Source organism: Lacerta agilis, chromosome 10 (assembly GCF_009819535.1).
Source record: "Lacerta agilis isolate rLacAgi1 chromosome 10, rLacAgi1.pri, whole genome shotgun sequence".
Lineage (NCBI taxonomy): Eukaryota > Metazoa > Chordata > Lepidosauria > Squamata > Lacertidae > Lacerta > Lacerta agilis.
Window position 1 is genome coordinate 3745295 of NC_046321.1, and position 286845 is coordinate 4032139.

Genomic DNA, 286845 nt, shown 5'->3' on the forward strand with positions numbered 1-286845 from the left:
GATGTGTCTTCAAAGCAGTTCCACCCTCCTAAAGGTAAAGGGTAAGGGACTCCTGACCATTAGGTCCAGTCGCGGACGACTCTGGGGTTGCGGTGCTCATCTCGCTTACTGACCGAGGGAGCCGGCGTTTGTCCACAGACAACTTCCAGGTCATGTGGCCAGCATGATTAAGCCGCTTCTGGCGAACCAGAGCAGCACACGGAAATGCCGTTACCTTCCTGCCGGAGCAGTACCTATTTATCTACTTGCACTTTGACGTGCTTTCGAACTGCTAGGTTGGCAGGAGCAGGGACTGAGCAACAGGAGCTCACCCCATCGCGGAGATTCGAACCGCCGACCTTCCGATTGGCAAGCCCTAGGCCCAGTGGTTTAAACCCACAGTGCCACCCGCGTCCTTCCACCCTCTTACGGGGCAATTAGTTGCCTTCAGACTACATGGGCCGTTCGCGAGCTGCATTCATGACCACTGTGCAGAGCTGGAAATTATCGGCGCAGGAATCCGGGGCAGAAGGTTTGCCGTGGCACAGGCAAGCAGCCGACAGGGTCACGTGCGAGTGACTTAGGGGCTTGAGACAGTGGGTCTTCTGGGGTGGCCAACATGCTGCCATCCGCAGATGTGGCTGGGCTGCAGCTCCAGTCAGCTGCAGCCAACATGACCGATGTCAATGGATGATGTTAGCAGCCTGGATAGCTCAGCTGGTTAGAACATGGTGCTGATAATGCCAAGGTTGCAGGTTCGATTCCCATATGGGATAGTTGTGTTATAAGAAAACACTGCTCCTTTTCCCTTATGGCAGGCTTCCTCAAACTCGGCCCTCCAGATGTTTTTGGTTTACAACATCCATGATCCCTAGCTAGCAGGACCAGTGGTCAGGGATGATGGGAATTGTAGTCTCAAATCATTTGGAGGGCTGAGTTTGAGGAAGCCTGCCTTATGGGGTACCCAAGATCCCTTATAAGGGACGCGGGTGGTGCTATGGTCTAACCACAAAGCCTAGGGCTTTGCCGATCAGAAAGTCGGCGGTTCGAATCCCCGCGACGGGGTGAGCTCCTGTTGCTCAGTCCCAGCTCCTGCCAACCTAGCAGTTCAAAAGCACGTCAAAGTGCAAGTAGATAAATAGGTACTGCTCCAGCGGGGAAGGTAAAGGGCGTTTCCGTGCACTGCTCTGGTTCGCCAGAAGCGGCTTAGTCATGCTGGCCACATGACCCAGAAGCTGTATGCCAGCTCCCTCGGCGAGTAAAGCAAGATGAGCGCCGCAACCCTAGAGTCATCCCCGACTGGACCTAACGGTCACGGGTCCCTTTACCCTTACCTTTACCTTTAAGAGCCCTTATAGAGTCCTTATGTAGTTTTCTCTATCGGTAGGAGAACAATAAGAGGCCAACCAGAGAATATTGAGAAGCAAAGCAGCTAGTTCACTCACACACATGCAGGGAGGAGGAGGAACCCAAAACAATGGTGCGAAAGCCCTTTTATAGACTTTTGAAATGCACCCTATAGCTCAAGACCGCCCCCCAATGCATCTACATACATCACAGAAGGGGCGGTTAACAGAATCCTGTCTGCCAGGATACCTGATAATGGTCACTGATTGCTGTTACCTGGGCATTCTGGCCATCCTTTTGTGATGGTAAATACCCATTCCTGAATCCAGGTGACAGGCTCACCCCTATTCATACACAGATACGCCCTTTAAGACAGGATTTGTGAGCAGAGAACAATGGAGAGGCTTCCCCCATTCCTTCCTCCTTGCAGAGAACATTTGAGGTCCATTAGGGAGAGTCAACATGGTTTCAGGATTGCTCTCCTGTACTATTTCAGACACATGGTTTATATACTTATGAATGTGTTTGCCTTGTAATGTTATGAACGTGTTGTTCAGTATTGTTTAGTCGTGTCCGACTCTCATGACCCCAGGGACCAGAGCACTCCAGGCACTCATGTCTTCCATTGCCTCCCGCAGTTTGGTCAGACTCATGTGGTAGCTTTGAGAACACTGTCCAACCGTCTCGTCCTCTGTCGTCCCCTTCTCCTTGTGCCCTCCATCTTTCCCAAACATCAGGGTCTTTTCCAGGGAGTCTTCTCTCCTCGTGAGGTGGCCAAAGTCTTGGAGCCTCAGCTTCAGGATCGTCCTTCCAATGAGCACTCATGGCTGATTCCTTCAGATTGGATAGTTTTCATCTTCTTGCAGTCCACAGGCCCTCTCAAGAGTCTCCTAGAATCATAGAATCCTAGGAGTGGAAGAGACCCCAAGGGCCATCCAGTCCAACCCCCTGCCAAGCAGGAGAACACCCCATCAAAGCATTCCTGACAGATGGCTGCAAGCTCTGCTTAAAGACCTCCAAAGAAGGAGACTCCACTAATAATAATAATATAATATTTATTATTGTACCCCGCCCATCTGGCGGATTTCCCCAGCCACTCTGGGCGGCTTCCACAGAAATCAAATACAAAAATATCAAACATTAAAAACTCCCTAAAAGGGCTGCCTTCGGTTTTTTCTGAATGTCAGGTAGTTGTTTATTTCCTTGACCTGTGATGGCAGGGCGTTCCACAGGGCGGGCGCCACTACGAGAAGGCCCTCTGCCTGGTCCTGTAGTTTGCTTCTCGCAGTGAGGGAACCGACAGAAGGCCCTCGGCGCTGGATCTCAGTGTCTACACTACACTCCTTGGCAGCAAATTCCACTGTCCAACAGCTCTTACTGTCAGGAAGTTCCTCCTAATGTTCAGGTGGAATCGTCTTCTTGTAGTTTGAATCCATTGCCCCGTGTCCGCTTCTCTGGAGCAGCAGAAAAAACAACCTTTCTCCCTCCTCTATATGACATCCTTTGATATATTTGAACATGGCTCTCATGTCACCCCTTAACCTTCTCTTTCCAGGCTAAACATACCAGCACCATAATTCAAAAGCATCCATTCTTCGGCGATCAGCCTTCTATGTGAACATGTTATTTATATATATGTTTTGAACATATGATTTATATATATGACACCTTATAATGTCCACAATCCCCCCTCTGGGGCTATGATTTTTAAAAAAGAATCATAGAATCCTAGAGTTGGAAGAGACCCCAAGGGCCACCCAGTCCAACCCCCTGCCAAGCAGGAAACACCACCAAAGCATTCCTGACAGATGACCGTTAAACCTCTGCTTAAAGACCTCCAAAGAAGGAGACTCCACCACACTCCTTGGCAGCAATTCCACTGTCCAACAGCTCTAACTGTCAGGAAGTTCTTCTAATGTCTAGGTGAATCTTCTTTCTTGTAGTTTGAATCCATTGCCCCGTGTCCGCTCTTGGAGCAGCAGAAAACAACCTTTCTCCCTCCTCTATATGACATCTTTTATATATTTGAACATAGCTATCATATCACCCTTAACTTCTCTTCTCAAGGCTAAACATACCCAGCACCATAATTCAAAAGCATCCATTCTTCGGCGATCAGCCCTTTATGAACATGTGATTTATAATATGTTTTGAACATACGATTTTTATATATGAACCTTAGAATTCCTGTCACAATCCCCCTCTGGGGCTATGATTTTTACTAAAAAAGAAAGAAAGAAAAGAAAAAGAAAAAAAGAAAAAAAAAAGAAAGAAGAAAAAGAAAGAAAAAGAAAAGAAAGAAGAAGAAAAGAAAAGAAAAGAAAAAAAGAAAAAAAAAAAAAAGAAAAAAGAAGAAAAAAAGAAAGAAAGAAAAGAAAGAAAGAAAGAAAGAAATTGCCCACAAATAATAACCTGAGTTGCTTTGCAGGGGGTTGGAAGAGATTATCCTTGGGGTCCCTTTCAACTCTTACGAATCTATGATTCTATGTGAGTTGTGATCTGAACCGGTGCAAGGCATACTAACAGGCTGTCGCTGCAGAGGCAGCCAAGGTGAGTTGCCATGAGAATATGCGCCCACAGGCCAAACGCATGAGGCACGCCTTGACATCTGGCTTGCGCAGCTCGAGAGTTGCTGTTGTGAAGGGAGGCAAAGAACATGGGAAGGGCTGCGCTGTGCAAAGGGTCGTAGCTCAGAGGCAGAGCACCTGCTTTGCATGCAGAAGTTCCCAAGTTCACATCCTGGGAAAGACTCCTGCCTGAAAACCCAGAGGATTGCTGCCAATCAGTGCTGGCGACACTGGAATAGATTGACAAGCAATCCCAACTAATTACAAGGCACCTTCTGCCTCATTGAGGTGCTGTTAGTCCAACTTTGCAGGGGTATTGCTAAGTACCCAAGGCCGAGGTCCAGTAGTGGAAAGTTTCATACAGTGTGCACATACTAATTTATTTATTTGCACAAATGCGTACGTACTGCCCACCACATAAGATAGGAAGGCAGACCGCAATAGGAAAATGCAATAAAACATAAGAGACCGCAGAAGCAATACGTAATACGTAATAAGGACACAAAAGAGCCCATCTAGTCAAGCATTTTGTTCTCCGGATGCCTGCAGGGAACTTGCAAGCAAAACCTGAGTGTGACAGTCCAAGTTGGTGGCCATCCCTGCCTCTTGTGGGAGGGAGTTCCACCGTTTAACACTGCACCTGTGTGAAGGACTTTCTTTCTCTGCCCTGAGAATCTCCCAACATCCCACTTCCTTTGAGGTCCACGTTCCTTCATATACTAAAATTTGATGGATGTCCATTAAAAGCTTCTCTCTGCTGCCTCCATGCAATGCACCATCTTGCAGACTTCTCTTGCCCACCTTTTTGTCTTAAGAGAGTGATGGCCAAACTTGGCCCTCCAGCTGTTTTGGGACTACAACTCCCATCATCCCTAGCTAACAGGACTAGGGATGATGGGAATTGTAGTCCCAAAACAGCTGGAGGTCCAAGTTTGGCCATCACTGGTCTAAGCGAAAAGGCCCCCAGTGCTGTGCCCTTTCCTCATAGCCGAGTCCCTCCATCCCTCAATCACTCCTGTTTCCCTTGCCTGACCCTTTCCCTTGGCACATTGTGGCCGTGCAAAGGGAGGCCTTGGTTTCTCCCAGGCCGGTGTCCTTGCCCACATGCCTCTCTCCACCTGCGTTTGTTTTTCTCCACTGATGTCTGAACTTTCCTTCCCACGCCTTCGCTTGGCAGAGCTGCCTGTGTGAGAGGGAGAGGTGTGGGTGTGAAGGAACGGACACATTGCTAGACAAAATATGTGAAGCAGAACCCAGGGGGAGGGTTTTCCGCTGCAGATGCCGCTCCTCTGCTGCACGGAACCGCGCCATAAGCCCTTGTGAGTCACCTGCTTGGGATGTGGGGTGTCTGGTGCCTGCGGTTCTGCTTCTAGGAACGCTGGCAAAAAAACTAATCCACAGATTGCCCCCTCGCTTTCCAGAATCTCTGGTGCAGTTGTATTATTGATGCTGTGGGTTGTGGTGGTGGGGTGTGTCTGGATCAGGGGTCAGCAAGGTTTACCAGCCATGGGCCGGGTCACTTCCACGGAGATCGTCCATGGGCTGGACTGGCGCAGTGCGATGCTGGAAATCGCGTCTGCGCATGTCCGCGGTGCCGGAAATCGCTTCTGTGCAGGCTCAGACGCCAAAAATCGTGCCTGCGCAGAAGCAATTTTCAGCATCTGGACATGTGCAGATGCGGTTTCTTGTATCTACGTGTGTGCAGATGCCATTTCCGGCACCACTTGGCGAGTCCCTGCGCTGTGCTGTGCTGGTTTAGCGCAACGCGCGGAAGACTTGTCGAGCGGGAAGCTCGGTTTGCAGGCAGCTCATGGGCCAGTAAAATGGTCTTTATGGCCCACATCTGGCCCATGGGCCGCACGTTGCCGAACCCTGGTCTGGATGATGTCGAGGATGGGATGAGAGAGAGGGAAAGAGATATGTTGATAGAGAGATAGCTAGAGGTTTGTTGTTGTTTAGTTGTCTTAGTTGTGTTTGACTCTCCATGACCCCATGAACCAGAGCATGCCATGGAAACACTCACTTTCTTCTCAAAGCTTCTCCTTTTTATATCCATGGAGTTTTCTTGGCAGAATACTGGAGTGGGTTGCCAGCTCCTCCAGGAGCTAGAGGTATAAAGGTAAGGGGACCCCTGACCATCAGGTCCAGTCGTGTCTGACTCTGGGGTTGCGGCGCTCATCTTGCTCTATAGGCTGAGGGAGCCGGCGTTTGTCTGCAGACAGCTTCCGGGTCATGTGGCCAGCATGACAAAGCTGCTTCTGGCGAACCAGAGCAGCGCACGGAAATGCCATTTACCTTCCCGCTGGAGTGGTACCTATTTATCTACTTGCATCTACAAAAGTACATGCATTGTTCTTTTTTCAGGTCATAGTCTTTCTACAGAGAAATGTTGGGGGGGGGTATGAGATATTGATTGACAGATATATATTAAGAGCTCTAGAGAGAAATGCTTTTTTATTGGGTTTTATAAACAAGAATAATGTTATACAAATATGTACACCAAGTTTTCTCATGTCATTTGTATATCACAAAACAGCATAAAAATGTGAATAAAAATACAACATGTTCCATTTTTAGTGGTTGATGTATAAATTCTTGGATCATGAATTGGTCCAAACGAGGGGACAGTAACATTTTCCAGCCGTGGGCCGGTCAACCGTCCCTCAGACCATGTGGTGGGCTGGACTATATTTTTAGGTGGTGGTGGGGAAATGAACGAATTCCTATGCCCCACAAATAACCCAGAGATGCATTTTAAATAAAAGCATACATTCAACTCATGTAAAAACACACTGATTCCGGGCTGTTTGTCGGCCGGATTTAGAAGGCGATTGGGCCACATCTGGCCTATGGGCCTTAGGTTGCCTACCCTGGTCTAAACCAGGCAAAGGGCAACCTTCGGCCCTCCAGATGTTTTGGACTACAATTCCCATCATCCCTGACCACTGGTCCTGTTAGCTAGGGATCATGGGAGTTGTAGTCCAAAACATCTGGAGGAGGGCCGAAGGTTGGCTATGCCTGGAACAATCAGGAAGGAAAAGAGGGGGAATGGGGAGAAAGAGAGTGATGTTAAGAACTCCAACCCCCAGCGCGCCCGCGGCGTCCGCTTCCCAGCCCCGCGATTGGATCCCGTGCTTCGCCCGCGGCGCCTGCCGGGAGCGGTAGTCCTCCTCGCCGCAGCCTCCCCCCCCTCCGAGACGGTCGCCTCGGACTGCAACTCCCGTGAGCTCCCGCGAGGCGAGGCGGCCGAGAGTGGGCGGGGCGTCGTCTGAGGGAGCGAGCCAGGGCGCGCGTGTCCGCCGGGCCGCCAGTGTGTGAGGCGAGAGCCGGCGTCGTCGTCGTCGTCCTCCTCCGCGGCTCCTCCTGCTCCCACTGAGGCGGCGATGATGTCGGTGCGCGTGGCGGCCCCTCCGGCCGTGGAGCTGAAGGAGCTGGGCGGCGGGCCGCTGGACAAGGCCGGAGGAGGCGGCGGCGGCGGCGGCGGAGGAGGAGGGGGGTCCGGGGCCTGCGCTCAGGCCGCCTCCGCGCCTCCCAACCCGGCGCCTCAGCCGCCAGCCGAGTCCGGCCCGCCAGTCGCGGGAGGCGGAGGCGCGCGCGGCCCCCGCCAAGGGCCTCAGGCTTCGGCCATGAAGCGCAGCGAGCCCCCGCCGGCCTCCTCGCGGGCCCAGCAGCAGCAGCCTCGGCTGGCCGGCGACGGGGGCGACAGCAGCGGCGGCGGCGGAGGCGCGGGTGGGCAGCTGGGCGAGGCCCTGGTCAGCCCCGACGGGACCGTCACGGAGGCGCCCCGCACCGTCAAGAAGGTACCTGGGGGGGACGGGGCGGCTCCCATCTCGCTCTGAACGTGCCTTGCAGGGGGGTTGGGCTAGATGACCCCTGGTGGACCCTTTCCAGTGAAAGACACCCGCCCCTCCTCCCCTGCACCCCGTGTTTGTGTGTGCGTGTGTGAATGGCCTCCGGAGGCAGAAAACTGGATAGAGCGTGGTACTGATAACGCCAAGGTTGCAGGTTCAATCCCCGCAGGTGGGGTTGCCATATGTCTTCTTTCCCCCCCAGGGCACGCCCTCTTTTTATTGGGCAGAGTCGCCATAGAGACCAGTAGTTAAAGGTAGAAGTTCGCAAATATGTCATTATATTTATTTTTGCTATTCCAGCATTGCAGGGGGTTCGGCTGGATGATCCTTAGGGTCCCTTCCAACTCTACTGTTCTATGATTCTAAGAGCCTGGCTGCGGGATCAAGTCCCAAGGGGCCTCACCTTAAGTCCAGCGCTCTCTCCTCACCATGGCCAGACAGATTTCCTGCATTGCAAGGGGTGGGCTAGACTAGATGACCCTTGTGGACCCCCTGCCCACCCTGCAGTTGATTCTGTGACGAAAATCCTGCATTCTTCCTCTTTTGCGTGTGGGTGGGCACAGCCCCGTCCTGTTAGGCTCTGGTGCCCAAAAGTGCCATTTCTTCCTCTTCTTCACCCTTCCTTCAGCAGGGCGTTTGTTCTCCCCTGTTTGAGAGGTGTAGGAGGAAGGCCAGCCATCTGAGTCCCTGCAAGCGCAATAATAATAATTTAAAATTATTATTTATGTGCCACCGATCTGACTTCGTTGCCCCAGCTGGTCTGGACGGCTTGCAACAAATTAAGTGCAGGCTACTCTGCCAACTCTCTCCATCAGTGGCAAAGTACCTGCAGAAGCCCAGGCTCAGTCCCCAGTGGCATCTCCAGGTAGGGCAAGGAAGTACTGTTCTGTCCTGAAACCTTCCAGAGCTACTGCGGTCAGTGTAGGCGAGTACTGAGGTAGACAGAGCAGTGTCTGCCTCAATATAAGGCAACTTCCTGTGTTTCTGCTTTGGAAGGGATATGGCTCACTGGCAGAGCATCTTCTTTGCATCCAGAAGGGCCTTGGTTCCATCCCCAATGGCATCTCCAGGTCACGCTGGGTAGGAAAACCTCAGGGGACAATACTAAGCTAGATGCATCAATGTCTTGAGAGCTTCCCATGTTCTGTTTGCGAATGTTTGTGGCAGAGCACCTGCTTTGCGTCCAGAAAGTCTAGGCAGAGGACCTTCTCGGCGTTGGTGCCCTCCCTGTGCAGTGCCCTCCCATCAGGTGTCAGGGAGATAAATAGTCACACAACTTTAGAAAACTTCTGAAGGCAGCCCTGCTCAGGGGACATTTTATTATTATTTTTATATTTTGCTGGACGCCACCCAGAAGGATGGGGAAAACCAGCTAGATGGGCAGGGTATAAACAATAAAATTATTATTATTATTAATATTAATATATAAGGTTCCCAGGTTCAACTTTGAATGTCAGTGTCAACAATACAGAGTTGGTGGGCTTGATAGAAGATAGCCTGTGACTGCTGGACTCATGTTGCTGGGGTGTGTTAATAAACAACAACAAACAAACAAACCTGCCCATCTGGCTGGGTTTCCCCAGCTAATCTGGGTGGCTCCCAAAAGAATATTAATGTTTAATAGACTATTGTATTTTAATATTTGTTGGAAACCACCCAGAGTGCCTGGGAAACCCAGCCAGATGGGGGGGTATTAATAATAATAATATAATAATAATAATAATAATAAAAACATAAATATCAAAATTAAACAGAGATTCCTGAATGGAGGGCACCAGGTCAGGAAAGGCTGCACTAGTTCTTCCACTCATAGTTCCTTTAGATTAAATACATTCTTTGTAGTTTCTTCACCCCCTGGCCTCCTAACCCAGAAATTCCTGAGGAATTAGCCTAAGTACAGGAGAAAGGCGTTCTGTGAAGAGTCCCCATTCCTCCCCTTAATAATTGGAGCAATATAAAGAATGGGGCCCCCGATCCACCTTCTCACCCTCCCAACTCATGAAGCTCTAAAGCACAATTAACAGAACGGTTCTAGAGAAGATAATCACCATTCCCTTTTCTTGGGAACTGAGTACTGTTAGAAAGACTGTCTCTCTCTGTGTGTGTATTATAGCTATACAAATGCACACACACATGTTGGTACCTTTTCCTTAGGTACCAGCTAAGGTCCCGCTTCTCTAGGAGGACTAAGACTTTTGCTGTCCTCAAAAGTCCATTAGAGAGGGTTATTTCTCCTCCCTCTCCATTTACATTCTTTGGATTTTTTGATCCAGTCTTCTCTCAACAGGAACCTCCTTGCCAGATACTCTCAGAGCATTTGAGAGCGTTGCCCCCCTTTTTCAGGACCTGCCTGTTTCTGAAATACCTGGTGGTTCTTGTACAGAGATGGGTTCCTTGTCTATTTGCTAATAGGGAGTAACAGACTTTGAGCTCTCCCCTCCTGCCTCTTTTTCATAGTGGGAGATTCCAAGGCATGTGGTGTTAGATTTCTATTTGCTGGGATCATTAACAATTTCTCTCCTTAAATTTCCTTAGATGTTTTAGTCTACAATTTCAGTTACTCTCTACAGCAGAGAAAAAATAATATAGGCAGCGGTGTGAGTTCATCAGAGAAAATTCCCAGCAGCAGCAATAAATAACTTTATTTGAACCAACAGAAAGTAATGTAAAAAAACATGAAGCTAGCTAGATTTTGAATTTCACAGAACTCTTCCAGTTCACCGTTTATTGACTTTTAGTCCAAATAAAGGTATTATGCAACTGCTGATGTTGGGATTTCAATTATGCATGCTTCAGGTCAAAAGGTGCCAGAAGTACAGATCCTTGATATGGGGAAAAATGAATTTAATCCCTGCCATTACTGTAGCAGCAAAGTGAATATCCAAGGAGGATATTGCACCTGTTTCTCTCCAGTTCGTAGTTCTTTAATGTGGTGAAACTGTGCCCTTTCATCGTGAACTTCCTGCAACGAGACACAACAGATTCTGTTAATTTAGTGATCAGTGCGCAGCTAGAGATTTGTGCCTTTGTAGTAGGAAGTGAGATGCACTGAACTAGGAGTGAATGCAGTACATTCTTTCTTATCCACAGTTCTGTTTCTACAGAAGGTAATATGAACATGAAGAACTGCTTTGCTGAGATTCCTTGGGGAATCGGTCTGGCCACTTTGTTTGAGAGAGAATGCTGGGCTATAGATGGCCACATGGATCTTACCATACCATATGAAATCAGTGTTCCTGCTAAACAGTTCTTAGTATTAATGACACAGTATATAAAATGGTAAAAAATTTTTTTCCTAAAGCTTAAAGCACTGGAGATATATTTTGATTAGCTAAATGAAAATCATTCTGTTAAAAATCTAGTAATTCCGTTCAAAGCATTCTTCTTGCTTGAAATATTGCTCCCTTTAATCGCAATGTTCTGAGGTAAGTGATGATCCTTCTGCAGCCAAAACGACACCACCCACCCACAAGCTGGAGGTGTTGGCAACCTTTGGGAACTCCATGCTTTGCAGAAGTACATACAATTTTGAGAAGAAACCCTAAGTGGTTTGTGTGTGTGTACACACATACACATATATGTAAGGTAAAGGTCCCCTAGATGGTTAAGTCCAGTCAAAGGCGACTATGGGATGTGGCACTCATCTCGCTTCAGACCGAGGGAGCCGGCGTTTGCCATAGACAGTTTTCTGGGTCATGTGGCCAGCATGACTAAACGGCTTCTGGCACACGGAAACTGCGTTTACCTTCCTGCTGCAGTGGTACCTATTTATCTCCTTGCACTGGTGTGCTTTCAAACTGCTAAGTTGGCAGAAGCTACGTTGGCATATCTATATATCATCTATATATATCTGGAGCAGCACAGGGAGGATTGAATATGCCCACAGAATAGTGACATTGTGTGTGGAGGAATGGAATGGAGTTATCTAGTGGAAGACATGGCTGGCTGGAACCCTGGCAGGAGCAGTCCATAGTGCAACATTTTGTTGTATATCTCACTTATTATCAATCTAAATATACTTAATCTAAATATAGTCTAAATATAGATGAATAAAATATATTTCTTGCATATATGACAAGCAAATCTGATATCTGGGTTAGTATTGGTTTTGAGTCAAGCTGTTCAGTGCGAAAGTACTTTTGTATCTCATCGCCTGCCTAAGATGTGGATAGGCAGCTACAGTTAACCTGTTGATGCACCTCCCAGTGATGATGTGTCTGCAAATGATCAAATTCTGGTAGCCCAGGTACCTACAGATTAGATCAGAGCTTTCCAAACTTTTCAAGCTGGTGACACACTTTTTGGACATGCATCATTTCGCGATACGGTAATTCAGTTTTGCATCATTTCGTGACGCAGTAGTTCAGTTTTACTAGCAAACCGGAGGTTAAACTAACTCTTTCCAGCCCCAGGAGGAGTGGGGAGCATTTGTGCGACACACCTACACACTGCAGCCGACACACTAACGTGTCATGACACACAGTTTGGAAAGCTTTGGATTAGATGTTGCTCACTTGCCATTAACTACCCCCACTCTAGTCTGCTGCTTCCATTACCACTTGCCTCCTTCCTTCCCAGGCTGTATTCCCTATGGCTTCACTGTCATAAAGTACCGGTAATAGACTAGGAGGAGAAAAATAATGAGGGAAATGAACTAACACACGTGGCATTCACTCTGTATCGAAAATTTGATGAGTGGAGGAAGTTGCAAGCAGGCAAAGCAAGCTGGAGACCTTTCTTTCGCAAAATGACATTAGCAGGGGAACAGTAAAAGTGGTGAAATTTTGTGATACGTTGGTTGCAATGTAGGAAGTGGAACAAAGTTCATTGTGGACAAAGATGGAAAGATCATATAGCAGGAAGGATAAAAGGTCCATTTGATGTGAAAAGGTAACAGCAGAGGGAAGATCATAACCCTGGAGGCTTCCTTTTGTCCGGAAGGCACCCAATGAAATGAAAGGGTGTCATTGGTTGTGCCAAAAGATATGAGGAAGAATGAATCATTGCTGATGCTGCACGTAGTTGCTATAAGTCATGGGTGACTAACTGGTGGCTCACAGATGTTCTGGGGCTCCAACTCCCATCAGCCCCAACCGGCAAGGCCAGTGATTCGTTTATTTATAAGATTTTGTACCTGCCCTTCACTATAATGTCCCAGGGTGGGTTGCCTCAATATAATAAACAATTATAAAAAAGATGAAACCATTGAAAAATAAAGCCATTCCAAATGGAGCAGAACAGTATAAATTCTATGGAATAGATGTGTTCAATGAAATGGTGGGTCCCACAAAACAAAATACCTTCATTATGAGAACTATAGTAGTCTGTCAGCATCTGGGCGACCACATGTTAGCCATCCCTTCTGTAAGTGGTAGAGAGAGAGGTATGAATTTGGGGAGAGGCAAGAGGCAGGCGGGCATGCTGACAATAGAGGGTGGCAGTGGACTGTCTTAGCTAGATAGTCTCCTTGATGAATTGGATCTGAAAGTGCCTAGTGGAACAACTGATGCTTGAACATTTAGAAGACAGAACTGTTTGTGATGTCTTCACTTCTCCAAATGTACTTCCTGACTGGAAGAGCTGTTTGACAATGGAATTTGCTGCCAAAGAGTGTGGTGGCGTCTCCTTCTTTGGAGGTCTTTAAGCGGAGGCTTGGCAGCCATCTGTCAGGAATGCTTTGATGGTGTTTCCTGCTTGGCAGGGGGTTGGACTGGATGGCCCTTGTGGTCTCTTCCAACTCTAGGATTCTATGAAATGTGCAATGAAACCTGAAATGAGCATTGCCTTTCCCCCACTGTTAAGACAAGACATTCCTGGATTGAGTGGGACTTCCCAGCAAGCTTTAAAATGTCCTCATAGTTGCCCATATGTATGTTCTTTTTGGCTCTCATTGGCTTCATTTTGTAATGTTTTCCTGCCTGGTAGCCCAGAGACAACTTTTACTTGCCACAGGTGGCAGAGCAATTGCCCCTTCAAAAGCCTATACAGTAGCCATGCCAATTCTTGTATTCCAGCTAGCCAGGAAGACAACTTATTTTGAAAGATTATGGGGAAGATAATGTCATTATATAGCTTTGGTTCCAACCAAGCTTGGGCATTCCATCTGTAAAATGGATACTTAAGAGAGATGGGGGAATCATTAGATATTATCCACCCAAAAATACTGTGTAGTCAAATGATTGATGACTCTGCTTTTGGCAAAGTCGTGCTGCCAGTTCCTGTTCTGCATTTCATTTTACTGTCCTTTTGAGATAAAGGCTGTGAATCTATTATTAATAGCTTTGTTCCTAAGTTTAGGAACCACATTCTGCCACTTTCCATTAAGATTATACCAGGAGCTTGTAAGAAGAGCTTGCTGGATCAGGCCAATGGCCAACATCCTGCTCTCACAGTGGCCAACCACATGCCAGCAACCAGGATCGGAGCACAAGAGCAATTTCCCTTCCTGTGGTTTCCAGAAACTGGTATTGAGACACGTTGCTGTCTTCACCTGTGGAGGCAAAGTACAACCTTCTCCTTCATGAATTTGTCTAATCCAGGGGTTGGCAAGGTTTACCTCGCCTGGACCGGTTCACTCCACTGGAGATCCCTCCGTGGGCTGGATCGTGGTGTGTGTGTGAGCGCGCGGGCGCCCCGATTTCTGCAGTCTGTGTCTGCACAGACGTGATTTTCAGCGTCTGCATAGATGCAGTTTTCGGTGCCGCGGAAGTGAGTCCACACACAGCTGCGCTAGTTTAGAGCAGAGTGCAGGGACTCGCCGGGCAGGCGGCTCAGTTCAGGGGCCGGTTAAAAGACCCCCGTGGTCCACTTGTGGCCCATGGGCCTTAGGTTGCCGACCCCTGGTCTAATCCACTTTTAAAGCCATCCAAGTTGGTGGCTATCACTGCCACCTGTGGGAGTTCCATAGTTTGACTTAGAATCACAAAATTGTAGCATTGGAAGGGCACATGAGGCTAATCTAGCCCAACACCCTGCAATGCAGGAATCTTTTTGTCTTGTCTTGAACCCATGACACTGAGATTATGAGTCTCTTTCAGTTGGGGAAGCAAGGGATACCTAATGCTTGAACACCAGAGATTGAGCTGACAGTGCTACTGCTTCCATTTTCATGCACACTCACAGTAAAATGCTTCCTTCTATGGAATTGTGATAGTCTGTTCTCTAGCCCAGGCTAGCAGAGGTAGAAGAAACCTGCTGCCAGGATGGAGGAGCAGTGGTTTACTCAGTTGTTCACTTACCTGAGTGACACAGGAGTTGCATTTTTATTTAATAGGGTTAAATTGTGTTCTTGGCCTACCAGTAGAAAGTTCAACCAAAATACTGTAATAGAACTGTTTGTGTTGCCTTGGAGGGAATGATGAACATACTTATAGCAAGTACCCTGTAAACCAGAGGTGGTGAATCACAGGCCTCATCTGCACTGCATCCCCCCAGCAGTTCATTTTGGTACCCTAACACTCTACTGGTGGCACATTTTTTTAAATAAAAAAGTAGATGTTGCATTGGACTGGGCAGAGTAGTTTAAACTTCTCTGCAGCGCTGCAATGAGGCTGTGTGGCTGCCGTGTGTGTGTGTGTGTGTGTGCAAGCATGTCAGGTGCTGACACCAACTGTTGACATCCAGTCCCTGGGGGTTTGTTGAAAGTGAATTCATCCCATGAGCCAAAAACAATTAGCCAATCTGGCTCTTAAACCTTACAATTCCCCTCATATTGCAGGTTAAAGTTGAGGCTAAAAGATAGTGGTTGGGTTGTGGTTGAGAGTCAGTGCATGGCTGAACTGAGATTTGAGCTGGGGGACAGCTACCAGTGTAGCTACTACCTGTGCAAACCTATTGTGCCTAATACAGCTCGAAGGTAGATTGCTGGGGCATTAAAAAAAGAAAAAGAAAACCTTTCAAGTAGGTTGTACACCCACAGCTTTTCCTGATGTGATAGCAATCTGCTAACTGTTGTAGAAATCACCCAATGTTGGCTACAGTATTTCTGTGATTGACTCTTTTTAATGTCTGCCTGTTCTGAATTGTTCACCATGTGAATAGATGATCCAAGGGTCTTGTAAATCCACCTTTGGCAAATGTTTAGCAATTCTGCCCCTAAGCAGCCATGGTCGTGTATGAATAGCATGAGGTTTCATATGGCAGTCTTCTGTTAAATGTGCCTATATTAGGGTCAGACCAAAAAAACCTCACATGATTACAGTTGCCCCAAGAATTGCCACGAGGCACAATTAAAATAAGTTTAACGATGTCCAGGAGCTTATATGCGTCATGTAAAGGAGAAGTTTCTACCCCTTTGGGGAGCACCTTCTTCAGCAAGATAACTTACTAGTCACAGCTTAGTTAGATAAGCTATTACTTGATCTCCTTGAAACAGATAGTGTGATCTGGTTGGAACAGATAGTGTGGGAACATCCTTGAGGAATAAGAAATGTAGGGACTGACCAAAGCAGGTATCTGATTCGATTAAAATTTAATATGCCATTTGAAACTGACAATTTGTACGCTGCAGAAAACGTTTATATCCTAGGATGTTAAGTATGCAGATGCACATAGCTCATCATGTGGCAGATCAGAAATGATGCTGGTGGGTAATCCATGTGGTATGCAGATATCTTGGGAACTGTACTGTGAGGTCTTTCCCTAGCAGGTGCTAATCTCTTCTGACTGCAGTATGAATTAGGTCTCAATGCCATTCACTGCATAACTTGAAAGTGTTTGCTTACCTCAAGCCCACTGGCAAGTCCGCCCCCCCATAAACAAATTATAGTTTCTGTGGCTCTGAACAGTTTTTAAAAAACGTAAACCACTTCTCACGAAATCAGAAGCAGCCTTTCACTTTTGTTCAAATTGATTGTGATATGAACAGTTTATTACCCACTCCACCTGTGCTTAGAGGACTCTGCCACCATTTTTTATTTAGCTATGTTCTACAAGAGCAGCTCACGGCTGTTGCACGAGGCTCCCGTGAGATCTCAAATGGCCCTGCAAGATCTCGTGAGAGCAAGGGTGTTTCTATTTATTTGGGGATTTTTTGGCAACCCATTGCAAAGCTATGATTGTGTAAGCAACATCAGCACAAGTTGTGGTCCTATTGTATTGCAGTGAGTGAGCTGCAATTCTGCATGATGCTGGATCCACTGTTGAGTTTTACACGTCCCTTTGTTTGCCTTAAGATAACTGTTCAAGCGAAAGGATGTGGGTTTTTAGCTTTGGTACTCGGAAGCTACAGGAAATTCAGTCTGTACTCAAGCCATAGGAGCCCTTCAAGAACTGGACTAGGAAGGTGAAGAGGAATGAATAACTTGCATAAGCTGCTCATTTGGACAAATGGTCACATTGTGAAACTTGGGTATCTGTAGTAGCTGATTGAGCTCAGGAATAACATTGTGGGATACTAGTGTACAGATTTTGGTATGAAGAAGAACTGAAGACTGAAATAAATGGATACTTGAGATGAATCCTGAAGAGGGTAGAGGGAATCTTGAGGGATGGGGAATGAGGTTCTAATACAGTACTGTATATTAGAAGCAGTGTTTTTCTGCTGCAGTGCAAGCAAACAAAGGAAGGTGTAGGGCCTTTGCTTTTCTTCTGTAGAGTTCTTATAGCTGTATTTGGCAATACTGTAGATTATTAAAGTTTCAAACCCACGAGAACTTTTTTTAGGTCTCCAAGTGCTTTAAAAAACACCACCACCACACCAAAGAGTAATGTGCCTTAATAGTGGGTGACTCTGGCTAATGATAAATGGGTTGAACTAGTAGCAATCAGGGAATGAAGAAAACTCCATAGTATATTGTGCATTGATGGTTCATCTTGTATTCTTGTTTTATGCTGTCCAATTGCCTGACATTTGCAGTGTGCTTGGCTACCTAATTATGAATATTGCCGATCAAATATTCATTCTGCAGTCAAATGGTATAGCCCAAACTATTTTGTCCAGTAATCACCAGCTTTTGCTTCTGGAAGTTCTGGGCATGTGCAGTCAGTCACCTGCAGCTTCAGTCAGATGTTCAGTGCGGCTTAATTCCAAATCGAGTGTGTACAGGATTGTGGCTTAACCTCCAGATAAGTGATTTTGCTTAACAACCATGCAGAAAAAAATGTTCCTTTTATCTCTAAGCAGTTATGCTTTTGCAGTGCAAATGGTGTGTGGGCTGCAATGACCCACAGGCTTTGGATTATGCTGCTAGGTTTGCATAAACCCTCTGTTTAGTTGTAAGCCAATATGTCTCATTTGCGATAGTGTGCATGGAACTCCTGGTTCAATCAGTTATTTAAACCACCAAGAAAAAAATACAGATGTGAATAACTGTTATGCAAATGAACTTGTCTTAAATCAATTCCCTTTCCCCCAGCAGTGGTGGTGGTGGTGGTGTGTGTGTGTGTGTGTGTGTGTGTGTGTGCGCTCTAACTGGTGGTTAGTATTTCCAATGGTGAAGTGTTCCACAGCTTCTGAAAGCATGCTGGGGGAAGATGGTAGCTCTGGGGTAGAGCATTTGCCTTGCATGCAGGAGGTGCCAAGTTCAATCCTCGGCATCACCAGGTAGGGCTGGTAGCGACTCCTGCCTGAAACCCTAGATACCGGTAGCTGCTGCGAATCAGTGTAGACAATACTGAGCATGAGAGACCAGTGGCTTGAAATGGTATAAAGCAGCTTACTATGTTTCTAGAACATATGTGTACATTCAACAAAAGCATGACTTTGGTAAAGGTAAAGGTAAAGGGACCCCTGACCATTAGGTTCCAGTCGCGGATGACTCTGAGGTTGCGGCGCTCATCTCGCTTTACTGACCTTCCTGCCCAGAGCGGTACCTATTTGTCTACTTGCACTTGGACATGCTTTTGAACTGTTAGGTTGGCAGGAGCAGGGACCAAGCAACGGGAGCTCACCCGTCGCGGGGATTCGAACCGCCGACCTTCTGATCGGCAAGCCCTAGGCTCTGTGGTTTAGACTCATGCTCAGATCCTCACTTCATGAAGCTCACCATCTTTCGGATGGTTGTACTGCTGAAATGCTGCTCTTAAGTTTCTTGCGAGAATGAAGGTGGGATATGGATGTAACAAAACTAGAGCATCCTAATTGCTGAATACCCCCCTAACTTATACACTGGACTATACTGTTGTCTTACTCTAGTCTAGCCCTCATGGCTTTTTGTTCTCTCAGTGCAGTCAGAGCAGAATGCTGATGAGTCATACAGAAGAGGACTGATGGTCCTTTGTGTGTGTCTGTGTTTTTATTTGTCTTGTCAATGTTGACTTCCTCAAAGGTCTTCATGCCCCTTTCTCTGCCTATTTTCCCCATAATAATGGACCTGTTGTGAATTATTGATCAATGTCAGCTAGGTTATCAAGGCAGCGTCTATTGTCCAGTAGTCTCGGGTTAAGAAAGCAGCCATTTGATAGAGCCAAATGCAGATTCCTTGATTTGCAACTCCTCCTCACAAATAGAGTTTTGGCAATAATTAGTCCTGAGCCATAAACGCAGCCTCTCCCATCTCATTGCTTGACAGAAAGGAAAGTGGCATTTCTGGCCTTCATCTAATAAACATTGTGCAGCTGTTTTGTTCGCAGTAAGACATGCCCTTGCAAGATATTGACAAGTTCCAAGCACATTCATTAGAAGTCCACTGCTAGTGCTACATGTTTAGAGATGGGTATCTCATCAAATGTTGCATGTCGAGAAGCTGACACCCTGGCTCCTTGTGAGGCAGTTTTTGGGTTACCTTTGAAAAGGCACGGAAAATGTTCTCTGTAAGTTGGTACTGGGATTCTCCTTTGGTGATTTTGCTAAACTTCTTGATGACTATTGTTTTTATTATCATTACGGTATTTAGTAGCTTTATTCACAGAAGTGACTTGCAATAGGTTTTAATGTTGATACTGTATTGTAACAAACACTGGCCCATAATTTCTTGCCTCCAACACCTAGATTTTGCTTCAAACAAACAAACAAACAAACATTGGACTTTACCTTTTTCCCTCTCTTTTCTGTCTTGATTCTACCTGAGCAGACTTGGAGGATGGTGTTTGGAAATGTTGCTCTGAGCCTTTTTGAGCTTATAGGTGGAATTTCACAGGAGTCCACATCTATTGCCAGCATTCAGTAGCATTTTGAAGCTTGTGAGCCAGTGTGGTGTAGTGGTTAAGAGTGGTAGACTCGTAATCTGGGGAACCAGGTTCGCGTCTCTGCTCCTCCACATGCAGCTGCTGGGTGACCTTGGGCTAGTCACACTTCTCTGAAGTCTCTCAGCCCCACTGAGACAGGAGACTGTTAGCCGCTTTGAGACTCCTTCGGGTAGTGATAAAGCGGGATATCAAATCTAAACTCTTCTTCTTCTGGAAGAGATAATCTTGAAATTTGGGGTAGGGTGACATCAGTATATATCATAGAATTGCAGAGTTGGAAGAGACCCTAGTCCAACCCCCTGTGGTGCTAATTTATGATATTTGGCTTTATATTTCTTCAATGGTTAAAGCTTGGGATTGATCTTGTTGATGAAGATTAACAAAAATGATATTAAATACAAACAAAAAGGAAATGTAAGGTCTTAAATTGGAACCTCCGGCAACCTGTGCTACCAGTATTCATGTGGTGCAGAATATAATAGTATAATATGCCACATCAGACTCTGGTGTGTCATTGCCTTAAGGGGGGGAAATGTCTTGTTCTACATTGCTGTAGACTATTTAGAACATTTTGTTTGCACATGGTATCTGGGCTAATGTCCTAAGTAACAGGATTCCTTTTCACAATAGGGCCCCCTGGCATACTTCTGCAAAAACCACTAGGTCACTGAGGTTGAGACCCATGAATATTTTCATTGTCAACCTTTGTTAGTAGACGTCTGTGTTATACAGAACATCTCCCGAGCCCTCATGTTTTTGTATTTTTCATACGTTTGAGAAAAACACCTGTAACTTAAGAACTTCAATTCTCCTCCCAACAACAAATGACCGTATAAGAATTTTCAACAAACCTTTCAGGTTTAATGAATCTGGAGAACTTGGGCCACTCTCTTGAAACCTGTTCAACCAGTTTGTTCGCCTATCAAAATCCGAATCTGGAGTTGGAATTCCAAGCTAGTAACAATCTCTTCAGATAATAGTGCTTTATGTTCCCTTTTAAGCATCGTTTTTGTGGCTGCCAGAACTTAATTGTCTTCTTTGATAGTTTCATTGCTGCACGCACAACTGCTACACAGAAAGCCCTAGGTGTTAAGTTGCGCTCGCCATTGATCTGTGTGTGCAGCCATAATTACTGTCCGGGCCATGAAATTTTTATTAAACTACAATGAGTAAAAGGAATAATTTATCTGGTGAATCAGGACACTGGAAGGGTCTTGACTTAGCTGCCTTTCTCTTCTCTTTCTGTGGCCTAGCCTGATAAGCTTCATATAGTACAACTCATCTCACTTCAGTTTATTTTTTTGAACCCATTTTGGGCATCTGGTTTAAGATGGTTTTGCTAACCTTGTGATGAAATTCAACTCATGTTCTGAAGCTACCAACAGAAGAAAATGTAGAATGATGTGCATTTCTGAAACTGCTGTTCTTTGGTATGCCAGGTAAATTGGGATGTTAGCCTAAAGTTTGGAAATGGGCGTGGCAAGCTTTCAATAAAAGAATGCTACATATTGACCAGTTTGCTGACTTTTACATAAACCTGCAAAGTTTATATACTTGACGCACCATCATCAGCATATACAAAATTGAAATGAGTGCCTCTTGACAAAAGTGTTTAGGGCAAGGGTAGCGGCAGAATCGCTGACATTGAACGTGTTACCTGGAGTGAGTGAAAACACATTGCTAGAAGTCTGTATTTGGTGCCTATGTCAAGGAAGCAGTAGGTTCAGCAAGACACATCTCCTGAACATCAAGGCTTTTGCCTTACAAGCATCTCTCCAACTCTGAGGACAAGAAGCTTGTTTACCTTCTACACGAGATAGTCTTTGGTGCCCAGGAGTCTGTTTTTAATATTATAACAGGAGACACAGTGTTCTGGATTGCAAAATGGAAGAGGATACCACAACCTGATAACCTCCTGATTAGATTGCCCCTGTAAGTGGGGTTGCCCTTGAAGATGGTTCAGAAACTGGAGTTAGTGCAGAGTGTCTCTGCCAAAATACTGACAGTGACTATGAGATATGAGTCATGTGACCTTTAAAACCCTTCATGGCTTGGGACCAGACTTCTTGAACAACCTGTCTCAGCACATGCCTACCCATATCTTGCCAGCAGAGGACCTGCACCAGATGTCCCTCCCAATTGAAGTGAGGCAGGATGTTACCAGAGACAGTGTGGCGCCCCAACTATGGGATCCCCACCCCCTGTCTGCTTAGCACTTCCTCAGGCAGGTGTATTTTTGGTGGCGGGCAAAGACTGATTGTTCTTCAGATTTTTAGGATAGGCTTAAAGTTAAAGGGACCCCTGACCATTAGGTCCAGTCGTGTCCGACTCTGGGGTTGTGGCGCTCATCTCGCGTTAATGGCTGAGGGAGCCGGCGTACAGCTTCCGGGTCATAGGCTTAGGTGTTGTAATTTGTTTATAGTACTATGATGCTTGGTTTGCTGCCTTTTAGTATGTCAACTTTATTATTTTTACCTTATACTTGCTACTTAAAACAGGCCTAAATTTGATTGGCAGGTGGTATGTAAATACCCTAATAAAGAAGTAATTGGCCATTTTATGCTTCTGAAAAAGGGACTTGGCTACAAAAGCTTCAGCATTTAAGGCGCAACACTGTTTTTATTCCACCACAAGTTAATAAGATTAGGGTTCCCCCCCCCTGAATTTGCACCACATAGCTTTTGAGAATTGTGAAAGTTTCTATTGTTTTTATACCCCACCCTTTTTCTGAACAGGAGCCCGGGGTGGCGTTTGATACAAAATTACATAAAACAATCAATACTGTACAATGAAAACGTGTCTTAAAATTGCATCACAGCCAGTTAACTCAAGAGCAGCAGACATTTATTGCACCATAACACTTGGGACCACTCCTTCTTGGAACCAGAGTGGCTGGGGCAACTCAGTCAGATGGGCAGGGTATTACTCTAGGGCAGTGTTTTTCAACCTTTTTTGGGCAAAGGCACACTTGTTTCATGAAAAAAATCACGAGGCACACCACCATTAGAAAATGTTAAAAAATTTAACTCTGTGCCTATATTGACTATATATAAAGTAATTTTTCAATTTTTCCCACGGCACACCAGGCAACATCTCGCGGCACACTAGTGTGCCGCGGAACAGTGATTGAAAAACACTGCTCTAGGGCCAAAGATTTAGCACGTCGAAGCTACGTACACCTTTTATGTGGTGTGCTATCCAATCTCAAAGCAAGCTGTCTCCCCTCAACCCCATTCATTGATCTGGGACCCACTGAATCTATGTTTTGTCAGGATTCCAGCCCATCACTGCCTCCAGACATTGGCCCAGGACCTCCGCATTCAGATGGTTTTGAGAGCTCAGGGTGTCATCAGCATATACTGTAGATTGCACCCCTCAAAACTCAAGATGATACTTTCCATAAAGATTTTAAACAGAGAGGATGTAACCTTGCAGGACCTGGAGTAAAGTAACGTTCTGCCAGTTTTTTTTCCTTTCTGGTAGGGACCCAACCCTCAAAGTCACTTCAGGAGGATAACATGGTCAATGGTATTGAAAGCTGCTCAGAGGTTGGGAAGAATTTAACAGGCGTGTCTTTTCTGTCCTGATAAAAGTCATCAACCGTGGTGACCAAGGCTTTTCCCCCATATACTCACGCCTGAAGCCAGACTGAAATGAGTCTAGATAAACTGATGCCTTGTGTTTGGAAAAATATTTTAGGTTTATAGCCCTTGAAGTCTCTTCCCTCTGGGCACTCTTCCCTTTTGTATATAATTGCTGTGCTTGGGCAAAGGGGAAAGAGACAACTCTTATCAGTCCTTTTTGCCTCTAGCGACAGTTAAAAAGTGCTAGTGGCATAGATGGTTTTTTTTAATGACAGCACAAATTGGAGATTAGATGGGAATTAAAACAGTTGATTGCTGCAGGTGTGGCCTCTCCAGCATGCATTTCAGAGGCATTACGATGTGACTTAATGGTGTCTGCATCTTTGATCTTGACTGCATTTGTCAGCATTTCCAGGGTAATAAAGAACTCTTCACAAGTTCAGACCTTGGTGTATGAGGATTGTCTCTAAACTAGGAGATCTTAAAGACAGAAATGGTTTCTCACCCACTTTTCTTCTGTGAAGCAAACTTCTGCAAGTGCTGCTTGGACCACCTTAAAACTGGCATTTTGCAGATATTTGTGCGCTTTTGCATTCTGCTGTATTCAGCCTATTGTGTTTAAAATATCCAAATAAAAAGCCACATGTGGGATTTTTTTATGGCTTGTGAGCATCCTGTCCCCACTTTTTTCTCCCTTACCTCCTTTTCACGGGGGATTCAAACCACCAACCTTCTGATCAGCAATCCCTAGGCTCTGTGGTTTAACCCACAGCTAGTACTTAATATCGAAAAAGTGGCAGAACGGCTTTCTGCGGAAAAGCTGACAGAAGCTGCAGAGCAGCTGGTTTGTCATTTCTAGGGTATGAGGTATAAATATGTTGGATCTTCCAATGGGAACAGGGTAGAACTAGGCAATGTGCACTCAGTAGGATACAATAGTTAAAGAAGCCAAAGCCCCATAGAGCAGATTGCACATGCCAGAGAGGAACACCATGTCCAGGTTTCATGATTAATTCTAGAAGTCTCTGAGCCAAGATGGGGACCAGAAGGAGGCGATGTCATGCTTCACCCTAAATGGTATCCAGAGCCTGGTTTCAGGCACGACTGTTGTTTGAACAAATTGGAAACAGTTACAACCGTACAGTCAAATTTAGTTTATATGTAAGTGGGAAATTACCAAGGAAGTTGAACACGGTCACAATTTACTCTAAAGGGGAAACATCTAAGAATAACACAAAAAGAGGAGGGTACTTGTATAAAGGAAGTTGGACTGGAAAATGAAGACAGTTCCTTCCAGAAGACAATTATTCAAAACCACAATAATATTGTGGCTTGGGCAGGGGGAGAGTGGGGGAGATATTTTGTTACATATTAGTGATGATTGCTCTTAGTTTGCTCTGACTTATTTCAATGTTCTGTTTACTTGAATTGTAGTATAAAGTTTTCTACCACGTGGGTCCCTTTGACATTTTTGTGGAATAGCTAATAAAATAGGTAATAAAATGTACTATGGCATATATTTTTGTGTTTTCATATGGTAAATTGCCCTGTGAGCCTCAAATGAAGGGCGATATTTTATTAGCTATTTCACTTACTGTTTTTTTATTTATTATTACCAAAAGTCTCAAAGGGACTCACGTGGGAGAAAGATTTATAATACAATTCAAGCAAGTAGACCATTGAAATCAGTAAAAGCAAACTAAAAGCAGTCATCACTAAAAACTAGCTGCTGGAGTTGCAGTTTGTGGGTTACTTCCTTACTGCAGCTTTCCGGCCACTGCTATTTTAATGTGCAAAAAATGCCAATTTTATATGATGTGTAAATACACTAAGAGCATTAAATCCTGGGCTAGTATCCTGGTATTCTAGGCATAAAAAATATATAGGGGCATTCAGAGGCAGGCAGGCAGGCATGCTTTCTGTCTGAAATGTAATCACCTACAGAAGTCTTAGCTGTTGAGGTCGGCTGCAACATGCTGATGACTCCATGTGCATTCAGAAATATGTGTGGGAAGTTCAGTGTAGCATCATGTTGCTTAGCAACCAGATCCTTGGTCTAGCATTTCAGGATGCACAGCGTTTTAGAGCAGCTAGTGCTTGTGTTCCCATTGCCCAAACATAGCAATATAATCGGCATGCCCAGCAATTACGCTGCTGCTAAATATATTTATATTTAGTACTTGAGAACATGTTGTGGTGTGTCACAAATTGCCTTTATGGGTAACGTTGGGGTTTCAGAACTTGTATTGTATTGTATTGGGACAAAGTCAGGCTCTTGAGATCATCTGTTGAGGCCTTTTTGCCTGTGCCTTCTGAGGTGTGTGCCTGGTGGTGCGCAAGTCATCCTTTCCCATAGTGGTGTCTAGTATGTAGAACTCCCAGCCGTGAGTGGTTTACTCCTCCTCTTTGTGTTTTCTTGTTGTGTGAAACCTTTTCTTTTCCAGCAAGCTTTTAACTTTTTTTTGCTGCTGAGCCCCTCCCCCCTCCTTGTCCCCTCTTATGAGTAAAAGAGCAGACGAATCATTTTATTTATTCATTTATTTATTGCAGGCTAGCGATGTTTGGGGGTTTAGTAACATGGTTGTGCATCTATATGGGAATGGGCTGTCCATTCCACTGCTTCACAAGAGAGAAACATGCCCTCATAGATTGTGTCGACAAGTTCCCATCCACCATACTGTTTTTTGGTTCACACTTTAAAAATAGGGTCTACCTTGTCCTGAAGGGAAGTTCTTTTTAAAGGGTGTGTGATGAATTTCTGAGCAATGTAGTCAAAACGGGAATATCTGCCACCTACACCAGTTCGAAATCACAGTGCTCTAATTGTGTAACACAGTTCCACAGGTTGTCCTTAAGGCAGTGGTCACCAGAAAGGATCAGTTGCTATCTTAGACTGAGAAAGTAAAGGTTAAGTGGTTTATCAATGTCATTAGATCTCCCTTAAGCCAATTAGTGGTCTTGCTTTACTCTGAACAATGCAATGCTGCTAGCCTTAGAAAATGCTTAAGGTTCGCCACTTAACAACCTCACGGGCCTTAGGTGATTTATGTACAGTATACCCGGTATCTTCTGTTCTCCTTACGGGATTTGTTTGCCGCATTTCAAGACACCTGTATTATTATACATTGAAGGCAAGGTAAATGACCTGGTCTCCTTGGCAGCACACTATTTAGAAATGTAAGATTTGTTTTTTATGTCTAGAATACCAAGATACTAACCTAGAATTTAATGCTCTTAGTGCATTAACATATCGTGTAAAATTGGCATTTTTTTGCACATTAAAATAGCAGTTCCCAATTCATGGAAAGCTGCAGTAAGGAAGTAACCCACAAGCTGTGTGAGACTCTCATAAGCAGCTCTAAATCCCTGATGGTTGTGTAATGCTGGCCAGAGTTTAGTGCCGCTTTCTGCCCTGTGCCTGAAAGTGTGAATCTTGAGCGCACTCTTCTGCATATTTGATAGAACCTCCAGCAGCTAGTTTTTTAACTGTTGCTAGAGGTCTTCTCAAAACAACTAGCCCAGAATAACCAGAACATAGGCATTAAAGGCTTTTCTGTCTGTGATGGATTGGACAACTCCTTCATTGCAAATAGAAATGTGAAGCTCACTGCCTGTCATGAGAATGGATCTAGACCTACAGGTGAAACTCGAAAAATTAGAATATTGTGGAAAAGTCCATTTATGTAAGCAATTGTTTTCATTAGCTACTGGAGTTTAATATATGAGATAGACTCATGACATGCAAAGCGAGACACGTCAAGCCTTGGCTTGTTATAATTGTGATGATTATGGCGTACAGCTGATGGAAACCCCAAAGTTGAAATTGTTAATTTGGGGTTCTCATCAGCTGTGTGCCATAACCATCACGATTATAACAAATAAAGGCTTGACATATCTCGCTTTGCATGTCATGAGTCTATCTCATATATTAGTTTCACCTTTTAAGTCGAATTACTGAAAGAAATGAACCTTTCCACAATATTCTAATTTTTTTGAGTTTCACCTGTACTGTTCCATGAACAGCAGGGCACTTGTCTGTAGAATGGACTCTAACCCAGTAGTTAAGTCTAACTTTAATGTTTGATGTTTTACTGTGCTTAATATGTTTAATTTGTTGGAAACTGCCCAGAGTGGCTGGGGCAACCCAGTCAGATGGGTGGCATATAGATAAATTATTATTATTAGTTGCCATTAAGAGGGATGGAGGTACAAGTTCATGAAGAGAGGTGATTTTAACCAGTTACATTTTCCTCCTTCAGCTCCTATCACTGTTCCCCCACCCCAACTTTCTGGAGCAGATTTTCAGGAAATTGAAGTGTGACTGCAACCCTGGGAACTTCATTTACACCAGGATCTTAGAACATTGAAAGTTCTTCATGTAGAACTGAGCTAGAATGTTGAGGTGAATAAATCTGGACATTCTCTGATATGGATGCTTGCTTGTTCTACCAGATAGTATACTGTTCCCATCATAACTTCAAAAGAGTGTCAGTATTATGAAGATTTAGTAGCCTTTTCTGCTCCAGAATTATGTACAGGATGGAAAAATCTAGGAACATGTTCTATAATAAATTAGCCGCCTGAAGTTCCAGAGTTCTGTAGGATGTTTTCCATGTTGCAGTGGGGGACAGTGGACTGGCCCCCTGCTGAAAAAGTTTGCTGACCCCTGGTATAAGCATTCTTGTTCCTTCCTTCTGAATCTCTGTGAAGTAGTTTTTCTCTGCTGTGGACTCCCATTCTAGGCAGCTCACAGTATCCCTTGCATGTGCTTCATGTGCAGAATGCCAGTCACCCCTGTTTCCTTTCCCAAGTGTGGGAGTAAATATTCACCAATCCTGCAAGTGGCATAATAAAACAGTTGTCTCTTCAGCTGTCAGAATGTTCTGCTTTGCTGAGAATGGAAATGTTAAGTAACTTTCCATTTCATTTTATTTTCAAGTGCACACATCATTGAAGCACTGTTCTCAATCCTATAAAATGTCAAGTGCTTGATGGACTTAATTTTTACTAATACTTTGTAATGCATGATTTGTCAATATTTCACATTTCTCTTTTCTTCACTCATGTAATCTAAAAGTTATACTTTCTTTTCCTGCCGGTGTAAAATTTCCGTGAGAATATTCATGGAGCCTTGGCAAATATTTTTATGTAAGCCCCTTAACCTCAAGTGAGGCTAATGGAGCTGTCAGAACAAATCTGCATCAAACCCCACAAATGTTAGTAACAAGATAGAAAATGTTGACAAATGTTTAAATCGTGTGTTCCCAAAGAGTACACACATTCCAAACATTTATAACAGTTTAAAAAACAACAACAACCACACCCACCCATAGTAATAAAAACAACCATTGTGAGTTATCTCAATGTACATCTTATATTGGCTGCCACTAACTTTGCTTAATGTTCCCATGTTGCGGGAGAGAAAAAGGAACAAGATTGTTTAGAAAACACACATTTCTTTGTTTCCTGTCCCTACTTTGGTGTTGAATGTGTCTGGAGGTACCAGTGAGCAAAATTTGCAGATTTTTTTTTGGCAGGGATCTAAAGAACTTCTTGAACCACACATCTCTCTTGCCATTTCACAAAATGCTTTAGACAAATTACTGTAGTTATATGTTCTTGTATTTACATGAACACCAATAAAAATTATTTTATGGACACTGAGATCCAGCACCGAGGGCCTTCTGGCGGTTCCCTCACTGCGAGAAGCAAAGCTACAGGGAACCAGGCAGAGGGCCTTCTCGGTAGTGGCGCCCGCCCTGTGGAACGCTCTCCCACCAGGGGTCAGAGAGATAAACAACTACCTGTCATTTAGAAAATACCTGAAGGCAGCCCTGTTTAGGGAAGTTTTTAATCTGTATTTTAATATTTGTTGGAGGCCGCCCAGAGTGGCCGGGGAGACCCAGCCAGATGGGCGGGGTATAAATAATAAATTATTATTATTATTATTATTATTATTATTTGGACAAACTTACATTATTTGGTCATCAGTTTCTTGGTCAGCACAGAAATGCAACACAGAGGAAATGGTTAGCGTCTCTTCTGGAAGTGAGGGTCAAAAGTGAATACATTGCCAGAGACCCCTAGGTAAGCTTTGCTAAGGTTTCCTTCCCCCTTCCCCAGTGTAGAGCTTTTTTTCTCTTTACTGTCCCCTTCATCGGGTGTTTAGCTAGAAGGAGTAGCCAGCCACAGGTAAAATGCTTGTTCCCCAGGAGTTCCTTTTTATCTCTTCCCATAGTCCAAAGATTCCCTGGATGGCATAGTTGTACATGCCTTTATAATCCCCTTTTCAACCCCTGTGAACTATGCAAGTCATGCCACTCCATGAGCTGACATGGAAGGTGGGGTTCCCTCATTGCATTCACCTCTGCTAGGCAGATGGGGGAACGGAGGTCTGTTCTTAGGCCTGATGCCAGTTTTGTACCCAGGATCAACTCCACCTTGCCTAGGGCCCAGGAGATTGCACTGCCAAGTTTCTGCTTGTATCTAGTCCGCTGTAGGGAGGAATGTGGCACAAACGATGTAAAAACACAAATCACATAACATAGTAACAAGTAAAACATTACCTGCTCCCACATTTTAAAAGGCCATAGGTTGTTTAATTAGCCAAAGGCCTGGGAGAAGAGAAATGTTTTTGCTTGGCGCCTGAAGATATGTAATGAAGGCACCAGGTGAACCTCCCTGGGGAGAGTATTCCACAAATGGAGCCGCTACAGAGAAGGCCCGTTCTCATGTTACCACCTTCCGGACCTCACTTGGAGGAGGCACATGAAGAAGGGCCTCAGCTGATGAGCGGAGGGTCCAGGACAGTTCATATGGGGAGGTGCGGTCCTTGAGGTATTGTGGTCTTGAGCATATCACATGGGGACACCCTATTCTCCTGAATGGGTATCTGGGTGTTAGACGAGAGTGGCACGAGCCAGTTGCATTGCAGTCAAACATGTTAAAACAGGAAACTGCTTTATTGCTTATTTCAACCAACAACCTAGGTAGTTAAAACCACCAACTACAAAGTTTGTAAGACAAGATACACATTTTTCTATAAATATATGTCCAGAACTCAACAGTACAAGCCTTCTATATTGTATTATTTGTTCGTGCTGGTTCAGAACCGTAACAATAAATCTATCTATCTATCTATCTATCTTGTATTATTTGTTGTTAAATATTTTCATGAAAGCATATGGCACAGTGCCGCTTAGTGTTTATAGTGTTACAAGACCCTCTCTTTTTCCGCCATTAAGAGACTTAACGTGGAATTTGAAATGCTGCCTTAATCTCAGCTAAGTTCCCATGAGAAAAATGGGTTGGGCGTGATTGCGCTCTTTGGAGAGCTGTTTCTCTGACTGGAACAAGGTCTCTTGATTAATGCCGTGCTCATTAACTTCATTTTCCGTAGCCCATTGACAGCTCTGTCATTTATTGCGACGGGAAGGAGAGCAGCACTAATTTCTGGCTGAATGTTTCGCGCCATTTTCAACCTGCCCAGGGTTAGGCCCCAGAGTGCAGGAGGCTTCTCGCAAATGACACGCTCTGTCTAGTGATGTCATCCAATTACATGTGATTCCTTGCCAGCGTTTCTTATGTGGTTCATTGGAACAAATTCTCTGCGGGAAGCAAGATGTGTGTGTGCATGTTCTGCGTGGTTTGCTAAGAGAAGCAACAGTTTGTGACGGGCTGATGATGCATATGGGAATGGTTGGGGAGGGAAGGCTGGCTTTTGTGAGCACGAAGGAACTTGTATCTAGCAACTTGTATCTCCCTTTGGAGAGGTCTGAGCTTGGGATCTTGGCAAGGCAATTCTTGTTGGGATGTGAACACTTTTTTTATTTTTACCTAGACTGCCAATGGCAGTAGCAGTTTACCCCCTCAGTGGTTTTTAAAGTAAGCACCTAGAAAAGCAGTGTGTGAAGCATTGATTCCCTGGGTTGGACTAGATGACCCTTAAGGGTCCCTCCCAGCTCTGTGATTCTTTGAAGCAGGCATGTTTTGGAAATGCATATCCATCATGTAGACACCCTTCTCAGAACCGTGATTGGTGCCAGCTTCCTGCTGAGGGAATTTTTAATGGAAAACTCTGATCTGCTGCCAAAGAATGTGTTGGATTGCCTTGAGCCCATCTGTTGCGAGGCTTAATCTGTGGTCTTCATAGGTAATTACCTAGGTGGGTAAGGCTTGAGGCAGACAAGTGCAATATAATGCAGATGAAAGAGTAAATGTGGCAGAAGAAGGCAGCTTGAAGGTTGCCCCTAGGGTCATCTCCTTCTGGGAAACAGGTGGTTTAAAGGACAGCTGCTCCCAAATTGATGTGTCCCAGACAATTATGTACTGTAACTCCCATCAGCCCCAGCCAGTATGGCTAATGGTCAGGGATGATGGGAATTGTGGTCCCAAAAGATCCGGAGGATATCAGGTTGGGGAAGGAGTATAGGAGCTTGCAGGAGGAGCTGGGGATAGAAATAGCTGCTTAGTTTGAGGTTAGAGAGGGAATGAGTAAGTGAGAAGGGGGGAGTGTGCTGGAGAAAGTGGAAATTTGAGAGAGACTGGAAATGTGTTTTAAGCTGCTTGGAGGGAGGCATTAACCGTGGTGGTTGTATTACAAGGCACGCCCTTGAGGTCGAGCCAAGGGTGTAGGTGGAGGAGCTGTGTTTAATTCAGGTGGCGTACCTTTGGGCCAGGGAAGCCTTATCATTGTGTGGATGCTATAATCCACCTGTAGTCCTCAGGCTAGGGTGTGGCATGATTCTTTTAAAATATCCTTGTTTTTCCTTTTCTGCAGAGCTTTTAATATTGAAGGACTTCAATCCTGTCACTCATTTCTTTTCAAAATAACCCAGTGAACAAGTTTACTGTTCCCATTTTACAGGTGGGGTGTTAACCGATAGAATTCCTTGCCTGAAGGTACCGTAACCTCGTGAGCTCATGCTACCTGAACCCAGGTGTTTCAGACTAAAGCTCTTCATCTGTTTTTTGGATTTATATTTTGTCTTTCATTTCATAAAGATTTCAAGGCACTTCACTACAAAGTAAAACAGTTTATTCAGTCTGTATAACAGTGGCTGAGTTTGGATGTAATCCTGGCCTTGAATCATAGGATGCACAAACCTTGAGGTCTCCCAATCCATTATGCCATTCTTGGGGAAACAAACCATGAACCAGATGGCTTAGTGTTGCATTTGAACCAGTGATTATGGTTGCTTTAGATGCAACTCTATAGTTTGTTTCCCTGCTCCAGATAGGGAGAAGTGAATGGTAAACTAGCATGCAAACTGGTTTGCTTAACCATAGTTTATGACCAGCATTGTAACCCAACCCAGCCAGTGTGTTAAAACTGCAATAAAAGTACAGTATTTAAAACACTGAACCATTATTAAAAACAACACAGCCAGAGATAAAAGCAGCAGCTGAAACTATTGGAGGACTGAAGATGTTAATTGAAAAACCGAGGAAACAGTTTTAATGCCTAAAAAATAATGTTAGACAAACTTGTCTAAGGGGAGAGTTACCGTATATAATGTAGGGTGCTATGACAAAAAAGGCCATTTCTGTACCCACCAGCTGCCTAAAAGCACCCAGAGAGGGACCAGAAGATCTTGATGGGCAGCTTTATATGGAAAAAAGGCAGTATTTTACATACTTGGGCACCAGGCTATTTACAGCTTCAAAAAGTAGTGCTGAGTCACAAGTTTTTCCTCTAATGAAAACTTGGGCAGAAATGGCTCGCTTTTGCTCTCTTGCCACCATGTGTTTTGCTGCTGCACTCCTCACCCAGAGACAGTTACTTTTCTATTTCTCAGAATCCTTCCTGAGCAGTGAGTGCTTCATTATGACAAAACATCAGTTGGATGGGGGAAATAAAAATTGTGACTGCCCCCATGAACATCCTACCATGGCTATCAGATGCATGTTTTGTAGCCTCCCGCTAATTTCACACCCCTGGAAGAATTGTCAAGATGATTCCCCTACTTTTGGCACCTGCAGGTGGAGCCTATTTTTGAACTGGGGCCCATTTAAAAGGTTAATACCAAAATGGAAGCCAGGACAGTTCTTTCAATGATATTAATAGGTGCATACCACTCAAATCTTGCCACTTAGTGACCTGGTTTGCATATAACACTGACTCTTGATTTATTAAACTATGGTTCATTACATCTTGGCTTGTTTGATTTTCTGATACCTGCCCAGTGGGCTAGGTTTTTAATTTGTTGGTTTGTTTTTAAGAAAAAAAACAAACAGGTTAGGTGCATCCATAAATTTATGTGAGTCTGCTCTGAATATGATTAGTATTGAAGACAACCCATAAAGTTCTGTGGCTTTCAGGGCTGGCTGGCCTGCTTTGCCTGCCTGCTCAGCCAGTAGGATCTCCAACTTGGAAGCAATGCTTTTTATAAAAACAAGTCATGCAATAGTTCTGAATGAGAAGCTTTCCTGATGCCTGCTTTACTGAGTTCTACAATCAGGACAGCTAGCTGAGTTTCAGAGCCTCACTGATCAATGAATCTTGTTGGTTGGCCTTTGGCAGTTTCCTTTCTCACCTTGCCTAATGTAACTCACTGAGTAGAGAGAAATGTTTGGAGTGAGGGGTAGGAAAGGAAGTCCGAAAAGGTTTTCCTCACTCAGCCCCCCATTTTTAAGTCACTTCACCAAATTTCAAACCCAGGCAAGTTACAGAAGCAATACTGTTATGTCAGGAAGCAATCTCACATGTTTTAGGGCGCTGCAATCTTGCATGAGAGCACGGCCCCCAAGAACGGGATGTACCAGACAGCTGGGTGGGTCACGTGGACCCCCTGAGGTCCATAGAACACCAGTTGGGAACCACTGTTTTATGGTGATTTTGCTTACTGTGGCTTTTTTGGCATTTAAATTGTAAACTCCCTTCCTTTTGATCCAATATACATTAAAAGAGGATAATCCTCAAGTTTGCTTTGAATCCCTCCCCCAGTATGGTATGTTCATGCCCCGAGTCTTTTGAAGAAGGGCTTTTGGCTCACAGGACTGAGAACTGCAGTTAGGAGCTACCATTTTATTCTGGAAGACACCAGGTAGGCTGCATTCAGGTGAGCTAGTTGCATTCATGGTTCTGATAATTAACCTTACAGGCTTTGTGACCTTGAATGCAGTAAAGCTCCTTCCCATGATAGAGAACTCTTCTGAGGAGAAAGGGGGTTCATAAAGCAGGATATAGCCCAGGGGTCAGCAACCTTTTTCAGCCGTGGGCCGGTCCACCGTCCCTCAGACCTTGTGGGGGCCGGACTGTATTTTGAAAAAAAAATAAAATGAATGAATTCCTGTGCCCCACAAATAACCAAGAGATGCATTTTAAATAAAAGCACACATTCTACTCATGTAAAAACACACAGATTCCTGGACCATCTGCGGGCCGGATTGAGGAGGTGATTGGGCCGCATCCGGCCCATGGGCCTTAGGTTGCCTACCCCTGATATAGCCCCTCTGGGCAAATGTCAGTGGGTGTTCTTGGGGTGGGATAATGAGAAATCAATCTTTCACTAACTTTAGTGTATCCTTCTGATGTAAATTCTTCCCTTCAGGCATACCAGCCCCAGCAGATCCTGCTCTTGTACCCCTGTTCCATTCCCACATGAGGGCAGTGGCTGCTCTTGACTTTGGGGCATTTCCCATTAGGGTAATGTGCATCTTGTAATCTGGACTCTCTGACCACTGTCGGCAGCTCTATTTATCACAGAGGAGGCAGCTTACTCAAAATAAACCCGCTTAAGCTCACAGTGCTAAGAATAGTAAAAAGACCCCAATTGCACAGCCAAAAGGTCCCTCTTCTCATCTTAACACATAAGCATGGTGATAAACTCTCCTTTATTGGTGCTAATCTGACTATTTGCATGAAAGCAATGTGTGAGCAATCATACCAGTTTTCATTCCCTCTGTTACCTAATCAACAGTGCCTGCTCAGTACCTCATGCAAATCCCCACTGCTATATTCATCTCCTTGAGGTTATTACCCAGTGTGTTCTTGAATGACCCCCTCCACCCCTGCCCCTCTGTGAGTCAGACTTCGACAAATTTTGCTTGCGGAGTTGTTTTTGCTTGCTTGAGCTTGGTATTCTTGAACCAAAAAAGGGTTTTATGACATGTTACAACTTTTGTATTTTTGCTTCCTTCCTACTCCTTGCTCTCACTCTTTATTCATCCCCCTACCCTCCTCCTCCTTGTCAAGACTGACAATTTTGATTATGGCATCTCGACATCACCTTATAATATTTTCAGAGATTTTGTTTACCATGAACTCTGGGCACTTTGCATGCACAAGGCTAGAGCATTCATTAGACAGGCCATTTCTAAAGGATACAGTTGATACAATGGGGAAGGGTATGTGGTTTGTTCAGGGCTGTTTAATGACTAGAAAAATAGTGTTGGGTACTTAATCAGAGAGGACCCACATGGGGACCCACAGAGCCTCTCCACTCTCAACATCTCTCTTAAACTGTCCTGGAATCTTTGCAGTGAAGGTTGGCCTTGATATCCTTGTACACAAATACTGTATTTTTCCGTGTATAAGACTAGGTCCCCCCCCCCTAAAAAATAATGTCAAAAATTAGGGGTCGTCTTATGCACAGATACATCTCCCCACATTTTCTTAAATCTTAAAAAGGTAAAGGGACCCTTGACCATTAGGTCCAGTCGTGGACAACTCTGGGGTTGCCGCCAAGGGGGCTGGCGTGCAGCTTCTGGGTCATGTGGCCAGCATGACTAAGCTGCTTCTGGCAAACCAGACCAGCGCACAGAAACACCATTTACCTTCCTGCCGGAGTGGTACCTATTTACCCACTTGCACTTTGACGTGCTTTTGAACTGTTAGGTTGGCAGGAGCAGGGACCGAACAACGGGAGCTCACTCCGTCGTGGGGATTCAAACCGCCAACCTTCTGATCGGCAAGCCCTAGGCTCTGTGGTTTAACCCACAGCACCACCCGTGTCCCTTCTTAAATCTTAGTCGTCCCCCCAAATATACATGGGGGCATCTTATAGACGAGAAAATACGGTAAATCACTCACCAGCAACATAAGACTCAATGGGTTTCCTTTGATTGCAGAGGCCTGGTGCTGATGAATAGATTCAACATATATATATTTCCTTCATATAGAATACAGTGTTTAAAATGTTGCTGCTGGAAGGTTTGCATGCACAGTGTTAGAGCATGTGCTTTGCATGTACAAGTTCTCACATTCAGTCCCTAGCATCTTTACTGACAAGCTTGTGATCCATCACATGGTGTTGGATTCATAATTCCCACCATCCTAGACACGTTGGGCATGCTGGCTGGTGCTAATGGGAGTTGGAATCGAACAGCAGTCTGGAGGGACGCAGGCTTCCAAACCCAAAGGCTCATAGCTGCAGGGCTGGGATGGATTTGAGATCACAATAAGAGGAGACTAAACTAGGCTGGGTATGGACCAATTGTCTAATGCAGCATGTTCATAAGAAGCTATGAGGATACTTCCCCTGGGTTATCTGCTTTCTCGGTTCAGTCTGTTGGCAATAAATTAGAAGTGTGCAGAACACTCTTGCTTAATTCTAGAACACCTTTTACTCAAATAGATGGCATAGCTTGCCATATCTTCAATCTGGGTTGTGTGGAAAGACCAGATGCAAACTCCCCCCCCCCAATATGTCAACATCATGTGATTCCCTTTAAAAGTTCCTTTGCAGATGCCCCTTAAGGTTCCCTTTCTGTATTCTAAAATAAAGGCTATTTTGAGCTATGGATATTGGGGAAGGGACATAAGCTCTGTGGATAGAACACCTGCTTTGCATGCAGAAGGTCTCAGGTCCAGTCTCTGATGTCATCTCCAGGTAGGGCTGGGAGAGACTCTGGTGTGAAAGAGATCTCAGGAGATCTTCCAGTCAGTGTAGACAGTACTGAACTCAGTTGACTAATGGACTGATTCTTTAAAAGGCAGCTTCCTTTATTCCTAAACTGTCATAATTTGAATAATGCTGATATTTCTGATGATCCTCGACCCAGAAGGGAAGGGGGGGCTAATCGGAATGAAACCAGAATTAATGTTTCCCTGCTACAGGTGGGTAGCCGTGTTGGTCTGCCATAGTCAAAACAAGATAAAAAAATAACAAAATTCCTTCCAGGAACACCTTAGAGACCAACTAAGTTTGTTCTTGGTATGAGCTTTCGTGTGCATGCACACTTCTTCAGATGTCCCTGTCAGCTGTCTCCAGAAGTGTGCATGCACACGAAAGCTCATACCCAGAACAAACTTAGTTGGTCTCTAAGGTGCTACTGTAAGGAATTTTTTTGTTTGTTTTGTTTTGACTATGGCAGACCAACACGGCTACCTACCTGTCAGCTGTCTCCAGTGAAAAACAAGCACAAAACCATCACATAGTACTAAAGATAAGAAAATAGTTTACTGATGGTAGGAAGGTCTTTGCCAATTAAGGCTTTCCTCTACTGTTTCTTTTCATTTGATTCCCCCCCCCCTTTGGTGGGGGGAGTGGAGATAGTGGGCTGGTTGCTCTGATTGTACTTCATTCCTGCCACACTTGGTTAGTTTTTCAAACTTGACCACTTGCCTCATAAAATTAGAAACTCGTTATCAAAGGTAAATTGGAAGAGTGTCCTGATGAACTTTGCCCTCTTAAGCTGCCCAGTTTTGTAATGTGGGGCAACTCCAGCGCGTTGACCTGGCCTTCTCCAGTTTCTCACTGGCAAGGCCTTTCGGAACAAGATGTGGTTACAGACAGCCCTAATCCTGCAAGCTGCTTTTCCCTCCAGCATAATCTAGGCAAACGCTTTCTCTTTAGTGATGTGTGAAACATCCCCGGTTTAGTTATGCAGAAATAGTCCCCTCACTGAAAAGTGGCATCACGTGTTCGGGAGCGACACTTATCTGCAAGAATCCTCCTTGCAAGAGTAGGATTTTCTACATGGTAAGTTTACCGCTTTGGATCCCATCGGGGGTGTGCAATGTGCCAGACTGCTGCTCACCACCATCCTTCATTCAAATAGCCGGCTTCCTTCATTTGCTTAACTAAATTGCCAGTCATGCAGTGGAAAGGCACAATTAACTGTGCAAGATGCTGGAGTCCCTCTTGATTGCTGGACTCCTAGCCGTTGGGAAAAAAGGAGTGGAAATGGCAAAAGGTTGTCAGTTTGATCAAACATCTGGCACGGGGGTGGCTTGGGCTTTTATATGAGAAAAGGCATGAGTAAGAGCCTTAATGAGTCACGCCTGAAGAAGGCTTCGTGTATGCCGGTTGCATGCCCCTCCTGAACTTCTTTCAATCTGGTGTGACAAATCCAAGAGTATTCCTTGATATTTCCTGCCACTTCCCTGCTGAAGGAACGCTCTTGTGCAATAATGTTTCTTGCTTGCCTGGGTGGAGGATAGAGAGAGAGGGGTGTGTGTGAGTGTAGGTAGAAACTAGCACACCGTAGAAAGGTAAAACTCACATTTGTTGCACTGCTCACTATTGTCTTTGGCCCCTGGTAGTGAATGCCCAGAAGTGAATGCAGTCCTTGGATGAAGAGGGTTTTTCACCTTCCCCTGTTCCACTGTCTCACTTGTCCTTGCAGTGTTTTGAAATGGGTCACTTTTTATTTAAAAAAAAAAAAGGTAAAGGACGCCTGGACGGTTAAGTCCAGTCAAAGGCGACTATGGGGTTGCGGCACTCATCTCGCTTTCAGGCCGAGGGAGCTGGCATTTGTCCACAGACAGTTTTCCGGGTCATGTGGCCAGCGGGACTAAATCACTTCTGGCGCACTGAGGACCGTGACGATTGCCAGAGTGCAAAGAAACGCTGTTACCTTCCCGCCACACTTCTACTTGCACTGGCATGCTTTCGAACTGCTAGGTTGGCAGGAGCTGGGACAGAGCAACGGGAGCTCATCCCGCGTGGGGATTTGAACCGCCAGCTTTCCAATAAGCAAGCCAAAGAGGCTCAGTGGTTTAGACCACAGCACCACCTGCATCCCTGGTCACTTTTATAGATAGGAACTGAGCCTCTGAGGGTTGGATGGGAAGTTCTTCATACCTTAGGAGCAAAACACACAGAGGGAAAATGGAAGTGAGAATTCATGTTGATGTTGATTTTTTTTTTTTGTAAGACAGGTCTACTGTAAACAGGAGCCTGCAGGAATGTGGCATCCCAATTACAGATACTTCCTATTCCAGCCTTGCCACCTCAATTTGTGCTCCTTTGTGGGAATAATTTCAGTTCACTCGTGAGAAAGATTAAAAACATGCAGAAATCTGCACAAGAGGCCAGCGACACCTGTGAGATTTTTAACTGGTGTGTTCTGAATCTTGGACAGCACTGGCTGCTTAACGTGGGGCCTCACTTGCCATGTGCTTCCCATGCTTTGACCTTCTCTTAATATTTGTTCTCAGCTCTCATTAAAGCATACCTGCTTGCGATAAATCTCTTCCCTGAGCACAGCTCTGCTCAGAGAAGCCTTGACTCAGACTGATTAAGCACACTAAAACTAATAAAGCTTGTACCGATCCATCTCAGCGATTGCTGGCTGTTCTAAGTTCTCACCAAGAGGTGTTGATTTATGTTCCATTGCTTTGCCCTCTTCCACTTCAATTCTTAATTTTTTTTCACAGTCGTCTGGATTTGAGCCCTGCAAGGTGGTTTTTTTGGATTCACATCTCCCTCTAGTGTCAACATTGAGCATCACAGTGCCCAAAGACCCAATACTGTAAATCAAATCCTGTTTTGTAACTTCCCTCTTGACCAGTATGGGCTATTTGAAACCTAATTAGCAGTGTCTGCATTACATAATTATCACTGTCAGTAGATCTTTGCACTTCTTTCCCATTCTGACCTCACTTTGACCCCCCAAAAGGCATCCTTGTATACCTGACAGCTGAGAATCTCATTCTGCATCTGTTGAAGTTGACTGTAGTCATCAAGGGCTTACACCACGATTACATTCAAATGAACTTTGATCTTCAGCATGTGATAAAGACTCTTGGAGCTGCTCTGATTCCCCTGGCAGCCCACACCAGAGGGCAATGGCTGCAGTCGTCAGGATATTTTTTATCCATTTTCCATTTCTGAAAGAAAATCTGCCTCTCCTTCCTACAACTTCTGTCTTAACACCCGCCCAGCTTAAGACAGGGCCTGATCCACCTGTTTCTTACTAGGTGACCCTTTTCTGGATTGCCGAGAGCTTTGCAAGCCTGCTGTGTTTTTAAGGTTCTTCAGTGAATGTTTTATTTTATGGCGAAACCTTGCCACCCAATGACTTTCAGGATCTACTTTTCCAGGAGTCTTAAAATATGGGTCATAGGAAGCAGAGAATATTATGATAGTTTTAAAGAAGTGGTGGCTGGATAGTTATTTTCATCCAAGTGTCATATGGCTCGTGTCAGGCAGATTTAATGGTGACTTTTTCCTACTTGAATTGAGCGCAGATAATATTTCTGGCCTTCATCACTTGTTTTAGTTGACAAGGAAGATAGTACGTTTTAGACAGGACTTGCTATCATGTAGATGAGAATAAAATGAGTTGAAGAAGCAAATTTGCTGCTTTATGTATGTGAAGCATTTCTGTCCCTTCTTTCCTTCACCAGAGCTCAAAGTGGTTTTATAAAGGTGTGGGACCTAATCTTTGACTTCAGTTTTGACAAGCAATTATAAAAATATTGGTTTGTCTAAACTGGTATTGGGTGTGTGTGTCCTGGGGGCTTAACACTACACCTCCAAAGCACTCCTCCACAGTCTGTGTGATGTCAGGATCATGCATGCACCATTCCTCTTTAACCAAACCTTCCATTTTTAAAATGCTGGAGACAAGTGTAATGCATGGCCTTGAGAGCTGAGTGCTTAGATTTTTAAAAGTGAAACCTGCGCCGTTAGGTTTGGAAATGGTAACTAATAGAAGTAATAAGAAGAGAAGAAGAAGAGTTTGGATTTGATATCCTGCTTTTCACTACCCGAAGGAGTCTCAAAGCGGCTCACATTCTCCTTTCCCTTCCTCCTCCACAACAAACACTATGTGGGGTCAGTGGGGCTGAGAGACTTCAGAGAAGTGTGACTAGCCCAAGGTCACCCAGCAGCTGCATGTGGAGGAGTAGAGACACGAACCCGGTTCCCCAGATTACAAGTCTACCACCCTTAACCACTACACCACACTGGCTCTCAAAGCCTGTCAAAACTGAAATGGAAATTAATTTGCAACTGAAATAATATGTGAGTTAAAGCTGCTTGTTGCAAACGCAAGTTTAAGAGCAGGTGCCACTTAAGGACATTTATTCCTGTCTACTTAATACTGACAATGTGTACATTTCATTGCACTCTGCTTTTGGGTGCTCTGAAAGCCTTGCAGAATGGCTTCTCTTTTGGTGAGGAGTGCTTACATGACTGAGACTAAGACTTCTGCTGCTAATCTTACACAGTGTTGACTTGGGAAGCCTAGAAAGAGGTGTTCTGATGTGTTTGTGATTCTTGGGGAACAGCAGAAGGCTAACAGATGCAGATCCCACAGTCTGTTCCTCGGCACACTCACTTTGTGACCTCTTTGGATAAGTGTGTGGGTGCGCGCACACACACACGATTTTGCATGCCTGCCACTGTCCAACAGAGGGAGTTGCAGGCAAGAGGAGGTCTATGCAAATAATTGCTGAGAACAATAGCCTTGCAGTTCTCCCAAAAGTCAGAGCTTTCAGAAGTTAATTTTAAATGCTGCCTTGCTGGTCTTTTGCCAGGTGCTTGGCAGCTGGAAATCCTACTGGGCCCTTTTGCTTCAGTTCCATGAACTTTTAATGCTATCAAGCACCAAAGCTACATGTGAGAAGACGTTTATTTTGCAGTGCATGTAAAAGAGTGCCTTCTTGACCTTGAGCTTTATTGATCCCTGCTATTGGCTGTTTGGGTGACGTCATCTGTTGGATATACATAGGCAGGTGGTAGATGGCCACATTCACACAACACTGAGGCTGCCTGTCACACAGTCTGACCTAAGAGTCAGTGCTGACAGTGGTGCCTTGGAAGTGTCTGCTGGAAAGCCTAAACATGAGAGACAGGATTTAGAATCTTTGCCTGGCCAGGACTTGTGGCAAAAGCCAATTTCTTGAGGTACCAGGTGTTGTGTTGACTGCTTGAGAAGAGACAGCACTGTCTTGGGAAGGAGTTGCAGCACCTGCAGATTATTGCATAACCCTTCGCACAACCGGGAGCCTCGTAGAACCAAATCAAAGTCTCCTTCCTGTGGCAGCCGCAAATCCAAGCCTCACAGAGTGCCTGTGATGGAGAAGTGGGACAACCATGCAGGTGCCTCAGCTTTCCATATGCCAGACTGGATGGTGAGTGAACTTCTGTTCAGCTCTCTGTACCAAGCAGAACGGTCTTGATTGGAGCCATACCATGCTGGACGGGCTTGTCTTTGGCTAGAGTTCTGCCAGATCCGAGGTGTGCTCTTGTTCTTGACAGGGTTTAACAGCCCAAACTATGTTATAAATGAGCAAGTGTCATGACTGTCTGTAGAATGGAGCATTTCTACCCCAAGAGTTCCTTCTCAGTTTTACTTGGATAAAAGGTGGAATTTCTGATTTCTTTATTTAGTCCGTTTAACAAAAATTTTACTTGATTGTAGTATAGCCTCTAAGCCGTTTACAGTAAATATTAAAATTATAAAATAAAAGCAGTTTGAAAACAATTGTAACAGATAATCGAAATTAACAGCAGAGTAGTTTGAAGCACGTCAGTACCTTGTGTGTGATAAGGACACCATAATGATTCACATACTGGAAGTAGCAAAATGAGGCAGTCACCCCTGGCCACAAATCTTTGGGTACCATTAAAGGTAATGGAAATGGGAAATGGGCTGATCTGGCCCACACAGCGCAATCCACCACAAATAAGCAACTTTGCATGAGCATTCTTCTGTCCCTGTGTGATCTTCCTGTTCCTTTCCATGAGGCTTGCAAAGTGGAGCATCCTGGTGACTGGGCCCAGTGGCAATTAGGAGCAGAGTGCTATTTGGGTTTTCCATTTGAAGAATTGCATGTTTTTAGGTTGTGTCTACCTTTTGAACCACAGGACGGCTTTACGTGGTTGGTGTGGGTATCATAGTTGCTTGGCATGATACACAATGCCTTACTCTGTCAGTGGGCAAGTGGCTGCCTTCAATGCCTTCAATAAAGTACCATTTCTGTGAAAGCAAAAGAGTGCTCATGCCTAATAATTTTTTCCTGGGGTAATCGAATCTGATCTGATTTCTGTACAATAACTTTGCTTCCATGTTAAGTCTTTCTTGCAGTTATTCCACATGCACTCACTTCTTTCTCCAAAGATAGCTCCAAATGGCTATCCTGTACTCCTTTTGAGTGTGGGATAAGGGCAAAAAACATAGAGCTTTATTTGATAAGGATTCCATACATTGCCTTCCGTAACCTAGTATGGAACTGGCTGGGGCTGATGGGAATTGTAGGCCAAAACATCCGGAACATACCAGCTTGAGGAAGGGTGATCTACACAACCAAGCTCTGTCCTGGGGTGCTCAGAATTACTACCATTGATTCCTTCTTTAAATACTGCTTAATATTCAGCTGCTATAGCAGAAGTACAAACCCATCCATCATAAGAGCAGATCCTGTAGTACACCTAGCTGCAAATAAGTGGTGAAGAGGGAATGCGACCTAAAATCTAAGGCATGGTGCATTTATTGGGCTCTGGAAGTTTGCCTTTGAGTTATTGCCTGTATGCGATATGGCTGTCTTCACTGATGCGTATTTGAAAGCACATTAGGAAATCAAGAAAAATTGGTGAGTGGTATCCAGCTATGTTGTTATACTGAGAGTAGACGCATTGAAATTGAAATCAAATCAGTCAATACCAATTTAACCCAATTTATCAAAGGCTAAAAGCTTGTTTAGTTTTGTACAGAGTGCCTTTATTGAGTATCTCTTAATCCATCTCATTTTACCTTTTGTATATCTCTAGGAAAATACATGAGGTGTGTTAATAGTGTAGACATAAGGCCTTCTTTGAAGTTAACAGGTTTCTACAGTAGTCAGGTTTGTAAGATTTCTGAGTTTCACTGTGACATCAGATCTTTTGGCTGGGGGGTAAAAACACCCCACTCAGCATTGTTGGAGTCACTGACTAGCTCAGGGGTCTGCAACCTTTAAGACCAAAAGAGCCACTTGGACCCATTTCCGAAGGAAAAAACAACAACTGGGAGCCGCAAAACCATTGCGACATTTAAAACAAATATAACACTGCATTTTATTTTTAAAAATCCGATTTAAATTTTAAAAAATCCGATTTAAATAAAAAAAATCCGATTTAAATAAAAAAAATCCGATTTAAATTTTTTAAAAATCCATTAAAAAAAATCATTCATTTTTATCCACCCTGGGGACCACTACCAGGTCACAGCCTGATCCAAGGTGGGTTGCAACAGCATACAAATATTTGATTTGTTGTTGTTGTTGTTTTTTAAAAAAAATGAGTCCTCAACTGCACACTTGTGTTAAATGTTTGTCCCATGTCTTATTGAAGACTGCTGGCTTTTACAATAATATTAGTGTCTTTTACCCTTAATATTCCAGACCAGAGGCTATGTTCACCTCTTCCAACCTCCTCTCTTGCTAAATAAAGCACAGAATTGCACCAGAGAAGCCTGTGATGTTTGTGCTGACTTGCACACAGGTGGCTGTAGTAGTTCGTAGTGTTCAAACCTTTTTAGGGGAGTTCCCTGCCCCCTTAATGACAATGGCGATAGATTTTGCACATGAACACAGATCCAAGTTAGGACTCCTCTCTTCCACGCCAACAGGTGCTTTGTCAAGGCTCCCCTAACACACACTCAGGACAGAGGAAAAACTGCAAAACGTCCCGGCCTTGCTCCGGGGCGGAGAGAGACGCGCGCCCGCGAGAGCGCGGTCTGAGGCTGCGAGCGGAACCAGGAGCGAAGGAGGCAGCGGCAGGGAAACAGGAGCCGCTTCCTCGACCATTTTTAAAAAGAGGGCTTCGCCCGCCACCCGCTGCCCCTGCCCAGCCCGCAGCTGCCTACCTCGTCGTCGCCTGGACGCAGCAGCCAGCAGCCTTCCGAGAGGAACCACGGCCAGCCCTCCCCCGCGGTCCCACGACCCAGCCGAGGAGTCCTGGCCTCCAGTGCCCGTGCGGGGACGCGTCTGAAGGCCCCCTTCCTGCCCCCATCCCGTCCCGCCTCCCAGCTGCCTCTGGATGCCGCGGGGTCCCACATACCCGCCGACCCCGGAGCTCCCCTGTCTGCCCCAAGGCCACCTCCCACGCTAGGAAGACTCCCGGAGCTGGGCAGGGTTGGTCCCGCCAGGCAGGCTCGGGGGGGCGGCCTCTCCCATGGGCGCCTGCTTCGGAGGCGGAGGCGGGGTCTTCAAAGTTCCCCCTCCCGCTCGCCCAGCTCCATCTCTTCCCGAAGGAGCGTGCGCGCCTCAGGCGCGCTCCCCGCTAGAGCCCTCGGCTGAGCTGCGCCACCTCTACTGCGTCCCCACCGCCTCCGAGCACCGCTGCCCCACTGTTCAAGGCCAGGTGATCTTGGGTACGCCCCTGAGCAGCGCCCTTAGCCTCCGGAGGGCGGGCCGCCGGCCAGCTGGAGGGCGGTCGCTTCCGCTGGCCAGCTGGAGAAGTGGGCGGGCGTATCCGCCCCGGAGCCCCGGAGCCGCGGCAGCCGTTTAAAAGAGCCGCATGCGGCTCCGGAGCCGCAGGTTGCTGACCCCCGGACTAGCTGCTCCGTCTGAATTTAGTGTTAGAGACATAGGGCAAAGGTTGCAGTTTTGCTGAAGTCTTGGTTCATGCTAGGAATAGAGCTGTGAACTCTGCTTTTAATCTTACACCAGAGCCAGTGACAACGTGTATCATGATTTAAAGGTTAAACTTTACTCCCAATCAAAAGTCAACTGCAAGACCATTTATAGGAAAGAAAAATAAGAGTACTATTAGATTTGCAGTATTATGTGCAGAAGGGAAGGTATGGTTAGCTAGCTATAAAAAAGCTTTTTAGAAGTTATATTATTCCCTTCAGTAGCATTATCTTTATGAATAACTGTCAGAAAAATTGAGATGGCTAAAGATAGCTTTGTCATGTATAATGAGATAAGAATCCAATGTCTTTGTTCAGACCAGGTCTCTCTGTTTTGAGTTTGGTAATGAGTTGCTGCATCTCAACCCTTGCTTTTTCCTTTAGGACTAATTGCAGTCATTAACAGTCATCAACAGGTTTTCCACACCCATCAGCCAATCCCCCATTTCCACCACCCTTCTGAGTAATACCCCTCCTCACTCTCTCACTATATATAACGGTCTGGTGACTTCTATTTCAGTGTATCTGAAGAAGTGTGCATGCACGCGAAAGCTCATACCAAGAACAAGGTTAGTTGGTCTCTTAAGGTGCTGCTGGAAGGATTTTTTTATTTTTTATTTTGTTTTGACTAAGGCAGACCAACACGGCTACCTACCTGTAACTGTCAGAAAAATTAAGCAGCAACATGGCATATCAAAATAACGAATCAAACGTATTGAAACAGCACAAACCATAAAACAAGAGCATCACAATGGTAGAATAAAATCAAAACAGATTACATTCTCGGACTTTTAAAAATGTAAAGTTATTTGTCTAGCACTGAAAAGACTACCCGGGGAGAGCTTTCCAAAGATGGGGGCACCCCACCTGAGAAAGGTCCCTCTCCTGTGCCATCCAGCTAATGTCAGAGGTTGGGCCATCCAAAGAAGGGCCATCAAGGATCTCAGTCCGTAGGCAGGCTTGTGTTGGAGAAGATGGGCCTTGATATATTGAGGGTATAGTCAGAGAGTCAAGAATGAGGGCTCTGAATTGTACAGCCGTTGTAGGTTGAAAACTACTGAAGCCTCAAATCTGGTGCGTTGCACACTGAACAGCCTCTAAATTTCCAGAAATTCTGCGATACCAGCAATTCAAATACAGTCAGCTGTGGCTATGGTTATTTTTGTTTTAAACTTGGTTCCTTTTGCTTTGTTTACCATAGCACAGCTGAAGAGCTGCTCTAACCAAAACAGATTTGGTTAATTGTTCAAGTACTAACAAATAATGGTCAAGCATTTTTACTGTTAACTTAATATTTATGTTAATCACCAAAACTGATTAATGTCGTTGCTTTGTAATGGTTAACATTCTAAAGATGGTAATGAAATATTGCAGCATTAATGATGTTAGACAGTTTCTATTAATGTGAACAGTTTTGTTCCCCTTGGCTTATGTTTCTGGAACACCAAGGTTGGTCTGCAGTTGAAAAAAAAATGAAACTAAAACAGGAATAAAGTGAAGTATCAGCAGTTGTTCAAAAATAAGCCATATTCTTTAAATGCAAGTGTGCTAAGGTAGGCACCAACCTAGTTCTTCAGGCATCATTACCATAATGATTTCACGGAGTATTTGCAATCAAATTAGGTCAACAGTTAATTGCTGCTCCAAGCCTAAGAGATGTGCATGCTTTTGAACGATAGTCAGACATTAAGGAATTAAGTAATGGAGTTTATTATGGATCAGTGTGAATTTGGACGAATTTCAGTTACCTGACATTTTGGTTTGTCTGTTTCGTATATTTATATCCCATCTTCCTTTGATCATGGGACTCAGCCATCCAGGTACTGACCAGACTCTGACCTGCTTAGCTTCAGCAAGGTGGCTGTCTCATGTGTCCTCAGACCATACCCTGCATCTTGATTCTCTCGCATCCGCCCCAACTACTTTCTTAGTTCAGCCCATTTGATCTTCAAGTGGCATTCTTGCCAGCTGCTTGGTAATCAATGTGACCAATCAGGAGGCAGTGAGAGATCAGTATAAGCAATGGTCTGTGCAATGGGATAGATGCACAAAACTGTGAGAGGAAACAAGGCTGAACTTAAGAATAGTGAAGAGTTAAGTTGTTTGTGTTAATCCTCCTGAGGTTTTAACTCATGTGACATTCTAGCTGCAGGCTGGAATCTTAACCACTCTGAGGATTTAGCAAAGGCCTTGGCACCGCACCTCTAGTTAAGGCATGAGAGTTTGGCACAAGCAGCCACCTCTTTGAAAGTAGAAGTGATCTTTAGACCTTTTGGCTGAAACTTTAAGCGTTGCAGGTTTGCAGTGTGATGTTTCCTCTAAATTTCCCTGACCCCCATTTTCTGAAAGCCAGCTGTTCTCTGCAAGAGAGAAGGTATGTGTGTCAGCAGCAGAGCCAAGTCTGCCTCTGCAAACTGCATCTGTGTGCCTTGGTCTCCCTCTCAGGTGTTAACCCCAGGCATCCAGAGCCACACTTCTGGTTTCGTTTGAGAAAGTAGGACAGCTGATAAGCATCTTGCCTGTAACCAAGGCATTCCTTTTTAAGTTGCTGCCCGTCATCTGGCTTTTCTTTTCTGACTAACGAAGAGACCTTAGACAGTTGGCAGGTTTCTCCCTCAGCCCACTCCTTAATGCACAGCGCAGTTCTGAGAGCCAGAAGTTCTGGGCGCCAGTCTCCTACTGAAGCCCACTAGCCCTTGCCCTCCAGCACTGCAAACAATGCCTCGGTGGGGACAGAATGAGGGCACCCAAGATAGAGGAGATATTTTAGAAGAGGAAATGGTTCTGTCTGTGCAGTCTGTATAGCTAAGGTTTATGAGAGCTTATACCCTTGTACGACTTAATTTTCCAGGACATTTGTTGTCTGGAATGAAAAGTTGCTGATTAGCATTACCTGGCCTTGGCTGTGCTCAAATAGCTTGAGGTTTTCTTCTTGATTGTGAACTTACTTTGGTGGTGAGAGAGTTCCAGGAAGTGGGGAGTTCTCCTTTGAAACGGTACACATTGCAGAATCACTAAAAGCACCACTGAGGTCTGTTAATGAACACATAAATGGCTGGACTCTGGAACAAGGTGCATAATAGATGGCAATGGAAGACTCTGGGGGAACATCCTGCCGCTGCTGAAAGGTGTGTGTGTTTCACTCTGCAAGACATAGTTATGTAATTAATATATGATGCTAACTGTGCTACGACACGCGGGTTTGCTTTTTTCTAAGAAAAGTTGTTTGCCTTATTAGATGCCTTCTGTTCAGCCATATCCTTCTGAAGTGGCAGGCTGCCCGTGAACATTCATGCCAGAGTAAACTGGTTCAGGTGCAGTCTTTCCTTGCTCAAGGCTTGCAGCATCCAGCAATGATCTGCATGTGTGACTGAGTTGTCACACATGGTGCTCCTGTATTTCCTAAAGCAGAATTGCTTTCACTAGCATTCCCTCCCTGTGGAATGCCCTCCCATCACATGTCAAGGAGATAAAGAACTACACAACTTTCCGAAGACATCTGAAGGCAGCCCTGTTTCGGGAAGTTTTTAATGTTTGATGTTTTACTATGTTTTTATAAGTGCTGTGAGCCACCCAGAGTGGCTGGGGAAACCCAGCCAGATGGGTAGGGTATAAATAATAAACTTATAATTATAATTATTAGAGGTGTTGATACTAATTGGCCATTAGTGTGAAGTACTATAGCATGTTTGAGGTCCATTGGAAAGGTGAGTATGTTTTGACCTTTGAACAGACCCCTGTGCAGAATCTCTAAGGAACCTCTCCTCCAGAAGGCCATTGATATGAGCAGAATCATAGATCAGCAGGTTTCTCCAGGCAAAAATAGGAACTTTGCTTAACATTGATTTTAAAATTTGTTACAGTTGTAAGCCACTTTCATTATTTCATGATTACAGGCAACTATTTACTTTATCTACTTGGCATTATGCATCAGACCTATCATATCATATCATATCATATCATGGTAAAAATCATAGTGGATAAAATCAATTAAAATTACTCTCATATAGCATTGAATAAAAGTATATGTCTTTGGTTCCAAAATGCTTTAAAATACTTGACTAATATTTGACTATGTTTGATCAGTTAGTTGACCAGCCCTTTTTTGAAAGGTAAAATGCCTAACCCTGAATGAGGACCTAAAAATTAGAAAGAATCAAAACCTGAAGTTTTTTTAAAAAGAAATTGTGGCATTGGGAGGCAGTGGTGTGAGACAGATTTTTCCCCAGCGCTTTGTTACCCGTAGAAAATGTTCTATTTCATAAGTATAAACGAATGGATGCCAAATTGATTTTAATAATGTAAGGAAAGCACATACTATCCTCTTCAATTTTTAAATGTATTCCAATACAAAATTCTACATAATATAACATTTAAACCACATTAAATGTGCTTTAATTTTTCTCCTCAAATATTCCAGGTCATATATTAATGGTGTGCTGGGAGGGAGGCATTAGCACGATGGACTTTTTTTTTTTTTGCTTTGTTTACTAATCACAAATAAAATTAAGATGCTAAGGTCACCCTTTAGGGCCTCAGATAGCCAAAAACTATGCACAAGAGCAGGAAATATCAGCTGGTTTGGAGAAACCTCAAGTAATAGAACTGGCACCCCCAACCTTCGGCCCTACAGATGTTTTGAGACTACAATTCCCATCATCCCTGACCACTGGTCCTGTTAGCTAGGGATCATGGGAGTTGTAGTTTCAAAGCATCTGGAGGGCCGCAGGTTGGGGATGCCTGTTATAGAAAATCTTCAGAAAGTACAAAAAGTATTCAGGAAGAAACACTGGTGAGGGAAGGCCCTTCCATCTGAATGGGGAACACGCTGATATTTTCATGCAGGCCCCACTTCTTAAACAATGAATTATAGCTGAAGTACAAACCCTCTATGGGTACATGGGTACTTTGATATTAGTGTATTGGACTGCTTGAGTCATGGCCAGTGTGGACTTTGCCTTGGACACAGAGCCTCAATCTCTTGGTTGCTCGACAAGCTGTAATCTTGCAAAAATGAACCATATTCAAGGTTTCTAGTTACAAGCAAGCCTGAATAACCGGATTACAATTGGGGGTCGGCCCCTGCAACTTTCCATTTGCTGTTTGCTTGACTAATTCCAAAAGCTGCTTCCTTAGTCTCTCTCTCTCTCTCTCTCTCTCTCTCTCTCTCTCTCTCTCTCTCTCTGTATACCAACTTCCCTTCATTATACAACTTGAACCTCAGTGGAGTTGCTTTGTTATGAGTAACTGAGACAAGAGGCCTAAAATAACCGCCAAATCCTGTACAACATAGAATTCTAACATGGAAATTGAACCTTCATCAATTGTATGGCTTGAGACAGCTGCTTAAACTATTGGGGACCAGCTTCTCTGCCTCACCAAGGGTGTTGTAGAGAATGGCTAAAAGGAGGATAGCTTTCCATTTTGTGTGAGCCATTCTTTTCTCTTCTTTGTGAGGCCCATCGTCGTTTCTTTCAGGGATCTGGAAATTTATTTTATTTAACAAAATTTATATATGGCTTGATCCTCTTGGCATTTTACAAGAAATATTAAAATGACCAATAAAAAACAGTTGCAAACAATTAAAAAACATTTAAAGATAATTAAAAGTAACAGTTAAAAAGAATGAAACATGTCAGCGTCTTTACATATCTGGATAAGCTTGCCGAAACGAAAAGGTTCTATGCCAGTGCCAAAAAATATGCAGCAAAGGTGGCTGTCAATAGGCAGAGAGTTCCAAAGTGTAGGTGTTGCTACACTAAAAGATCAATTTCCTACAGATATGGAATGAGTATTATGCGGCAGCTGTAACAGTGTTAGTTCCACAGATGGAAGTGGTCAAATGGGCATGATCTTGCGGGTAAACTGGTCCCAAGTTAACAATTGCTCCCAGCTGAAATAATCCTTATAATTCTTCCTGCAATTTCATTTGTCAGTTTCACTATCTCCCAACCGGCTCCATATTTTCCTAATCATCTGTTGTCTTCCTGTTGTTTAGCATACAGCATCCATGGTATCTTTATTTATTTATTTAACCAATTTCTAGACTGTTTCGTAGCATAACATGTTTAAGAGGAAATCCCGAGCATATATATGTTATCTATATTTGATTTGATATACCTCACATAAGTAAGTATGTTAATGAGTTTATTATTACTTGAAGCTGAAAAGGTTCATTGCTCACTTCAGTGGCAATGCTCCAAATGCTTTCTGTTTTGAGACATTTCTTTCAAATGTGGTGCCAATTCCCTCCATTTTCTTTGCAGAACCAGCAATGGCCATCTTTCATTTTACTCACAGAATAAATATAGGGTTTTCTCCCTGTATCAGCCTTTAAAAGGGAATAAGTATGTGGTTTAATGTGTATGTATTCAAGCTGAAATTGCCCTACCTGCTTTTGAATTTTACATTCTGAAGAGGGCTGTACCACATTATTCTTTAGTGAAACCTGCTTTAAGCAAAGTCTTTTGAAATAATGGACCTGTTGAATTCTGCTATCCACCCCAGTTGCTACATTCTGTCAGAGCAGCAAGCCCCATCCTTCTGACCTTCTAGAGTTTTGTACAGTTTTCAAGATCTTCAGGCGGATTTCGCCCCCTTTTTAAATGATTGAATTCCATCTGGATGTCCATGAGCGACATGCCTTCTGTCTCTGGAAGGAACCGGAAGATGAAAATCCATGAGATTGTCATGATGCCCATGAAAACAAGAAAGCAGAAGTTGCCCAGGTGACTCACTAAATAAGGGAACAGCATCCCGATCAAGTACAATTCCACCCAATGCAGTGTCGTGCCAATGACCAATGCGGCTGGTCTGGATGACTGTGTGAAGAGTTCTGCTATGACGGGGAACGTTGTTCCCGAAGGCCCCACGCCATAGATGACGATGTAGAGGAAGATGAGAGCAACATTGCAATATGGTATCCAGAAGGTTCTGTCTTGCAGTGAGAGAGTAGTTGTGAGGAGAGCCAAGGCCACTATCATCAGACCGTATCCCCACAGCAGCAGTGTCCGTCTGCCCGCACGCTCAATGACGAAGAAGCACACAATGGTTGAGCAGAGCTCACAGGCCCCGACCCCTAGAGTGACGTAGGGGCTCAGTTCTTCACTAAACCCGGCTGTACGGAGCACATCAAAAGAGTAGAAGTAGATGGCACTGACTCCACTGAATGGTAGTGTAGCTGCCACCATGATCAACAGGTATACCTGGCGTCGCATGGAATGATCTCTGAAGAGCTCCAGGACACTCATAATTTTTGCTTCTTTTGTGGCTACCTGCTCCTTCAACAGATCATTCACCTCTGCTCTGTGGTCCCCTTCACCCCAGAGCTGTTTCAGAGATTTCAAGCAGCCTTTCAAATCTCCCTTCTGGATTAAAAGATACGAGGGAGATTCAGGGAAGAACGGGACTGTGATCAGCAGCAGCAGCCCTAGGAGTCCGCTGCTGGCCAACAGGAGAGGCCACAGGGACTCTGTTCCTAAAAGTTCATGGAGTCCCATCAATTGCCCAAGAAATTTCCCCAGGTTTGCTAGAACTGCAATAGTGACATTGGTCAAGCCACGGAGGTGCTTAGGAGAAATTTCTGCTAAGTACTGACCTTGGATACAGATGCCCAAACCTGCATTAAAACCATACAGGAGTCGTCCAAGGAGAATCATTTCGAACGACTTTGCTATTTTGCTTGTTCCCATGATCACTGCAGCTGCTAACATGAAGAAGCTGCTAAATATTATGCAGTTCTTTTTTCCACATTTTGCAGACGCATACCCTGAGAGGCAGGTTCCCGTCAGTCCTCCAATGCTGAAGATAGACACAGTGAATGACCATAGGAGCATGAGGCTCTGGTCATCAATGGGAGCGTTGTATCTCTCCAGCCAGGTATCGTTGATGAACTTCTTGATAAACGGTGAAGTAAAATTGATCATAGAGACTTGGAATCCGAAAAGGAAGGTTCCGCCCAAGCCTAGAACAATGGCCACCAGAAACATTTTTCGATACAAAACCAGGTTTGAGCAAAGGTTGGCCATCTTTCTGTCTTACGGATGTTAATAGTATTCTGTTGGAGCTTTCCCTTTGCGATAGCTGTCCAGTTTCCTTTCACTGAGCCTTGTTGCTCAGGGACAGAGAATCGTTTGCTGCGGGCAGCCAAAATTAAACGTGACTTTGTACTGTTTGCTGTACATGAACTTTTGCTGGCTTTAGTGGGTAAAGTTCACCCTAGCAAAATATGCCACCCGAAATCTCCTGCTTAGCTCAGCCCATCCCTGAATATTCTGATACGGGTCCCTTATACATCCCACTCCAGGCCATGAGAGCACTAGATGCTTTTTCTGCACTCACACAGTATGACACTTTGTTATAACCATCTACTTAAAGGGGGGGGGTGGAGAGAATAGCCACTTTTAATAATGTAATTATGTCTGTACTGTATTTCCTATGTGTGTCCCCCGACCTTACTGTTTATATTTTCCTATCTCCCCCTTGCAAGTATATATACTTGTAACCTAGGATGGCATCCATCAGTTGATCCAGAGTGCAGTCCACAAATGCCATTACTATAATGATTTTTTTTTCGTATTTAAAATGCTACAAAACTGTTTTGTGTTTGCAGTTTGTTTGAATCTAATTTAGCACACCAATTTGGCATCCCCTAGAGTTAAGTCATTGACTTGAGGTGAAGGCAACTGGGAAACCGAACACGGTTCCTGCAAAGTTTGCTCCCCCAGGAGACAGATGGCTCTTTGCCTTACCAAAAAGCTCCTGAGATAATACCATTGTGTATCCAGTATATACATGGATTCATTGCTGCTTTTCTGAACAGTTGAAATAGTTAGCTTTCTTCTTCTATGTCTTCATTGGGGCCCCATGTATCAGGATAAGTTGGGGGGGGGTTGGTGCCTCCTGCAGACCACCAATCACCTATCTCTGTTAAGTGGTACTTTATGTGCAAAATTTGTAGTTCATGGTCTTGCTGTATTTAACCTTGGACCTATCTAGTCCAGTAGGTAGCAGATCTATTTTTAGAGATGGAGAATGGAGGCTGAGGGAGTGAACTGACGGAAAGATGATTTGAACCTGACTCCTCCATATCTCACTCTTTTCCTAAGCAGCTGTGTGCCAGAGATGCTTTCCTGTGCTTGATAGCTGGGAGTAGATCAGGCTTCCCACTTGCAGGATTTTTATTTTTTTTTAATATGGTTGGGTCTTATTTGCAGATCACAACTTGAGGGACTTTCTCTGGTGAATTTCTCAAGCGTCCTCGGCTGCAAAATTGGCAGTGTCACTAGTTAGCAGCCTCGGGAAGAAAAGTCTGCACCACTTTTGGGTGTGTGTGGATAGGAGTTTTGTGTATTTTTGGCACTCTTTGCCTTGCACGGGTTATGAGATTGAGCATGTTCAGGGTGGTATGGCTGTAGGCTGTGGTGCATGCAGTGTTCTGCACCTGCGCCAGAAGTGTTCCGAGTACACCATCGTGCAGACTTCCCCAACCTGATGTCCTTCACGTTTTTTAGGTGAGCATCGTTGTGCTGTAATGAGGAAGGACAGTAGCACAGTGATAGAGCACTTGCTTTGTAAGCAGAAGGTCCCAGGTTCAGTCCCCAGCATCTCACAAGGGGACTGGGAAAGACTCCAGGAGAGCTGGTGCTGGTCAGTGTGGACCATACTGAGCTAGATGGACCAAGGGACAGACTAATTATAAGGTAGCTTTCGACGTTCCCATGACAGCACCGGGTTCAGTCCATGGACTGCAGCCCACATCCAGGCACTGTCACAGATGATGCGGTCTTTTCTTGGAAAGCGCATTAAAAAAAACCCTGTCCACAATGCCTTGGTCTTCCTCTTTCCCTTCTCTTTTCAAGGAGGTGCCAGAACTGGGAAGAAAAACAGCCGTGTGCTTATGTTAGTCTCATGTAGCTTCCTTGCAAAGGACACAATTCTCTTGCAACTGCAATAAGGGCAAGCAACCTTTTCGACTGTTGCAAAAAACAACAACCCCAACAACCCTCAACCAGCACTTTGGCCAATAAATGCCTTCATTGTTTTAGTTGCTCATTAGTTAACTTGGTTCTAATGTGTCTCTGTTTAAACTTAATCTGAGGCTGAGGAAAGGGAGATTGTGGAAGCAGGGGTGGGTGGAGAGAGCCTCAAATTTAAAGGTACCTAATTAGCAAGTTAATTATAGCAGGCAAGGAAATACTCTGGTTACATAAATGAGCCATTGTTATGCGCGCACAAGCCAGGCCATGTTAGAAACCGCAGCTTAATGGTTCTGAGGTGAGGGGAACACGATAAAACAACAATTAAAGGAGAAGGGAAAATGGGGTGAAGGAGAGAGAGAATACCAGCAAAGCTTTTGTTCCGCCAGGCACAAGCAGCAGAATTTCATTAAAGCTGCGGGCTCTTTCCCTGCCAAATGGAGCCCTAGAAGAGAGAGAGTTGAGGCCACCAGGCAAGAGGAAGGAGCCCTCTTTACCTCTCACAACCTCCCTCCTGCCTCTACCCTGTCTTCCCTCCCCGAGCAAGAGAGAGTTGAAACCAGAGCGGACAGGGTCACTGGTGCAGGGAAGGGAGGTATAAAGGGGATGGCCAGCCGCCTCTCTCGGGAGGACTGCGCAGGGGTGGCGAGAGGGCTCTAGGTAGCAACGCCATGCCGAAGCACAAGAAGTACAATGTCAACGGCGACTCGGGGATGAAAGCCCAGGTGAGGGGAAGCCTTTCCGTTTCTTCCTGGAGCGGAGGCTGCAGTTCTGCCTGCTTTCCCCATTTCTTTGGGAGGCAGCTAGAGCTCCAAGCCTTAGTCTTCGGCTCTCTTTCCTTCAAGGTCAGGGGCAGAAGCATAAAGCTGAGAATAGTGGTGGTGGTTAGAACTAGCATCCTGCATCCCCACAGCATGCCGCGAGGGGAAAGGTGGACCAGACCCCTTGGTTGGAACAGTATCCTCTCCGAACAAGGTGCGTTTCTAAGCACCGCACATCGGTGGAGAGCTGACAGCATACTGTAGGGCGTGCTGGTCACGGAGGAGCAAGAGGAGGAGGGTCTTCCCTGGGATGTGGGATATCCTCTGTTGGAAATCATTGTCACCCCCTGGTAAATTTGGCATCTAGGTTCAAATGTTCACGGCTGTCCAATTTGCAGAGTTGTATAAGGAGAGCTTACCTGATCACAGCGGGTCGGGCTCATGAGTTGCACTTTGTGTGCCTGTTTAAGAATTTGCCCTGCAAAAAATTAACTTGCCTGAGAAATAGTTTTGCGTCTTTGGCCAACAGGTGTCTCTGCTCCAACTGGTGTTGGATGGCTGGAGGAGATCTGGTCACTGAAACTGAGGCCACTCATTTATATTACCATGAGGGAATGCTGTTTCTTTTTGAGGTCAGGTTCTCTTGCGGGGGGGGGGGAGGTTTCCATGAGCCGAATGACGCTGCTAAAGTGGCAACTGAAACTTACATCGTAATTAAAAATTGCTGCATTTTTAAAATACCGTCACAAATAACGTCCACCAGATTAAAAAGGAAAGCTTCATATTTTAAAGGTCTAGTTTTGCCTTAGACCAATTAGAACAGAACTTGTTTTATCCAACTTAGAATTGTATACACCAGGCACGGCCAAACTTGGCCCTCCAGCTGTTTTAGGACAACATTTCCCATCATCCCTGACCACTAGGCCTGTTAGCTAGGGATGATGGGAGTTGTAGTCCCAAAACAGCTGCAGGGCCAAGTTTGACTGACTGCAGAGGTCCACAGCTGGAGGCAGCAGTGCTTCCAAATACCAGTTGCTAGAAACCGCAGGAGGGGAGAGGGCTCTTGTGCCCATGTTCTGTTCGATGGTTTCCTGCAGGCATCTGGTTGGCCACTGTAAGAACAGGATGCTGGACTGGATTGGACCCCTTTGGCCGGATCTTGCAGGCTTTTCTTGTTCCCACAGATTTAGTGGTTCTCGGAGGGTGTGGCAGGAGAGGATGGCAAGTATGGAGGGAAGTTTCAAGGACAACCAAAGAAACGTTTAAACATTTCAGTGTAGTTTAGTATAGTATCAATTTTATTTTTTTTATTTGCAGAGCATGAGAGCAACAGCATCAAGTGATACTGAGTTTGTATACAAACATAAGGTACATATGTAAGAGGTGTGTTTATAGTAACATCTTGGGAATGATTCGTGTTCTTATGTAGTTGCATTGTTTTGTACTTTCTGGATTACCGACAATCATATTGTGAAGTAGTTGTTTTCTATGTTATAAATCAGGCATAGGCAAACTCGGCCCTCCAGAGGTTTTGGGACTACAACTCCCATCATCCCTAGCTAACAGGACCAGTGGTCAGGGATGATGGGAATTGTAGTCTCAAAACATCTGGAGGGCCAAGTTTGCCTATGCCTGTTATAATCAAGCTCCGCTCTGAGTTGTTTCCTTCTGTTTTCTAATGTTATCTCTTATCAGTAAAAAATAAATTAAAAAAATTAGGCCTGCTGTGAGCAAGTTTTTATTCTGATAGTGTGGCCCAGAGAAAAAAGTTTGAGAATCTCTGCTCTTGACACTCTGGCTCCGGACAACATTATTCCCTCACACATGTCTGACCCTACTCCTGTAAGCCCCTCGGGAGGCAAAGCTCCCTAGGGGTCAATCTGGTTCTTGGGGAACCCCTCCCTTTTGCAGCCCATGTCTCCATCACTTATGGAAGACTGTCTGGTGCCAATCCAGGAGATAAGGTCAGTTTAGCTGCTTGGCCTGGTTCTGTGACATCCCAACTTCCTTGTGTGTTTTTTTAAAGACTACTTTATATGGCCAAATTTGACTGGGTGGGCAGCCCAGACAAAACCTTTGACATAGGAAGCTTGAGGCTGGATTACTGCAATGTGCTCTATGTGGAGCTACCCTTGTGGGCAGTTCAGAGGCTACGGCCAGTGCAGTAGATCTGGGCTGCTTTTGGGAGCAAGCGAGTTCCAACATGCAACATGTCGTTTGTGGGATTTCCACTGGCTGCCAATCAGCTGTCGGTCCAAATCCAAAGTTATGATACTAACACATAAGGTCTTACACAGTTTGGGATCATGCTGCTAGAGAGACTGCCTCATCCCTTATATACCCAGTACGTCACTGCATTCTTCAGAAGAGCTTCCAGAGATCTCAGAAGCAGCATCCCTGTTGAGATGTGGCATGGCAGGTGCCCAAGTCTCTGCTTGTTCTTCTAATTGCCAGTCAAAGGGCATGGGGAAAGTGGCATCTGTGGGAACAGAATTTTGTTTGACCTCCAGGTGTAAGTGAGGCGCCAGTGCAAAGGTGGTGTTAAAATGGGCAACCAGCTGTGTTGAAAAGCCAGAAAGGGCACTGGAATGTGTTGGACCCTTTTGTGCACATGCTGCCAAGGAATAGTTTTCAGTGGCTTTCAGCAACTGTTGACGACTTGCTTTCTGTTGATGGTGGATTAATGCTGTGATTTCCCAAGAATGGGGCTTTTGCATAAGTAGCAGATACTGTAAATGTCTTTAGCGAAAGAGGAATTTAAAGGAAATGAGATGCTATAGAGTGTGAATATAATTGCTACTTTTCACCCATCTGAAATGCCTTGTTTTGTAAATAAAATACTTCTTGATATTGAACTACCATTCATTATTAGTGGCCCTAATCAAAGAAAAGAGAGGGGATGTTGGCATTTATTTATTTTCAGCAGTAGTTAGGATTGTTAGAGGCCTGACCCCTTGTGGTCATGGGAATAAGTCTGATTTTTAAACTGTTCCTTCTAGAACTGTTGCTGGGTTGATTCCATTGTCTGATATGTGAATTTCAAGAGACATACTTTAATTTTCAGAAAAGGTAGACAACTTGAACTTTGCAAGGTTACTGCAAGAAAAGCCTTTAGCTGTTGGAATAGATCAATTATTGTGACTTCAACAGGGAGGAGGATTTCCTTTGGTCAAAAGGGCGCAGGAGTGAGGTATAAATGCTTGCTTTTGTGTGTGTTTTGCCACTCTTTTACTCATTTGATAGAAATCTGCTTGATTTCTAAAAACTGAATTAACTTAGCCCGCCCTGCTCTTATTCCCCCTTTCAGTCTCAAGCAGCCTACTTGATTGTAACAGGTGGCATTCAATTTCCTGTCGAAGAATCCCATTTCACGTGGGTGTCGAATGTGCGTTCTCTGTTGCCTGTGTTGAATGAGGGCCTTACTTTCCTGCACTTGCATGAGATTTGCCCTGCCTTCTGGGATTACACTAGTTTTTTCAATCATAGTACGTCATTGTCACAGCCATTTTGTGGATTATATACAGAAGGGTTTAAAAAGACACTTAATGGGTCCTTAGTTCAGTTGTTGGTTCTTGGGCATGCAGGCAACTTTCTTCGGACACTGATGGTAATGTAGGCCATGCCTCCTTGCGCCTGCTCAGAGCCGAAGTAATGTCTGATTGTCCCTGTTCTCTCCTGTTGTTCGAACCCCCAAAGGTTCCCGGAACAGCTAACAATTCATAACAAATTAAAACCAAGTAAAAACGAAACAAAACAACAACATTAAAAAGGCAGGAATGTGTTTTAAAACCAGAGCCAAGCAAGATTTAAAACAGTGGTAAAAACATATTTAAAAAAGCTTGTGCCACCAAAACAATCCTGGAAAGGATATTCCAAATTTGGGGTGCCATGCCTCGGTTCTGAAAGCAGGGGGTCCAAAGAAGGTCTGGCACCATCTTTATAGGCAGTGAAAGAAAGGACTTTTTATCTGGGGTGTATATTTTGCTATATTGAATGCTTTTTGCCATTTTCATTTTCCCCTCCTTTTAAACAACTTTATTTCTAAATTGGACCCATTGTTCATGTTTTTAAAACTGATGTCCACCCTTGTCACCACTGGGTCATGTCATGTTTTGTTCCGTGATAATATTGCAGGTTCTCCTCGGATAATTTTCAGGTGTTGGTGTGGCAGCAGTCTACTGGAAAGTTTGTGTGTTTGAGCTTCTGACTCTTTAGAAGCCAGGCAGGAGCTTAGGTTTAACCAAAACAGCCTTGGTTTCTGAAAATACTTGATTTTGGTGTCTTTGCTGTCTTCATAATGAGTATCTGTAGCGCAAAACTGTTTTGAGTCCCCACCATGTGGCTTCTTACCACCTGGCACAGAGAGAGGGGTTTAATTTAGAGTGCCAGGAACACTTTGAACAGGACAGTAGTTTCTGTCCACTGTGAGTGGACTCTGCACCTCCAAGGCCCCTCATCTCCAGCTACTCGTCTCCTGGCCATTTTCTGCCCTGCAGCTAAATACCATACTTCTGGGGAATACTAATGTCACACAGGTCCTAACACTGCCCATCTGTAGAGGACGCCCGGGGCACAGTCTTTGCTCCACTCCTCAGCTTGTCTGGAATTGTGGTTAACTTAAAAAAAAAATCCCTTTCCATGTTCCCTGCAGGCAAAGCTTGAAAAATATTTCGAATTCCTAAGCATGAGAAACCCTTCTAATTGCCACCTTTTTTAAGATAGTGGCCCTGTGTAGGAATGGAGAGAAATGTCAACACAGTTTGTTGCAAGTATCAGACTTCTGGCATGGCTGGGATCGTGGCAAATGTCTGTGATGGTAAGAAACTCTTAACAAGGGTTTTAATGGAAGGAGAAACACTTGGATTAGAATGAGGCTCCTGTGTGCCTGTGCGTTGAAAATGGAAGGCAGTTGTGATGGGAAGGGAAGTAATAGGTTAAAACACTGTCTTTTGCCTGGGGCTGAAGCACCCAGACCCACAAGTCCACTAAAGAAGGTTAATGCTGAAGAAATTGCAACCCAATCTAACTACCGATACAGGCAATTACAGTATTCCTTAACTTCAGCAGAAAGATTGCATTTGCTGGCCTTTTAAATTTACCTCCCTTTGCTCAGTCTGGGCTTTTCTCTTGACAGATCCAGTTTGCGGACCAAAAGCAAGAATTCAACAAGCGCCCCACAAAGATTGGCCGCCGTTCATTGTCCCGATCCATCTCTCAGTCGTCAACGGATAGCTACAGCTCTGGTACGTACTGTTTCTCCTATGCTCCGGTTGGAGGCAGTTTCAGATTTTGAGGGGGCACCTGCATGTCTGTGTTCTCTCCGCTTCAGCACAACAGCTCCTGTGTAGCCAAAGCCAAATGTTCTAACATCCTCTAAAACAGAAGATGAAGACAGGGATTAATACAAGACACTGGTGTCCTGACTTTGTTCTGATCGGCGTAGGCTTTCGGAATGAATTGCAGGCAGCCTGCTCTTCCGTTTTTACTTGGTTTTCATTTGTTATTAATTGTTTAGCTGTTCCAGGAAGGACAGTGCATGGATGGTTCACAACTAGTACTTAAGAACGAGTAATATTCAGAAAAATATAAGCAACTCATTTGTTAACCATTTCAAAACAAATCAGCAAGTTTACAGTGAAGTTTTTTCAGCAAACTAATCAAAGCAACTCGTACCAATAAATTCCAGATTAGCAAGCCCACTAACAAGTTCACATTTCGCATATACACCTGCTCCTTCAGAGACATTGTGATCCATATGGGGCAGGTCATACACCAGTTTCCTCGATAAAGAAGAAGAAGAGGAGTTTGGATTTGATATCCCGCTTTATCACTACCCGAAGGAGTCTCAAAGCGGCTAACATTCTCCTTTCCCTTCCTCCCCCACAACAAACACTCTGTGAGGTGAGTGGGGCTGAGAGACTTCAGAGAGAAGTGTGACTAGCCCAAGGTCACCCAGCAGCTGCATGTGGAGGAGCAGAGACATGAACCCGGTTCCCCAGATTACGAGTCTACCGCTCTTAACCACTACACCACAATACACCACAGGAACCGCCCTCCCACCAAGACTCCCAACTTGCTAGGGTTCAGGCAGTATTTATTTATTTAACAAAATGTACATACCACCTGATTGTAATAAAACCTCTAAATGGTTTACGTGAAATATTCAGACTATCGGGAAAAACAGTTAAAAACAATTAACCATTTAAAGATAATAAAATTAACAGTAGAAAAGAAAAACATGTTAACAGCTTTGTGTATTTCGGGGACCAGTGGTCAGGGATGATGGGAGTTGTAATCCAACAACAGCTGGGGACTCAAATTTGAGAAACGCTGCTGTATAAGCTTGTCTAAACAAAAATGTTTTAAGTGGATGCCAGAAAATGTACAGTGAACGCACCTGCTGGCCTAATGTCAACAGCAGCGCATTCTAACGTGTAGGTGCTAGCATACTAAAAGTTCAATTTTTTACAACTGCAAAGTGAAAATTACAAGCAAGTTTCGCACATCCATCAAGTGGGCACATGTGGGGTAAGGTGACCCTGCTGATCCAAAGCAGTTAAGGGCTTTGCCTTCCAGTAGCAATGCCTTGAACGTGACCCAGTAACAAATTGGCAACCCTCTTAGAGAGCCAGTGTGGTGTAGTGGTTAAGAGTGGTAGACTCGTAATCTGGGGAACCGGGTTCGTGTCTCCACTCCTCCAGATGGAGCTGCTGGGTGACCTTGGGCTAGTCACAATTCTTTGAAGTCTCTCAGCCCCACTCACCTCACAGAGTGTTTGTTGTGGGGGAGGAAGGGAAAGGAGGATGTTAGCCGCTTTGAGACTCCTTCGGGTAGTGATAAAGCGGGATATCAAATCCAAACTACTCCTCCTCTTCTTCTTCTTCTTCTCCTCCAAACTCTTCTTCTTCTTCTTCTTCTTCTTCTTCTTCTTCTTAGTTCTCTGAGCAGAGGTGTGTTGTGCTGACACTAACTGCCGTTTCTGGGGTCAAGGGACGCCACATAGAGTGCATTGCAGTAATCAAGACTTGAAGTCATCAGTGCCTGAACTACGATTGCCAAGCTCTCCTGGTCCACAAATGGTCATAGCTTTTGTACTGGTCCGACTGCACTGGCTACCGATTAGTTTCCGGGCCCAATTCAGAGTGCTAGTTTTGACCCATAAAGCCTTAAATGGCTCAGGACCGCAATACCTCAAGGACCGCCTCTTTCCATATGAACCTACCCAGACCCTGAGATCATCTCCTGAGGCCCTTCTTTGGGTGCCTCCTCCTCGAGAGGTCCGGATGGTGGCAACATGAGAACGGGCCTTCTCTCCAGTGGCTCCCCATCTGTGGAATGCCCAGGGAAGTTCACCTGGTGCCTTCATTATACACCTTTAGGCGCCAGGCAAAAATGTTTCTTTTTAACCAGGCCTTTGGTTGACCTGATCAACATCCTATACCCTTTTAAAATGTGGCACATTTGGGGGGGTATTATTGGGTTACTGCTTTTATTTTTATAGGGCAGTATATAAATTCAATAAATAATAATAATACCAGGCACAGCTAATAAAATGTGTTTCTGGCCACTGAGGCTAACTGGGCTTCCAGCTACATGCTGGTTCCTTCAGGTGGAGAGCAATCACATCCATGCCAGGCAATCAATCAATTTATTGTGGTCCTGAGTCGTTTAAGGCTTATAGCACTTTGAATTGGGACTGGAAACTTAATTGGCAGCCAGTGTACTCGATCCAAGATTAGTGTAAAACGCTCAAGCTGTCATTCCCCGGTGTGCAACCTGACCGCTGAATTCTGCACCAGCTGAAGTTTCTGAACTGTCTTCAGAGGCAGCCCCATGTATTCTGTCTTGCAGTAATCTAACCTAGAGGTTACTAGAGCATAAACAACAGAAGTTAGGCTATCCCTGCCTCTTGGCAGACAGCTTCTTTTGTCAAGGAGGCAGGGGGGCCTGGTGATAAGCACGGTGCTTCTCCCCCTGGCTCCTGCTCACCACCTCCTCCCTCTGCTGCTGCTTATCGCCTGTGTTATGTTTTACATTTTTTTATGTACACTGTTCAGGTGTTCTCTGAATGTAGAACAGTTTATAAGTACTGAAACAAGTAAAATAAATTAAGAGGGCTTAACTAAAAAGAAACACCATTTCAGAATTAGCTGCAAAAGTCACAGATCTAACCCAGACAAAAAGCTTACAAAGTTTACTGCCACAGAGTGTGGTAAGGGCAGTATCTTAGAAAGCTTTGCAGAGGATTCAGCAAATGCATGGAACGAGGATAGGTCTGCCCGTGCGTATTAATCCTGCTGGTGAGATGTAACCTCTGTGTTAAGAGGCACTCTGCCAGGGAACTCCAGTTGCCATCACGACCTGATTGTGAGTGTCCCTAGTTGTTGCAGCAAACAGGATGCTCATCTAGACAAACCTTTGGTCTGATCCAGCAAGTCTGCTGTAACTTTCTTTATTGATGCATATGCCCATTAACATCTGCACCATTTGGACTCATTGCAGATTTGAGAATATATGTATGCCAGGAGTTGCTTTGCAGAGTTGGAATAAGAAAACTGCTAGGGTGGGACAACCTTGAAACTAGGGAACCAGAGAGAGAGAGGCAGGGTGATATCTCCAGACATTGCAGATATCTGCTGACAGGGTGATGTCTGCTTTGAGAGCTTTTTCCAAAGCCTGCTTGACTACTTTGCCTATATTCCGTTGGTTTGCAACTGTGATACAGCAGTAGTGCAGGGAACCAATGGGTCTGTCCTTAAGAGCCAATATGATTCCATTCTGCCTTTGGAACCTGTGGTCACAATGACCATTTATGACTCATCTCCAGCCCCTGAGCACGACTTTGCCCTAGCTACAAAGAGATCCAGGAGGCTGAGTCTCAGATATGACCCTGTACATTCACATACATGCCCATGTATGACCCTTTTCTACTGAGAGGAGAGGTTACGTGCTGGTACGATGGATGTCCCAAGGGTCTTCTCATGTGACTCTTACAATGATGAAATACCTGAGGTGTCCCAGTTGCCAACATTTTCAATACCAAGGAGGCCAAGTCGGTGTCGGTCCAAGCAGAAGCCATTGGAACATTGTGAGTGAGAAAGTGGGCATCAGAGCACACGAGGGCTGTGAAAGGAACCATGCAGAGATTTTGCAGTGAGGCTCTTAGGCATGGATAACCTCGGATACCCAGGTCTTAATCATTGACCTGCAGAAATGGTGGTCAAATCCTTGTAATGGACATCCTGTGCCCATTCTACGATCTGGCTTAAATGTTTTCATACAGTGCTGTAGGATCCAAAATTGTCACCAAAGGGAAAGAAGTACATGTAGTCGCTTACTTGAGGTCTCAGACAAATGCATGTTCAGCTTTGATTGTGATCTTGTGAATGTTGCTCTTCTCTGAATGTCTCCACCCCTATCGTTCAGCCCGGACACTGAGTTCCAGCTCCGAGGGCCTTCTGGCGGTTCCCTCACTGCGAGAAGTGAGGTTACAGGGAACCAGGCAGAGGGCCTTCTCGGTAGTGGCACCCGCCCTGTGGAACGCCCTCCTGTCAGATGTCAAGGAAATAAACAACAGGCAGCCCCATTTATGGAAGTTTTTAATGTTTGAAGTTTTATTTTGTTTTTGATGTTCTGTTGAAAGCCGCCCAGAGTGGCTGGGGAAACCCAGCCAGATGGGTGGGGTAGAAAATAATAATAATAATAATAATAATAATAATAATAATAATAATAATAATATTTGTCCGCAGCTGCCTCCTACACAGACAGCTCTGACGATGAGACCTCCCCCCGGGACAAGCAGCAGAAGAACACCAAAGGCAGCACTGACTTCTGCGTGAAAAATATCAAGCAGGCTGAATTTGGGCGCCGGGAAATAGAAATTGCCGAGCAAGGTAAGAGAGATATGCCGTTCTGGGTAACTTCATTAGATCAAGAGATCTTGGTCTTGCTGCCGTTTGGGTACACACCTTTTCTGGCACAACTATGTGGCAGTAAGACCTGACTCTTCCAATCTGCCCTGGGGAGCCCCTTGGTGCACCACTAATGAAATGTAAGGCATACGGTTGAGTTCAGCTCTCCCCAGAATCCCCACCCACCCCCCAAATTGCTCCTGTTCCATATAGATCATTGAATGTAGATTAAATCAGAGGGACAACAAACTGCTATTGTTGTCTCAAAAAACAGCACAGGCATTTGACTTCAATATCATTTTAATGGAACTTTGTAAATCAGAATTAGGTGTTACAAAGTAAGTACAGTCCGAACATCGGGGAGGCTTAGCCATTCCCAGCAAATTCCCCTACCTTCTTCAGCCTGTTTTATTCCAGCCAGATCCAGAGACTGTAAATAATCCACCGGGTGGGGAGGAAGGAAGGCGGCATTAGCAGGGGAATAAAAGGCATGGGGAGGATACGTACACAGTGGGCGTTGTGTTGTGTTAGCAAATGAATGTCATGAAATTTGGCAGTGCAATGTGTTGTTTTGCCCTTAAATCTTGACTCCATAAGTTAAGCTGTTTCAGATGCTTGTGATCATTTGGAATTCATAGCTCTTGCTTGCATGGGCAAGTGGTACCCTCAGGCCACTAAGCAAATCTCATTGTATCACTTCCAGTCACTGTAGATGTGGAAGACCTCTCATCTGAACATTCTCTCATCCAACCTAATAACCACACAATTGAAGAAAGCTTTCATTGGTTTGCCATCATTTTAAGTTCCATCTCTTGATGTTGTCCTCAAACAGCTGAGCTGTTTGGTGATGGAAGACCCATTTAGGGTTACGAAACAGCCAAACCAAGTCACCTTTTAAGTTTTAATTCCAAGGTTCTCAGCACAGTGCAAGCAAAACAAAGTTGTGGTTCTACAGATCCAAGTGAATCCTATTGTTGCCTGACATTCTCTTTTCCCACATCGAGGTGGAAGTTAGCATGGTTGCTTTCTAAGAATGAGCTTAGCCTTGGAAGAAGTTGCCTGGGGAGATGGTGAAATCTCCTTTGTTGGAGAACCATTTCTTGGGGAAACTTTTAGGCCACGCGTGCCCTGCTTCAGGGCAGGGTGTTGAACCAGGAAAATTTATTGGGCATCTTCCAGACCTGGGATTCCACTGTTTCTTTGTCTAATTATCTGTGTAACGTGGGAAGCAGGCACGTCCTTGAATGTTCACACCAATTCTGGGACTTGTCCTTGCAGAATATTCCCCACCCCACCCCTGGGTTACAGAACAGAACTTTGCAGTGCATTAAAGCGATAATCTTTTTGATGCTGAAGGCGATATGGGGAAATGTTTGCTGTCACCTGCTTGACATTTACTTGGCTTTGGGGTTTTGAGCCTCTGTGCCCATTTTCGTGTGTGTCATTTCTTTTTTCTCTTCCTTCCTAGAAATGCCTGCACTCATGGCCTTGAGGAAACGAGCTCAGGGAGAGAAGCCGTTGGCTGGAGCCAAGATCGTGGGCTGCACGCACATCACAGCCCAGACTGCTGTAAGCCCTTCCGTCCAACCAGTGGTTGGCATCCAGCACATGTGACAAGCCTAGTATGACACCTTGGCTCAAATATATGATATCCCACATGGTGGCATTGAGGGAGCTCAAATGCCATGATTTCTCCAGGAAGTTTCTGGATGCCTTCTGAAACCTAGCCTTCAGAGGCTATGTTTCACTTTTGGAAATTCACACTGTTCTATTCAGGAAACTGGCACCTCTTACTCGGTTGATTTTATCCCCTGCCTCTCAGTTTCCAAGGGGGCCTTACATTTCTCTGGTAGCTGAGCTTTCAGACCTTTTTCCTCACCCCAGGCCAGCGTTGGCACATGGTACCTTTTGGCAGCTACTTGATACCCAGTGCCCAGTCCCATTGGTGCCTGTGCATCCTGTGCCACGCAGATGAGCCTGTGTGAAATGCTGTTTTAATTTCCCGTGGTGCCCCAGGGGACTGACAGTACATGCGGGAAGTTGACATGGCCACCTGTTGCTGCTGCTTCCAGGTAAACCTACAGGTGGAGTTTGCTGGAACCTGAAGCCAGCATTGTGCATGGGCACATACTCACACGTCGTTGTCGTCCCGTCCCCCCATGTTAAAAAGTTCATGCTTGAAGGAATGTGGAGGTTAGCTTGTTAGGGAGCATTTGGGGAGAATAATGCTGCTGAGAGTTCAACTCTTCCTCCCCCTCCCATTATCCTCTGGGGCTGGTAATTGTCTTGAGTGGTGGCTCGTTGCCCTAGCTGCTTCAGGCAAGCTATCCAACCCCTGGTTGTTAAGGCTGTTTCTTGGACTTGCTCTCTTGCCATTCTCCCCTGATGATCTCACCGCCTGCTCTTCCAGCCAGCATTTTGGACGTGAGACCGGACATGGAGGGCATATGGGGGTGTTGCTTCAGCACCTGGCAAGTGCTGTAGTCACAGGAGAAATCATTGGGCATCTTCTGTGTATGTGAAATGAGAAGAGTGGTTAGAGAAGAGTGGCAAGGAGCTGAAGCAAAGCGTGGGGTCAGGATTCTAAACTTTTGGAGAGAATTGCATTACTGGCTAGAAGTGATCAAAGTATGGCTTTCGATGTGTTGTTTTTTGTACTTTCAGGCTGAGGAAGTAAAAACTGTACTGATGATATTTAAAATATATCCGGGGTGTGCATGTATTTTGCTGCTTTCTTTTTTAAAGGGAACTTAGTAGGTGGAAATTCCGTGTGTGACTGAATATTACTGGATGTGGCATTTACTTTTTGTGTGAAGATTTGTGCAGGCATGGCAAATCCCAGACCCGCCCACCGCCGTTTTTGCTCATTACAGGTTCTCATGGAAACCCTTGGTGCCTTGGGTGCTCAGTGCCGGTGGGCTGCCTGCAACATCTACTCCACCCTCAATGAAGTAGCTGCTGCCCTGGCTGAGAGTGGTAGGTATTTGGCCGCTTCATTTCATTCATTAGTTGCCAAATACCAAACAGTCCCTAACCGATTTTCAACTGATTTAAAAACATACAAAAGATTAAAACAAGAGCCATTGGTGCTAAGGGTGGCATTCCACTAAGTTTTACTCAGAGTAGACCCATTGAAATAAATGGTCGCAACTAGGGTAGGTCCCTTAATTTCACCTGGTCTACTCTGAGTAACATTTAGTGGACTACTGCTCTAAGGTGAACTTTCTTCATGTGTAGCCTCCCATGCTGTGAGCTGCCTGTTGCCATCTGAAGTGCGTACCCTCCTTATCTCTTGTGCAGGATTCTCCGTTTTTGCCTGGAAGGGAGAATCTGAGGATGACTTCTGGTGGTGCATTGATCGCTGCGTCAATGTTGAGGGGTGGCAGCCAAATATGGTGAGTCCTAGAACCGTCGGCAGTGTTCATGAAATCCGATTCTAGTCCCTAGAACAGCATTTGGACAATTAGCAACAAAGGGAGCTCCATTGTGCCAAGCTTGTATTATTAACCTTTGACTCTTGGTCCATCTATTCCAGTATTTATATACAGCTTTCATGCACTGCTGAAAACTCGGGGGCAGAGATGGTTGGTGTGTCACATTCATGCTTGTTTCCACTCCCTCAGGATCGGTGAAAGTTTATTTCTCTGTATTTTTCTGTTGATGCTGCAAGGTATAATGGTCCTTCTCTCACCTTCTGAGTTTGCCTTCATTCCATAGGCAATAAATAAATAAGGGTATATGATTTGGGTTGCCTGCGTGTGTCCCCACACTGTTTGCAGAACTGGTGAAAGCATCACAGTTTGTGGCTTGTTTCTGTTCTTGTTTTTTCACTCCTAACTGTGACAGAGGACTGTGTGTGTTTTGAACCAGAAGATGGCAGCAGAGCAGAGCTTACCTTGCCTGCCTTTGTGAGGGATGGCAGATAGCTGTAGTGCTGGGAGGTTGCAACTTGACACCAGATGTCTGAAGTGTGTCCGGGCAGACCAGTGCCTCTAACATGGTGGTCTGATTCTGCAGACCATTTGCTGCCCCTAAAGAAGCTTCGAATCTCCATCTGGGTACTGAGCATTGGGCTGGCCGCTGAGCCAGAGAGCGGGCGTTACCTGTGAAGGGAAAGTGCATGGATGACATGAAAAGGATGTTGATCTGGAAACTGTGCCAGGTTGTGTAGCTATAATTGGTGCAAAGGGAACCAAGGGTTTATTTTCCCAAAAGGGGAAGAAAAGGAGAAAAGCCCCAGTTCAGAGTTACTCTTCTCCCCCACTGCTCAGATTTCAAGTGTTCTTGGGCAGGGGGATTCCTCTGGGTAGAAGAGTTGGGTTTCTATAACCAGTTGTTATAGGGGTAACTGTGATTCTGGGGGAGAGTTAGGCTGGTGGGTGGGTGGGGAATAGGGGAATAGTGTCATAATACTATTGTCTCCCACTTGCTTGCTTGCTTTTGGGGTTGCTGAATATTTTGTTTTTAACGCCTTCCCCTTTGTTGAGTTATTTCAGAAGGTGTGTGCATTTCTAGACTGTTCTGGCGTGACAGTAAAAGTCCCGTGGCATTGTTTAAACTTGCTGCTGCTTTCAGGTTTAAGATGATTTGATGGTTTTATCTGGTTAGGCACCTGACGATTTGGTTTGTGAACTGCTCTGGGTTTTTCCAAATTAAGAGGGGTATGTAAGTGAACCAAACCAATCAATTTTGGAAGGATCAGTTGGAATTGCAATGAAAGAGGCAACCAGAATGGGGCCCAGTTGGTGCTTTGTGTAGGCAAAAGGGCACCCCGTTCTTCTCCACAGGAACGAGGCATGTTTTGGCTGCAGTCCTTGTTCTTTCTTTTCATAAGGGTGCGAGGGAAGCTTGCCAAATTTTGCAACTCTGGCCTATTTGTGCACATAAAGGAGGAGGGAGGAAAAAAAGATTATGCAACCTTCTTAATTAAGTGAAGATTAACAAGCACAACCCCTGATTGCGAAGGAGGAATGAGCATTGTATTGCAAATTTCTCTCCAGGCCACTAATCGGATGATTTATTTGGGGGGGGGGGGTGTTTGAGCAAAGGACTGGGAACCAGCGACGGCTGCTGCTCTCCCTTCCCTGGTTTTCAACATCGTGATAGAATCATAGAATCATAGAGTTGGAAGAGACCACAAGAAGAAGAAGAAGAAGAGTTTGGATTTGATATCCCGCTTTTCACTACCCGAAGGAGTCTCAAAGCGGCTAACATTCCCCTTTCCCTTCCTCCCCCACAACAAACACTCTGTGAGGTGAGTGGGGCTGAGAGACTTCAGAGAAGTGTGACTAGCCCAAGGTCACCCAGCAGCTGCATGTGGAGGAGTGCAGACACGAACCCGGTTCCCCAGATTACGAGTCTGCTGCTCTTAACCACTACACCAAACTGGCTCCAAACAAGGGCCATCCAGTCCAACCCCCTGCCAAGATATATCACCAACTGAACATACTGATATATCGTGATGTCTGAAATAAGGATGGGGCTATGTAGAGGCATTGGCTGGCTTCACAGTTTTCCCCACATCGTGATTTTTGCCGGTTCCTGCCCCATGCATGAGGCAGGGAAAGCTGAGCCAGCAGAGTCAACAGGGGCTGTAGAATCAAGAGAAACATTGGCTGGCTTCATGGTTTTTCACACACACACACACACACACCCCATGATTCATGATATATTGCTGGGTCAAAAATTCTGAAACCGATATCACAATAAGGACTTCAAATTGGTTTTGGATGATATATTGCTAAATCACCCAGCCACCTGCAATCCCCAGCTCAGTGCCTCAACAGTGGAGAACAGAGCCTTCATGGTTAGTAACCATTGGTAGCCTCTGGTTTCATTCTATGACCAGCAGTTCCAAGGTTACATGTCATTTGAGGTACCTAGAATTTCTGTCTCCTTTGACATAATCTGGATGTCAACATGTCAAAATAATTTTTATTGAACTTTTCAGGTTTTACATTTCCACATCAACATCTTTCATTATACCCATACATTCAACGACTTCCCTCCTTTCCTTTCCAAGGTTCTTTTAATTTACCCATAATTCCTGCATATTCTTGTATTTCCATCTAAATCACACACCCCCATTTTGCACCCTTTTAAATATGTTTTACTGTTGAATTTACCTTAATACTGCCAACATTGTCAGTGTGTACAATTATTTTCCACATACTCAGCAAAAAATTCCCCACTTCTCTTTAAATACAGGATGGGTGACACCTGGCTTGAGAGCAGTACATGTGAAAAGGATCTAGGAGTCTTGGTAGACCACAAACTTGACATGAATCAACAGTGTGATGCAGCAGCTAAAAAAGCCAATGCAATTCTGGGCTGCATCAATAGGAGTATAGCGTCTAGATCAAGGGAAGTAATAGTACCACTTTATTCCACTCTGGTGAGACCTCACCTGGAATACTGTGTCCAGTTCTGGGCACCACAGTTCAAGAAGGATACTGACAAGCTGGAACGTGTCCAGAGGAGGGCAACCAAAATGGTCAAAGGCCTGGAAACGATGCCTTATGAGGAACGGCTTAGGGAGCTGGGTATGTTTAGTCTGGAGAAGAGAAGGTTAAGGGGTGATATGATAGCCATGTTCAAATATATAAAAGGATGTCATATAGAGGAGGGAGAAAGGTTGTTTTCTACTGCTCCAGAGAAGTGGACACGGGGCAAACTGCAAGAAAGAAGATTCCACCTAAACATTAGGAAGAACTTCCTGACAGTAAGAGCTGTTTGACAGTGGGATTTGCTGCCAAGGAGTGTGGTGGAGTCTCCTTCTTTGGAGGTCTTTAAGCGGAGGCTTGACAGCCATCTGTCAGGAATGCTTTGATGGTGTTTCCTGCTAGGCAGGGGGTTGGACTGGATGGCCCTTGGGGTCTCTTCCAACTCTATGATTCTATGAAATACCTGTTCTTCTTGTTCTCTTATTTCACTTCTTAGACCTGCTAACTCTGCATATTCTATATCATCTTAAGATGCCAATCCTCCGTAATAGGGACTTCATTCAACCTCCATTTTTGGGCTAACAAAATCTGAGTCCAGTAAGTCTCTAAAAGTCGCCCACTGTCTGTCCATATTGAGTCTCTTGATTGTAATAGCTTCCATTGGCAGCAGCCCTTAGGAGTATTACCCTTTCCGTCAGGTTCTTCTATTTCTCCCAGACTCTATACAAATTCTTCCTGATCACATGATTCAAAAAGCTCTAATACATTTTAGCTTTCCCATACCAAAGATATGCATGCCAACCGAATCCGGCTGGCAGATCACCGTCAGACTCTCAGGTATACAGAGCAATCGATAATATGTCTTTCCTTACTCTCTCCAAGGAATATCTACATCCACCAGTGGGGAAAACCTTTTACCCACCTTATGTGCAGAATGCCAACTGCTGGGTCTGTAGCAAAAGAATATGGTAGTAATAACACGTTTGGTGTTGCAGATCTTAGACGATGGTGGAGATCTCACACACTGGATCTACAAGAAGTACCCCAACATGTTTAAGAAGATCAAGGGGATTGTAGAGGAGAGTGTCACTGGCGTCCACAGGTAACAACTCTCGCGTGTTTTTGGTGAGGTGGGAACTGCATCCTACTCCACCGGTGCCCCTGTTTGGAGAGAAACAGCTTCCTTAATTTTATTACTCTTCTGTCTGTCCTCCAAAGGAATTCAGAGCAGCACCTTGACATGCCAGTAACCCAACCATGGCAATAATAGCCTGTGGTCACCTAGTACGTTTCATAACTGAAAGAGAATTTGGACCCGACTTTCCCCATCTTCAAAAACCCAACAGTTTGATTCACACACACTGCCTCCCAAACAAAACTCAGACAGTGTGGCGATGGCAGATGTATAAAAAGTAACGTTTACTTATCAGACTTTCCACATCAAGGGGAAATCTGGATTAAGTGTAAAAAATGGATGGGCTGGCATTTTAATGATAGCATTGTGTGGACCTTCCAAAAAACAAACAAAAACCCCTTGCAGGCATGAGCAGTGCTGATTTCACAATAAACTCTTAACTAGGAGCACTCAATGCTGGTCAGTCAATTGTGCAGGTCAATAGAAGGCAGAAGAGCATCCAGGGAAATTGGAGGATACATTGGCTTCTGTCCTTTCATTCTTTTCCCTCCCCTCTCACCCTAGATTGTATCAGCTATCAAAGGCAGGCAAGCTGTGCGTCCCAGCTATGAATGTCAATGACTCTGTCACCAAGCAGAAGTTTGACAACCTCTATTGCTGCCGGGAATCCATTTTAGATGGGTACGTATCTTTCTGTTTAAATGAACACGGAGAGGAGAATGAGGTTTTCTCGCAAGGGTCTGCAGAGAAGCAGCTGCAAAGGTGTAACTATGCCCAACCGTCCAAAATAGTTGCCACGGAGCTCACACGGGCAATTAAGAAATATATTTCTGCAATAGTTAAATTTTTACATGGTTTTTATTGTAGATCTGTATGGTTGTTGTGGTACTGTTTGTGAACAGCAGTATACAAATGTTTTAATAAATAGATAAAAGGTCTCACTTTTATGGCAGGAAAAAAGCAGAGATGCTAACTCCCCATTCTCCTATGCTGAAGCTTTCCAGTGAATGTGATTTCCATGTATCCAAACCAGGATCCCAGGAGACGGGCATTGTTTTGTTTTTTTAAAAAGGCCTCTCTCGATGTTCGATACAATTCCCGTCACATCAGAGGCATGTTCACAAGAACGCTTCACTGTGGGAGAGTGGCCAAGGAGCAGACACCACGTGGCGGAGCTTTCCCGCCCTAAATGTCACAGAGCCACCAAACTCCTCAGTAGCTTCAGGAATAAGCTGGCTGCCAGCGCCTAAACCCAGAAGGCTAAGAGGGAATTAAGAGCAGGACGTCTCTGACGTGGTAATTGCAGTTCTCATTCCGTAGCCCGGTGGGTTGAAGCTTTCATTACAAGGCAACTCGACCCAGCATGTTCTTTTCCATCTCTTACGTTGCTATGTTCATCCAAGCTGATAACTACGAGAAGAAAAAATGGGGGGGGGTGTTATCCCTTTCTCCCTCACCCCCCGCACTGCCCTACCATGAAACAAAGGCATCTAGCTTGTTGTCCTGTTCTCTTCCTCTTGCTAAAGGAACACTAGTCAGTTCATCCCATGAGCTGCATTTAGCGTTGTTTCCCCAAGCCCATATTTTCAGTTCCCAGGGGCATTGGATCTCCATAGCAAGGAAGCTCTTGCATGATCAGATGCACACAAAAGGGAGGTGGGATTTAGAGTGTCTTTTGGGCTCTCCTACAATCTGGCTTAGAGGCCCGGGGAGTCGATGTGGCCCTGTAACTGATTCTGTCGGCCTTCTTTAGGCCTGTCTCTCTGCTTCAGGGCTGCTTTGCATTGTGCACAACAGGCACGACCGTCTCAGTGTCTGAGGAGGATTTGCAGCCAGCCGCGGCTTCTCAGTGCATACCCCAGTCTGTTTGAACACATCTCTCGCCGCTGGTAACATTGATGTTCACTGCAAGACATGCGTGGGCCTTACTCTCACTGAGGATGGTCGCCTTTGCCAAAGATTTTACCATTTCAGAGTGCCAGGTGGGGGAACACATGACTGAACAAAACAGCTCTCTGCACATGGAGAATCAGCATGTGAGGGAGGAGGGGTCTATTCTGGCTTTCTCCCTGTGCTAGTTTTCCCTGTGTGGTGAATCGGGTTTTTCTGCCGTTCAGTCCTTTGGGAACCGCCCCCCCCCCCATGGCACACTGAAGTGATACACCTCAGGCACAGGTTGACCTCCCTCAGTGAGACCAAGGCTATAGTGGGTATGCTGGAGAAAGTTGCTGTTAAAGCCCCGGCCCCCAATTCGCCTATTGGCTTCTCCATTCATTGAAACGCAGGCAAATTGCTGATTCTCAATTCTACTAATATGCTTTCATGCAAATTTGGTACCAGTAGAGGAAATTATCATCGGCTCACCCTGTTTTTGCTGCTTGGCAGAATTGTATGGAAGCAGTTGAAATATTTAAATCGACTAGGCAGCTAGCTTGGGCCTTGTAAAATGGGCCACGAGAAACAGGAGCAGAACTGCAGTCCAATCTCTCGAGACTGCCGTCTATATTCAGTGGAAAATTGAAGTTCCGCACTCCCTACACCGCTAACCTATTTTACTTATCTGCTAAAAATAGACTACAATGTAGGGCACAGTTGCAGAGATGCCAAGTAGGGAAGAAGATATGCTAAGAGGGAGTGTTTCCATGTGCAGAGCAGCATGGCTTCCTTCACCTGGAAACCACTGTTTTGTGCTTCCCAACAGAGCCCCCCGGCAAAAGCTGGGATATCGCAAGGGCCAACGATTCTCAGCATCTAAGGGTATCCGTTTGGAGGCTTGAAAGGGACACGCAGAAGCAAAGAATTATAAACTAAAGAAAAAGCAGCATTAAAAGAATAGGAAGGGATTAAAATCTTCCTAAAGGCAGTTGGTTGCTGTTGTTGTGCTTCAATACCCAGGGTCGGCAGTTGCATTGAGCCCCCACATTTAGCTGCTTTGCAAGAGGCAGTCTGGCTTTTACTGTTTTGCTTGTTGTTACCTTTATCACTGATTGACTCTCAGTACTACTAACAGATCAAAACCTAAACACCCCCCCCCAGCTCCCTGCCATTCATTGAAAATTTCCAATCTTTCGCCTGTTGCTGGCTTCCTTTTCAAACCACAGGATCGCTTTGCAGATACCTGTGAAATAGTCTTTCTGTGTAAGAATTTGCAGGAATCCCCATGTGTAGATAATGTGATTACTCATCCAAGTGATTACTCATCCAAGGCTCCCAAAGGATGTGGTTGGTACAAAGTGTCTTCGCACATGATTGCAATAGCCTACACATGTGGTCCATACGTTGCAAGTCCCCTTGGCAAGAGCGGTACTGCTCTGTAATTTGTATAGCTCCTAGTGCATTTCACTGATGTTGCATCACTGTTGAGCAATACACACAAGGGCCATTATTCACAAATCCAAAATCGCTGTCCCCTTGAGCCCGAAATCCTATACATACCGAATTTCTCAAGATGAACTTTGCAACCCTCTCGTTTTTCCTCAGCCTTAAAAGGACAACTGATATGATGTTTGGAGGAAAGCAAGTCGTAGTCTGTGGCTACGGAGAGGTAAGACTCGAATGTTTCCCCCTTGGAGCAAGCTATGCTTGTGCTCTAGGTGAAGGATGTGGGTGGCATCGTGGTTCCTTCTCCAGTTCTAGGGGTGATTTCTCAAAGACTTCCCTCTGGATATCTAAGGGCATCTCTAGATAATGGTTTGCGAATGGACTTGGAGAAGCATTCGTGCCTTGGACTTCTGAACTCCACAGAGTTCAGCCGGTGCTGCATTGATCTCCCTCTTCCCACCCCCAACCTCATATTGGACCCCTGGGAACTTGCATCACACAACAGTTTTAGCCCAGTGTCGAGACAAGCCTTGCACTCTGCATTATGTTTACACTCCATCTGGGTAGGGTGTCAGGTTATCTTGTGGGTTCTTCCTGCAGGCTTCCTGTGGCTTTTTGCATGACACTGTGTGATACAGAAAGCTGTCGTGGAAGTTGCTTTCTTCCCTCAGTCATTTTTTATTCTCTTTCAAGATGAATGAAGGGCCTTCCTGGAGAGAGTGTCTCCATGCTGACAGGCATTCTGAGCGGCTGAACCCAGAACTGTGGGGCTCCCTTCCACTGGAGATGCACTAGAGTCCTTGTATTTCCCAGAAGCATTTTTTAAACCCCCATGGTGTTGTTGTTTTATATGCAGCTTGATGCCAAAATAGGCTTCTAAACGGTTTGCAAGAATAGAAACCAATTACACGAGCATTAAAATATAAACATCCACAATTACAGCATGCAATAAAACAACCCCATTACAACAACATAGTAATGGGGGACACAGGTTGAGAGATCAAGGGACTACTTGCAGAAACAGGTGCATCTTCAAAAGCCTGCGGAATGGCAATGCAGATGAAGCCTTTCGTATTTCAGGAAGTGCATCCCATAGCAATAGTGCCACCCCTGTTTTTTCTTTTCTTTATTCAAGTTATTAGGGACGTCGTTTGCTTTTCTTCGTATGGGATGTTGGTGTTAGGGCGCAGAACTGGCCTGTGTGTATTTTGAGGCATCTGCAGAGCAAGCACCAGGTTGGCTTAGTGGTGGCCTCCGATCTCTGAGAGCACAAGGTGGCTGCATGTCTCCTCTCCATCTTGTGCTGCACAGACAAGGGTCCTCGGGTCAGCCAAACGCCTTTGCATTCTCTGCAGGGTGGATGGGAAGTGAGATAACACAGGAGACTGAAACGCTAACACTGATACTGGATAGAACTGATTACGGGGGAGCAATGGCACACTCACTGAACTGGCACGTCTGCACAGGAACCTTCTGTAATCCCAGGAGGAAAAAGAAGATTTCACATGTCCATGATTTTGTGGGGTTTTTTTTGCACCACCTACATGTAATTTGCAGCATCTGCATGCTCATTGACTTCAGGTTCACGGAATATGAAGCTCCCAAGGGGCATCCCTTTCCTGCAGCCCCATGCAGAAATCCCCTTTGAACGCCGCTCTTGCTGCGCTGCAGGGCTGTGGAAGCTTCGTTCATCTTGGGAAGCCCAGGGTTCTGTGTGAGATAAAATACCCCAATTTGAATAGTTCTTACCTATCCTACAGGAAAACATCTTGCTTGCTTGGGTTCTTGTATGTAACTGGACATGCTTTTATTGATACTTCTGGGCTGTCCTCTCTTTTGGACAGAAGCATTTCTCCGCCGTTGGGCCTAGTGTCTAGTTACCGTATGCTTGAGATCCCCACCCACAAATGCTTGGTGCTGTTGTGTTAATTGCGCTGAAATTACATCTTCTGACCCTCCTCCCTTGGGACTCAGAAATGTAGTGCTGCATTGTTGTTCTTCCCCAGCTCTTGCAGCGTTGAGTCCTCTGTGCCTCTTTCCTGACGTTCTGCTCTCCCGCTGCAGGTGGGCAAGGGGTGCTGTGCTGCCCTGAAGGCCATGGGCTCTATTGTGTACGTGACAGAGATTGACCCCATTTGTGCCCTGCAAGCCTGGTAAGAGCTGAAGCTGCGAAGGAATGTGGGCAGGGTCTTCAGTCAGCCTGGGGTGTGGGCTTGGCACGGGATTTGATCCCTTGCTTTACTGTAAGGTTACCAGATTTTTTCCAGTGAATCCGGGGACACTTTTCAACTTCCTACTAAACAGATTGATTTTGTCAGGGGACTGATTTGTAAACCTGGGCACTGTCCCCGGGAAACGGGGACGTCTGGTAACCTTACTTTACTGAATCCTGCTGGCCCTTCCTATTGCCATCTATGGATCAGCAGCCAACTTTGGAAGGGTGGGGCAGCGGGGAGGAGTTAAAAGAGCCACATGGACCAGAGCGAGGCTGTTAGGAGACACCCAAAGTTTCCACTTACAGGTAGGTAGCCGTGTCACTGGAAGGGCAGATCCTGAAGTTGAGGCTCCAGTACTTTGGCCACCTCGTGAGAAGAGAAGACTCCTTGGAAAAGACCCTGATGTTGGGAAAGATGGAGGGCACAAGGAGAAGGGGACAGCGGAGGACGAGATGGTTGGACAGTGTTCTCGAAGCTACCAACATGAGTCTGACCAAACTGCGGGAGGCAGCGGAAGAGAGGAGTGCCTGGCGTGCTCTGGTCCATGGGGTCATGAAGAGTCGGACATGACTGAACAACAACAACAACAAGCCGTGTTGGTCTGCCATAGTCAAAACAATATATTTTTAAAAAATCCTTCCAGTAGCACCTTAGAGACCAACTAAGTTTGTTCTTGGTATGAGCGTTCGTGTGTTATCTGAAGAAGTGTGCATGCACACGAAAGCTCATACCAAGACCAAAGTTTCCAGTTTTGGAAGGAGTTTGTAACTCTAAAGCAGTGGTGATGAACCTTTTAGAGACTGAGTGCCCAAACTGCAAACCAAAACCCACTTATTTATCGCAAAGTGCCCAGAGTTGTTGAGCTTTTTTTTGGGGGGGGGGGGAGCTGCTGTCCAAAGTTTTGGAGCTTTTTGGTGGGGGTAGCAAAAGTTGCTTTGCTTTTTGGTGGGGGATGCCCCAAAACTGCTGAGCTTTTTTTGGGGGGGGGAGAGAGAACAGAAATAAATGACCAAAAATACCTTAGCCGGAAATAACACGCGGCACCGACTTCATCATCCGCCAAAGTGCCGAAAAAATCAGCACAATAAGGGTTAAAAAATGAATGCTGTTACCCCCAATCAGAAACAGCCACAGATTGGAAAAACAGACTTATCTCCGAGGGGGCTCTGTGTGCCAAGTGTGGCATGCATGCCGTAGGTTCGCCACTGCTGCTCTCGTCTAGACGGTCCAGAAGGGTGTTAGGATCGATTGTATCAAAAGCTGCTGAGAGATGCAGCAGAGCTAGGAAACTCGGATGCAGCATTTGGGCTGGAAAGGGCTGCCTAACCTCATTCTGGCATCACTCAGGCCCTGCGTTGGTACCCATGTATAACTGCTACTTGGTTAGTCAACTTCACCCATCCGACAAAGATGGCTGCTGCCTCCGAAAGCTCACACAATGGGAGTTTGGTTTCCGTTTTCTTCAGCAGAGCAGGAGTTTCACAGTGACAGCAACAGCAACTGCTGCTGCTGCTGCTTATTATTTATACCCCTCCCATCTGGCTGGGCCTCCCCAGCCACTCTGGGCAGCTTCCAACAAAGATTAAATATACAATAAAACTTCAGTCATTAAAAACTTCCCTAAACAGGGCTGCCTTCAGATGTCTTCTAGACGTCAGGTAGCTGTTTATCTCTGTAGGGGTGTTTTCTGCTGGGCTTCGGTTTTAGGGGTCTCTCTCTGCTTATTTCTCACAGCATGGACGGCTTCCGTATTGTGAAACTCAACGAAGTGATTCGGCAAGTCGACATTGTTATCACTTGCACAGGTACGCTTGCGTTGCAGTGGGGTTTCATTGTGGAAATGGTAGTGCGACCCCCCTTCGGCAACCTTCTTAATGGAACAGTAGAAGGAAATCCATAGCCGGCCGTGTCCCGGAAGGGTGGGCTGGGCCCAGCTCCTTCCATTTCAACCAGGGTTTGTGCAACAAGATGTTCCCAGTGTGTGCTAGTCGATCTTAGAAAGACAGGGCGGGGTTTAGAGTAAGCACTCCATACGGTAAATCTTGTTTCCTTGTGTGTGTTTGTAGGTAACAAAAACGTAGTGACCAGAGAACATCTTGACAGAATGAAGAACAGTTGCATCGTTTGTAACATGGGGCATTCCAACACTGAAATTGACGTGGTAAGAGCTGGGCTCCCCCCCCCCCCCGGTCTCTAGTGAAGGACTTAGGGGTGGTCTTTCCTGCTCTACCTGCAATGCAGTGCATTATGGGAAACGAAGGAGGGTTCTGGGTCTTTGCTAGCAGAGCTGGATGCAAAAATTCAGGGGAATGCTAGAGCAGCTTTTCTATAGGCAAAAGAGCTCTGCGAAGCCTAAAAGTTTGCCATCCTACCAGTAGATACTTCTAGATACCTGTGTTCTTCTCCAAAGAAACACTTGTGTGTGGGTTATCCTCCTGAGGGTGTGTCATCTTCTGAACTAGAAAAATACATGGGTTGGCTTAATAATGAACAAAACCTCATGCCTGGTTTCACTAAATTTTCATTCTGTCCAAGGAGCTCAGAGTACCAGGTTTCCCTCCTTCCTCTTGGCAACCCTGTGAAGTAGCTAAGAGAGAGAGAGGCTGCCCAACAGTCACCTAGGGAGTTTCATGGCTGTGTGTGTGGACTTGTATCCTGGGCCTGGACAGACATTATTAGTTAAGTCTTCCCCAATCTGGTGCCCTCTCTAAAATTCCCACACACACACCCCCCCTGACAATTGGCTGCGATGGCTGGGGCTGGTAGGAGCTGGACCCCAGCAACCTCAAGGAACACAGAGCCAGTGTGGTGTAGTGGTTAAGAGTGGTAGACTCGTAATCTGGGGAACCGGGTTCGTGTCTCCACTCCTCCACATGCAGCTGCTGGGTGACCTTGGGCTAGTCACACTTCTCTGAAGTCTCTCAGCCCCACTCACCTCACAGAGTGTTTGTTGTGGGGGAGGAAGGGAAAGGAGAATGTTAGCCGCTTTGAGACTCCTTCGGGTAGTGATAAAGCGGGATATCAAATCCAAACTCCTCCTCCTCCTCCTCCTCCTCCTCCTCTTCTTCTTCTTCTTCTTCTTCTTCTTCTTCTTCTTCCCTGGAGGGTGCAAGGTTTGCAGACAGGCTGCTGTGGCTGCGCTGCTCAGCTGCTGTAATAAAAAGTAAACATCAACCTTTAAACCAGCAAAGTGGGTCGTTCAGAATGCTCTTTGTGAAAGCACAAAGCTTGTCCGTGCTTCTTCCAGTGCTTTTTCCACCCTTCCTCTCACCATTAGGGGCAGGTGGGAGTGCTGAACAGCTCCCCACCCCCACCCTCTGGCTTTCCAAAACAGCACAATAGGGAGGGCTGGCATTTGTTCTTTTGGAACCAGGCAAACACCAGCCTTGTCCAAGTTTGGGGGGGGGGCAGGGAGATAAGCAGTGGAGCTCACTCACTCATCTGTCAGGACATCTGCTGGCATTCTAGCTTGTATTTAGCTGCTAAGCAACCCCTGCAGTAAACAGCTGCTAAACACTGCATTGCTCTTCAGAAGTTCCTTCAGCCCGGGCCTCTCTGTGTGTCAGTGTCAGCGGAGGAGCCGGGTAATCTGAGCCCTCTGACAAGTAGGCTTCCTCTGACAAGGCTCCTGGTTCTGTCATTGTCCTTTTCAGAGTCAGGATATGCCCATGCATATTTACGGGACAGGATTGTAGGCGACATTTTCCTGTCTCACGTGCCCTTACAGCATTTCATCACACCAAGTAACTGCAATCCACTGCAAAGCCTGGAATCACGGTTTGGTTTGGTTTGGTTTGGTTTTCTGATGGACGCTTCCCAAAATATTGTTGCCCCAGACACACCCACTGAGGCGCTTGGGGCGCTTTCCCCATAAGTTTGATCTCACTGCTGGCGGGGGACTGGCCTGTGCTGCTGGCTTGCATTCAGAAATGTTGCAGAAAAGTGGGGTGGAGTGCCCTTTTTCTGGGCTGGTTTATTTCCACTGCCTGCCCCCCCCCAAAAGAAATTCAAGTATATACCCATTATAAGTCAAGTATATACCCATTATATACCCATTTCCTGCCATTTCTGCACTCCAGAGTGGATTCACGGTGGATATCAGTGTGACATAACAATTGGGGTTTTATAAAGACATAACAATTAGGTTAATTAATTAGTAATAATAATAATAATAATAATAATAATAAAACAACTTCAGAGTAATTACAGTAGAATCATAGAATCATAGTAATCAGCACAATAGTCAGCTCCTAACAATTCATGACACTGGCCACAACATCATTCAATAGTCAGAATTCATTTACGTAAAATCATTTGGATTCTCTAGAGCAAAGGTGATTAAGAGAGGGGTAATAACAGAGACTTGTAGACTAAGTACGGGGTGGAGAAAGCCCAGGACTTTTTTCTATCCCCTCACAATGCTAGGACCACCCAGGTCATCCCATGAAGCTCAGTGCTAGGAGTTTCAAGACAGGCAAGCTGAAGGTGGTTTTTCACGTAACTGTTTTACGGGATCTGTTGCCACAAGATGTAGCAGTCGCTTTAAAGGTGAAGAAGGGGGAGACTGCACTGGACAGCAAAGCAGTTCATACTTCCTGCCTCTGGCAGTGCTGAATTGATGGATCGGGGCCGGTGAAGTGTAAGGCGTGCATTGTCCTGCAGTGCCCACCCCCTGCAGACCTTGGGTCTCACTCAGCCCACAAGAAGTTACTCCGTGCAGTGAGAATTTGTGCAATGACAATTCCTGCTGGCTCCGAAGGCCCTTTCTACTTGAGACTTTTCGAATGTTGTCTTCCAGGCAAGCTTGCGTACTCCGGAGCTGACCTGGGAGCGGGTGAGGTCTCAGGTAGACCACGTGATTTGGCCTGACGGGAAGAGGATAGTGCTGCTGGCAGAGGTAAGGGAGCCGCTGTGGAACCCAGGAGGGCCTTCCAAACAGGGTGGAATAGCTTTGCTGTGTACTTGTGCCCACCAGATGTTTTGGACTGCAAGTCTTGTAGTCCTAAACATCTGGAGGGCACCGTGCTGGTGAAGGCTGGGTGTTATATACAAAGCTGAGTGGGTGCTGGGAGCTCCCTGTGTGTAAAGTGGTGGTTCAGAAGATGAGCTTCTCCTTCCTATTGGCCGGGGGTGGGGGCAGTAGTGCACAGGGAGGGGCCTCCCAGTGCTGATCCTTTAGAAGCTTCTCCCAAGAGCTAACACCCTCGCTGAGTCAAAGACAGCCATCCAAGCTCACTTCCTTTTGAGGGGGCTCCTGCTGCTTCCTCCTGTTGCTGTTTGATGGTGGAGCTGAATTGCTGGCAGCCCCTGCAGGTCAGGAGCAACCTGCCCGTGGAGAAGCCAGCGTTGGTTGCAGGAACGATGCGTTTTTGTCTTTCAGGGACGCTTGTTGAACCTGAGCTGCTCCACAGTCCCAACCTTTGTGCTGTCAATAACAGCGACTACCCAGGTGAGAAGGATTTGCGGGGCATTATTCAATAAACTAACATACTGGATCAGCCAAGAGGCCGTTTATTTCAGTTCTTTTTCATAATGGTGACGCTGAGGGTTTTCCCCCAAATAGGTCAGGTGCTCTTCTCCAGGGGTCAGCTAACTTTTTCAGCAGGGGGCCGGTCCACTGTCCCTCAGACATTGTGGGGGGCCGGACTATATTTTGAATGAATTCCTATGCCCCACAAATAACCCAGAGATGCATTTTAAATAAAAGCACATATTCTACTCATGTAAAAACACCAGGCAGGCCCCACAAATAACCCAGAGGTGCATTTTAAATAAAAGCACACATTCTACTCCTGTAAAAACACCAGGCAGCCCCCACAAATAACCCAGAGATGCATTTTAAATAAAAGCACACATTCTACTCCTGTAAAAACACCAGGCAGGCCCCACAAATAACCCAGAGATGCATTGTAAATAAAAGCACACATTCTACTCATGTAAAAACACGCTGATTCCCGGACTGTCCGCAGGCCAGATTTAGAAGGCGATTGGGCCGCATTCGGCCCCCGGGCCTTAGTTTGGGGACCCCTGCTCTTCTCAGTGTGTGTTTGGCACCCAGAAAGGCAGCCCAAACAACAGCTTTGTGTGTTGCACCCCTCAGCTCTTGCGATTCAAGGGGGAAGGGCACTGAGGGTGCCTTGCATGAGGGTCTCATACAGGGGTCAGCAAACTTTTTCAGCAGGGAGCCGGTCCACTGTTCCTCAGACCTTGTGGAGGGCCAGACTATATTTTTTGGGGGTGGGTGAACAAATTCCCATGCCCCACAAATAACCTAGAGATGCATTTTAAATAAAAGGACACATTCTACTCATGTAAAAACATACTGATTCCTGGACCGTCTGCAGGCTGGATTTAGAAGGCGATTGGGCCAGATCCGACCCCCGGGTCTTAGTTTGCCTACCCATGGACTCTCATAGCAAGCATGGCCAGAGATCACGGGTGATGGGAGTTTGAGCCCCACAACATCTGGAGGACCCCAGGTTCCCCATCCCTGCCTCACACCTTCAGCAGCAAAAAACTGAATTCACACGTAATGGAATACCGAACGGTTTGGTTTATGTAAAATATGCAGGGATTTATAGTATGCAAAATGAAAGAGAAGAAGGGAAGTCATTGATACTTTAAGAACGTTTAAGTGAGTATACAGTGCTAGGTCATAGAAGAACTCCCTTCAGAGGGTATTTCAGGAGTTCTGTTGCCATTCCTCAGTTGTGACTCATTATAGACAAGGGGTTCTTGCTGTTCCACACCCCCTGCATTTTGAAATATCTACGCTCTGCCTGCACCCACCCCGTGCTCTTGCACTGGGCTATCAAGGACTCCCGCAGTTCAAGATGATACTGAGTGGAGCAGATCTGTGATCCAGCAAAATTCCTCGGGGTGAGAAATCAGAGGCTGGATTCCTTTCGTGTTCGGTGTGTTTACCTGATAGCTGTGTGTGGAGCAAGCAAGGGATGCCTCACTCACCCGCAGTCAGAACAGCTGCTCATTTTAGCACTGATTTTAACCTGTGATTTGGCTGGCTTTGTTCTGAAACACTTGAAGTGCCTTTTTCCCCTGACTCCTGTCCTCCAGTGTTCATCTTACGGGAAGCAGGGGTGCCAATTCAAATAAAATATGGGGGGGGCGCGCAGGTAAGCCCCGCCCCACATATTTGATCACAAGACACAGCACATGCACACATACAAATACACATAAAGTCAGGATTCTTCTTCTTATTTGTAACCTTACAAAGAAAAAAAATTTCTAGTTCTGAATCTTGACACTTGACATCCCCCGCCTTTTCACCTTCGGTTTTAATTCAATATACTATTTCCTTAACAACTTTTCTCTGTAAAAAATTTAACTTTACTTAAAAAAAAAGAAAACATACTTATCTCAATCTTTGCATTATACCTTAAATCGTAACCAAATATTCTTATAGCTAAACTTATTTCTTCTGTCCTTTATCATGCTGCTTTTAACTTAAAATTCAATATCTCCTTACTTATTTAAAATAAACTTATCATTAACAGACTTCACACTCCGACTTCGGATACCATGGCAGACCATTTAGATTATACATTTAATTCTTCAACCCACTCCCCCTCTGTCCATTGTCTTTTCCTGTCTTTCTCCAGCGCCAAATCTCCCATTGTCTTCCTCCAAGTGTCCACAGATCCAGGCTGCATCCACAGCAAACCCCGCATCGAGCCTCAGGGCGTTTCTCATCTGCATTCTGGGCTCCTCCGTTTCTTTTGCTTCTTCTTCTTGTAAAAATTCTGATTCCATGTCCCTTGCCCCCGAGCTGCCACCTCGGGGTCTGGATATTGTAAATTTTCCCATTTCCAGTTGCTTTTCCCGGATTTGCCCAGCCATCTCAGACCATCTTTCAAACGCCCCTCCCAGCTCTTTGCCAAGGCATGATTCCATTGTGTAGAACTTTTGAAAAGCCTCCTCTGTGGAAAGTAGATCTTTTTTATGAATAATTCCACTCAAGACTTGTAGTTTCCGATCAAGCAGTTCCATCTGCAAAATAGTGAGCTTTTCCTCATCCTTTAAATATGAGTTCGATGCCAGTGTGAGCGCGAAGTCCAGCATTTTAAGAGAGAGGGTGAGTGTCAGATTTCAGTTCCTGTCTCTTCCTTCCTTTGTTTCAAATTTTTCCTACGACACACCAAGTCGCCGCCATTTCTCCCCGAAGCAGGAGTATAAAGACCAAGACTTCAAACGGAGATATTTTTCCCCCAGTTAACCCCCGAAGGGAGATCTCAACAAACTCAGTTTTCAAATTCCAAATACTTTCTATTGATTGTTGTGGCAGCAGTCACTTAAAGAGTTAATTTCTTTCGCCAGCCGAAGGGAGGGAGGCGGGCTGCCTTTCTTCTTTCCCCCAGAGCATTCCAGGAAAACAAAGAGTCAATCAATTACTCACAGCCTCTGGGTTCTTATCAGCTCCTTAATGACAGGTAGAACTTAGACGCTCATCACAGGCTTAGCCGCCGCAATTCCATCCCGGTTGGGGCATGTCCCCTATAGCCCGGCTCCGTCGTCCATTCACCCCCACTCCCCCTTTACAGGGGGTGCGGGGGAAGGGTTCGGAGCCACAACGGGCACAGCCGGGGAGCCCAGGGAGCGGGACGCTCTTCCCGCTCCCCAACCGGAGCCCCGCTATGCGGCTGCAGGGCTCCTAACCCCCGGAATGAACTGGGTGCTTCGCAGCCGAAGCATCCCACGACCACCCATAATGGCGTCCGCAGCCGGAAGTCGCCCCGCCCCACATATTTGATCACAAGACACAGCACATGCACACACCATTTGCATGGCAATGCTCATCAACTTTGGGGGGCCCAACCCCCTCATATATTTTATTGGGGGGCGAAGGGACCTTGGCCCCTAGAGTTGGTTCCTGTCCAGGGAGGGATCAGGAATGGAAACAGTTTGGTGCTGGTGAATAGAATAGAATGGAATAGAATCCTGGGCTGGTGGTGTTTCTGGTCCCTTCTAGTTCTCGCCACCAGGTGTTCCAGTCGACTTGCTCAGCCATTGTTGGGTAGATTTGCTCTGCGGCTAGAGATCCAGCTTAACCTGGTCTCTCTTTTCATTTGTTTGCCAGGCTCTGGCCTTGATAGAGCTCTACAACGCCCCGGAAGGACGCTACAAGCAGGACGTGTACCTGCTGCCTAAAAAAATGGGTAAGCTTCAGCCATCACACCCCACCCCAAGGGGCCCTCCTGCTTACCTGCTTCCTGCAGGAGGAAGGCTAGCATCAAGACTCATCATCATCATCATCATCATCTATTATTTATACCCCGCCCATCTGGCTGGGTTTCCCCAGCCACTCTGGGTGGCTTCTAACAGAATATTAAAATACAATAAAACTTCATTAAAAGCTTCCCTAAATAGGGCTGCCTTCAGATGTCTTCTAAAAGTCTGGTAGTTTTTTTTCTCTTTGACATCTGACGGGAGGGCGTTCCACAGGGCGGGTGCCACCACCGAGAAGGCCCTGTGCCTGGTTCCCTGTAACTTGGCTTCTCACATCGAGGGAACCACCAGAAGGCCTTCGGCACTGGACCTCAGTGTCCGGGCTGGATGATGGGGGTGGAGACGCTCCTTCAGGTATACTGGGCTGAGGCCGTTTAGGGCTTTCAAGGTCAGCACCAACACTTTGAATTGTGCTCAGAAACGTACTGGGAGCTAATGTAGGTCTTTCAAGACCGGTGTCATATGGTCTTGGTGGCCGCTCCCAGTCACCAGTCTAGGTGCCGCATTCTGGATTAGTTGTAGTTTCCGAGTCACCTTCAAAGGTAGCCCCACGTACAGCGCATTGCAGTAGTCCAAGCGAGAGATAACTAGAGCATGCACCACTCTGGCTCGTTCCCTGCTGTTGCTGCTGCTGCTGCCGCATCCCCAAGGCTCCTGAGGAGGCAGCAATAGAGATCGCCTCGCTGTCCTCAAAAGGAAGCTGGAGGCTGGCAGCCCTTGGAGAAATGAACTGGCCACACAGTCCGATGTGGAGGGAGCCAGTCCCAGCACCAAGGGCAGAGCTGACGGACGGCTCAGCTTCAGGATCTCATTGCAGCTTGCCAGCCGTTTGTCACCCGGCAACAAAGGCCACAAACCTCAGCCCCTCTGACTGACTCCGCCCCCACTGGCTGGGTCTGGGGGGTGGGGGTGGGGCAAGATATGAGGCTGGGGAAGGAAGTCTGCAGTCTCTGAAGAAATGATTGGTAAAAGAGCAGAGGATAGGCCCAATTGACCAAAGCTATTGGGTCAGGGATAGGGAGCTTGTGGCCTTTCAGCTCCTCTATCATTTCTGGCACCTAAAAAGTCCCAGCCCTGGCCTGTCAACTGATCCTGCCTTCAGAATATTGCCGTATCCATCACCCCAGCCATCTAGGAATGAGGGGGTCCGTTTTCTCTTTTCTGATTATGGCTAGTAACTGCAGAGACAGTCCTGAGTGTTTTGGGGTTTTGTTTTGTTTTTTTGCTGCTGAACTTCCCATTTCCGTCCCACCCACTTGCATTGTGGGACGTTGGGGGGCTTCCTGCAGCCACACTGACTTACCAGGCCTGCTTTCCCCTTTTCAGATGAGTACGTGGCAAGCCTTCATCTCCCAACATTCGACGCACACCTGACGGAGCTTTCGGATGAGCAAGCGAAATACTTGGGTCTAAATAAACACGGGCCTTTCAAACCAAACTACTACAGGTACTTTCCTTTTGTTGAAATAAATAATAATAATTGGGGGGGGGAACCCCACGCATATAATGTCGTATATGCTGGAGATCTGGGTTTTATTTAAGAGCCTGTGCTTGTTGGGCTGTAGGGCAGGTAGTGAGGACACTATAATGGCACAATGAGGCCTTTATATTTCTCCAGCTCATGTCAGTGTGAGCACATTACCAGATCCTCAGTTATGGCCGGCATTTCGGCTGAAGAGTATAGACTCAGTCTACTGTTAAAGATTACAGTTCGCAGCCACTTAGCAGCACGAAGGAAACAGAACGAGCAATGGACACCACACACCCCAACAGCTGCAAAGCCCTAGTTTAACGGTAAAGGCAGCTGAGTCCCTCATTTATTGCACCCCTGGTTCTGCTGGATCCAACAATTCAGTAGCTTCCAGAGTCGTCGCCTTGTTTAGGGTGAGGATAGAAGCCTGCGTCCCAAGAGGAATGTAACTGGAGCTTGATGGGCTTCACTTCCTGCTCCCAAGAACTTGCAATTGCTTTACAGTACTAGCAGAGTTTAATTGAATGAAACGCATTCACTTACCCGCACTCATCCGAAAGTGTTTGTTCTGATCCAGAGTGCAGCGGGAATTAGGAGATGGGGAAAGAGCTCAGGTGTTACGAGAGCAAATTGTAAGAGCATTGCACAGCGGCCCTTTCTCCTCACCCCTCACCCCACCACCTCTACTTGAAGGAAAGAGAAAGTGAATGCTTTGGGGTTGATCCAATTGTTTTGTGATACTTTTTTTTAAACAGGTATTAATTTCCTGTGGCTGTAGCTGGAAGGAAGGGGAGGAGCAAGAACCTCAAGACCTCTCTCGGCTACCGTACAGGACAAACCAGTACAAGCTTCTGAACATAGAACCAGGCTTGCTGCCGTAGTACACAGTGTGTTAGGTTATTTATTTATTAAACTAGAATACTGTAAATGCGGCCTCTGCCAATGGTGTTTTTTAAACTGCCATGGGACTGTGAGATGACGGACTTTGGGGGTGTTTTTTGGGGGGTGGGGAGTGGAAAGCTGTAGTTGGGGGCTGGGGAAGGAGAGAGATTGTCTGGCCAAATGAATTTTACCGCAGATTATGTCAGCTTCAAGCAATCTTGTTATCACTGTTATGTCTAATCCAGTGTACAAATTAACAAAGGGGGTTGGGAGAGAGCAGCCAAAGTTGGATGGGCATGAGAGAGCGGGGAGCCATCACTCCGGGTTTCCTTAGCTTCTCTCTCTCTCTCTCTCTCTCTTGTTTTTAAGCCATGGCAGTTTGGAAAGTGGCTGCAGATTTGCAGGGAGATTAGGAGCTGCCCCCCTGCTGCTTTAACGTGGAAACCTCACCAGTCTGCTCCACGTGCTGCTAAGACACTTGCAACCTCATTGCGGAGGAAACCTTGTTCTGAATTTAGCTGCTTGTGCAAAGGGGAGGGGCAGCTTTTGGAGAGCAGGCCAGGCAAATGTTGCCCCCTCGCAACACCTACCTTGCTGGGGTCTGTGGAGCAGGCACCCTTTTTTTGCATTGTTGTGCTTCTGCAATAGCCTTGCAGGTTTTATATGCAAGTCGCGACGAGCTCCCTCCCTTCCTGCGCCCACCAAAGCTTCATTCTTGCAGGACTTGTGGTGTTGGGCCATTACATGCTCATCCTGACGATAAGCAGCCAAGCAACTTGTGTCGCCCGCTGCAGCTGGCATGCCTGCTAGCGAGAACTCTTCTCGCCCCACGATCCTTCTCTCTGTGCCAAGGGATTGTAGTCCTTGCTGAGAATAGACTTTGAGACCCACCTGTGTTTGGTTTTAGGAAACGTCCAAGTCTCTCCACCCCCCACCCCAGGTTGGGCAGCTGTTGCTTTTTAAACAGGCGCCGTCAACATCCTGCATATGTGACCTACCTAGGCATTCATTTGCACAAACTCAAATCTGCTTTCCAGTTATTTGCAGGAGCAGAGCAGGTTCTGCTAACGGGAAGCGAACCAGGGATGCTCTTCGGTCATGGTTGAATTTGTCGATGATGCTGGGCCTGAGCCAGCGGGAACATTGCCTGGGCGAGGCACATTGAAATGGATGAGCCTTGAGCTGCCTTGGTCTTGCATGTCCCCCGCGATCCATTTTGAAAGCGCCTTGTGCGGGGATTCTGCTGCTGGGTCGTTCCTGTTGTGTCCCGATTCTGCGCTAAAGGGAAACCCCACCCAAACTGATTTTGCCTTTCCACTGGACTGCCCCAGGCTTCACAGTATCCTATGAAAAGAGCGCAGTTGCTCTCAGGTCCTGCCTGGGGGCTACTCACTGGTGCATCTGGTGGAAACAGGATACTGGCTTTGGGGTAATCCAGCAGCCAGGCCCTTCTCGTGTCCTCAGATGCAGGCAAGACAACCTCAGGCTGCATCCAGACCAATATTCCTCTTGCAGTTGTTTTTCCTTTTGTGTCTCCATGCTGGTATAATGCTGGCACTGCAGCCATAGATTTTTCTTTTTCTACGATTATTAACACTCCATATTGGCACGGCTGCAGCCAGGGACCTATACCCATTCAAATACATTTTATTCATTTCACCAGGAAAGAGGGAATGAATCCCACCTTCGGATGGGATCACAAAAGACCTGGATTCAGGGATTGCTTACCTTTTGCTGAAAGAACTTAGCTTGTGCATTTGATCTGTGTCAGGGCAAATTTCCTAGCAGGAGATAGTTTGAAAATGGAAAAAGAAAGAGCCTTCTGGTGGAGTCTGGAGAAGGTGGGGCAGAACAAGGAGCAAAGCTTTTGTTAATTTAAGACTTAAGCTTTTGCTGTTGGGGAGGAGGCAAAGAGAAGAGAAAATGGGGTGCAGAGAGTTGCAGGACTAGTTGTGGGTGCCTGTCTGGCTTTCTGTGAAAATCTGCCCAGTCTCTGTGCATCCTTCATGTTTTCAGTAGCAAAGGTTAGTTTGGCTGTGATGTTTCTGGAGGGCATGGCTATGTGAGGAGTCTGACCGTGCGATTCTTCACCACCTCTTAAAAATCCGATCATGCGTTTTGTAATACCAGTGACGAACTATATAGGAAGGGGCTGTTGGGCAGTTTCGTTGCTTTTCATACAAACTGGGTTTGTTCTTAACTTTTTAAGGAACAAAACAAAAGGCATTTTTTGCTTCTCTCTAGTATAGTTTGCACCTGCGTGACTTCATCTGTCCGGTATGTGTGGTGCCTGAGTCCTTGAGGAGCCGCCAGGGACGTGCTGCCTGCCCAGACCCCCCCCCCTCCCAGGACATTTGGGGAGCAATTGGGGGAGGGCAGTCAAGTGGCAAGGAAGTTGGGAAAGGTTCAGGATTCGGGCCACGATCTCACGCTGGGGGCTGCATTCACTTCTGCATAGAAAATGGTGGAAGGGGCAGTCCTGTGCCCTGCAGTGGAGGGAATGGCTGTGTGAATGCACCGCCCTCCTCCACCTGACTTGCGACTCGTGAGTTGGACGCTCCTCCACATGGACTTTGGAATATCACGAAGCGCAAGGCCACCTTTGTTTGCTGCCCCCCCCCCCGGCCCAGATCCTTGACTTAGTCTGGCAAGGCCTGTCTGGTCCTCTTAGATGGAGCAGCGTTGAACCCGCTGCAAGAAATATGGCTCCAGTCGTAAGGCAGAGCGATGCTCCTGGGGTCGGCCCAAGCCCCTCTCACCCACCCAGCATCTCGGCTACCTGGCATGATATACCCTCCCACTTCTCCAGGCAAGAGACAACCGTTCTGCCCATGTGACCCCAAAAGTGTGCAGCTTGAAAGGGGTGAATGCAGTGCGGGGGGGAAGGGGGGGTCACTTGTTCAGGGTCTGTCACTAGCTAGAGCGTGTGATGGTGCTGTCCTCATCTGTAAATTTGTTTGCGCTAATCATTTTTATCTTTGATGTAGAGAATGGCGGGAGGGAACAAACGAAAATGTCCCACAGAAAGAGTTTTACCTCCTCTGATTTTCTTTTCTTTTCTTTTCTTTTTAAAAAATAAATCTTTCTCTGTGTTCTGCTTATTTTTGTTTTATTTTTTTATGTGTCTGTGTAAGCTATTTTGCTTGCTCAGCATTTGCTAATCAGTCTGGAATCGCCATACTTCTGTGATCATCTCTAAATTTTAAGCGAGTGTAATAAATGTTTTATTTTCTAATGTAACATTTCAAAGACTTATTTAAAAATAAAGACAGGTAGGAGACACCAGCAAAACGCATCATAAGGAAAAACGACGAATTGCGATCCGAATATCTGAAACCAGGAAAACAGAAATCATGTCATAATTCTCCAATAAGGAAGTTTAAAAAAAAAACTTATGAGATTATAATATTTTCAAAAAAAAGGATGTTTTAAATATTAATGTCTGAGTGATTGTATTAGATCAGCAATAAGGACTCTGTAATCTCAAAAATACAAATAAAATATTGTAAAATCCAAATGAGTCTTTCAGAAGTTTTTGGCGGTGTGTCAGGTTTCCTGTGACAGACCTGGATTGACACAGAAATGAGGGAGGCCTCCCAAGTCCCTGATGAAAAGGAAATTCAGGAGCCCCAGGCAGTTAGGTGAGGATGAAGGAAAAGGAAGCAGCAATGTGCATGTGTTGGATGCTGCAAAACAATTGCAGAATCACACCCTATGGCCACCTTTGCTCCTGAACCCACCCTGGGGCGGGGGGGGGGGGGCGGGAGGAACAGTTTCACATAAGAGAGTCATGACCAGATACAGGTGAAACTCGGAAAATTAGAATATCGTGGAAAAGTCCATTTATGTAAGCAATTGTTTTCGTTAGCTACTGGAGTTTAATATATGAGATAGACTCATGACATGCAAAGTGAGATATGTCAAGCCTTTGCTTGTTATAATTGTGATGATCATGGCGCACAGCTGATGAAAACCCCAAAGTTGAGATTGTTAATTTGGGGTTCTCATCAGCTGTACGCCACAATCATCACAATTATAACAAATAAAGGCTTGACATATCTCGCTTTGCATGTCATGAGCCTATCTAATATATTAGTTTCACCTTTTAGGTTGAATTACTGAAAGAAACGAACCTTTCCACGATATTCTAATTTTTCGAGTTTCACCTGTACGTCATCCTGGTTCCTCCAGGCCCACCAACCGCTTGCGTAAATGTGCAAAGCAGACAGTTGGCCTTGGTGAACTGACCACTGGAAGAGCCTGCTGGATCAGGCCAGTGGCCCATCTGGTCCAACATCCTGTTCTCGGAGGGGCCAACCAAATGCCCCAGCGGGAAGAAGTCCACAATCAGGACCTGAGCACAGGAGCCACTCTCCCCTCCTGTGGCATCCAGCAACTGGCATCCAGAAGCATTGTTGTTGTTGTTGTTCAGTCATTCAGTCGTGTCCGACTCTTTGTGACCCCATGGACCAGAGCATGCCAGGCACCCCTATCCTCCACATCCAGAAGCATTGCTGACCTCCAACTGTGGTGGCAGGGCAGAGCACTCCTGGCTAGTTGCCATCAATAGCCCTCCTCCATAAATTTGTCTAATCCTCATTTAAAGCCATACTCTCTCTTGTGGGAGGGAGTTCCACAGTTTTATCTCTGCACTGTGTGAATAAGTCTTTTCTTTTTCTGTACTGAATCTGCCAACGTTCAGCTTCATTGAATGTCCCTGTGTTATGAGAGACGGCAGTGGGGAATGTTTTGGCTCTTTAAGTTGCGTGGGATTCCTCCCTCTTTCCAGATCCTGATTGCTGGAACCAATCTTAATTGTGCCAGTGAGCAAAGCCTTGTAGGCTTATTGCTGCGCTGTGTGTGCAAATTGCCCTAGAAAAGGTCTCCTGCAAGCTTATCACACCTGCTGCCCAGGTTCTGCAGCTTAGCTAATCGGAACTTGGGGAGATAAGAGGCTTGAAGTCTGGGGTGCGATAGGGAAGCAGGGACCCTCCCAAGGGCATCCGAAGGGCTGCCGGTCCCCCACCTCCGCTTAGCGGCATCACTTGAATCTGTGGGAAAGCTTGAGAAACCTGCATCTTGCAGCGCTTGAAGAGGCAGCGCCGGCCAAGAACGACAAGGAGGGTCAGTTTTAGCATGTCCTCGGAGTCAGCAAAGTTTTAATAAGCAGTGGGATCAGCTCATCTCTCGCTGCAACCCACTTATCTGGGTAAGTAATGGAAGGGGTTTGAATAATTCAGCACGGGAGGCCGGCTGAGGTTTGCTCAATGCAGCAAGTGCCGCTTTGTGGCTTCCCTAGTGAAGAGAGGCAGCAGGTCGATGGTGACTTGAAACGTTTTTCCATCTTGGAACTTCAGCGTCTTGCCAGCTCCGCTTAAGGCTTCTGTCAAGCTTTATGTTGGGGGTGAGAAACGGAATGGGGGCCCTGTAGGCCTCTCTCAAGCTCCCTAGGTGCTCTGCTGACCACGCCCCTTTTCCAGGCCACGCCCCTCACAGATCCTGCAGCACCACCTCCTGTTCTTTTGCCCAAGGGGAAATTGTCCTTGAACTGTAATAATGCCTTTTGCTTCCCCAGATAGGGAAGCTGTACAAACAGAGGTCTAGTGTGCAGATCAAGGGAAGAGATCTATAATACTGCTCCATTCTACCTTGGTCAGACCACACCTGGAATAGAGTGTCCAGTTCTGGGCACCACAATTTAAAGAGGATATTGAGAAGCTGGAAGGTGTGCAGAGGAGGGCAGCCAAGGTGATCAAGGGCCTGGAAAACAAGCCTTATGGGGAATGGTTGAAGGAACTGGGTGTTTAGCCTGGAAAACAGGAGACTGAAAGGAGATATGAGAAGCATCTTCAGATATCTCAAGGGCTGTCACATGGAGAATGGAGCAAGCTTGTTTTCTCCTGCTCTGTAGAGTAGAAATCAAACCAATGGATTCAAGTTGCAAGAAAGGAGATTCCAACTAACCAACTAAGAACTTTCTGACGGTAAGAGCTGTTTGACAAGGGAACGGTCTCCCTTGGGAGGTGGTGGACTCTGCTTGGTTGGAGTTTTTAAAGCAGATGTTGGATGGCCATCATCTGTCATGGATGCTTGAGATTCCTGCATTGCAGGGGGTTGGACTAGATGAACCTCGGGGTCCCTTCCGACTCCACAATTCTATGACTTTATGAAACAAGGCTGGGCTGTACCTTCTGCTACACAAAGATCAGCTCTCGTTTCTGCTGCCCCACATCCCACAAGCATGTGGACCGCAGAAGGTTTATACTTACAGTACTTGGGAATGAGACCCTGGGACTGAACAAGGTTTCTCACTCCTGTTTTTAGGAGCTACTTGATAGATAAATTGTAAAAATAAAAATAAAATCGTTTGTTTTGTTGGCAGTATATTCTAGCCTAACGCCAAGGAGTTTTAAAGGGGCATCCTTGCTCTTGTTCACAACAACAAGCCTAAGAGGTAGGCTAGGCGGTGTGACAGAGAATTGGCCTGTGAGTTGTGCTTCAGACAGGTATTGGGGGCTGCCCCATGGTGCTTCCCCCATGGGAAGAAAAGAAGGATCCAGAGCCTAATCTGCCTTGACTCTCAAGGCCTGTGGATAAGACCCACCCACAGATTTGGTTTAACTGCTGAAGTTGAGCAAACCACAGATGTCCTTCAGCTCCTTACCCAAGAGAAGGGCGAGATCACTTCCTTTGCTTTCTCTGCTTCAGTGGCCTCTTATCAAGGGCTCCAGGTTGGGCTATTATCGCTACATCTCAAGGGCAAACTTTGAAGGCTCATGTCCTCATATAGCGCAGGCTTGATTCTCTCAAGGACTAGGACTCCATTGCTGGAGGCTGGAGGAATCTGTTGCAAGCGCCAAGGAAAACCTACAGGGACTGATGATGGGCCAGGAGCACACATCCCCAAACTCGGCCCTCCAGATGTTTTGGGGCTACAACTCCCATCATCCATAGCCAACAGGACCAGTGGTCATGGATGATGGGAATTGTAGTCCCCAAACATCTGGAGGGCCGAGTTTGGGGGTGCCTGCTTTAGTGGTAAGCTCCATGCAGTTCCCACCAGCAGAGGTCAGGTGATTCTTTAGCTGAGATTCCTAAACTTCAGGGGGTTGGACTAGATGCCCCTTAGGGGTCCCTTCCCAACTATGGAATTCTCCGATTCAACAACTGGGTGCTCTTTTAAGTTTCGAGTGTAAAAGGCATGTAAGAGGAGATCTTATAATAGACGGGGATCCGGTGGCCACATGCCAGGGTGTGATCCCTGCATTGCAGGGGGTTGGATGGATGACCTCGGAGGTTCCCTAGTCCCAATTCTGCAATTCAGTGTCGAGCGCGCCCGGTTCGTTGCAAGCGCCGGCTGCATCCCGGCCTCTCCAGCTGCGCTGCATCGCATTCTGGACATGCTCGGAGGAGAAACGAAACGGAAGCCGAGAAACCCGCCGCGATGGCAATACCACCGGCGAGCCCCGCCCCTCGCCCCGCCCACTGCCCCGCCCCCTTCCCCTCCATCTGCCCTGGTTACAGTTCTCCCAACAGGTGGCTCCCTCCTTCCCGCCGCGGCCAATCGCCGCGAGGGGGTGTGCGCGCCGGGCTCCTCCCTCGCACAGCAGCCGGCCAATGGGGCCGTGGGTGGGCGTGGCTCCGGCGCCCGGGCAGGGAAGTGCCTGTGCCAGCCCCCCACGTGTCTCTCTGCACCGCGGCGATCGCCCCGCGCTCCAGGCGGGTCGCTCTCCGGCGGGGCATCATGGACGAGCCCGGCGGAGGGGGCGCGAACGGGGCGCCGGGCAAGGGCAAGGCTCAGCCCCCGGGCAAGGGCAGGGAGCTCTTCAGGAGCCAGCGGAAAGAGTCAGAGGTGGCAATTAATAATTATTATTATTATTTGGGGGGGGGGACTCCCAGTGGATTTGGGGTGGGGTGTGCCATCCCGGAGCGTATATACGCTCCGGGATGGCACACCCCACCCCAAATCCACTGGGATTATTGGGGGGAGGTAGGCACAGCACCCCACAAGGGGGACGGTGCCTTGGCAGCCTACCCTGCGGGGCCGTTGTGGGGCGGAGGGGGGGGGAAAGAAGGGAGGTGGGGGGGTGCCTGGCAGGTGTTGGAGAAAGAGAGCTGTGCCCGGGGGTGTCATGATGGGGGCAGAGTTGTGGGGTGGCGGGGAAGAGAGAAAGAGCCTGCTTTGGGGGCAGCAAGAGGGCCCCCTGCAAAGGGGAGGGTCCGGCAGTGCAGTGGAGAGAAGCGGGTGGAGAGGGTCTTGCTGGACTCGAATAGAGGCGTCGCGGGGGGGGGGGAGGTCAGGAGGGTGGCGACGGCTTCTTTGGGTTGGGGGAGAAAATCCCGGCGTCGGTGGGGCGCGGGGATGGGAGGGGGAGTTTTGGGGTGACACCCAGGAGAGCTCGGGAAGAAGGGGCGGGTGGGGGGAGGAGGAACAGGGGCAGTTGGAGGGGCTGGCTAAAAATGGGAGAGAGAAAAAGAGCCAGGGGTGGGGGGTTTGGAAAGAGTATGGGGCTGGTAGTGCCCGGCAGCCCCCAGATTGGAATGTGTTGCCCTTGGAAGCGGGGTAGGATTTGTCCTGAGCCTGGGGAGGTGGGGGCTTCTTGCAGAGAAATCCCATGGCTTTCTGAGTGGGGGGGGGGAGTTCCTCCTTTTGCTTGGGTCTCACAGGGGAGGGTGAAGATTCTGCTGCTTTCGTGGAACCTTAAATCGCCCTATTTTCTGTTTCTGGAATAGACTTGTATGTGGAGCGTGTGTGTGGGGGGGGGGGGGTTGTTCCTCGTCCAGCTCCTTTAGGATGGAGTAAAACAGCTCCTGTTTTGTGAATGAGTCTGTCTTCCCTGCGCTTCCGTCCACCTCCCGTTCTGATCCGAGCTGTGCGCTTGTGCGTATCTGAAATCCTCCTTTCCCTGCGCTCATCTGTTCCCCAAACTCTCTTTTTCGGAAGGAAGGGAGCGGGAGATTTTTACGCGGAATGGTGGACGCTGCAAGGTGGAGCAGCTCCCCCCCCCACCCGCCCTTAATATTATCTGTTCCTGGTTTGCTGGCCTGGCTGGCTCCCCCCTTTCCCAACTCCCTCCCCTCTGTGGGTTGAGAGAGGCAGGCGGCAGGTTCCCTTGTGCGTAATGTACAGGAGCAGCTGGAGAATTGAGGGTTGCGTGTGTTGTGGATCTGTCACACGAGCCCAGGAATGGGGAAGAGGCTTCCCTCTGCTAACGCCAGGGCGATTCCTCCTGCAGCTCTCCAGCGGAAGACTGGCTGCTGTTTCTGCAAAACAACGACAATTACACCACCTCTCTCAAAACCCCACAGATGTCTTAGTAGTTGTTTCCTCTCTGGGGTTGGGCTGTGTTGCTTTGCAAAAGTGTGAAAGCACATGTGAGACTGATCGAAGTGGGGCAGGCAATGGGGAGGAGGACGACGAGATGCACCTATTTCCCAGGGCAATCTCTCTCTCTCTCTTTTAAAAAAATATATTTTTATTAAGTTTTACATAACAAATTTAAATTCAAACACACCATTCACCTCTTCAGTTAGGATTCTCTGAATCCCTTGACTTCTCTCTGCCCTTCCATGGTTACCATTATCAATCTCCCCCCTGCCCCCGTCTGCCTATCTTATTTTCTCTAATTTGTTTAAACAGTAGTAATTCGTTTTTCCATAGTTTTTTGTACATTACAAGCATTACTCAAATCCTGCCAAAGTTGTTAGTTGTTTACAGTGTTCTCTTAAGTACGTTATACATTTCCCCCATTCCTTCTTAAAAAATTTCTCTTCCTGGTTTCTGATTTTCCCAATTTCGCCATTTTGGCATAGTCCAGTCCATCATCTTCATCAGTTGGAACCCAAACATCTGACGGGGCTTCCGCGGCTTCTGATTGGCTGCAGGAGCTGTCTGCAGCCAATCGGAAGCCACGCCTTGGTTTCCGAACGTTTTGGAAGTCGGACGGACTTCTGGAATGGATTCCGTTCGACTTCCGAGGTACAACTGTATAAGGAAGGTGCCAGGCAAGCCTCCCTGGACCCTGGGGAAAGTATCCCACAAATGGGGAGCCAGTGCAGAAAAGGCCCCGCTCTCGTGTTGCCACCCTCTGCACCTCTTGTGAAGGAGGCACACAAAGAAGGGCTTCAGAGGATGATTGCAGCGTCCGGGTCGGTTTAATCACCCTCACTCCATCCTTGTTTGCCCTCATTGACCAAATTTTGCTGGCTCCAGCTGAAATGATAGCTCTTCTTTCCCTTTGGGGAAATACTCCTCCCTCCCCAAAGAAGAGAGCGCAAAATATGGTCTGAAGCTCAACATCAAAAAAACTAAGATCATGGCCACTGGTCCCATCACCTCCTGGCAAATAGAAGGGGAAGAAATGGAGGCAGTGAGAGATTTCACTTTCTTGGGCTCCATGATCACTGCAGATGGTGACAGCAGTCACGAAATTAGAAGACGCCTGCTTCTTGGGAGAAAAGCAATGACAAACCTAGACAGCATCTTAAAAAGCAAAGACATCACCTTGCCGACAAAGGTCCGTATAGTTAAAGCTATGGTTTTCCCAGTAGTAATGTACGGAAGTGAGAGCTGGACCATCAAGAAGGCTGATCGCCGAAGAATTGATGCTTTTGAATTATGGTGCTGGAGGAGACTCTTGAGAGTCCCATGCACTGCAAGAAGATCAAACCTATCCATTCTTAAAGAAATCAGCCCTGAGTGTTCACTGGAAGGACAGATCCTGAAGTTGAGGCTCCAGTACTTTGGCCACCTCATGAGAAGAGAAGACTCCCTAGAAAAGACCCTGATGTTGGGAAAGATGGAGGGCACAAGGAGAAGGGGACGACAGAGGATGAGATGGTTGGACAGTGTTCTCGAAGCTACTAACATGAGTTTGGCCAAACTGCGAGAGGCAGTGAAGGATAGGCGTGCCTGGCGTGCTCTGGTCCATGGGGTCACGAAGAGTCGGACACGACTGAACGACTGAACAACAACAACCCCATTTGCTAATGATTTTTAGAATTGATTTATTGGTTTATCGATTGCTAATGTGTTGCTTGCATACTTGTGCACTGGGCAGAGCATTGTGGGGGGGAAACTGCTGGAGCTCATGACATCACCACTGCTCTCGTGAAAGGGTCACGGCCTCCAAAAACCTCCACCATTTGTAGGAGTTTAAAGTGTGGGCGTTTATGTTATCTTCAGGGGCTCAGTTTAGCCCCACATCTGGAGCGGCAGCCTCTCCCTTCCAAATCTCCAGTAATCTCTCTCTAAATATATTTCCATGCTGTGTGCTTCTCCAGGAAAAATGGGAAAGTGACATGCCTCTCTTTTGATAGATTCAGTGTTCAACCATATTTTGGCACCGCATGGATGAGTGTATTCCCTCCTCTCTCCATAAGTCCTCTCTCCCCACTTCTACCTTCTAATCAGTGTTAGAAACTCAGGAATATAAGCTGGGTGCCAAATGGCTCCTTGAACCAGGGTTACAGTCGCCAAAACCGAATGTCTGGTTGCCATTTTGGGGCCAGGAGGTTCTGAAGTCTTATTTTTCAATACAACTTTTTGATTCCTGGAATTCAGTCTGATTGTGCAGGATAGAATTCTACAGCATGCTTTGCTAGTGTGTGAAGACAGTCCAGATCCAAGAATCCCCAGGCATGCGCCGCCAGATGGTCTGGGCATCTTCACTTGGTCGCAAGTAGCTGATAAAGCTAAAGGGACCCCTGACCATTGGGTCCAGTCGCGGACGACTCTGGGGTTGCGGCGCTCATCTCGTGTTACTGGCCGAGGGAGCCGGCGTACAGCTTCCGGGTCATGTGCCCAGCATGACTAAGCCGCTTCTGGCGAACCAGAGCAGCGCACGGAAACGCCGTTTACCTTCCCGCCGGAGTGGTACCTATTTATCTACTTGCACTTTGACGTGCTTTCGAACTGCTAGGTGGGCAGGAGCAGGGACCGGGCAACGGGAGCTCACCCCATCATGGGGATTTGAACCGCCGACCTTCTGAACGGCAAGCCCTAGCTTCTGTGGTTTAACCCACAGCGCCACCTGCTTTGATAGCCGGGTGCAAAATGTGCCTGGCGAATTTCAAACCCTGATTCCAGTTAAGGGACAAGTTTGGTGCTGCATCTGACCGGGGGTTTGCACACACTGCAGCTTTTTAGCAAAGGGGAGGGTGGGAAGAGGTGTCATGTAAGGCTTGCTCCTGTTATGCCAAACTGCCATTGGTCATTGCATCTTAACCAGGGGGTCAGGAGCTCACAGCCCTCCACCCTCTTTTGCTTCTTTGGCCCCATCCAGCACTAGTGTGCCCCCTGCCAAGGGTGACAATGTGCCCTCTGGCTGAAAAGGTCTTCCAACACCTGCTACTCAGAAGTAAGCCCCGTTGAGTTCAGCAGAGCTTGCTCCCAGGGAAGTGCATATAGGTGGCTACTAACCTCTGACTCCTATCATATCCAAGTTCTTTACTCCTCCAAATTTAATTACTCGGTTTCTCCCGACCGTGCCAACTTCCCCCCTTTTTAATCCAGTAACCTTTCCTTTGTTGCTGGCACTGTTTGGCACGAGAGCTCCTGTAGTTTTCACAGAGCCGGGGAAACAAAGACCTCACTATTTCATCGTGTGCCTGCTTATATTCTGGTTCTCTTCAGATCGTATAAATCTCTTGCCTCTTATGAAAGTATGTGCCTGCTTCTGAAAATCGGAGGAAGGAACTGCAGCCACGCTTCCTCTTAGGCTCAAAAGTTTCCTTGGATTGACCAAGCCCTGCTTCCCCCCCCCCAAGAGTGGGGCCCTAGGCTATAGCTTGTTTTAGCTTATACGTAAATCCAACACTGTAGTGAATAATACAGACCAAAAACGTTCTTGAACACACTTTGTTTTATTTTCACTTGCAATGGGAGCCTTTTTGTGTGTGTGTGTAGAGGGGAACCCATATCAGGCAAGGCCAGAGATGGAAAGCAGTGGGGCCGGAGACTAGATATGCTGTGCTGTGCAGTACATTGGGCCCCTATATTCCGTCTGTGCAAAACTCAGAGGTTTGCAACTCTCCATTCTCCAAGCACAAAAGCAAGACTCATGATTATCACAGTTCAAGGACACAATAACAGCAGCTACATCACCTTGCCGACAAAGGTCCGTATAGTTAAAGCTATGGTTTTCCCAGTAGTGATGTACGGAAGTGAGAGCTGGACCATAAAGAAGGCTGATTGCCGAAGAATGGATGCTTCTGAATTGTGGTGCTGGAGGAGACTCTTGAGAGTCCCATGGACTGCAAGAAGATCAATTCTATCCATTCTGAAGGAAATCAGCCCTGAGTGCTCACTGGAAGGACAGATCCTGAAGCTGCGGCTCCAAGACTTTGGCCACCCCATGAGAAGAGAAGACTCCCTGGAAAAGACCCTGATGTTGGGAAAGATGGAGGGCACAAGGAGAAGGGGACGACAGAGGAAGAGATGGTTGGGAGGCAGTGGGAGACAGGAGTGCCTGGCGTGCTCTGGTCCATGGGGTCACAAAGAGTCACAATGTAATATATGAATGGAATACAAATATACAAGGATACACAAACATTCTACCGAAAAACTATGACGTCAAGAGTCAGCAAGTCCCGTGCAACCTACATAATTCAGATGAAGGTCCCAAGGAACGAAAAAGTTAGACGTGGAAATCATTAATGTAGTCTTGCCAGTCCGCAATACAAGAGTGTAGTTGCCACAAGGAGTATGATAGACATTGTGGGGTCTGGCGATGGTACTGTAGTCTCGCCCATCCAAGAGATAAAGGTAATGTTACCACAAAGAAGCAAAACAAACCAAAGGACACAACTGAACGACTCAAGAACAACAGTCCTGGAGCCAACCCTATATCTTCAGATAGAAGCTTTCCCCCTGTTATCTGTCTCCAGGGTGAAGTACAGGAGCTCATTGTGTCATCCGGCAGGAAGGGGGCATAGCCATGCTTGCTGTGTTGCTAGGTATAAATCCCAAATGGCAGCAGATCCCATAATGCCCAGCTTTATAGGATCAGTTGACAGTCATAGGCTGGGAAGATCTGGGTTCTGATCTGTGAGGAAGCTCACTGGGAAACCTGTGTTCGAAATTAGCCAGGCGCCAGGCGCGTTTTGCACTTGGCTTGTGACCGCTTGCGACCAAGAGAAGATGCCTGGGTGCTAGGATGGCGCCTGACATCTCCACCATCTGGGGATCATTGGATCTGGACTGTTTTCACGCGCCAATACCCCGTCCTGTAGAATTCTGTCAGTTATATTTTATCTGCACAATCGGAATGAACTTCTGGAACCAAATTGCTTTTTCTGCACGGCCTGAGCTGGAACAGTCGCCATTAAGGAAAAGAGGTTGTAATAGGCCAATATATATGTGGATTCTCCCTGGATCAAGTGACTTTCCTCCTTAAAACCTCAATGTTGTTAACCTAGCTCAAGGTTCTCCTCTGAACTATCCAGATGTTTAACTGAAAATTCAATCGGAGTCAGTCCATCATTTGAAAAATAAGCCTTAAGAGCCTTCTTGCCCCAAAATGGCAACTGGGCATTCTGTTTTGGCAACTGCAACCTTTGCTTAAGGAGCAAAGTGCCTAAAATATATATCTGAGTTTCTAACAGTGTTTTGATCAGTCCCGTTCCTGAACCTAGCAAAGGGATTGTGTGACAAGCTAGTTCTCTTCGCCAGATCCCAAACATGCAGCATTTGGCAAATCCCAACAGATGACATCATTTTTCTTGCTGTGACAGGGTTACGAAGTTATTCCAAACATTCTTGTTCCATCTAGTCTGTACCTGATAGCTACTGCTGGACCTATCCTCCTCTGTAAAGGTAAAGGTAAAGGGACCCCTGACCGTTAGGTCCAGTCGCGGACGACTCTGGGGTTGCGGCGCTCATCTCGCTTTACTGGCCGAGGGAGCTGGCATACAGCTTCCGGGTCATGTGGCCAGCATAACTAAACCGCTTCTGGCGAACCAGAGCAGCGCACGGAAACGCCGTTTACCTTCCCGCCGGAGTGGTACCTATTTATCTACTTGAACTTTTGATGTGCTTTCGAACTGCTAGGTTCGCAGGAGCAGGGACTAAGCAACGGGACCTCATCCCGTCGCGGGGATTCGAACCGCCAACCTTCTGATCGGCAAGCCCTAGGCTTTGTGGTTTAACCCACAGCGCCACCCGCGTCCCTATCCTCCTCTGTATGTGCATCTAAATCTGCTTTCACCAACCTGGTGCCATCCAGAGGTTTCGGAATACAGATCCCATCAGCCCCAGTTGTAGTGCAAAACAGCTGGGAGGAACCAGGTTGATGAAGCGTGATCTAAACTCTTCTTTGAATGTCATCTAAACAGGTGCCATGATGAAACAAAAATCGGGAAAGGCCTTTAAATATTCCTGTTTGTGTTTGCTAAGGCAGAGGGCATAATCCTCCAGGAATTTATTCCGGCGCAAATCTCATTGAAATAAATTGGTGCCGCTGGTGCAGGAAAACTTTTTCTAGAGGATTGTTCCCCAAAACAAGAAGATGTTTTCGATTACCCTGCTTCGAGGCGGTGAAGCAGTAGATTTGAGTTTTCTGCCCTGCAGATTTTGAGCCGGGGTTTTTCGGAGAAACCTTCAGCCTGAGCTGTCTCCCGAAACGACCACAGCGGAGCTTAGCTGAATGAATTTGCAAAGGAGCCCAAGGCCTTGTTGTGACTTCTGTTAGGATTTAGCAAGACGCGACCCAAAACATTCTACGAAGTCTGAAGCAAGCAGACAAGCAAAACCCACCAGAATTTTTAGATTAAAGCAACACACTTTGCAACGCGGCTCAGATCCGTTGCTGATGAATTTAGCCCTTTGCCATACTTTGGAAAGTGTTTTCTGCTGTTGGGCAGCTGCAATTGCCAAGGACGTTGTTTAGGAAACTTCAATGAAGGTCAAAGTGGGAAGAGTTTTATTGGATTTAGGAGATGGGTTCTCAAGTGGAAAGAAGCTGAGCTTTAAAACCGGGTCTTTATTGTTCGGTTGGTGTGTTTCTCCCTAATTGCGAGAGAGTTTGTGTGTGTTTATTTGGGGTTGCAGCTGTCTTGCCTGTTGCAGCACAGTGCAAATGGATCCTGATGCAACCGTAATGTGTCATGGAGGTTCCAGTCAATTAACTCTCCCCCCCACCCCACCCCCAATGATTGGCCTTTGTCTGTCGAAAGGGACAGGATCAGGCTGCTAAAAAACACCACTACCACGGCCGACAAATCCATTTTGCCATTCAAAACGGAGGCAGATTTTCCACCTTTCCCGAAATTGCCTCCACTCTTCATTCGTTGGGGTGAGCAATTGCCGACATGATGGGGCTTGTTAATTAACTGAGCCCTCGGTACTCTTTAATACCCCCAAAACTCACTTTGTCAGCAAATCTGTGTGCTTCCTTCTCTCTCCCCCCCCCCCAGCCTATGTTTTAAGTGTTGATCCTTTGCTGCGTGTTATGCAACCAAAGCTTTCTCGCAAAATATTTGACTACAAATCAAGGGCTTGACTTGAGCTGAAAACGTGTGTGTGAAATTCAGGGAGATTGTCACGATGGCCACCATCTTTCTGCAGTAACCGATGACCAGTGCAGATGATGGCAGTGCGGCCCTTTGGATAATACTCCTTTCCCCCCTTTGTACGGGTGGAATAAATACTTATATACTTGAGTATAAGCCTAGTTTTTCAGCACATTTTTTTGTGCTGAAAAAGCTGCCCTCGGCTTATACTCGAGTGAGGCGGGCGGTGGGGGCGGCAAGAAAGAAGCCCTTTCTCTCCGCTCGTGCCGCCACCCGCTCTCCCCAGTCAACCATTCCTTAAGAAGCGTACAAGGACGGCGGTTCTTTACTCTCCCCAGGCAGCTTGTTCCATTCCTGAACTGCTCGCATAAATGCAAACTTGGCAAAGGAGGAAGAGGAAGGAGCAGCCCAAAGGGCTGCTTTCGGGCTGCTCGTTCCTCCTCCTCCTCCACAGCGGCAAAGGTGAACCGGCTTGTACTCGAGTCAATAAGCTTTCCCAGGTTTTTGTGGGAAAATTAGGTGCCTCGGTTTATATTCGGGTCGGCTTATATTCGGGTATATATGGTAACCGAACTCTTTGGTCACCTTCCTTCCCGCAGCGGATGAACGTTCGCCTGGAGCCTGCGCTCAAAGGCTGAGTTTGGATGGTGGTTCTTTGTGCGCAGGCTTTGTAAAAATCCTTGGACCTGGAGTGGGGGGGGGGGGCGTAGGGAACTGCCCTGTCAGGGCCGGCCCAAGACATTTTGGCGCCTGAGGCAAACCACAAAACGGCATCTCCTTCCCGCCTGGGGAAGAAGGGGTGAGCGAAGGGCCACACAAGGAGGTAATAATAATTGTAAGGTTCCTTAGCGGCTGCTCATGAGTAACCAGACTGACACAGAGCTTCTAAAACTAACTTCTTTAATGGTGCAAATATTTACAGTGCAGTTGCAGAAAGTACGTCCAGCTCATCTTTCAGCAGAGTCCGGGAATGACCCCTTCCGGTTCCTTGCCCAGCATAAAAGGCTCGGAATACGGAACCCCCGCCTCCCCCCTCTACGTCTTTCCCCCCTGTGCAAAAGGGGAGACGGAAGGGGTGCTTCACCTCCTGTTTCTGCTTGGTGCGAAGGCTCTCTTCCCCTGTCACAGCCCCGGCCCCCACTTCCTGTCTCCATCTCCCCCTCCCCACTACAGCAAGTACTGCTCCTCCCACTGGACGAAGATGAAGAACATCGGAGACCCGGGGGGGGGGGGTTCACGATACTGATAAAGCCCTGGCACTGCCTTGGCTTCCGGTGAGGGCGGTCTCCTGACAACAACAACAACAATTTATTATTTATACCCTGCCCATCTGGCTGGGTTTCCCCACCCCAGCTACTCTGGGCAGCTCCCCACAGAATATTAAAAACACAGTACAGCATCAAACATGTAAAAACTTCCCTAAATGGGGCCACCTTCAGACATCTTTTAAAAGTTGCTTATTGCCTTGACATCTGCTGGGAGGGCGTTCCACAGGGCGGGCGCCACCACCGAGAAGGCCCTCTGCCTGGTTTCCTGTAACCTCACTTCTCGCAGGGAGGGAACCGCCAGAAAGCCCTCGGAGCTGGACCTCAGTGTCCGGGCTGGACGATGGGGGGTGGATACGCTCCTTCAGGTATACTGGGCTGAAGCCGTTGAGGGCTTTCAAGGTCAGCACCAACACTTTGAATTGTGCTCGGAAGCGTCCTGGGAGCCAGTGCAGATCTCTCAATATAAAGATCAGCATTGGGATCTGCTGCCCCTGTGGATCCTGCCGCCTGAGGCAGTTGCCTCATCTTGCCTCATGGTTGGGCCGGCCTTGTGCCTTATGCCTGAGTTAGTCCATTGTGGCTGCTTCAGCGTGGCCTAAACCAGCTCCCCACAACCTGGTGCTCTTCAGATGCCTTGAACGACAACCTACCTCAGGTTGAGGGGAGCTGTATCTACACTTACCTGCAGGGTTTCAGACAGGTGCTTTCCCCAGCCCTACCTGGAGACGACAAGGGTTAAATCCAGGGTTAGAAATTGCCCAGGCGCATCTTGCGACTGGCACAGGCCCAATGCTGACCACATAGAGCAGGCACCCTCAAATTCGGCCCCCCAGCTGTTTTTGAACTACAATTCCCATCATCCCTGACCACTGGTCCTGTTAGTTAGGGATGATGGGAGTTGTAGTCCCAAAACAGCTGAAGGGCCGAGTTTGGGGATGCCGGTGCCAAGAAAACTCCATGGACAAAGACGTCCCTCTGATCCTTCTCTCCAAAGCCACGATCTTCACTGGCTCGACTTTTCTGGAATGTGTCCCTGAACTCTCTTGGTTGTCCAGATGGAGAATAGAGAGAACAGGTTGTGCAGAAAATAGCCTACTGCACAAAGATTAAAACGGCCTCCGTTGATCTGCCCGTTTTCCCCACCCCGCAACAAGACCCCTCAGAAGATTCTCCGTCAATGAATGCAGACATTGGGGTGAAAAAGTGTTCCCACACCCCCGTCGTGTTAGGGCTGTTGTACCCAAGGCCACCGCTCTTTAGGGACTGAATATTGCGGTTGAAAACTGGCACTGCGAGGGTGGTGGGTGATTCTCAGCCCCCACCAGCCATTGGCTGAGCTGCTCTGATGTCATAGAAGGCTTCAAATTGATCCATGCTGTTGCAATGAGGGGGAAATGGGCGCCTGGTTTTTGCTAGGGGACAATATTTTTTTTGTAATGGGGATGGAGGTGGCCGTGTGCTGCAGTGGGGCGGAAAAGGAGATTGGGGGTGGGGGGCTGAGGGGTTTGAGGCAGGGCCTTGCAAAGGACCTAGCAATGAGCAACAGGGTGTTTGTGGTGGTTGGGTCACTATCCCAGTAATAGAGTGTTGACTGATCTATTGATTGCACGATTCTGAATGCTGGACTTTTCTGCAGTGCCCATTTCACAGAGCGAGAAAGTCGAGTCACAGGGAGAGCCATTCCACCGTTTTTCTAGTTCCAGTTACTTATCACTGGGTCACGTCAGCGTATGTGTGTCCTGCCGTCTGCTGTGCCAGCCTCAGCTCACTTGGGTCCTCTGTTTCAGGGCTCGGTGGACTGCCCCAACCTGGAGTTTGAGTATGGGGACTCCGACATCTATGCTGCCGAACTGTCAGGTAAAATAGTGCATGCGGGGGATTGATGGCGCACTGAGCTCCCTTTGCTGCAAGGAAGGGGAGCTCAAAAGAACATAAGGAGAGCCTCCAGCTGGATCAGGCCCATAGCCTGTCTAGTCCAGCATCCTCTTCTCACAGTGGCCAACCAGATGCCTCAATGGGAAACCTACAGGCAGGATTCGAGCACCAGGGCAACACTCCCCTCCGCTGTGGATAGCCATTGTGGCTGGTTGCCAAGAGCCTGCTCCACCTCCATGAGTCTGCCTCATCCACACCCTTTCCCTGGGGCCACACCCCTTCCCTTCTGGACCACACATCTCCCCCTAGGCCACTCCCCTCTGGACCACATCCCCTCCTCAGGCCACGCCCTCTCTGAAGCACACCTTTCCCTGGCCACACCCCTTCTCCTAGGCCACTCCCCTCTGAACCACACCCCCTCCTCAGGCCACACCCTCTCTGAAGGACACCTTTCCCTGGCCACACCCCTTCTCCTAGGCCACACCCCTTCCCCTTAGGTCACACAGCCTCTGAACCACACCCCCTCCTCAGGCCACACCCTCTCTGGAGGACACCTTTCCCCGGCCACACCCCTTCTCCTAGGCCACACCCCTTTCTTCCAGGCCACACCCCTCACTTGCCCTGCTTCACACCTTCTTTGAGCACTTTTGCCGGACTGGGATGTTTCCTTGACCCTTAACTGTTCGATGCCTCTTGTTTGTGTCGATGGAGGTTACAATCAGTCCATATCAGTTTATTGTTCTAGCCAAAGGCCGTGACAAACTCTCAGCAACAGGAACAATAAAACAATGCGGATTGCAGCGGGTGGAGGAGCGGCTTGTCCAAACAGAAATGTTTTTTAGCAGCCTAGGTAGTGGGGAATATTCTAAAAAGAAAGAAAGAAAGAAAGATTGCATTTGGCATTCCAAACCGTTGATGAAAATGCAGGTGTAAAAACCTCCGCATGTATTGGCAGGAAACTTCCCTGCCTCTCTCTGCCTATGTGGGTCAGCTGTTCCCTTCCGTGGGGCGGATTAGCTTCCAAAAAAAACGAACGCCCTTCGTTGTAACACGCTGTATTAGTTTATTTGACGAGGTCGTTTTCCAGGATATTGAAAGCTTGGGATTTGGAAGTCTTCCGCCAGCTCTTTGCCCACCTCGCTGTGTCTGCAGCTTGCAGAAGAAACAAACCCATCACTTCTTATCTTTCTTAAACGTGTGCATGTTAGGATTTCCAGCGAGGAAGCTCCATGAGAGCTGCCCAAGAAGTAATTAAGCTTAAGTTCTGCACCAGCTGAGTAAATGCAGAAATCCCTTCCCCCCCCCCAAACTCGGCTGCCTCCTTTCCTCTGCTTGCTCCCCTGACATAGATTTCCAGGCTGTAAGCTCCTTGGGGCAGAGAGCTTTACCGTTGTGCTTTATAAAAGCTCCAGGTGTAGCCTGAGTCCCACGCAGTGCCGGATTTACGTATAAGCTCAACAAGCTATAGCTTAGAGCCCCACTCTCTTGGGTCCCCCCCAAAAAAATTTAAAGGGGAAAAAAACCTGGATGTACATTTCCAAAATATAAAAGTGTTTTGTGTTGTGTAGGCTCCTGTGATGTAAGTCATGGGCCCCGCCTGCTAGCCTGCTCCCTCAAATATCACTGCTTTGCTCCTTTCTATATATAGGGTGCCTACATTCTGCATGGACTGGTCGCATGGCAACCAGTGTCCAATTCTATACATTTATAGAGTACTACAAAGAAATCCATAATAATTTACATAATATAAACCAAAGATAACATATCATTGAACAAATAGAAAACATAAAAAAGAAAAAAAAAGATACAGGACCCCCCCAAAACACCCCAAAATTAAAAAAAACAATATCAACAAATTTTCCAACCCCTTCTGACTTCCTATCAAACCCAACCGTATAATTCGCTCTTACTTATGAGTGTATTTCAACCTGTCTTCATATACATCTTTATTACGCTACAATTTCAACCGGTACCCAATTTTCCACTTGTATCCTTCCTTCTACATCCTGGGCTATTTTATCCTTTAAGCTGCCTTGTTATTTTGTACGGAGGGCACTCCATAATGGTTTTTTTAATAAATAAATTGGTGCTTCGATATACTATCATTATTTTATTGTTATCAAGACCCTCGGTTCGGCAATATATTTAGTTCCAGCAGTATTTCACTCTTAGTTCCGAAAGGTACACTCCAGAATTCTTTTTTGTTTTAAATAATCTTTATTATACATTAATTTACATAGACCTTAACAAATACAATACTGTACAATACATTACATATAATACATACCTACATATCCTGTGTGTACACCACAAATATTAGACTTCCAACTCTTCTCTTTATACTTTATTGCCCATCTTAACTTTGTACGTATTTCCTGTTAGTTATTCTACTTTTCCTTACATTTAACTAATCAGATTCTACTATGCCTTCCCTCAGTTTTCAAGATCTAATCCATGTCTGCCAGGAGACTTGCGTTATCCGCATAATGGTTAAGATATTCTTTGAAAGTTAACCATTCTTTATTAAATTTCTGAATAGCATTTCCCCTTATTCTCCCTGTTAGTTTTGCAAGTATTGCAACTGAATGATCGAACACTCCGGGATTCTTTGCTGCAGAGAGTTATGCAGCTCCCCTCCCCGTTTTCTGCAAATCATTTAAATTCCTTCTTTATTTCAGTTGCAGTGCCCAGAGAAATACCAGTTGCAAACCTCTCTCTCTCTCTCTCTCTCTCTTTTCCCAACTGCTTTTAAAATAGACATCTGTGGCATGCCAGGTCACTCTTGGACCACAACATTGTCAGTAAGAGGATGTGTAATAATATCACGCTGTATTTATAGAGAACCCTTCATCTCCAAGGATTGCGGTGGCCCGAGTGTGTGCCAGTCACGGGAGGACTCTGGGCAACGTTGGCGCGATGCCACCCGGGAAGCAGGAGACAGAGGGTCCGGAAGAATAGGGCGGGCATCGGCGTAGAGCAGGGGTCAGCAACCTTTTTCAGCCGTGGGCCGGTCCACCGTCCCTCAGACCGTGTGGTGGGGCCGGACTATATTTTGAAAAATAATAATAATGAACGAATTCCTATGCCCCACAAATAACCCAGAGATGCGTTTTAAATAAAAGGACACACTTTACTCATGTAAAAACAAGCCGATTCCCGGACCGTCCGCGGAATGGATTGAGAAGGTGATTGGGCTGCATCCGGCCCCCCGGGCCTTAGGTTGCCTACTCCTGATCTAAAAGCATCATCTGGAAAACCATGGGTTAGAATCGTAGAATTGTAGTTCTCACATTTCAAACCAGGCATAGGCAAACTTGGCCCTCCAGATGTTTTGGGACTACAAGTCCCATCACCCCTAGCTAACAGGACCAGTGGTCAGGCATGATGGGAACTGTAGTCTCAAAACATCTGGAGGGCCGAGTTTGCCTGTGCCTGTTTCAAACTTCAACTTCCTTCCTCCTCTTTCTGTGGTTCGTTAAATTTATTCTTATCATTTCCTGCACATTGAGTTAGAAGTATTGTTAAACTATGGAAAAGTATATAAATGGAAAGTATAAATAAAATTACTGTTTTTTTTTAAAGAATCCTAGAATTGTAGGTGTGGAAGGGGATCCTGAGGGTCATCTAGCCCAACCCCCCCTGCAGTGCAGGAATCTCTTGGCCCAACATGGGGCTTGAACCCGTGGCGCTGAGATGAAGAGTCTCGTGCTCTACCCACTGAGCTACCTTGCTCTTAGGATGGGCAGGGACGGTGGCGCCGCCAGGTGCTGATTCGTCTCCGCCTCTTTCCCCCTTCTCCGACAGAACTGTACAGCTACACAGAAGAGCCAGAGTTTGCTGCCAACAGGAAGTGCTTTGAGGAGGATTTCCAAACACAAGGTATCCTCTTTTTGGGGGGTCACCCAAAAAGTAGAAGCTTGCAAATGTGCGCCAACCTCTTGGGCTCCCCCAGCATCTATTCATTTGTTGTATTTATAACCTGCTCTTTCTCCAAAGAGCTCAAAGTGGCATGCGTGGCTCTCCCCTTCCTCATTTAATCCCTTCCCCACAACGACCTTGCGAGGTAGGCTTGGCCCGAGAGGCAACGGTTGGCCCCCAAGATCACCTCTAGGGAGCCTCACGGCTGAGTGGGGATTCAAACCCTGGTCTCCCGGACCTTAGCCTGGCACACTGGCCACTGCACCACACTGACGGTAGCTCAGCGGCTGAGTACACCTGCTTGGCATGCAGAAGGTTCTGGATTCAATCTCTCGTGGCATCTCCAGGAACGCTCCCTGTCCTGAAAAACCTGGAGAGCTTCTGCCTGTCAGATACGATAATGCCAAGCCACGTTCCTATGCTCCAAATCCGGCGCCGGGAGAATTCTAAGCCTGGAATGAGCGCTGAGATCTTTGCATATTCTCGGTGAACACCTTAATTTTTGGGCTTACATGGAGTTGCTGGCTGGCGTTGGGGGGGGGGGGAAGTCGCATTTGACCGTTACGAGAAAAAACAGCTTCTTTGCCAGGCAATGACTAATTGTTGTTGTTGCTATTATTTATTTCATTTACTGTATTTTTCTCTCCATAAAACGCACATTTTTCCTCCTGAAAAGTAAGGGGAAATATCTGTGCGTCTTATGGAGAGAATGGTAGTCCCTGGAGCTGAATTGCCCAGGGGCCAAAAGAGGATCATGCTTTTTATTTTACAAAGAGAAAAGGGGGTGTTGAAAGGACCCCGCTCAGCAGCTGATCAGCAAGAGATCGGGAGAGAGAAGAGTCCCGGCTCCCTTTCAGCCCCACCCTCCTTTGTTGAATGTGCTGCAGAGGGAGGTTGTTTGTTTCCCCAGCGGCATGTGACTGGCTGATTAGATTATCAGTCTGGAAACTGTAGAAAAGGCTCCCTTTCCTTTAGAAGCTGCAGAAATGTGACTTGAACCCCATAAAAACGGGGCTTTTCCTCTTTGCTTTTCCCCCTTTGCAAAAGGAGCTTTGCTTTTCCCCCGTTGCAAAAAAAGCTGCAAAACTTTTAGCTGATCCTCAAAAAACCAGGGCTTTTCCCTTTGCAAAAAAGCTGCAAAACTTTTAGTTGATCCTCAAAAAAACCAGGGTTTTTGCCTTTGCAAAAAAGCTGCAAAACTTTTAGTTGATCCTCAAAAAAACCAGGGCTTTTCCCTTTGCAAAAAAGCTGCAAAACTTTTAGCTGATCCTCAAAAAAACCAGGGCTTTTCCCTTTGCAAAAAACTGCAAAACCTTTGGCTGATCCTCAAAAAAACAGGGCTTTTAGAGGAGGAAAACCAGAAAAATATATTTTTTCCTTGTTTCCTCCTCTAAAAACAAGGTGCGCCCTATGGTCTGGTGTGCCCTATGGAGCAAAAAATACGGTATATTCCATCCTTCCTCCCCAAGGCGGCAAAGAGATACTGGTATATAAAAAAAGCAGAAACATTCTAAAACCAATTAAGGCAATTACAATTAAAAGCATCTAAAAACCTTTAGAAACTTTCTAAAAGCAATCCCAATTAAAAGCATTCATCCGTCCAGTGGTTTTGGAGATGTCTGGAACAGGATTCTTCAGCCACCAAATGCCTGTTTTCTCATTTCTCCTGGAAGTTAATAGTGATGGGGACAGGTGCACCTTGCCAGGGAGGGCATGCTACAAGCAAGGAGCCACTGCTGAAAAGGCCCTGCCATGGTTCAGTGCCAACCAGGGAGCTCCTGGTGGAGTTAGTTGAACTCCTGGAAAGAGGCTAGGGAAAAGAGGGGGGGCATTTGGCATTGGTGTTCAGACTTTGGTTTTTTGCGTCCTTCCTTTCTGACAGTGAAGGACAAGCAGTGGTCGGAGCTGGACGTGGCTCGGCAGAAGGCCTACGTGATGCGGCTCCTGGATGGGCTGGAAGTGGTCCACAGGGAGAAGAGGTTGAAAGTCGCCCGGGCGATCCTCTACTTGGCACAAGGTAACCGCAGTCCCCAAGCGGTCTGGGTGAAAACGGCAGGCCAAACGCAGCATGCTTTCGGGGCAGAACATTTTCTCTTTAAGAGAAAGAAAATGAAATGTATTTGTCAGGAAACCCCCCTCCCCACGGCAGGTAGCATCCCGGGATCGTTTGGAGTACAGGGACCCTCCTCCGTTGTTCACCAGCTCGTCATCCCCCTCCTCAGGAGGAAGCGACCATCCCTCCAGTGGGGAGGGGGAGTTGGGGGCAGGAAGTCAGCGCAGGGGCTCTGAAGGGATCGCAGAGCCTGAGCACCAAGGGGAGAGCAGGGAACAGGGACAGTTTCCCATGCTCCGAGTTCGCAGACAGGAAAGACGTGGAAGGGGGAGGCGGGGGTTCAGGATCCCGCGCCTCTTTTGCTGGACAAAGAACCGGAAGGGTTCATTCCTGGACTCTGCAGAGGGATGAGATGGACGTTTGAACTTTTGCTCCACTGTAAACATTTTGCACAATAAAGGACTTAGTTTTAGAAGTTCTGCGTTTGGCTGATTTCTCATGAGCAACCACTAAACGTCCTTACAGCATTGTTGAACACAAGCCCAAATCACAGGTTCAGCGGTACCTTGGCTCTCGAACTTAATCCGTTCCGGTAGTCCATTTGACTCCCCGAAACGGTTTGAAAACTAAGGCGCGGCTTCCGATTGGCTGCAGGAGCTTCCTGCACTCATCGGAAGCCGTGTCGGACGTTCGGCTTCTGGAAAATGTTCGCAAACCAGAACACTCACTTCCGGGTTTGCGGCGTTCAGGAGCCGATTTGTACGGGAGCCAAGTCATTCGGGAACCAAGGTACCTCTGTAGTCTTTAAAAGAGAATGTTTGTATCCCAGAGTAGACCCACTGACATTAATGAACATGACTAACTTGAGTCTTTTGCATCCGATCCTGGAGGTACAACCTAAATGGTTGTTGTACCTCGTAGTCCCTGTTCGCCTTAAGGATGGATTTGTCTAATCCTTAAGAAATCTCTGAGTTGATTCCCATCACTATTTCCTGTGCTCTGAATCGCCCAACATCCAACCGAATTTGGATTTTCCTGAGTCCTGGTGTCATGAGAGAGGGAGGAAAACTTCTCTCTCTCCACTTTCTCTGCATCATGCATCTGTCCGAGTGTGTGGAGGAAAACTTAAACATGTTGCGGAGTTCCCAAAAAGTAGACCAGCAGAGGCAATTACCGTAATATTTCACCCAGCAGAGCTTTACTGCTGCTGAAGGCAAATGAGCAGAATGGTGACAAATCCAAGACGTTCAGGATCGGCACTGTCCAGAAGAAATCCAGTTGCAGCAGAGTTATCTTAAACTAACGTATAACTTAAAATTATAAGACTAAACCTTGACACTAAGGATACAAAACAGAGCACCACACCAGAACAAAGAGATAGGAAGAGAAAGTTAAACCCAGGCTCCTTCTGACCCTATTTTTATAGTCAGCATGACCTTGACAGATAACAAAAACAGTTTAAGCCAGTTGTACTCGGCTTCCCAGAAGGAATAACCCAAACATCAGAAACCTTCTGCCTGCTTCTTTCACATAGAAAGAAACCTTCCGGAAGCCTCTTGAGCTAAGTAAGATAGGGGAGATCTCTACACATCAGATCAATACTTTCTGTACTAAGAAATGCAAATTGACTGCATCATCTCATGTCTCATGTCCCCCTCCCTTACTGGCTCCCCCCCTCCTCTCTGCTCCCCAGGGGTCTTTGGGGAGTGCGATGCAGAGGCAGACGTCCTCTGCTGGTCCCGGCACAACAACTTCCTCCTGTACCAGATGGGAACCTTCACTGCCTTCCTGGAGTTGCTGAACATGGAGATGGCGTAAGATATCTTCTGAAAACAGGATCTGGAGCTGGCATTTAGTGCGGGATCTTTTTGAATCTGTTCCTGGAAATGGCTATTTCAAATTAAAACAAAACAAAACAGGTGTGCATGGGGGGGGGGGAGTTCTGCTTCACAGAAACTTACAGGCTGACCTGTGGAACTCATTGCTGCAGGCTATTGTGTGGCGAGAGGACTGGGTAGGTGAAGCAATGGTGGACAACGCATCAGGGACCACCCTGGTCGCCGGACGAGGGATTTGAGGGATGGAAATGTGTTTCAGTGGCAGCAGATCTGCTCCCCCCCCCCTCAACACACACTCACGAGCAGCCAGATTCTGTAGTCTAGTTGACCAATTATGGAGTGGCTGCTGTCTCACATAGCTAAGGCAATTACATATAAAAGCCCTGCTATTTTCCAAAGTGAGACGGCTGCCTCAGGTGGCAGGAGGTGAGGAATGGTGCTGAGCAAATATTTGGCTGCCACACCTAGCATCAAACCTGGTGTGTCCAAACAGGGGCAGGTTAAACCACTTTGGGGCTTGGATCCATCCTGCCAGTTCAGTTTTTGCATGTCACTCGTGCTTTCCCCACTATTTATATTTTGCATGAATATTTATATTCTGCTTTTGGGCCATTCCACTGTCACGGGTGGGACACTTGGACCATGTTTTTTGGTATTCACACATGTGTAACAATGTAAATATACATAAAAATTAACAACCAAAATTTAAACTATGTTCTTAATAAGATACTGAACATTTTACTAATTTTTTTATTAATTTTAAGATATTTTTGACAATTTTATTAAATGTTGAAGTATTGTCATGGGTGGGACAGAAAAAGGACATGGAGCTTGAGATAAGTTTGATTTATGAAAAAACTCTGTGAGTTGGGAGGTGAATCAATGATAAACTCAGCATATCTGTTTAAATCCATGTTTGTTGGTTACAACTATGCGATCAGAAATTAAGTTTAAGAAAGTTAACGATACAAAATTAAGGAAAAAATGCTGTCATGGGTGGGACAATCATCAGAAAACTTTTAACTTGAACACTTCTGTGAAGACTACGTGGGTGGACTTTTGAAAAGAAGGTCCATAAACTAAACTTCTTTTGTATTTAGCTTTAAAAAAATGGTTAGACTGCACGTTTGGAATCTTTCTCACCAAAGTCCAGCGCTCATGTAGCATCCTTATCAGGCTCATTTTTCACGGAATTGCCCTTTCCCATAAACGAAACGACCCCCCCCCAAAAAAAACAGATTTAAGTAAAAATAACAGCAACAAAGCAAATGCAATGCTAAAACAGCCATAGTTTTACGTGAATTTATGATTCGCTTCCCGCACGACGAAAAGTCTGAAAGTGATTTACTAGAAGGATTAAATGCAGTTTAAAAAATACTTACATGTGTTTAAAATGTGAAGTAAAAATATCCAATCCCCAGTGTTGCCCAAATGCCCAAGGAAACAAACAATTTTTTTTGCCAGGTGTTGGAACGATAAGGAAGTTGGTGCTCCGGGGAGAGTATTCCAGAGACAGGGAGCAGCTGCAGTAAAGGCCCTGTTCTCATTGCCCCACCACCTGAGACCTCCGTCGGAGGTGCCGCACAGAGAGTGTCCCAGGCGATTACAGGGTTCATGTGGGGCAATCTGGTCCTAAAGTGAAATGGCCTTTGCAGTCAGTGATGGAGGCAGTGGTGGTGCAGTGGTTAGAGTCCTGGGGCTACGACCTGAGAGACCAGAGTTCGAATCCCCACTCAGCCCCTGAAGCTCACGGGGTGAGCTTGGGCCAGCCGCAGTCTCTCGGCCTCGCCTACCTCACAGGGCTGTTACGAGGATAAAACGGGGGGGGGGGGGGAGAACTGCGTTTGCCACCCTGAACTCCTTGGAGAATAGGCGGGATAGAAATTGAAGAAATAATAAATAATTTCCCTGCTTGTCATTCTGCGGGCCACCACTAAAAAGGCCCTCTCTCTCTCTCTCTCTCTCTCTCTCTCTCTCTCTCTCTCTCTCTCTCTCTCTCTTTCTCTCTCTCTCTCTCTCTCTCATATATACTGACTCGCTTCACCTCTGATGGTTTGCATAGAGAAGGGTCTCAGAAGTGGGTCATGGCATGCAGGCAGATTTGGGTGGCGGCGAGGTGATTCTTAATTCGGCCGTTCTGGCTGAGTCTGTGGGTGGCTACTCACCCGGGCTGTCAGAAATAATAATTTAAAGAGCTGCCACGTTCCGCGATTGTCGTACTTCCCCTCCATCTGCCAACAGGAGACGGATGCTTTTCCCCAAGTCCTGCTCTTGCAAGCCATCTGCCAGGGTACAATTCATTGCTAGTGATTTCGCTCCCCCCCCCCCAAATCTAAAGTCTCCGGAAGGAACAACTTGGTGACATTTGACTCTCTTTTCTGTGTGTGTATATTCCAGCAACAGCCAAGCATCTGGGAACGCCTTGAGGAAGCCGGCCATCTCCCTGGCTGACAGCACCGAGCTCAGGTAGGGTCCCTGATGTTGCCCCGGGACTGTCGGTAAACGACCCAGTAAAATTCAAAACAATTCATTGCACATTTATTCAGATTCCAATCGGATGAGCTTGATTCAGCCATTTGCGCCTCCAGCTCTCCTTGCTACCCCCTGGCCTCCTAGCACCCCCCCTCCAGGTAATCTCACCCCCCTGGGGGAGGGTGGTACCACTCACTTTGGGAATCCCTGCTGTAGAGAGACCCCCCTATTTCCGATCTTCTTCCCCAGGGCTCCTTTTTGGCTTTTGGACTTGAGAAGTCTTTGCTGGGAACATTTTTTAGTTGGGTGGGTGGGGGGCTCATTCTCTTGGGGTGGGCAATGTGTCCAGGGTCACCTGTACCACTGGTGGGCGGGGGCAGATGCCCAAAGTGGGCGGGGCATCCCCCCCCGGTGCTGTGGGAAATTGATATCCCTGCTCTGCTTTCCCGCCAGGGTGTTGCTGAGTGTCATGTACCTAATGGTGGAAGCCATGCGGGTGGAGATGGAGACAGACCCCCCGACGTGGAAGGCCGCCCGTGATACGTTCAGGACTGAGCTCAGTAGGCTTTTGTCAATTTTCTGATTGGGCATGGGGGGCTTTCTTCTCCTCCCTCTGTTTAGGCTGGAATCATTACCTCTTTTATATAAACTTTTTTATTCGGTTTTCAGATTAAAATTTTACAGTCGCGAGGGATGTGGGTGGCACTGTGGTTTTTTAATCTGTGGCATTTTAATGTATTTTAATATTTGTTGGAAGCTGCCCAGAGTAGTTTGGGGGACCCAGCCAGATGGGTGGGGTACTACTACTACTACTAATAATAATAATAATAATAAACCACTGAGCCTAGGGCTTGCTGATCAGAAGGTCGGCGGTTCAAATTCCCCCGACGGGGTGAGCTCCCGTTGCTCCGTCCCTGCTCCTGCCAACCTACCAGTTCGAAAGCACATCAAGTGCAAGTAGATAAATAGGTACCACTCCGGCGGGAAGGTAAACGGCGTTTCCATGCGCTGCTTTGGTTCGCCAGAAGCAGCTTTTTCATGCTGGCCACATGACCTGGAAATAGTCTGCGGAGAAATGCCGGCTCCCTTGGTTTATAGAGCGAGATGAGCACCGCAACCCCAGAGTCGTCCGCGGCTAGACCTAATGTTCAGGGGTCCCTTTACCTTTATTCTGGACTTTCCTCCTCCCTTTGTTGGGTCCTATTGTTAATCATTTCCTCCTGCATCTTTTATAATAATCCAAATATTTTAGTTACAGGTAGGTAGCCGTGTTGGTCTGCCATAGTCAAAACAAAATAAAAAATAAAAAAAATTCCTTCCAGTAGCACCTTAGAGACCAACTAAGTTTGTTCTTGGTATGAGCTTTCGTGTGCATGGACACTTCTTCAAATACACTGAAACGGAAGTCACCAGATCCTTAAATGAAGAAGTGTGCATGCACACGAAAGCTGATACCAAGAACAAACTTAGTTGGTGTCTTAAGGTGCTACTGGAAGGATTTTTATTTTTATTTTTTATTTTGTTCCAAATATTTTACCTCTCCATTGTATCCAAAATTCACCATTAAACTACAAGTGTTATTCCAATCCTACTAACGATTTTAACTGTTTGCAATGGTTTTTAGGATAAGCTATAAATTTCCGCCATTCCTTATTAAAATTTTCATCTTCCTGATTTCTGATTCTTCCGGTCATTTTCGCCGTTTCAGCATAATCCATCCACTTCATCTGCCATTCTTCTATGGTAGGGACTTTTATCTTCTTTCCATCTCTGGGCCAATAACACCCACGCAGCTATATTCATATACAAATGCTAGAAGCATTACCAAGGGCACAGACAGTTAAAGGCCCAAGGGCCTGGTTATGGAGGAAAGCTTTTGCCTGGCGACTGAGGATATATAATGATGGTGCCAGGTGAGCCTCTCCCTGGGGAGAGCATCCCATAAACGGGGAGCCACCACGGAAAAGGCCCTTGTGTTTGTTTATTTATTTATTTAAATTTTTATTAGATTTTATTAAACAGCAGAATCATACACATAACTCAACAAAACACATGACAATTTCAGAACACAAAAAACACACACACTTCTATATACAACCCATACATAATTTAACAATACTAAAAGAATAGTCCTAAAAAGGGGTCAAAAGACAAACAAAAAAGGAATAAAGAGGGAATGGGAAAGGGGAGGAGGGGGGGGGGAAGAGGGAGGGGAAAGAGAAGGAGAAGAGGAAAAAGAAGAAGAAATAAGAAATCTACATTAAAATTACAACTTACAACATTAATACAGTATACAAATAGATAAGTTTGACTTCCGTCAAGGCCCTTGTGTTTAAATGGAAGACATTTGGAGACCTCATTAGCAAGCGAATAAGAAATCTAACTGATAACAACAACATTGGGGAAGAACAGATAAAGAGAACAACTTGTGGACAGAGCATTTGTATTGCATCAGTAGCCCTGCAAAAATCTCCACCCCCCAGTCTCAGCCCCTTTTGACCTGTGTCTCTCCACCCCAACCTTCTAGGTTTTCCTCTGCATGGTGAGGAGCCTTTTGCACTCCTGCTGTTCACCATGGTGACCAAGTTCTGCAGCGGACACGCTCCCCACTTCCCCATGAAGAAAGTCTTGCTTTTGCTATGGAAGGTCCTTGTGGTGAGTGAGATTCTTCTGAGCTTGCCTTTCGACAGGAGCAGCTCTGGTTCAAGCGATGTGTGTCTGTGGCGTGCGGCAAATCGTGCCCGCCGTAGGTCTCGAAGAAAATGCGCTCTGTTACATGCAGTTACAGGTGGGTAGCCGTGCTGGTCTGCCATAGTCGAAACAAAATAGAAAATTCTTTCCAGTAGCACCTTAGAGACCAACTGAGTTTGTTCTTGGTATGAGCTTTCGTGTGCATGCACACTTCTTCAGATACCTGAAGAATAGCTTTCGTGTGCATGCACACTTCTTCAGATATCTTAAGAAGTGTGCATGCACACGAAAGCTCATACCAAGAACAAACTCAGTTGGTCTCTAAGGTGCTACTGGAAATAATTTTCTATTCTGTTACATGCCACTCCGATCTCCAAGCGGCGAGAGATGTCGGGGGTTCCAGGCGCTTACCCAGAGCTCAGTTTCCTTATGTTATATTGGAAAAAAAACCTGCTCTCTTTCCCTTCTGGGGTATCCAAGAGCCCGTATAGAGCCCTTAAGTGGGTTCCCTATCGGTAGGAGAAAATAACAGAGGCCAACTGGAGTATATTGAGAAGCAAAGCAGCTAACAGCTCACCCATCTGACTGCGTTGCCCCAGCCACTCTGGGTGGCTTCCAACATATATAAAACACATAAAAACATAATAAAGCATTGCACATTAAAAAGCTTCCCATTAAAAAGCTTGCATGATTTTTGCGAGCTTAATTTTGTGGCCGGGGGGGGGAGGGGGGCTACCGAGTGGTGTGTCCTGGAGTTGTGTTTAGAACTCTCTAATTTCCCCAGATGGAGCAAAAATATCTCTCACACCATCAGCAACAGCTGGACAAGACAAGAGCACAGGGATTACTTTGCAGAAGCACATCAGTTCAGTCCTGCTGGATTTACTGTCAAATATTTATTTGTTCGTTACATTTGCCATGTCTCCGCCAATGTGGTGTAGTGGTTAAGAGCGGTAGACTCGTAATCTGGGGAACCGGGTTCGCGTCTCCTCTCCTCCGCATGCAGCTGCTGGGTGACCTTGGGCTAGTCACACTTCTTTGAGGTCTCTCAGCCCCACTCACCTCACAGAGTGTTTGTTGTGGGGGAGGAAGGGAAAGGAGAATGTCAGTCGCTTTGAGACTCCTTCGGGTAGTGATAAAGCAGGATATCAAATCCAAACTCCTCCTCCTCCTCCTCTTCCTTCTCCTCTTCTTCTTCTTCTTCTTCCAACAAATGGTGCTTCAGGACAAGCACGGTGGGCTTCTGGCTGACTGGGGCGACTGTGAGAACAAGATGCTGGGTGAAATGGGTCCCCTTTGGCCTGATCCAGACTCTTCTGATGTTCCAGTGGCGCCCTCTTGGGCTTGTGGGTGACCCCACCGCCCCCAGCTGCTCAGCTCAGGCTGTGTTGTTGAGGACCCACCTGGGACCAGCCTGCAGGGATGTTTTGACCTCTCTCTTTCTCTCTCTCTCGCCTCTGCAGTTCACCCTGGGAGGCTTTGACGCTCTGCAGGCCATGAAGGTGAAGAAGCGCCAAGAACTGGGCTTGCCCCCCCTGCCAGAGGACAGCATCCAAATCATGCGCAGCATGAGGGCAGCCTCTCCTCCTGCCTTCGCCATTGAGCTGGTGGAGCAGCAGCAGCAGAAGCGGGGGCACCGGAGCAGGAGGGTAGGAGATGGGAGCAAGGGGTGGGGCTCACCTTTCTAAGGCCAACCAGGACTGGGCAAAACCCAAGTTATATGTTGTTGTTTAGTCGTTTGGTCGTGTCCGACTCTTCGTGACCCCATGGACCAGAGCATGCCAGGCACTCCTGTCTTCCACTGCCTCCCGCAGTTTGGTCAGACTCATGTTGGTAGCTTCGAGAACACTGTCCAACCATCTCGTCCTTCGTCGTCCCCTTCTCCTTGTGCCCTCCATCTTTCCCAACATCAGGGTCTTTTCCAGGGAGTCTTCTCTTCTCATGAGGTGGCCAAAGTACTGGAGCCTCAGCTACAGGATCTGCCCTTCCAGTGAGCACTCAGGGCTGATTTCCTTCAGAATGGATAGGTTTGATCTTCTTGCAGTCCATGGGACTCTCAAGAGTCTCCTCCAGCACCATAATTCGAAAGCATCCATTCTTCAGCAATCAGACTTATTTATTGGTTCAGCTCTCACTTCAATATCTCTGGGGTCTCTGAAGCTGTAAAAGCTGCTGGTCAATAGATGGTGGTTAGCAAGTGTTTTCATCTGGAGATATTGCCATTGAGCATTTGCAGGTAATTGTGTTTGTCTCTTAAGATGGAATATGTATAAAATTCATCTTCTTCGTTTATCAGCTGGTCTAACGTTAATATATCCACATTCATCCACCTCTTCCACACGACCATTTCTTTCCTGATTTTTGATTTTTGCATAGCACACAAAATGCACAATTAGTAGTCTAGAAATAACCTGGAATGAATAAACGAGAAAGAAGTCCCTTTGAGCTCTGTGAGGCCTACTCCCAGGTAAGTGGGTAGGAAATTGCAGCCTTTGTCGAGGAAAGGCTACAAATGTATGACCACTTTCCTGGAAGTAGAGCCCATTTAACTCAGTGGGACTTCTGAATAAACATGCGCAAGATATGGATGCAAAGTTGTGTTCATTGAAGGAAGGCCGTCTTTAATGGTCCTTTGTTAAAATGATATTTTTAGAGGAGGCTTATAAAAAAGCCAAATGATACCCCCCCCTTAAAATGTTGCTTTTTTTTCGATAGCCAGTTAAGTGTCCAAACAAATGTAATTCTAACCTTCTACATCTCAAGGGCTGGACTAGAGCCACTAAAACAACAACAACCCAATTTGGTTTTTTTTTTTTGGGGGGGGGAGTTGCCTCACCCCTGTTTCCTCCCAACCAAATACAATCCAAATTAAGGCTAGACTTTTTTGGGGGGGGGGGAATGTTCAGGCTCTGACTTTGGTGAATCTCACTATGGGGCAGACAGGGAGAATACGTATCTAGGAGTCCGCTATCAGTTTTGCAGCCAGAGACGTGCGATAGCAACCCCCCCCCCCAACTTCTGCTGCCACGCCAAGCCTGCAATATTGGATACTGACTTTGCATGCTCGTGGTGGCAGTTTGTGGCGGCCCCCGTGTGATCGTAAGAACATCGGAAGGACCTGCTGGATCCCCAGGGGCAGGGGAGATGGGCAGCGGGGCCCTGAGCCGAAATGCTTCCCTTTCGCCAAAACTCAGAGCGGGACGTTCCAGCAGAAGTGGTGTGTGGGAATGTTTAGGAGTGTGGATGAGTATATATTATTTTATATATATCATCCCAGCTTGTGTGAGCAAGCTCCAAACTTAGCAGAGTTACATTCCCTTCTAAAACACAGCAGAGACGGTTGCATAGGCTTGCTAAAGCCTCTATAAGAAATATATATTCCTGGTATATTCCCCTTCTTCCCTCTTAAAAGCAAAGACACAACACAGTACTGATTATTAGATATAAAAGAGTTTACTTACAGTCATCCATGAGTTACAGTACAGGCTCAAAGAGGCAGATAAGCTTAGATAAATATATTTACATGTGGTGAAGCTGATTCCATAGGGGAACAGGCTTCACCTGTGCTCCTCTCAGATGCAAGCTGAGAGAGAGCATCCTGCTTGTTCAAAAGAGAGGCAAAATGGAGAGTGATCTTTGGGATCTTGTTCCCAGGTAAGACCACACCTACTTCTGGTTCCTGTAACTCAGTCCAGGTAAACAGGAAGTTAAGCCTGGAGGACTGAGTTACCTTCATGTCCACTCTAGCAATGTTGTGTTTGGCTGCTCTGTGTTTACATGCCACATGGTGGAGTGCCACGTCTTGGCGTTTCTGCCACCCGAGGCAGCTGCTTCATCCCGCCTCATGGGTGGACCGGCTCTGGAGGCAGCTGTGGATGGGCTACTCCTCTCTACCCAAACAGTCATTCTCCTCCTCCTTTTGCCTTCCGTTGCATGCAGCCTCTGATGAAGCAGGACAGCCTAGACATCTACAACGAGAGGGACCCTTTCAAGAACGATGAGGTGCTGGGGGATGAGGAGGAGTCCGATGACACCGACAACGGCATCGAAGGGGAGCTGGACCTCTTGGAGCGGGACACGGTCATCCAGGCCGTGTCGGCCCCACGCCCGCCTGTCGAGAGGGTCTCCTTCCCAAAGGGGCTTCCCTGGGCCCCCAAAGTCAGGTATTCCCACCCCTGGCACCTCCTACCCTTCAGAGTGAGATGCCATCCTGGGGCCTGATCCGTGCAAGGGCTTGGTAGTGGAACGGCTGCAGCAACTCAGGCCGCAGCTTTGAAATCTCCCTGCAAGGAGAAAGCTAGCACAGCAAGGGAGAGCAGACGAGACTGGTGTATTTGTCCCTGACGTGGTGGCGGTTTTCTGCTTGAAGTCAATTCCTAAATTCTGCTGTGTGGTTAAACCAGCCCTGGGAGAGGGGCGTCCTTCAAACTGTGTGCCCATATCCAAATTGTTGCAGTCCCCCCCCCCACAAAAAAAGAAAAAGAACTGGATGCAACTGGATTTTTCAAAGAGAATAAATAAAACAGTCAGGGAACATGGTTGGATCTGAAGTCCCCGAGGCTATTTGGGATGTGATGAGCACTTAATTTGCTTCTGTGCGAGAGCTGTGATGTACAGAGGCTTGCATGCTTATTGTGCTTGGCCTACAAACCCATATTCAGAATAAATCCTTTTCACCTCTGTGTGATGCCATCTGAACACAGATTGGCTGGAGGCAGAATGTTTTCTCTCAAGCTGCCTAGGGTCCCCCCAGCCTGCCCCATAATGTGTGGCGTGCTTTTGTTATATATTCCACCTCTGCCCCCACCCTGCTGCCGCCGCCGCAACCTACTGCTTGTCTTCCAGACAGAAAGACATAGAACATTTCCTGGAGGCGAGCAGAAATAAGTTCATTGGATTCACGCTTGGACGGTGAGTTCTCATTATGCATTTGGGGAGAGAAGTGTTGCACTTTGGGGGCTGTTTTTGGCTTCTTGAGATGAAGGTTTCTTCTTGACGTTGATCACTGATCGGGCTGCCGGCTGAATGGAGGAGGGACTCTTGTCTCCTAGGAGCTGGCTTGCATGTTGCAGAATAACAGTGGGCTTGCAACCATGCATGTTAGGGCTCTAATCACAGGGGTGGTGCGGCTTGATTGTCAGAAAACTGGACCTTTTGCTCCATGTGGTTTTCCCAACGAAAATCATTCCTTTCAGCAGAGCATCTAGGTTAGATTACTCCAACACGTTATACGTAGGGCTGCCCCTGAAGACGGTTCGGAAACTTCAGCCTGGTGCAGAAGTCAGCGTCCAGGTTGCTCACTGGGGCAAAACGGTTTGAGCTTACAGTGACAATTCTGGTCCGACTGCACTGGCTGCCAATTAGTTTCCAGGCCTAATTCAAATTGCTGGTTTTGACCTAGAAAGCCTTAAACCAGGCATAGGCACAAAAAGCCCTCCAGATGTTTTGGGACTACAACTCCCATGATCCCTAGCTAACAGGACCAGTAGTCAGGGATGATGGGAACTGTAGTCCCAAAACATCTGGAGGGCCGAGTTTGCCTATGCCTGCCTTAAACGGCTCAGGAGCACAAAACGTCAAGGACTGCCTCTCCCCACATGAACTGACCTGGATCCTGCAGTCATCATTTGTGTGTCTCCTTCTCGAGAGGTCCAGAGGTTGGCAATGAGAGAACAGGGCCTTTTCTGCAGTGTCTCCCCATTTGTGGAATGCTCGCCTTCATTACATATCTTTAGGTGCAAGGCAAAAACACCCTCTCTTCTCCCAGGCCTTTGGCTGATTCAGCCATCTACGGAAGACTGTGCCTTTGCGGGTGAAGTCAAACCATTGGAGAGCTACAAGCCCTGATGTGGCTGTAGAAACCGATACAGGAGAGACATGTTTTGTTGCAGCTGGGGCTGCTGAGGCATCTGGTTTCGCGGTTGCAGATTACCATGGCATTTCTTCTCTCTGCGCTCCTCCTGCAGCGCTTGCACTGCCTTGCCTCTGTGATTGAGGGGGGCCGGGGCCACACATCGTCATCATGCCATGCGTGCAGGCACTTCAGAAAAGGCCCGTTCTTGCGTTGCCACTCTCTCGAGAAGGAGGCACACAAAGAAGGGCCTGTGATGCTGACTGCAGGGTCTGGGTTCAAAATTACAGTGGTACCTCTGGTTATGAACTTAATTCGTTCCGGAGGTCTGTTCGTAACCGGAAATTGTTCTTATCCTGAGGCGTGCTTTCGATAATGGGGTCTCCCGCTGCGTACGCGCACGCTGCTGGAGCGCGACTTTCACTCGCATCCCGGGGCAAAGTTTGCTACCGGGAACAGCTACTTCCGTGTTAGCAGAGTTCGTAACCCAAAGCGTTCGCAAGGAGGACGGTTCGTAACCAGTATTAATGTATATGGTATATTGTATCTGGTGTATTCATACCACGAGAGCAAAGACTATTCTGGAAGGGTATTTTTTTTTAACCTTCCAGACAGTACAAATAAGGGGAATGCATTTAAACGGGCTAACATAAAAACTCTACGATATAAAAAAATAGTTTGGCATCATTTCATGACGAAGCCACAAACCTAAGTAAGCAGATGAGCATACCGAGGGCTGAATAGGATAACGTTTTTGAAATTCATGATCTAACAGCCTCTGTTTGATGAAAGAGAAAATACGTAACTCATTCAGTAAGAGGAGAGAATCTGTTGCAATCCCTGTTCGTTTGTGTTTAAAGGTAATTGCAGAAAACCATGTAAAATTAGGCCAATCTGTCAGTAAGTTAGTAGGCTCTCTGAGTCTGTGCTATATTTTAACAGTGCAAATGATTGAGAGGTACAGAAACAAACAGTGCCTTGCACGTTCGATGTTGTGTGGTCCACAGCTTAAAAAAAAAGAAAAAGTGATGCAAGGTGGTTATTTGATAAGAGAGATAAACTGCACTATGAATAATTAGATGATGGTTTGATACTAAGCCTCTCAATTCCTGCCCCCTATCTCCCCCCTCCCTCTTTCAGGGACACAGATACCTTAGTGGGGTTACCACGCCCCATTCATGAAAGTGTGAAGACCCTAAAACAGGTAAATTCTAACTTTGGCGCTTACGTGATGGCTCCTCTCCAGGGTGGATAAAATCAATGATTTTTTAAAAAATAATCAAAAAAATCGGATTTTTTTATTTAAATCGGATTTTTTTGATTTAAATTGGAATTTTTTTTTAAATAAAATGCTTTTTGAGGAAAATATATTACCATCCAAAGGTTATTCAATCATGAAATAAATATTAGTTTTTTAATTATGTAGAATAAGGCTGTATATGTTTAATTTTTTTGGTAAATAAATTCCATTAATCCATTCACAATGTCATTTATGCTCTTCCAGAGGTTTTTGTATGATTATTGGGCAGTTTCTCTGCCTACAAGATATTATCACAGATGCTTGGTTTACTTTTGCAGTTCTCAAAACTGAATTTGACTCAGCAGAGATCACATGCCTCTTCTTCACAGCAAAAATGTTATAACATGAACAGAGTTGAAAAAAATACCTTAATCCTATTGTTCTACAAACCTATGAATACAGAATCAACCCCTTCAGTGCTAAGTTTCAAGAAGTTCAGTGAATAGAATAGAAACAATATTTTTTCTGATAGTTTGGAGTGGAATGGATCTAATAAATCTATTTAAATTGTTATTATTAAGGTAATGATTATTTTTCTCCTTCCTAAGTACAACAGAAAAGTTGTCCAAATATGAATGATTAACCTATTAAACTGGGGATAAAAAAAACTAATATGAAAAGCTGTTATTCTAAAAATCTTCATCTACTTGCATATTAAAGTTATACCAGCAAGAATTAGTCTTTATGTAGAAAACTGTGAATTAAATCAAGCCTACTGACTAGTGATTTAAATCGTGATTTAAATCAGTTTGATTTAAATCAAATCCACCCTGCTCCTCTCTCTCTCATGGTGGGTTTTGTGGGGTGGGGGACTTGTCCGTTACGCAACTAGTCCCTCAGTCATTGCTGCCACTGTGTCTGAAGATATCTTGGGCCACCTTACAGAGGGACTCTCAGCAAAGCCTTCGGAGCCATGGGATTATGCACTAGTGTCCTTCCCATGGCTCCTGGTCTTGAAAGACTTTGCCTAGAAGTTCCAGCTAGCTGGTCTGCAATGCCTCTAGTTCTTCTTCTGCTCACCTGCCATGGTGGTGCAATGAGAAAGGAACCAGAGGGTGCCCTCCACGCCGGGGGTGTCGGATAATCACATTGGGGCTGCCTATTGGTTTGCCGCTCAAGTTGCCGTGATCTTTTGACCGAAGGCTCCCGTTTGCATCTTGTCCCCCCCAGCATAAATATGTCTCGATCTCCGAAGTCCAGATCAGGAATGAAGAGGAGATGGCGAAGTGTCCCATGTCTTTGGTAAGCTTCCTGCTGAGTCTGCCGCACCCCAGTTTTTCAGAACAGCAGCGTAAACCTGCTCCTAAATCTCGTTCTAATTGACGTGAAAATGTACAAGAGGAAAGTTCCCAAATCTAGAAGGATGTATGGGGCATTTATTGGATGAATTAAAAAAAAAAGGGACACTCCCTCAACAGAAATGCAAGGATGTGTTCTAGAGAGACTGGTCTGCCTAGTCCAGCATCATCTGTGCTCTGCTCTGCTGTGCTCTGACTGGCAGCAGCTCTCTGTGGTCTCCAAGCAGAGGATGGTCACTCCTAGCCCATCTTCAACACATTGTTTAATTGGATTGTTTAACTGCCTGCAACCTCTGCCCCTAAACTATGCTTCCCTTGTACGCCCCAGCAGGGATTTAAGTCCTGGACTGTCAGACTGAAGGTCTGATGCTGTGGCAACTGAGCTGTTCAGGAACTTAGAAGTTCCCCCTCTCGGGTTAGTGTAGAGCTGTCTTAGCATTGTTTAGAGAGACCCAATGAATGGATTTCCCCCCGCGACCAGGGCTGGTTGGATAACTCTGGGCTGTATCCAGCTAACACATTCCATTAGTGCCAGGATTTCTACTTGAGCAATGGGACTTCTTCCCCTCCTCCCCACTGTGTGTGCCATGCGCCTTCCCCAACTCTGCTCTAGTGGGTTAGGGGGACCCCCTAAAACAGATATAGGGGGACCCCCTAAAACAGATTTAGGGGGCTTGCAGGGGGAGGGAGTGCTGTTTTGAAAGTGGAAATCCTTGTGCTTATGGGACTCCTTTTCTTGGGGCTGGAAGTGTGGAGAGTTTTCAAATTCCACACCGGCGTTGGGGATCTGCAGGAAAGCGCTGGCATCTTTAGAAAAGTAGAAGTATCAGCCTGCAAGTGGAGCTGCCCCTTTCCCTGCCTTGTACCTCCTTTTGTTTCCTGCTTGGTTTGGGAAATGGCGTGACTGCTGCACTTCACAGCCTTCCCTTCCCATCTCTCCCTCCTGTATCTGGCCTGTTGTGCTTCAGGGGGAAGAGGACGTGCAGGAGACCCCCTGCGAAATACTCTACCGGGTGATGCTGTACAACTTGCCACAGTACATGGTGGGTATCAACTGTCTGCGTGCAGGAGGGAAAATGAGGATCGGGACCTTTGCAGTGCTGAGACGTAGCGACGGGGAAAGGGCATTGGCGAATCAGCTCAATTGTGTGCCGTTTGCAGTTGTGGCACACTGGATTACATTGAATGATTGGTTGCGTTCATGTCTCGCCTTTTCTCCAAGGAGCTCGTTGTGGTGTGGCACGGTTCTCTCCCTTTCCCATTTTATCCTCACAACAGCCCTGCGAGGTAGGTTAGGTTAAGAGACAGTGACTGCAGCCAAGGTCACCCAGTGAGGAGAGTTTTGAACCCAGACCTTCCCAAGTCCTAGTCTGAAGCTGTAAGCACCGTACCACTTTGGCCCTAGCATCTCGGCAAAGACAGGGAACATTTGACCTCCAGGGAGCTTGCTGCACTCCGGCTCCCATCAGCCCCAGCTAGCATGGATGATGGGAGCTGGAGTTTAACATCTCTGAAGGGCCACTTCTTCTCTAGGCAGTGAATAAACAGGTGCTTATTCCACTGGGGGCTGGAGTGAGTGTTGCTGTGGCTCCTCCAGGAGATAGGCAGAGCTAGTGGTAGTCACTTCAGTTTAGGGACTTGCAGCTAACAGTGCAATGCTGCACCCAGCTACCTGGGAGAAAGCACCACTGAATTTAATGGGACGCTTTTGACTCTACAGGGACAGGGAACAATATAAAGCCTGACCCAAAGCTGCTGGCTACCTGTCTGCTACCTGTCTGCTCTCCTTGGGTAGACTAGAGGTGGGCAGCCTCACACCCAGGGGCCAGATTCCGGCCTCCAGGCCATACCCCTCCTGGACCATGTCCCTCACCTTCCCGGCTTTGTACCACTGAGAATTTTTGCCTGGCTGGAATGCGAACCCTGATAATGCTTCTTGCTTGCATGGATGGGGAATACAGAAGGGTGTGTGAGTGCAGGCAGACAATAGCCTATTGTAGAAAGGTAAAATTTACTCCTTTCGTTCCGCCCACTTTTGCCTCTGGGCACATCCACTGCTGCCATGCAGCTCTCAGGAGGTTGCCTGGACCTTGGGCTGCAAACACTTAGATTCTGGGGGGTCCTAGAAGGTGCAGGAGGGGAAGGGAGGATTCTGTAGGTTTCCTAAAAATGCCTGATTTGGGGTCTGGGGCGGGTGTTACCCCCTGCTACAGATAGCTCTGCTGAAGATCCTGTTAGCTGCAGCGCCAACTTCCAAAGCCAAGACGGACTCGATCAACATCCTGGCCGACGTGTTACCTGAGGAGATGCCGTAAGTGCTTGACTGATAAATCACCTGCTGGGTGACATCCATGTAATCTCTCAGCGAGCTTGAGCTTGGCAATGGGCGAAGGTCCGTCAGGTTTCTGTGATGGATGTTGCACACTTGTTGCAGATCAACTTTGTACCTTCACTCCTAAACAGTGTGGTCCTTCACCTTTCTCTTGGGAGTCAGGCTTACCCATTTGAGACATGGTATTTTTGAATGTACACGCGAGTGTCTTTTTCCTCATGTTCCTTCGTTGCAATGCTGAATCCTCAGAAGGCTGTGCCAGGGTTTAATATATCCCTACAGAGCAGCAATAATACCAAATTCATTAGGATTTGCAGGCAGTAATAGAAGAGAAGCCTGGTAAAAGCTGTAGCAGTGGTTGGCATGCTGGAATATGGCCCCAGTGGACCTTCTGACTGCATTTAGGCTCTGCTAGTACTCTTAAAATCTGTGTACCATCTTATACCCACAGGTCTCATGGCAGTTCACAATTCTCTATCAGTTAATGAGAAAATAAATTACATTTAAAATTAGCAAAATGGAGGGAAATTCTCATGGATGAGGTTTGCCAAGTTGCACTAACCTTCCTTTCTGTGGGGCTTTCTTGGGTGACCTTTTTTTCCTTCCACAAATCATTGGGCAGCCTCACTTGGGTGCCCTTGCTTCCTCACAACCCCACAGCATCCTTAATTGTTGTTACAAAGAAAGATGGTGAAATGCAACCGTTTGCTTTTAAATAACAATGTCAGAAATCTTAGCAGGCAGAATTGCGGTGAACTGCTAGCCTGAAGTAGGAATCCCATCAAAGGAAAGAAGTACCTGGCCTCTGCTTGATTATCCATCTTTTTCATCATTTTTCTCATTCTCTGACTTCTGGTGTGCCAGAGATGGGGAACCTCTGGCTCAGGGGCCAAATCGGCCATCCAGGCATCTCTGATTGGTCTTTGAGACTTTCCCCAGCCCTCACCTTTCACTGCACCTGCTTCACACCCTCCCTGTGTTGTTGTTGTTTGCCTGGATTTTGAACTGGGTAGACACTGAACTGCTTTTAAGTTTCTTCATCCTTTCCCCCACCCCTTTCTGGGTTAGCATCACAGTCCTTCAGAGCATGAAACTGGGGATCGACGTGAACAGGCACAAAGAGATCATTGTGAAGAGCATCTCGGCCTTGCTTCTCCTGCTCCTGAAGCATTTCAAGCTGAACCACATTTATCAGGTGCGTCTTCGGAGCATTAATAAGGCAGACTTTTGGTCCCTTTTCCTCCCAGCTTTCTTAGATTGGTGTTTGCATTTGGGGTTCCCTATTATCTGTGGTTCTCTTAAGAGTGGTTCTTCAGGCTGGCGTTTCGTTTTGCAGGTGCATTCCGCAACCTGTCATTGATGCAATAATACTGCAGGAGAGGTGGATTTATACTGGACCTTCCACACACATAATTCTGCTTTATTGGTTGCACTTTGATGCTCCCCCAATGTTATCACATCATTGCTGTCTGGAGGGGCACTCTTGTGCTATTGCACAACAAAAGGAGGAACACCCCCCCCCAACAGAAACATCTGTGGTATAAAGAGTTGCAGGATGAATGGGGGGCAGAGGAAGTCGCATGATTTCAGGAGGAAGCTATGGGACGTGAGCCGAGTGGAAACAAAGCAGTATGAGACACACACCCCATGTTCGCAGCCATAAATAGTATTGAAAGCAGGATTATGTATAACCACTCTCCACTGGTGTACAGAACAGGTTCGGGGTGAATGGGGTGGTCTTTGGGGCTACCAGGTGGGCTTTTAGGAGCTGGCAGCAATGGCCAGCAGTCAGTCCTTGGGATGTAGTTTAGGAAGGCATTTTACTTCCATAAAAGGGTTTGACTGTGAGACCAAAAACAGCTTTAAGGACATGTTGCAGCTGCCAGGAGGACTGTGCTAAGCCTTAAATGTGGGGAAGGAGAGGAATTGGAAGTGGTCCCATGTGAAACTTGACTGTCTGAAGAGACATGTCCAGAAGCAAATATTGGTAGTAGCCGTGTGTGTGTGTGTGTGTGTGTGTGTGTGTGTGAACCCCCTTTCCTGTTTCATACTCTGGACTCCCTTCTCTCTCCAGTTTGAGTATGTCTCTCAGCACCTGGTGTTTGCCAACTGCATCCCATTGATTCTGAAGTTCTTCAACCAGAATATCATGTCCTACATCACTGCCAAAAACAGGTAGTGCCTGCATGAAAGTTAATCTCCCATCCCTCCTGGAAACACAGAGGCAATTTTAAACCTGATGCTTTGACACCTGTCTGTAATGGCAGTGAACTGATGCATGTGTGTGTGTGTGTCTCCTTTGATTTCCCCTGAAGCATCTCTGTCCTGGATTATCCCTCCTGCACGGTCCATGAGTTACCAGAACTCAACGCTGAAAGCTTGGTAAGGACAACGACGATTACTCTTCACATCTGTTGCCTGTGGGCTAGGCAAGCTACAATCTCGGGGGCCTCCATTTGCTCTCTGTAAAATGGGATTAATAGCGCACTTGCTGATCAATTCCAAAGCCCATATTAAACCTACCAAACTGTCATAAAATAGTGTACAAGATTTCAAGTTTCCCAGAACTCTTAATCAGACTGCCATATTACCAATAGTATGAAAAAAGGCAACACGTGGACCAAATAATGTAGGGCAAAATGTTTCTTTATAATGTCAAATAATATGCAGCGAAATTTCTTTATAATGTCAAATAATATGCAATGAAGACAGCATTGGACTCTTGTTGATGCTGAGCATTATCCTTTATATGATCCTTTATATGATTGATTAGATGTATATATTCTGTTTTGTTATTCTTTATAGTTATGAACTGAATAAGATTACATCGAAACAGTGTACTTATCCGGAATGCTGTCTTCATTGTATATTATTTGACATTATAAAGAAATTTCGCTGCATATTATTTGACATTATAAAGAAACATTTTGCCCTACATTATTTGGTCCACATGTTGCCTTTTTTCATATCCTGCTTGTAGTTTGCAACACAGGGGTATCTTTTTTGTATGTATATTACCAATACTAACTGAGAGCAGCTCTCCAGGATTTCAGACAGGGAACACGCCTTCAAAAAAGAAGAAGACGGGAAAGGGTGTGGCGTTCTGGGGAAAACGACTTTGGCAATCCCTCCTGCCATTGATCCCAAATGGGCTTCGACTATACGTGATTTTGGCTTTGGGTGCAATCCCCAGAGCCTAACCCCTGTGTAAGCTGCAGGCTTACTTTAGTAAGCAAGCAAGATGATTTATGCCTCTGCCTCTTGAAAAAATTAGGCTTGTTTGTGTGTCTCCACCCCCTTGGAATCCACACTTGCTAAAGTGCAAACTGGGCCGTGAGTGGCAATTTCAAAGGGCTCCATGAGGATGTCTCCTGCACACTGAAATGAACAGGCTGTCTATTTTAAGAGGGTTTGTTGCTGGGCTATGGATTGTTCTAATGGTTAGGGAATTTGAGAAATACTCTTCCCTACTGCCATCAAAGTGCTGAACCCTGAAGCAACAGTGACCTCTAGTGGCTTACTAAGTGAACTGACAGTGGTTAATGATTCCTTTGCAGGTTTTCTTGGGGCCAAACTTCCCACAAAAGATCAGTTTGGGGTTTTTTCTAGTCTTTAAGCTGCCTTGGGTCACTAGAATTGTATTGGCACTGCCATCTCCAAGATTCACTGCCTAATACAGAGTTCTGATGTTGGCTAGTTAAGAGGGCCACCAGGTCTGGTCCATTCCACAGATACCAGGAGAGCGATGCTGCTAATCTGCATTACATTGACTAAGCCTTGATTGAATATTTAATTTCTATACTGCTTAATATATTGAAAATAACCCAAAGCATTGCTCTGTCCTTTTCCTGCCTTGGCCTCCAAAAGCCCATTTCCATTGAAGGTCCCATTTGTATTATACATTTAAAGCAGTTTCATGATTTCCCCCCAAAGAATCCAGGGAACTGTAGTTTGTTAAGGGTGCTGAAAGTTGTTAGGAGACAACCCCCCCCCCCATTCCACTCAACAGAGCTTCATTCCCTGGAGTGGTTTGGCAATCAATCTCACTTCCACTGGAACTCTTAAGAGTGCATTTCTGCACGCTTTCGCAGACCTGAATTTGATGCACAGATAGTGTGCTTAAGAGATTCTCCTGGTTCATCTTAAAGGTCATGATAGAACATAGGTATGAATGCATTTATTAGTTGTGCTGGGCCCAGGCTGCTTAAAGCTTTATCTTTTTTTTTTTTTTAATAAGAATTTATTAAAATTTTCAAATAAACAACACAAAAAATATAAACATACAACATACAACTACAAATCACTACAACAAAAATACAAAATACAAATTACACCTAACTACACATAAAATAATAAAAAATAAAACTGCTTCAAACTGTACTAAACTTATTCAAGTCTTACTTGGTGGACTTCCTCAAGCCCTCTCTTCAGTGTTCATTTCCAATATACTTTAGTAACTTTGTAACTACTTTAAATCTTCTTTAAAACTTATCTACCTCATTATTAATACCTATTAATCCAAACTTATTTTAATAATACAAAATTCTCAATTCCTACATCTACCACAAACATCCTATTATATCTTAACCTATTATTGCTATCGCCTCAACTATCCATTGATTCCCTTCAAATCTCTATCTTTTCACGTTTCTTTAAATAGTCCTTAAATTTCTTCCACTCTTCTTGGAAGAAGAGTGGTGCTTAAAGCTTTATCAGTCCTTACTAGCCTATTCATGTTGTGACTGCTTCCTTCCCCCTCGTTGCAGGAAGTGGGGGACAACAACCAGTTCTGCTGGAGGAACCTCTTCTCCTGCATCAACCTGCTGAGGATCCTCAACAAACTGACCAAGTGGAAGCATTCCAGGACGATGGTGAGGTGCCAGCTGGCTGAACTAGCCTATGAAGATGTTACACGCTGAGCTGACCTGCTCCCGCAGTGTGTGCCGTGAGACCAAATATGTAATGAAATAATGATTCTTCTACTCCAGTGTATCTAGAGAACAGAGCTTGAGCTGGCAATTTATGTGACACCACCCCCAGCAATGCAGATGGCTTCAACTTTCCAAATTTCATGTGGGTTTTAGAAACCCGTATTTCAGATGGCTCTCCTGTATCAGTCTCTACAGCCACAGCAGACGCCATAACTTTCCAACAGTTTGACTTCACCTCCAAAGGTGTACTCCTCCTTTGTCTCTTGAGGCAGACAGATGCCAACAGCAGAAACACATTTTTCACATGGCTTCCCCCCCCCCCTAATTTTAGAGATTTATTTCATGGGATTTAAATGTTGTGTGTGTGTGTGTATTTTAATGTACTGCTCCGGAAACTAAAGATTTGCAAGCTTAACAAAATAGGACATTCTTCTGTTGATCCGAACCAGCAGATTGCCAACACAGATTGCCAGGGCCCCCAGACCCTGAGCTTTCACTTTTTAAATAAGTCTCTCTAGTCCTCCCAGGGAAAAGGTTGTGAAGTAAAATGTGCAGGTACCCTTTTAGGCAATTCCTGTGAAATGAACCAGCCTGGCCAATGAGTGAAGTCAGAGCTGTGAGTGATAAATGAGTTGTTTGGACACCAGGAAATAGGAATCCCTGGGGTCCTGAAGAGCTGCTGTTTCCCTCTCCCACTTAGTGCACTTTTCCTGATTCCCTCTTATTTAATCCCTACTCATCAGCTGATGAATGGGGATCAACTCCTGCTGCCTTGGCTGTGGGGTCCTGTTCCCTACTGGGAACAGCGCATGTAGCCAATGCAGGATGTAATCCTGTCCTTGGGCCCATGAGGAGTGATGTCAGCTGGTGTGTGGGCGGGCATGGTTTGGGTAACACAGCCGCCTCCCCAGGTAGGTCAGGATACCAGGATGGAGGTTTCCTGTTCCTGTTCTTGGTCTATGCTAGCTGGCAGCAGCTCTCCGGGATTTCCAGGATCCCCAGTGCTACCTGGAGATCCCGGGGTTGGGATCTTCAGCTTGCAAAGCAGATGTTTTACCATATCTTGCTGGGTTTCCTTTTTCCACTCATACTGAAGGCCTTAAGTGTATTGTTTGCCTGTTCCTGCAATCATTAAGAACGTCCTAAGGATTCTTAAAATAAATGCTCCGTTGCTTCCTGTTTGGTATATCGGTAGATGTTGGTGGTCTTCAAGTCTGCTCCTATCCTGAAACGGGCTCTGAAAGTCAAGCAAGCCATGATGCAGCTGTACGTCCTGAAGCTGCTGAAGATCCAGACCAAGTATCTCGGGCGCCAGTGGAGGAAGAGCAACATGAAGACAATGTCCGCCATCTACCAGAAAGTGCGCCATCGCATGAACGACGACTGGGCTTACGGCAACGGTGGGTGTTGCAAATGTCTTCCTTACCTGAAAGGGTGATGCTGGTTTTGGCTGAGCATTCTGTGGGCATTCCTCATCTCTATATCACCCACTAAACCAGGTATGGCCAAACTTGGCCCTCCAGCTGTTTTGGGGCTACAATTACCATCATCCCTGACCACTGGTCCTGTTAGCTAGGGATGATGGGAGTTGTAGTCCCAAAACAGCTGGCGGGCCAAGATTGGCCATGCCTGCAAACATTTGATCTGTCTCTCTTGCTTGCACAGGGCACCAACCATGCTGTCCCTCCAGGTGTTATTGTGTCATAAACTCCATCAGGTCAATGTGGTTTAGCAACTTTCAGGTGTATTGACTTAGCTGGGCTCCTTAACTGCAGATTTTAAGACATGATGTTCCCTTCGCTTATGTAGTGTCCCATTTCGGGTACTTTCCATTGTGACCCTCTGAAGCTGCCTTATACAGACTTAGTTTGCTTTTCCATTTAGCCTCTGACTGGCAGTGGTCTCCAGGAGTTTAGAGATCAGAGACCTTTCTCAGTACCAACTACCTGAGATGTCTTAACTGGAGAATCTAGGGATTGGGACTGGGACCACTGGCATGAAATGCATATATTCCCCCCAGTAATGATGAAATGACTCATTCTTGGGGCCACTAGGAATCCAAGGGTGTCACTCCAAAGACCATATTGACACCATGAGTCTCAACACTGACAGAGCTGTGGGCTCAGGCCCAACCCAAAAGAGGTTGTTCTGTATTACCAGAAAGAACACATTCCACTTTTCATATTGGCTCTCTCTTGTCTTGTTGGCACATAGATATCGATGCTCGGCCCTGGGACTTCCAAGCTGAAGAATGCACTTTACGAGCCAATATTGAAGCCTTTAATAGCCGGAGGTATGATAAATCCCAGGACTCTGAATTTGCTCCAGTGGACAACTGCTTGCAGAGTGTGTTGGGGCAGCACCTGGACCTTCCTGAAGATTTCCATTACTCTTACGAACTATGGCTGGAGAGAGAAGTGTTCTCACAGCCCATCCGCTGGGAAGAACTATTACGCTATCCGTGATGGCACTGGGAAGCTTAACCTGAACCAAATGCCGTCTTGGTCTCTCCAGATAATAGGTGCTGTGTCCTGGGGGAAAGGGCTGATCCTTCTGTGTTTGGGGGTACTTATATCTGGCAGGAAACTTTTTAGGGTGAGTTGAAATGCTAAACACCTTAAAAATGCCCTCAACTTTGCAAGAATCTTCCCTTTTCTCCCTGACTGCTTCAATCTACTGTACATGGGCCTGAAGGTAGCAACAGAAGTCCTGGTTCTGATCCATTTACACTGATCTATCTTGAATATTATATATTTAAATATCTGGCATTGATGAGCTTTCCTTTCCTGCTTGCTTTCATGTGATGGTTGTTGTGTGTGCCAAGTTGTCCAAGACTTGAGTCACTACCATGCACAATTCACGTTTCTAAATATCTCAGCAAATGTGTACCTTTTAAAAAAACTTGCAACACTCCATGCAGTTTGCTTCCCTAGAAACTGCAAACTCCGCGGTTCATAAAAAGCAAGCTGTAAGTGTCAGACTGGCTCCCAGCTATATTCCAAAGAGCATCCGGGCATGAAAACTACGAATGGGAGCTATTCCTTTAATAGAAAACAGTGCATACAGAAGCAGTTGGGGGGGAGGGATCCAGTTGCAAATTAAGCAAGTTTCTCCATCCATGTCTAGAATGAAAAATTATTTGTGCAGTTTTCCTCATGTTGCTTTCATGTTGCTTCCATGAGCTCTACTTATTCACATTGTGAGAAATGTTCTGCTTGTTCACGTTTTAAGGATGTCTTCGTACATCACTAAACCTGCCCCCCAGGGGACCTTCTGTGGGTGTGAGAGATTGTTGTGCCAGAAATGAGGCCAGAATCAAACCCTAGGCCCAGTCTGGAAACATTGAGGTTTAATGTAAAGCTGTGTGTACTTTGTGTGTGCAAAAAGACATTTCAACAGGTATAATGTATAACACACAGCAAAGCCTTTTTCTCTGTAAAATACAAGTAAGAGGATTTTAGTTCCTTCTTATTTTTTGTACTCCTGTATGCATTGGCCAATGTTCTCCCATGCTACCTCTTAAAGGCACAAAAGGATACCCACAAATTACTCCAATCAGTATCTGTGGAAACATGCAAACATATTAAATAAAAGAGTAGCACATATATTTCACTCCCTGCTAGATGTTTGAATGCCAGAGATTGTTCCATAGTTCATTGGTATGAATGGGAGCCAGATACCTATCTGGTAAAGCACCTGCCCTCTATACACCCCCTTGCAACTTTAAGCTTCCTATTTAATGTGAGAAAATTATAAACACGAGTTCCCAGAATACATGTATTCTCTCTGTTGCTGTGGAGTGAGAAGGTTTGTTTCCTAGTGTGCATCGAGACAAAGCATTTTTCAAGGAAATGGCCATATGAAGTCAGTCCAGTTTTTAAGCACAAGTTGTAACCAAGAATAAAAAACTACCTACTCTTCAAGGATGTTTGTGTGTGTGTGTGTTCTTTCACGTTGTTCATTTTAATGATTTGTAAAAAGATCACCACATATGCATTCACATGAACTCAGGAGGGAAGTTTTAAGCTACTGTACAATTTTCAATACGAATTTTAAATGCTCCAGGGACTAACGTGGTATTAGACATGTGCAGTTAGTTCCAGCAGCAAGTCCAACAATAAATGCTAGTATGAACGTGCAATTATTATTATTATTATTAGGCTGGCAACATCTCTGATTGCATTCTGGGGCTTCCTTAAACCATGCAGCTCAAAGTCGGCCTTTTCAGATAATATGATTTCAGTTACAGTCCTGGTCATGCCGGGCTGGTGCAGCTGCATTGTGTGTATATTGCCGTATATATATATATTTTGGGAGAAAAGTAAGATTTGTAAATAACAGAGAGAGACAAAGAAACACTGTCAGCTCACACTTACAATTAACCGCCCCCCCTGTACAATTGAAAACGTTTTCAAACTTTTAAAAAACTGATAATTTAATTGTTTTATTCTTAATAATAATAATAATAATTTATTATTTGTACCCCGCCATCTGGCTGGGTCACCCCAGCCACTCTGGGCGGCTTCCAACACATATTAAAATACATTAAAATATCACAGATTAAAAACTTCCCTAAACAGGGCTGCCTTCAGTTATTTTCTGAATGTCAGGTAGTTGTTTATCTCATTGACATCTGATGGGAGGGTTTGGGTTGTTATTTTTCTTTACAGTCAAGCGGTATATAGTTTATGAAATTGACATTAATATGAGCAGACCAATCGGTACCCTAATGAGCTTATAAGATGTATGTATTATAAGATGTATTATAAGATGTATGTTCAAGATCTTAGTGGTGGGATCTTAAGACCACCAAGTAGTAGTAGGTGGTGCATGTTTTCTCTCCCATCCTTGCCACCACAACTGTTTGCAGGGTCCACGTCCCCTGGGCCCACCTACAATAATCCCCACACGCCACAGGAATACAATTTTAACTGTGTGCCAATGTCCACAAATGCCAATGATTCCTCAGAGTGAATAGGAACAGTAATTTCTGAGGGGAGAAAAGGCGACGCAAGGCAGGCCCTCAACATATACCTAAAGAGGCATGATTACATCGCCATATGCTGTTATATCTTAATCAGTGAGACTCAGTGAGAGGTGGTGTAGAAATGTTTCGAGCAAAAAGGTAATGAATAAAAGCTCTGTGGGTGCGTGAGCGAGTTTGTGTATTTTGTAGGCAGTTTTTGTATCGCTAAAAGCCAATGACAAGAAACTGAATATACAGTACTGTGTATGTTATAAAATATAAAATAGCATATGCTATAATCTATCTATCTATCTATCTAATACTATATTTATCTGATTCTTCTATTTAAGAGAGAATGGGGGAGATTTTCCCGCCCTTTCCCCTCACAGTCGCCTGTTGGAGGCAAAGCGCTTGTTCGAACAGAAGGGGGAGGGGCGCGCGGGCGCCTCTTTTTTCCCGCCTTTTCTCCTCCCTTCTCACAACGGCGAAGGCGCAAGGCCCTGTAATACGTCCTCCCGAAGCTGCCACCGGAGTGCGCACGCGCGGGGCTCGGGGTCTCGCTAGATTACGCTCGTTGCCCGGTTACGAAGGAATGACCTCAACAACCCTCCCCTCTTTTTTCTTTTTCTTTTTCGAACCATGGCAACCGATCTTAACGGGGAGGTAAACAGAAGGCGGCAAGCCCCGCCCCCGAACTGCGAAGCTCCGCCCGGCAAACTGGCAGCCGGCGGCAGCGGCGGCTCCTCCGTCTGGTCTCGCGCACGCAGGCGCGCGGGTGCGTGAGCTCCGCTTTGGACGGGTCGGAGAGGAGGAGGGTTGGCTGGTGAGTCCGCGCGAGGCTCTGGGACGCGTGTAGCCCGGGCAGCACGTGGGAATGCGGACTTGCGTGTTAATGACGCGTGTTGCATAGGGAAATATGTTGCTTGTTAAAAAATAAAAAAAATCCCTTCCAGTAGCACCTTAGAGACTCTAAGGTGCTACTGGAAGGAATTTTTTTTTTTATTTTGTTTTGACTATGGCAGACCAACATGGCATTGCCTGTTGTTGAAGGAAGCTAGTGGAGTAGGGGGCTAAGAAAAGTGCCCCAACCTTTTAACAGCAGCTGGAGTTATATACCGCCCCATACCTGCCCTATACCCAGAGAGGGTACTATTAACATATTGAATAAAGGGAAACTGGTCAATAAGGAAATTATCCTTGTCTGACCTTCCTTGAGCCTCATTTTTCAGAAAATGAAACTTTCCCTACTCTGTTGTGCCAAGAGTTCAGTGAGATACTTCCTGCTTTCTCCATCTCTGAGCATCTCCTCAATGGACTTGTCTAAACTTCTTTAAAAGCCACCCAATTGGTGGTCAGGTAATCAGGCCTTTCTTTATACAATATGCTCCGAAATCGCATCCTCAAAAATGTTCAGTAAAGCCAGATATTGTGTCATCACAACAGTGTTATCTTGTAACATTACTTTACTGTTCTTTCTTTTCTTTTTACATTGTAGGCATTACCTTTGGAAGTATTAAAAAAATTTAATTGCCTTGCATTGGGACTAGACACAATGGTCAATAGCTCAGTCCAGTGAAAGGACATCACTATGGTAATGTATAGTTTCACAGATCCCAGTGCTAATGAGGCACCATTAGTTGCTTCTGGGGCAGCAGGAAAAGCTGTTTCTTTTCCAGACCCCTTTGGCTTTCTCTTTATTCATTCTGGGTGGTGCTTCATTATTCCCCCACCACGGCAGTAGCCTGCATTCAGTTGTTCTATTTCATTAAAATAATGTATATAACACCAGTGCTTTTTTTTTTTCTTAAAAAAATGTTTAGGGGTACTTTCATTTTGATTCAAGAAAAACCACCATTTTACAGATCAAATCGGGGAAAATAAATACAGTAAATGGAAAAAGTACAAAGATTCACAAAATGTTTAGGGGTATGCATACTCCTGCGTCCCCCCCCCCCCAAGAAAAAGCACTGTATAACACCTTTCGTTTTGCAAAGAAAGAAACGTTTTGGCTGCATTCTAGCCCACTGTTGTCAGGCTGGACTTTTTGTTTCCCGGGGATCCATCAATACATTCAGTGGGGGATTTATAGTCCTCCAGATGTTACGGAACTCCCAGATGTTATGGTCCTCCAGATGTTATGGGACTCCCATCGTGGCCAATGGTAAAAGGTGATGGGAGCCAGAGTCCAGCAACCCCTGAAGGACCACAGCCTCCTCAGCCCAGCCTTACTTGATGTCATGGGCTGCTGTTCCCCTTCCATCCCTTTCCCCTTTGGGGCTGCCTTTAAAGACTTGCTTCAGCAGCTTCTGCAGAGGAGAGCAACAGGTTCCTGGCCACTGCTGTAACCTTGGATCCGAGTTTCCTAAAGGGCTGTCACTTCCCACCTGAACTTGTCCAAATATTGAGGCTGCCCTCCAAACTGCCCCCCGCCAGCCCCTGCAACCAGCGGTAAGTTTGATGGGGCACTAAAGATGGGGACTTTTAGTCTTCGAAATTCCCTCCATGGGGGAGTCATTTTGTTTTTTCATTTGTTTGGTTTCGGGTAGAGATCACGCCCCCAGCTTTAACACTCAAATTTATCCAGCCTGCTGCTATAATGTTTGGAATTGTTCTTTGATTTTATTGTTGGTTTGCTTAACTTCACAAAAGCTATTGTTGAAGCCTCATTGCCCCAAACAGCAGGTGAACAAGTTCTGGCAGAGCATTGAGACTCTTGATCTCAGGGTCGTGGGTTCGAGCCTCTTGTTGAGCAGAAGATTCCTGGATTGCCAGGAGGGTTGTACTAGAAGACTCTCACGATCCCTTCCAACTCAACGATTTTATGATTTAAATCAATAGTCAATACCATAAAGGTGTGGTGTGGGGAACATATCTCACAGCATCCTTCCCCTTCCTACCCCGCCCCCAGGAACCTTTTATGGTGCATGTGAGCCTTCTGGGAACCCTCCCCTGACAGCGGGCAGCATAGTTTCTGGAGCCCAACAGAAGCCCAGTATGATTTTGTGGATGTAGTCTAGAAAGACTCAATGCTACCTTCAGCTGGTTCCTCCAACCTGCAGACTCTTCCTGCACACAACACACACACACACACACACCCCTCTTGTAAGAAGAGGCATGTGTCTCATTCCACCTATATTAATGATGTGGACAAAGGCCGTTGCAGAAGGCTGCAGGTTCCCGTTGCGAGAAATATTAAGAGGCTTATTTCCCCTTGTTCTGAATGCACAATTTAGTATGTATTTTGCTGGCTGTAGTGATGTAATTCTAGAATTTAAAGACTCTTCCGTTTGAGATGGTGCTTGTTTTCAAGGTTCCGCGCTGACTCCCTTCTCCGCTTTTCCTGGCAGGGTGGTGGAGGCAAAGGCAAAGGAAAGGGGAAAGGAAAGGGGAAAGGGAAAGGGAAGAAAGGAAAGAAGGGCGCCGTCGAGGTGGACATCATGAGCCCGGCGGCCATGCTCAACCTCTACTACATCGCCCACAACGCTGCTGCCTGCTTGGAGTTCCGTGGCTTCCCGTGGCCAGGCTCTCCGAAAAAGAAAGGGAAGAAGCGGAAATAGGGAATGCAACAGTGGGAAAAGGCAAGCCCCAGTGTTCGCGGTGAGACCCGGAGCCCCTTCACAGGGGAAGGAGACTTTTGCGGGGACCACACGAACCCAAGCAGAATTTACTCAGGTTTCTTTCTTTGCCATAATCACTGTTGCAGGTGGACTGAAGCAGCTCTCGCTTCCAACGACGAGAAGGAAGTAAACGCTGCTTTGAGATGCCTACTGCAGCGCCGCAGTCTGTTCTTCATTGTTGCAGGAAGTAACTCGCAGAACCTTCTGTGCCTCCTCCTGGTCATGTCTGGTGGGGGTGGGCTTTGCATTGGGGGCCTCCACCATTTACAGGGCCTCTGCTTTCCCTTGTGGAAGCTGCAGCGTAAGCGTGGAATTTGGATGTTCAAACCAAGCTGCAGCTGGGACGCAGGGGCCTTTCAGGACCCGGGGCGTTTACAGGCTCAATACTCCACACACTAGTAAAGCTGGCATGAGCATAAAGGCTGGTTGAGCATTTGCCTGGGGATGCACAGTTCGGGCTGGGGTGTGGGTCTGTGGGACCATCCTGGAAGCAGTGCAGAAGTCCAGCCTCTCTGCGTCGAGCATGGCCAGCTTCCAGAGTGTGCCTCATAATCCTCTTGTGACAGCCCAGGGTATTCTGGGGCAGGGTGTCATTTCCATGCAGGATCCCGGTTAGCTGCAAGGGTATAGATCTAGCATCTTTTATTAAGAATCCCAGACTTACCGGTACGTGCTGCACCAGATAGTGCAACATTCTGTGTGCTTTGTTTGGTGAAGGGAAGTTGTTAAGACGCCCGGGATCTGTGTGATGGAGTAGTCGAGGATTAGATCCGTTGGAAAGCAAATTTATACGTAGGAGCAGGAAGAAATGGGCAACGATTTCTGTAGGGTGGGTTGTGAAGTAGAGTGTACGCTGGCTCAGGTGGCATCCTGACAGGCTCAGGTGCAGTTTGAGATATTATTATTTGCCAGCTGGGTTGGTATTGACGCCGAGAGGCTGGACTTCTGCACTGCTTCCAGGATGGTCCCACCCACACACACCCCCCAGCCCGAACTGTGCATCCCCAGGCAAATGCTCAACCTGGACCTAAACAGGTCCAGACCTGAAAGCTCATCTGCAGCAAAGAAGGATTTGCCCCCTGCCCAAGCTTCGTGGTGCTGGTGAGAATGTGCCATGTAGGCAGACGAGGTGAGGGGGAAGGAACGGTGCCAATCTGGAAATGTAACGATGCCGGCAGGCGTGTCTCGGTACTTCCAGAGGCTCACACAGGCCCGCCAAAGCAAATGCGTTGCCTTCCCTTACACTTTGTGGACCTGGCTGATGGGGCCCCAGGGCAGCAGCTATCCTTACAGCTGTGCTGTACTGATAAAACTTGGCTCAGGAAGACAAGGAAGCTTGGGGTTGATAGAGAAGCAAGGCGTGGGCTAGCCTTCTGTCCTCCCTTTCTGCAAGGATGCACACTGTTGGTTTGGAAGTGGGGTGGCTTACAGTGGACATTAAACAGGTGTGTATTTACCATTTTATCCACCCTTTCGACCACTCCTTACTCGCCATAGTGGCTGTACTGTGTAGCTTCTTCCGGGAAGTTCAGGTTGCCTACTGATGCTGGTCAGCTGGTCTTGAACTAACGTACTACGGACAGCTAAATATGTGTGGGTGGGTGTGCATTCAAACAGTGCTATTTGATATTCCAGTCCAAAATGTTTCCTTTGTGAAGGAGACATGCAGTTTAAGGCTCTGCAGCCAGAAACCTACAGACAAAACTATTTCTTTTATTAAATTGTTACCAAGGAATAAGCAAAATATAACGTACAAATGTTTTCCGGTCCAGGCACAGGTAGCAAAAAGACAGCATGTTCATTGCGACTTCCTTGTGAGCACACGCAGGCTGGGCTTCCCACAGTCCATTGTGCAATTACATGCCATTGTCCCATTAAACTCTGTGGAGTCTGTGCTGGCTTGTGGCCATTATGTTTCTCCTTCTTCCCTTTAACATCCCAGCTCTGTCCTATGTTTACATGTAAAGACACAGCCCATATAGTTAAGCGTCTCCAGGTTTGTGTGCAGCTTTTCCTAGTGTACTTTGAATTCCTCCACAAGAAGTTTTGAATTTTTTTAATGCCTCATTTTTGTTTGTGGTTCAGGATTACGCAGCGTTTTAAGTCTTTCACACTTTTAGTCTTTTAAGCATGTTTACTGCATATCCCAGGTTGCCACCTATGATACGTCAACAGCTTGAGTGAGGACAGAGGAAATACCTGGAAATGCAAAGTTCCGATAGGAAAATGGGGGAAAGGCCTCGGTTTTGTTTTTGCTGTTCCTCGAAAGAAACACGGGGGAAGCAAAAGGAAGGTTAACAAAAGCAACTGCTGTGCCAAGACACTTGATGAGTTGAGAAGATGGGGAGAGCGGTTAGATCAGGATCAAAGAGGAACTTATTCTGGAAGTCAAAACAAAATAAAAAATAAAAAAATTCCTTCCAGTAGCACCTTAGAGACCAACTAAATTTGTTCTTGGTATGAACTTTCTTTTTTGCAGATATATTTTTTATTTTCCAAAAATAAACAAAACTTAACACACATTTGTCAGGTACAATTTTTACAATAATGCATGAACTCCGCCGAGTTTTCTGACTTCCTTCCTTCTCTACTTTAGTTTTCTTAAGTTACATCATTCGTCCGCTTTCCCTTAAATCCCAAATTCTATGCACATGAAAGCTCATACCAAGAACAAACTTAGTTGGTCTCTAAGGTGCTACTGGAAGGATTTTTTAATTTTTAATTTTGTTTTGACTATGGCAGACCAACACGGCTACCTACCTGTAACTGATTCTGGAAGGTCAGGCACGGGTCGGGAGGGGAATTTCTTCCACTGTCAATTATATGACAGATTCATGGAAGCAGCCACTGGCTTGTCAGACCAACAGCTGCTTTAAATGCGCCAGGCATGCCTAAAGTTCTTTCCTTTTTTCCATAGATTTTGACTTCAGAAGTGTTAGGTTGTGGGCACGCCATACATTTAAAGGGCATGGCTTCCTCGATACAAGCCTGGGAGCTGCAGTTTAGCCTTCACAAAACTATAATTCCCCAACCCCCTTGACGAACTACAGTTCCCAGGATTCTGGGGGGGGGCTGTCATGTGCTTCAAATGTGTGATGTGTACACAGCCTGAGGCTAAGTGCTTCCTATCACTGTGCTCAGCTCTGGCTTCTGTTTCCCTCCATCCAGTGCAGGGCTGCTGCCTTCTCAGGTCACCCATTCAAAGCTGAAATCTAGCTAAGGAGCCGCTTGCCCTTCTCCTTCCATCAAAGTATCCGCTCTTGTCCACAACTAATTCCCCTGCTGAGGGGAATTAGCCTGTTTGAGTTTGGGATTAAGGGAAAGCAGGTGACTTGTTTATTTTCCTTTTGTTTATAGGCTTCCTCCACCATGCTACTCCTCCAAATCCTACAAGGATTTCCCCCTAATGTCCTCCTGGTGTTTACACGGCTTTTTATACAGAAGCAAAAATAAGAATGGATCACATTGTCACGGGCTGCAATTTGCAAGCCATTTATTCTGGAGTTGTTGCAAAGCGGTGAGAGTGGTTTGGTTTGAGGTTCCTCCCGGAGTGTGCAGTACAACTGTTCTTAATCGTTTTCAGAGCTATGAACTTTTTTGGAAGGTGGGGGGAGGTAAATTCCCCAATGGGAAAGTTGATGGGATTGTGATTTGTTGTTGACTTCTTCAGTTTCCAAATCTAAAATAGATTCCTACTTGTGGGCCTATTTGAGGGCAATGAAACAACCCAAAGCGTCCCTTCTACCTTGACATTATTCTCCTGCTTTGTTCATCCAGTGGGACCATCCTCTTCATAGGTTTCCAAACAACCTGCCTGTTAGTTTTGAGCAACATTGCCCTTACGTTCCTGGCACTTTGCATACGGTGAAATTAGGCTTGCCGACATTTTTCTTGGCTCTGCTCCTGTGCCTTCAGCAGCAGCGTAACACTGGCAAATTTAGCAAGTAGCGTGGCCAGCTCAGGAGCTTGCTTTATGAGAAACGTTTCACTGATGAAATCTCTGCCCATCATAAAAAGGTAAAGGGGCTCCTGGCCCTGACTATTAGGTCCAGTCACGGATGACTCTGGGGTTGCGGCGCTCATCTCGCTTTATTGACCGAGGGAGCCGGCGTACTGCTTCCGGGTCTTGTGGCCAGCATGACTAAGCCGCTTCTGGCAAACCAGAGCAGCGCATGGAAACGCTGTTTACCTTCCCGCCAGAGCGGTACCTATTTATCTACTTGCACTTTGACGTGCTTTCGAACTGCTAGATTGGCAGGAGCAGGGACCGAGCAACGGGAGCTCAGTGGCTGTTAAAAGATGTAGGAGATGGAAAGAACATTGAAGATCCCAAGGAGATTAGAAAATGTTTTCAGAAATTTTATAAGCAATTATATAAAAAGGAAAAACAGGACAGTGATTTGATCCAACAGTTTTTGGAGAAAAATGGCATGTGTTGGTGGGTATAGTTAGCAAACCTAATTGTTGCAAGCTCCCAGGGGTGTCAGTAAAAAAGCCATTTTGGTATATAAGCAGTACATGCATTGATAATAAAATAGCAAGGTAGCAACGTCATGGGAGTCTCTCCAACTTCCTGCTGGAAACTAGCTCCTTACCGTAATTCCTGGTGACGGCAGTGTACAGTATCCTCCGAGGGAAACTTGTCCGTTGAGTGTCTGCAAACCTGCATGAGGCTATCCAAGTCCCTTTGCCTTGTATCTCCATCACCTTTAACGTTGCTGGAATCTATTGCATGATAGAAAGGATTTACCAGGATCCACTGGAATTACCGTATATTCCTACCAACACATCAGGCTGCGAGGCTAGCAAAGTGAGCAGCTCCTCATCACCCTGCAAGACTACTGTTCCAGCATACTGTTCCAACTACTGTTGCCGCCTGCAACATCAGCAGAGACTGAATCTCGTGTCTGAAGCAAGGCAGCACTGTTGCCTGCTTCTCCCCTGCCCTGCTGTGTGGCACACCTGAAGTCTTGCAACACCGATTCAGCACTTAGGGCACTGAAGAAATACTCCACTTTAGCCGGATCCCTTTATCCCTAAGGGAATATCTAAACTAGCCTAATTTCAGAGGCTGGGAGTGCTGTTTTGGCCTACACTGATCCCCTTGGTGGACAGAGACTCAAATGGACAAACAGCAACAACACAGAACGACCAGTGTGCTTTGGTTTAAGTATCAGGAAAGCAGTTGCATAAGTAATATACAGTATGTTGCAGGTGTAAGCGGTCTTCCCTTGTTACTCAAAATGAACCTTAAGGCTGTGCTTTCCCGCCTGCCCCCCCCCCGGTTTCTCACATCAACCCCCCCCCGATTGTTCACCCAGCTTTCCCATGTCTTGATGGCGCTAGAGTGCCACCACCCCTTTGTACTGGGTAAGGAAATATTGCGTGTGTATTTAGCCACCAACCCCTTGCTTTTAAAGCAGGTTGTTGCAGTCTGTCTCTCCACCTGGGACCAAAAGCACACAATCACGGGCCCAAGCAGATCTGAATCCTTCCCTTTCTGCCTGCTCACCTCCATGCTTGGGACAAGAATATCTGAAGAAGTGTGCATGCACACGAAGAACATACCAAGAACAAACTTAGTTGGTCTCTAAGGTGCCACTGGAAGGAATTTTTTATTTTATTTTGTTTTGACTATGGCAGACCAACCTGTAACTGGCATAAACTTAGCTTCCTACGTCCTTTTCCTTGCCTGTTTCCCACCATCGTTGCCAAGGCACCACGGATAAAAGCACCAACTTGGGTGCACATGGAACCTGTTGACAATGCAGGCAAGGTACTGTAAGCTGCTCTTTGGTCCACACACCAGCTCTAGTGCTTTGAAGCGTGGGGTGGGGGTGAATGAAGCCACAGTATTCTGCCATGGCAAAAGGCAGGGAGTAGTAGAGAGACCGTTTTCTTCACAGGAGCTGCTTGAGAATCCCCTTGCTAAGCACTTCTGCAAAACGTTAAGCTTTCCTTTGTTCTGTTATCAGCTGTTCAGGAGGCAAGCCTCATACTGGTTCGCACTAGGATTAGGATTTCTTATCCAGTGTATTTGTGTGTGCAGTGGGAGTGTAAAAATTCTGCTTACTGTATAATCAGCATGGGGGAATTTGTTCAAAACAACCCCCCTCAAATAACACATGCAGCTTTCCCAAGAGCCTTTTGTGCACCCCACCCTCCCCATCCAAACCAGGTCTTTCCTAAGGGAAAGGATGGGTAGAGGATGCCCCGCGATGGAGCACATTCAGGCAGCAACGCCCAAGTCTTCCCTACTACCTGCAATCCTAGCCCCACTTACCTGGGTGTAAATCCAATAGGAATGAGTGTTTTTATTAATGAATGAGGGAAATGTCCCATCCCCCCACACTGGAACATTGGCGCATTTGTATGTGAAAAAGTGCCTCCAGAGTGTTTTTCATACACACACCGACACATCACAAACTAGGAAATAACACCTTTCTCTCTGCATGCACCCATTTCTGGAGGCAGCTCCAAACTTCGCTCTCAAATATTTGGATTGTGTGACAAGGAACTCCCAGCAAGAACTCCCAGGCCCTTGCATTCTGTCAAAGGCATGGCCTGGTGGCTATTACAAGATAAGTCTCCCTGCCTCCAGCATCCAAGTGGGAGGTATTTCAGAACTCCTGCAAACAAGGATGTGCCAGGCTGTGAATGTTAACAGTCTTTCACAGCTGGATGACGCCAAAAGCCACACGCACCTTTTAATGCAAGATTTATTTATTTATAAGCATTGGTGAACCATATAATATTTCAAAAACCTGTAAGCTGTATACAGTAGAAGACTTGCAACATAGTCATAGTCAAACAGCTACAGTGCCAGCCTAGGCCTGAGAACAGTCAAGTTTCAAATCCCACTCAATTGTCTAGCCTACCTTGTAGGATTGTTGTTAGAATGAAAGGAGTGAGGAAGCAGCAAAATCCATGTACGCCATCCTCAGTTTGTGAAGGAAAGGTGGGGTAAAAAAAATGTGATCTAATATGAAAGTGAGATACAGTCTCTTATGACCTGGAACTGGCAACTATAAAGTTATGTATTGATTTTCTGCTACCTTCAGTTGAAATAATTCTGTAATGCTGAAAATACACAGGGATGTTCCTATGCACTGTAAAGACTCAGTGACCCAATTTGCATAAACAGCATAAGCTGCTTTATATAAATAATGCAAATTTAGGTCTCTGAGCAAATTAAGGTGTATGCATGTTCCACAGCTCTTTGCAGCACACCCTACAGTCCAGTATTATTATTTTATTTATTTATACCACAGTCTTGTTCCGTGGCAGGGACACGGGTGGCGCTGTGGCCTAAACCACTGAGCCTCTTGGGCTTGCAGATTGGAAGGTTGGCAGTTCAAATGACAGGGTGAGCTCCCGTTGCTCTGTCCCAGCTCCTGCCCACCTAGCAGTTCGAAAGCACGTCAAGGTGCAAGTAGATAAATAGGTACCGCTCCGGCGGGAAGGTAAACACCATTTCCGTGCTCTGCTCTGGTTTCGCCAGAAGCGGCTCAGTCACGCTGGCCACATGACCCGGAAGCTGTACGCCGGCTCCCTCGGCCAGTAAAGCGACCCCAGGACTTAACTGTCAGGGGTCCTTTACCTTTTACCTTGTTCCGTGGCAGAGACTCAAGGTGGCTTACAAGATAAAGTAGCTGAAAACAATTGGGGTGTGTGTGTGGAAGAATAATTAAAAACAATTAAACATGAATAGAATTTAAAACACACACATATATATATAATCTATTTGAAACATACATACAATAACAATGAAAACAGCACAGCGCCACGCCTCTCGTTAAAAGCAGTTGGCTGCCCAAAGCTGGCATTATATATTTATACCGTACATAAAAATGTAAAAAATAAGTTCTAAAAGGGCTGGCGGCACAGAGGCGAAGGCCAGGAGACAAGTGGCTTTGCCCTCCCATCCTCTTAATCACTCGCCAACTTATTAGTCATCTTTTGCCCAGTACTCCGTGAATTGCAGATTGTAAGCCCTTCGGGGCAGAGGCCTGCATTTCTTCCCGAGCCTGCTTTGCAAAGCCACGAGGGTGCTGCTTTAACTGGCCAATGCTTAATGCCCATGTCACTCCTTATCACCGGGCTCTTCCCCGCTCCCTTCACTACCACCACCGTCCCTCCCCATTTCAAGGGGCGCCTCTTCCTCCTCCTCAACATGGCGACGGCCGTCCATTGCATAAAGAACACCCTAAGACCTTACCAACATGGCGAGCCTCCCCCCGCCCTCCTCAACATGGTGCCACCTTCTCTTACGAGCGGCTAGCGCCCTTCCCATCATGGCGGCCGCACAGCCCGCTCGGATCGGGGACGCTTTTGCAACCCGACCCTCCCAAAATGGCGCCCGCTCGCCTTCTGTCTCTCTCTCTCCCTCCCCCCCCAAAACCACGCGCCCCTCTTTCCAACCCACGCCGCCAGCTCTCCAGACCTATTAAAAGCCTCTGCCCGTCCTCCTTCGGTGCTTTCTCTATTGGGTTGTGGAGGATTAAAGAAAACCAAAACAAAACCCTCGTTTTGCCCTTCTCATCATGGCGGCGCGGCGGCTCCCCTCACGCCGTGCGTCCTCCCTTCCCCCCTCCCCGTCGGCCTGGTGCTACTCCTGCCACCACCGCCCGACTCGAGTGCCGCCCGCCCGCCTGAGCTAGGCCCGTTCTGAGGCGCCCGCCTTCCCGGCTTTATTTTTCCCCCCTTGCTCCCGCCATCGCGGCGGCGGCGGCGGCTCAGCCGTGAGGGGGTGAGGCTTCCTCTCAGCCTAGGCCGCGCCTGTTTCCCTCAGCCGAGGCGAGCCCGAGGAGGGGCGCGCGCCCGCTCCCCTCCCTCCCTCCCTCGCTCCCGCGTGTGCGGGTCTCCCGCGCCCAGTCGCAGCAGCCGCCGCCGCCGCCACATCCCGCTGCCGCCCTCCTCCTCCTTCCTGCCTGCCTGCCTGCCTGGCTTCTCCTTCTTCCTCCACGGCGCAGGCCCGCCGCAGCGCAGCCGCTCTGAGGTGAGTGTCCTACCGCGCAATCTCCCAGCAGCTCCTCACTCGCCTCGCGCCAGACCCGGCGCAGCCGCAGCAACGCGGGGGCCCCGCACCTCCTCGCCCTCCGCCTCCTCCTCCTCCCAAGAAGGAGAAAGAAGGAGAAGCCGCCCCCGCCGACCGAGAGGCCCCGCCGCGCGCGCGCGCGCTCCCACCCGCCGCCCCCCCCTCGCGAACATACCCCCCCCCGGGGGCCGCCGCCCACCCCCTCTGCCCCCGCGGGCCAAGGCCTGACTAGGCCCCGAGGAGCCTCCGAGGGGGCGGAGGGAGACTTAGGCCGGCCGTGAGGGGGGTGGGGAATCCGTTTTTAAAAAGGGGGGGGGGTGTATGAGGGAGGAGAGGAAGAAGAGACCCTAACTGGGGGGGGGGGGGCTCTGTTGTTGTTGTTGTTGTTGTTAATCGCACTTATTTTATTTCCCGCCCTCCTGTCGCGGTAGGCCGCGACTCCTAGGGGTGGATTTGTACGGCTACTTTATATCCCCCCCCCCTTAATCGTTATTATCTTGGGCGCGGGAGGAAAAGGGACGCGCGCGCCTTTTTCGGGAAATCCCCCTCCTCTCTCTCTCTCTCTCTCACACACACACACTCAGGGCAGTGTCAAGATGGGGGTCTTCCCCCCCACACCCCGGCTTTCTTTCCAAATCCTCCTTGATTTTGGACATGGAGATGGGGCAGCCTCCTGATGAAATCCAGGAGAATTCAAAGCAGCCAAGAACAACCTCAACCTACTGTCTCTTTCCCCCTTAAATAGGGACCCCGTTTTTTTGTCCACCTCCCTATTTTGAGGAAGCGGGTGCATAAGGTACTGGGTGGAAAGCTGTAACTTTGAAGCATTTGTCTGCCACCCACCCCTTCTTTTTTATCCTCTCCTTTACTGAAGGCGAAACAAAATAGAAAATTCTTCCCAGTAGCACCTTAGAGACCAACTGAGTTTGTTCTTGGTATGAGCTTTCGTGTGCATGCACACTTCTTCAGATATGTATCAGATACGTACACTTCTTCGTGTGCATGCACACTTCTTCAGATACTTCAGATGCACACTTATTCAGATACGTATCTGAAGAAGTGTGCATGCACACGAAAGCTCATACCAGGAACAAACTCAGTTGGTCTCTAAGGTGCTACTGGAAAGAATTTTCTATTTTGTTTCGACTATGGCAGACCAACACGGCTACCCACCTTTACTGAAGGCCAGAGACTTTAAAATAAAAGATTTTCTTCTTGCACAAAGGGGAATTTTAAAGTTGAAAGGTGGGGCAAACTTATCCTAAATAAATACACTTAATCTATTGATAAGAAGGGAGGCAGTCACCAGGTGTTTTTTGGTGCGGGGGGGGGGGGGCATAGGAGCCGAGCCTAATCTCTATTGTTGGGATTCCTAACAGAAGTGCAAACTTCTGTCTCAAGTTGATTCCCCCACCCCCACCCTGACTGCTCTTGATCCCTCAGTCATTGAGAAGGATGGGCCCTTGCATGCTCGGTAAGAGAAATAATGTGTACTATGTACACCACTGAGATTTTGACAACTGAAGAGTGTATAAATTCTGTTAAATAAATATATTTCTCCTGGGTTCTGGTTATATGCAGACTTGCATCTTTTTAATGTTTAAATGCACTCACCCCAATCCCTTTGGACGGTGCAGAAGGGGACCATAGTGCAGGTGCCTAATCTATTCCCACAGTCTTTATCTGTCCCTCAGTTGGGGTGTGTGTGTGTGTTTGTGCACAGTTTACCCCTTGGCTTGTTGGCATGGAAGAAGGAGCCCCTGTTTTTCTGAAGAAATGCAGGATGCTCTGTCCAGGCTGAGGATCCTTGCAAAAGAGAGCCAATCTGTGTTCTTAGACAAGGAGGAGAGGGATTCCTTAGACAGCTCTAGGTCCTGGAAATTAGGCTTGGAAGTCTTTGCAGCTCTGGTAGGGAATGCTAGAAAGCTCATGGCTCATTGGCTGTGCTAAGGAAGCAGAGCCTGCTCTAGCGAAACTGTCATTGCTCAACTTGCTGCTGTAGCTTCCCCAAAAAGCAGGGTGGGGGAAGGGAGAACCTGTTGCTTCTCCAGTTGTTGGACTACAACTCCCATCATCCCTGACCCATTGACCAAGCTGGCTGAGAGTTGGAGGGCCAAAATCTAGAGGGACACAGGTTCCCCATCTCTACCAATGAGGGCCAAGATTGTTGCCCAATTAATTCCCTTCCCTATTAGGACCCAGGCACTGGAGGAAAAGGCAGGTACAGTGGTGCCCCGCTAGACGAAAATAATTCGTTCTACGAATCTTTCGTCTAGCGGTTTTTTCGTCTAGCGAAGCGGCAATGCAAACCGCAATTTTCGCTAGACGAAAAAAAAAATTTCGTCTTGCGAGGCAGCCCCATAGACAATTTCGTCTTGTGGGGCAGCCTCCCGCTAGACAAATGCCTTCGTCTAGCGAGTTTTTCGTCTAGCGAGTTTTTCGTCTAGCGGGGCACCACTGTATCTCACTGGTTCTTTCAATATGTTTAGGGACTAGCACAGCCTTAAGCATCCTGCAGTTCAGGATCTGGACCATAGCATTGGAGATGCCTTTAGTTTGCATTTAGTTTCTTGCAAGTGCCTTTCAAAAAGGAGTTTTGATTCCTATCCTAGACTTTCTCTCTTTCTTTCTCTCTCTCTCTCTCTCTCTCTCTCTTTCCAAATTCAGTGACTTTTAGGGAGATGTTTGATGGGTGAGGGGGCCGTTGGGTTTTTACCCCCACATTAGTTACATGTCGGAAGCAGGTGATGTATGAAGAGGTAGAAGTTTTGTCTACCAACCCCCTTCCCAAACTGTGTCCGGAGGAATGAGCCAAGGCTCAAAGTTGCTGTAGCAGAGGAGCTGCTTGTCAGGGGAAGTGGCAGACTGCCTGTCCTTTGCAAATCAATAGAAACTGGGTGTGGTGGAGTTCCTTTTATCTAATGCAGGCTAGGCTTTGAACTGTGCAGGGCTGCAAGGACACTGGAGGAGAGAGAGGGGATGGCTTCTTCCCCAGACCTATGGTTATGTGGGAGTGGTTTGAATAGAACTTAGTGCATTTAACACAACTTGGGTAAGAAGTGTATGGCGGAAGCTGTAGTGCAATTTGTTTGAAAGTTAACCTGTGTACCAAATTTTTCTGGTATTGTACTGGAGGCCAGAGACTTGTGCAGATACAGGACTTCTGTTTCAGTGTATCTGAAGAAGTGTGCATGCACACGAAAGCTTATACCCAGAACAAACTTAGCTGGTCTCTAAAGTGCCACTGGACAATTTATTTTTAATTTATTTTTTTGACTGCATCAGACTAATGCGGCTACCTACCTGAATCTAGAAATAGGATATGTAAGATACTTTGGTTAACACCCCCACCCAACAACATTGCATTTTGTCTGGCATAACTTGCAGTGTTAGAAACTCAGATATATAATCTAATTGCCCAATGGCACCTTAAACCTGGGTTACGGTTGCCACAATGGAATGTCTAGGTGCCTTCCCCCCCCCATGAAGTTCTTTTAAACAAATATTGTTGATTTCATTCCTATACTACTTTATATTTTAAAGAACAACTCTCCCAAGTGGTTTGCAGCATTTTAAAACATCAAATAAAACAATCCAGAATAAAACAAATTAAAGCTTCAAGGAAAATATTTAAGACCCTTCTCTAAGTGACATTTTGCTTTCCCCAGTCACCAACCTGGCATCAAGAGATCCCCACATGGGCATCGTAGGACCCGTGTCAGTCACAAAACGCACATGGTGCCTGGCTAATTTCTGTCATTGGGCATAAGACATTGGGAGGGACACCAACACTAGCCCTCTACACCAGAAGAGAAGCTGGGTCTGTTGCCTGTTGCTGCGACTTTGTACAGTGCATCAAGGTGCAAAGAATTGTTATCCCTGTCAGAATTGCAGCCTCGTGCCCTCCCCCTCAAGTTTTTACGCAAGAGGGAAACAGTGACAGTAAAACTGGTTTTTAAATAAGTTTCTTTGATATGTAGAGGACCCTTAGAAAGTGTTATCTGGAACCAGGAAAATACATCTTCTGTTATCCCACAAGGATAATTTCTCCCTGGGCTTTTTTCTTTCTTTCCTGAAAGTGTCAACATTTCTTTTGTTGCATTCATGTTTCAAAGCAGAGTGGAGCTTCTGTGTCTGCAGTCTGCACTTCTCTTTAGGCTTGCTTCAGACAAGACTCATTTCCTACAAGGAAGTAACTGAAACAGGTTCTTTAAATTGGCTCACGCAGTATGATTGTAAGCATTTTGCCTGAAAGCAAGTCTCACTGCTACTTACTGCCTTGATCCCCATACACCAGTGTTTTTCAACCAGTGTTCCGCGGCACACTAGTGTGCCGCAAGATGTTGCCTGGTGTGCCGTGGGGAAAATTGAAAAATTACTTTATATATAGTCAATATAGGCACAGAGTTAATTTTTTTAACATTTTCTAATGGTGGTGTGCCTCGTGATTTTTTTTCATGAAACAAGTGTGCCTTTGCCCAAAAAAGGTTGAAAAACACTGCCATACACGATCCTCCTACATAGGATGCTTTCACATAGCCTTGCTATCATTCATTTCTTTGCCTAAAAATTTCTCCTCCCACCTAAAATGTGTAGATAAAATTTCTGCAAGAATGAATTTTTTACATAATTTACATAACTTAAAGCAAATGTTTTTGACACACAAAGTGAATGCTGTGTCAGTAGATATACAGGCTGGACCTAGACACACCAAAGAAAACAGGTAGAGAAAAAACAGGACTCCACATCTCCATCTGGTGGCACAACGTTACATTGCATATACAATGTGTTTGTTGTTGTTTAGTCGTCGTTTCCGATAAATCACTTTTTCTTTACTAGTCTAGCTGAGTCCACTGTGATTTATAGACTATTACAGTCTTGGGCCAGAGCAAGATAAACACATTCAGATCCTCTGAACACTCAAGGTTCAGAAAAAGGCAAGTCAACATGATCGGGGGGGGGGAGCGAGAGCAAACCCCCCCCCATAGGAAAAGATTACCTTTTTAGTTTAGAGAAAAGGTGAGTAAGATGGGACGTGATAGAGGTGTATAAATTTCTGTATGGTGTGGGGAAAGTAGATAGAGAAAAGTTTTTATCCCCCTTTCATGCTATTAGAATCCAGAGCGACCCAGTAAAGCTAAATGGTGGAAGATTCAGATCAGACGAAAGAAGTCACTTTTATTGGGAAGGAGACAAACCATAAGCATGTGTTTGCACAGAACACTAAGCCAAACTATAGCTTAGCTCCAGGTAGAGCATCCGGAACAGCAGAGGAGTGAAGTGGCTGCGATTTTTTATCTTGGACAGATATCTGCACACGTATTCATTCTTGCTAAACTTTAGTTTTGACTTAACTTAGTTATAGATGAACCAGACCACGGTCTCGGGTCAATCCACTTCACAGAAATGCTCTGAGCTTGGCAGTAGGATGAAAACAGAAATGTAGCCTAAGGAAAAATAATCAGAATTTAATAGATGTATCTGCCCACACTATAATTCCAATTAGCGTTTTGTGATAAAAGCAAGAGCATTTGCTTCAGTGTGGTGTAGTGCAGTGTTTTTCAACCACTGTTCCGCGGCACACTAGTGTGCCGCGAGATGTTGCCTGGTGTGCCGTGGGAAAAATTGAAAAATTCAAGAGAATTACTTTATATATAGTCAATATAGGCACAGAGTTAAATTTTTTAACATTTTCTAATGGTGGTGTGCCTCGTGATTTTTTTCATGAAACAAGTGTGCCTTTGCCCAAAAAAGGTTGAAAAACACTGGTGTAGTGGTTAAGAGCGGTAGACTCGTTATCTGGGGAACCGGGTTCGTGTCTCCACTCCTCCACATGCAGCTGCTGGGTGACCTTGGGCTAGTCACACTTCTCTGAAGTCTCTCAGCCCCACTCACCCCACAGAGTGTTTGTTGTGGGGGAGGAAGGGAAAGGAGAATGTTAGCCGCTTTGAGACTCCTTCGGGTAGTGAAAAGCGGGATATCAAATCCAAACTCTTCTTCTTCTTCTTCTTCTTCTTCATGTTGCGGATTTTCGGGTTGCGAACACGGCAAACACAGAAGTGTATACTTCCTGGTTTTGCCGCACGCGCAGAAGCGATCTGCATGCTCTTTAGTGCATGTGCAGTAGCGGTGCTCTACTTACAGACTTTTTGGGGTCGAATGGCACCCCGAAACGGATCACATTCTTAAGTAGAGGCACCACTGGCACCAAATAAGGATGCTGGTGAGAGAACAATTACCGGTATTTACATTTAGTGTTCATAATTCTGTTATATTGGGGGCGGGGAGAGAAATAATGGTACAGGAGAAGCGTGTACAAATCAAAGGGTTGCTCACCTGATTTCACCATAGCATTGTGAGTGTTGTAATAAGCAGGCCCTGTTTCCAGAAAACGGAGATGATTTCTTTCCGCGGTCTAATCTTTTTATCTCTTTGGCTACTTTCGTCTTCTGTTATGGTCTGTATCATTCAGTTTGTTAGCTAGAGGGGCTATCCTTTTGCTTTTAGCTTTTGCCTTACCGTTGCTCCACCCAACCATAATGCTTCGGTCATGCTCTTGTTTCCAGTGGCATTGGGGCACCGATCTCGCAAGCCTGGGCGTGGTGTTCCAGCATAGCATTTTAAACTCTCACCCGTGCACCATCACAAATATGAGGCTGGCGAAGGACAGGGCACGGCACCCCCAAATCAACAAGCTGCGCACATAAAATAATCTGTGAACGGAACAGAATTCAGGGGTTGCTTTGGCCCCCCAGTCTGCAGTGGATTCCTGAACTTGCACATGAAGTCTGACCACTGGTTTATTTAGCCCAGGATTGTCTACTGTGGCAGCAGCGCTCAAGGGTCTTAGGCAGAGAGCTTTGCCAACAGATGTTTTAAAATGAGACCTTCCACCACTGAGCTTTGTCCGACTGCTAACATAGGCCATGACAGCTTGTCACATAGTTGGTCTGATACCACATTCTTCCCCCACTAAGGAGCTTTAGGCATAGTTTTGGGCTTCCTGGCTGAGTAACGTCCAGGTCCAGTGTGTGTGCTTTTTACTTGCTTGCTATGATGCCGCGTTCCTCTCTAGCTTGGAGTAGAGGGGTACAGACACCCTCCATAGATGTGTTGAGTTTCCAAGGGTTCAGTGCGTTCACCACACCCCCAGTATGTGGCTAAGGACCTACTGGCTAGCCTTGTGTGTGTGTCTATTCAAGGGTTAGTACACATTTATACATATTTTATACACATTTTTATCAAGTTTTTGAAGAAAAAAATTATACATATAAAACCAAACGATTTTAAACATTAAAATACAGAGTTCTTTCGAACCCTTAGACCTCCTTCCCTCCCTCCATGGGTTTCATCTTTAAGATTAAATTTACTGCATCTTTTACCATTATCTATCTATTATATAACTATAATTACCATTAAAAAATTCCACATTACAAGTGTCTTTACATCCCTGCCAAAGATTTGAACTGTTTACAGTGGTCTTTTAAGTAAATTACAAATTTACTCCCGTCTTTAGAAAATACCTGATCTTCCTGGTTTCAGATCTTCTCCATCAGTTTTCCACATACTCCATTAGTTTCATTTGCCATTCTTTTGTTGGTAGTTCTTCCTTCCATCTCTGGGCTAGTAGCATTCTCGCTGCCATTGTTGCGTACATAAAAAGTCTTTTATCTTCTCTTGGGAACTCTTCACCTATAATACCTAGTAAAAAGGCTTCTGTTTTTTTTTTGACAAATGTATTTTTAAACATTTTCTTTAACTCTTATATATCATTGCCCAGAAAGCATTTACCAATGTACGTGTCACCGCTGAGTTCAGTGAGATTTCATACGATTGCAGCCTAAGTTCATTCCCACTTTAAGCAGTCATTGTTGCAACCCCTTAAGAGTCACAGCTCCTTATGGTCTTGTCACCAACATAATGCTAAGGACCCATCTGCCAATGCAAGGATTTATGCTTTTGCAACAGAACTTCTCCCTCCCCCCATCCTAAATCTGCTCTGGGTCCCCCCCTCCACCAACCCTCCTGAGAAGATTTGAGGAGGGAAGAGGGAGGGCAACTGGATTGCACAACTGGAAATCCTTGAGGAATGGTTACTTAGCACCACTTTGGATATAACCCTGAACATGTAAAGGAGCTATGAATCTGGAAGAGCTGCGCTACTCTCTTGCACTGTGACTGACAGAGAGGCTCCCTTTCCTGCAAATTCAGGAAATCTGTGAAAGACTTAACAAATATTGTGTCCAGGTGCACATGTGTAAGAACCATAAATGTCATAGATTAGTTCTGTCTGACAATGGTGTCTGACAACTATTTCTATGTCCAAGTACAGCTGAGGGCACAGAACAGCCTGAGCCCAACGCCTCTCAGCATCATCAGTCTCCATTTCACCCTTCCTGGGTTCTATGATCTCATCCTCTAAGAGGTCAGATAGGAAATAAGCAGACAGATCTCAAGGCCTCCTCAGTGCTGGCCTCTGTGCTCTGGAAGCAAGTTAGCAAGAAGATAAACCACAACCTGCTCCTGTTTATTTTTGGAGGAGGAAATAATGGAAGGCATTGCTTTTTTCTTGAGCCTTTGGTTGGGCTCTTTTTAGCCTTCCCAGCTGCACTTCCCTGGGATCGGTCCCACTTCCTACAGAAACCTCTTCCTTGCAATGTCGGAGATCAGTGCCTGATAAAGGATGGCGGGTGTGTTGGGGCTCCTGTCACCAAGTGCCCTGTCCTTTCAGCGTTCGCCGCTTGTTCAGCTGGTACATGCAAGTACATATTATGCGGCTGCCTTTCTCTTTGAGGAGTGACAATTGTTTTAAATTGCACGGCTGCCCTGAATCAAAACCGGTCTTCAGGCAAGCAGCTCGGAGCACTTGCTAATGAGAATTCTTTCCGATGCCAAAACCCAACAACCATTTTGCTGTTAACTTATTTAAAACAAAGAGCTGCTTTGTATTCCCCTCTCCTTTTCGCTACCAGCCCAGACTGTTTTTTCTTCAAGACTGTGACTATCTTCTTTTAAAATATGTTACTAGCAGGGACTGTGCTTTGAAAATGTCAGTTCTGTGGGTGTGATATTTTGGGGAAGAGGCTCTAGGCAGGCAGTGCACACGGAAGGGAAGGTGGTTAACTTTTAGCATTGCCCCAATCCCGGTTGCTGGTTTGTTTGTTTTCACACAGCCCCCAATCATCTACTGGCTATGAATATTTCCATCTCATATAGCTGACATATGAAGGCGAGAGAAATACTTCAGCTCAAAAGCAACATTTGCCTTACTGGTTAAAATAGGATATTGGGCCATCTTGACTTTGGTAGAGATTGTTGTTTTCCAAAGTGGGTGGACTTGGAATCAAGTAATGGGTGGCCTTAGAGTAATGCTTGAAGTTTATACTGGCTGCAAATTGACCGCCTCAAGTCTGCTGTTTTCCAAAACCTGGAGATCTTGACTGCTGAAAGAGGAGAACTATCAAACCTTCTGGGCATGGTGTACGTTGTGTACATTTTTATATAAAGATTTAACTCAACATAGCGAAATGTCTTGAGTTAAAATGTTTAACTAGTAAAGCGTAACTTCTTCGGTGAAACTGACCATGCTGCATTTCCAGGGGTTTGGGAAATGGTGTTCTGGGTGACCGATTTGCCCCCATTAAGGGTGGAGGTTAAGAAACACTTTGCTGTAGTGTTTTGGCGTGCGGATAGCATGTTGGCATAGGACCAATTATGAGTAGCTTTGGTAACATTTATGGCAGGAGTGGGGAACCTTTTTCACGCATACCCATCTGTGCAAACGTCCAGGAGCCACATGCCACAGTGGTTATGGGGCCAGAGGCAAAAGTAGGTGAAGCAATGAATGAATTTTGCCTTTATATAGTAGGCCTGTTTCTACACCCAACCACACCCCCCTCTATTCTAAATCCTGGCAGCCAGGAGGCATTTTCAGATTTCAAGGAAACATTCCAGCCAGGCAAATCACTCAAGGAGGGTATGAAGTAGGGCTGATGAGATGTGTGCCCCAAGGAGAGGAGATATGGCTGAGGAAGGGGTGGTCTGCCTGGGGAGATTCCCATGGACCCAGGCAGAGAGGTCTGGGGCTTGAAGTCCCTCACCTGCAATTTATGGCATGCTAATCAAAGGTTGTGCAATTCTCGCTCTTCTGAAGTGCTTGGTTTCCGGGCATCTGTTAATTCCCCAATGCCTTTGTTAACTTGGTTTGAAGAGTTACCGGTAGCCTTTTCTAAAAAGCAGTAAAGAACAGATAGTTCACTCTTATGATAATGCAATGCAAGGAGACATTTTAAAGACAGCCCCAAATTCTTGGGCAGGTACAATTCGGAGAGCTCTTGACTGGTTAAATGACCCATTGGGTCCCTTCCAAGGTTCTTGATTTTGGTAAATAAAAAACTGGCGCTGCTTCTAGTCAAAACAAGGCATGGTGCCATGAAGAATGCCCTGAACATGTTCTCAACACTTTTCCTCACTTGTCAGTTGTGAACAGGAGCCGCCACCCCAAGACTTCAGACACAACAAATCATCCAGCACTTGAAGAAACAAATTCTGCGCATAGTGCAATGTATCTGCACAGGAGTGCTAGACCATTTCTGCCCCTCCTGATGTTTTTGACTACAACACCCATCAGCCGCAGCCAGCATGTCCAAAACATCTGGAGGGAACCAGTTTGGGGAAGGCGTTAGACAGTTCTGCACTGGTACCGCTCAGATATTTGAGGCATATCCTTCGTTTCTCCTTGGTCAACCAGGCTCTGGCAACGTGGGGCAGGTGTCCTGGGGACATGCTAAGGGAGGCGCGGGTAGAGACAGCAACTCTTTCGGTACAGCTGCTGGCTAGCAGGCGCTGTTCCTAAGAAAACAACACTGGCCCACTCAGCTCGCTTGCAGAGGTTATTTCGCAATAATAGCAGCAACAAGTTCCTGATCTGCAAGTATGGAGAAGGAGTTTGGCTTCCAGTACCAGTTACTTTGACACAAGCAATGTTGGGCCAAACCAACCATGAAGAAACAGGCTAGAGCAGTGGTTCCCAACCTTTTTTTTCCCTGGGCCACACTTTCAAGATAATAACTTGACAGCCACACCATGTTCCTTCATTGAGGAATATTTTGGCCTCACTCTGGAAAGCAGGCTTCACTGCTACTGGCTGGGGCTGATGGGAGCTGTAGTCCAATAGATCTGGAAGGCTTCTCTACAGCGTGTCGCTATGTCTTCCCCCATAAAACAAGCAAATAGTTTTCTATTAGTGTAGGAAAGCAGTTGCTTCAGTTCAAACAGTTTTGATGGGCTTTAGGTCCTGTCTCCTGAAACATAGGTTATCCTGTAGAATTCTATCCGTGATATGTTATCTGCTCAATCAAGAATGAATTATAGGAACCAAAAGTCGTATTGGCAACTAGGCATTCTGTTTTTGTGACTGCAAGCCTGGTCTAAGGAACCATTCGGCGCCTAGCTTATATAGCTGAATTTCCAACATGGCATTTCACCCTCGCAACAACCCTGTAAGGTTGGTTGGGCTGAGAGGCAGTGAATGGCCCCCAAGGTCCCCTGGTGAGCTTCATGGCTCTGGGGGGATTTGAACCCTGGTCTTCAGGGTCCTAGTCTGACACCCTAACCACAACACCGCTACTGGTTCTCTGCAAGCAAAGATGACACTGCTGTTGAGTGGTGACCTTCCCTTATCCTATCTGAAAAGACAACAAGTACTGAACATTGTGTTCTCTCCCATGTGTACCCCAGCTGCCCCACAACGCTGCTTGTGGTTTTGTGGTTGTCATTTCTCAGTATGGAAGCCGGCATGGCCGGACGACATGGCAGAACAGAAAATAAATAGTACGTTGCTGCTTTCAAAACCTTCAGGCTTTGTTTGCAGTTGCTTCATGCAAGCTTCTGTGCCTTGTGTGATGCTCACTTTCGGGAGACGGTTTCTGGGGGACTGGCAGCTGGAGCAGGCCTCCTCTAAATCAGCTCCAGCTTCATTCCAAGAGCCCATTCATAGAATCAAGAACCTTGGAAGGGACCCAATGGGTCATTTAGCCTGACCCCTTGCAATGCAGTGTTATCATAGAATCATATAATCCTAGAGTTGGAAGAGACCCCAAGGGCCATCCAGTCCAACCCCCTGCCAAGCAGGAAACACCATCAAAGCATTCCTGACAGGTGGCTGTCAAGCCTCCGCTTAAAGACCTCCAAAGAAGGAGACTCCACCACACTCCTTGGCAGCAAATCCCACTGTCCAACAGCTCTCACTGTCAGGAAGTTCTTCCTAATGTTTAGGTGGAATCTTCTTCCTTGTAGTTTGAATCCATTGCCCCGTGTCCGCTTCTCTGGAGCAGCAGAAAACAACCTTTCACCCTCCTCTATATGACATCCTTTGATATATTTGAACATGGCTATCATATCACCCCTTAACCTTCTCTTCTCCAGGCTAAACATACCCAGCTCCCTAAGCCGTTCCTCATAATGCATTGTTTCCAGGCCTTTGACCATTTTGGTTGCCCTCTTCTGGACATGTTCCAGCTTGTCAGTATCCTTCTTGAACTGTGGTGCCAAGAACTGGACACAGTATTCCAGGTGAGGTCTGACCAGCACAGCAAATGGGAGGGCAAATTAAAAGACAAGGAACAGCTCCTCTTTCAGACTTCAGAGCAACCCCTCTTCAGGGGCGTAATCTGAAACCTGAAGTTAAAATGGCACTGTAACTTAAAATCCTAAAGAACAGGATGAAGGTCTCATTCAGTATTCATGCGTTTCCTTTCCGAAGCAGTCAGGTTTCATGTTATACACGCGGTGTGAAGCTCGCTACTGTACCTTAAAGCATTGGGTTGTGCCCTGCTTATTCACCGTTATAACAGAGGCAGCGTGGCTCATCGCATGTACAAACCAGGCAGGATCCTTCAGGGACTGAATGTTGGCAGTGAGTTAGGCCAGAGCCAAGTGGGCCACCTCACTTTCTCTAACACCCCCCCCCCAGTGCCGGGAGAAGGAAGATCAGTCTTGCCAGAGGTCTGAACCAATAATTGCTTGCAGAGGACATCCCCGTTCCTTCCATCGCTTTATTAATGTAAGAACATAAGATAAGCCCGCTGGATCAGGCCAGTGGCCAGTCATGCCCAGAATCCTGTTCTCACAGTGGCCGACCAGATGCCTGTGGGAAACTTCCCCTCCTGTGATTTCTTGCAGCCGATATTCGGAAGCATTGCTGCCTCCCAACTGTGGAAGCAGAGCATAGCCTTCATAGCTAGTAGCCACTGCAGCCACCTCCTCCATTCATTTGTCTAATCCTCTTTTAAAACTGTCCAAGTCGGTGGCCATGACTGCCTCTTGTGGGAGGGAGTCCCATAGTTCAACTATGTGCAACGTGAAGAAATACTTTCTTTTTTTCTGTCCTGAATCTGCCAACGCTCAGCTTTGTTGGATATCCACAAGTCCTAGTCTTACGAGAGAGGGAGAAAGACTTACCTGCATTCTCTAAATTTCTATCATGTCCACACTGGCAGAGGAAGAGGAGTGTGGGGGGAGTGTATCACCCCTGGCAGTGCAATCCCGGTGGGGTGCCATCATGGCTGCCTCCCCTGCCCTCACTGGGCGGCACGCCATGCCCCCAGCATGTGCACCAGCTCCAACCCTGCCTGCTCTCCACCCCACCCCCACCCCCGGTGCCGGAGCATGAAACTCCACCACTGCATGTCCACCCTTCCTTTTCTGAACCTGCAGCGCTGCAATATCCTTTTAAAGTTGGGGCTATTAGAACTGTTGGGACATGGGTGGCGCTGTGGTCTAAACCACTGAGCCTAGGGCTTGCCAATCAGAAGGTCGGCGGTTCAAATCCCCGCAATGACGGGGTGAGCTCCTGTTGTTCAGTCCCTGCTCCTACCAACCTAGCAGTTCAAAAGCACGTCAAACTGCAAGTAGATAAATAGGTACCACTCCTGCGGGAAGGTAAATGCCGTTTCCGTGCGCTGCTCTGGTTCGCCAGAAGTAGCTTAGTCATGCCGTCCACATGACCCGGATCTGTACGCCGTCTCCCTCGGCCAGTAAAGCAAGATGAGCGCCGCAACCCCAGAGTCGGACATGACTGCACCTAATGGTCAGGGGTCCCTTTATTAGAACTATACACAATATTCCAACTGCAGTTGCCCAGTAGGTTTGTATTATGGCATTATAATACTGACAGTTTTTCAGTCCCTTTCCTAATGACCTCTAGCAGCAGAAAGCAACCATAAAGAGTGAGATTTCTAAGAATAGGCCTACTTCAGAATGGAGAGCAGATGTGGGGGTGGAATGGGAAATTGGCCTTTGTATCCTTTGTCTTGGTTTCGTGTCCATTTTCTGAGATGCTTCTTTGCCAAGTTTTTTTTTTAAATAATAATAAAACACACACGAAACATTGCAGTTGCACTGTATAAAAAGAATCACCGAACGCTAAAAGCCAACAATCCATTTTCTTTGTAATAACAAAGGCTAATTAGCCTCCAGTCGCCAATTAGTACCAGCAAGTTTGGTAAGATTACTGATGGGGTTACATAACTAGAAGCTTATGTTACAAGGCTGTGTGGGTAGAAAATGCAGGTGCTAAAAAAAATACCTGTTCTTGAACTCTGATAAAATTTAGTGAAAACATAATGGGAAAATACAGCTTTTGTGTTGAGCACATAGCTTAAAATGCTTGAGAACCCCATGATCTAATGTTCCAAGCCTCTTCCCTATCCTGCTCCATTAATTCCCCAAAGACTGCTTCCATTGATGCATTGATGTGGTTTTTATGTTGCTCTTTTCTGTGAACCGCCCTGAGACCTCCGCATATAGAGCGGCATATAAATTCGATAAATAATAATAATAATGCATAACAGCCAGAGGATTGCTGCTTGTCGGATAAGCGTTTGGCTGAAGGTTGTGACAGTATAACTGGAGGCTGCCAAGCTGTGCTCTTGATTCCAGAAAATAACTGCACCTGCTCAGAAGGTGGCAGAGATCAAGTTTGTGGGCAAGGATAGCCTGAACCAAGAGGCTTCTATTTCAAGTTAGGAGGGGTGTTGGTAGAAGCTGACAGAACAGGTAACATGAAAATGCAAGAACTGACCATTTGGAAAGAGGTGTGGTACACATTTCAGGCGCCTCCAGACTGCTTTTAGACCAGAGAGCACTGAGTGCTCTGGAGAGTAGCACTCGAACCCTTGGCTTTCAAGTTACAAGAAAGGGGATTCCCACTAAACATCAGGAAAAAACTTCCTGACAGCAAGAGCTGTTTGACAGTCTCCCTCGGGAGGTTGTGGACTCTCCTTCCTTGGAGGTTTTTAAGCAGAGGTTGGGTGGCCCTCTGTCATGGATGCTTTAGTTGAGATTCCTGCATTGCAGGGGGTTGGAGTAGATGACCCTTGGGGTCCCTTCCAACTCTACAAATCTATGATTCTTAGGGGGAGGGAATATATATTTTAAAAAAATTGTCCAGTAGCACCTTAGAGACCAACTAAGTTTGTTCTTGGTATGAGCTTTCGTGTGCATGCACACGAAAGCTCATACCAAGAACAAACTTAGTTGGTCTCTAAGGTGCTACTGGACAATATTTATTTTTAATTTTTTTTATATATTTCTTCTGCGTCAGACCAACACGGCTACCTACCTGAATGTAAGGGGAGGGAGACAGTCGCACCAGGAGCCACGCTCAGCCAGTCTGAAGCTGTCGTAAGTGACTCCTGAGACGGCTCAGCCTTCATTTTTTGTCACTAGCCAGTCAGGTCGCAATGCAGCTTCAGCAGTCATAAGAACATGAGAGAAGCCTGACTGCTGGATCTGACTGCAGAATAAAGGCCCACCTAGCCCCCTACTTACAGTGCCAACCAGATGCCCATGGGGCTCCCACAAGCAGGTCCTGGGCATACACACCAGTGCTCTTCCCACCTGTTACTCCACCTCTTCAAGGTCCCTTCCTGTTCTGCGTTCTGATCTTTGAGATCAGTGTCAGGAGCGGATATTTCAGACTTCACTTTTTCTTCCTCCGCCTGATTTCTCTTCCCTCCTGTGCCTCCTTTCCTCTAGCAGTAGCTACCGATGGAGGAACACACGGTGACGCAGACGGAGCACATGGCCACCATCGAGGCCCATGCGGTGGCCCAACAGGTGCAGCAGGTCCACGTGGCCACGTACACGGAGCACAGCATGCTCAGCGCGGACGAAGACTCGCCCTCTTCCCCCGAGGACACCTCCTACGATGACTCGGACATTCTCAACTCCACGGCTACTGATGAGGTGACCGCCCACCTGGCCGCTGCAGGTACATTGCTGCCGCCCTTTCCTGTCCCGTCCCCCCACTTGCCCCGTGTGCCCTAAAGGGGCAAAGCGTTTCTTCCTCTCTTTCGCATCAAGACTTGACTAGGCAGTGCAGAGTTGGCCACAGGTGTCCAAGGAAGTGGCCCAAAATTCTTAGGGGATCCACAAATGTTAGAGTTCATACCCACAGGTTTTTATTTTTTATTTTGGTGCAAGAAAATACTCGTACTGAGCAGCGAAGCTTTTCCTTGGGCCCCTTTCCAGGTCAAAGGATGTGGACATGTTAACATTTCAGGATGTGAATTCTCCAAACTCTGAGAAGACTTCAGTGGGGTTCACTTGCCAGTCACAAGAGGCTTCTTCCAGTCCTTTTGGCATGTAACACGTATGAAAAGCAAAAAAAAAAAAACCCTCTTGATTAACAAAGAGTGATGCACCCTTAGTAAATACTCTCCCCTGTTCACTTTTCGATGGATGGATTATGTTCTGATAACCACCCGCAATCTATTTATGTATTCCTGGGTGCGAGCTTCACTACTGGTACCTGCTGGAAGAGACTGATATGAAAAAGGGAAGGGCTTTTTCTATCGGGGTTGATTTTTCACAAAGGTCAACTGAATGGTTTGGGCAGTTTAAGTGCATCTAGCTATTTTAAGTAAGTGGCTATTGGTGAGAAGGCGCTTACTCTCTGAAGTGTTGCAGGGCTTTCCACTTCAAGGTTCCAACCAACCAGCCATGCCTGCTTCCCTATAAGGGGGGCGGGGAGCTAACAGAGCCTCTTTGAGCTTCTTTGAGAGCCAGTGTGGTGTAGCAGTGGACTCGTAATCTGGTGAACCAGGTTTGATTCCCTGCTCCTCCACATGCAGCTGCTGGGTGACCTTGGGCTAGTCACACTTCTCTGAAGTCTCTCAGCCCCACTCACCTCACAGAGTGTTTGTCGTGGGGGAGGAAGGGAAAGGAGATTATTAGCCGCTTTGAGACTCCTTAGGGTAGTGATAAAGCAGGATATCAAATCCAAACTCTTCTTCTTCTTCGGCCTGCAGCCCACCCCTTCTGGGCTTCACCCCTTTATGGAGAATTAAAGCCACTTGGAGGGCCAGCCCTCTGGCCTGAAGACAGGCTTTTCTCCTGCCCTTCCACCTGGACTCACAGCACCGTTGGACTACTGGGACACAGGAGAAGGTGTCTGCAAGGGTCCTGGTTCTACCAGCCCTAATGCTGTGGGGACTGACTCAGTGGGCCCCTCCCTGCCAGTGACCCCTGATCATCAGCATCAGGCTCAGAGCCAGGAGCCCAGGCTGCCTCTTATTCTGGTAGCACCAGCTCAGTTTCGTGTTCACGGCTGTGGTACCTTGGTTCTTAAACTTAATCTTGGTTCCCTCTTGGTTCTTAACTTAATCTGTTCCGGGAGTCCGTTCGACTCCTGAAACTGTTCAAAAATGAAGGCAGAGCTTCCGATTGGCTGCAGGAGCTTCTTGCACTCGAGCGGAGGCTGCGTCAGACATTTTGTCTTCCGAAAATGCTTCGCAAACTGGAACACTTCTGGGTTTGCGGCGCTCGGGAGCCGATTAGTTTGGGAGCCAAGCCGTTTTAATACCAAGGTACCACTGTAATCCATTCCTTCTCCCCAGTTTTCATAAGACATACGAAGAGCCTGCTGGATCAGGCCAATGGTCCATCTAGTCCAGCATCCTGTTCTATCCATCGATAGCCCTCTCCTCCTCTGTGAATTTGTCCGATCTTCTTTTAAAACCATCCAAGTTCCTGGCCATTGCTGCCTCCTTCCACAGTTTATGTTCTGCGTGAAGATCTGTCCTGAGTCTTCCAACACCCGACTTCGTTGTATGTCCATGAGTCCCAATGCTGTGAGAGAGGAAGGAAAACTTCTCGATCCACTTTCTCTATGCCATGTGCCATTGTAAAAACTTGCATCATGTCACCCCTTGCTCTCCTTTTCTTTAAACTGAAAAGCCCCCAATGCTACAACGGCCCTTCATAGGTGAGTCGCTCCACCCCCACCCACCCCTGATCATTTGGGGGGGGGGCCTTTTCTGAACCTTTTCCTGGTGTTGCAACCTTTTTTCAGGTGAGGAAACCAGAACTGCATACAGTAGGCTTTGCTGCCCCTCAGGTGTTGGTCAGCATCCCATGCCTGCTCAGTCCTTGTAGGCTGTCCCCCCCCCCGCAAAGATTCCCTGCAAATCTGGGGGGGTTGTCCCAAGGCCGCTGATGCCTCTTGCATATGGTGACAGTAGTGCCTTTTGGCTACACAAGGATCTGCATATAGAGTGCAAAGTCTTTCTTAGTATATAGAATAAACGACATGTTAAAGTGAGCAAAATGATCTCTTCACCCCTCCCTTCAGAAGTTCTGATTAGTGAGGGATTAAGAAGAAGGATGCGGGTGGCGCTGTGGGTTAAACCACAGAGCCTAGGGCTTGCTGATCAGAAGGTCGGCGGTTCGAATCCCCGCAATGACGGGGTGAGCTCCCGTTGCTCAGTCCCAGTTCCTGTCAACCTAGCGGTTTGAAAGCACGTCAAAGTGCAAGTAGATAAATAGGTACCGCTCCGGCGGGAAGGTAAACGGCGTTTCCGTGCGCTGCTCTGGTTCGGCTTAGTCATGCTGGCCACATGACCCGGAAGCTGTCTGCTGGCTCCCTCAGCCAATAAAGCGAGATGAGCGCCGCAACCCCAAAGTTGGACACGACTGGACCTAATGGTCAGGGGTCCCTTTACCCTTTACCTTACCTAAGAAGAAGGAGCAATGCAATTCATTTCAAAACAATGCAGAGGACTAATGCAGGCGCACACTCTTTCGTGATTTGACTGGTCCGTACCTTGCTGTCAGAACTGCCCTGGAATCTTGTCTTTAAAAAACCAGTCCCGCGAAGGGTTCCTCTTTCCCCCCTCATCTGCATTTTGGGGGACATTTTACAGAAGTCCTCAAGCCAGATTTTCTAGTATGAAGCTGCGACCAGCAGAGGGCAGTACAGCAATTGCAACTGACAATGTTTCTTTCTCATCTGATACATCCATGTTAGGGGTCTTAACTTCAAGTTAGGGTTCTAAATCCAACCCTGTTTACAACTAATAATAATAACCTGTAGGGTGATTTTGGGAACATATGCATGGAGAAAGATACTGCGTGAAATAATTGCTGTTGAAATTATATCCGGAAGGGTAGTTGTATTAGTCTAATGGTGCTGTTTATTTATTTGCAGAATTTATACTCCATTCCTTAGCCAAAAGGGTTCTCAGAGTGGCTTACGGAAATTAGTTATAAGGCAGTCCCCACCTTCACATTCACAACCTAAAAGAGCACGACACGTGAGGAAAAAGGAGTGGGAGGGAGGAGAGAAAAGCAAGCTCAATCACACATTCATAAAGTTACAGTTCTTAAAGTCGCAGGCAACTTTAAAGACCAACAAATACATCATCATCATTATTTAATTAACTTACGAATTGCCTTTCACGTGAGGCAATTTGCAAATATGGTATAGGTAAAGGGACCCCTGACCATTAGGTCCAGTCGTGTCCGACTCTAGGGTTGCGGCGCTCATCTCGCGTTACTGGCCGAGGGAGCCGGCGTCTGGGTCATGTGGCCAGCATAACAAGCTGCTTCTGGCGAACCAGAGCAGCGCATGGAAACGCCGTTTACCTTCCCGCCGGAGTGGTACCTATTTATCTACTTGCACTTTGACATGCTTTCGAACTGCTAGGTTGGCAGGAGCAGGGACCGAGCAATGGGAGCTCACCCCGTCGCGGGGATTCGAACCGCCGACCTTCTGATCAGCAAGCCCCAGGCTCTGTGGTTTAACCCACAGCGCCACCATAAGCACAGCTAAAAAATAGTTTTGAAAACAATACAGAAATCCAGCTAAATATAGTTTTTGAAAACACAGGTGGGGGCACCTGTCATATCTCAGCAGCAATCCTGTTTCCCTGAGCAAGGACAGCGATATTGAAAGCCCTTGCTCTGAGTTATTGTGGAGCAGGCTTCTGATGCCTTTGAAAGGGAAATTGTACGGGGTCTTATACGTTGGTACCTTAGGGCACATTGCAGCAATCCAACCTTGAAGTTACCAATGCATAACTATGTCATAAACGTCCATGGATTCGTTCAGCTTTTCTTAACCTCTCAGATGTTCTGTGGAATCTCATCAGTAGCTTGCTGTAGCATTTATGGCCTATGTTGTCTTCGGCCTGTGGCCCACCGAATATTCAAAACCCATCTCTCATCCGCAGGCCCTGTGGGAATGGCAGCTGCTGCTGCTGTGGCGACGGGCAAGAAAAGGAAACGGCCTCACGTCTTTGAATCCAACCCGTCGATCCGCAAGAGGCAGCAGACACGTTTGTTACGGTAAGAGCGTCTGAACACAGAAAGCTGCCTTACACCAGCCTGGCATTGTCTCCTCTAACTGAGAGTAGTTCTCCAAGGTTTGGGGGCAGAGAGGGGTCTTTGTCGGCCCTGCTACCCAAGAGAAGAGTCTCACACCCTACCCAAGTGAGCAGCGTGGCCTTAGGTAGTCCAGGTCAGTGGTCATCACTGCCCCCTTGCGGGAGTGAATCCCATAGTTTCACTATGTGCTGTCTTGAAGAAGAGACCTCTTTTGTGTATATCTGGTGCTCAGGGTCAAGCGCTTGACAATAATGATATTTAATAATATTTATTATTTGTACCCCAGCCACTCTGGGTGGCTTCCAACAAAAATCAGATACAAAAACAAGACCAAGCATGGGATTGGTTCTCTGAAATCACCTGTTTCCCAGGACCAGGATAATTTAGGCTTGCACTTCCCTCCACCTACCTGCGATTCCAGCTGTGCAGAGAATGGGGAATCAGTGGCCCGTGGTCTGAGCCCGATAGTGCCCGATGCTCCACAGCCATCTTTGAATCTCCAAGTTTCAGGACGAAAGGTGTGATTTCTCCCTCCCGCCTCCACCAGCAGGATAAAGTACTGGAACCTGGGTCACCTGGAACCTGGGTCTCCATCTGAGCCAGAAAGATAAATGAGTGACCCATCATACGTCCTTCTTCCCCATACCTATAGAGCCAAGGATGGGGAACCTGTGTCCCTCCAGATTTTGCTGGACTATAATTCCCACCCACTGACCACTGACCATTGGCTATGCTAGGAGGGGGGCAGTCTGATGGCAGCTGGGGTTGTTGAACATCTGGGGGGGACACAGGTTCCCTAGAGCAGTTACCTCCAGGTAAACCACATGCTATAGCCAAGGTTTGTTCCATGACTTGCCACTTATCTGTAGCACACAATGCACAAGGCTGGGCTCGTGTGCAACATGCTCATCCAAACCATGGCATAGCTCATAGGAGCGCATCGCCAGCAGGACCAGAGGATGAGTAAAGCAGCCGCCATTTACTCTCTGGGAGTCTGCACATTTGTGATAAGCCTTGAATGGGCTTAGTGACAAATAATAATAATAATTTATTGTTTATACCCCGCCCATCTGGCTGGGTTTCCCCAGCCACTTTGGGTGGCTTCCAACAGAATATTAAAATACAATAGTCTATTAAACATTAAAAAGCTTCCCTAAACAGAGCTGCCTTCAGATGTCTTCTAAAAGTCTGGTGGTTGTTTATCTCTTTGACATCTGATGGGAGGGAGTTCCACAGAGCAGGTGCTACTACCGAGAAGGCCCTCTGCCTGGTTCCCTGTAACTTGGCTTCTCGCAGCGAGGGAACCACCATAAGGACCTCGGTGCTGGACCTCAGTGTCCGGGCAGAACGATGGGGGTGGAGACGCTCCTTCAGGTATACTGGACCGAGGCTGTTTAGGCTTGCTTCGTTCGCCCCATGTTGGCTTTAGCATTTAATTTCCTGATATCTTATCTGCTCATGTACCATAGGCTCAGTGGCAGAGGAAGCCGCTTGGGTGCCTGCTGCGGCACGCCCATAGGCGCGAGGCTCACCGCGGGGCCTCCGGAGTCTTACTGCCTCCTCCCACTTAGCTGCCCTACAGCTGGGGGGGGGGGGAGGCAGCGGGCGGACCGTTTGGGCAGCACAGAGCCTGCGCGTGCTCAAGCCACCATGTCTTTCCCAGAAGAGACGCGTGGCTCGGGTACGCTGCAGGCCCTGCGGTGAGTGCCGCCCGTCATTTTGTCACCCCCCTCAGTGGTGACACGCAGTGCGGACCGCCCCTACCGTACCCCCTTCCTCTGCCCCTGCATTGGTCTCTTCTCAAAAGGCCTGTCTGGAAGTGCATGCAAAATGGGATTGCAGAGTCAGGCCTTCACAAAAGAGGAGGCCGGATTGTTTTGCTCTTAGCGCCTCTGGTGTCCTCCTCTCCTAGCCTCGCCTGTGCATATCCTTGAGATTGCCTTCAGGGATGCTGCAGAGCGTGCCACGCAGCCAGAACTTTCCAAATTGGGGCCCGGGAGAAAAGCTCGATCTGTAAGGTCTTTCTTCTCCTGCCACTTTCCTGAAAATGGTTTTGGGTAAAACCACTGCCGAAGAGTCCCCGCTTACCCAGATGAGCGCAGCCAGAAAAGCCTTGGCATTAAACTTAGTGGGAATTGTGCACACCTGAAATTTAAAACTGTTGTGAATGCTGTATTGGTTGCGCTCCCCTTTGATAGTTACACGTTGACCCGTTTTCCAGTGCTGGAAGCCGCAAGGTGGTGACCCAGGCACTCTGGGATCTGTGGGATGATGCAAATGACGGCCTCTCTAGGAATGTGCCTTGCAGCATCTGGAAGAAGGAAGAAGTTAGCTGCTAGTTGAGAACGCTTCTGTTCCCATGAAAGGCTCTCTTCCTCTAGGGGCACTCTGATGCAACGTTCAGCTGAGCAGATTCATTTCCCTCGGCCTGCTGTTGCAATGTGTTGCCGAGTCTTGCTCAATGTGGCTTGGTGCCAGTGGAATTATTCCAGCAGGTTTGCAGTCCCAGGGCTTCTTTCCTCCCTCGTGGAGCATGCATAAAAGTTTTCGGGCACAATTTGAATGTCCCTCCCCACCGCCAGCACCATTTAAAAAAAAAGTTTTCTTCCAATCTCTTCTTGGTTTCATCAGGCAATAGGTCACAGGACTTTGTTCTGTCTGACAGGGCTGGACTGCACAGGGTGGGGGAAAACCTTGCTCAAAATAAGAATTCAAATCTAAAGGGGTGGCACAGATTTGCAATTCCAGTGACCACAGCCTAAAAACTGGCTGTTCCCTGACTGAGAGCTCCCACCCCACGGATTGACTTGCTGTGGTTGGTTAGAGCGTGGTGCTGATAACCCCAAGGTTGCAGGTTCATTCCCTGTAAGGGACAGCTGCGTATTCCTGCACTGCAGAGGGTTGGACTAAATGACCCTCAGGGTCCCTTCCAACTCTTATGATTCTATAAGCTGCAGAATGTTTGTGAATGCTGACATCGTTAAGAGGAAAAGTCAGTCACAGGAGGCAGAAAAATCAGCACAACTGATGCAATGGAAGCGAAAGGTTGGACTGAAGGAGAAATAGGGGAGCCTTAACGAAATCCATAATCCGCACCCCCAACTCCTGCTAATTTTACCCAAATCATGATTCTCCCTGTGGCCTCCTTAAAAATAGAAATAAAAATAATTGCTAAGGGGGCTAGACCTTGTCTGCATCTGCCCTCCTTTAATTTGAGCTCTGGAAGAAAATGGTCACAGAGCCTAGGGGCAGGAAGTGTGTGCATGGAGGGGAGGGGATAAGATGGGCTAGAGAGCCATAGCGGCTGAGGTCAGCAGGTGAAAGACTCAAGGATCTTAGAGGGAGATGGGGAAAAGACTCATACGGGGCCAAAGAAGAGGAGGGGCTGTTGATGAGAAGATGGGATGCAGGGGGTTTAATTCTTTTTTATGCAGCCAAGTATGGAATGCCGGGTCTCCATACTTCCAAAAACTAGATCATTTTATGCTTTATTCTGAATCCGGTTCTCTCTCTCTCTCTCTCCCTCTCCCTCTCTCTGTGTGTTTAGCAATTTCAAAAAATATTTTTGTTCCTTAAGTGAGATGGGAGAGTAGCAAAATGCAAGGATAAGGCTGTCAGTGTCCAGTAGCCACAATGGCTATGCTCTGCTTCCACACTCAGAGGCAAAAATGCTTCTAAATCCCCAATTGCTGGAAACCACAGGAGGGTAGAGTGCTCTTGTGCTCAGATCCCGCTTGCAAGTTTCCCACAGGTATCTGGTTGGCTACTGTGAGAACAGGATGCTGTACTAAATGGGCCACTGGCCTGATCCAGTAGGCTCTACTTATGTTCCGTTTTAGGAATTCCCTCCCCATCCAGGGAAGCAAAAGGAAGAGCTTTGATTGGTAACATGTGGCCACCGTCCAGGTCTGTTGAGAGGGCCAGTGCTAATTTGTATATGCGGATTTGCATACAAGTTTCTCTTTTCATGATTTGCACCCTGTTTTTGCATGCGCATGATGGGGCCCGGCCGTGGCTTGTGGGTACACGTCGGCCTTCCGTGTTCCTGTAGCACACCAAAAATCAGTTTACATAATTGGCTGTCCTCGGGTAGCGAGTGCTAACCTCAGACTCATTGTGCACATTTGCATGGTTGAAGAGGCTTAGAAGAGAGTCAGCAACCTCTGGCAAGATCTGGAGCTCCTGCACCCCCCAAATGAATGCTCCTGTAAGCAAGAACAAGATGGCCCTCTCTTGGGTGTGTGCTTCATATTCCCCTGCAGAAACATGGCAATTTAGAAAGTGGTGCATTTATTATAGCCCTGGGGATATAATAATAATATTTGTACCCCACCCATCTGACTGGTTGCCCCAGCCACTCTGGGCAGCTTCCAACATATAAAAACTGTAATAAAAACTTAAACCTTAAGAAGCTTCCCTGTACAGGGCTGCCTTCAGATGTCTTCCAAAAGTTGTACAGTTACTCATCTCCTTGACATCTGACGGGAGGGTGTTCCACAGGGAGGGAGCCGCTACCGAGCAGATCCTGTAGCATCACTTCTCTCAGTGAGGGAACCACCAGAAGGAATCTAGCAAAAGGCTCCTGTCTGAAATTCTGGAGAAGCTGCTGCCATTCAGTGTAGATGGTACCGAGATAGATGGACCAATAGTCTGACTCTGCATAAGGCATCTTCCTGTGTCCCACTGCAGGCTATTCTCTCACAGTGTTTCATACACACTGTTGTTTAGTCGTTTAGTTGTGTCCGACACTTCGTGACCCCATGGACCAGAGCACGCCAGGCCCTCCTGTCTTCCACTGCCTCCCGCAGTTTGGTCAGACTCATGTTGGTAGCTTCAAGAACACTGTCCAACCATCTCGTCCTCTGTCGTCCCCTTCTCCTTGTGCCCTCCATCTTTCCCAACATCAGGGTCTTTTCCAGGGAGTCTTCTCTTCTCATGAGGTGGCCAAAGTACTGGAGCCTCAGCATCAGGATCTGTCCTTCCAGTGAGCACTCAGGGCCGATTTCTTTAAGAATGGATAGGTTTGATCTTCTTGCAGTCCATGGGACTCTCAAGAGTCTCCTCCAGCACCACAATTCAAAAGCATCCATTCTTTGGCGATCAGCCTTCTTTATGGTCCAGCTCTCACTTCCATACATCACTACTGGGAAGACCATAGCTTTAACTGTATCTTTAATCTGTGCAGCAGACCTGTGAGATAAGCTGAGCTAGTATTAATACTCCCCATATTTTGGAGGTAGAGACTGAGGCCGGGAGATAGGAGATCGCCTGAGACAACTGTGTGAGTTGATGGCAGAGCCAAGACTTGAACTCGGCACCTTGTGGCTCTCCTAGCCCCTGCGCTGCCCTAACTCTCTTCTCACAGAACACTCACCAGGGAAACACCTGGGCGTACCTGAGAGCTCCTTGTTTGTACAGAGAGGGTTGCTTTTTGCATGATGGCGATCCTCGCACTATAAACAAGCCTTTGCAGATTTATTTCCTCGTATCTCCCTTTAAGAATTCTTTTGAGCAGGGAGACATGTTTCCCCCCAGGGAAGCAGGTTTCCTTCCTCTTGTGACCTGGCCATTTTATCCTCAAAACAACCCTATGAGGTAGTTTAACCTGAAATACAGTGACCGGCCCAAGGTTATCCTGTAAGCGTGGTGACACTGGGTGGATGCCTGTTGGTTTCCTCATTTCATGAAGTTTACATAGATAAAAACAAACAGAAACCTCAAAGTGCTTTGCAAACAGAATTAAACAATAAAATGAATAGTAAAAACAAAACATTCAAAAAATTAAAACCAGCAATAAACTGAAAACACATCCGTATTCTATGTATCTGGGTAGGCTTGTCTAAACAAAAACGTTTTTTATCTGGTGCTGGAAAGAGCACAGTGAAAGTGCCTGCCTGATATCAATACAGATATTATTATTATTATTATTATTATTATTATTATTATTATTATTATTTATTAATTCCTTCCAGTAGCACCTTAGAGACCAACTAAGTTTGTTCTTGGTATGAGCTTTCGTGTGCATGCACACTTCTGTAGCCAAGGTTGGCTTGGTGACTTACCATTCATAATCTGTCTGTAGAAGACAAGCCGCAAGCCTGGGCTTGGACAGTGCGCTAAGCCAAACTGTGGCATCCCTCGCAAGGCCAGAGGAGGATTCCCAACCAGCATTGCTAGTAGTCAGGAACAAATGGATTCCAGCATTGTCTGGAGGACCCCTGATACAGTCCATATTTCAGAAATGTGTGTTCCTGGATGAGATGGCAGCACCCCGCTGAGAAGAGGAGGCTGCCGAGAAGATGTTTGCAACGGGAACAGAGTAATCGCATGCTGCTTTTTGCTGCCTTGAAACCGAGGGTGACGGCAGCGTGTTCAAAACCCGACTCGTAATAAATCGCTTTATTATGTAATAGTGCCACGAGAAACACTGTTAGGAAAAGACAAATGTTGGGATTGGCTTTCTTATGCATAGTTAATAGGAGGCAGGGGTTGCCAACAACTTGGATGGTTTTAAGATAAGATTGGACAAATTCATGGAAGAGGAGAGGGCTACCGATGGCTCCTAGTTAGGATGGCTCTTCTCTGCCTCCGCAGCAATGCTTCTGAATACCGGTTGCTGGAAGCCACAGGAGGAAAGAGGCTTCTTCTGCTTGGGTTTCCTCACTGGCATCTGGCTGGCTACTGTGAGAACAGGATGCTGGACTAGATGGGACATTGGCCTGGTCCAGCTGCAGGCCCTTCCTATGTTCTTATGTATTGTGAAATGTCTTTAAAGGGGAAACAACTTCTTTTCTTTTTGAAACAGGAAGCTTCGTGCCACGCTGGACGAATACACCACCCGCGTAGGACAGCAGGCCATTGTCCTCTGCATCTCGCCCTCCAAACCCAACCCTGTTTTTAAAGTGTTTGGTGCAGCACCGCTAGAGAACGTGGTAAGGCTCCGAAGTTCCATGCATGATTCGCTCCCGGGGTTCTTACTTGATTTACTTACGTACATCGTTCTGAGATGCGTAAAGGTAAAGGGGACCCCTCACCATTAGGTCCAGTCGTATCCGACTCTGGGGTTGCGGCGCTCATCTCGCGTTACTGGCCTAGGGAGCCGGTGTACATCTTCCGGGTCATGTGGCCAGCATGACTAAGCCGCTTCTGGTGAACCAGAGCAGTGCATGGAAACGCCGTTTACCTTCCCGCCAAAGCGGTACCTATTTATCTACTTGCACTTTTGACGTGCTTTCGAACTGCTAGGTGGGCAGGAGCAGGGACCGAGCAACGGGAGCTCACCCCATCGCGGGGATTCGAACCGCCGACCTTCTGATCAGCAAGCCCTAGGCTCTGTGGTTTAACCCACAGCGCCACCCGCGTTGTGTGCTTAATTGCTGCTTAAATACGTTACTTAAAATGTGAGGAGATTAGTGGCAATACTGTTGTTTAGCTTTGAATGAGGAATTAGTATTCCAACACACCCCCAGTGGTTCTTTTTTTGTTGGGTTATGGCGGCTCACAGAAGTGTAGAGTTGGAAGGGACCCCCAGGGGTCATCTAGTCCAACCCCCTTGCAATGCAGGAATCTCAGCTGTAGCATCCATTACAGATGGCCATCCAACTTCTGTTCAAAAACCTCCAAGGAAGGAGAGTTCCCCCCCCCGACCTCTCCTGGGAATTCCAACCCATGTCAGTTTGCGTGTAAAGTGCCCCCCGGCCCACTTGAGACACCTGAAAATTACCAAGGCCCACCAGTCACAAAAAGGCAGTGCAGGGGCAGAGCCAGTCATAAGATGGAAGCAGACTTTGGCATAACCAACAGGCAGTTACTAACATCAGTTTCTGCTGGTATCTAATCCATCTTTGGAAATTGCTAAATTCTTTGCCGCAGCAAACCAGACATTGGGAAACTGGTATCGCTTTGGGACTTACCCAGCCGTGAAGTACTTACTGAATGTGGTAATTCAGTTTTGTTGAATTAATTAAACCAAAATAGTTTTAATTGGGTTTTGAATAAAAGCGCAATTAATAGTGGCTGTTTTGAATTTTATTGCGCCATTATGTTCCTAAGTGGGCCATGCAGACCGTTATTCTGAATAATGCCTTCTTATAGGAGAGGGAAGGGAGTGCGGGGGGGGGTGAGTTTATGGAACCAAGGGGGGCGGTGGGCCGAAAAAAATTGGGAACCACTGGGCTATGTCGTTCCTGACTCAGCTCCTAGAGTCTTAGTTAGAGGGGAAGAAGGACCATCGGCAAGATAAAAGATGAACAAGCGTTCTAAAGAAATGAATGAATTGTGGGCTGATCCCAAAGATGCCTGAGAATGATCTGCTGGTCTTCACTCTCAGCAAGGGCTGGTCCAAAAGGGACTCTGAACAGACACACAAGCAGCTGTTTGGGACAGTCCTGCCCTGCCTCCAGACCTCTCTGGAAATCCTCTCGTTGGTGTTGCTCAGAGTTTCATCATCATCTCGCTCGAATGCCCTCCTGGTCTGAGGGCTTTGGGGCCAGTGGGTATTTTCATCTGGCAGCTGTGGTGTTGTTTGCTCTGCTTTGCTCTGGTGTGCAGTTCCACGAGGAAGGGGACCGCACCCCCCCTTCCCGTTACTTAGCACCCTCTTCTCTCCTGTTGCTCTTCGCCTTGTTTACCTGAGCCCTTCCGATTCCCCACAGGTGCGCAAGTACAAGAGCATGATCCTGGAAGACCTGGAGTCCGCTCTGTTGGAACACGCACCTGCGCCGCAAGAGGTTAACTCTGAGCTGCCACCGCTTACCATCGACGGGATTCCGGTCTCTGTGGACAAGATGACCCAGGTAAGCAGGTAGAAAAGGTGGGAAAAGCCATTAATGGGGAGCTTTGGTTGCCTCCGACCTATTGATTTTTCCAGCGAAGAATCTCAAGTCTCAAAATCCCTCCCTCTCGCCTTCTCTGTTGCGCACACAACTCCTCGGAGACACACTTAATTCTTTCTCTCCAGGGGGGAACTGCAGTGACTCTGCTAAACGGTACGAGGTGAGGTGTTCCCATTGATGCTGCGTTTTCTACAGAGTGCGGGAGAATAACCAGTGGTGATTGCAGAGCCAGAGGCAATCTTTTTGTCAGCCCACCTGCCTGGGAGCACCTGTTTGCCTTACTCCATCTTGAGCAGCTCATCGGACACATGGCTTGCTCAGAAAGCCCATGAAGGATCACAGAATCAAAGTATTGGAAGTGTAAGGGTCCAGTGGTGCTCCTCACGAGTAAAAGGCGATGACTCAGAATCTGTATATTTACATCAGTTTCTTATACAGATATAGTCAAAACAAAATATAAAATCAAAAATCAAAAAATCCTTCCAGTAGCACCTTGGAGACCAACAAAATATAAAATCAAAAATCCTTCCAGTAGCACCTTAGAGACCAAATAAGTTTGTTGGTCTCTAAGGTGCTACTGGAAGGATTTTTGATTTTATATTTTGTTTTGGCTATGGCAGACCAACAATGCTACCTACCTGTAACTTATACAGATATTGTCAGGAAACCCCCCTCCCCATGACAGGTAGCATCCCGGGAGAGCCTGCAGTACAGCGAACCTCCCCCTTTGTTCACCAGTTCGTCATCCCCCTCCTCAGCAGGAAGCGACCATTCCTCTAGTGGGGAGGGGGAGTTGGAGGCAGGAAGTTGGCGCAGGGGCTGTGAAGAGATCGCAGAGCCTGAGCACCAAGGGGGAAGAGGGGAACAGGGTCAGTTTCCCATGCTCCGAGTTCGCAGACAGAAAGGACGTGGAAGGGGGAGGCGGGGGTTCAGAATCCCGCGCCTCTTGCTGGACAAAGAACTGGAAGGGTTCATTCCTGTACTCTGCAGAGGGATGAGATGGACGTTTGAACTTTTGCTCCACTGTAAATATCTGCACAATAAAGAACTTAGTTGTTAGAAGTTCTGCGTTTGGCTGATTTCACATGAGCAACCATTGAACGTCCTTACAGATATGTACAAGTCAGAGCTCAAATTCCATGACCGTCTTAGTCGCTCTCAGATTCAGGAAGTGGCGCTTTGCGAGAGCGCCTCCAACTAAACAACCTGGAGACCCCAAGCCTCCTCCTTTCCTCCTTCCGTTTGAGCCCCCTACATAGTTGGGGCGACGGAACTACCGATTCCCCCTCCATCGCTGAACTGCTGAATTGGTGTTGGGACCCTGCAACAACATCTGACTGCCCTTTCGCCACAGAACTCTCTCCCTGCCTATCACTCCCACAGGAAGTCTCTGAGCTTCTCTGGCGGTGCTGGGCACTTTCAACATCAGGGGTCCCTCCCTCCACCTCCGCCGGCTTTCCGCTGCCTCCGGAGGATCCCCTGACAGGAAGGGAACCTAAGGATGATCTAGTTCAACTCCATGCAGTGCAGGAATCACTAAAGAATCCCAGACATGCCCCTGCAACCTCTGCTTAAAAACCACCAGTGAAGGAGAGTCCACCACCTTCTGAGATAGCCATAAGAAAGTTCTTCCCGATGTTTGGTCGTAATCTCCTTTCGATTCAGGTCCTTCCCCCCAGGAGCAGCAGGAAACAAGCTTGCTCTGTCTTCCGTGTGACAGCCCTTTAGATATTTGAAGATGGCTGTCATGTCACCTCTTAGTGTTCTCTTCTGACTCCCTCAACCGTTCCACAGAAGGCTTGCCTTCAAGAGCACTTCTTTGGCAGAGCTCGTGACTTCTAAGTCGGAAGCACCCAGTTCAGTTCTTAGCAGTTCTTCAGTGATAGGATGTTGCACAGGGCAACGGCGAAATTAAAACTGAGGCTTGAGGTGACATTGGGCCTTCAGCGCTGCACTCGGCTGACATGCATTGGCCCATCCACATAAGGCTTTTGGAAGCAAAAGGGCCTGTTGGGTCATGGGTTCAAGCCCCACATGGGACAATAGATTCCTGCTTTGCAGGGGGTTGGACTAGAGGACCCTCGTGGTCCCTTCCAGCTCTAGGATTCTGTGGTGAGGTGATGATCTCCACTCTTGTTATGGTGGTAATTAGAGAGGTCCTCATGCCTGAGCAGGCCGAGACGCAGGGCTCCCCGTTGATTGTGTCCCTGGTGGCTCCAGAGCCCTTAACAAGCACTTGCAAGTGGCTCGAAACTCTCGGCTCCCGAGGACCACTAATTAATCCACCTGGAAGCGAGAAGCAGTTATTGCAATTGCAAAGCCGCATGCTGCTGTTCTTGGGCCCCGTGGTGAAGCTATTATCTTCTTGAGCTGATCTGCTCTGCTCAGCGCATCTCGCCTGTCCTTCTTCCTTGTACCGGGTCCTTGGTCTAGTTTTCTTTTTGGTGGCTTTTGCTTTTCAGGGGGGGAGGGGAGGGGCAAAGTTTGCAAAACCGAGGCATCACCTTCAAAATAAAGCATGCAAATGAAGCAAGTTCATTCAAACCCAGCATGTTTGCATACATTTTAGTGATTGGCATAATTTGAATCCGTGTTTTTGCTTTTGGGTTTTGTTTGCCCACAACGTTAATAAAGCTTGGTGGTGTTTAAATGTCCGGTATGTGTGGATGGATTACTGGGGCTTAGGGCACATCCTTGGGCAAGCGTGCCTCCTTTCAAATGGATGCTCCCTCATCCATCCTGTTCACTTTCGGTTGCTTAGATATGCTGCGGTCTCATCCCTGGGATATTTATACGTAATTGCAAGGCGGTGCAATAGCGCCATTTGCATAGCTGCTGTGCCCATTCATAGAACATAAAGAGAGACCTCACTGAAAACAGCCCATCCTTTATCTAACAGCTATAGTAGGGAAGTGGGGGAGAACCATCCCAGTGCCATACTGCAGCTGCTTCACACAATCGCCAAGGAGAGGTCCCTGCTCTCTGCAAGGTGCTTGCAGTCTAAAATAGACAGTGGGGAAATGTTGTTGTTCAGTCGTTCAGCCGTGTCTGACTCTTCGTGACCCCATGGACCAGAGCACGCCAGGCACGCCTATCCTTCACTGCCTCTCGCAGTGGGGAAATAATGGAAGCCAAAATGAAGAAGAACATAAAAGAGCCTGAGTACTGGATGAGGCCATATGCCTGTCTAGTCCAGCATCCTGTTCTCACAGTGGTCAGACTTTCTGAGCACAATTCAAGGTGTTGGTGCTGTCCATTAAAGCCCTAAACGGCCCCAGCCCAGTATACCTGAAGGAGCGTCTCCACCCCCATCATTCAGCCCGGACACTGAGGTCCAGCTCCGAAGGCCTTCTGGTGGTTCCCTCATTGCGAGAAGCAAAGCTACAGGGAATCGGGCAGAGGGACTTCTCGGTAGTGGCACCCGCCCTGTGGAATACCCTCCCACCAGATGTCAAGGAAATAAACAACAACCTGACATTTAGAAGACATCTGAAGGCAGTCCTGTTTAGGAGAGTTTTTAATGTCTGATGTTTTACTGTATTTTTAATATTTTGTTGGAAGCCGCCCAGAGTGGCTGGGGAAACCCAGCCAGATGGGCGGGGTATAAATAATAAATTGGTTGTTGTTGTTATCGTTATCCCTAACCACTGGCATTCACATTGCAGGGACGGCATAGCAGTAGCCAGTGATACTAGCCCTCTCCTCCACAAATTTAAAGCCATCACCGACTCCTTGGGGAGCAAATTTCATAGTTTCACTATGCGCTGTGCAAATAAGTCCTTCCTTTTGTCCCTTCTTGTGTCTTCTTCCACTATTCAGCTTCCTTGGATGCCCCAAAGTTCTGGTATTGAGAGAGGGACAAAAACTTCTCCCTAACAGCTTTCTCAACACCATTAGTAATTTTATACACTGCTGTCATGAGCCCCCCTCCCCATTCATCATTCATCTATTCTAGAGAGCCAGTGTGGTGTAGTGGTTAAGAGCGGTAGACTCGTAATCTGGGGAACTGGGTTTGCGTCTCCTCTCCTCCACATGCAGCTTCTGGGTGACCTTGGGCTAGTCACACTTCTTTGAAGTCTCTCAACCCCACTCACCTCACAGAGTGTTTGTCATGGGGCAGCAAGGGAAAGGAGAATGTTGGCCGCTTTGAGACTCCTTCGGGTAGTGATAAAGCAGGATATCAAATCCAAACTCCTCCTCCTCCTCCTCCTCTTCTTCTTCTTCTTCTTCTTCTTCTTCTTCTTCTTCTTCCAACAAATGGTGCTTCAGGACAAGCACGGCGGGCTTCTGGCTGACAGGGGCCCCAAACCTCCTTGGACCTGACAGCAGAGGAGATGCATAAATCCATCAGCAGTCTGGGCATTAAATTTAGCAGATATCCATAGTTGCGAGTGATTCTTACATGTGCAATACTCAAGTTCTTACATAGACCCTCGAGGCAAGTTCTGTGTTCAGTTTTAAGTAACGTGACTCATGTTGTTGTTCAGTAGTGTCCGACTCTCCGTGACCCCATGGACCAGAGCACACCAGACACCCCTATCCTCCACTGCCTCCCGCAGTTTGGCCAAATTCATGCTAGTCGCTTCGAGAACACTGTCCAACCATCTCGTCCTCTGTCGTCCCCTTCTCCTTGTGCCCTCCATCTTTCCCAACATCAGGGTCTTTTCCAGGGAGATGTGACTCATAGAGATGTAGTTTTCACTACGAAGCTGACTTGATTGACGGAAAGGGCTTCTCATGAGGGATCTTGTGAACACCTGATGCCAGTCAGTAAGCAAGTTAGAAAGGGGAAGCTATTAGTTTGATGCCAAGCAAAAGTACCCTCCCAACTGTGATAGAAAATGTGAAGCCTTTGCAAGGAACACGTGGTTCATGTGAAATCAGAGGTGTCAGGGCTGCGCAATATCTGGTTTTCAACATTGTGTTATCTCACCAGCTAAACATCGCAATATACCACTATATCACGATGTCTGAAATAAGGATGGAGCTATGTCGAGGCGTCGGCTGGCTTCACGGTGTTCCTGCATTGTGATTATTGTCGCCGCCTACTCTTGAGATTCGCTGCCCCCCGTGCAGAAGGCAGGGGAGAGCTGAATTAGCAAGGGGCTGCAGGAATCAAGAGAAGCATTGGCTGGCTTCATGGTTTTCCCCACATTTTGATTTTTACACACACACGCACACTTACTCATTCACATGGTGATTCGCGATATATTGCCAGTTCAAAAATTATGAAACAAATATCACAATATGGACTTCAAACCAGTTTTGGATGGTATTTTGCTATATCGCCCATCCCTAGTCAGTATTGAAAATTGCAATCTTTCAGGATCATTGCAGTCATACCTAGGAAAAAATGTGCTTCCTTTCTAGGACCAGGCTATGAAATCCCAAATCTCTTAGAATTCCTCTGCTGTGGCTCTGAATTTTCAAAGCAAAAGCTGTTGATACAGTTCGAATATTCAGGGCATGTGACGATAATTGGTAATCGTGCCCCTGCCACAAGTTGAAACTGGGAGAAACTGCCCCTGCTCAACACGACCTGTTCTCATGTGGACTGAACCCAGCCATTCCTTTAGAATTTTGTGTATGCAATGTACCAAGCTGCTCCTGGAACGTTGATTTCTGAATGCTGATTGATTGATTGATTGATTTTTTTTTAATGCCACAGGCACAGCTGCGGGCCTTCATCCCCGAAATGCTGAAATACTCGACGGGCCGTGGCAAGCCGGGCTGGGGGAAGGAGAGCTGCAAGCCCGTCTGGTGGCCCGAAGACATCCCGTGGGCCAACGTCCGCAGCGACGTCCGGACCGAGGAGCAGAAGCAGAGGGTGTGTGTTGATGAAAGTCCTCTTGCTTCAGCAAAGGGCTCTGACTTGGTATGACAAGTGGAAAGGCTTAGCTAATAGATCTCTGTTGGGGAAGTCTGTGAAGTGCTTGGGACCAAAATAGCGTATAGATCAGGTAAGAACACAAGAGGGTGGCCATCTCAGCTCCAGCCAAAGGGGCTCAGCACTCTGTTCCCAGTGGGTTCAGCCAGGCACCCCAGGAATTTGCAAGCGTGGCATTTATGGGAAGAGGCCCTCGCCTGATCTCAGTCCCCAGCATCTGGTTTCCAAGAGGCATATGATCTGTGGACGATCCAATGGTTACATTCCTGGCCATCTTGGCTTGCAGCCATTAATGACCTGTCCTCCAGGAATTTACCTCTCTGCATTTTTTAGCAGCCAACAGAGCACATCGCTGTGCATTGAATCCCGCAAGTTTCTCCCTTAGCTTTCAGCAAAAGCCTCGGTATTCCCCGCTTACGTAAGCCAGTCTTTCAGATCTGGAAGCTGAATCCCAGCCTGCTTCTGGAGATGCAAAACTGAAATAAATAAAAGCAGCCACGGATTACGCTCCACGGAAAAGTGCAGAACGTTTCTCTGTTTTGCAGAAGTCTTATCGTACCTTTATAATTCAGCAAACCGTTCAAGACAGCTCACAATCCAATGGGAAACAACAATAATAATCATAATACAATTTCAGAATGCACTTAAAAGCAAACCGCAGTGCAGCAGATAAAATTGGCATGTGATTAATAATAATAATCAGAAGAAGAAAGCAAGTAAGAAAGCAAAGTCTTTGCCCAGCACCTACGAACTTATCAAACCGTGTGAATTGCCCTTGGGAAAGCATTCCAGCTATTGGGTGCCACAACCAGAAAAGGCCCTGTCCCTAGTAGGCACCCACTTGATTTCTTACCCGAGCCCCAAGCTCTCCCTTCTGGGCAACTTCCCATCATGGGCCACAAGCCAGTGGTGGGTGGGGCCAGAGTCAGCTGTGGGCGGAGCAATTGATGTAAATGTTACCTTTGTAAAGGAGGCTAGTTTCAACCCATGCACTCGCACACCCCTTTCTGTCCTCCATCCAGGGAAGCAAGGAGCATTGCGAGAGCTCGAGGACACATCACAGCCAGGTAAAAAAAACTAAAACTTGAGGGAGGGCGTGATGAAGGGCTGGCGAGGGATGTAGCTGGGGGGGAAGGGGCATGGCCTGGGGAGAGTCATGAGGACCACAGAGTGAGGCATATTTGGCTCCCAGGCCAGGCGTTCCCTACCCCAGACCGGCACTTTCCTGACCCAGAGCAAAGCAGGATGGCCCCAGTTGCCTCCCGTCTGTGGCTGTTCGGGAAGATTCTGCACAAGAAGGAAAAGGCCACCTGAGCGCACCCGTCTGTCCACTCTAATCCCAGAATGGAGAAAGCCATTCATTTATCCTGGTTTAGTTAATGCAGTTAAAATTTAGCAGTTTTCACAATTGCTAATGTGGGCTAGAGCCACCTTTTTCACACCGTAGGTTAGCTAGTCGGCTTGCAGTGATTTGGGAACCAGTCGCTAGTGGTTTTTCATGAGACAATGCCTTTGAGTACCATTTGCTGGGGGTCGCAGGTGGGGGAGATGCTGCTGAGCTGAGGTTCTGCTTGCAGGGTGTCTGTCGGGGCACCTGGTTGGCTGCAGTGCGAACAGGGTGCTGGGCTAGATAGGTCTTTGGCCTGATCCTGCCGGCTCGTCTTGTGTTCTTAATCTTGCCCCCATTGGAAATATATTTCTGCTTTGAAAGCTCTTTATGGAGTAAAATTTACCAGACATCCCATCACTCAATTTAAGGAATATTTCAGTGCTTGGTTACTTCATTGTTTGTTTTGCTTTTGTTTGTTTGTTTGTTTGTTTTAAAATGGGATATGGTATCCCTGAATATGCCTTTTCTCTCCCTCTTTAATCCGGCAGGTGTCTTGGACTCAGGCGCTGCGGACCATTGTGAAGAACTGCTACAAACAGCACGGCCGCGAGGACCTGCTCTACGCTTTTGAGGATCAGCAAACACAGCCTGCAACAGCAACACACAGTATAGCACACCTGGTCCCGTCCCAAACCGTGGTCCAGACCTTCAGCAATCCCGACGGCACAGTCTCTCTCATCCAGGTGAGGAGTTGCAGCAGCACAAAGAAGGTCCCAGTCTTCAGATTGGCTTAGAAGCTTTGCGTTCTGGCTCCAAACACCTGCCCCAGGTGTGCAGGAGCCAATTCTTCTTGTTATTTTATTGCATTGCGTTGATATCACACCTTTTCTCCAAGGAGCTCAAGGTGGTGTACATGGTTTCCTTTCTCCTCATTCAATCCCTACAACAACCCCGTGAGGTAGGTTAGGCTGAGAGGCAGTGACTGGTCCCCAGGATCACCCAGTGAGCTTCATGGCTGAGTGGGGGTTTGGACCCTGGTCTCTTAGGTCCTGGTCTCTGTCCCAGCTCCTGCAGTTCGAAAGCACACCAGTGCAATTAGTGCTGTTGTTGTTGTTTAGTCGTGTCCGACTCTTCGTGACCCCATGGACCAGAGCACGCCAGGCCCTCCTGTCTTCCACTGCCTCCCGCAGTTTGGCCAAACTCATGCCAGTCGCTTCGAGAACACTGTCCAACCATCTTGTCCTCTGTCGGCCCCTTCTCCTTGTGCCCTCCATCTTTCCCAACATCAGGGTCTTTTCCAGGGAGTCTTCTCTTCTCATGAGGTGGCCAAAGTCTTGGAGCCTCAGCTTCAGGATCTGTCCTTCCAGGGAGCACTCAGGACTGATTTCCTTCAGAATGGATAGGTTTGATCTTCTTGCAGTCCATGGGACTCTCAAGAGTCTCCTCCAGCACCACAATTCAAAAGAATCCATTCTTTGGCGATCAGTCTTCTTTATGGTCCAGCTCTCACTTTGATCCATCACTGGGAAAACCATAGCTTTAACTATACGGACCTTTGTTAGTAAGGTGATGTCTCTGCTTTTTAAACTGCGTTTCCATGTGCTCTGGTTTCCGTCATGGTGTCCTGTTGCTCCAGAAGCGGTTTAGTCCTGCTGACCACTTGACCCTGAAAGCTGCCTGTGGACAATGTCAGCTCCCTTGGCCTGAAAGTGAGATGAGCACCACAACCCCATAGTCGCCTTTGACTGGACTTAAGTGTCCAGAGGTCCTTTACCTTTTACCTTAGGTCCTAATCCAATTCTAACCACTACACCACACTAGCTCTCTTGCAGTTCCCTGGTACTGTGCAAACAGTACTCTGTCATGTCACCCCTGGGTCGAACTTTGGCAAATAGCTGTAGGCCTGAAGAGTTCTGGCCCTGAGTAATAGGAATAATTCTCCAAAATACTTGGTTGGTGTGCAAAGACACAGAAATTATTCATTTTTGGAGGAACAAAGGGGTTTCGGTCTCTTCCTCAGGAGCTGGTGCACTTGTGTGTTTGTGCTATGCCAGAGTTTAGCTTGGTATGATGTGATGTGCGAATGCAGCCAACCCAAATCCAGAAAATGTCAACCCTGCTTGGTTTAATTGGTTTCTTGGTTTACTCACAACTGACCTGTCTCATTGGTTTCAGTGTGACTCAATCTCTGGGCTGTAGACCTTGTAGCTATTGTGTAGAGATCATTAGCCTTTGTGTCAATATATTTTATTTTTTTCCATATAAATTAATTTTAAAAACCGCAGCTCAGCTGCAGGGCTTGGGACCAAGCTAGAAATCCGAATGAGCGGGGAGATACGTGTTGTGTTTCTTTAACTTGGACCGTGTGATGCATATGATCATAGCCTAAGAAGCAGGCTGACTCGAAAGGCAACCCTTGGTGGCATCTCGCTGACTGCCGTTGTGTGTTGCAGGTTGGCACAGGAGCTACGGTAGCGACCTTGGCCGATGCCTCTGAATTGCCCACCACAGTTACTGTCGCACAAGTCAACTACTCTGCAGTAACCGACGGAGAGGTGAGTGGCCGTGTTGGCTGGCAAGCCCTGTGCCCAGAGACAGGGCATCTCATGGTAGATCACTTCCTGGAAATTCACAAGGGAGGTGTTTCCACAAGCTCCCGTGGCAGATAATAATAAAGTTCCTCAACCCGCACGGCTGCTTTGCCTCCCTCAGGGGTGGGGGACCAGATTGGGCCGCTGGGCAGAATCCTGACCTCCCATGCACCAGCTTTGACAGGTAGGTGGAGCTGCCCAGCTGTCAGTCCCCTGGTGCCATTAGGATATTGACGAGTGATGACTTCAAAGGGGCTGGCCCCTCTCAGCTGATGAAGGTGCGCTGCCAGGCAAGGGCTGATTATCAGTTGGTGGTCCAGCTCTTGCAAAGGCACAGGGCTTTGTAGGCACTGCTGATTGGCGGCCCCTGCAGCTTTTGATGTCAGATGTCGGGCAGGTGGGCACAGCCTAGCGAAAGCCACCTGTGAGCCAAATGTGGACCGAATGAGCGGGGCTGATTGAATCTGACTTTCTGAAGCTTACGGTCATTTCGCTGCGTGCAAAATGGCTGCCATTAGAGCCGCTTCTTCTTTTTAAGTAGAAAAGTGATTGGTACATTTTATAAAACAGTTATTTTTACATTATGTCCACCTGGATGCGGACCCACAAATAGCTGTGCTTTTTGCCAGCAAGTGGGTTAGGGGGAGGGTGGGGTTATTGGTTTTTTTTGTTTAGTTTTATTATATATTTTGTGTTTTTGGTCTTGTATTTTTATGTTTTGAACTGCCCTGATGGAATAATAATAATATGAGAACAAATGATTCAGTAGAGCCCTTTTCCCTCTGGGTTCCGATTTTTGCACGCAGTGACTGGCATAGGTCAAAAACTTGCTTTATTTATTTCATGAAGAACCAGCCAGGCGGATCTATCAGCGATATCCGTTTCCAGAACAGCTAGCAAAAATGTTTAAAAATAAAAAAAAATACCATCTAAGGTCTCGTTTTCTGTTAACTCTCTTGGTGTTAACCAGTTGAGTTTGTTGCAGCAGTTATTGATTGTTTTCTCAGTGCCATCCTTGTACAGGGTACTCTACCCTGATGGCAAGGAATAACAGATATGCAGAAATATGGCTCCCTGCCTCCCAAGCACATTTGCACAGTGGATATACTTAAGCTTCATTGCAGCTGGGGCAGAATCAGGAGGGTTAAACCAGAGGCTTCACAAAGATGGCACCACATGCTGGGGTCAGCACACTTTTTCAGCAGGGGGCCGGTCCACTGTCCCTCAGACCTTGTGGGGGGCCGGACTATTTTATATTTTTTGGGGGGGGAATGAACGAATTCCTATGCCCCACAAATAACCCAGAGATGCATTTTAAATAAAAGGACACATTCTACTCATGTAAAAACACGCTGATTCCCGGACTGTCTGCGGGCCAGATTTAGAAGGCGATTGGGCTGGATCTGGCCCCTGGGTCTTAGTTTGCCTACTTATGACATAGGTGTTCTGGCAGAGGCAAAGCGAGTGATTCGGGGACTGGAAAGTCCAGGCTGGGGAAGCGAATACTAACTTTCTTGAATGCTTGGGTGTGGGGATCTGGGAAGAACAGACTCTCCTTGGGGAGAGAGAGAGGGAGAGGCCTGTTCTTTTTCTATTGGACCCAAGTCCAAGTCTCCAGGCCTTTGTGTCAGCACGGAGTGGCAAAGCCCTTCTCTGGAAAGGGATAGGATTCTCAGGGCGATAGGTGGCAGCACAAAAACAGCTCTTGTTCCCAGAGACGCCGGCATTTGCATTTGAAAGGCCAGCTAGAAACTGGTTGTTTTGTTTTTTGAGACTTCTGTCCTTGAAAATTCCATCCGATGCATCAAAGGGGGTTTCAGGAGACAAGCCCCTCATTGTCTCAATGAAAGCAGGCACCTTCCACCTTGCTTAATGTATTTGCTTCCTGTTCAAGCATATGAAGATACGAAGTCGCTGCCTCCTGCAACCGAGTCTGGCCACAGCCTGTTCCCTGCCACGTTGGCTGAATAGAATAACCAACCAACCGCTAGCTGCCACCTCCTTTCCCCAATACCATTTATTCTTTGTGAAATACATTTACAATGTAAATACAATACACATACAGTGGTACCTTGGTTCTCAAACTTCAGTCCATTCCAGGAGTCCGTTTGTTTCCCGAAACCGTTCGAAAACCAAGCCACAGCTTCCGATTGGCTGCAGGAACTTCCTGCACGCAAGTGGAAACTGCGCCGGACGTCCGGCTTATGAAAAACGTTCGCAAACTGGAACACTTACTTCCGGGTTTGTGGGCGTTCGGGAGCCAATTCATTCAGCAACTAAGCCGTTCAAAAACCAAGATACCACCGTACCAACGTAGTCCAGCAACAGCTGCAGGCTCAAGTTTGAGAAACACTGCCTTGGACTCTCCTGCCTGAGGCTCTAGTCATTCCCGTAACTCGAGATGCCATTGACTTAACCTGGGACTTTCTTGTATGCAAAGTGTGGGCTCTCCCCCTTGACCTGCAGAGTTGCACCTTTGGGTATTGCAGGTAGACAGGCTCCCCAGGAATTGAACCCGGGACTTTCTGCATGCAAAGCAGATGCTCTACCCCTGAGCCACAGCCCTTCCCAAATAAGCACATAAGAAACTGCCTTACACCCTGTGAGACCCATTGGTCCATCTAGTCCAGTATTCTGTATACTGACTGGCAACAGCAGCTCTCTCCTGAGGTTCAGGCAGGGAATCTTCCTAGCCGTAGCTGGAGACGCCTTTGGGGAATGAGCCTGAGACCTTCTGCTATAAAATGCTCTACCCATGGAGGTGCAGCTCCTTCCTCAAAACCCCTTCCATCACCCCTCCACGTACCAAAATCTTGGCATTGAGAAATGCACCCAAGCCAGCCCAGAGATGGAAAGAGGACAAAGTCCCAACCAGAGAAGAATGTCAGATCGAGGTGGTGGATTATGCCGAAATGGCAAAAATGACCGGAAGAATCAGAAACCAGGAAGGCCAAAATTTTAATAAGGAATGGGGGAAATTTATAATTGACCTTAAAAACCATTGTAAGACAGTTAGAATTGTTAGTAGGGTTGGAATGACACTCGTAGTTTAATGGTGAATTTTGGATACAAAGGAGATGTAAAAGATTTGGATTATTATAAAAGATGCAGGAGGAAATGATTAATAATAGGACTCACAAAGGGGGGAGGGAAGCCCAGGGGATTCTCTGGAATCTTGTTTTTATGCTGTATGTTGGATATGTGATTGCAAAATTCTTATTTGAAAAACCAAATAAATAAATTTATTTAAAAAGGGGGGGGGGAGAAATGCACCCAAGCAGGAACGCTCCCTGGATACTTTCTGAGACAGCGTGAGTTCCATCATGCCTCTCTCGTCTTCTCCGTCCCACCAGGTGGAGCAGAACTGGGCAACGCTACAGGGCGGAGAGATGACTATCCAAACCACCCAGGCCTCAGAAGCCACGCAGGCAGTGGCATCCCTGGCAGAAGCTGCGGTGGCGGCATCGCAAGAGATGCAGCAAGGGGCAACAGTCACCATGGCCCTCAACAGGTATTGAGATACTGTCGCCAAACCGGGCACGTGGGGAGGGGGGGTCTTCACTGATGTTTGGGTGCTGGGCTGGTTTGGTGAAGGCCAATGGCTCCTTGCTACCTAAAGGTAAAGTAAAGGGACCCCTGACCTTTAGGTCCAGTCACGGACGACTCTGGGGTTGTGGCACTCATCTCGCTTTATTGGCCGAGGGAGCCGGCGTACAGATTCCGGGTCATGTGGCCAGCATGATTAAGCCGCTTCTGGCGAACCAGAGCAGCGCACGGAAATGCCGTTTACCTTCCCACCGGAGCGGTACCTATTTATCTACTTGCACTTTGATGTGCTTTCGAACTGCTAGGTGGGCAGGAGCTGGCACCAAGCGACGGGAGCTCACCCCGTTGCAGGGATTCGAACCGCCGACCTTCTGATCGGCAAGCCCTGGGCTCTATGGTTTAGACCACAGTGCCACCTGCGTCCCACCTTGCTACCTAACCTCTTCCTAAAGGGAACTTGCAAAAGAAGCAAGGATCTCTTTAAACAAAGTTGTAGCTGGAATTGGCCAAGACGTTCATGAAATTTCACCTTGGATAGTTTTGCAAAAAGTCAGTCTGTTTTAGCCACAGCAGAGCTGTTTTGGGATTCCCAAGTCTGAGGCCCTCTTCTAAGAGCCCTGCAGTTCTGAAGCACGGCACAGCATTTGTTTGTTTGCTTGCTTCCCGCTGGGAAGGCAGGGTGGCTGATGACAGAAAACACCCCAGACGAAAACAGCGATAAAATACCATTAAAGCATTGGACCATTTATATTTCCCTCCTCTTCGTTACCAGGCCCCAAGGTGATGGGGCCACAGGCTCTCGCACTTGCTTGAGAAAACTTAAGGATCGAATGAGAAGCATGGTGGGGTAGCCAAACAGCTGCGTTTTCGCTTTTAAAGGGATTTTAAAAGGATTTGGTTGCGAATTTCCCATTTATTCATTTATTTATTAAGTGCTCATTTGACTACAGGTGAAACTCGAAAAATTAGAATATCGTGGAAAAGTCCATTTATGTAACCAATTGTTTTCATTAGCTACTGGAGTTTAATATATGAGATAGAGTCATGACATGCAAAGCGAGATATGTCAAGCCTTTATTTGTTATAATTGTGATGATTATGCCGCACAGCTGATGAAAACCGCAAAGCTGAAATTGTTAATTTGGGGTTCTCATCAGCTGTACGCCATAATCATCACAATTATAACAAATAAAGGCTTGACGTATCTCGCTTTGCATGTCATGAGTCTATCTCATATATTAGTTTCACCTTTTAAGTTGAATTACTGAAAGAAACGAACCTTTCCACGATATTCTAATTTTTCGAGTTTCACCTGTATGTTAGCACATAGAGAGCCAATGTGGTGTAGTGGTTAAGAGCGGTAGACTCATAATCTGGTGAACCGGGTTCGCGCCTCCTCTCCTCCACATGCAGCTGCTGGGTGACCTTGGGCTAGTCACACTTCTCTGAAGTCTCTCAGCCCCACTCACCTCCCAGAGTGTTTGTTGTGGGGGAGGAAGGGAAAGGAGAATGTGAGCCGCTTTGAGACTCCTTCGGGTAGTGAGAAAGCGGGATATCAAATCCAAACTCTTCTTCTTCCTTGCTCTTGACAATAGCTAGATGGCTGCTAGCCACGACAGGAGCTTAGCATGGGGGGCTGAGAGGGCCGTAGCCCCGGGCTCAGTCTTTTGGGAGGCACATCAAGGCGCCCCGCCCCGCTGTGAGCTGCTGCATCCTTCTCACAGTACCCTCCAGCCGGGGGCTGCCGAGGAAGGCGCAACAGGTGTGCGCCCTGGCTGCTGACCATCCTGAACAGCAGACACACACAGTCTGAATGTTGTCACCTGTGGTGGCAGGCCGTGGGGTGCCCTGCGTCTCCACCGATTCCGCAATAACACTCGACATCAGACCTCTGTTGCTTTCGAAGCTGATTCCCTCGCCGACACACACACACACACACACACACACACACCAGCTCGGCTTCTAAGCCTCAGATGCGCAGGAGGACTGGCTTGGGGTATCGGCAGGAAAGGCTGCTTTGCTGTGGGGAAATGGTTCTGATGGCAGCGGATTTAATGGCATCCCCCGAGGGTTGGTTAACAAGCCTCCAAGCGCCTGTGCTGACTCGAGCAATCCTTGTGCAGGCGTGAGACGATGGCTACCCAGAGGCAGCTGGGCCGGGAGCGAACAGGATTGCAGCCGACAGCTACGGGAGCCAGAGAGAAAAAGCATTGTTCTTTCCGGGGAAGTAGCACTACTGTTGCAGCCTAATAGTCGTAGCAGTATTATATACTACACCCAGAGTGGCTGGGGCAACCCAGTAAGATAGGCAGGTTACAAATAAAAAAGTTTTCATTACAGTCGTACTTTGGTTTTAGAACAGCTTAGTTCTCGAACGTTTTGGCTCCCGAACATCGGAAACCCGGAAGTGACTGTTCCGGTTTGCGAACTATTTTTGGAAGCCGAACGTCCGACGGGGCTTCCGATTGGCTGCAGGAGCTTCCTGCAGCCAATCAGAAGCTGCGCTTTGGTTTCCGAACATTTTGGAAGTCGAACGGACTTCCGGAACAGATTCCGTTCGACTTTCAAGATACGACTGTGTTATATTTATTTATACCCTGCCTTTTCCCCCTGACAAGGACTCAAGGCAGCTTACAAATAAAATATGAACTGCTATAAATAGGGCAAAACATTTAAAAACAAGAAGATATTAATAGAATTGTATATGTATATAATTCTGTTAACGTTGGCTTGTTTTTTTGTTGATTCCACCCCCAAAGCCTCTTGGAAGAAGAAGGGCTTCCCCTGCTGGCAGAAGGACAACAGGGAGGGAGCCAATCTGGCTTCTCCGGGGAGGGAGTTCCAAAGTCTGGGAGCAGCCACCGAAAAGCCCCGCTTCCGTGTCCCCACCACGTGGTGGGGCCAAGAGAAGCCCAGTCTTCAAAGAAGAGTACACATAATACCCGCTCCCTATTTCTAAGAGATCAATCTCTCTGTGGCAGCGCTTGCACTGTGGAACTCCCTGCCTATTGATCTCAGGCACGCACCTTCACTGTGCTCTTTTCTGTGTCTGCTAAAAACATTTTAGTTTAGACAAGCCTACCCAGACACGTTGAATGTGGATGTATGTTTTGATCTGCTTTTAGCTTACTGTCGATTTTACAGATTTTTTTTTTTTTTACTGATGATTGTATTGGCTTTTTTCTCTTCGTAAACTGCTTTGAGAGATTTTTTTTTAACAACCAAGCAGTGTATAGATTTTATGAAATAAACAAAGGAAGATACTTAGGTCGGGATATTCTGGTGGCTCCTGACTTCTGCAGGGCTTTTGCTCCCCATCACCTCCCCAACTTTGCCACGCCTCTTACCTTGAATCAGGAACACTTGTTTTTTTTTCAACTTCCCAGGGCTAGAAGTTGAAGTTGGGACTCCTGTCCATGCAAAGCACATGTTTCATTGCGCTCTCTCTTTCTCTTGTTTTGGTAACCTCTCCTCTCCTTGCCTTGCAGCGAAGCAGCCGCCCACGCCGTCGCCACGCTTGCAGAAGCCACCCTCCAAGGCGGGGGGCAGATTGTCTTGTCCGGTGAAACTGCAGCAGCCGTCGGCGCGCTCACCGGGGTTCAAGATGCGAACGGTAGGCCGATGCAGATATGCAATTGCGTTTCTTCCTGATTCCTTTGTGAACTCGCTCGGACTGATGGATGGGGGTGCAAAATCTCACTGGGCCGAAAGGAATCTGCCCGCTTTGTCGTTTACTCGCCTCAAAAGGAGTAGCTTCCTGAGTTGTTGGGCTCTCAGAATGCAGGAAAGTTTGCAGAACTTAGCTTCTCCTTTTCATAGGCCCCTCTGCTTCCTTTCGCCCCCTACATTTGCATCAACTGAGAATGTGGCTGCGGGGCGTGGGTGGAGCCACTCAGCTCAGGTCTTTGTATGCAGAGGTCTCAGGTTCAGTTCCACAGCTTCGCCGGAACAAAAAGGTCAGGTTAGCAGGTGACAGGAAAGACCTCTGCACAAGGTCTCTGCACTGAGGTCCAGGTCTGAGGCCCTCCTAGGGGTTCCCTCACTGCGAGAAGTGAAGTTACAAAGAACCAGGCAGAGGGCCTTCTTGGTAGTGGCGCCCGCCCTGCGGAATACCCTCCCATCAGATGTCAAGGAAATAAACAACTATGTGACTTTTAGAAGACATCTGAAGGCAGCCCCGTATAGGGAAGTTTTTAAAGTTTGATGTTTCATTATGTTTTTATGTGTGTTGGTAATTTTTATTATTATCATCATCATCGTCAAGAGGTATTATCAGACCTCAGGGGCACAGCCCAGCCAGGCAAAAACCCTCTAGGAAGTGTGCAAAGCAGAGCTGGCAAGATATGGCCTAAGAAGAGAGAGCATGCCTGGGCCAACGGTCTGCCTCAGTGTAAGGCGGTTTTGTACGGTTCCCTGTGTGGCGTAGACCTGAGCGTCCCTCATGCTCTTTATTCCGTTGGGTGTCCTGCTCCGGCCTCAGAGCAGGCAACCAGCATAGAAATGTGTACGCGGTCTCTCTGCTTGCTTAATTGCTGCTTTTCTGCTCTGCTCCCGAGAGCCCAGGCACCTTGCAGCTGGTAAACAAGTCACTTGCGATGCGTTCAGCAAAACGTTCCAAAACCTTCCTCCTTCCTTCAGCAGGGCAAACGGTTCTGAGGCTGTTTGGCTGAACGGCTGCTTCAGCCCTGCCCAAGAGAAGACTTTCTTGGCAACTGGGTCTTGCAAAGTGGGGCTCTGGCATGCCTGCAGAACCACAGAGCATTCTAGCAAGAGTGCTCTGCTTTCTTTCAGGGGCTGCAGCCCTTTTTTAGGAAGGTGTTCCTAGCCCGTCTAATGGGTTCATACGCAAAGAGGCACTTCTTAGGATTTTGCAGCCATTGAGAGCCTTATCCATAGGGGCTGGGGGTGCTAATAACCAGCACTTTGAATTTCACCCTGGAGCAAATAGCAGTTCGGTGCAATGGGCTGTCAGTGGCTCCAAGCCGCGGCAGCAATGGTTCTGAATCCCAGTTGCTGAAAAGCACTGGAGGGAAGAGTAGCTCTTGTGCTTGGATCCTGCTTGCAGGCATCTGCGTGGCCCTTGCAAGAACAGGATGCACAGTGCATAGGCCATTGGCCTCATCCAGCAGGCTCTCCTTATGTTCTTACGTAATGGCTAGAGGGCTGGTGTTTGCTTGTTCTCTTGGACCCACTTGTGCCAGAAGCTGCTGTGACCTTGGTCTGCGCTCAGAATCATAGAATTGTAGAGTTGGAAGGGACCCCGAGGGTCATCTAGCCCAACCCCCTGCAATGCAGGCATTATTAAGTTGTTGTAGTGCCTAAATCCCCACTGCCTTACATCTTGCAGCTCCTGTTGCCCCAGAGGAAGTGGGGAGCGAAGCCCCTGCTGACCCCGTGAGCCTCACTTGGGGCGTCCCCATGGCACACTCCTACATCATCTGGCCCGCAGGAAACGGCATGGAAAGGACCTTGGCATCCCTTTTAAGCTAAGGATTGAGATGGGTTGGACAGAGCTGCCGGGCCCAGTCCCCGCCGAGCCCTTCTGCCTTGCTCATCCATTCAGAAATGAAATGGTTTCTGTCCAACAGGGTTGGCACGCTGGTCCAATATCGCCGGCTTGAAGAAGGCCTATTATTTGACCTTGGTCAAATACTGTCAAATATTCTGAGAATGCCAACTTATTGCTGACAGCTCAAGGTCCCCCGTCCCCGTCCCCCCACGTTTTGTGATGATGCCCATATCTTTGCAGTGGCAGGTATGGGGACTCTGCCCGCCCCCGCCCCCGCCCCCCAATCCTTGCAGCAGCCGGGATCAGACTCAGCATTATATCAAAGCTTCTCTTTCTGGTCACCAGCTACAACGGTCAGTGGCTCCTGACAGGGATGCCAGCCATCTTCAGATGCAAACAGCCACCCCTGACTCCCATTTTGCTTGCTGCAGGGGACGCGGGCTGCTCCCCCCCCCCTTTCCCACGTGGGTCTGCCTCCCATCGGCCTGGAAATATTTTTTTAAGCTTTCAAAAAAACGCTGATTGCATTGTTTCGCAGTAACGGTTAACGGCTTTGGGGTTCCTTTTTTGTAATTAGCGTGAGCATCAAAATCTGTAGATGATGAAAGTGCCCTCTCTCTTTTTGTTGCTGTTGTTGTTGTAATAAAGTGAATGCTTGAAAAATATTTGACCATTATTTGACCAACGTTCGACCAGCCAGGTGACCAAATCTTTCCTTTTTCTTTTGAAACCTTCACATACCCAACTCTTGACATTCACGATAAAGGGGGGTTGCATTGCTGGCTATCAGCCCTGCACCCCTTCCATCCCCATGCCATTTCTTCTCCCCTACCATTGCTCTAATTTTGGGTGGCATTAAGGGTTCGGTGCCTCTGGCTAAGCTAGGGTGGGAGCCCTTGGGAGCATTGTGCCATGTACTGTCCTTACATAACTGGCAGATCGCTTTCCCTTCGCCGGTGGGCGGGCAGCACCAGGAAACTCGTGGCGATGGCACGGAGCGCAAATGCTCAGCATCCCGGCTCGTGCGTGCTTGGATGTTTTTCGCATTTTGACTTCTGGGCAGGCCAGTCCTCTCCCACCCGACACCCAGGAAAGGATCTGCCCAGTTACAGGCGCATCAGCTCCCCGGCGTAGCCAATCAGGGACGCTTCGTTAGCGTGGAACTCGGTCGGCGTAGAAGATTAAGGGGGGAGCTACCTGATTGGTCACGAATAGCTGAGGGAGGTGGGAGGGGAAGGAGGGCGAAGAGCCTTAGCCGAGCGGTGGAATTAACCAGCCAATTCATTCTGCCCTAGATTTGATGCGAACGAATGGGCTCGTTCATCATCCTATTACATATGCCACCGGCCCGTCCTTCGCTTCTTAGCAAGAGCTTTGCCAGTGTTCAGTAATCCTGACGTCCTTTCCTGCAAGGAAATAGCCATATCTGTTACCCGTATTGCCGCTGGTTAGTGGAGGCCGGCCGAGCACCCCTCCCTGGTCATCAAGTGAGCGGGTGGCAGAAGGGATGTTCTTCAAGGGTCAGGTACTGGAATATTTTGGACACCAGATTTAACTGATAAGAGGAGAGCTGCTAGGGCTTTGTCCTCCTAGTAGCCCTTCTCCCGTTAACCCCAGTCGATGGAGATCGGCTGCGGTTATTCAGCGGAGGCCACTTGCTTCACCACCTCACGTGTCCCTAGTCTTAGCCCTGGCACTGAAATCATGTTTCGGGGTGAACCTGAACAACCTGTTTGCAGAGGGGCAGGGGCTCCCATGAGCAGATCAAGTTTGGCGGCAGATTCATAGAGGAGGGGGCTCTCAGTGGCTGCGGTCTGCCTCCACACAATGTGAGGCTGCCATGCTTATCAAAACCAGTTCCTGGGGACCGCAGGAGGAGAGAAGTAGATCCTGTGCTCGCATCCTGCTTGCAGGGCCATCCGGTTGACCGGTGTGAGAACAGGATGCTGAACTAAGTGGGCCATTGACCTGATTCAGCACGCTCTTCTTGTGTCCTTACATGCCTATTCAGTCCAAATTCTGCACCAATAAAGGATTAGGTAGATTGACAGAACGTGCACAATTCGTCTTCTATTTCCTGATCTCTGATTCTAGATTTGCTAGTTGCGGGTCAGCAGCTTTGCTGCTCACTGAAGCCACAGGAACCCCATCCAGCCCTCTTCCTGCCCTACTGAGATGCCAGCAGCAGGCACGCAGCCATAAGGACTAGGGACTTGATTCTTTAAATAATGAAAAGGACAGTTGACATTCTCAGAGAACTGAATTCTGCAAACTGGATGCTTTATTTGTTTTCCCGTGGAACTGCAGATGCAACCCTGACAGTTCCAGAATATCACTTTGTCTCGGTGATCTATCAAACGATTTATCATGTGACCATCTCCCCCCCCCCCAACATGACTGGTGGCTTTTGGGATGCCCTGAGAAGATTAACTGCGGTATGTTTGGAGTGGGGGAGGCCAGGGAAGCAGTGCGCAAGTGGGCCCCCACCGCCCTGGCAACAAAGAGCTTGTGCTTGCAGCTTGGCGCGTTCGCCAAACAACCTCCAGCCCCCTTCTGCGAGGTCAACGCTGCCCACTGCAAATCCAAGCCCAGCACTTGGTGTGCTTCTGCTGGTCGTCCGCCTAGACTGCTCCTGGACATTAATCCTTGCCAGTAGGAACTGTACGTGCGCTTCTTAACTTCTGCCACGGGGCCCCATTGCAGCACTCGGCCGGGACTGAAGCCAGGCTGCTGTCTAGGCAGGGCCTGACGTGTGCCCGCCTGTCTACCAGCTGGGACTGAGAGAGCGTGACGGTGAACTCTGATCTGGATCGGTGGGGCCGGAGCCCTGCAGGTGGATCGGGCCAGAGGCCGTTCCAGCCCAGCTTCCTGCTCCCTCGGTGACCAGCCAGATGCCACGACGGAAAGCCCTCTTGCCCGACCCCGTGGCATCCCTCTCCCCATTGAGAGGCACCCTGTCTCCGATGGTGGGTGGCATCTCCGGGCATGAGCAGGACTCTGCCTCGTTCGGCCTTGCATTCCCCGCCTGCAATTACCGGTCGCTTACAGAGAGGAATACATTGGCTCTCTAAAGCATTACATAAACGAGGCGTGCCAGCATGCTACCCCCTTTGCCTTGCAGCTCTTAGAGAAGCTTGGTGCACCTCCTTGCCCCCCCCCCAGCAGCTCCTTCCTTCCCTGCTGGGAGCCCTGACATCCTCTCCCATTAATGGGGCCGATCAGTCACTCCCTCCAGCTGTCACAGGCGATGGCATCTATTTATTTATTTTAATGTGTATGTATGTATTTTCCCTTTAAAGCGCAGGACCGTTTTTACCTTCCACGTGGCCTGAATTAGGGAAAATGGACAGGAGGGACAGGGCCTGTTTAAAAATTAAAGCTGATTACAAGGCATTAAAGGAAGAGATGGCCGTCCTCGGGTGCTCACCGCCCGCTGCAATATGTTCCCTTCTGCTCTCCGCCAAGGAATAGCAGCCTGCACTGTTAACGGGAGGAGAAGCTGGCAGCCATTTTGGGCCTTAGCAAGCGGGAGGCCTCAGAAAGCGCTTTGGAGGGTTTTTCCCCCGGCCGCTGTCCCTGCACAGTTGAAAAGCTGGTCCTCTCTCAGCAGCGAGAGGGGCTTTCTTTCCAGGCTGAGTGTCCGGAGCTGCTTCAAGTCAGATCATTGGGTCCTCCTTCATGCGGCGCATGATTAAAACTGTGGAACTCACCGCCACTGGAGGCAGGGATGAGAGAAATTCATGGAGGAAAGGGCTACAAATGGCTACTAGCCAGGTTGGCTGTGCTCTGCCTCCGCGGTTGGAGGCAGCGATGCTTCTGAATCCCAGTTTCTGGAAACCGCAGGAGCAGAGAGTGTTGTTCTTGTGCTTTCCCAGCAAGCTCGTCTGATCCAGCAAGCTCGTCTTAACGTTCCTTGCACTTTCTGGAGATTCTCTACATCTTAAAAGGGGTGGTGGGTAACCCTTTCCTAGCAGGGCAGGGAAAAGGTTGGTCCCTCATGCCTCCCAGCTGGTAGGAGAATGACAGTATCAGGAACTCAGGCTGGGAGGGGATGCTTTTGCCCCAGGGAACCAGCCTTGACTGCCACCTGCATTCTGTGACTCGGTTTCAGCCGCTGCCGCCACCACTCATATCATTTTAGGTGTCTCATTTATAATGCATCAGCCTTTCGTTCTCCAGCCGCCACACAGAGGAGAGACGATAATCGCAGCCGTTTCTGCTGAGAGGGGAAGTGCTGGAGATCAGGAAGGGGTGCTCATCTTCCCTCCCTGGACAGCAGTTGTCCAAGGAGCCGGGCCACTGGCACGTGGGCTAAAGCTGCAGCTTTTCAGTTGATTGATTGGTTAATCAACTCAAACCCTTCTGTGCTGTGCAGGCCTAAGCTTCGGAAGTCGGTCCCACTAAATTCAATGTTACTTAACTCCCCCTGTTCACGAGTTTAATAATGGGAACCTTGACTGTTTGGTCCAGTCGTGGACGACTCTGGGGTTGCGGCGCTCATCTCGCTTTACTGGCCGAGGGAGCCGGCGTACAGCTTCTGGGTCATGTGGCCAGCATGACTAAGCCGCTTCTGGCGAACCAGAGCAGCGCACAGAAATGCCGTTTACCTTCCCGCCGGAGCAGTACCTATTTATCTACTTGCCTTTTGACGTGCTTTTGAACTGCTGGGTTGGCAGGAGCAGGGACCGAGCAACGGGAGCTCACTCCATCGCAGGGATTCGAACCGCCGACCTTCTGATCGGCAAGCCCTAGGCTCTGTGGTTTAACCCACAGTGCCACCCATGTCCCTGCAAGTTTAATATTGTAGCCTGAAATGATGCTCCCCCGCTCCAGTTAGCCAAAGGCAGAAGAGAGAATTTTCCTGTTCTGCTTCTCACACGAGAGCAGGGATGGAAGAAGATTAGAATGACCCAATTTGCACCTTCCAGACTAATTCAGAGATCTGAATGCAATTGTGCACCTCTTGAGTTTTGTGCTATGTTGCTCAGTTAAAAAAAAAAATACTGGATGGCATTAAAAAACACCACATGTATTAAAGTAAAGTACATTTTTAAATGTGTACATTGCATACGTTGTGATAAAATATACATTTTTAAATACAGAGGATTGGGGGGGGGGGAAATTGTGCAAAGATTATTGTGGAAATGAGATCAAACAGAGCCCTGCAGAATTTGCCCTGGATGGGATTCATCCATTCCTGCACAAGGGGGAATACATCTTATGAGATGATGGCACCCACTATGCATAAAAATCTATGTGCCCTTTCTTTCTTCAAAAGTGCAGATGATGCAAATATGAAATAATAATTTATAATAATAATTTATTATTTGTACCCCGCCCATCTGACTGGGTTGCCCCAGCCACTCTGGGCGGCTCATATAAAACCCATATAGTGGATTGATTTTAACATTTCTATGGTCAATCTTAACATCAGTGGTTTTATATTGCTTCTCCTGTTCGCTATTTTCCATCCTACTACAATAATTTGACTGGAGAATGAATGACTGAGGAATTTGCAAGCATGCTTCTGTTGAAATTCTCACTGCCCACGTAGACTAGCTGTTCTGTGGGGAAACCTGCAAACTTTGCTGCCGTTTAATGCCTTCGCCACTGTCCCCATGCGTTTTTCAATGTGCTGTGCTGTGTTAGGCTGCAGGCACAGGGCCAGTGGGAAATTGCAAGGGTGGCCCACTTCCTGCCTGTCCCACTGAGCCTCTGAGCACGTTGATTCCTGGCTTTTCGCCTCCCTCCTTAAAAACGGGCATTATTACAAACGAAAATGAAAAGTGTTACGTGTTTTTTAGTAGCTGCTAATACAACGTGCGGTCATAAATGAGTTGCGATTTACTTGTGATTCCTACTTTGCAGGGGGTTGGACTAGATGGCCGCCGGGGTCCCTTCCAACTCTACAATTCTGTGACTATACTTGCCAGTTCTAAGATGCAGCTGTCTCTTAATCTAGTTGCGGTATTGCTGCCTTGGCCTTCCCTTCCCAAGCCCTATTCCGAATGGGATTCGAGAGAAGCCCAGCACAGATAAAGGAGAGCGATAAAGGGCACACATCAAAAATGCCTGCATGTTGCATCCGCGCGTAATCTCCTTTCTCCATGAATACCAACGCCACTTTCCTCTTGGGTGCAACTCAGGAGGCAAATGGGGCGGAGAGGGAGGCTGGTGAAGTTTTCCAACATTTGCTTTAGCCTTTGATTGGATGGGTGGCTAAGGGCACGAATGTGCTGGCATTTCTCTGGCGCGTGGTGCCGGGAACTGAGCAGCAGCTCTGTAGCCCTTCTGGCTGAAAATCCTGCCCCCCTGATGCTCTGGGGAGGGCCTGCCTGCCTGCCTGCCTGCCTTTTTCTCCTCTCCCTCTCTAGCCCCACATCTCCCAGTGACCTTCTCAGTCCCGGGGACAGCTTGGCTTTGCTGGGAAGCAGATCATGTGACTGCAGTAATCCGTAGCCGGTAAACATCTGCGCGGGGAGCTTGCAGGAAGAAATCAGCCTCTTTCCACCCCACAGACACACGCAAACACAAGCTCCCCTTGCCCTGCAGATTCTGAAATGAGAACAAGAGGCCATGGGGCAGCCACTGCTGTGTGGGGGGTCACTGTATCTAACGCACCTCTGAGGTTGTCCTGCCGGACATAGGAACCTAGGCAGCTGCCTTATAGCAAGCCAGACCAATGGTCCATCTTGCTCAGTATTGACTGGCAGCTGCTCTCCAGGGTTTCAGGCAGGAGTCTCTCCCAGCTCCATTGTGGAGGTGCCGTTGGGGATTGAAGCAGGACCTTCTGCATGCAAGGCAGATGTCCTAGCACTGAGCTACAGCCCTTCCCCATCTTGCACCCAGGAACTCCGGCTCGCCTTTCTCCGTAGCCGCTAACCACAATAACTCATTGCTTTGTTAAATTTCCCCATTTCTGGGTGCTAATTCCTTACCCCAGCCCAAGACAGGAAGAGTCCCAGCAGATCGGGCGAAAAGGTCTATCAGATATGCTCTGTGAGCATTCTGTCTCCTACCACAGGCACTCGGGTGGGAAGCTCATAAGCAATGAATTGCAGCCAGTTCCTCTCTCTTTTCTCCTTTTCGCTAGCCATTGTTTTCCGGCAGGTCTCTTGAGCAGCTCTGCCAAATAGAGGAGACAGCAGGTGAAATGTTAGAGCTGACGGACAGATTTAACAAGCCACCAGCATTCACCCGGAGTCCTCTAAAGAACTTGTGAGAAGTTGCTTTTAACAAAATAAATAAATAAATACTGATTGGCATTTAAATCAAACTCCTTAGCAGAGGATTAGGAGACAGCCATTGTAACACTGGTTGCTTGAAAGGAGGAAACGGGAAATCATAGACCTGTCGACATAACGTCTGACCCAGGTTCAATTGGTAGAAAGAATCGTTAAAACCCACCGAAGAACAAGTCTTGTGGCAGAAGGATCAGCATGGCTTCTGCAAAAAGAAGCCCTGCCAGCATTTCAGATTTCTTTGCAGAGCGTGAACAAGCAGGTGGCTAGGGCTGATCTGGTAGATATTTTACTCTTGGACTTTCAGAGAGCTTTTGATGCAGGTCCTAGCTCCTGCCCACCTAGCAGTTCGAAAGCATGTCAGAGTGCAAGTAGATAAATAGGTACCACTCCGGCGGGAAGGTAAACGGTGTTTCCGTGCGCTGCTCTGGTGCGCCAGAAGCGGCTCAGTCATGCTGGCCACATGACCCAGAAGCTGTACACCGGCTCCCTCGGCCAGTAAAGCGAGATGAGTGCCGCAACCCCAGAGTTGTCCACGACTGGACCTAACGGTCAGGGGTCCCTTTATCTTTAGGCTCCATGCATGGCTCTGCCACTGTTGGTTATGTGTTAATAATAAAAAGAATTTTAAAAAATATATATCAGGCAACCGTTAGTCACCTCAGTTAGTCACCACCAGCAGCAGCATGCTCTGAAAGGACTGAAGTTTCTGGGAAGTTTTCCCAAGGACCATCCTGGTTACAGTCCCCCCCCCTTCATTTGGGGGCAGGGTTCCACGCTAGGGAGCAGCGCCGGCAGCCCTACAGACGTGCTCTTCGTCCCCCCCACACACACCCCGCCCTTGCCCAAGTTGTGAGCAAAGGGATTTTCTCTTTAATACCATTGAAAGGGTCCGAAATCCCAAGCTTTAGATTAACATGTGCCAACTAGATTAAGGCTAATCAGAGGGGCAGATGCCGTGGGGTGACAGTCCCCAGGCCTGATTACCATATCTCTGGGGCTTTAACCGCGGCTCCTCTCCCAAGGGCAGGCGGCTGTGCTCTGGGGTCCCGCAGGGCCTTGCCCGCCTCTCCCCTTGGGCTGCTCCCCTTGCTCGCTTTCTCAGCGCTGAAGGCCGTTGCAGCCAATGCTGGGGAGCAATTCAGCTTAATCCCCTCGGAGCAAAAGGACGTTTCTGTGCATGCACAGACAGTTCCCGGCTTTTAAGCTTCCATGCTGTGCGTGAGGCGAAGCCAGGCTGAATGACATATTTAGCAATGGCCTCGTTGCACGTTGACCTCTCTTGGTTTTTCCTCTTACTTTGTTTTTCTTCTTTTTCGCTCGCCTTTCCTTTTCCTTTCTCCATCTCTCTCCTTTCCTTTTATCCCAGCTGAGAGCTCCAGGCTTGCAACCCAACATGCTCTCTGCCCCAGTGACAAGGGGGAAAGTCTCCTTCCTTCCTTCCTTCCTTCCTTCCTTCCTTCCTTCCTTCCTTCCTTTTTTTAAACGCAACAACAGAACTCTGTCTTTGGGATATTTATAGGTTTGCTAGCTCATGACCAGCCCTTTGCCCTAAGGTCCCAGGGCGGGTTACAACATTTAAAAAAGTTTAAAACGATGTATAACCAGTGCTTTTTTGTGGGGGGGGGACACGCGTACCCCTAAACATTTTGTGAATCTTAAGTTTGGCCTCATTGAGGGGCAGTATTTCAATATGAGTAGGAAAATTAGAGTACCCCATGACATTTTTTTAAAGAAAAAAAGCACTGCGTACAAGCATAAAAATGAGATTATGATCGCCACTTTCGGGATTCAGATTGTAGGCTGTGTGGGGCAGGGTCCTTGTGCTCACGTGATTCCAGGGCGGGTCACTTGAGTCAAATCAGCCTTTGCCAACCTGTTACCCGCCTCCCAAATGGTTTGAGATTACTACCAGCAGCCCTGTTGTTGTTGTTCAGTTGTTCAGTCGTGTCTGACTCTTCGTGACCCCATGGACCAGAGCACGCCAGGCACGCCTATCCTCCACTGCCTCTCACGGTTTGGTCAAACTCATGCTAGTCGCTTCAAGAACACTGTCCAACCATCTCATCCTCTGTCGTCCCCTTCTCCTTGTGCCCTCCATCTTTCCCAACATCAGGGTCTTTTCTAGGGAGTCTTCTCTTCTCATGAGGTGGCCAAAGTACTGGAGCCTCAACTTCAGGATCTGTCCTTCTAGTGAAAACTCAGGGCTGATTTCCTTCAGAATGGATAGGCTTGATCTTCTTGCAGTCCATGGGACTCTCAAGAGTCTCCTCCAGCACCATAATTCAAAAGCATCCATTCTTCGGCGATCAGCCTTCTTTATGGTCCAGCTCTCACTTCCATACATCACCACTGGGAATACCATAGCTTTAACTATACGGACCTTTGTCGGCAAGGTGATGTCTCTGCTTTTTAAGATGCTGTCTAGGTTTGTCATTGCTTTTCTCCCAAGAAGCAGGCGTCTTCTAATTTCGTGACTACTGTCACCCTCTGCAGTGATCATGGAACCCAAGAAAGTGAAATTTCTCACTGCCTCCATTTCTTCCCCTTCTATTTGCCAGGAGGTGATGGGACCAGTTATAGTCCAAAACATTATGAGGTTGTTGGGCGGCCTGGGAAGCCAGGTTGTCCAAATTCCAGTAATACGTTTGCAGCAAACCCCAAATTAAATTTTCTGCTGTTTTTAACTGAATTAGCATGTAGAAGTGTACTGTTGCATTCTTGCTTGGCTCTTTGGCTTCATTTCCTCCAGAGTTGTTCCCTTCCTCACATCTTTCTGCAATGTGCTTGATCTCGGCTTGCCAGCGTGGACTTAGGACCTGGGAGAGACCAGGGTTCGAATCCTCACTTGGCTGTGAAGCTCACTGGCTAACCTTGAGGGCTAGTCGCTGCCTCTTAGCCTAACCTACCTCATAGGGTTGTTGTGGGGGTTAAATGAGGAGCGGAGGAGCCATTTATACCAGCTTTTGCTCCTGGGAGAGGAAGATGGGAGATTGAATGAATGAATGAATGAAACTGTGATCTGAATTGTTTAGCAGTTAGGAGTTTAGAGCATTGGCAAGTTTTAACGGCCAGCTCTGGAGTATAGTCAGGATTTTTAAATTGCCAAAAAAAAAGTAGTTTGGTTTTTAAGAGGGCTTGCTATAGATCGTGTCTAAAGCAAGGTTTTCTGCACAAAACAACAGGTCCATCTTTTGCTTCCTGACATGTATAGCTGCTACGGAGGCCTGTTTCTAACAAAAGTCACTCACTGGCTCAGTTTTCAGTGTATCTGAAGAAGTGTGCATGCACACAAAAGCTCATACCAAGAACAAACTTAGTTGGTCTCTAAGGTGCTACTGGAAGGAATTTTTTTATTTTATTTTGTTTTGACTATGGCAGACCAACACGGTTACCTACCTGTAACTGGCTCAGTTGAGACAGTTTGGAATGCTGAGATGTAACAGTAAACTATGGTTTGATCAAGCTAGGGAGTAACCAACTGAATCAATGCAAGGGGGGAGAGAGAGAAGGGGATGAACACATGGCCAGTGGAGAAAAATTTCTCCTATGTTCTCCCTGTACAAGTAAGGGGTTCCCCCCCCCCTTTTAGGGGAAATAGCAGCTGCAGAATGGTGGCGGGTGGTGATTTTCCCTGGGAATCTAACACTGGGCGGAAAAAATTAACTATCTCATGATAACATAAGGTGTTCCTGCTAGATCATGGCCCATTCAGTCCAGCATCCTGCTCTCACATGCCTGGGGGAAACCTGCAAGCAGGATTCAAAAACAAGAGCAACTCTCCCCTCTTGCAGTTTCCAGCAGCTGGGATTCAAAAGCCCGTCTGCCCCCGACTGTGGAGGCAGAGAAGGGTCGTCGTGGCTAGGAGTCTTTTGATAGCCCTCTCCACAAATTAGACAAATCTTTTTTAAACCATCCAGGTTGGCAGCTATCCCTTCCTCCTGTGGCAGCGAGTTCCATAGTTTAACTATGTGCCATGTAAATATTTTTTTTTAACCTTTCCTGAATCTTCCCGCATTCGGCTCCATCGGGTGTCCATGAATTCTAGTGTAATGAGAAAGGGGGGGGGGGGACTTTTCTCCATCCACTTCCTCCAAGCCATACTTAATTCCACAAACTTCTATTGCGTCCCGTCTTCCTCGCCATTTCTCCAAACTGAAAAGTACTCCCAATCAAACCACCCCGCTCCCGTTGCTGCTGCTTGCCGAACTGTAGAGATCTTGAGATATATTGCATAGCTTGGCCCTGGGGAAAATAGGAACCCGCGTGCAAATTTCCCCTGGTGCTCATTTCTGAAAATGTTTTGGCCTAATGTTTCCTAGCATGGTTTTTCTAGTTCTGCTGATTTAAAAGAGCAGCCCCCCCCTCCCCTGTGAGTCTGTCTCGGACAGGCTTCTTCTACCTGCTTTTTGGGGCACAAGGCGGTGTTACCTGGCAATGCCCCAAGGGCGCCACAATCGTCCAAGAAAGAGCAACCAGGCAGGGCTCAGGGCCCAATTTGGAGTCGCCTCGGATACCAGGTCAGAGCGCTTAAGGCTTAAGCTCTGCTGTCTGCACAGCAAAGTGACACGAGGACACTGAAATCACATTCTGCCTCCACCTCCTGCTGTTAAAACGGTGACCTTCAGGAATGGAATCCGAGGTCTACGGCGGCGGACCCACTTTGCCCCTCCTTCAGAGCTTGGGGCTCGGGGATTCCGCTTCTCAGACCCAATAATTGTTTGCTAAAGATGTTCTATTGTTTGTAATGAGATCCTGCGCTGCGCAGCGCTCAAGGGTGTCAGGCTAGGACCAGGGTTCGAATCCCCACTTGGCCACGAAGCTGGCTTGGGTGGTTTGGGTCACTGTTCCTCGCCCTAACCTACCTCACAGGGTTGTTGTGGGGACTGAATGAGCAGGAGAAGGGGAGAACCGTGCAGTCCATCTCAAGGTGGGATATAAACACAATAATGAAATAATACGAAACAATGACAACCATAATCTGGTGCTAGATCCTCTTGCTTGTCTATTGAGGATAGAGAGGGGTGTGTGGGTGTCTTGTATCTAACCTGTTGCACAAAGTCACGGTTGTTGCATGTGGCCCTTGGAAGGTCACCCAAAAGGGAAGGCGGCCATTGGGCTTAAAAAAAAACATCCCCCTGGGCTAGTCTTTGGGCAAAGGGGCTCAACAGCTCTCTTTTATAGGCAGAAGATGGGTCCCTTCTCACTCTCGGGAGCCAGTGTGGTGTAGTGGTTAAGAGCGGTAGACTCGTAATCTGGGGAACCGGGTTCGCGTCTCCGCTCCTCCACATGCAGCTGCTGGGTGACCTTGGGCTAGTCATACTTCTTTGAAGTCTCTCGGCCCCACACACCTCACAGAGTGTTTGTTGTGGGGGAGGAAGGGAAAGGGGAATGTTAGCCGCTTTGAGACTCCTTCGGGTAGTGAAAAGCGGGATATCAAATCCAAACTCTTCTTCTTCTTTCAAAAATCAGCAGCAAAATAAGTGAATGCTATTCTAGGCTGCATCAACAGAAGTCTAGTGTCCAGATCAAGAGAAGTAATAGTACCACTCTATTCTGCCCTGGTCAGACCACACCTGGGATACTCTGTCCAGTTCTGGGAACCACAATTTATGAAGGATGTTGAGAAGCTGGAAGTTGTGCAGAGGAGGGCAGCAAAAATGATCAAGGGTCTGGAAACCAAGCCTTATGAGGAACAGTTGAGGGAATTGGGGATGTTTTAGCCTGCAAAAGAGGAGAGTGAGAGGAGATATGATAGCCGTCTTCAAATATCTCAAGGGCCGTCCCATGGAATTTGGAGCAAGTCTGTTTTCTCCTGCTCTGGAGGGTAGGACCCACACCAGTGGGTTCAAAATGACGAGAAATGAGATTCCAACTTAACCTCAGGAAGAATGGAATCTCCTTCCTTGGAGGTTTTTCAGCAGAGGTTGGGGGGGCCACCTGCCAGGGGGTTGGACTAGATGACCCCCCGGGGTCCCTTCCAACTTTTGTGATTCCAAGATTGCAGGATCTGGCTGAGCCCCTTGCCCAGCCTCGGTTCTCGCCTGACCCTCTCCCCTCTCTCTGTCTCCGCAGGGCTCGTCCAGATCCCCGTGAGCATGTACCAGACGGTGGTCACCAGCCTTGCTCAGGGGAACGGCCCCGTCCAGGTCGCCATGGCTCCCGTGGCCGCACGGATAACAGACAGCACCGTCACCATGGACGGCCAGGCCGTGGAGGTGGTGACTCTGGAGCAGTGACGGGCAAGAGCGGCAGGATCATGACGCTGCAGCAGCTTCCTCCTCCTCCTCCCTTGTGCGAATAGTTTTTCCTACGCCTCTGCAGAGGTGCAATCAGGTGGCATTTGTGAGTCTCGCAGCTTTGGAAGCAAAAAGGTTTCGTTTAAGAAAAAGGAGAAAAGACACACACACACACACACCGCGGGGGGAGAAAGCGAAAGGGTGTATTTCGGAGCACGGCTTTTACAGCTCCTCTCTGGCCTCGCGAAAGCAAGGAAGCCTGTTTGGGGCAGGCTGGGCCAAGCTTTCCTCTCCTAACTGCATGGACCATCCTTTCTCAAAGCCAGGGTGAGATGTGGCGAAAAGGTTTATCGCCCTCTCTTCTCAGGGCTGGGGGGGGCGAGGGAGGTGGGGTCCGTGATGGGGCTCCCTGCAGGCTTTCCTGGCCCGGCAGATCCCCACAAAGCCAGGGTCCTCTGCCTTCCTCGTGTCGAGAATTAGGTATCATTTTAACATGGACATAATATTTTAAAAGAGAGAGAGAAAGCAAGGCTTGAGAAGACAAATTGGGGAAAGAGACGACTTCTTTTTTTTTCTCGCAAAGGCGTTGAAAGGGTAAGAAAAGTCGTGCAGGAGACAGCGAGGGCTGCAGTCTGTTGACTCTGGATCCTGTTGGGATGGAGGGACCGTTCTTCCTCCCTTCCAAAGTTATTTGGTGACCTGTTGAAAGAGATTCTGCCCTCCCTCCTCCCTTTTTAAGTCCATGCTCGAAGCCTTCCCTTCCCCCCAAAGCCTCCTTTCCCCACTGGTGAATTTCTGCGTGCGGTTTTGTTTTGTTTTGTTTTGTAAAGACTCTCCTCCCTTGGAATGACAAGTTCGGAAAGGCACGAGGGAGCCACCAGTAGAAAGGCCCCGTTGGGTGTTGCAAAGGGACACGGGTGGCATCCAAGCACGCTTCCCCCAGCCTCATCGGCCACGTGGCTAAGATCCCGGCTACCGGTGCCAGTTCTGGTGGCGAAGATCGTAAGCTAGATCCCACCTGCCTTGCACCCACAATTCTCACCTCGATTTCCTTCCCCCGACCCCTTCTTCTCCAAATTGCACCCGGCACCCTGGGGCGGGAGCCCGTCCGAAGACCCCTTTCTCGTGGCGGCTGTTCGGAGCCCTTGGAGCTCCACCCCACAGCCCCAGCTGCGCACATCCCCTTCGTGGCGGCCAAGGCCTGCCTCCATGCACCCAAGGCTGCAAACTCGACATCGGCTGCCACGCTGCGCCGTGCAGGGGCCCAGTGTCTGCATGTCTACGAAAGAGATGTGGCCAGCGAGGCTGGGCATCCGCAGTCCCTGTGCGGAGTTGGCAATGGGAAATGTGATAGCCCCCCGCCCCAGAATGGGGGCTCAGGGAGGGCTGCCCCCCTTCTCACGTCCCCCCCCCCCGGCATTTTTTGATAGCTGTTTTTAATTCTTAGACGGGGCCAAAGCTTTCACTGGCCCCAGCTAAGCAAACGGCTGCTGTTGCCTCACAGATAGAATCACTCTCTTATTTTCCTATTTCAAGCACCCTTTCTGGCTGGGAATAGCACGCAGTAATTAGTTTCGTTCTTTTACACGGCCATTTCCCACACCTCTCCTTGTCTGTCCCAACCTTTCAGGGCAGGGTTTTGCTTTTCCCAGATTCTTGTATTTACTTGGCTTTTTTAAAAAAAAAAACCAAACAAACCAAAAAACGGGAAATCTCAAATGTATAATCACCGTCCCCCACCACCAAATTGAGGGGAGGGAATCCTTCCTGTAGAAACAAAAGCCCAGGAGGTCTCTGACTTAATTTTTTTAAATTTTTTAAAAATATTATTATTTTTTATTGTCGTTGTGAAGATGTCAGGTGTGACTTTACAGTCAGTGTTTCCTCTCTCTTTTTTTTTTGGCAATGGAATAACGTTCCGATAGACTTGAGACATTATTCCCCCGAGACCCAAAGATAAACCATCCTCGTTCCCAGCCGCCCGCAGTCCTGTAGCAGAGCATGGAAGTACCTGTTGTTCCCCCCAAATTCTGTCTATTGCCTCATTCAATAAATTGTTACAGAAGTGTCTATAACTTCCCGTCGTCGAGTCTTCTCTCTCCGCCCGGTGGCAAAAGGGCAAAACTTAATAATTGGGTTTGCGTCCCGTGTAAAACCCGGTTCCTTTAGAAGCCTCGGCTTCATGTGTGCGGGTGTGTGTGTATGATTTTTAAAGCAAGCCTCTAGTCCTCATGGAGGACGAGAGATGCAGGTGCAAACATGGAAGCTGCGTGGAACGCTCCTGCACAAGCAATGGCTTCCCACTCACTTCAGGGCGAGCGACACCTAGGACTACTGAAACTCACACGTTTGGGGCAAATGATGCCAGAATCCTGCTGTTTCTCTCTTAAACATTTGTTTATTTTATAAAATTTATATTAAGAGTCCCACGCTCTACCAACTGAGCCATCCCTCATGTACCACTTGATTGTATAAAACAGGGCTGTCCAGCTTCCAAGAGACTGCGATCTACAACCACCATAAAAAAAACTGGCAGTGATCTACCCATTGGATTGACCGGAGTCGTTGAGGTTATTTTTTTGGGGGGGGGGGGAAGAGCCAAAGTTGTTTAGCAACTCAAAGCGGTTTACAAGCAGAATGAAGTGATCAGCTTTCAGTAAAAAAACTACTTCTGTTCTTTATCAAAAGTACAAAATCGGCAACGAAGAGGTCAAAACAAAAAGCGGCAGTCTACACATCTGGGGAGGGTCGTCTAAACAAAAATGTTTTTTTGCAGGCACCCAAAAGTGTACAGCGACGGCGCCTGCCTGACGTCAATAGGCAGGGAGTTCCATAGTGTAAATTCCGCTGCACTTAAAAGGTGGATTTCTTACAAATGTCTTCCCTCGTGGCCTCCGGTTGTGCTGCCCAAACCTGCCGTCCTTTGACGATCTTCCCCCTCTGGCTGCCTTCCTGCGCCTTGCATGGCACATCTTTAAGAAACAGGTCGGCCTTAGAAATATAAAGGGCATAGCTCTGTAGTGGGGCACTTCCTGGCCACGGACAAAGTTTCTGGTTTAAAACCGGGGATGGGGAGACTGCAGGGTTTGCTGGACTCCAGCTCCCATCATCCCAGGCAATTTTGGCCAGGCTGGCTGGACCCGATGGTGGGAGCTAGAGGCTCCCCATCTCTGCCCTCTAGCCAGCTGGGCTAAACATACGAAACAGGCATCACTGGAACGGATTTGACCATAAGGAAGCCGCCTTAGCGAGTCAAACCGTTGATCCGTCTTGCTCTTGCCTGGCAACAGAATTCCTGGGCTGCGGACCAATAAGTTCCATGTCACCTCCTGTCTGTTCCTCTTTTCACGGGAGATTTGAGCCCGGGGTCTGTAAGAATCCTGCAAGCAGGATTCAGGCATAAGAGCCCTCTCTCCCCTCCTGTGATTTCCAGAGATCGGCATCCAGAGTTACTACTACTATTATTTGTTAAATTTGTATCTGAAGATCTCGATATGAAAACCACAAAATGCAGGGTAAAAAATTAAGAACAACAAACAGGTAATTCCTCCTCCCACAACACATTTAAAAGGGTAAAGGTAAAGGGAGGCCCTTTACCTTCCCGCCGGAGCAGTACCTATTTATCTACTTGCACTTTTTGGGTTGCTTTCAAACTGCTAGGTGGGCAAAAGCAGGGACTGAGCAACGGGAGCTCACCCCGTCGCGGGGATTCGAACCGCCGACCTTCCGATCAGCAAGCACTAGGCTCAGTGGTTTAACCCACAGTGCCACTTGCGCCCCAATCAGCCAAAGGCCTGAAGAGGAATGTTTTTTTTTGCCTGGCACCTAAAGGTGTATAATGAAGTTGCCAGGTGAGCTTCCCTGGGGAGAGCATTCCATAAGCCACTGCAGAAAAGGCCCCGTTCTCGTGTTGCCACCCTCCGGACCTCTTGCGGTGGAGGCACATGAAGAAGGGCCTCATATGATTATCTCAGGGTCCAGATTGATTTGACGTGGTCCTTGAGGTACTGCGCCCCTGAGCCGTTGAAGGCTTTATGGGTCAAAACCAGCATTTTGAATCGGACCCAGAAACTAATCAGCAGCCAGGATCTTATCCCAGCGAGCAAACTGGCCACCAAATTCTGCACCAGCTGAAGTTTCCAAACCGTCGTCAAAAGCTTTGCTGCCTCAAGCTGTGGAAGGAGAGCAGAGCCATTGTGGCTGCTGATAGGCCTCTCTTTCATGAGATTGTCCAATCCTCTTTAAAAACCCATTTAGCTTGGTGGCCACCACTGCCTACTGTGGGAAGGAATTCCACAGGTTAACTGCACACTGCGCGAAGGACTTTATCTGTCCTGAATCTTGCAACGTTCAGCTTTGCTGGATGGCTTCAAGAGATGGAGGAGAAACTCCACTGCTGTTCCTTCCCTTCTGCAACTTCTTTCTCTCTGTGGCACCTTGGTGTCTTTCTTTCTTTCTCTCTCTGGCTCCCGACTCTCCTTCCTTCCTTCCCTCCCTCCTTCCCTTATTTCTTGCGGCACGTGAAATGCTGATGGAGGTTAGGGCAGGAGTGGAGGCGGGGTAGAGAGGATTACATAGACTGCGGCAGCTGTGAGCAGGACTCCCGACAGGAGGACCGTGACCTTCTAATTAACAAATGATTAGGGAAGATTAAAGGACTCCTCTAAGCGGAAAGGGCTGGCAGGGTTTGAGAGCAGGTGCTCCGAAGGAGGCAAGCTACCTGTTTTGAGAGCAACAGCTCGGCCTTCGACCCCCATAAGGGCATCCCTGGATAATAAGAGTTTGCTTGGGTCCACAAAGACCAACAAAAAGTCAAGGGAGGGCTATAACTTGGGGTTTGAGCTCATTCTCAAATCTGTCGCATCCTCGTTAAAGCCATTTGGTTGTTGTCCATCCCTGCCTCCTGTGGGACGGAGTTCCACAGGTTTAATAATAATAATAATAATAATAATAATAATAATAATAATAATAATAATTTTATTTATACCCCGCCCTTCCCGATTTAAAAACCGGGCTCAGGGCAGCTAACAACAAATATAAAACATTAATTAAAAATGACAAAAACAGCTTAAAAACAGCATAAAGTACAACATAAAACATCGCCAGGGCTAACTGGCCAAGTTAGTCCTGCTAGGGCCAGCAAAGAGACCAGGGAAGAGTTTAAATGTGGGGTTTGAGAAGGGTTTCTTCATAGAAAAGGGGAATGGGGAAAGGGAATGATCAGGCTAAATTGAAGGCCAGGAGGAATAGCTCTGTCTTACAGGCCCTGCAGAAGGAGATCAAGTCCTGCGGGCCCCTAGTCTCATGGGACAGAGCATTCCACCAGGTCGGAGCCATCACTGAAAAGGCCCTGGCCCTGGTGGAGGATAATCTGGCTTCTTTAGGGCCCGGGACCCTTGAGCTATTATTATTCATGGACCTTTACTTCAGCAAAATCTTTGAAAGTGATGGTGACAATGGGCCAACTACCATTCAGGACCTGCTAACATTGAACCATAATGCCCCCCCCCCCATTTCAGAAGAAGAAGTAAGCAATCTTATAGGTGCCTTAATCTTAAAGCTCCTGGAGAGGACATGATCCCTTCAGAGGTCTTTAGGAATAATTCTGAGTGGTGGTCTCTCCCCTCCTAGCACAATTACTTTCTTATATAAACTGTACTGGCACTTTCCCCGAAGGCTGGAAGCAGAGTACTGTATTATCATCCCAATTCACAAGGAAGGTGACAAACACAATCCCCAGATCTAGTTTATTGGCTATGGGGCTGCCACCAAGAAGGCCCTCTCCCAGGCCACCATAATCCTCAGCCCCTGAGGGTGGAAGATCTACCAAGGGAGTCCCCTCTGCCAATCTCAGCACCTGAAAGGATCCGTAGGGAAGGAGGAGGTGGCCTTTCAGATATCTGGGGCCTGAGTCATTTCGGGGTTTAATGTCACACTGGCCTGAACCCTTTCCCCAGTTTCTCAGCAGACCTCTTAAAAATGAAGAAACTCTCTTAAGTCCTTCATGCACCGTAGACATTTAGGGTGGCTTTGTCGGTGTGGCTCAGCGTGAGCAGAGACCCAAGGAGTCGCCGATTCAAAACTCTCCACAGCCCTTCCAGCCTCGGGTTCACCTCTTCCAACCCGCTGAAATATGAGGATGAGACTCCAGAAGGGGCTTTCAAAGTGCTTTATTGGTTTTGCCCTCACAACAACCCTGTGAGGTAGGCCACTTTTATTGTTCCCTCAAGAGAGGATGTCACGTTCAAGAGCCTTCCCTATCCAGGGCTGACGGGAGATACGGTCCTGAACTTCTGGAGGTCACTTGTGGGTTGGGGAAAGGCTGGGTCAAGTCTGTATTGGGGGCCTAATCCGGCCCACCCGTCGATTTAACCCGGCCCCCGTGGCATCACGTTTATACTTCGGATTGTTATGATACCACATACATCATCGCCACATTATGCTTTATCATCCTTTGGAACTATCATTTGATTTGTATAGACGGAACCGGACTTGTTGGATCCTCTCTTGTACCTCCATACATGAACCTTCGCACTTACTATGGAGTTTTAGCATGGACATATTACATGTAGATGGAGGGCACAAGGAGAAGGGGACGACAGAGGATGAGATGGTTGGACAGTGTTCTCGAAGCGACTGGCATGGGTTTGGCCAAACTGCGGGAGGCAGTGAAAGATAGGCGTGCTCTGGTCCATGGGGTCACGAAGAGTCGGACACGACTGAACGACTGAACAACAACAAATATTACATGTACATTGATTTATCATACATTTGATTTGGTCAATCTGCTTGTGTTTTGTTTGATTAGCATCTATAAAATTATGCGATATTGGAATTATCATTTTTCAGCCGGTTACGTTGGTTTGTATGTTTAAGTATATCTCTTGGGGCAAAATCCTGAAAAAAAAAAGCTCAACAACTTTTGTCGGTCCTCACGCATGTTCACGTCATCAAATCTGGCCCTCTTTGAAAAAAGTTCAGGCACCCCTGGGAGACCCAGATTCAGATTCTTGCTCAGGGATCTGTTTCCTGATGTTGGGAAAGATGGAGGGCACAAGGAGAAGGGGACGACAGAGGATGAGATGGTTGGACAGTGTTCTCGAAGCTACTAACATGAGTTTGGCCAAACTGCGAAAGGCAGTGAAGGATAGGTATGCCTGGCGTGCTCTGGTCCATGGGGGTCACAAAGAGTCGGACACGACTGAACGACTGAACAACAACAACAACCCTCAGCCAGTCACAATGGCCTTATCTGGCCGCTTAAATCTGTCCTCCTCAGCATCCCAAGAAAAGGAGCCAGGTTGCAAGAGCTACAGCTAAGTGAGGGGGCCCTCCAGGTCAATGGGTGGGCTTTTCCTCCAGCCCCCTCACCTAGCTGCTAGGCAGGAGGACAATTGCCAGAGTGGTGTGTGCCGGAGCTCGAAGCAGGCCTGGAAGCTGGAGACACAGAGACCTAATTACTCCGTGCTGGATCCAAAGCTGTGACTAACAGAGAAGCGAGATATCTGTTGGGGGGGGGGGCTAATGTTGTGAGCCCCTCCATCGTACGCTCAGATGGTATATGCAAGCGAATAAAAACATATACCCCAAAGACGCCACAGTCTCAGCTGACCTTCATTCCAAGGCCCAGGCTGCGTGCCTACAACCCTCGAGACCCTCACTGTTCAGAGTTTTGGGTGGCATGTAAAAATAGTTTGTGGTATATTTGCGGCTGCTAAGCTTTGCATTTGGGTTTCGTTGCATTTGCATGCATTCAGCCATTGCCTGAACTGATGAGAGTTTTCTTAGTGGGACCAGTAAAATAGCGGTTGCTTGGCAACCCCATCCAATCCCCATCTTGCCCCATAAGCCTTGCATTGCGAGACCCCCATCCCTCCCTCATCCTAGCCCTGCTCAACACCCTCCCCCGCGTCAGCTGTGAATCTGACATTATTTTTAAGTGCTGACAGCCTTCGGCCCTTAATCCAGTCCTCATCCACTATCCAAACAGCTTATTCTGAAAACGCCACCATCAGCTGGCGGTGGCCTAGATTTCGCTTTCGGCTGCAAGGCCCGGCTGGCGGTAAACAGGAATTTGCATCAGCGCCTTACCTGTTACAGGGAAGGACGGACTGCAGGAGGAGGAGGGAGGTGAAAAAGGAGGAGGAGATTTGCCATGGCAGGCAGGGTGGGGGCGGGGAAATTATGGAGAAATCAGGAAGAAATAATGGAATTGCAGAGTTGGATGGGACCACAGGGGTCATCTAGTCCAACCCCCTGCAATGCAGGAATCTTTTGCTCAATGTGGGGCTCGAACCCGCAACCCAGAGATTAAGAGTCTCATGCTCTGCTGACTTAGATGTGATTGTTTGCTAGATCAGGGATGGGAAGCCTTATACAAGCCGAGGGCCACACTTACTTCCGGGGGCCATTTTCCAGTGGTGGGTGGGGCCAGGGGTAAAGGGGCGGAGCAATTAACGTTAGCTAGTTCCCATCCAGATCCATACACCTGTCTATCCTCCGACAACATCAGCATAATCAGGTCAAGGTCACATTCCAGCCAGGGAAAATCTCTTAAAAGAGGGGGCAAATCAGGCCCAGTAAAGGAGAGGTTGGCCTGGCGAGTGTTCTGAGGGCCAGACACAGAGTCCTGGAGGGCCATATCCTGTGTCCAGGCCTGAGGTTCCTATCCATCGGGTTAGTTCCGCTCATTTTGGGCAAATACGATTTTTAGGCTGCAGTCCTGAACCCACTTACCTGGGAGTAAGACCCACTGAACTTCTGCACTGTTAACTGATTAAAAAGGTACCCCAGTTAATTGAACAATATACTTTTTCTTTTGAAGCAAAATATTCACCAGGCACAGGCTGGTATTTCCCTCTGCAGAGGCTTAGAAAAGATGATAACTAGAAGGCACAGCAAAGTTAGCATCTATTGGAACCAAGCAGTCTGCGAAATACCTAGGGACAGCACCCCAAAGATCTCTGGCCACTCCAGAGGTACACCTGTGCCCCCTTCCTGTAACAAACTGGGAAGGAAATGAAGGAATGGACTAAGATCCATCCTTCTTGGCAGGGATGCATCCCAGCGGTAAAAATGCTTGCTTTTGCCGAGTTTTTCTATTTGTTTCAAATGCTCCCAGTATGGCTAGACTGGAAGGAGCGAAAATAAACACCTGGCCAAAAGTGTAAAAGTGGAATGGAAATGTAAGAAAAATAGTTGCCATGTCAAATGCGAGAGAGCATGCCAAGCGATCAGAGATTCTGAGTGAGATTTTAGAAATCTCCTCATGTGTGGTTAACAGTGTGGGATATCATTTGGCGGGATGAATGGCCCCCATCATTTTTAAAAAAAGATTTTCAGTGCTTGGCAGGGCAGATCCAAAAGCCAAAACTCAGAAGCGAGACCCCTTAACCCCATGAAAACTGCCCTTCTCATTTTAGGGCCCTCTGTAGTTCCTGGCCAGGTATTGCCTGGAGTCTTGTTCAGTCCCGTTCCCGCGAGAGACACCTGTCAAAATCGAATCCCGTGTCATGCATAATTGAACCTGTCAGCTCCCGTCAGCCGCGCAAGTAGGAGAGACGCCCAGGCCAGCAGGAGGCCCAGCATCCAAAAGACCTGCAAGGCGGAAAGGTGGCGGCAGCACATTTTACTTCGAGAACGAGGAAGGAATCCGTAATTTGCCTTACAGCAAGTTATCTCAGGAGCAGGAAGGTGAAGAAACAGGAGGTGAAAAAGCAAACGTGGTTTGCTCAGCCTCAAGTACAAGGAAATCACTTTGGCCTCATGGAAGATCTGCTCTTCCAGCTCCACTGGGGCAGATTTTCAAGCCAGTGGGGTTCTGGGGCACAGGCCTCCCAGAAACCCTACTCTCTTCCCTTTAAGGTGACAGAGCCCTGCTTTGCATGCAGGAGGACACTGGTTCAATCCCCAGAATCTGCAGGGAGGGCTAGAAAAATGCCTTGTCTGAAATGCTGGCAAGCTGCTGCCAGTCAGTGCCGACAATACTGAGCTAGATGGACCAATTGGTCTGGCAAAGCCATTTCCCATCTTCTATATCTCAGTGAATGAGCACCTACCGTACGTCACATGCAGAAGGGCCCAGCTCCTATCCCTGGCATGTTCAGTTAGAGTGGGGTTAAGGCTCCTGTCTTGAAACCATGGAGAGCTGCTGCTTGTCAGTGTGGACAGTCCTGGGCTAGATGCACCAATGGTCTGACTCAGTATAAAGGTGTTCCTCAAAGCTGCTGCAACGATTTGTGTTTTTAAGTTGCATTTCCACTTAGCAAAGTCCTTTACCTGCATTTTGTGCTTACAACAGTTTTGTTATTCCCATTATACAGGTGGGCCACTGAGGCCAAGACAGAGCGAATGTGATAAATGGGGGCAGGGGAAGGCGAATCTGGTCTCTTTAACCTTAACAGTGATTGAAATTAATAGGAACTGTGCAAGAGCCCTTTGCATTTTGAGGAGGGGGCTGCTCCGAAGCATCTCCCCAATGCAATTGTGCAAAAATCTGGCCACGTGGAAAGCCCGCTGGACTTTCAAAACAGTTTAGCCAAATGTTTTCAAGACCTATTAGATAGGTCTCTTCCTGCCCCTCTGCAAAATAGGAATAGGGAATTATTCAGGATCCCACAGAAAAGAAGGAACTTTATTGCAAGGCACCAGCGACATATAATTTCAAAGCTTATATTTCAGGTTATACAGAATTTGGAGGGTGGGGAGGGTGCGAGAGGAAATGTACATGAGGAACGGAACTGTGCTGGAGACCGTGTGAAAGGTAGTGCCAGACACAGAGGACAACAGCATTCATATTTATTTATTTTTTAAAGAGTCCATTTCGAATCTCCATGGGTTGAAAATCTGCAGCACCTCCGTTGCTGGGAATTGGAGGTGGGGAGAATGTTCTTGTGCTAAGGGTCCTGCTTGCAGGCTTCTCTTTTGGCCACTGTGAGGATGCTGCACTTTGGCCTAATCCAGCAAGCTCTTCTTACAAAAGACTCCAAATATTTGTGGAGTCTGGTACCCCTTCACGCCCTCCATAAACACACTGCTTGCGGCCAACATTTGTACCTAATAAATTCACAATTCAGTAGCCTCTATCTTCAACTCGAGGACAAACTTGAATTCTGTTTTTTTTTTTAACGTTTCTATCCCTCATTAGAAGAAACAATCATCTTGGCACAAGAAGATTTCAGTGGCCCCGTGCAGCACCCCTGAACCCAAGCAAAGAGTGGGGCTGGGGAAGCACCCTGTTCCGAAGGACTAGTTGCTCTGTGACCCTGAGCGGGCAGAGAATTTGGAATTTCACTTCTGTCTGCGCCTGCTCTCGGCCACTGGCAGAGGGAGCTGTTTGCTAGCGGGTCCATTCTCCTGACCGCAGGACGGGCGACTGAGGCTTGACCCTCAGGCTGTAGTTGGCAAGTCTAGAACCACCGGATCATGATACCTCACCAGTGTGAGTTCTACCATTGCCAAACACAGCAAGAGAGAGAGAATACGGCTGGAAAAGCGACACAGGAGGGCCACATCCTGACCGACGCTATCACCTGCAAAGGAGGAAGAAAGTTGGGGGGCGGCATTCCGGGATGGCGTCCGTGCAGGCCCCCCCCCCCCCTGATGGCTCTTTATCCTCTTTATACCTTTGCATGCAGGTTAATGTTTGGGTCGATCCTTTCGCGGCAGGCCAGAGGTGAGTTCGAGGGCAGAGATGCTTTTATGCCTGAAACAGAGAGAGAAATGCACAGGGTGCCATTGATGATGATGATAAATTAATTTAATAATAATAATAATAATAATAATAATAATAATAATAATAATATACCCCGCCCATCCGGCTGGGTTTCCCCAGCCACTCTGGGCAGCTTCCAACAAAAGATTAAGAATACATTAAAGTGCCCCCAAATAACCACCCGGACTTGCTTTGATTAATTCCTACAGGATTTATGGTTCTTAAGTTACAATTTGAGATAACCAGTAATAGTTATCTATACAGGAAACAGTTTATAAGAAGTCAATAAGGAAGCCGTGTACAGGATAAAGGAAGTCTTTTATTTCTTTTAATGTTTCCCCCCCCCCCTTTGTCGTAAGTGTATTGTTGTTAAGTCTGTTTCGTTTTAGATGTTATGGTGCTGGGTTTATTTGTTCTAGTTGTTGCTATAGTAGATTTGTGTTGCAGATAACTTCAATAAAATTTAAAATGATCCAAAAACACATTAAAACATCAGTCATAAAAAAAAAAAACTTCACTCCTAAGTCCTAAAACTTAAAAACTTCCCCTAAGTTGAGTCCGGCGTGCAAAGCGGATGGCCCACAAACACTCACCCTACGGGTCTGGGGAGAAACCGGGCAGATTTGGTCCTAGGGTGTCTAGTAGCTGATCTCTGCCCTGGCCCAATCTGGGCCAAAGACATCGTAGGCAGAAAATGCATGTGTGCCTCATCTCCTGTTGCCTTGCCCCAGCTTTTATTTAAGATAACTAGGGAGCTCTGCTTCGGTTTCCATCTCACAGGAGGTAACAGCGACGAGTTTTTGAAGCAGGGCCTTTTCGGTGGTAGTGGCACGACTCCAGCTGCCCCAAAGAGGCACACCAGGCACCTCCATTTTTGTTTTGGGCACCAAGGCAAGACAGCTCTGTTCTCGCAAAGCTTTTTAAATGCTGCTATTTATGGTGGAGTGTGTGCCTGTGTGTCTTTTCCTGTACATTTTAGGTTATCGTATTATATTAACTTACCTCTTGTACATTATTCCAGGCTCCTTTCAATTAATAATAATAATAATAATAATAATAATAATAATAATAATAATAATAATAATAATAATGCATTTTGGATTGTAGCCTATTTTTTCCCTGTTCCAGGGTAAGCCATCTTGAGAGACCTTAGGGCTAGCAGGCGGGTTATAAGTTTTGAAATGAAATTAACATGAAAACAATAGAGATTCACCTCTTTACCCCAGCCTTGAACAGCTATGGGGTGTTTTTATAACAACCTTCATTTTCCAATTTAAACAGTATTTGTTTATTTTTTTATTCCATTAAATTTACATCCAGCTAGCTGACTGTATATAAAAAAGCAGTTTACAAACAGACAAAGCAAGAACACCGAGAAAAAATTCACAACCATACTTTTAAAAACATGCAAAAGTTAAAATACTAAAGCAGATTAAAATTGCCTCGACCTTCTAAGCATCTGGGTAGGCCTGTCTAAACAAGAATGGTTTTAGCAGACGCCAAAAATAGTACATTGAAGGCACGTGCCTGATATCATGAGGCAGGGAGTTCCACAGTGCTGCTGCAGCAGCAGCAACAACACTAAAAGACCAAGTACTTACAAACGTGAAACGGGCATTATGGGGCACATGCAATTGTGCCAATTGAAGTGGTCAAGTTGGTTTCTATTTTTTTTTATAAAATGTTTATCTGGTTTTAAAAACTGCTGTAGCCTGCCCCGGGACCATATGGTTGAAGGCCGGGTGAGAAATCCTATAATACGCCAGATAAATGAAATTAAATAATTAAAACCCCAGATCTCTCTTTTTGAGGAGTTAAAACCCCGCCATTCTCGTTCATCGACTCCTGTCAGGCACCTTCAGAGACGGCCATTTTCCAGTCTCCATCCACCTCAATCAAGATGGCTTCTTTTCAAAATGGACGCCCTCACGCTCTGTCCCAACAGCCCAGCTGTGTGACAGAAGGGACTGAAGGGGAACCCTGCTGCCTTTTAGCTTTCATGCCGTAGAGGGGATAAACAGCAGAGCTTATTACTCCTCTTCAGCAAGCAAACAAAAACCACAACACGAGTCGCTAATTTAGGCGGTTTTTCATCCTGCGTGACTGAAAACAAAATGGCCTCCGTCTCCTCAGCTTACCACCCGGTTCCTTCCTATAGAGCTGCCGGCTCATTTCCAGGAAAGCTCGGCTCCTCACGTCGACCCTCCTTGAACAGCCGACAGTCTTATGCCGTTCGGCTGCTCCTCTTGTTTTCCCTCGTCATCCAGCTCAAGGGATGGCCTAGGAAACGACTTTCGGCAGCCATATTGAACCTGACAGAGAAGGAGGCCATTTAAACTGCGGCATTAAATAAACTCGGCGATCGGCCTGCAACCGTAACAGCAGGCATAAATAACTTTGTAGCCATTTCCATGTTTTCCTCAAGTAGCCTCTCCTAATAAAGAGAATGAAGGATCCCGTGGGCTGCTTAAAGTCTAACTAATCGATTTAAATTTCCTCAAAATTTTGCTTAAGGTTCTTTGATGCTGCAACAGACTAACATGGCTACTCCTTGGGAAACTGGGACCTCCCAATAATGCCCAGATCCAGCATGAGAAATCTGTTTTTGTAATAATAATAATAATAATAATAATAATAATAATAATAATAATAATAATAATAATTTGGTCACTTTGGCCACCTCATGAGAAGAGAAGAATCCCTAGAAAAGACCCTGATGTTGGGAAAGATGGAGGGCACAAGGAGAAGGGGACGACAGAGGATGAGATGGTTGGACAGTGTTCTTGAAGCTACTAACATGAGTTTGGCCAAGCTGCGAGAGGCAGTGAAGGATAGGCGTGCCTGGCGTGCTCTGGTCCATGGGGTCACCAAGAGTCGGACACGACTGAACGACTGAACAACAACAACAAATAATAATAATAATAATAATTTATTTGTACCCCGCCCATCTGGCTGGGTCTCCCCAGCCACTCTGGGCGGCTTCCATCAAATATTAAAATACATTTAAAATATCACAGGGCTAAACAGGGCTGCCTTCAGGTATTTTCTGAATGTCAGGTAGATGTCAGGCACATCTGGAGAATATTTACTCGCATATTCTTAACTCAATGTTATGGAACCAGTTTTCAATATGGATGGGGAAAGACAATTCACGTCTGCACCCAGGAACCCAAATTGTTCTGTGCAATTTCTGGCCTGTAACGACAACAGTGCTGGGGGCAGGCACTTTCTTAAAAACCAGATTTATTTTGTGTGTGTGTGTGTGTTTTAATACCCCCACTTTACATGCTAATTTCCCAAAGTGCCTTGTGTTAAAAAAATAACCTTCAGAGTTATTCATCGTTGTCATGTTAATGGATGTGGCATCAGTGTTCAAATGCACTGCAGAAATGCAGTTCCCTGCCCCGAGGCGCTTACAAAGCAAAATGCCTGCATGGCAGGGAGTCGTGGAATCTGAGAATTGTAGAGTTGGAAGGGACCCCATGGGTCATCTAGTCCAACCCCCTGCAATGCAGGAATCTTTTGCCCGGTTTGGGACTTGAACCCACGACCCTGGGATTTAAGAGGGTTCATGTTGTACCAGCGGAGCCATCCCAATGGAGAGAAAAGAAAGAGGTGAGAGTCATCAGAAGTGGATGCGAACTTAACCTGATGCCCTCCTGATGTGCAGCCATCGTGGGAAGCAAATAGCTGAACTGGTTCCTAGCCGATGGCGTCAGAGAGCTTGGAGGAGCTGCATCAAGCTCCATCAACCCTCCCATTAGGCTTTTGGTTCTCAGGTTTGCGGTTTTGCAACCCGGTTGCCAGAAGAAGAAGAAATGGAGAGGGGAGCAGCTGAGCTAGTGCAGAAAATTTGACAGGAAGATCTATCTGTTTGGGTGCCCGGGAATCGATCCACTTTCCTCTACATTGAGATTATGAGCAGCAAAGTCAGGGGCGAGGTGGGCGTTTGGGAAAGCAGATGCTGTGGAGTGCACGGTGAGGAGGGAAATGACCAGGGAATCATGAAATAAAATAAATCTCCTTGAGAACAGCAGCTTAAAGGAGAAAAGGAGTCTCTCCAAAAGGGTGTGTCGGGAAAAGGATACTGGGAATGGACCTTCAAAGCATCTAAAGTAGGGCATCGGATGAGCATGTTTTCATTTATTTTACTTATTGAGTATGTCCCACCATTTTTTCCTCCAAGGAGCTCCAGGTGATGGATATAGTTCTCCAACTCTCCCCAACAACAACCCTGTGAGGTAGGGTTTGGCTGAGAGGCAATGGGTGGCCCAATGTCACCCTATGAGCTGCAGAGCTAACTGGGGATTTGAACCCTGGGCTTTCCCTGGTCCATATTGCAATACTCTAACCACTGCACCACTCTCGCTCCCATGATAGGAGGAGCAGAGGAAGGAGGGTGTAAGAGCGACGGACCCTTTAGCCCAAGAACAACCTTGGGTGTGTAATGGGTATAAGGTTTACATAATGCACAGACAGCTCACCATTCAAATTGTGCTCGCCTGTGTAATTCATGGTGACCGGAAACGGTCTTTGTTCTGCTCAGTTCTGACATGGTGTGCACTACAGGGCCAGGCACCAAGCACAGGCCCCCAGAAGTCTCTAACTGGCCCCCCAAATTCTTCCTGCGCCACACCTCTCACCAGCACTAGCTAGGATGTGTCCCTGGATGGAGAGAGTTGTGTGGCCGTGCGCAGAAACTAGCTTAGCGTACAAAAGCAAACTTTTACATGTGATGCTCTGGCCACTTTTGCCTCTCCCCTTCCTCACTATGGGCATGTGATCACCCGTGTTGAAGCAGTGATTCTTAAACATCAACTTCGTTGGACTGGTCACGTTGTTTGGATGCCTGATTATCGTTTTCCAAAGCAACTACTCTATTCCGAACTTAAAAATGGAAAGCGTAATGCTGGTGGTCAACAAAAGAGGTTCAAAGACTCTCTCAAAGCAAATCTTTAAAAATGTAGTATAAGCACCAACAATTGGGAAGCACTGGCCTGCGAGCGCTCCAGTTGGAGAACAGCCTTTACCAAAGGTGTTGTGGGCTTTGAAGACACTCGAACTCAGGACGCAAGGGAGAAACGTGCTAAGAGGAAGGCACGCTTGGCAAATCCACACCGTGATCAACTCCTGCCCAGAATAAGGTTACCAGACGTCCCCGTTTCCCGGGGACAGTCCCCGGATTTACAAATCAGTCCCCTGATAAAATCCTGTCATTCCTATTGAAGTTCAAAAGTGTCCCAGGGTTAATTGAAAAAAATCTGGTAACCTTAGCCCAGAAGCCAATGTCCCCACTGTGGAAGGACATGTGGATCCAGAATTTGCCTCCACAGTCACTTATGGACTCATTGTTAAAACTGTGTTTATGGAAGACAAAATCTTACTCTGTTACGAGGGATTGTCGAAGAAGAAGAAGAAGAAGAAGAAGAAGAAGAAGAAGAAGAAGAAGAAGAAGAAGAAGAAGAAGAAGAAGAAGAAGAAATGGCCCCCCTGGAAGGTTGCACAGAAGGGCATGTGGCCCTCAGACTGAAAAAGGTCAGTCCCCCATGTTGAACTGGATGGACCAAAGGTCTGACTCAGGGCTCATCCACTCCTCCTGTGCCTGGAAAGCACAAATCTGAGTGGTTAGCCACTTTTCCCGTGCTTTCTAAGCGCAGATCCAAGTGGTTTTCTGCTTGCCCTACCACTTTCTTCTGGAAAGCCCACTCTTTAGTGATGAATCAGAGAAAACGTCAATCGTGCAGTTTGTGGCAGAAGATGAAATGCAGGCGAATGGAAACAGTGCTGCATGCAGAAAATAATGATGGCTCCTTACATCCCTAGTCGCAGCCCCCTCTTGTCATGAAGCTCCACAATACAGATTGGACGGAAATGTTACAGTTTTATGCTGTACATGCCCTCTCTCCCAGCACCCCAAAACAGCCTTTATCAAATCTCAATGGCTATTCACAGAGATCAAGTCTTACACTACAACCAAGCAGGATGATCTAAATACCTTAGCAATGCCTGGAGGCAATTTGCTGACTGAGTACAGCCGAGTAAATTGGAAGGCCTAATTAACCAGGGAGAACCGTATTATTGCACCATGATATGCGAGCAAAGTAACCACATTAAGCTGTAACCAAATGCCATGAGCAAGCCAGGAAGACAGTATGTTGGCCTGGTATTGAGAGTGACATAAATAACAAAATTTTGACCTGCGACTACTGCAGAAGAAACAGATCAAGACAATGCAAGAAACCTTTAATCACGACATCAGCCTTCACCAGTTTGGTGCCCTCCAGATACTTCGGACTACAACTCCCATCAGCCCCAGCCATCCTGGTCATGCTGGCTGGGGTTGATAGAAGCTTTAAGTCTGAAATATCTGGAGCACAGCAGGTTGGTGAAGGCTGCATCCTTACCTGATTGGCAGCCCTGTTTAGGGAAGTTTTTAATGTTTGGTGTTGTTGCCCAGCTGAAAAATAACTTTGTTTGCTTTGGCATTCCAGATAAAATTGTGACCGACAATCGAACTCACTTTATAGCAACAGAATTCCAGACTTTAGGGACATCTTTTCCATATTACTGCTGCTCTTCACTATCCTCAAAAGGATGGGGAGACAAGGGAAAACAGCACAGCCTGCAAAGAATGTTCCACATCTTGCTATTTTAAGCAATGGATCAGCACCACTGATAGCGACTTGATGCAACACGGGATATCAGCTTCTCGGAAGCCAAATCGGAATACCCCTTCCAACTCCAGAGAAACAGCTCATTCCAACATGGCTTGAACTGGGAGAAGCTGTTTCTTCAGATTATCAAGCTAAGAGAAGTTAAGAGTGTTTCTTTAGTGTGGTGGCATCTATCCATTGGAACTCCCTCCCACTAAATATCAGACAAACACTGTTTCTGTTGCCTCTTCAACATCTATTGAAGAGCTTCCCTTCTCAACAAGCCTTTTCAGCAGAGATCTTTATCCCAGCCTACTCAAAATTGTTTTTCCTTATGAAGTTGTTTTTAATTGATCGTGCATATGAGACTGTTTGTATTCATAGAATTGAATTGAATTGTTTTTACATATGAAATTGTTTTTATTGTTGATTTATTATTTTTAATTGTAAAACCACTTTGAGGGGTTTTATGGAAAGCGACCCATAAAATGGAATCAAACTAATCAATTAATTGGCAAAACCAGCTCAGTTCAGTGGAAGATCTAGCACATGCAGAGCCAGGAGTCAGGTTTACATCGAACCTGATGGAGAAAAGGCATGGCGGACTCCCGTTACTATATCAGAAAACAACAACACTTGGCTCATATTCCATAGAGATTAAATGTAGAACAAACAGAAACCAACACTTGTCTTCTCCTGTTGCTGAGAGGGTACGGCCACCAAGTAGCACCTGGAAACCCAAATTCATCTAACGAGCATCTGCTGAGCCATCTTTGAAGACTGAGAGCAATGTTGTACCAGCCTCACCCGATCTGGACCACAGTTGGCCATGCTACCTGGAGCTGGGGAGAGTTGTGGTCCAAGACATTTGGAGAGCACAGGTTGGGGAAAGCTGGCTCAGATCATCACCTGTGCCAGCAGAGTTATTTAGAAGCCTTTGACGATTACCGTCAAGTGTTTCAACAGGGCTGGTTCATTTATTTATTTATTTATTTATTTATTTAAAAACAGAAGCAGAATAAGTTGTGGATAGTGTTCATTATTCAGTTTAGTAAGGAATGGGCACTGGATGAAGGTACGTGTGTGTGTGTGTGTGTGGGACAGATGATTTTGTACCAACTCTCCCTGGCTGCTAGAGTGGTTCCAGGTAATGGAGTGAGATTGGTGTCTTCCAGTTTCATTCTCATTTTGCAGGTTATCAATCACATTTAATAAGATTCCGTCCCAGTTTTGCAAAATTAAATGTTGTGAGGCTTCCTAATGCAATACACAACATACATTTAAAGAAGAAGAAGAAGAAGAGTTTGGATTTGATATCCTGCTTTTCACTACCCAAAGGAGTCTCAAAGCGGCTAACAATCTCCTTTCCCTTCCTCCCCCCACAACAAACACTCTGTGAGGTGAGTGAGGCTGAGAGTCTTCAAAGAAGTGTGACTAGCCCAAGGTCACCCAGCAGCTGCATGTGGAGGAGTGGAGACGCGAACCCGGTTCCCCAGATTACAAGTATACCACATTTCCACACATCTCCAATGAATTCTGAGAACTGCAGTTTACCCCTCACAGAGCTGCAAATTCCCAGCGCCCTTAGCAAACTACAGTTCCCAGAATTCAAGGGGGGGCTTTAAATGCATGATGTGTGCACAACCTAGCTCTGTGCACTATTCAAACCTATGTCATACTACAACAATCTTTCCTTGTCAGTTATAATAATTTGATTGCCAGGCCCCCAGTTATCCATTGATCATAGAATCAGAACTGCAGTTTTGGAGGGAACCTCAAGGACCGTCTAGTTCAGGAATATCAACCAAGGCACCCATGGCAGCTGGCCAGCCAACCTCTGGTTAAAAACCTCCAAGGAAGGAGAGTCCACCACCGTCCAAGGGGGACCGTTCCACTGTTGAGCAGCTCTTACTGTCAGAAAATTCTTCCTAATATTTAGTCAGAATCTCATTTCTTATCATTTGAATCCATTGGTTCGGCTCTCCCCTCTGAAACAAGCTTCCTCAATCTTCCACATGATATCCCTTCAGATATTAGAACGTGGCTCTCATATCTCCTCTCAGTCTCCTCTTTTTCAGGCTAAACAAACCCAGCTCCTTCAACCATTCCTCATCAGGCTTGGTTTCCAGAACCTTGATCATTTTGGTGGCCCTCCTCTGCCCACCTTCCAGCTTGCCAATATCCTTCTTTCCCTCCTGCTTTTTTTCATTAAATTTCCTGTTTTACAATTTAAAGTACTCATTTAAACATCATTAAGATGACTTCCCTTCTTCTCTTTCCATGGTTCATTTTACATATCATAAATCCCTGCATATTTTACAGAAACTATACCATTCGGTATTCCATTATTACACCCATCATAACTTATTTACACTGTTGAATTTATCTTAATGCTGCCAGCGTTTTCAGCTGTAAACAGTTATTTCCCATATATTCCATCAACGTTTTCCAGTCTTCTCTAAACGTATGTTCTTCTTGTTCTCTTACTCTATATGTTAAGTCTGCAAGCTGCGCATACTCTGCCAACTTAAGTTGCCACTCATCTTTAGTTGGGACCTTGTCAATATCCTTCTTAGACTGTGGTTGTTGTGGTTGTTGTTCAGTCGTTCAGTCGTGTCCGACTCTTCGTGACCCCATGGACCAGAGCACGCCAGGCACGCCTATCCTTCACTGCCTCTCGCAGTTTCGCCAAACTCATGTTAGTAGCTTCGAAAACACTGTCCAACCATCTCATCCTCTGTCGTCCCCTTCTCCTTGTGCCCTCCATCGTTCCCAACATCAGGGTCTTTTCTAGGGAGTCTTCTCTTCTCATGAGGTACGTGACTGCTGTCACCATCTGCAGTGATCATGGAACCCAAGAAAGTGAAATCTCTCACTGCCTCCATTTCTTCCCCTTCTATTTGCCAGGAGGTGATGGGACCAGTGGCCATGATCTTAGTTTTTTTTTTTATGTTGAGCTTCAGACCATATTTTGCGCTCTCTTCTTTCACCCTCATTAAAAGGTTCTTTAATTCCTCCTCACTTTCTGCCATCAAGGTAGTATCATCAGCATATCTGAGATTGTTGATATTTTTTCCAGCAATCTTAATTCCGGCTCGGGATTCATCCAGTCCAGCCTTTCGCATGATGAATTCTGCATATAAGTTAAATAAGCAGGGAGACAATATACAGCCTTGTCGTACTCCTTTCCCAATTTTGAACCAATCAGTTGTTCCATATCCAGTTCTAACTGTAGCTTCTTGTCCCACATAGAGATTTCTCAGGAGACAAATGAGGTGATCCGGCACTCCCATTTCTTTAAGAACTTGCCATAGTTTGCTGTGGTCGATGGGTTCTAACCAAGGCAGATTAGAGCAATACTCAACTTCCCTTGATCTGGACACTAGACTTCTGTTGATGCAGCCTAGAATAGCATTAGCCTATTTTGCCGCTGCATTACACTGTTGACTCATGTTCAGCTTGTGGTCTACTAAGACCCCTACATCCATTTTACATGGGCTGCTGCCAAGCCAAGTCTCCCCCCCCCCTATATTTGTGCACCTGGCTATCCCTGCCTTTGTGTAGTAGAGCCTTTCATTTGTGTAGTACTTGAACTTGCAACTCTGCAACACAAGAGCAAAAGAAACCCCAAAGAATAAGGAAGGAGCCGAGGGCAGAATCTGGCAAGACACGCTACACACAGCTACAAGGAAGGGCGTGCGGAGGAAATACTAAATGCCGATGGCTGCGGTGGCAAGGGCTAAACATCGTTGCGTTTTCCATCTTCTCCCATATTGGCACTACACATAATTGCTCAAAGTATATATACAACAGCAAAAATGTGCTAGTGCCAAAAAGGGCCAAGTAGAGGTTTTTTCGGCAGGTTCCATTTCTCCTCCCTGGAACAGGACGGCTGAGTCGGAAGAACTGACCCCTGCTCTCTCTACAACACAAAGCGCGGGAAACCTTTGCAGAAATAGACATATTTTGGGACGTTTTGTTCAGATGCCACTGCCCACCTTAAGTCCAACCAATAGCGAGAAATTCCAACCTCCATGACTTTTGCAACAAAACTGGACTTGGAAAAGGAAGCAGAGGGCCCCCTTCCCATGACATCAGATTTGTTAAATTGCTCGTGACATCATCAGAGTTTCACGGCAGGATGGCCTTGTCCAACTTCCTAGCAGGTGCACGTATTATATAGCTGACTAATTAGCCCTGTGCGAAAAGCATCATTGGGTGGAGGCCTGGACATTGCCCTGGAGCAGAGAAATGAGCCCCCTTCCAGGTGTTTTGGACTACAAATCCCATCAGTCCCAGATATAACCTTCTTCTTGCTCCAAAGTGCATCAAGCCTGCCATTTTCAACCTTCTCTTTGCTAGTCAACAGGGGCGCTCCCCATCCTTAGGCACATTTTGCTTCAACACTGGGAGTTTTAGCAAAATGGCGACCAAACGGGGCGAACGGCTCTTGGCCCTTGTGGGGTGGGGGGGAGGTTATCTTGTGGTTCTTTCTCTGCTCTGTTTATGGCCCTATGGTAATTCACTGATAGAGTCTTTTCACAGTGAATTCTACCAGTGCCATAGACAGGACAGGAGTGAGTTTCGCCCCAGTTCAAACCCCGCCGTTGGAAAGAAGGAGACACACTGCCCCCACCCCTCAGTGGAAAGACGACTCCACGGCTGTTCGTCCTGTGCACATTTTATTCTCATTATTATTGCATTTACACCTCACCTTTTCCTCCAAGGAGTTCAAAGCAGCATGAGTGGTTCTCCCTCTCCTCATTAAATTCACACAACAACCCTGTGAGGTAGGTTACGCTAAGAAGAAGCAGCTGGCCCAAGGTCACCCAGAGGGCTTCATGGCCAAGGCAGGATTTGAACCCTAGCCTCTCCCGCAGCCTAGCCCGACACTCCTGCCACGACACCACCCAAAGGTCCCTACTACCTTCCAGGGCAGGTAATTTAACTGGGCGCTTCAAAATGCCAGCGTGAATATGCTACAGACTCATACATCGTGCAGCCACTGGGCTATCTCGCAAAGGCAAACAACTGCCTTCGCTTCTTTTTCCTGCAACCTAAAGCATAAAACCCAAAGCTTAATGAAACAGTGCACACCATCAGCTCTGCAGAACAAAAAAACGGTGCTGCAGAAATGCCCTGAATAGGGCAACAGGAAGGTTGCATCAGAGGGGGAAGGCTCAGAACGTCTCCCTGCCACCTTAATAGCATCTTAGCAAGCCTGGAGCCGTCCATATGCTTTGTTGATCAGCTAGCAAGACTCAAGCGGAGGCCCTCCCTCCTTCCCCAAAGCCGGCAGGCTTTTGGCTTGATGAAAATCTTAGAACTGTAAGCTTGGGAGGATTAGATTTTAATTAGGAAGCACTGCTCCACTTGCCCTCCTACTTGGCAATTGCAGGCTGCATCTCCTCGTCTCCCCTCCCCAGTTCTTAACTTACCATTAAAAATAAAACAAAATCACATAACAGCTTTCTCCAAGCTGTTTTGGACTACAGGTGTTTTGGACTACAACTCCCATCATCCCCAGCTTGCGCAGCTGTGCTGGATGATGGGGGTTGTAGTCTATCTGGAGGGCACCAGCTTGGGAGAAAAGCTGGAGAGTTATAATTCTACAAGATGGATCACATCCTCCCCGTCCTGCTTTCTTCTTTCAATTCCTGCATTGCAGGGGGTTGGACTAGATGACCCTCAGGGTGCCTTCCAACTCTCCAATTCTATGATTCTACGAAGGCCTGCTTTTTGCAGGGTGTCAGATGGCATCTTCCACAACCCTTCCTCGAGATTCTGGGACCTTTCGCTGCAGCTCATACAACTGAACCAACAGCCCTTCCCCTTGAATATACCACTGACTTCCACCTCTTACACCCAACTAGAATCCATTTCCGATCTTCAATTCCGAACACATGAACCCTAACCCTGTTGATGGCAAGTGTGCCGCCAGGGTTCCAGTCCTCATGAAGGAAACTCTCTGTGCATTGAAGAGACTCCATTCCCATTAAGCCCCATCATCTCTGGGTGGCAGGAAGGTTGCCGGTGCATCTCACCCAAGAGGGTCTCCCCAATCTAGCCAGCCATTTCAGGAACGAACACTGGAACAGGGCTCACGTTATGATCTTCTCTGGTACAAAAGAAAAGGAAAGTATTTTGCAAAACCTTCCCATTTTGGAGTGGGACAAGATTTCATCTTCTTCTGTTTATCCCTTGCCAGGTCTTTTGCTATTTGAAGAAATTTTAATTAGGTGCCTAATATAAACCTAACGGAACAACAGGAGAGGACTATCGATGGCTGCTTGTCGTAATGACTAATTGACTATGCTCTCCCTCCACAGACAGACATGCTTCTGAATACCAGCTGCTGGAAACCACAGGAAGGGAGAGTTGCTCTTGCGCCCAGATCCTGCTTTCTGGTTTCCCATAAAGGACATCTGGTTTTGGCTACCGTGAGAACAGGATACTGGCCAAGAGAGGCCAATGGCTTTATCCAACAGGTCTCTTTGTATTGTTCACCAAAGTCACCCATCAACTTTGCCCAAAACGTATGTCCATCTTAGAACATGGCTTCCCCTGTCCATCTTGGGACATGTTCTCTAGGGGAATCTGTGGCTTTCCAGCTGTTGTTGCCCCCCCCCATCAGCCCACCTCAGGCCCAGTGGCCAATGGTCGGGAATGATGAGAACAATATTTGGCAGCTCACAGGTGATCCCTGCCTTACATTTTCAATATTCTGTTGGGAGCCGCCCAGAGTGGCTGGGGAAACCCAGCCAGATGGGCGGGTATAAATAATAAATTATTATTATTATTATTATTAGGCTGATTAATCTCCCCAATAGTACCTTAGAGACCAACTAAGTTTGTTATTGGTATGAGCTTTCGTGTGCATTGGTATCTGAAGAAGTGTGCATGCAAACTTAGTTGGTCTCTAAGGTGTTACTGGAAGGATTTTTATTTTGTTTCGACTATGGCAGACCAACACGGCTACCTTACCTGTAACTAATTTCCCCAAGGAGAGTGTAAAAGCACCCAGCTTGGAACCACGAGATTTTAAGTGATCGTTTCAAGTTGTGTCTTTTGCACAAGGTAAAAATACACTGATCAAGTCGGGAAATATCTACCCTCCACTGAAATTCAACATATGCGTACCCATCCCCACAAATCCAAACTTCTGAATGGTCTTAAATGGTTTCCGGCGTGGTAGCTGGCTAAGGTTCCTGATACGAGAACATCCACTTTGACCGGAAAGCTTCTCGGCAAAGCCCGAAAGTCTTTTGCCCACAGTTCCCTTAAGCAAGTTCTGGAAAACGTAGAGGAGGATTGACTGATTGGCCAATGTCAAGATTGGCATTGGGCAATTGACTTGGACTCTAATTATGGCGAGGTCTAGGAATGGAAGCACACCTTCGAATCGGCTTCATGGGTGCTTTAGTTGAGATTCCTGCATTGCAGGGGGCTGCCTGGACCCTTCCAACTCTATAGTTCTATGATTCTATGCCTGCAGTTCTGTGCAGTCCCCCCAATATCCTTCTCAGCATCCTCACCAAACTACAGTTCCCACAATTCCCTGGGGCATGGCAGATAGCAGAGTGGGTGGCAGAGCCCTTGCAATGCACCCAGAAGATCCCTGGTTCAATCTCGAGGTGGGGACCGTGAGGGTCATTTAGTCCCACCCCCTGCAATGCAGAAATCTTTTACCCAAGGTGGTTCTTGAACCCACAACTCTCATGTTATACCGACTGAGCTACCCTTCTCTGTGCTAAATAAATAATAATAATAATAATAATAATAATAATAATAATAATAATAATAATAATAATAATAATAGAAGAAGAAGAAGAGGAGGAGGAGGAGGAGTTTGGATTTGATATCCTGCTTTTCACTACCCGAAGGAGTCTCAAAGCGGCTAACATTCTCCTTTCCCTTCCTTCCCCACAACAACCACTCTGTGAGGTGAGTGGGGATGAAAGACTACAGAGAAGTGTGACTAGTCCAAGGTCACCCAGCAGCTGCATGTGGAGGAGCGGAGACACGAACCCGGTCCCCCAGATTACGAGTCTACCGCTCTTAACCACTACACCACACTGGCTCTCATAATAATAATAATAATAATAATTATTATTATTATTATTATTATTATTATTATTATTTATACCCCGTCCATCTGGCTGGGTCTCCACTCTTGCCTCTCTCGGTTAGCCAAAAGAGAACCTCCATATGCAAAGGCAGTGTACCTTGAAGTACTGGATGTCCAGGACAACTGGCCCACTGAGTCCAGCATCCTGTTCTCACCGTGGCCAACCAGATACCTGTGGGAAACCAGCAAGCAGGATCCGAGCACAAGGGCAACTCTCCCCTCCTGTGGTTTCCAGCAACTGATATCTGAGACGCTGCAAATATTGGAGGAAAGGAGGAATACGAAGGCAATAAGTAAGTAGACTGGGGAATCAATTTATTGGCTATTTACCAAAAACAAACAAACCCATTAAATTGACAGCATGGGGTACATTCTTTTCTGAGCACCTCCTGCAAATCCAGGACAACATTTAAATGACCCAACCATGGGGTTGGACTGCATGGATCTTCCCCATGCAATTGTGTGTGGAATAAATCATAGAAACATAGAGTTGGACGGGACCCCTGAGGGTCATCCAATCCAACCCCCTGCAATGCACAAACCTGATATTAAGAGTCTCGTGATCTACCAAGTGAGCTGTGCAATTAATTGCTACTGTTTTTAATTTTATTGTGCTATTCTGAATAATGCTTTAAAAAAAAATAGGGTAGGGGGCTCTGGGGTGAGCATATGGAACCAAGGGAGGGGGCATTGGCCAGAAAAAGCCTGGGAACTACTGGTCTGAACTCTTTCCCGTGTAGGTGGAGCAATATTTTAAAGGCCCCCCCCCCAACACCAGACTCATCTAAAAGAGGAAGCCAAAGCGATCTCCTTCACTTGACTTTGCCTCAGGATTATCCGAGTATTTGTCTGGTTGGCTTAAAAGCAAACTCAGCCAAGCTGGGCCAACAGCCAAGCTCTCGCCCTTCTCTGCTTCCACAAGTCTCAGCTTCCTTAGACCAGGAAGGCTTAGTGAAACAGAGGTGATGGTGGGTGGGGAAAAGGCCAGGCCCCTCGCAATGCCGCAGAGATCTCCTGGACACTTTGGGTCAAATCCTGAACTGGCTTTCCCACTCCCAATAGCCATAGTTGTCAATTGTATCCCCAGAGACACTCGGGAAGAGGAATGCCAGGCCCTTTTTGTTGTTTAGTCGTGTCCTACTCTTCGTGACCCCATGGACCAGAGCACGCCAGGCCCTCCTGTCTTCCACTGCCTCCCGCAGTTTGGTCAGACTCATGTTGGTAGCTTCGAGGACACTGTCCAACCATCTCATCCTCTGTCGTCCCCTTCTCCTTGTGCCCTCCCTCTTTCCCAACATCAGGGTCTTTTCTAGGGAGTCTTCTCTTCTCATGAGGTGGCCAAAGTCTTGGAGCCTCAGCTTCAGGATCTGTCCTTCCAGTGAGCACTCAGGGCTGATTTCTTTAAGAATGGATAGGTTTGATCTTCTTGCAGTCCATGGGACTCTCAAGAGTCTCCTCCAGCCCCATAATTCAAAAGCATCAATTCTTCGGCGATCAGCCTTCTTTATGGTCCAGCTCTCACTTCCACACATCACTACTGGCCCTAGAGAGGTGAAAAAGCCCTGAGCAGCTCAGTCTTGGGCGAGATTTGTGGTGCTTTTATCTCAGTGCCCTGCCTGCCAGTGGTGCCCAGCCTCAAGCAGGGCGTTATTGTAATATCCACCACCAGTATTTTGTACTGCAGACACTGAAGAGTGTCTGCAGCCCAGTCTTCCCCCAACCTGGTGCCCTCCTCCTGTTTTAAACTACAACTCCCATCTTCCCTGACCTCTGACTTTGCTGGCCAAGGCTGATGGGAGATGTAGTTCAAGATAAGAGGAGGGCACCAGGTTGGGGAAACGCTGGTGTAACCACTTCCTCCTCGACTTCTTCATGATCTCTCCTCAAACTTCAATTATTTGGCGTCGCGTTACTTAGACAACTCTCATAGGATATCCTCCCTATGAACCATCGGGCTAGGAGCATGGGCTAGGATACTTAAAACTTAACATTGCCATGAATAAATAGGAATCAGCAGCCTCCATGCCTAAACGCACCAAAACAGCATCTAATATTTAAAGCAAACACACAATGCAGAAAATTTTGTAAAAGTAGAAGAGATAAGCTAAAAGTTCTCAAATTGCTGGGGAAAGAAGGTTCAACAGTTTTCCTCCTGTGTTTACCATTTCAGCGCGATGGATTTATAAGCCAGGGGAGGGGAAACTGTGGTCCTCCATATGTCACAGAATCCAAATTTTAGAGTTGGAAAGGACCCCAAGGGTCATCTAGCAATGCAGGAATCTTTTGCCCAGCATGGGGTTCAAACCCACGACCCTGAGATTAAGAATCTCATTGTTCTACCGACTGAGCCACTCTGTCGGTCGACAGAGTCCAGCCAGCATGACGTTTGGGAGCTGTAGTCCCACAACATCCGAGGGGCTGGAGGATACCCAACGCTGCTATAACCTACAGCCTGTGCCCCAGAAACCTTGCTGCATTATCTCAGGGTTAATTGGCGGGGAAGGAAAAAGCACTCTGCACGTGAGTGTGTGCACCCTGTACAGCCTTCATGAGATATAGTGGTGAGCTCTAGCACAGATCCAGGAACAGGCCCTTGGCACGCTCTCCTGGAATCACAGCTAAAGAAGTCTTGGCAGGTGTTTAAAAGTTTCCAAGGAAGGAGAGTCAGTCCACCCAGGGGCGTAGCAAGGGGGGCGTAGGGGGCAGATCGCCCCATGTTCCATAATGGAGGGGGGGGTTTGGCAAATTATCAAGGAACAATTACTGCCCTACTAGGGCGGTTCATTAAAAAAACTTTTTTTAAAATGCCTGCTCCAAAGGTCTTATCTTACTATACTAGGGATTATATAGCTATATATGAAATTTCATGCATATCGGTTAATATCTTGACCCTCCTCCACCAAAATAGCTGTTCACTTGGCTGTTTTCCTATGTCGTGAAGGCTGAAATTTCAGTTCAGTGGAGCACTTACTGTTCCCAACCCTAACCCTGTGGAAAGCCATCTAATTAGACTTTAATTTGATTTTGAGATGTTTTTTAGGAGGTAATTTAATTATTGTTTGGTTTTATACCAATGTTATGTATCTGATGTTAGCCGCCCTGAGCCCGACTTCGGCCGGGGAGGGCGGGATATAAATAAAAGTTTTATTATTATTATTATTATTACTTGTTATTATTCTTTTGTAAGAAAATATGAAATAACGTAAAACCATTTTTCTGGGGAGGGGGTAAAATTAATAATAATAATATTTATTATTTATACCCCGCCCATCTGACTGGATTTCCCCAGCCACTCTGGGCGGCTTCGAACAAAAATCAAAATACATTAAAATATCACACATTAAAAGCTTCCCTAAACAGGGCTGCCTTCAGCTGTCCTCTAAATGTGGGCAATCTAAATGTGGGTAATCAATGGAGGGGTGACAAGAAATTTCCCGCACCGGGTATCACCTGACCTTCCTCCGCCTCTGAGTCCACCACCTTCTGAGGGAGTCTGCTCCACTGCCAATCATCTCTTGCCTTCAGAAAAGCTCATAGAATCATAGAGCTGGAAGAGACCCCAAGGGCCATCCAGTCCAACCCCCTGCCAAGCAGGAAACACCATCAAAGCATTCCTGACAGATGGCTGTCAAGCCTCTGCTTAAAGACCTCCAAAGAAGGAGACTCCACCACACTCCTTGGCAGCAAATTCCACTGTCCAACAGCTCTCACTGTCAGGAAGTTCTTCCTAATGTTTAGGTGGAATCTTCTTTCTTGTAGTTTGAATCCATTGCCCCGTGTCCGCTTCTCTGGAGCAGCAGAAAACAACCTTTCACCCTCCTCTATATGACATCCTTTTATATATTTGAACATGGCTATCATATCACCCCTTAACCTTCTCTTCTCCAGGCTAAACATACCCAGCTCCCTAAGCCGTTCCTCATAAGGCATCGTTTCCAGGCCTTTGACCATTTTGGTTGCCCTCCTCTGGACACGTTCCAGCTTGTCAGTATCCTTCTTGAACTGTGGTGCCCAGAACTGGACACAGTATTCCAGGTGAGGTCTGACCAGAGCGGAATACAGTGGTACTATTACTTCCCTTGATCTAGATGCTATCCTATTGATGCAGCCCAGAATTGCATTGGCTTTTTTAGCTCCTCATGTTTATTCAGAAACTCCTTGTTATTTGCTCAGAAAACAAGCTTGCTTCTTCTTCCTCCTGCTTGGAAGCTTCTCTTTCTACCTATGGCAACCCTGGGAATCTATCCCTCCCTCTTACTTTCATTTATGCAAGCCCCCCTCAAGACGGCATACGGAATAAGGACACCGCAAAAGAATCTAGGACCACTGTCAAAGCATCTTTCATCACAGAATCATAAGATTTGGAAGGTCCAACTCTCCGCAATGCAGGAATCTCAGCTAAAGCATCCAACCTCTGCTTAAGAACCTCACGTAGCAAAACAGAGGGGGGAAAGTGAAGGTGTAATGCTATGGGACAGCGAAGCAGGAGGCACATATTTTCTCCTTTCTGTAGCTTAGGCAAGAAGTTGCTAAACCTCCATCGAAAAACTTGGATAAAATATAAATAAGAACTCCAAAGAAGTAGCTTTCGTTGACTTCACTAGGGTGGAACGGACGGGAACGGAAGCAGCATTTTCCGGATAAGGAAGGGTCAAGATGGCGTACCCCAATGGGGTGGGGAAATACTCATAAGAGGGGGATTGGCCATGGTGCACTGATAAAACACCTGCTTCGCATGCCGAATGTCCTGGATTCGATTCCTGGCACCTCCACATTGGACTGGGAATGACGTCCTCCTGCCGCAAAACCCGGAGAGACCTCTCAGGTCAGTGTGGGGAATAGTGAGCTAGATGAAGCCATAATCTGACCTGGAAGAAGGCAGATTCCTGCCTCAGAACAGTGTGGACTCGCAGCGGGGTTTTTTAAAAATAAAATAAAATAAATAAATCTCTCAAAACAAAACAAAAATAACACACAATATTTACTTGGCCCTGAAGCCAAATGCATATAATAGGTCAGATACTGAAGAATGTCCAGGCCATATTATTATCCGCCCGTTTGCTAAGACACACTTAGGGCCAACGAGAATGCTTGTTGTAGATGCAAATGGGTAATTTGTTCGCCGTCCCTTAGCGGATGTGTGGCACAGAATCTTGGCAGTCTCCCCCCCCCTTCCCCCACCGGACGGCAGGTAAGCTTTAAAACCCAGAACTTCCCGTTTCAGAAATTAAGCACTGGATCAAAGACGTTCAGAGGATATATTTGGGCCAATGGTGCAGGATCACTCTAAGGCCAGCTAAATCAAAGAGGCATTAGGAGTGCAAGGAGAGATCAGATCAAAAGTCCATTCACACCAGCGTCTTGTGTCCTACCCTGGCCAAAGGGATGCCCCAGTGGGGGGAAGAAGAAGAAGAAGAAGAAGAAGAAGAAGAAGAAGAAGAAGAAGAAGAAGAAGAAGAAGAAGAAGAAGAAGAAGAGTTTGGATTTGATATCCCACTTTATCACTACCCAAAGGAGTCTCAAAGCAGCTAACATTCTCCTTTCCCTTCCTCCCCCACAACAAACACTCTGTGAGGTGAGTGGGGCTGAGAGACTTCAGAGAAGTGTGACTAGCCCAAGGTCACCCAGCAGCTGCATGTGGAAGAGAGGGGAAGCGAACCCGGTTCACCGGATTACAAGTCTACTGCTCTTAACCACTACACCACACTGGCTCTGGAAGCACACACACACACACACACACACACACACACACACACCCCAGGAAGGAAGCCAGCAATTCTCTCCCACCCTCTACTCTTTTGCCCCACAGCAACTGCTTTTCCAGAGATTTATTGCCACTGAAAGCCATATCCCGTGGCACCACCAGATTCATCAAGTTCAATACAAGGTTTAACCTCATGCTCTTCTCCTGCCCTGAATTCACTGCTGATCCATCGGTTTCAACAGCATGCCCCCCAATTCCAAGTTCACACCCTCCAACGTTTCTCCAATGAAAATAGGAATGTCCTATTCCATTATTATTATTATTATTATTATTATTATTATTATTATTATTTATACCCAAAACATCTGAAAAGGTTGCCCCAGCCACTCTGGGTGGCTTCCAACATATATAAAAACGTAATAGAACATTAAACATTTTTTAAAAACCTCCCTATATAGGGCTGCCTTCAGATGTCTTCTAAAGGCTGTATAGTTACTTATCTCCTTGCCTCTGGGAGGTCACATAATGCCATACCCTCCAACATTTCTCTGATGGAAATAGGGACGCCCTAAGTAAAAGTGGGTGGCGCTGTGGGTTAAACCACAGAGCCTAGGGCTTGCTGATCAGAAGGTCGGCGGTTCGAATCCCCGTGACGGGGTGAGCTCCCATTGCTCGGTCCCAACTCCTGCCCACCTAGCAGTTTGAAAGAACATCAAAGTGCAAGTAGATAAATAGGTACCGCTCCAGCGGGAAGGTGAACGGTGTTTCCGTGCGCTGCTCTGGTCCACCAGAAGCGGCTTAGTCATGCTGGGCACATGACCCAGAAGCTGTACGCCGGCTCCCTTGGTCAGTAAAGCGAGAGGAGTGCCGCAACCCCAGAGTCATCCGAGACTGGACCTAACGGTCAGGGGTCCCTTTACTTTTAAGGAAAAGTGGGACTCTCCGGGATCAAATCAGAAACCGGAACGGCTTGTTTAAATCGGGGGCAGTCCCTGGAAAATAGGGACACTTGGAGGGTTTGCAGGTTCTAAGTCCTCTTATTTGCTTTTGCTTCTGTGCGCATTATCTTACAGAAAATTGCGATGTCTCCTCTTAGTTGTCTCTTTTCCAATGCTGAAAGCATTGGGGGGGGGGGGTTGAAACCTTTTGTGCATGAATGAACCTCAGCTCACACAACAGGTCTCTCTGCCTTCCTCATCCCCCTTACAGCACCCCAGCCTGCCAAAATCATCCCTTCTACTAGCAAACAGACATAACTTGATGTCACCCATTTCCCATACATTATAATTCAGTGGATAATAGAACTGGTGCATGTGTGTGTTATTGCATTAAAGATTTTAATAATAAAATTAATAATAATAATAATAATGATAATGATAATGATACCCTGCACATCTGGCTGGGTTTAACCAGCCACTCTGGGCCGCTTTCAACCGAATATTAAAAACAATACAGCTACAACATCAAACATTAAAAACAGGGCCGCCTTCAGTTGTCTTTCAAAAGTAAAATAGTTGCTTAAATTTTTAAAACCCTCACGGGCCCTTCACTGAGTAACCTTGAACAAATCACTTTCCACGCTGCCTTTCTGAGCTTTAAGAAAAAAATGAATTAAAAACTGGACCTTAATATCTTCCGTGACCTGTTATTTACAAAGTTGGAAACTGATTAAATGGTTAACTGTCTTTCTCTGCCCAAATAATAGACTGCCCACAATACAATTATTAATATTATGGTTACTACTTATTAATATTATGGTAATATTAAGCCTGGCTATATTATTTTATATGCCAGCAAAAAAACTTGTTTTTAGCATTTGCTAATTTAACTCTGTTTTATTGATAATTTTGTATATTGTTTGGTGTATACTGCTTGAGATTTGGTTCTCTTTTTTATGAAGCAGTTTATAAATCACTCTGAATAAATAAATGTGGCGGCTGCTACCACAATTAACTGCCCTCATATTCAAAGTGAGCCCACCCTGAATATGCAAAAAAATAATAATAATAAGAACTGCACGTGATTTGAATTACAGAAAAATAATACAGTCGCTACGTCGATAATGGACTTTACAGAGTTCAAGCGGGCAATTAAATCTGGATTTTTTTTGGAAACCCAAACCCTGATTCTAAAGAGCCCCGACAACAACAAAACCCTGGAGTCAAAACTCTCACAGAAGGCACAGAAAATGAAATAAAGGCACCATTCTCTCTGTGCGGCTGGAAAAAACGACACAAGTTTTCCTGCTGTTCGTCTTGCCAGATGTCATAGTTTGACCTGAACAAGTGGCATTTTTGTGTGTGTGTGTCTTTTTAAAAGCATCGTGGAGGTTTGCAGGCCAGAAATCTACGGTCAGCTGCATTTGGGCCAAGCGACAGCTGGCAATTTTTTTACCCAGTCCTAAAATCTGGCACCATATGGACCGTCTGCTAAAGGAGCAAAAACTGCCTCAGGAACTCCTTGACACCGTATCTGGGGGCCAAGCTGCTTGCGAGGTTCCTCTCCATGCCTCTAGGACACACTTCCTCGCTTCCTTTCCTCGCCCCCCCCCCATCTTCCCGGTCCCCCCCCCCACGCCTTTAAATTCAACTTGGCAGGCTCGCAATTGATCCAAAACCCTTTAAAATACACTAAAGTAATTTTGCGGGCTTCTGGCAGAAGCATCACCGCCCAATTCTGCAGAAATCAATCTGGACAGGGTCAAAGGGAGAAGAACAACCGCCCCCCCTTCTCTCTGCCCCCCCCTATGCCCCGCTTTGTCAGATCACAATCCTCTCTCCCTCCCTCTCTCTCTCCAAACACACTAATTTTCTTGTATGGATCTCCTAAGGGCGCAGGTTGGGGAGGGCGGAGTGCAGGACCGGGGGGGGGGGGAGAGAGAGAGATCAATTAGAAGGATTATTAATATTTTACAACCTCTAAGCGGTCTGGCCTGCCCAGTTCCCCGGGTGGCAGTCTTGATTTGGGAGCACTTAGATTGATTCAGAGCAGAGGAGGAAAGAGGGGGGGGGCTAATGTGCCCGCCTGACGCAAGTGGGCCCTTGCAACACCCCCCCCCCCACACACACACACCCGACACTAAAATGCACAGGAGGAACCTGAGCATCTGTCGGCTCCTCATGGCTTCCAGATGCCTAGATGGTTACGGGAAGCTCTGCTTGCAACATGGCCTTAAAATCCAATACGCTGTTGTTGTTATAATATTTATATTTATATTTAATTTATATTTATATTTATATTGTGCTGGAGGAGACTCTTGAGAGTCCCATGGACTGCAAGAAGGTCAAACCTATCCATCCTTAAAGAAATCAGCCCTGAGTGCTCACTGGAAGGACAGATCCTGAAGCTGAGGCTCCAAGACTTTGGCCACCTCATGAGAAGAGAAGACTCCCTGGAAAAGACCCTGATGTTGGGAAAGATGGAGGGCACAAGGAGAAGGGGACGACAGAGGACGAGATGGTTGGACAGTGTTCTCGAGGATACCAAATTGAGTCTGACCAAACTGCAGTAGGCAGTGGAAGACAGGAGGGCCTGGCGTGCTCTGGTCCATGGGGTCAGGAGGAGTCGGACACGACTAAACTACTAAACAACAACATATTTATATTTACATACCACCCATCTGGCACCCTGGCCGGCTCCCAACCAAGTATTAAAAGCACAATGAAACATCAACCATTAAAAACTGAACAGTCAAATAGTTGTTTTTCTGTATGACAACTGATGGGAGGGTGCCACTAGCGAAAAGGCCCTGTTTTCAGATCAGCTCTAGGTGTGACAAAGCATAAGAGCACGAGAGGAGGCTGCCGGATCAGGCCCATGGCCAATATTGTCCAGCACCCTGTTCTCACAGGGGCTGAGCAGTTGCCTGGGGGGGGGAACCTGCAAGCAGGATTCGAACACAAGATCAACTCTTCCCCCTCCTTTGGTTTCCAGCAACTGGGATTCCGAAGCATTGCTGTCTCCCATTGTGGTGGCATGATATAGCCATCATGGCTAGTAGCCGCCAGGGGCAGACTTTGGTAATATTTCATAATATGGCACCCTGTGCATGGCCAAAATTTGGCACCCCCAAATGGTCCTCCTCGATTACAGATCTTCTCCATTTTTCACCCCCTTGGTTGGCACCCTGTGCAGAAGAACTGCCCTAAATCCAAATAGCCCTCTCTTCCATGAACCTGCCAGTGCCATATCCTCTTTTAAAGACTTCTGGGCTGGTGGCTGTCCTTGCCTCCTGTGGTGGGGAGTTCCACAGGTGAACGCTGTGGCACTCGGGTCCTGCTTGCAGGCTTCTCAGAAGAGGATGGATGTTGTGTTGGATGGTGCTTTGACCTCACCCATCCTAAGCGCACAGCCGAGATGTCTGGATTTCATAAACCTCAACTCTGGGCTCATTCATGGCAAAGGAGAGGTCTATCAACATCTGCTAGCCAGCCATGGTAACTTAACAGAGCCTCCTTGGTCCAAGGCAGTATACCTCTGAATGCCAACGGCTGGGAAGCAAGCAGCAGGGGAGATCTGTTGCCTTAATGCCCCCATTTGCGGACTTCTGCAGAACATCGGCAGAACCTCCAAGTGTCCCTATTTTCCAAGGACAGTCCCAGATTTACAGAAACTATCCCGGTTCCTGATTTGATCCTGGAATGGCCTGCTATTCCATAGGACATCCCTATTTTCATCGGAGAAATGTTGGAGGGTATGGAGTTATCCGACCCACCAAGTCAAGGAGATAAGTAACTATGCAACCGTTAGAAGACATCTAAAGGCAGCCCTGTATAGGGAAGGTTTTTATATTTAATGTTCTATTCTGTTCTTATATATGTTGGAAACATCCCAGAGTGGCTGGGGCAACGCAGTCAGATGGCTGCATATTAAAAAAAAAATAATAATAATTATGGAATAGAACGCCCCTATTTTCATTGAAGAAATGTTGGGAGGTATGCATCTGGTTGGCCATTGCCACAACCAAGATGTTGGGCTGACCAGCAGGGTTATTCATGTCCTTGCCACGGGTCGCAATCCTGCACCATCTGCAAAGACACTTTGACTTCACCCCCCTTGAGATGAACCATCTTGCACAGGTTAACTCAGAAGTTTCCCCCAATGTATTCATTGCAACCCAATTTCCTTCTCGACAAAGGAAGCCTAGGTAAGCCTACTCAGACGTAAGCCCCATTGAAGTCAATGGGATCCACGCTGGTGGCCAGATCAGTGTGCAGAAGACTGCAGCCTTAAGACCGTAGTTAGTTCTGTATGCAGTTATCTGGGAGTAAGCCCCATTGAAATCAGCGGGGCTTACTTCTGAGTAGGCTTGCCGAGAACTGCGTTGTTAAGCAGCACCCCTAGACGCACTTCCATTGGAGTCAATTTCACACATATCAAAGGGCCTTGGATTAAGATTTCAGATTTAAGAATGGGACACAGAGCTGCTTAAATCTGGCTAGCTTTAGCTCCACAGGTCGTTATAATAACTTCACCAATAAAAACAGTCCTGAAGAGTTTGAGAGGTGATGGGGAGGGGGGCGTGACTTTAATTTTGCTACCTTCTTGGGAGGCTTCCAGTCATAAGGTCTGAAAAATTATTACACAATTCTGTTTGAACAACTGGATACAATCGTGTGATTTTTTCCCCCCAAGATCTGGAAATGTTATAAGCTGCAAATAAAATGTTTTAAATACTTAAAATAAATCATAGCTAGAACAGAAAGAAAAAGGAACTGCAATATTTTTAATGAATGTATGCTGATTTAAACTGTGTTTAATGTTGTGCTCTGATGTAACCCACCCTGGTGAAGGGGGAAGGCAATAAATAGTATTGATAACAACAACAACAACAACCAGGAGTTGCAAAATGAATAACCAAAACAACAGCACAATCTTATGTATGTCTACTCAGAAGTAATCCCCACCATATGCATGCTTACTCAGAAGTAAGGCCTATTGTATTCAATTGGGTTTAAAACGCAGCTTTGGGCTGTAGTCCTAACCCCACTTTCCTGGGAGCAGTCAATTAAACGGGACCCAGTCAATAAGACTTACTCCTGAGTAGACATTATTACTGTGTGTGTGTGTGTGTGTGAGAGAGAGAGAGAGAGAGAGAGAGAGAGAGAGAGAGAGAGAGAGAGAGAGATTTTCCAGTGTACAAGAGGGTTCTGCTCATTGCCCTGGGTGAAAAGGCAAAAATCCATTTTTCTTTTAACGGGATGGCCAATTACAAATTTAGAAAAAAATTGATGGGTAAGGTAATATTTTGACAGCAGCCTGACCGTGTCTTGATGATGGTTGCAATGCTGCCGTCACAATGGGCGGCATCCCGCCAGTGGACTTGCGTAAACTGAGTCCACACGGGTTTCAATAGGTCTACTCTGAGTGTCAAAAGGGCTATCACCCGAAATACATCTATTCTAGACATTTGGCATATTGTATGGGCAATATTCAGTGCTGAAGCCATACTCTGAGAAGACCCACTGAAACCCAATCGCCTACTTACACATGTAAGTGTGGCTTACATGGATGAATTGAATGCAAAATTTGAAATGCCTGGGTGCTGGAACTTTTGGGCAGTTTTTTTGTTTGTTTTGTTTTGTTTTAAGCTTGCATTTCAGGCTGGTTTTGTCTACCCCAGCTTGCCTCTCAAAGCCCAGGCTGACACAAAGCCAACTGAAATATGAGCCCCCGTTTCCCCATGAGGCAGAGCAGCTCATGTCTGAATGTGACATCATCTTCCTCCAAATCTACTGCATAGGCCTGAACAGCCAATTGAGACTCACAGTGAGGGAGGAGGGAGCCTGAATATTTGACAGCAGAAGGGAAATCGCAGGGTGGGGAGCGGGTAGGATTGGGCTAGGGGGGAAAACCCCTCCAAGGATAAGACCAAGCAAGTTTGGGTCCCGTTTAATTCAATGGGAGTTAAGCACCTGCTCAACGAAGGTGAAGGTGTGCCCTAACCTTGTTTCTCTTTGCCTTAAGCAAAGAGCTTAATCTTTAGGCAAACCAGTTTGATTTTATTTTCTCCGTCCTTTGTGCTTTTTTTTTCCCCTGGAGGGAGGGACATTCTGATAGACAGAAGAACAGCCACTTTAATAGACAGTTTGAACACCCTGTTGAAGTCAAGGGCACGGCTCCTATAGACTGAAATGGAACCGGATTACAGTCTTACAGAACAATCCATCTCGGATGAACTAATCATCTTAATAGCCCCGGGAGCCTTGCTAGTCCACAAGCATCCTCAGTGGCGACCAAAGCAGTCAGTTTCACGACAATTTTTCCTCTAGCTATCTAAGGAATTCATGCCCAAACAGAAAGCCTGCAGCAGGGTTTATTTTTTTTTTTAAAGTCAATTAAAAGAACAGCAACATGGACCGTTTTTTGGTTTCTCCTGCAACATGGACCTTTTTTTTTTTTGTTTCTCCTGGTGATTTAGCTGGCAACACCTCTTGAAAATAATAATAGTAAAATCAACAACAACAATTTAAAAAAACGCTACAGTGATTTTAATTGCAAAGGATACGTTCTCTCTCTCTCTCTCTCTTTTAACTTCACTGTCTAACCTTTCACGAGCTGACTTGAAAAGCAAAGCTGTCCCCTTTAAATGTGCCTTTCCAATTTTTAAAACAGCCCTTTTCATCATTTGGAGGAGATCTAAAAGGTACGAAGGGTTTTTATATAGGAAAGGAAATATTACAAGTCCTATCATACCAGAGCTTCAAGGTCAGATAAACTGGCAACATTTGCATTGTTCATTTCACCATGAAAGTGTTGAGCCAGACAAGGTTGCCATCCATCTCAGTCAATGTTCTCCGTTTTCAGAGGATTATTTAAAAATAATCATTTTATACTTTATTCAAAATGGATCTACTATCATCATAACACCACCTTTAAAAATATCAGTCTTCCAGTATGTAGCAATGAAAATTCTTAAATTCACACTTGAGCCAGAAAATATACTCAAGTGTTAGTATGGTTATATATAATTTAATATTGCATTTTACTGAAGAATTGCAAAGCCTTGGGTTGGTAGCTGATCAGATAGGTTTGGGTTTCAAAAGCAATGGCTGTAATTTAAGTCTTAATATTTAATGTTTAAGAATATGCTGCGACTTTCTTTTCGGAACCAAGTTGTTATCTCTTTCCTTGTAGGGCTAAAAATCCACAATAATTTTATCCTGCCAACCTGCCTATTCATCGCAGAGCTAAGAGTTGGGACAAAGCATTGCTCTTCAATGCAACCCTAAACCATAAAATGCTTTCTGTAATAAATACACAAAAAGAGAGGCAAGACACATAAACATTGTTCGGACTGACTTTTTAAAATGTGGGATTTAAGAGGCTTGCTCTCTACTACCGTCTAAGAATGCCAGTTCCTTTTCTCGTAAACACACACCTTCCCCCCCTCCCCAAAACCCACTCTTTTTTCCCTTCCACCTCCTAGATCTTTGGTTTGATCTGACTTAGACTTTCCAGTCTAGAAAGCAAATACAAGCCAACCTCAGTCTCTTTGCCGGAAGGGTTAAATTCTCTTCCACACACACTCAAAATCCACACACACACACCCCAACATCCCAGTTCCAAGCATCTTTGCCCTTAATCGCATTTAACTAGGATTATAATGGGCTCTACACCAGTATTTTTATTTTTTTTAAGGTGGGTGCTATTTCCAGAGATGGAAAGAGATTTTGGGTTGGCGTGGAGGAGCGAGGGAGGGAAGGAAGGTGATAGGAGGCGGGGAGGGCTTGGATGGAGACGAAAAAGACCACCGCAGGTACCCACTAACCTTTCTAAAGCCAGGAGAGAGAGAGATGCAGAGAGAGACACACAGAGAGAGGAAGGCTCGGCTCGCAATGCCTGCCCCTGGGCTGTTCCACCAGCAAGAAGCCTTGGCTGTGCTCCTCCTGCCCCCATCCACACCCCAAACTCAACTCCACCCTCCCAATCAATCACAAGGAAAAGACGGCACTGCGGTATCTCTCAGGCTTCCTGCAGCATCTTTGGAGAAGCGTCTCCTGATAGCAGCAACGCAAAGGCCCCTCCTCTTCTCCATGCCAATAGCCAGGAGATGATGTGTGAGAGGTGACGATTGCAGCAGAAGCATCCACCTCCCGCAAAAATAACAATAAATAACAACAGCAACAACAACAACCCTCCACCCCGACGATTTCTAGAAGATTGCAACTTGCCATGGCCACTTCTGGTTCCAGGTCCAATGGCGCAGAAGACTCTGGGCCATTTCCAACCAGGGTGAAACAAAGAATCTGGGCGTGGGGTGTGAGGTGGAGGGGGGACACCAGGAATGTCATAGTGGCATTTGCAGCTGGTGACGTTTGACTGCAGTCTATGAAAACTCAGGGCGCCATCAATAATAGGCCTGTCTTTTGTAGGGTGCCACAAAACACTTCTTTTAGAAAAGAAAGGGGGAAAGAGCTACAACAGACTTATCACACCTTTCTGTAAATCATTTTCAGTACAGAGCTGTTATCTCCTTTAGTCAATTTCAACAGACCGGAGTCTATTGCAAAACTGAAAAGCAATTTCATTTCTCCTGCGCAATCGTCAGGTTAGTTTCTGCTGGCCTTCTCCTGCCTCTTATAGGTCAATCAGAAGAAGATAAACAGTTTCCTACCGCTCTCCTGCCCAATATGGTCTAGGGTGGGCTCCTTTTCAATGCCAACAATGTCTACCTGGGAAACAGACACCAGACACCTGAATGAACCCTTGCCTTGCCTTTAAATCGTAGGTGGGGGTCGTGCAGAATGATGGAATATGCGCTTTGCATATATAGCATCAGAGGCACCCATTTATTCCTGCAAGCATTGCTGTCTCAACATCCTGCTAATCAGATCAGGTTCCTTAAGCTGAACTGTCTCCTTAATATAACTTTCAGGGTCATTTGCTTATTTCTTGTTTGTTTGTTTGATTTGGCGGGGAAGTAAGTATCTTCGGGGTGGCTCCATAAGCCCCGATTCCCCAGGTCCTAGAAATTCAGTTGCTGCGAAGTTATTTTCAAGGTATTTCCTCAGAAACATCCAGAAAATGAGGAGTGAGGGGCGGGGGAGAGATGCGTGGCCTTGAAAAGCCTCCAGCAGGCTCGATTTCGCCTCTGAATTGGGAGGGCGATCATTTAATTTTTTTGACAAGGACAAAGGGTGGCAGACCAGGAACTCCGCAATCCAGTGTTATATTTTAAGCCAGAAAAGAGCCAGGCAGAAATCGTGAGAAGAAGAAAAAAGATTTGCCATATTTCATAAAATGTATATACCTCTTTGTGATTACAGGTAGGTAGCCGTGTTGGTCTGCCATAGTCAAAACAAAATAAAATAAAAAAATTCCTTCCAGTAGCACCTTAGAGACCAACTAAGTTTGTTCTTGGTATGAGCTTTCGTGTGCATGTTGTTTTAATTTCTCAAAGTTGCCTCGGACTCCATAATATAGAAACGAAACTAAGTAGGGAGCCATCACCGCCTAAGGAAAGTCTCCCAGCATTATTTACCAGTGCGATCCTTTTTTTTTTTTTTTTAGGTATTCTCGGAGGTAAGGCGCACTGATTTCAATAGGGCTTACTCCCAGGTAAAGCGTGCGTAGGGGTGTCGCTGCGCTTTGGATCCTAGCCTTGCTGAGGCATCTCCCTTGCCAAATAATATTTAAATATTATTGAGTGATGCCTGCGCACACGGGCATCCCAGATACCTGGCCTTTGGGTTGGTGCAAAATCTAAACATGTTAGTGGGTATATTCTGCAGAAATATGACGCGTGTTCCATTGAAGGAAAGCACTAAAACTAAGTTTATCGTCCATGTATTATCATCATTATTATTATTATTATTATTATTATTATTATTATTATTATTATTATTATTATTTTCCTAAAATAAAAACAAAAGCCACACAGGAGAGATGCTCCTCCGGCTCCTCTTTGTTCAATTTTTGAAACGAACTTCAGAAGAGAAGGAAATATTTCGTTATGTAATTTGATCTCGCCTGGCGCCCAGGAGCTTCGCTGCTATTTATACACCTTCGCGGTTCAGGCACGCCTGACAAGAACACAATTTAGAAAGAAGACCGAGGAAGGAAGGAGGGAGGGAGAAGGAAAAGTGAAGAATTCCTCCTCCTTGGATCAAAACCAGAAAGACATCAAGCGAGGGAAATAACCATTATCTCCCCCACACGCACGCACCTTTTTTACTTATTTAACTGAGTCACACTAGCGCGGTAGCAGAATAATAATAATAATAATAATAATAATAATAATAATAATAATAATAATAATAATAATAATAATAATAATACGAAGCTAATAAAACCACCCCAGTAAGAAAAATAGCCTCGACCAGGGATAGATTCCTAGGACGATCAATACAGAACCTGGATAATTTCACCGCGTTATTCCCCTGAAATCGACCCGTTTTGCTCTCCTAGACTCATCCCCGTTTGGATTCAATTGGAGACAAAAAGAGACCATCAAAAATATTGTTTTGCGAGACTCCCCATCAAAAAAAAACCCAAAAAACAAAACAAAACCCTCCACCAAGAATGTGGTTTGGATATGCTGCAATTCATTCACCTCGTTTAATCTAACTAAATACGCCACCCCCCCCCCAATTGGAAAGACCCTCTCTGCCGGACACAACAAAAATCTATGGGGGGGGGAACAGAGCGCAGAGAAAGGCAGGTGACCACCCTCCGTGAAGACAACACTATCCAATTCTCATTTATTTCCAAGCAAATATTATTGCCCCCCCCCCTTTTGCACACACACACACGCACACACACACCCCTCTGGAAACTCTGGCCACTCTTACGAAGAGACCCCCTCCAATTTCCCAGGAAATCTGGTATAATAACAAAGAGGTGAGCTTTGCCAAACCGCAAACGACGAGTTATTTGGAAACACTTAAAGGGGGAGGTCCCCCACATTCAAAGACCCCCCCCCCACACACGCCACGAGAGGGAGGGCGGAGAGAGCCTCCTTCGACGGGGAAAACCTACGCCCAGCGCCGGTCTACTCGGAAGTAAGCCCCATTTTAAGTTCAATAGGACTTACTCCCTGGAAAGCGCGCGTAACCTAAACATCCCTGCTGGGTTAGATAAAATGGGCTCCTGGGGGGGGGGCGCCTTTAAAGCCACAATTACCTGCATTTTCCAATTCCCTCCTCCTCTCACCAAACAAAAATAAAGCGGATTTATTTTCATTAAAAATAAATAAAGAAAGAAATGAACTTACCAGGTCCACAAGACGGACTGAGAATCGTCCTCCTCCTTAGCACGGGCTGTTGCTACGCGGCTCTGAGAAGCATCTTTCAAAATAGCTTCTTTTTCAGGGCAAAATTAAAAACGTGTTTATTTTTTTAAGGGTCTCACACAAGAAAGAGGGAAAGGGGAGAGGCGGCGGTGCGTTCGTGAAACCGACCAGTCATGCTACGGAAGCGAATTATTTCCCAGCGTATAATATTTGGGAGGGAGGGAAACAGGTAAGAGAATTATTCGTTCCTAGAGCTAAGGGGGAAACAAAAAGGAAGGGAGCGAAGAGTCCACAGGTGAGTCGACAAAGGAAAATATGCTCGAAAACCCCCAAAAACCCAACAATTTTCCACGTCGCGTCCCCTGGACGCACGCACATCGTTGCAGGAGAGACTATGGTGTGGTACTGAGCGGTGGGGGGGGTTTGTGGGGGGGGGTTGAAAATGAGAGATAAAGAAAACGAGCTCTTTAGATGCTGCTGACTTCCGGGGTATCAGATGTCAGCTAAAAAGCCCCAGGGCTTGCAAAGAGCCTCCTGAAAATGAGAGGTTGGGGGGGGGGGAGAGGGGTCTGAGGAGTCCGACCCAATATCCTTCCCACCCCCACCTCTCCTGCTCCCCTCCCCCAGCTTATTCCCCTTCCCTCCAAGCTGCCCGACCCTCTTGCACAGAAAGGAGGGGTCGGGGAGCGCACGCACTACCTGCGCCTCTCCCAGATTCCCCCCTCCCTCCAAGCTGACGGACCCCCCCCCCCTCCTTGCGCAGAAAATTGGAGGAGGTGGGAGAGTCTCCCTCCCCAAGCAGTCGCACTTGCAAAGCTCCGGCTTGGCTAAATGGAAAGAAAGAAAAAGGGGGTAGAGAGAGAGAGAGAAAGAAAAAAAGAAAGAGAGGCGCGGGGGTGGGTGGGTGGAAAAGCCAGGGAGATAATTAGTTTGTAATCACCTTACCTCCCCCGCCGCGGACGTCAGTAATCCAATGGAGCGGCTCTGGAGGGGCCTGGCTGGCTTTTGCCATTGGCTCAGGTGCCCGGGGGGTTGGCTGGCTGGCTCACCTGTGTGGGGCTGCGGGGTGGAGTGGAGGGGGGGGAGAGAGAAAGCAGCAGACTCCTCCTCCTCCGCTCCCACGAGGCCGGCAGCCCGGCCCCTTCTATGGCTGGTCTACTCGGAAGTAAGGCGGAGAGAGAGAGAGAGAGAGAGAGAGAGAGAGAGAGAGAGAGAGAGAGAGAGAGAGAGAGAGAGAGAGAGAGAGATCAACTGGGGTGGAGGAGACATGGTTTCACCTCCAGTTTTCTGAGGCTTGCCGCCGTCTTTACTCTGGAGTAAACGCCGTTGGCTTCAGTGCGGAACGGGCCCAGAGTCTGGGGCGCACCACTGCAGGTTCAGCCCCGAGCGATGGGGGAGCAAAATGCTTTTGAACGTGCGATGCCCTAACCCGGCCCTTCCTGGTCTGATGTCATTTCCAACGCTTTTGTTAAGTATTTTTTTGGCGCTTCCCTGGCCTGGGGCTGGGGGGGCACCAGCGCAGTCCCATCCCCTCCTAAAACAAAGATTTCTTTCAGACTCTCTCCTTATTTTCCTTCTGGGGTCCCCTTTCCCCCTCCGCCCCAGGGGGTGCCCCCAGCCCACTTTCTTCTTCCCAGGTGTGCAGCTCTTTTCATTGTTTGGAAAGTGGTGCCGTTTCAAAGGAGCGCGCTTTCTGCAAAACGCGCTGCAAAAGCAAAGCCAGCAGCAGCCACGTAGAGAAGGACGACGAGGGGCTGTTTCTGAGCTTCGTGGGGGACAAAAGGACGCCTCGGGTTCTATTCATTCCTTGGCGAGTCAAAGGCACGATCCACCGGGCAGTTCTCCCACGCAAGCCCGGATCCTTCGAGACGTTTGCGCAGGAGAATTTCCGCAGGGTGCACATTTTTTCAGTGGAGGTTTTTTATTTATTAGATCATGACACTTGTAATGGGGGGGGGGAGAGAGAGAGATACATTCTCGCCTGGGCGATTGCACCTCCAAGAACCCTCCCCATCTGTCTCTCCCAACTTATACCGCCATTAAATTTGGTTTGCAGAGCCCCAAAGGATGCTCGGGGCGCTGCTTCCCCCACCCCCCGGATGTGGGGCTGGTTCTGTTCAAGGTGTTTGGAGAGCTCGGCTGGTTGATATTCAGATCACCCCACATATTTAATTAAGTCGCCACCATCGAAGCTTTTTGCAAATATCTGTGCTCTCGTTAACTGGGTGACACCAACCAGCTTCCCCCCCCCCCACATCCCAGGTCTACTCGGAAGCAACCCTTCCTCGCTGCCATGGGGCAGGCTTCTTAGGGACAGCAGCCCTTTCCAGGTCCTACGTTTCTTTGTTTTTAAAGGACAAATGAACAAAAAAAAGGGGGGGGGGTTCACTCGCCTGTTGGAAATCGGGAAGGAAAGCTGAGCTCCGGATCGCTTCGGGAGACGAACTTGGGAGAGAGGAAGATCCAGCCAGGCTGCTCACTCGCTACCTGAATTTTTCTTTTTCTTTCTTTTTCTTTTTGCTCCACAGTGGGCAGACAAAGAGCAGTTTTGTGTCTGCAGAACTAGATCTCTCCCTCTTTGCCCCCACTCCCCATTCCCAGCCTTGAACAAAAAGCAGCAAATAATATAAATATATTATTGTGTGTGTGTGTACTATAAACACACGCACAATAAATAAATGCGCGCACACACAAAATTGAACAACACATCCCTCTCTTCCCTCTCTCTGCTTTCCCTAAGCGTCAAGATTATAGACGGTTCTTCTCTCCACCTTCTCTCTCCCTTGCGCAAAAAAATAAAATTAAAAAACCCCACCAAGGGCTCCTTTCCTGGTCGCGATCCACGCACCCCCACCACCACCACCACCTCTCCTCGCCCCTTGCGCTCTGCTTCCAGTGCCCGCCTCGCCCCACTGCGCCACCAGTTCCTTACTGGGCTAGGGTTTACTGGATGCCAGTAATTGCAAAGGGCTTAGCTGGCGTCGTGCCCGCGCCACAGCAGCTGCAGAGGTGGAGGGATTTGGCAGAGCGGGGGTGGGGTGGGGGCACAGAGGGAAGGAATTCGCAGGCAGCAACGGATAAGGGCGAGGGAGGTTATATGCGAGAAATAAAAGCAAGTCACCGAGGGGTGGGAGAGGGGAGAAATAAATAAAAATGAATAAAAACCGGCATTCACTAGGCTGATGTCTACATCAGGTCGAGCAGCTTTGATGGGGTAAATCATAATATTGCTACTCTTATTATCATCCTGTAAAATCCTTTACTGCCAACGTTATTAATTATTTCTAAGGTTACAGTGTCGTATAAGATCTTCTATTATTGTTGTTGTTGTTGTTGTTGTTATTATTATTATTATTATTATTATTATTATTATTTTAAAAGTTCAGATAAACGCTTTTGTACTATGATGTGGTTCATGGGGTTTGGAGAATTACCCCTTGACATGTCAAGAGGGGGGGGGAAATTAAAATAATAAGAAATAAATCATCATTATATTTCCATCTTGGCCTGTGAAGGGCCACCCATGAGCTAGATTTCATTCGAATGGAGCAAGATTTGGCCGAGGTAATCGGCTTCCCTGTTGAGATGAACGGGACCCTTGGATTTCCAAGGGTCTTTTTCTGTAGAACTAACCCCGTGGATCGGGCCCTTTACGTGCAAACACGCAGCAGCAGCAACGCAGCTCCTTAGTCTTGGAAAGACTCTGATGTGCCCCCCCCTTTGGGGGGTGGGGGGAAGTGGAGAAAAAAGCCCCCCCCCCTCTTCCTCACCTCTGCCGTGCAAGCTTGGATCCTTTTACGCCGAGCGGAATCTCCCGTTGCATTTACACGGGGCCCAAACCGGATGGGGGCACGATCCAGCCAAGCACCAATCCTTTCACGCAATCCGTTCAGTGCAGCGGGAGAGACGGAGGGCTGGAACCCGATCCTAGCTAGGTAAGCCTACTCGGGAGTAAAAATTCCCCCTGGGTTCAACGAGGCTTGCTCCCGATCCTGGGCACGTTTGCTGATTAGCGAAACCCCAGTGAGTCGGAAGAAATTCCCACTGACATCAATGGGAGAGGGGGAGGTGGGCTTACTTCCGAGTAAACATAATTGGGACCACCAGGCTGCTTGTCCTGGGGTGTTGTCCTCCCAAACCTCAGCCCAGCAGCATTCGGGGGCCGGGAAATCCTATGTATGTTTTATTTATCCTCCGCTTCAATTCTCCCACTTTAATCCCTCTTAGGGGAAACGGACTTCGATGCGAAGAGATGATTAAATTCTGCTCAGACCTCCATTTGCAAAGCGGGGCTTTGGGTCTCTCTGCCCTCCTCCCCGTCTCGCATTTAGATGTACAGATAATGGATCCAAAGGGCAAATGAATCAAACGCATCGTGATTTCAAAAAAAAAAAATACGAAATATTCGGGTGGTCATTGTGCCACATCTTCTTAGAAGGGGTTAAACCATTGCATCGTTGATTTTAAGCAATCTATAGCTTGCAAACAGAAACACCCGTCTAAATAAGTTCTATCGAAGTAAGTAGGCCTCCATATTGACTCACAGTTATTTGGGAATATTCCTTTGGGCTGCAAGACAATTCACACCCCCACACACCCTTCCTTTAGTGGACAGAGCTATTTGCAATAAAAGCTATTTGCAATAAAGGTTTAATAACATTTATAAAACCAGTGCAAGATATTAAAAATAAATTAAATGCATAGGTTTAATTACACGCGAAAATATGTAGGCGCCCCCCCCCTCAAAAAATCTTGTTGCATCACTATTTGCCTAAACAAACACAGACACACAATAATAATAATTGTGTGTGTAGGCAAACAGGGATCAAAAGTATTGTGTATCTCTTGTAGGAAATATATACCTTTTTGTGCATTCAGCAATCTCCATAATAATAAAACGAAGCGACGTTTTTCATAACGACTATTGCCAATTATATCGTGAGAAAGGCTGAAATCCTACGCGACAATCCCGTCGAACTGAGGATGGCGTGTAACCTAAGCCTGCTGCACAGGATCGGGCCGCAAGCTTGTTGGGTTTTGCTAGGACAACCAAGTTAAGCACCTGCGTGATGGTCCCTCTACGCCCCTTCTCTCCCTCCTCCCTTGGACTTCCAGCCTGCCTAACCCTGGAGGAAGGAAGGAATCCCACTAATCTAGTGGTCTGGGGGTGTTGGTGAGGAGGGAGATTTTGGGAGAGGCGGCGGGGAACACACAAACGCGCACACTAAAGCGCCCCTCTCCAAGGGCGCGGGTCCCGCCCTACCTTGGTCTGGTGGGCGCAGCGGCATCACCAGCAGGCGGCTGGCCCTTTAAGACAGGATTCCTTCTTCCGGGGATTTAGGAGGCTCAAATAGCAGCAGACAGGTGGTGGGGGCGCGCCGGGGGGGGGGGGGTTAGCAGATGAAAGCCGCGCCTTCCCTAAAGCTGGGGCTACGAATTAATACGTTTCAGCTGCCTCTACCGATAATAATAGTGATTTTTTTAATAAAAAAAATCATAATATGCATATTTATTATTTTGATGCAGTCATTTCTAGAGTCGCCGTCATTCATGCTTTAGGGGCGATCCAGTCAGAACATCTAGCCCAGCATCCAGTTCTGGCCAAGGCAAACGCGCAAGCCGGATCCGTGCGCGAGAGCAACAACCTCGCCTCCTGCGGGTGTTCAGAAGCATTGCTGCTGCCTCCAACTGTGGAAGGAGAGCGTGGCTAGGAGCCATCGACAGCCCTCGAGTCATCCCTCCCTGAATTTGTCTAACCCCATAGAGGTTAGTCAGAGGTTAGTCATCGCCTCCTCCTGTGGCAGCGAGTTCCATAGTTTAATAGACAACGCGAGCGGGAGAGAGGTGCGAAAAAAGCGCACCATTCCGCTCTGGTTGCCCCCGGAAGCGAGTCTCGCTGAGTCCCCCTGAGGACTGCAGCCTCCTGCACAGGCTCACCAGCGGGATCCTCGCCTTGCCTCCTTCCATTGCAGCGGGTCGGGGGTCCCTTTCCAATTCTACCATTTTACGATTCTATGATTAAGCCCCGATGAGTTCCGTGGGATTGACTTGCAGACTAGCTTCCCCACAAAAACCACTCGACAGACCGGGCTGAATCTTAATAACAGCATTCCTAAAACATTATTATTAATTATACTATATTAATACCAAAATTATACCAATTAACAGTGGAGCAAGAGCTGTAGGATCTATGGATCAAAAGTCCAGCAATGGCTACTGGTGATGATGGCGAGATGTGAACCTCCACCTCCAATGGCAGTGTAGCTGCCTACCTCAGAATTCCAACGTTTGGGACGGGAAGGCAGAGAGGGAGAGAGCTGTTACGGTACTTCTGCTTAGTCCCTCTGAGAATCAGGGGCGCCTGATCCCACGGGGACCTCATGGTTGATGCTTTCTAAAATCTTTCAACATTTCTCTTCCCGAAGAGCTCTTAGAGAACCATAGAATTGAATCGTCGGAAGGGTTGCAAGCAGGCCAACCCCTTGCCACGCAGGAGCTCTTAAAAGATTAAACACTGGTGGTACCTCCCAGAAGCTTCCACGATTATGCTGGGCTCCAGACCGGTAGATGGGGCGGGGGGGCCTCGCCTACCTTCTCCTGGACGCTCGTGGAGAGGAGGGTGGACTCAAGGACCTCTTTGATGGTGAACCAAACGCGATTTAATGGTCTTGTCAGACCCAGGAGAGTTCAGAACCTCTCTCGTGTCACCGGCTACAGCGCAGGTAGGAACCCCAAGGAAAGCAGTTTGGGAACACCAATTAAAGCTGGAGGGGGTTTCAGGTGGTAACCCAGTCAGATGGGCGGGGTATAAATTATTATTATTATTATTATTATTATTATTATTATTATTATTATTAACACGCGTCTGCGGGGAACGTGTGAATGAAGGTACCCACACCAAGCTTGGAAAGGAGTCAGCGGTGGAGAGAGAAGAAAAGCGGGACACACGCAAACTTTCCCCCCCCCGCACCCCCCAATTATCTCTGAAATAGGAATTAAATCCTCAGCTCTGGAATATCTATTCTGCACAATGCGCCGGACTGCGAGACTCCTTATCTTATTTCCATGCCTGCCTGACCCTCGTTCATTCCCAGATTTCCTCGACAGTCCCCTTCAGACGTTCAGCTCGCCATTCATGAGAACACGGCTCTCTCGCTGCCCTCTCTCAATACAGGGAAGGAGGGCGAGCCATCGCGCGCTCTGCGGAGCCACTGTCGCGCGTCCTGCTTAACGAGAAGCGTAGGGCAGCCGTCGCCAACCTGGTACCCTCCAGATGTTTTGGACTAAAACGTCCCAATCCTTGCTGTCCAAAACATCTGGAAAGCAGCCGGTTAGCCTGGCGACGGCTGCGGTTCACGGACGCCTCGCCTTCCCGAACCCTGATGGCTCCATATGGGTTCCTGATCGTGTGGAAGCTCGTACACGTGAAGGCTTATTCCTTTCTTTCAAACGTGTGGCCTGCAAGGGGCGCCCTGCTCTGTCACACGTTTAAAAGGGGGCTTTCCACTTTCTTTCCACGCATCGCTTTCTCCCCCTATCTCTCTCTCTCTCGTATCTCTCCATCCATCTCCAGTCTTCATCCATCCATCCATCCCCTTCCTGTATCATTCCCATCCTGTTTCACTCTTCGTTTCTTCGGCTAACGTTTTGCCCCAACCCACGTGAACTAAAGGAGGTTCTCGGAAGTATAGCTCAAGCCTCCACGCAGGATTTGTCCCGCGCACTTGCGCGTGCTGGCTTGGAAAGGACACAGGCATTGGCACAGAAGCAGCGCGCGGGGATTATGAGTGGTCACCGCGGGCGCGTAAAATGATTCCCAACTCTTTTTGCTTTCCTCGCGACGCTGGTTTGTGTGGGGAGACACCTAGTCTGTGCTTTGTTGCGGGGGGGGGACATGCTGCGTTAGTTCCTGCTGGTTTCTATAGTTTATTTGTCTGCCTACTTTACAAAAAACAACACAAACACAATGAAGAAGTATACAAAATTATATTTAAACTATATTCAGCGCACTCGTTCTCTCCCCCTTCCCCCCTCCTTCTCTTTGTCACCCACCCCACATCCATATGCACCCAAGGGTGCCAATTTGGAGAAAATATTGGGGAGGGGGCAGGTAAACCCCTCCCCCGCATAATCGATCACCAAACGCAGCACACACACCTTTTGAATGGCGATGTCTATCAACTTTGGGGTAGGGGCCTCAAATATTTTATTGGGAGGGGTGTGCCAAGGGACCTCGGCCCCTAGGAATTGGCACCTATGTATTTACCCGTTCTTTCTCCCACGCTTCTCCCTCTCCCCCCGCCCCCCCCCTCAGATACATCCCTCATGGCCTCATCTCTCTGTCTCCCTTCCTCCCTCTCTCCCCCACCCTTTTTCTCTTCTTCCCAAGGGCTCCATCTCTGGTACAGCAGCAACAACGCGGTCCAGACTCCCTCCCATTTGGCGCTGAGCTCTACGTCACGCCCAGCCCTCCTCCCGCCCCACCTGCCAAGGAGACCCCCCCCCCCGGAAGCTGCTCAGGCCCGTCTCTCTTCCCGCTGCTTCCTCCGCTCAGTGGCCGCTCTAAAAGGCCCGGTCCCCAGCCGCCTGCCCACAGGCGGACGCGTCTTACCTGTCCCTGGGCAGGCGCGGGCCGCCTCGTGGCCCCCGCGGGCCGGGAGATGCTGGGCAGCGGATCCAGCGGGTGGCCCCCGAGGGCGGCCCGAGGGGTCCTTGTGCGTGCGGAGGTAGGGAAGGGAGACGAGCGTGAGAAAAAGAGAAAAGCCAAGGGCCGGAGTCACCTCTGGAACGGCCCCCTGACGGCCCTTCTTGCTCCTCCTCCGCGTCCCTGCGGCTCGCCGACCGGGCTGCCTTCGGGGTTCGGTCCAGGGGGAATTTATACAGCTCCCCAAAGCCTGAGGAGGGTGGGGGCGCTCCTCCCCTTTGCTCCGCTTTGTGTCCACTTACCTGCTGTCGCAAACCGGACACCTTTGGCAGGAGAAAAGAGATCCCCACGGCCGACACCTGAGCCGGGCGTTTGGCCGGCCCGGCCCGGCGGATCCGGTTTCCTCGACGGGGCTGTGGACCACTTTCCGTCTCTTTGGAGAAAAACCGGGGGGGGGGCAGGATGGAAACGAGATCTTCTGTCTCCCCCATCCTTTTTTTGGTCTAAAGGGAGGTGTTTAAAAATTTAAGGCTGCCTTCTTCCTACCCTCCACCACCCCCGACGGGTCGGGCAACCTTAGAGGCGGCGCGCCAGGAGGGCGGCTGGGAAGGCGCTGAATATTTCAGAGGCTGCCCGGGCAGCGCTTTTGTCCGCCCCGAGGCGTCGTCAGAAACACGAGCGCATCACCGCCCGTCTGGCCTCGGGACCCCCCACCCACCCACCCCCTTTGTTGGGGCCATGAGGGAGGAGGAACATGGAAGGGACGGAGCTTGGTGGGGTAGTTGCTGCCGTCGGGCGTGGCAGGCTGCTTCGCATGCTCCCCCCGGGGGGGGGGGGTCGCAGGCGCAGGAACCCGAGGGATGGAAAGGGGCGCGGAGGGGCTGGCGACGAGAACAGAGGGAAGAAAAAAGAAGAAGGAAATTTTGTGCATGGGTAAGAGAGGGGAACCATATCGAGGAAGAAGAATGAATGTATTCCTGAGAGAGAGAGAGAAATAGATTTTGTTTTTGTGTGTGTGAGAGAGAGAGATCAGATCATAGCAGATCAGCTGTTGTGCTCTAAAATATCTGGAGTGGAGCCGCAGGCTTTCGAGGACTGCCCCATATCTACCTATAGAGTCTACTCTATGCAAACCCACTCCTCCCCAAATAATAGTTGATTTTAAAAAGTGCCTCTCTCACTAAATGTAAATGAATTGTGAAAAAGACAGTATGCGTTGAATGTGGGCTTAGTTTTGAGTAGTGGTGGAAGAAAGCAAAAACAGCCCTAGAGCCGGGTCAGGCCTGTGGCCTATCAAGCCAGCACCCTGTCTTCACTGTGTCCAAACGCCCCAAAGAACCTAGAGGTCAAGATAGACTGCTCCTGGACCCGGAAGTTCCATCAGAAGAGACTGGCTGCTGGATCAGGCCAAAGACTGCCCATCAATTCCCACCATCCTGTTCCTACAAGGACCAGCCAGATGCCCCCCCATAGTGGGACCCCAAGCAGGATTTCTGCCCCACAGCAACTCTCCTCTCCTGTGGTCCCCAGCAGCGGCGGATGTAAGCCATCCTGGCTAGTAGCTCAATTGATAGCTTTGTCCTCCTTGGGTCGGCCTAATCTTCCCTTTTAAAGACGTGCCTTTTCGCTTTACATTAAATGGGCACCTGGTCCGCGGAGGGTGGTCGAGTTGTGCGTCCAGCCCTCAGGCTGACAGACGGCTTGTCTGTCCTGATCTCGCTCCTTGTCCATGCAGGACACACAAACACACACAAACAGCCCTCACTGGTACTGCCACGCACGATCGTGGGGCTACATCAAGGATCCTGATGATGCTAATGAAACGTGTGTACTGTTTTGAACGACTGCAGTGGTCAGCCTCGGATGCTTAAAGGACCATTTCTTCCCAAGGGTTGCTGAGATCTCGTTCTGAAGTCCTTCCGAGGTGAGGAAGGAAAGGGAGCAAGCCCAGTTGCGTCGGGATGGGGTGACTTCTTTGACACGGATAAGCCTTCAGCCTGAGATCCTTCCTCCTCTCTTTTCCCTCCTCAATCTCCTGCTTTCTTCGGACGCCACCCCAGCGAGCCGGGGAGCCCAGTACTTCGAGCGAAGGAGGGTTTCCCTTCCCCGTTCAGGAAACTGGGCCGATTCACACGTGCGCGCATGCAGGGCTCCATCTCGGCGCACGTGTGAATGGGCTGAGTACCAAAACACGGCGCGTGAAGAGAATTGGCCGTTCTCTGAGGTAGCTGCTGCCTGTGAGAGAGCCAGGGTGGGACCTGGGAGACCCCTGGTTGAAAGCGCCACTCGGTTGTTGTTGTTCTCCTCCTTGACGGGCGCCTCCTTGAGCTGCTTGGAAGATATAAAAGTGGAACATAATAAACAGCTTCCTATTCTTAAGGTTCCCCTGCCTCGCCTAGGATCTCATCGGCTGCAGATAAAACACACACCTTTTTATTGTTTGCATTTTTATTGTATATTTTATTATGGATATTTTAATGTTTTTGTATATTCTAATTGCAAGTTTTAAAGTTTTTAATTGTCTGTTGTATATTTGGTCTTTTGTATATTTCGATTAAGGATATTTTAACGATTTTGTATATTCTAATTGTGAATTTGTTATTGCTTTTAATTGTCCGTTTTGTTGTATATTTTATTTAAATGTTTTGTATATTCAAATTATGGATAGATCTTATAGCTGTAAAACGCTTAGGAGCCATGGTTGCTATATAAGCGGTATACAAAACAATAACAATGCCAGCAATAACTTTATAAGGTTTCAGCCGCTGCTCCACAACAGGAGAGCAAGAATAACCCGATATTTATTTTAATTATTTTTTAAAATGTATAGGCCTACTTTTTGTCATCATACCAACACTCCGCCACGTGGAACAGTTTCCTGTCTAGCTCCTGTCTGTTTCCCGCTTATCATGATTTATGACGGTTTACATTTTCTACTCATAATTTCGTTCGAGGAACCTGCCTCCGTCTTGCAAAGGAAAACGTCCCATCCCATCCTGGCTGCCATCCTATGACCCTGCGCCGATTCCACACACCCCAATTGGTTTTAGGGACAGGCTGTGCTTTTCTAACCGATGGCACCCGCAGACTGTGACCGTACAGAAATGTCCAAACAAAGCAATGTCGAAAAAAAAATAAAACGACCCCCCCAATGACCAAACAAATGTCGAAATAAATAGATAACAGCCCTCCAAAAAAAATGCGTACATGAAAAACGACATTAGTATTTTAATAACGATACTAAAAACAACACAGCAGTATCTAAATAAAGGATCTGGTGACTTCTGTTTCAGTGTATCTGAAGAAGTGTGCATGCACACGAAAGCTCATACCAAGAACAAACTCAGTTGGTCTCTAAGGTGCTACTGGAAAGAATTTTTGATTTTGTCTCGACTATGGCAGACCAACACGGCTACCCACCTGTAACTAAATAAAGGATTTTTCATGAGCTCTGTGTTGGCGACGGATAAACTTGAAGAAAGCAAACAATATATATTATATATGTATTTTTAAAATGTAAAATAAATACATAAATATGAAATGAAATGAAAGACTCTGATAGATATATTGAGGTGTGAACCAGCCTCATCGCTTTGTATCTGGAAGAGAATGGATACGATTGGAGAGCTGTCTAGCCGGGTGGTTTGCGCGTCTGTTTGGGTAACGCTTGTGCGTGACCTCGCCAGCCTGAGTGTCTTTTTTTGGCCTCTGTGCGCGCTTGGGTAAGGTGGGGCGGGGAGAGGGGTAGAGAGAGGAATATATGGCGGAGAAGAGAACCTGGTTTGTGTTGGTCTCTACAGAAATGTGTCCAGGAAGGCCTTGGGAATTCAGGAAAAGCAAACCAGTCGAACCAGTCGGCGGGGAGAGGCGGCCGCGCTGCCCGAGGTGGGATCGGATTGCTAAAAACCTGACCTGCCGTTTAGGATTAAAGCGGAAAAGAATCAGACGCGCGGGGGGGGGGCGGGGGTGGAATCCGTTGCAGAGACAAATAATTCGATTATTTGAGTGGCATATCTCTTCTCCTCTCCTCCTCCTCCTCCTCCCACTTCCCCGCTGAATGTTCCTTTGCTTCCCTCCCCTCGAAACACGTTGGTGAGGTTTGCAGCAGAGGGAATCCAAACAAATAAAATGCTAAAACGAAAAAAACAAAAATCAGAAGCAGAAAAAATAATACACTTTGTAAATGACCTAGATCGTAGTGTAGGAATGGATTTAAAAAAACAACAACAGCAACAGCAACACCACCAACAAAACAGACATTTCTGCCATATTTACCCGGGTCGATGGGCTTCCAGCTGGAGAAAACTGATCCACCTGTTTGCAAAATTTAATGAATGATTCCCATTTTCCTCTAGCCTTTCTGGTCAGTATTCGCCTTTCAGGGCTGTTCAGCTAAGTACAGGCATGTCTTTCTGAGCACTTACCTGGGCCTGCCAATGAGCTCAGGGGGGCCCTTACTCCTGAGTAGACATGCACAGAGTGCTGGTCTCCATTGGTTAGCGCATGATTTGTTTGTTTGTTTTCCCTGCCACTTTTCCCCAGATTGGACTCAGGGTGGCTTACACAAAATAAATACAGAAAGCGAAAAAACGTGTAAGAGATAATTGCTAAAAAGTAAACTGTAAGATAATCAAAACAATATTTTAAAAATCTATTTTTAAAAACTGGTGATAAAAACAGCACAGTGCTATTAAAATCCCTTTCAAATGAGTAATGAAAACAAACAAACAAATAAACAAACAAATAATATATTTGTGCCCCACCCATCCGGTTGGGTTTCCCCAGCCACTATGGTTAGCTCACAATAGAATATTAAAAACATGATAAGACATCAAACATAAACATAAACATAAAGGGCTGCCTTTAGATGTCTTCTAAATGCCAGATAGTTGTTTATTTCCTTGACATCTGGTAGGAGGGCATTCCACAGGGCGGGCGCCACCACCGAAAAGGCCCTCTGCCTGGTTCCCTGTAACCTCACTTCTCGCAGGGAGCGAACCACCAGAAGGCCCTCGGAGCTGGACCTCAGTGTCCGGGCTGAACGATGGGGGTGGAGATGCTCCTTCAGGAATCTCAGCTAAACTATCCATTGCAGATGACCATCCAACTTCTGCTTAAAAACCTCCAAGGAAGGAGAGAAGGAGCTGCTGAGAAGATCCACAAAAAAGCAACCGCACCAAAAGCAATTTTGGGTGTGAAAATAATAAATAGGCTATTGAGGGAGGTGGTGCCAAATTTTGTCCTCGTTCAGGGCGCCGTATTATCAAAGTCTGTTTTATCACTGAACCATGACCCTTCCCAAATGTAAACATAGCAAGCTGCCTTATCCCGTGGCAGACCACCAAAGTCTATCTTCCTCAATACTGCCTACATGGACTGGAAGCAGCTCTCTGGGGTTTCAAGAAAGGGGACCTTCGCTGCCCTGCCTGGAGATGGAATGGGGATGGAACCTGGTGCCTTCTGCAGGCAAAGCACCTGCTCTAACAACTGAGCTGCAGTGAGTTCCTACACAGTTGTACCTTGGTTCTCAAACAACCTGGAACCCAAACACTGCAAACCTGGAAGTAAGTGTTCTGGTTTGCGAACTTTCCCCAGAAGCCGAAAGTGCTCCATTTTGAGTGTTACACTTCCGATATGAGTGCCACACTTCTGTTAGAATCATAGAATCATAGAATCCTAGAGTTGGAAGAGACCCCAAGGGCCATCCAGTCCAACCCCCTGCCAAGCAGGAAACACCATCAAAGCATTCCTGACAGATGGCTGTCAAGCCTCTGCTTAAAGACCTCCAAAGAAGGAGACTCCACCACACTCCTTGGCAGCAAATCCCACTGTCCAACAGCTCTCACTGTCAGGAAGTTCTTCCTAATGTTTAGGTGGAATCTTCTTTCTTGTAGTTTGAATCCATTGCCCCGTGTCTGCTTCTCTGGAGCAGCAGAAAACAACCTTTCTCCCTCCTCTGTATGACATCCTTTTATATATTTGAACATGGCTATCATATCACCCCTTAACCTTAACGCTCAAAACGGAGGGCGTTCCACAGGGTGGGCTATTTATTTTGCGTTTTTGTTTATGTGGCTCTTATTGTTTTGTTTTTGTGACTGTGTGGAACCCAGTTCAGCACCTGATGGATGGATGGATGGATGGATTGATTGATTGATTGTGTGACTGCAGTACATCATTTATTGCTTTCATTTTATGGATCAATGGTATCATTAGATAGTAAAATTCATGTTAAATGCTTTAGGGGTTGTTTTTAAAAGTCTGGAAGGGATTAATCCGTTTTGCATTGCTTTCTATGGGAAAGCGCGCCTCGGTTTTGGAACGCTTTGGTTTTGGAACGGACTTCCGGAACGGATTGAGTTTGAGAACCAAGATACCACTGTATCCCCCAAAAGGATTCTTACATAAGCAGCGACAGCTCTCCTGCCAACCCTTGCGAGAGAGGCTCAGAAATAGAGAAAGGCAATTGCTTTCAGCAGAAATCAATAAAAGCAGAGGGGAAGAGCTCTCTCCGCATCTGACGCAGTAGGCTCTTGCCTGTGAAGTCACCAACTCAGCCAGCTACCGGCTGCCACAAGGCTCTTCGCTCTTTGCAGGGGGGTTATAGAATCATAGAGAATCATAGAATCCTAGAGTTGGAAGAGACCCCAAGGGCCATCCAGTCCAACCCCCTGCCAAGCAGGAAACACCATCAAAGCATTCCTGACAGATGGCTGTCAAGCCTCCGCTTAAAGACCTCCAAAGAAGGAGACTCCACCACACTCCTTGGCAGCAAATGCCACTGTCAAACAGCTCTCACTGTCAGGAAGTTCTTCCTAATGTTTAGGTGGAATCTTCTTTCTTGTAGTTTGAATCCATTGCCCCGTGTCCGCTTCTCTGGAGCAGCAGAAAACAACCTTTCACCCTCCTCTATAGGACATCCTTTGATATATTTGAACATGGCAATCATATCACCCCTTAACCTTCTCTTCTCCAGGCTAAACATACCCAGCTCCCTAAGCCGTTCCGCATAAGGCATCGTTTCCAGGCCTTGGACCATTTTGGTTGCCCTCTTCTGGACACGTTCCAGGGGTTGGGCTAGATGACCCCTGGGAGCCCCCTTCCGACTCCACAATTATTTGGTCGGACTGGGAGCCGAGAGGGAACACCGCTTCCCAACACAAGCAGAGCTCTGAGGAGGAGAACCAGCTCCACAGTTGGGAGGCAGAGATGCTTCTGAATGCCAGTTACTGGAAACCGCAACTTGCTCTTGTGTTCGAATCCTGCTTGCGGGTTTCCGACAGGCATCTGTGAGGGCAGGATGCTTGGGCTGGGTGGTCCCTTGGCTTGATCCAGCAGGCACTCTTCTTATGTTCCCCTATCCTTATGTAAGAAGAAAGTGTGTGTGTGTGTGTGTGTGTGTGTCTTGGGTGTGTGTGTATAAAATGGCATTTGAATGCTGTCATTTTGGATTTTAATAAAGGGCAGGCTGTTACCAGACTAGCAGGAGAAGGCAGAAATTTAAACGGATTAATGGACTCGGCTGCGGAGTGGGTCTCCTGACGGCGCTGTCAGCCCCCCAGCCCCACTCCCCTTCCTGCTCTGAGTGATGATCATCTCATGTTACTGCCATGCTCTCCAGAGTCTTTTCTTCTCTGTTATTTCCCTCTCCTCTTTGTATGGATGGCAGATGCCACAGGATAGCGTTGCTGCTATAGAGAAGATGAGGGTGGATTTGTTGTGTTGCATTTGTGTGTGTGTGTGTGTCTCTCCCCCCCCCCCCCGTTTTTAAGCCATTGTTTCCTTTAGGGAGAGGATTAAATCCGCCATTGAGCCTGTTCGCTGGGCTCAAATGGAAGGAGCGAGGAAGCGGAGATGGCAGGATATAATATTTTAATAGGGCGAGGATAGAAAATTATACTGATAACATTTCTCAGGTGGCAATGCCCAGCCCATCCGCAGTGGCCATTTCAGGGCTCTCTCTCACAAAGGCCTCGGAGCAGCTCCCTGTCCAGGTTGCAAACACTCCTCCTTTTCTTCTTTTCCCCATTTCAGTATCGATTGTTTACACCTGTTCTCTGCCAGTGTCGCAGTCAGATAATTTTAGATCCTGGACGTCGTGATCCTATAGAGGTCCTGGCTCTTTAGATGGCGACAGGTGTTATTTCCTTACTTATTCGGCTTTCGTTGTATCCCCTTTATGAATCGCTTCCTAGAATCATAGAAGAGTTGGAGGAGACCCCAAGGACCATCCAGTCCAACCCCCTGCCAAGCAGGAAACACCATCAAAGCATTCCCGACAGATGGCTGTCAAGCCTCCGCTTAAAGACCTCCAAAGAAGGAGACTTCCTGTAAAATATCTCAAAGCGATTTGCCAACAAAAGCGCCGGGAAGGAAAACAATAGCAATTATGTATATATATATGTATAAAAAGATGCAAAATGAATTCATATACGAAAGCAATTGAAACCATTTCACATATGAAAAAAGGAATTAAAACAAATACAATTCCAAATCTAGTTCTGTGGGAGATTTGCAGAGAAATCTACCAATGCATATTCTTGCAAGTTAGTATGTGAAGGGGTTAAGACCACAGAGCCACATTGCTGATAGACAGACTCAGGCCATAGAAATGTAGTTGGTAGAGAAGTCTCTGTGTGACGTCATTTCCCCTCCTCTCTTGGGCGGAAGAATCAAAGAAGTATTTCCTGTTCCTCCCCCACCCCCCTTCTCCTTTTCTCTTCAACCAGCAATGGGACCAGACTTACTGTATATCCAACTCCTGCAGCATGCCTGAGGCAGCTGCTTATGCTGTCAATATAAGCATTTTTCCTGCATTTATTTTACTGCTGTTGCTGCTGAGAACAAATGCACGGGCTATGAGTAAGTAAATCCTCTTTTAAACTTGCTTCTCAATCTGTTGTCTGATTCTTTGTTAAGCAGGCTAAGAAAGTTGGAGCCAGTTTGCTTCGCAGCAGGAATTATTTCAAAGAACCTATTCAGGCCCGTCTTAGAGGGATCGGCCGCCCTGGCGCAGCGATCCCTCGGCGCCCCCAGCCTGCCGCCTCTCCGCCTACCTCCCTCCCGCACTGGCCGCCCCTGTGGAGGGGGGGTGGGCGAGCGGGGGATGAGGGGCGTGGCGTTGCAGCGGGCGCTCGCGCGCCGGCGGGCGGAGGATGAGGGGCGGGCGGGCGGGCTGCAAGCCGGCCGCCCCTCGCCCCAGCTGGAGTGCTGGAAGGTCGCGCAAAGCCCCGCGCCGCTCCAGCTGGGGCTCCGGGAGGCGAGGGCGGGCGGCTTACAGCCCGCCCACCTGCCGGCGCGCGAGTGCCCGCCTGCCCGTGGGGGCGGGTTGGGGAGGGGGAGCCCGGTATGCCAGCGGGCTCGCAGGGGCGCCCCTGGGGGGCCCGGCGCCCTGGTGCGCCGCGCCACCGGCCTCTATGGATGAGACGGCTCTGAACCTATTCCTACGCTTCCAATTTTTCTGCTAAGGATGGGACTTTGAACTCAGCCCTACGTGTCCAACGAAGCGGTTAGCTGATCTCTTTGTATGTTCAGCAAAAATGTGTGGGTACCTGGAAGGAAAAATTGCAATTACAGTCATACCTCTAGTTATGATAGCTGCGGGTTGCGTTCGTCACGGGATACAAATGCGGCGAACCCGGAAGTACAGGAACGGGCTACTTCCGGGTTTGGCGGTTCACGCATGCGCAGGGGCACCGAATCGCGCCGTGCACATGCACAGACGCGACGCTTCATGTTGCATTCTGCTCATGTTGCGAACGGGGCTCCAGGAACGGATCCCGTTCGCAACCAGAGGTAACACTGTAATACAGGTGAAATTCGAAAAATTTGAATATCGTGGAAAGGTTCATTTTGTTCAGTAATTCAACTTAAAAGGTGAAACTAATATATGAGATGAACTCATGACATGCAAAGCGAGATATGTCAAGCCTTTATTTGTTAGAATTGTGATGATTATGGCGTACAGCTGATGAGAACCCCCAAATCAACAATTTCAACTTTGGGGTTTTCATCAGTTGGACACCATAATCATCACAATTATGACAAGCCAAGGCTTGACATATCTCGCTTTGCATGTCATGAGTCTATCTCATATATTAAACTCCAGTAGCTAATGAAAACAATTGCTTACATAAATGGACTTTTCCACGATATTCTAATTTTTCAAGTTTCACCTGTATATCCTCTCCTGCCTATTAAAACCCGTCCCACAGATATTCAACATCTTGCCATGACAATCATTCCACTGGTGCAAAGATTTCTGCTTGAAAGACAGAACAATATATTTTCTCCTTGCCCTGTGCATTGTTTTTTTTGGGGCGTGTGTGCATCTCCTGACCTTCCCCCCCCCAAGAGCTGATTTGGGGGAGACACGGGGGGGGAAGGAGGGGGAGCCCTGTCAGACTAGTGACCTTCCACTACCACACTGTTAGCTGGATCTGGCCCATGGAGCTGAGATAAAAACCTCCACTTAGAAAGCTTGTTGGGGGAAAAAAAAGAAAAACTTCAGTAGGCACCAAAAAAGAGAAGATACCTGCCTGTTTGGTGTTTCAGAATATCAGAAATGTCTGGCTGCTGGTTCAAGCCAAAAGGAGCCCATCGAGTTCAGCATCATGTTACCACAGTGGCCAACCAGGTGCCCCCGATGAGAAGCCTGCAAGCCTATGAAATGGGAGGGACTTTCAAAAGTTAGGAGCCACCACACTAAAGACCCTGTTTCTATACCATATGGTATAGACCTCCTGATAAGATGGTAACTGCAGGACGCCATCTCTTGCAGAGAGAGCATGGGGGGGGGTGAGGTAATCTTTTAGGTATCCTGGTCCCGAATAATACAGGACTTTCCCTCACTTCAAAATGTAGTTGACGTATGCCACTCCAGCTGCAAAGGGGAGCTCCATCTGCTCATTTTGTGACTCTCTCTCTTTTATCTGCTCGGTTGCGGAAGCCATTTTGTGCTATGCTCTGCCGCACACAGCTGTCATTTTGTGGCTGCCCCCAGCACTTTCTCAAAATTGCAAACGTTCCCAGTATCCCAGAAACAACAGAAACAGCCTCTGCTCCTGGCATAGGGGGGAAATTCTCGCAGAACTAGCAATCGTAAGGCGAACTGAGGCAATTTCTATAACCTAGCCTTCCTGCCTACACAGAAATGAAATTCAACGGGAAGCTCACAGAAACGGGGACCACCATGTTGCCCACAAAAAAGCTGACTGAGCCAGCAGTAAATCACACCGAGCAAGTTCACTCTTCATTAGCAAAAGCAGGAACTGCAGAGGACTGGCAGGCCTAGTGAGCAGAGCAACTCATCCTCAGTAGACCTCTCCCCCATGAAGCAGTTTGCTGAGGCTGAAGGAATCCCTTCCCTGGCAGCGGGGTTGGGCTGGATGACCTCTGAGGTGCCCTTCTGACAGTATGATTCCTCCTCTGTGAATTTGCCCGATCCCCTCCTGGATCCTTGCTCAGCTGACCAGACACCACCCCGTCTTGTGGCACGATGCTCCTGGTTCTCCTCACTTTCAAGAGCTTGTCTTGTTGGCAGGCCGGCTAATCTGCTGCCTGGATCCTGCCTCTTTCCCCTTACTCTCCCCATCTCCCTTGCCTCCTCAAGGCAGTGACTTCATTCCCTCTGTGCAACAGAGACGCCATCAATATTTCACGACCGCAAGGCGATCGTATCGCGCAGGCCAGGGAGGGAGAGATGGTCTCCGCTGGCGACGGAGGGTGGATGGGCAAGGTAAGAACTTAGGAGAGGCCTGCAGGATCAGGCCAACGACCCATGTAGTCCAGCATCCTGTTCTCACAGAGGCCCAACAGATGCCCCTGATAAACCTGCAAGCAGGATCCGAGCGAGCACCAGAGCAGCACTCTCTGGCTCCGCTCCTGCGTTCTCGTGTCTAAACATGCAAGAAGGGCTTTTACACTCGCCAGAAGCTCGGTCCTGGAAGGATCCTATAAACAAGTCCCGTAAGCGCAGAGACTCTGCGACTGTCCATTGGGGGAAATAGGAAGCCCAGATCACTTGTTTTTTAGATGTCCCTTCTATGAAGAGGCACGAAGGGAGACCATTGATCCCTTGCTGTTGAGGCTCGTTGACCTCCCGGAAAAGGAAAAATATGACCTGTGTTCCTGTTAGGCAAAAATCAGAAGACGACCTGGATGGTCTCCAGATTCTGTGTTCAGATCTGTAGGCACAGACCTTCCCCTGAGCCAAACTAGTCCGTTAAGAAAATTCCCAAACCCGGTTCCTCGGGAGACCCAGGGCCAGTTCTCTGCGGTAGATTATCCTAAAGTTTTAAGTGTCTAATGCTTATTGAATTTACAGGTGAAACTCGAAAAATTAGAATATCGTGGAAAAGTCCATTTATGTAAGCAATTGTTTTCATTAGCGACTGGAGTTTAATATATGAGATAGACTCATGACATGCAAAGCGAGATACGTCAAGCCTTTGTTTGTTATAATTGTGATGATTCTGGCGTGCGGCTGATGAAAACCCCAAAGTTGAAATTGTTAATTTGGGGTTCTCATCAGCTGTACGCCATAATCATCACAATTATAACAAATAAAGGCTTGACATATCTCGCTTTGCATGTCATGAGTCTATCTCATATATTAATTTCACCTTTTAAGTTGAATTACTGAAAGAAATGAACCTTTCCACGATATTCTAATTTTCCGAGTTTCACCTGTACCTGTATACATTTTAATCTTACCGTTGTGCAATGTTTTAAATGTGTGTTTTTCTTCTGCGATTGTACCCCCAAATGTTTTTTATATTCTGGTCTCCGACCGTAATAAAATATCTATCTTTCTCTCTGCTCCTGCGGTTTCCAGAAATTTGGGTTCAGAAGAATCGCTGCCTCCATCAAGCAGCCATCGATAGCTCTCTCTCCCCTATGTCCATTCCTTCTATAAAATCCCCACTCCTAAATGCAAAGACTTCTCTGTGTGTCAACCCAAGAGATGCTAAATTATGATTATACTAAGCACAGGAGGGCCCTCGGGTTCCCCAATATACCATAACATTTGAGGGGGCCAGGGCCCCTCCAAAGCAAATGGGCATTGCCATTCAAATGGTATGTGCATGACACATATTGTGATCAATTATGTGGGGTGGAGCTTACCTAGACCCCCAATATTTTATTCAAGTCGGCACCCCGATGCTAAATAGGGCTGGCCCAAAACCTTTTGCTGCCTGAGTTGCAGGGCAAGAGGGTTGTTGTGGGGATTCAAGGAGGAGGGGAGAAACCATCTTTGACCCCCTTGGAGAAAATAGTGGGGCATGGACGCACTAAATTAGTAAGGAATACTATTCCACCCCCCCTATCGTGCTGGTAGTATAACCAATTTTTATTTATCTTTTATTTTTGCAAACAGGAGCATCATTTATTCTGATTGCAGAAGCCGAATTTCTGGTGCAAGAGCCTTCTGGGGCAGCAGAGGAGATACTTGCATTATGCTCCCTGTATCCATCAGGGACCCTCTCAGCCCCGCTGCATACTTCTTCCAACACTAGGCTGAACGATGCAACTTTTTTCCACTCTTCACCTTCTTTTTCGTCTTTTCTTTTTTCCGGTTTCCACCCCCCTCTTCTCGAGCGCCTCCCCTCCAACAGAACATCATGCATTAATAACAGCCACTGATCTGGCCCAGCTCTGACAGCCTTTTTTTTTTCCAGCTGGCGGAAAGGTTAGAAGGCGTAACCCGAACTCGTGGCTGAGGGACCGGCTCAGGTGTCATGGCAGGTCTCAGTTTCCTGGCTGGTTTTGATCCAAGGCGAGTGTTAACAGGCGGGACTGGCATGCCAGCGGCCTGCAGCACCAGGGACAGAGTCGTACCCCCTTAGAACCATAGGACTGTCTGAAGGGACCCCAGGGGTCATCTAGTCCAAACCCTGGCAATGCAGGAATTGAAGTTACAGCACCCCTGACAGGTAGCTGTCCAATCTCTGTTTAGAAACCTCCAAGGAAGGACAGCTCACTACCTTCCAGGGGAGTCCATTTCACTGTCGAACAGTTCATACAAGGCACATCATAATGTCTTCAAAGAATAAAAATTTCCAGAGCTCCTCTTCATCCTGGAGAGAAGTGACTAGTGGGGTGCCACAGGGTTCTGTCTTGGGCCCAGTCTTATTCAACATCTTTATCAATGAGTTGGATGATGGGCTTGAGGGCATCCTGATCAAGTTTGCAGATGACACCAAATTAGGAGGGGTGGCTAATACCCCAGAGGACAGGATCATACTTCAAAATGACCTTAACAGACTAGAGAACTGGGCAAAACAAACAAGATGAATTTTAACAGGGAGAAATGTAAAGTACTACACTTGGGCAAAAAATATATATGAAAGGCACAAATACAGGATGGG

General features: G+C 47.1%; 5 protein-coding genes across 13 annotated transcripts; 4 read left to right on the top strand and 1 right to left on the bottom strand.

Moving 5' to 3' along the window:
• Positions 1 to 7249: 7249 nt before the first annotated feature.
• On the top strand, positions 7250 to 91648 carry AHCYL2 (adenosylhomocysteinase like 2). 4 transcript variants are annotated; one of them, XM_033162755.1, is made up of 17 exons: positions 7250 to 7693; positions 62115 to 62223; positions 66730 to 66873; positions 68360 to 68460; positions 69765 to 69867; positions 70192 to 70286; positions 74330 to 74436; positions 75034 to 75150; positions 77950 to 78013; positions 79855 to 79943; positions 81741 to 81811; positions 82073 to 82167; positions 84805 to 84903; positions 85387 to 85455; positions 89101 to 89179; positions 90576 to 90696; positions 91476 to 91648. In XM_033162755.1, exons 1-17 carry the CDS (start codon positions 7277 to 7279, stop codon positions 91480 to 91482), a joined length of 1887 nt encoding a protein of 628 aa, XP_033018646.1. In that variant the 5' UTR covers positions 7250 to 7276; the 3' UTR covers positions 91483 to 91648. The 4 variants fall into 4 exon arrangements, with proteins under 4 accessions (XP_033018646.1, XP_033018649.1, XP_033018647.1 ...); XM_033162758.1 differs by lacking the exon at positions 7250 to 7693 and adding an exon at positions 38358 to 38378; XM_033162756.1 differs by lacking the exon at positions 7250 to 7693 and adding an exon at positions 42689 to 42760.
• On the bottom strand, positions 51878 to 54394 carry LOC117054202 (solute carrier family 2, facilitated glucose transporter member 11-like). The gene has a single exon (XM_033162760.1). The coding sequence runs from the start codon at positions 54267 to 54269 to the stop codon at positions 52794 to 52796; it is 1476 nt and encodes a 491-aa protein (XP_033018651.1). The 5' UTR covers positions 54270 to 54394; the 3' UTR covers positions 51878 to 52793.
• Positions 91649 to 99346: 7698 nt separating the features above from the next.
• Positions 99347 to 143826, top strand: STRIP2 (striatin interacting protein 2). Its single transcript, XM_033162759.1, has 21 exons — positions 99347 to 99454; positions 111167 to 111236; positions 115059 to 115133; positions 117055 to 117189; positions 118919 to 119039; positions 121461 to 121529; positions 121989 to 122095; positions 124063 to 124190; positions 125690 to 125875; positions 128166 to 128389; positions 129072 to 129137; positions 131218 to 131281; positions 132548 to 132619; positions 133644 to 133718; positions 134889 to 134986; positions 136076 to 136202; positions 137082 to 137182; positions 137323 to 137389; positions 139774 to 139878; positions 141134 to 141338; positions 142153 to 143826. The coding sequence occupies exons 1-21, from the start codon at positions 99347 to 99349 to the stop codon at positions 142401 to 142403; spliced, it is 2454 nt and encodes an 817-aa protein (XP_033018650.1). The 3' UTR covers positions 142404 to 143826.
• Positions 143827 to 145700: 1874 nt separating this feature from the next.
• On the top strand, positions 145701 to 148671 carry SMKR1 (small lysine rich protein 1). The gene is made up of 3 exons (XM_033162314.1): positions 145701 to 145727; positions 146400 to 146495; positions 148252 to 148671. Exons 2-3 carry the CDS (start codon positions 146493 to 146495, stop codon positions 148459 to 148461), a joined length of 213 nt encoding a protein of 70 aa, XP_033018205.1. The 5' UTR covers positions 145701 to 145727; positions 146400 to 146492; the 3' UTR covers positions 148462 to 148671.
• Positions 148672 to 157404: 8733 nt separating this feature from the next.
• Positions 157405 to 219536, top strand: NRF1 (nuclear respiratory factor 1). Of its 6 annotated transcripts, none has more exons than XM_033161988.1 (12): positions 157405 to 157519; positions 173597 to 173831; positions 178072 to 178186; positions 185031 to 185157; positions 186880 to 187020; positions 192728 to 192934; positions 193969 to 194013; positions 194825 to 195019; positions 196730 to 196831; positions 200221 to 200378; positions 203902 to 204026; positions 219239 to 219536. In XM_033161988.1, the coding sequence occupies exons 2-12, from the start codon at positions 173609 to 173611 to the stop codon at positions 219400 to 219402; spliced, it is 1602 nt and encodes a 533-aa protein (XP_033017879.1). In that variant the 5' UTR covers positions 157405 to 157519; positions 173597 to 173608; the 3' UTR covers positions 219403 to 219536. The 6 variants fall into 6 exon arrangements, with proteins under 6 accessions (XP_033017879.1, XP_033017883.1, XP_033017881.1 ...); XM_033161992.1 differs by having other exon boundaries at positions 192728 to 192886; XM_033161990.1 differs by lacking the exon at positions 219239 to 219536 and adding an exon at positions 205761 to 205976.
• Positions 219537 to 286845: the final 67309 nt, after the last annotated feature.

What these genes read in the sequence shown, in the direction of transcription:
- AHCYL2 (XM_033162755.1), top strand. Translation starts at nt 7,277, where the DNA reads ATGATGTCGGTGCGCGTGGCGGCCCCTCCGGCCGTGGAGCTGAAGGAG. An exon ending in ATTTGTGCCCTGCAAGCCTG is followed by an intron (nt 79,944 to 81,740) that starts GTAAGAGCTGAA and finishes TATTTCTCACAG; the next exon opens with CATGGACGGCTTCCGTATTG. An exon ending in CAATAACAGCGACTACCCAG is followed by an intron (nt 85,456 to 89,100) that starts GTGAGAAGGATT and finishes TTTGTTTGCCAG; the next exon opens with GCTCTGGCCTTGATAGAGCT.
- LOC117054202 (XM_033162760.1), bottom strand. Translation starts at nt 54,269, where the DNA reads ATGGCCAACCTTTGCTCAAACCTGGTTTTGTATCGAAAAATGTTTCTG.
- STRIP2 (XM_033162759.1), top strand. Translation starts at nt 99,347, where the DNA reads ATGGACGAGCCCGGCGGAGGGGGCGCGAACGGGGCGCCGGGCAAGGGC. An exon ending in GGGGGCACCGGAGCAGGAGG is followed by an intron (nt 125,876 to 128,165) that starts GTAGGAGATGGG and finishes CGTTGCATGCAG; the next exon opens with CCTCTGATGAAGCAGGACAG. An exon ending in AACTCAACGCTGAAAGCTTG is followed by an intron (nt 137,390 to 139,773) that starts GTAAGGACAACG and finishes CCCTCGTTGCAG; the next exon opens with GAAGTGGGGGACAACAACCA.
- NRF1 (XM_033161988.1), top strand. Translation starts at nt 173,609, where the DNA reads ATGGAGGAACACACGGTGACGCAGACGGAGCACATGGCCACCATCGAG. An exon ending in CGCCCACCTGGCCGCTGCAG is followed by an intron (nt 173,832 to 178,071) that starts GTACATTGCTGC and finishes TCTCATCCGCAG; the next exon opens with GCCCTGTGGGAATGGCAGCT. An exon ending in CAGCAAAGGGCTCTGACTTG is followed by an intron (nt 192,935 to 193,968) that starts GTATGACAAGTG and finishes TCCTCCATCCAG; the next exon opens with GGAAGCAAGGAGCATTGCGA.